The following is a 288,358-nucleotide window of genomic DNA, read 5'->3' as shown; positions in this document are numbered from 1 at the left end:
AAAAAGCTTAACCCGTTGCTAGAGCTGTACCCCCTGACTGATAAGCAACGTGCAGCGATAGTGCTGGGCCAGTTAACCGGTGCGGCGGAGCAGGAAGCGGAGACCTGGGCCGAGGGGGACCGGCTCTCTTTAGCCACCATCTTCGAGAAGCTACAGACTGCCTTCGAGACCCGGACTGAAGCTGAGCTGAGGATGCAGTTTTACCAGTGCCGGCAGCGAGCTGGGGATAGCATTCGGGACTATGCCCTACGTCTGCAGACCGCCCTCCGCACGCTAAAGCGGGTGAACTCTATTAATGAGGCGGATAGCAACAAGATGTTAGTGGAGAAATTCGCACAGGGGATGAGGTCCCCTGAGGATCGTAAACAACTCCGGCTGTGGGCTCTGGAACACCCTGATGTGGACTTTGCTGTGTTAAAGGAGCGAGCTATCAAAGCACTACAGCCCCCAGCTGCTGAAGCTCTGGAACCTGTCCCGTGGCCCGTCGAGACAGCTCCTGTTGTGGCGGCCCCAGCCAAACCAACCTCCTTACTACCTGCAGCCTCGAGCAGCGCAGTGGAAGAACTGGCAGCCCAGGTCCGTCGCCTGGATGGAGACCTTGCTAAAATCCTTGCTGCACTACAACCTCTGACCAGATCTCAGCCCCCAGCGCAGATACAGCTTGCTGACAGTCCCGAAGATGTTCCCTGGATGCGCTAACAACCCGCGGAGCAGACCTCCAATCTGCTACAAGTGCCGTAAGCCGGGCCATGTTTACCGACAGTGCCCGTTAAACGAGCAACCCCTGGGGCCCCGGGCCAATCCTCAGGAGTAGAACACCGTGGCCCCCCGGACTGGCGAGACCGATACGTCGGGGCCCGCCCCATCATCCCTGTGGCTGTGGTCGGCATACCCGTGATGGCTCTCTTGGACACTGGATCACAGGTAACTACCATACCGTACACATTGTATCAGCGATATTGGGCCACAGACGAGCTAGCGCCTCCAGACAATAGTATAAATTTGATTGCCGCTAATGGACTTCCATTGACCCAGGTGGGGTATAAAGAGGTGGCTATGACAGTGGGGCAAGCTGAACTGCAACACCAGGGCATGATTGTGATCATGAATGAGCCTAGTGATCATAACCCGAAAATAGTGTTGGGGACCAATGTGATGGAACACTGCATGGCTGATGTGCTGAACCTTTTGCAGCAGCTAGCCGCCACGGCGGCGGGGAGCCGGCAGAGGGCTGTGCAACGTGAGATCCGCTCCCTGATGTACCGCCAGCATGTAAGCTCAACCGGAGGGGAGATTGGTGGAGTGCGAGTGATGGATGTTGCTCCATTGACTGTGCCCCCTAGAAGTGAGATGATGATCTGGTGTAGGGCAGCAGTAGGGCCTCAGGGGCGTGACTACCCTGCAATGATGGAGCCCATGCCTTCTGAGCACTGGCCCACTGTAGTGGCCGCCCGAGGGGTGGTAGATGTGAAGAAAGGGAGAGTGCCTGTGAGAGTGTTAAACTGTGGGGAAGAGGAGGTTAGGCTTCCCCGGTATGCCACCATTGCCAAACTGCTCACCCTAGACCCTCACACTATCCAGGAAGCCCGTCCATCCACACTCCCACCTACCACCAGCACTTCCCCACCCCAGGGGGACACCAAGGAGTGGCACCAACAGCTACATGTGGGCACTGATGATACCCCTACACATCACAGGGCAGGGGTACACAGGGTAGTGCAGGAGTACGAACAGGTTTTCAGTAAGCACCCCCTAGACTTTGGGCAGATCAAGGGGGTCCAACACCACATTCCCACGGGTGAACATCCCCCTATCAAAGAGAGGTACAGACCTATTCCCCCTGCACATTATCAGTGTGCCAAGGATATGTTGAAGAATATGAAGGAGGCAGGGGTTATTCGGGACAGTTGTAGTCCCTGGGCCGCTCCGTTGGTACTGGTCAAGAAGAAGGATGGTACCATGCGGATGTGTGTGGACTACCGGAAGATCAACCAGATAACCCATAAAGATGCCTATCCATTGCCTCGTATTGAAGAATCTTTGGCTGCACTGAGAACTGCAAACTACTTCTCGACCCTTGACCTCACCAGCGAATACTGGCAAGTGGCCGTGGCCCCCGAGGACCGGGAGAAGACCGCCTTCACCACCCCGATGGGGCTATGCGAATTCAATAGCATGCCGTTTGGGCTGTGCAATGCCCCCGGGACTTTCCAACGGTTGATGGAGTGCTGTCTGGGACATTTAAACTTCGAGACCGTCCTGCTGTATTTGGATGATGTGATTGTTTATTCCCAGACGTATGAGGCCCATCTGGAGCACCTGGCCGAGGTGTTCGCGTCCCTTGCCAAGTTCGGGATGAAGTTGAAGCCCTCGAAGTGCCATCTGCTGAAACCCAGGGTGCAGTATCTAGGACACGTGGTGAGTGCGGATGGTGTCGCCCCCGACCCTGAGAAGATCACTGCCATCCAGAGTTGGCCGAGACCAACCACAGTGAGGGAAGTAAGGCAGTTCCTGGGTCTGGTGGGGTACTATCGGCGCTTTATAAAGGGGTACACGAAGATGGCTGCCCCCATGCAAGATCTCCTCGTGGGACAGACCAAAGGTGGTAGACCTATTGGAGCCCCACTGTTGTGGGAGGACAAGCATGAGGAGTCCTTTGGCCAGTTGAAGGCGGCCTTGACTGGAGAAGAGGTCTTGGCGTACCCTGACTATGGGCGCCCGTTCATCCTCCACACGGACGCCAGTAACGTGGGGCTAGGAGCGGTCTTGTCTCAGGTCCAGGATGGGAAGGAGAAGGTGATTGCCTACGCCAGCCGAAAACTCCGGCCGACCGAGAGGAACCCTGAGAACTATAGCTCCTTCAAGCTCGAGCTATTGGCGTTGGTGTGGGCTATCACAGAGCGGTTTCGCCACTACCTGGCGGCGGCAAAATTCACCGCGTTTACGGACAACAATCCGCTAACTCACCTGGACACGGCCAAGTTGGGCGCGCTGGAGCAGCGGTGGGTAGCCCGGTTAGCCAACTATGATTTCACCATAAAGTACCGAGCTGGTCGTGTCAACATCAATGCAGATGCACTCTCCCGGATGCCCCATTTGTCAGAAGAGGGGTGTGAGGATGACGACCTCGAGGAGATTGAGTTGCCTGCGTTTCACCAGCCGCCTACTGAGAGGGTACAAGTATGTCAGCAACGGGCGGACCTGGACCCGTGGCCCAGTCAAGAGTGGCAGGACGCCCAGGACCAAGCACCGGCTGTCCGCCTTGTCAAGACCCTGGTGGAACAAGGTGCTATGGGAATGGACCCTGCCGCTCCAGCCGAAGCCCAACGCTTGTGGAAAGAACGAAAACGGCTCTACCTACACCAAGGGAGGCTGTACCGTGAGCTGATCAACCCAAAGACCCATGAGAAAATATGCCAGTTGATCGTTCCTCAAGCTGAGGTTGCTACCGTCCTGCGGGCATACCATGATGGTGCTGGCCACTTCGGGTGGATAAAGCTGGAGATGCTGTTGAGGGAGCGGTTCTATTGGAGTGGGATGCGTGAATCGGTGGAAGCCTGGTGCCGAGAGTGCGGTCCTTGTACACTAAGGAGAAAGGACGAGACTAGCCAGAGGGCACCGTTACATCCCATAGTCACCCATCAGCCGCTGGAGCTGGTCGCCCTGGACCATGTCAAACTCACCCCTAGCCGAAGTGGGTACACCTACGCGTTGACCATGGTAGACCACTACTCAAGATTCATGGTGGTAGTCCCCGTTAAGGACTTGACTGGTCGAACCGCTGCCCGAGCGTTCCAGGCCTATTTTTGCCGACCCCATGGGTACCCCGAGAAGGTGCTGACTGACCAAGGCCCGGCTTTTGAAGCAGAAGTGTTTTACGAATTCTGCCAGTTGTACGGCTGCAAGAAGATCCGGACCACTCCGTACCACGCCCAAACCAACGGCATGTGCGAGAAAATGAATCACTTGGTCCTGGGGCTCCTCAAGACGCTACCGCTGGAAGAACGGAACATGTGGCCGGAAAAGTTACCCGACTTGGTCGACATGTACAATAATATCCCATCCAGCTCGACGAAGTGCACCCCAGCGTATCTGATGAGGGCCCGGCCTGGCCGCCTGCCGGTGGATCTGGAGATGGAGTTGGAGGCTCCGGAAGCACTCCCTTCAACGGCAGAGTGGGAAAGTCGGAGGAGGGCCCAGTACCGGCAAATCCAGGAGTATGTGGAGAAAAACCTCAGTCGAAGTCGAGAACAGCAAGAGCACCGGTTCAACCAGAAGGCGCCTGCAGGTCCTTTCCAGCCAGGAGATGTGGTGCTGAAACGAAAGAGAAAAGCCCACAAACTGGATGACCAGTGGGAGCAAGTCCCTTACGTCGTACAACCCACCGAGTGGGACAATGGGAAGACCTACCAGATCAGTCGTGACCAAGGGGGCACCCTGGCCACAGTTTCTCGGGACCATCTAAAGAAATGCCCCCCAGCGTTAAAAGCAGAGGCTGAAGTACCGGTTCCTCCACCAGTGGAAAAGGCAGCAGAGGTAATCCACACTGTAATGGGTGACTTCCCAGCAAACTGGCCTACACAGAACGGCGCGGTGATACTTCCAGTGATACTGTTCCCACAACCCGTGGATGAAGAAGTAGTGGAAGCGGTTAACCGTGAGCCAGAACCAGTGCCAGTGCCCAGGGATGAACCTGTACCCAGCCCCCCTGCACCTCCGCCTGCCCCACACTATAGCAGGGAGGAGGAACCGATTGTTCCCTCTACCCCACTGTCTAGCACCACTGACACCGGGCCCCGAAGGTCCACCCGTTCCAACCTAGGTAGACCCCCACTTAGGTACAGGGAGACCGTTCTATGAGTAAGAGGGGCCCGCAAATGTAAAAGAGTGTTGTGTGTTTGTTTGAAAGTTTGTTGAAAGTTTTGAAAAATGAAAAACACTGATTGAACCGAGCTTTCACCTGATTGTCAGCTGTGATTAGCAACCGGCAGGAGCCGGCACCGTTGTCCCCGTGGGGACCGTTAAAAGTTTAAAAATGCATGGGAACTAGCCATGGACAAGCCCGTGAACTCTGCAGGGCAACCACAAACGTTAGTGGCTTGTAAATATGTTGGGTACCGTTACCGTTTCCGCAATGCCGCCTCCGGAGAGGCAGGTTGGAGGGAGGGCCCTGAGCAGAGCAGGCCAGGGCCCAGCCACCAAAGGGACCGGTGGCTACCCTCTGGAGGGCAAGGACAGATCCCGCTCGGGTGACTTGTGCTGGACTGTGGGTCAAGGGGTGCTGCCTGGGTTTTAGGGGCAGCATCAGGGCCAGGTTGCTTGGGTGGGAGAGAGCGGAAACCGTGACCGTACACCATTGAAACGTTAAAAGAAAATGTGCCTCCCGTCTTGGGAAGAGTTATTAAAAATGTTATACTTATGTTTTGTTTAACCCTGTTATCCCCTTTTTACAGAAAAATAAAACCGGTGTAGGACGGCAGCCCGCGGACGGTCTGCATTTTGCTAAGGGGGAATGTGTCGCCCTGGGCAAGCCAGGGGACACAGATAACAACACCACTACACCCCACACTCCAGGTAGGCACACCTGCAAACCAGAAATCCTTGTTGCCTTCCTCCAGGAGTCTGATGATGCACACCAGGGGGTGGGCCAGGCGGTTGGCTCCGCCCACCAAGGAGCTCACAGTTCTGGAGGCAGGAAGTACCAGGCAGATAGCCCCGGGCAGGGGAAGAGTGAAGTCCAGTGAAGGGCTAGAGTAAACAACAGAGAAGTGAAAGTGAAGGAAAGAAAAGTGGAAAAGGAGGAAAGCAAGAAGTGGAGAGAGCGCAGAGAGTGCACAGAGCCTGAGAGCCCAGCTGTGTGTAGGGCTAGAACAGCAAGGTCAGCGACGGCGGTGACTGTCCGGAGGGGGACCGTTTGGAAGTTCCTGGAAGGACCCCGTTGGCTGTGTGCCCGGTGGTCTGGAGCAGTGTTCCGAAGGACAGTCAGCACCAGGGCAGGGGCCTCTCGGACCCCGGCAAGGCTAGGAGTCGCCCAATTTGCCGAATCCGTCAGTGAAGGGGACGCAGATCCCCCAGCAACAAAGTCCCGATTGACGGCAACAGCCGACCATTACCGGGGAGACACCGCCACTGCCAAGGCACCAGTTTCCCCAGGGCCAGCGCCTGCGGGCAAAGTGTAGAGCTCCTCCGGCCCAGATTGCAGTCGGGGAGCGGGTAACCGGAGGGAATCCACCGCTACCATCAGTCAAACAGGTGCAAGGAAGAGAGACGTCACCGTCACCTACCGGGAGTGCAGGTGCAACCGTCTGTGGGACCGTCCTACCAGCCGTTGGTTTACCGTACAAACTGTGTCCGTGTCTCAGGCTGAGTGAGTACCACAGTGCCGCAAGGCATAGCGCTGCCCCCGCGTCCCTGCGCCCTCCAGGCCCTACACTTCACATCTCTTCACCGGGCCCCGGGATCACCAACCCCTACCCACGGAGGGGCAACACAACACCTGGCTGCTCCCATCACCATCCCCGGGACCCCCACACTGAGCAGCGGTGGTGCCATCACCACAACCATGGGTGGCGTCACGAACTATAATCCCAACAAACACCCCCCCCTTTCACTCACGGGCGAGGAGCGTCGCTCGAGACACCCCGGGATCCGGCCCGCAGCTCGAGCCACCAGGAGCAACTGCCGGACCCGAGCAGAAGGGGTGAGCGCGGTGTGCTGACACCCTCCTCCCCGCCCGCGACAACAGCAATGGTTCAGTGATAGCAGCAAGGAGCGGCCAATGTCACCGCTGTCAGACACGAGGACAACACAAGATGGCGCCACTGACACAAGAGCCAGCAGCACAGAAATACAACTGCACTGGAACGGAAAACTAAGTAACGTTAGTAATTTAACTGTTTAGTATTTCACAGATATAAGAAAATCACAGTAAAGGGAGAAAATTCATTATTTTCTTAAATATATATTTTTATTCTTATTACCCTGGAGGTAGTCAATCTTACCTGTGTATGACTGTATAAATACTGTATAGAGGCGGCCATATTGGAGCACACACTTCCTTCCTGTATTGTCTGTATAGAGGCGGCCATATTGGAGCACACATGTGTCGCCCTGGGCAAGCCAGGGGACACAGGTCACACACCACCACACCCCACATCCCAGGTAGGCACACCTAAGCTGAACCAAAAATCCTTGTTGCCTTCCTCCAGGAGTCTGATGATGCACACCAGGGGGTGGGCCAGGCGGTTGGCTCCGCCCACCAAGGAGCTCACAGCTCTGGAGGCAGGAAGTGTCAGGCAGATGAGCTCAGGGTGAGCCTGTGTCAACAGCAGAGTAGCCCGGGTTGGGCTAGAGTAAACAGCAGAGAAGTGAAAGTGAAGGAAAGAAAAGTGGAAAAGGAGGAAAGCAAGAAGTGGTGACAGAGCAGAGAGTGTGCAAGCCTGAGAGCCCAGCTTTGTGTAGGGCCAGAACAGCAAGGTCAGCGACGGCGGTGACTGTCTGGAGGGGGACCGTTTGGAAGTTCCTGGAAGGACCCCATTGGCTGTGTGCCCGGTGGTCTGGAGCAGTGTTCCGAAAGACAGTCAGCACCAGGGCAGGGGCCTCTCGGACCCCGGCAAGGCTAGGAGTCGCCAAATTTGCCGAATCCGTCAGTGAAGGGGACGTAGATTCCCCCAACAACCAAGTCCCGATTGAAGGCAACAGCCCAACCCGTACAACAGAGGCACCGCCACCGCCAGGGCACCAGTCTCTGAGGGCCAGCGCCTGCGGGCAAAGTGTAGTGCTCCTCCGGCCCAGCTTGAAGCCGGGGAGCGGGTTACCGGTGGGGACCCATCGCAACCATCCGTACATACAGGTGCAAGGAAGAGGGACATCACCGTCACCTACCGGGAAAGCAAAGCAGCCGTCTGTGGGACCGTCCTACCAGCCGTTTGGTTTACCGTACAAACTGTGTCCAAGTCTCAGGCTGAGTGAGTACCACAGTGCCGCAAGGCACAGCGCTGCCCCCGCGTCCCTGCGCCCACCAAGCCCTGCACCTCCCAAGCCATCACCGGGCCCCGGGATCACCAACCCCTACCCACGGAGGGGCAACACAACACCTGGCTGCTCCCCATCACCATCCCCGGGATCCCCGCATTGAGCAGCGGTGGTGCTACACATCACCACAACCGTGGGTGGCGTCACGGACATTGTCCCAACATCCCAAAACCCCCCTTTCACTCACGGGCGAGGAGTGTCGCTCGAGGAACCCCAGGATCCGGCCCACAGCTCGAGCCACCACTGAGCAGCTGCCGGACCCGAGCAGAAGGGGTGAGCGTAGTGTGCCGACACCCTCCTCCCCGCCCGCGACACACACTTCCTTCCTGTATTGTCTGTATAGAGGAGGCCATATTGGAGCACACACTTCCCTCCTGTATTGTCTGTATAGAGGCGGCCATATTGGGGCACACACTTCCTCCTGTATTGTCTGTATAGAGGCGGCCATATTGGAGCACACACTTCCCTCCTGTAATATCTGTATAGAGGCGGCCATATTGGAGCACACACTTCCCTCCTGTATTATCTGTATAGAGGCGGCCATATTGGAGCACACACTTCCCTCCTGTATTGTCTGTATAGAGGCGACCATATTAGAGCACACACTTCCCTCCTGTATTGTCTGTATAGAGGAGGCCATATTGGAGCACACACTTCCCTCCTGTATTGTCTGTATAGAGGCGGTCATATTGGAGCACACACTTCCCTCCAGTATTGTCTGTATAGAGGAGGCCATATTGGAGCACACACTTCCCTCCTGTATTGTCTGTATAGAGGCGGCCATATTGGAGCACACACTTCCCTCCTGTATTGTCTGTATAGAGGCGGCCATATTGGAGCACACACTTCCCTCCTGTATTGTCTGTATAGAGGAGGCCATATTGGAGCACACACTTCCCTCCTGTATTGTCTGTATAGAGGTGGCCATATTGGAGCACACACTTCCTTCCTGTATTGTCTGTATAGAGGTAGCCATATTGGAGCACACACTTCCCTCCTGTATTGTCTGTATAGAGGTGGCCATATTGGAGCACACACTTCCTTCCTGTATTGTCTGTATAGAGGTAGCCATATTGGAGCACACACTTCCCTCCTGTATTGTCTGTATAGAGGCGGCCATATTGGAGCACACACTTCCCTCCTGTATTCTCTGTATAAAGGCGGCCATATTGGAGCACACACTTCCCTCCTGTATTCTCTGTATAAAGGAGGCCATATTGGAGCACACACTTCCCTCCTGTATTGTCTGTATAGAGGCGGCCATATTGGAGCACACACTTCCTTCCTGTATTGTCTGTATAGAGGTAGCCATATTGGAGCACACACTTCCCTCCTGTATTGTCTGTATAGAGGCGGCCATATTGGAGCACACACTTCCCTCCTGTATTCTCTGTATAAAGGCGGCCATATTGGAGCACACACTTCCTCCTGTATTGTCTGTATAGAGGCGGCCATATTGGAGCACACACTTCCCTCCTGTATTGTCTGTATAGAGGCGGCCATATTGGAGCACACACTTCCCTCCTGTATTCTCTGTATAGAGGCGGCCATATTGGAGCACACACTTCCCTCCTGTATTGTCTGTATAGAGGCGGCCATATTGGAGCACACACTTCCCTCCTGTATTGTCTGTATAGTGGCGGCCATATTGGAGCACACACTTCCTTCCTGTATTGTCTGTATAGAGGCGGCCATATTGGAGCACACACTTCCCTCCTGTATTGTCTGTATAGAGGCGGCCATATTGGAGCACACACTTCCTCCTGTATTGTCTGTATAGAGGTGGCCATATTGGAGCACACACTTCCCTCCTGTATTATCTGTATAGAGATGGCCATATTGGAGCACACACTTCCCTCCTGTATTGTCTGTATAGAGGCAGCCATATTGGAGCACACACTTCCCTCCTGTATTGTCTGTATAGAGGCAGCCATATTGGAGCACACACTTCCCTCCTGTATTGTCTGTATAGAGGTGGCCATATTGGAGCACACACTTCCCTCCTGTATTGTCTGTATAGAGGTGGCCATATTGGAGCACACACTTCCTTCCTGTATTGTCTGTATAGAGGAGGCCATATTGGAGCACACACTTCCTCCTGTATTGTCTGTATAGAGGCGGCCATATTGGAGCACACACTTCCCTCCTGTATTGTCTGTATAGAGGCAGCCTTATTGGAGCACACACTTCCCTCCTGTATTGTCTGTATAGAGGCAGCCATATTGGAGCACATACTTCCCTCCTGTATTGTCTGTATAGAGGCGGCCATATTGGAGCACACACTTCCCTCCTGTATTGTCTGTATAGAGGTGGCCATATTGGAACACACACTTCCCTCCTGTATTGTCTGTATAGAGGCAGCCATATTGGAACACACACTTCCCTCCTGTATTGTCTGTATAGAGGCGGCCATATTGGAGCACACACTTCCTTCCTGTATTGTCTGTATAGAGGCGGCCATATTGGAGCACACACTTCCCTCCTGTATTATCTGTATAGACGCGGCCATATTGGAGCACACACTTCCTCCTGTATTGTCTGTATAGAGGCGGCCATATTGGAGCACACACTTCCCTCCTGTATTGTCTGTATAGAGGCGGCCATATTGGAGCACACACTTCCCTCCTGTATTGTCTGTATAGAGGCGGCCATATTGGAGCACACAGTTCCCTCCTGTATTGTCTGTATAGAGGCGGCCATATTGGAGCACACACTTCCCTCCTGTATTGTCTGTATAGAGGTGGCCATATTGGAGCACACACTTCCCTCCTGTATTGTCTGTATAGAGGCGGCCATATTGGAGCACATACTTCCCTCCTGTATTGTCTGTATAGACGCGGCCATATTGGAGTACACATTTCCCTCCTGTATTGTCTGTATAGAGGCGGCCATATTGGAGCACACACTTCCTCCTGTATTGTCTGTATAGACGCGGCCATATTGGAGCACACACTTCCCTCCTGTATTGTCTGTATAGACGCGGCCACATTGGAGCACACACTTCCCTCCTGTATTGTCTGTATAGAGGCAGCCATATTGGAGCACACACTTCCCTCCTGTATTGTCTGTATAGAGGCAGCCATATTGGAGCACACACTTCCCTCCTGTATTGTCTGTATAGAGGCAGCCATATTGGAGCACACACTTCCCTCCTGTATTGTCTGTATAGAGGCAGCCATATTGGAGCACACACTTCCCTCCTGTATTGTCTGTATAGAGGAGGCCATATTGGAGCACACACTTCCCTCCTGTATTGTCTGTATAGAGGCGGCCATATTGGAGCACACACTTCCCTCCTGTATTGTCTGTATAGACGCGGCCATATTGGAGCACACACTTCCCTCCTGTATTGTCTGTATAGACGCGGCCATATTGGAGCACACACTTCCCTCCTGTATTGTCTGTATAGAGGCAGCCATATTGGAGCACACACTTCCCTCCTGTATTGTCTGTATAGAGGCAGCCATATTGGAGCACACACTTCCCTCTTGTATTGTCTGTATAGAGGCGGCCGTATTGGAGCACACATTTCCCTCCTGTATTGTCTGTATAGAGGTGACCATATTGGAGCACACATTTCCCTCCTATATTGTCTGTATAGAGGCGGCCATATTGAAGCACACACTTCCCTCCTGTATTGTCTGTATAGAGGCGGCCATATTGAAGCACACACTTCCCTCCTGTATTGTCTGTATAGAGGCGGCCATATTGGAGCACACATTTCCCTCCTGTATTGTCTGTATAGAGGTGGCCATATTGGAGCACACACTTCCCTCCTGTATTGTCTGTATAGAGGTGGCCATATTGGAGCACACACTTCCCTCCTGTATTGTCTGTATAGAGGTGGCCATATTGGAGCACACACTTCCCTCTTGTATTGTCTGTATAGAGGCAGCCATATTGGAGCACACACTTCCCTCCTGTATTGTCTGCATAAAGGTGGCCATATTGAAGCACACACTTCCGTCCTGTATTGTCTGTATAGAGGCGGCCATATTGGAGCACACATTTCCCACCTGTATTGTCTGTATAGAGGCGGCCATATTGGAGCACATACTTCCCTCCTGTATTGTCTGTATAGAGGAGGCCATATTGAAGCACACACTTCCCTCCTGTATTGTCTGTATAGAGGAGGCCATATTGGAGCACACACTTCCCTCCTGTATTGTCTGTATAGAGGAGGCCATATTGGTGCACACACTTCCCTCCTGTATTGTCTGTATAGGGGCGGCCATATTGGAGCACACACTTCCCTCCTGTATTGTCTGTATAGAGGCGGCCATATTGGAGCACACACTTCCCTCCTGTATTGTCTGTATAGAGGCGGCCATATTGGGCACACACTTCCCTCCTGTATTGTCTGTATAGAGGCGGCCATATTGGAGCACACACTTCCCTCCTGTATTGTCTGTATAGAGGCGGCCATATTGGAGCACACACTTCCCTCCTGTATTGTCTGTATAGAGGCGGCCATATTGGAGTACACACTTCCTTCCTGTATTGTCTGTATAGAGGCGGCCATATTGGAGCACACACTTCCCTCCTGCATTGTCTGTATAGAGGCGGCCATATTGGAGCACACACTTCCTCCTGTATTGTCTGTATAGAGGTGGCCATATTGGAGCACACACTTCCCTCCTGTATTGTCTGTATAGAGGTGGCCATATTGGAGCACACACTTCCCTCCTGTATTGTCTGTATAGAGGCAGCCATATTGGAGCACACACTTCCCTCCTGTATTGTCTGTATAGAGGAGGCCATATTGGAGCACACACTTCCCTCCTGTATTGTCTGTATAGAGGAGGCCATATTGGAGCACACACTTCCCTCCTGTATTGTCTGTATAGAGGCAGCCATATTGGAGCACACACTTCCCTACTGTATTGTCTGTATAGAGGTGGCCATATTGGAGCACACACTTCCCTTCTGTATTGTCTGTATAGAGGCGGCCATATTGGAGCACACACTTCCCTCCTGTATTGTCTGTATAGAGGTGGCCATATTGGAGCACACACTTCCTTCCTGTATTGTCTGTATAGAGGAGGCCATATTGGAGCACACACTTCCCTCCTGTATTGTCTGTATAGACGCGGCCATATTGGAGCACACACTTCCCTCCTGTATTGTCTGTATAGAGGCTGCCATATTGGAGCACACACTTCCCTCCTGTATTGTCTGTATAGAGGCGGCCATATTGGAGCACACACTTCCCTCCTGTATTGTCTGTATAGACGCGGCCATATTGGAGCACACACTTCCTCCTGTATTGTCTATATAGAGGAGGCCATATTGGAGCACACACTTCCCTCCTGTATTGTCTATATAGAGGAGGCCATATTGGAGCACACACTTCCCTCCTGTATTGTCTGTATAGAGGTGGCCATATTGGAGCACACACTTCCCTCCTGTATTGTCTGTATAGAGGTGGCCATATTGGAGCACACACTTCCCTCCTGTATTGTCTGTATAGAGGCGGCCATATTGGAGCACACACTTCCCTCCTGTATTGTCTGTATAGAGGTGGCCATATTGGAGCACACACTTCCCTCCTGTATTGTCTGTATAGAGGCAGCCATATTGGAGCACACACTTCCCTCCTGTATTGTCTGTATAGAGGTGGCCGTATTGGAGCACACACTTCCCTCCTGTATTGTCTGTATAGACGCGGCCATATTGGAGCACACACTTCCCTCCTGTATTGTCTGTATAGAGGCTGCCATATTGGAGCACACACTTCCCTCCTGTATTGTCTGTATAGAGGCAGCCATATTGGAGCACACACTTCCCTCCTGTATTGTCTGTATAGACGCGGCCATATTGGAGCACACACTTCCCTCCTGTATTGTCTGTATAGAGGCAGCCATATTGGAGCACACACTTCCCTCCTGTATTGTCTGTGTAGAGGCGGCCATATTGGAGCACACACTTCCCTCCTGTATTGTCTGTGTAGAGGCGGCCATATTGGAGCACACACTTCCCTCCTGTATTGTCTGTATAGGGGTGGCCATATTGGCGTACACACTTCCCTCCTGTATTATCTGTATAGAGGCAGCCATATTGGAGCACACACTTCCTTCCTGTATTGTCTGTATAGAGGCGGCCATATTGGAGCACACACTTCTCTCCTGTATTGTCTGTATAGAGGCGGCCATATTGGAGCACACACTTCCCTCCTGTATTGTCTGTATAGACGCGGCCATATTGGAGCACACACTTCCCTCCTGTATTATCTGTATAGAGGCAGCCATATTGGAGCACACACTTCCTTCCTGTATTGTCTGTATAGAGGCGGCCATATTGGAGCACACACTTCCTCCTGTATTGTCTGTATAAAGGAGGCCATATTGGAGCACACACTTCCCTCCTGTATTGTCTGTATAGAGGCGGCCATATTGGAGCACACACTTCCCTCCTGTATTGTCTGTATAGAGGAGGCCATATTGGAGCACACACTTCCCTCCTGTATTGTCTGTATAGGGGTGGCCATATTGGAGCACACACTTCCTCCTGTATTGTCTGTATAAAGGAGGCCATATTGGAGCACACACTTCCCTCCTGTATTGTCTGTATAGAGGCGGCCATATTGGAGCACACACTTCCCTCCTGTATTGTCTGTATAGAGGAGGCCATATTGGAGCACACACTTCCCTCCTGTATTGTCTGTATAGAGGCGGCCATATTGGAGCACACACTTCCTCCTGTATTGTCTGTATAAAGGAGGCCATATTGGAGCACACACTTCCCTCCTGTATTGTCTGTATAGAGGCGGCCATATTGGAGCACACACTTCCCTCCTGTATTGTCTGTATAGAGGAGGCCATATTGGAGCACACACTTCCTCCTGTATTGTCTGTATAAAGGAGGCCATATTGGAGCACACACTTCCCTCCTGTATTGTCTGTATAGAGGCGGCCATATTGGAGCACACACTTCCCTCCTGTATTGTCTGTATAGAGGAGGCCATATTGGAGCACACACTTCCCTCCTGTATTGTCTGTATAGGGGTGGCCATATTGGAGCACACACTTCCTCCTGTATTGTCTGTATAAAGGAGGCCATATTGGAGCACACACTTCCCTCCTGTATTGTCTGTATAGAGGCGGCCATATTGGAGCACACACTTCCCTCCTGTATTGTCTGTATAGAGGAGGCCATATTGGAGCACACACTTCCCTCCTGTATTGTCTGTATAGAGGCGGCCATATTGGAGCACACACTTCCTCCTGTATTGTCTGTATAAAGGAGGCCATATTGGAGCACACACTTCCCTCCTGTATTGTCTGTATAGAGGCGGCCATATTGGAGCACACACTTCCCTCCTGTATTGTCTGTATAGAGGAGGCCATATTGGAGCACACACTTCCCTCCTGTATTGTCTGTATAGGGGTGGCCATATTGGAGCACACACTTCCCTCCTGTATTGTCTGTATAGAGGCGGCCATATAGGAGCACACACTTCCTTCCTGTATTGTCTGTATAGAGGCGGCCATATTGGAGCACACACTTCCTTCCTGTATTGTCTGTATAGAGGCGGCCATATTGGAGCACACACTTCCCTCCTGTATTGTCTGTATAGAGGTGGCCATATTGGAGCACACACTTCCTTCCTGTATTGTCTGTATAGAGGCGGCCATATTGGAGCACACACTTCCTTCCTGTATTGTCTGTATAGAGGCGGCCATATTGGAGCACACACTTCCCTCCTGTATTGTCTGTATAGAGGTGGCCATATTGGAGCACACACTTCCTTCCTGTATTGTCTGTATAGAGGTGGCCATATTGGAGCACACACTTCCTTCCTGTATTATCTGTATAGAGGCAGCCATATTGGAGCACACACTTCCTTCCTGTATTGTCTGTATAGAGGCGGCCATATTGGAGCACACACTTTCTGTATTGTCTCTATAGATGTGGCCATATTGGAGCACACACTTCCCTCCTGTATTGTCTGTATAGAGGCGGCCATATTGGAGCACACACTTCCCTCCTGTATTGTCTGTATAGAGGCGGCCATATTGGAGCACACACTTCCTCCTGTATTGTCTGTATAAAGGAGGCCATATTGGAGCACACACTTCCCTCCTGTATTGTCTGTATAGAGGCAGCCATATTGGAGCACACACTTCCCTCCTGTATTGTCTGTATAGAGGCGGCCATATTGGCGTACACACTTCCCTCCTGTATTATCTGTATAGGGGTGGCCATATTGGAGTACACACTTCCCTCCTGTATTGTCTGTATAGAGGAGGCCATATTGGAGCACACACTTCCCTCCTGTATTGTCTGTATAGAGGCGGCCATATTGGAGCACACACTTCCCTCCTGTATTGTCTGTATAGAGGCGGCCATATTGGAGTACACACTTCTCTCCTGTATTGTCTGTATAGAGGTGGCCATATTGGAGTACACACTTCTCTCCTGTATTGTCTGTATAGAGGTGGCCATATTGGAGCACATACGTCCCTCCTGTATTGTCTGTATAGAGGCGGCCATATTGGAGCACACACTTCCTCCTGTATTGTCTGTATAGAGGAGGCCATATTGGAGCACACACTTCCCTCCTGTATTGTCTGTATAGAGGTGGCCATATTGGAGCACACACTTCCCTCCTGTATTGTCTGTATAGAGGCGGCCATATTGGAGCACACACTTCCTCCTGTATTGTCTGTATAGAGGCGGCCATATTGGAGCACACACTTCCCTCCTGTATTGTCTGTATAGAGGCGGCCATATTGGAGCACACACTTCCCTCCTGTATTGTCTGTATAGAGGTGACCATATTGGAGCACACACTTCCCTCGTGTATTGTCTGTATAGAGGAGGCCATATTGGAGCACACACTTTCCTCCTGTATTGTCTGTATAGAGGCAGCCATATTGGAGCACACACTTCCCTCCTGTATTGTCTGTATAGGGGTGGCCATATTGGAGCACACACTTCCCTCCTGTATTGTCTGTATAGAGGTGACCATATTGGAGCACACACTTCCCTCGTGTATTGTCTGTATAGAGGAGGCCATATTGGAGCACACACTTTCCTCCTGTATTGTCTGTATAGAGGCGGCCATATTGGAGCACACACTTCCCTCCTGTATTGTCTGTATAGAGGCGGCCATATTGGAGCACACACTTCCCTCCTGTATTGTCTGTATAGAGGTGACCATATTGGAGCACACACTTCCCTCGTGTATTGTCTGTATAGAGGAGGCCATATTGGAGCACACACTTTCCTCCTGTATTGTCTGTATAGAGGCAGCCATATTGGAGCACACACTTCCCTCCTGTATTGTCTGTATAGAGGAGGCCATATTGGAGCACACACTTTCCTCCTGTATTGTCTGTATAGAGGCAGCCATATTGGAGCACACACTTCCCTCCTGTATTGTCTGTATAGAGGTGGCCATATTGGAGCACACACTTCCCTCCTGTATTGTCTGTATAGAGGCGGCCATATTGGAGCACACACTTCCCTCCTGTATTGTCTGTATAGAGGTGACCATATTGGAGTACACACTTCCCTCCTGTATTGTCTGTATAGAGGAGGCCATATTGGAGCACACACTTTCCTCCTGTATTGTCTGAATAGAGGAGGCCATATTGGAGCACACACTTCCCTCCTGTATTGTCTGTATAGAGGCGGCCATATTGGAGCACACACTTCCCTCCTGTATTGTCTGTATAGAGGTGACCATATTGGAGTACACACTTCCCTCCTGTATTGTCTGTATAGAGGAGGCCATATTGGAGCACACACTTCCCTCCTGTATTGTCTGTATAGAGGCAGCCATATTGGAGCACACACTTCCCTCCTGTATTGTCTGTATAGGGGTGGCCATATTGGAGTACACACTTCCCTCCTGTATTGTCTGATTAGATTGTGCAGCAGGTTTGTGAATTATGGCAGCTGTAATGAATAAAGCCATGAGACGGTGTCTGTTTTCCAGGAACTGTTGATAACTTCCATCGCCCTCTGATAATAATGAGCTGACTCTGCTTTTTCTGTCCAATTCTGTACAGCAAATTTTACAAGTGAACAGCAGAACACTGTAGATGTCACCTGTGGGTGTGTAAGAACTTTCATATTTCAATATTTGATGTCACTATTAATCAAATAATAAACATATTGACTATAAAAGCTGTTGTAAAGTATTTGCCATGTTCTGATGAAATCTGATTTTTCAGAGCGTCTAGTCGAGCAATCCTTGACTTGTGTAATTCCGTATTTTCACAAGAGGTTCCCCACATGCAAAACATTCCAGGAAAAATAATCTACAAATATATCAGCATTGGAAATGAATATGAAGAATAGAAATCCTCGGGTGTAAAGTAAAAATGTGCTTTTCAGTATTTCATCATTGACACAAGAAGGAACTTTGTTTTTTGTCTTTTGCATCTTTTGGTAATTCCTTCCTTTTTTGTCTGGATAGCTGTGGAGCTGATGGCATTTGCAGTTTTTAGCACTAAAATAACCGTTGAGGCACGTGATGTTGTTGCAATGACTTTTTTTTTACTTTGAGTACATACATTACAATGTCTGGTGCATCTACTTACTCGTTGCTTGAACTATTACTTTGACCAACAGCCATCAATAGGGCAGTTTTCATTTTCTTCATTGGGTGGCTTTGAAAACTAGCTGACAACGATCTGTAAGTAAAAAATCCAAAGATCCAGCACTCATATATGGTTTGAAAATTAGAAGTGATTCTTTATTGGAACAATTCTTTATTGGAACAAACAGTTGTTTAAGTATAATATTTCGGTCAAATGACCTTCATCAGATTACACTGTGACAGAAACAAGAGAAAAAAATGCTGTATATGTAAATATAACTATTAGCATAAATAAACACACATGCATTAATGTATAATCTCATAACATGTTATATCTCAAAACAATTCAAAGACAGGCTCTGATAATAGCTCAGAGTGTTGGGCCATATATATATGTATATGTACATACTGTCAGGGCCAGGTGGATGGGCAGACCCAGGAGGTGGATCCACTGGGCCGAACTCCTAGATGGTGGTAAGGGGTCCGGTAGCTGGAGCACTATAGGCAGCAGAACAGTCCGTGCATACGAGTATAACGGAGAAGTCCCTGGGACCACGGAGTCACTGATGGTAGTCCGGGTGACGCAGCTCAGGTTCGGAAGCCGAGAAGATGTCAGGCGGGGTCCGGAACCTTTGGAGCGGGATGACGGGTCACCGCAGGGATCCGAGATGGTACGGACTGTCAGGATGGCAGATGGACAGCGTTCGGGGGTTCGGGATTCGGCAGGACCGGATGGCGAGGCAGGCACGGCTCTACAAGAGAGATAGGTGAGTATATCATAGAGACACCAGGAGACCTGACTCCTAGCTTAAGAAACACGAAGATCAGGCCCCCTTGGACATCAAACCCCTTTATACCCTGTACCTGTTTGCATCATTTCCTGTTAATGGACGCTGGCCCTTTAAGAAAGGGTCAATGACCGCGCGCGCGCCCTAATGCGCATGCGCGCGGCCCGAGTGCCAGAAGCCAGAGCAGGAAGCTGCGAGGAGGAAGCAGCAGGGCCGGGCTGGGGCTGAGAAGTCGACGGGCGCCGGGAGCGGGGACCAGGACGCCGGGGACGCGCCGGCAATGGATGCTGGAGAGCGGGGAGCGGCGGTGACCGGACCAAGGAACCGGGAAGCGAGGCAGGGGAGCCGGGGAGCGTGACAGGTGAGCCGGAGGGCAGCGCAGGGGACCCGGGGAGCGTGACAGTACCCCCCCCCCACGCCCCCCTCCCCGCAACCGGGACAGGAAGGCACGGATCAGCGGAGTACCCACATTCTCCCGGGGCTCTCAGGACCTATCCTCAGGACCATACCCAGCCCAGTCCACCAGAAAGAACTGTCGACCCCGTACGGTCTTCATGGCCACGATATCCCTTACCGCATAGATGTCGTCATCGGCAATAGGAGGAGGAGCCGAACTGGCCGCAGCGGAGAAGGGACCAAGGACAACCGGCTTGAGCAGGGAGACGTGGAAGGAATTGGGTATCCTCATCGTGGCCGGGAGCTATAGCTTGTAGGAGACCTCATTGATCTTGTTGAGGACTTTAAACGGCCCGATGTAGCGAGGACCCAGCTTGTAGGATGGTATCTTCAATCGGACGTACTTGGAAGCAAGCCAGACTAGATCTCCAGGAGAGAAACACGGAGGGTCCAGACGTCTCTTGTCTGCGTGTCTCTTCAGCCGCAGGGAAGCACGCCCAAGGGACGCCTTGACAGAGTCCCAAATGGTTGCAAAGTCACGGGCTACAGTATCAGCAGCAGGGACATCCGAAGAAGGGGATACAGGCAATGGAACGGAGGGCTGAAGTCCGTAAACGACATGGAAGGGAGAGCTGGAGGACGACTCACTGATGTGGTGGTTATGGGAGAATTCAGCCCAAGGAAGAAGCGTGGACCAGTCGTCATGATGGGCGTTGACATAGTGACGTAAGAAGGAGGTCAAGATTTGATTGACCCTCTCCACTTGGCCATTAGACTGAGGATGGTAGGCAGAAGAAAAGTCCAGAGTCACTCCCAGATGTTTGCAGAGCGCCCTCCAGAAGCGGGAGGTGAACTGAGTTCCTCTGTCGGATACGATGTGTGATGGAAAGCCATGCAAGCGGAAGATATGATGTATATAGGCGTCCGCGAGTTCCTGAGCAGAGGGCAGTCCAGCCATAGGGACGAAATGAGCCATTTTAGAGAACCGATCCACCACGACCCATATGACTGTGTGTCCGGAGGACAATGGCAAGTCCGTAATAAAGTCCATCGCTATGTGTTGCCACGGAACTGAGGGTATCGGCAGAGGCAGAAGACGGCCATATGGCAGGTGTTTGGGCGTCTTGTTCCTGGCACAAGAGGAGCAGGCAGAGACAAAAGCAGCGACGTCCGTGCGAAGGGATGGCCACCAGTAATGGCGTACAATCGCACCCCATGTTCTCTTCTGGCCAGCATGACCGGCTGTTTTCGAGGCATGACCCCAGTGTAACACTTTTTGCCTGTCAGTCTCAGAGACATAGGTCTTCCCGGGCGGTATCTGGGCCAGGGTGACAGGAGCCACCGGAATGATTTTGCTAGGACAGATGATGGGTTGGGTAGTCTCCTCCTCCTGCTCCATGGGCATGAAAGACCTGGACAAGGCATCTGCGCGTACATTCTTGTCCGCGGGTCGGAAATGGAGCTGGAAATCAAACCTGGCAAAGAATAAGGACCACCTGGCTTGCCGTGGGTTCAGTTGCTGAGCGGACCGCAGGTATTCCAGGTTCTTGTGGTCCGTGTAAATAATCACGGGGTACACTGCTCCTTCCAGAAGGTAGTGTGACGCCCTGGCACAGCCAGGGTGTCACATAAAGAGTTAATCCTCCTTGGTAATATGATCTCACACGGTGCAGCATGAAAAAGCACAGCCCCCCAGTGTAAGGGAAAAGCAGAGGAGAGGGGAGGGGCTGGAGCAGAGAGTGTGTGGAGGGCAGACTGGACAGACGTCTGAAGTGTAGCTCCCGGCTGGGAGTGAAGGGTTCTCCAAGAGGGCCGGGGCAGGCCGTGGTGAGGAAGGGGCCAGAACAGGTAGCCGGAGCCGGGCGGTGGCCCCTCGGTACCTGGGTTCCCGGATCACCACAGGGGAGTGATTCCCCGTCCCCGGCTGAGGAGAAAGAGGAAGAGAGAGAGGAGAAAAAGACACTTGCTGCAGGGAAAGAACAACCAGGGCTGCTGCACCGTGTGTGGGATACAAACACCCCCGTACCAGAGGCCTCGGACACCGGCAATTCTTAGTTCACCAGTGACTCCGTGTGACTTTATTGTGAGTACACTCGTGCCCTCGGGCACTGCATTGCAGCACTGCGCCCTGCCGCCCCCTGCTTACCCCATCATCGGGCCCCGGGACAATCAACCCCCCTACCCACGGAGGGGACATAACAACTACGCTGCTCCCTGTCATCGCTCCCGGGATCCCCTTCTAGAGCAGCGGTGGTGTTCCACCATCACCACAACCGTGGGTGGCGTCACGGACAATCTCCCCTAACAAAACCCCTTTTACTGTGGAGCCTGGGATCACAGACCGGGTCACGCCGCCGTGATACCCGCAGGAGTGACTCTGTGGCCCGGATCTGAGTACCCCTGGTCCCCGGGCGAAACAGTAGCGCCATTCCTCCAGAGCCAGTTTGACTGCCAATAGCTCTCGGTCACCGATGGTGTAGTTGCGTTCAGGCGCTGAGAAGCTCTTGGAGAAGAAACCGCAAGTCACCATCTTCCCGGAGGAGGACTTCTGCATGAGCACTGCTCCGGCTCCCGAGGAGGAGGCATCCACCTCCAAGGTGAACTGGCGGTTTAACTCCGTACGGTGGAGTACAGGAGAGGAGGCAAATGCCCGCTTCAGAGAGCCAAACGCGGCGTCGGCCGCAGGTGACCAGTCCTTTGGATTAGCCTCCTTCTTGGTCAAAGCGGAGAGAGGAGCAGTCAGAGCAGAGAAGTGAGGGATAAACTGGCGGTAGTAGTTGGCGAATCCCAGGAAACGTTGGATTGCCTTCAGTCCAGAAGGAGGAGGCCAGTTGAGAATGGAGGAGACCTTCTTTGGATCCATCTGCAGTCCGGTATCAGAGATGATGTACCCCAGGAAGGGGAGAGAAGACTGCTCAAAGACACACTTCTCGTACTTGGCGTACAGACGGTTCTCTCTCAGTCTTTGTAGAACCAGCTGTACGTTCTCTCTGTGGGTCTGGAGGTCCGGAGAGAAGACAAGGATGTCATCCAGATACACTACCACACAGACGTAGAGAAGGTCCCGGAAAACGTCGTTCACCAGTTCTTGAAAGACGGCTGGGGCGTTACACAGGCCGAAGGGCATCACGCAGTATTCATAGTGCCCATCGCGAGTGTTGAACGCAGTCTTCCATTCGTCCCCAGAGCGGATGCGTACCAGATTGTAAGCACCCCGAAGATCCAGCTTGGTGAACACACGAGCTCCTCTAAGCCGGTCAAACAATTCGGGGATGAGCGGCAGAGGGTACTTGTTTTTTACGGTGATTTGATTCAATCCCCGGTAATCTATGCATGGGCGTAAGTCGCCCTCTTTCTTCTTGCCGAAGAAGAAGCCTGCTCCAGCAGGAGAGGAGGATCTCCGAATGAATCCCCTTGCCAGGCTCTCTGTGATGTAAGTAGACGTGGCCCTTGTTTCGGCTGGAGACAATGGATATATCCGTCCTCGAGGTGGTGTAGTTCCTGGGAGCAGGTCGATGGCACAATCGTAAGGACGATGTGGCGGAAGTACCTCAGATTCCTTTTTATCAAAGACGTCTGCGAAGGACCAATAGGCCGAGGGCAGTCCCGGTAGGTTCTCTGGAACCGGAGGTCGTCGGACGGGTTGTATGGTCTTCAGACACTTCTCATGGCACGAAGAGCCCCATCGGGTGATTTCGCCAGTACCCCAGCTGACTGATGGTTCGTGTGTCCGCAACCAGGGAAGTCCCAGCAGGATTTGATGGGACATGTGTGGAAGGACGTAGAGAGCGATGTTCTCGGTGTGCAGGGCACCGATACGCAGTTCGACCGGCCTGGTGATCCAGGAGATGGTATCAGAGAGGGGTCTCCCATCCACAGAGGCAATCACTAGGGGCTTGTCGAGTGGAGTAACAGGCACCTGGTACTTGTCTACCGTGGCCTGCTGGATGAAATTGCCTGCTGCCCCGGAATCGAGGTATGCCTCAGCCGTGAACCGCGTCTCTCCCGTTGTCACTTGCACAGTCCACGTAACCGGGTCTGAGAGAGTCCCAGCACCTAGGGTGGCCTCTCCTACCAACCCTAGGCTTTGGAGTTTCCCGGCCTCTCTGGACAGGAGCGTAGCAGGTGTGTGCCCTCCCCGCAGTAAAAGCAGAGACCCTTGGCGAGCCGCTCTGCTCGACGTTGTTCAGACTGCCGCACTCGGTCGATCTGCATGGGCTAGTGGACGGGGGCCCCAGCTGTTGATGACTGAAGTACGGAGGGCTTCTGCGGAGGAGAGGAATGCCGTACCGGACGTCTCTCACGGGACACTTCCTTGGATCGCTCCTGAAAGCGAATGTCTACTCGAGTCACTAGGGCAATCAGGGCATCCAGGGTGGTCGGTACGTCACGACCCGCCAGCTCATCTTTAATTCGCCACGAGAGTCCTTCCCAGAAGGCGGCGGTTAGGGCCTCATTGTTCCAGCCGAGTTCCGCAGCCAGGGTGCGAAACCGGATTGCGTATTGACCCACCGTCAGAGTCCCCTGACGTAACCGGAGAAGAGACGAAGCAGACGCGGAGGCGCGTCCGGGCTCATCAAAGGTGCCACGGAATGCCTGCAGGAACTCTTGGATGTTCGTGGTCACAGGATCCCCCTTCTCCCACAAGGGGTTCATCCACGCCAGTGCCTCACCCTCTAGATGGGACATGATGAAGGCGACCTTGGCTTGGTCGGAGGCAAACAAATGCGGCAGCTGCGTGAAATGGAGGGAGCATTGGTTTAAGAATCCCCTGCAGGTCTTGGGGTCTCCGGCGTACCGGGGTGGTGAGGCCAAACGAAGTCTGGAAGCTTCTGAAGAAGTCGCCACGGGAGCTGGAGCCGTGGCTTGACTAGTGGAAGCCCGGGATGTTGAAGACGTAACTGCTGCTTGTAGCGTGTTCAGGCGGGCGTCCACAGAAGACATGAATTGCAGCATGCGGGTCTGAGTCTCACGCTGGCGTTGGAGTTCCTCCTGTACGGCTGCTAGTGCTGCAGCGGGATCCATGGCCTGATCTTACTGTCAGGGCCAGGTGGACGGGCAGACCCAGGAGGTGGATCCACTGGGCCGAACTCCTAGATGGCGGTAAGGGGTCCGGTAGCTGGAGCACTATAGGCAGCAGAACAGTCCGTGCATACGAGTATAACGGAGAAGTCCCTGGGACCACGGAGTCACTGATGGTAGTCCGGGTGACGCAGCTCAGGTTCGGAAGCCGAGAAGATGTCAGGCGGGGTCCGGAACCTTTGGAGCGGGATGACGGGTCACCGCAGGGATCCGAGATGGTACGGACTGTCAGGATGGCAGATGGACAGCGTTCGGGGGTTCGGGATTCGGCAGGACCGGATGGCGAGGCAGGCACGGCTCTACAAGAGAGATAGGTGAGTATATCATAGAGACACCAGGAGACCTGACTCCTAGCTTAAGAAACACGAAGATCAGGCCCCCTTGGACATCAAACCCCTTTATACCCTGTACCTGTTTGCATCATTTCCTGTTAATGGACGCTGGCCCTTTAAGAAAGGGTCAATGACCGCGCGCGCGCCCTAATGCGCATGCGCGCGGCCCGAGTGCCAGAAGCCAGAGCAGGAAGCTGCGAGGAGGAAGCAGCAGGGCCGGGCTGGGGCTGAGAAGCCGACGGGCGCCGGGAGCGGGGACCAGGACGCCGGGGACGCACCGGCAATGGATGCTGGAGAGCGGGGAGCGGCGGTGACCGGACCAAGGAACCGGGAAGCGAGGCAGGGGAGCCGGGGAGCGTGACAGGTGAGCCGGAGGGCAGCGCAGGGGACCCGGGGAGCGTGACACATACATATATATGTATATCCATATAAAGAGAAAAGACCAATAAATGTCAAAAAAAGTCAAGAAAAAAGCTGCATCACGGACAAGTCTGATTCACTCTTTACAATATGTCAAATACAAATCCTATAAAATAAAGGAAAATAAGACATAAGTAGCTGTCATAGAAACTGAGTACTGTGCAAGTAAAATGTGAATGAGGATACCATAAAGACTTAATAAAAGGTTCCCGTCATAAATAGCATAGATCCAGAAAAAAGCAAAGGAGAATAAAGGAAATAAATGCACTTACCAACGTTATAGAAATGATAGAAATCGCTAAGTTTTTATATAGAAAACTGCCCGTCCGGGTCCGTGGTGCCTATATCCTATCTGTCTGGCGTCTGGGATTTAAATAGACCGCCTAATAAGGTAGGGGGCGTGTAGGTACTGACAGCGTAACGTCACTTCCGGTACAATCGCAGGAAGTGACAATGCTGGATGGCAGAATGTAAACGGCCTAGTTGGCAAGCAGGAACATGCGTGGAAGCGCACAAAACCAACGATTAGGTATAAAATGTTTTATGTAAAGTGTAAATATAACTGATCGTAGATAGAAATTTATGATTTTAATAAAAGGGTAAGATTATAGTTTAGATATCTGGAGGTCACTTCCGTTATGAAAAACGGAAATGACGATCCTGGATGGCAATCTGTGAAGAGCCCTGGTTGGCAGAGCTGCGCTAGCGTAGCCATGTTAGGCGGTCTATTTAAATCCCAGACGCCAGACAGATAGGATATAGGCACCACGGACCCGGACGGGCAGTTTTCTATATAAAAACCTAGCGATTTCTATCATTTCTATAACGTTGGTAAGTGCATTTATTTCCTTTATTCTCCTTTGCTTTTTTCTGGATCTATGCTATTTATGACGGGAACCTTTTATTAAGTCTTTATGGTGTCCTCATTCACATTTTACTTGCACAGTACTCAGTTTCTATGACAGCTACTTATGTCTTATTTTCGTTTATTTTATAGGATTTGTATTTGACATATTGTAAAGAGTGAATCAGACTTGTCCGTGATGCAGCTTTTTTCTTGACGTTTTTTTGACATTTATTGGTCTTTTCTCTTTATATGGATATACATATATATATGGCCCAACACTCTGAGCTATTATCAGAGCCTGTCTTTGAATTGTTTTGAGATATAACATGTTATGAGATTATACATTAATGCATGTGTGTTTATTTATGCTAATAGTTATATTTACATATAAAGCATTTTTTTCTCTTTTTTCTGTCACAGTGTAATCTGATGAAGGTCATTTGACCGAAATATTATACTTACACAACTGTTTGTTCCAATAAAGAATTGTTCCAATAAAGAATCACTTCTAATTTTCAAACCATATACAGTTAGGTCCAGAAATATTTGGACAGTGACACAAGTTTTGTTATTTTAGCTGTTTACAAAAACATGTTCAGAAATACAATTATATATATAATATGGGCTGAAAGTGCACACTCCCAGCTGCAATATGAGAGTTTTCACATCCAAATCGGAGAAAGGGTTTAGGAATCATAGCTCTGTAATGCATAGCCTCCTCTTTTTCAAGGGACCAAAAGTAATTGGACAAGGGAATCTAAGGGCTGCAATTAACTCTGAAGGCGTCTCCCTCGTTAACCTGTAATCAATGAAGTAGTTAAAAGGTCTGGGGTTGATTACAGGTGTGTGGTTTTGCATTTGGAAGCTGTTGCTGTGACCAGACAACATGCGGTCTAAGGAACTCTCAATTGAGGTGAAGCAGAACATCCTGAGGCTGAAAAAAAAAAAAAATCCATCAGAGAGATAGCAGACATGCTTGGAGTAGCAAAATCAACAGTCGGGTACATTCTGAGAAAAAAGGAATTGACTGGTGAGCTTGGGAACTCAAAAAGGCCTGGGCGTCCACGTATGACAACAGTGGTGGATGATCGCCGCATACTTTCTTTGGTGAAGAAGAACCCGTTCACAACATCAACTGAAGTCCAGAACACTCTCAGTGAAGTAGGTGTATCTGTCTCTAAGTCAACAGTAAAGAGAAGACTCCATGAAAGTAAATACAAAGGGTTCACATCTAGATGCAAACCATTCATCAATTCCAAAAATAGACAGGCCAGAGTTACATTTGCTGAAAAACACCTCATGAAGCCAGCTCAGTTCTGGAAAAGTATTCTATGGACAGATGAGACAAAGATCAACCTGTACCAGAATGATGGGAAGAAAAAAGTTTGGAGAAGAAAGGGAACGGCGCATGATCCAAGGCACACCACATCCTCTGTAAAACATGGTGGAGGCAACGTGATGGCATGGGCATGCATGGCTTTCAATGGCACTGGGTCACTTGTGTTTATTGATGACATAACAGCAGACAAGAGTAGCCGGATGAATTCTGAAGTGTACCGGGATATACTTTCAGCCCAGATTCAGCCAAATGCCGTAAAGTTGATCGGACGGCGCTTCATAGTACAGATGGACAATGACCCCAAGCATACAGCCAAAGCTACCCAGGAGTTCATGAGTGCAAAAAAGTGGAACATTCTGCAATGGCCAAGTCAATCACCAGATCTTAACCCAATTGAGCATGCATTTCACTTGCTCAAATCCAGACTTAAGACGGAAAGACCCACAAACAAGCAAGACCTGAAGGCTGCGGCTGTAAAGGCCTGGCAAAGCATTAAGAAGGAGGAAACCCAGCGTTTGGTGATGTCCATGGGTTCCAGACTTAAGGCAGTGATTGCCTCCAAAGGATTCGCAACAAAATATTGAAAATAAAAATATTTTGTTTGGGTTTGGTTTATTTGTCCAATTACTTTTGACCTCCTAAAATGTGGAGTGTTTGTAAAGAAATGTGACAATTCCTACAATTTCTATCAGATATTTTTGTTCAAACCTTCAAATTAAACGTTACAATCTGCACTTGAATTCTGTTGTAGAGGTTTCATTTCAAATCCAATGTGGTGGCATGCAGAGCCCAACTCGCGAAAATTGTGTCACTGTCCAAATAGTTCTGGACCTAACTGTATGAGTGCTGGATCTTTGGATTTTTTGATAGAGGGGTTGGACCCTATCCAGGCACCATTAATTTTGTTGGAGTGCCGCACTTCTACATTATATAACGATCTGTAAGTGTCACGGCCTGATGCAATCTTGAGGTGATCTGGGATCGGAAGGTCAGAGCGTATAGTTCATCACAGATCCTCTTTAGCACCCGCTCATCGTTTATCCTGAGTTGAAGAGTATTTAATTACCTTTGGCACTGAAAGGGTTAAGGTTCCTTTCTATCCTGCAGTGATCTAACTAGTTGTAACCTCCGCTCCTCAGGAGCCAGTCTTTGAAGAAGCTGAGGTGTCGCTTCTGTTGCAGCTGAGAGGTTTCCTGCTGGAGACGCCGTGGGGTGTTATATGTTGTTTCTTTCCCCACCTGTTTGTCTTACCTTCCTTGTGTTGTGTTATCACAGTGGTAAAGATAGCGTTTTACTGACCTACTCACTAGTCAGGGTGAGTGCAGGATCAGCAAAGACGTATGCGACGGCACATGGGGGAAGAAGGACCCATCTAGGGACATTAGAGAGTGCAGGGATTAGACTCAGGTGAGTCTTAGGAGGTTACCCCGCACCCCTCTTCCTAGCACCAGAGTCTTTTGTTGAATTGCTTCCCACATTTTCCTTTTTTTGCTGTATAGCTCTCCGGGCGTCCTCTCGTTCCTGGCATGACAGTAAGAGCAACTTGAGTTTTGAAGATTTGTCTTTTTAAATGGTTCAAACTCTTGAGGGATAGACTTTTTGTTTAGTTATTGGAATACTCAAAGAGAAATATCTAATTAGTACAAGTATAATTCAGTGTATTAGAAATAGATCTCGTATGGTGCCTATGTCGCGGGTGGGGGCGCAGGCCACGTCGGGGGGGCTACCCGAGGCGCTCGGATCCGGGATCATGGCTGGGGCTCGAGTGGCGACCGGATCCGGCGCTCGCGTAGCGGCCCGTTGCCCACAACAACAATAGAAAGGGGTATTTACAGGGGAAAAGTTTGTCAGTGACGCCACCCGTGGGTTGCGGTGATGGTTGGTGGCACCGCCGCTGCCTTGGTGTGGGACGCCCAGGGCTGATGGAGCGGGGCAGCAAGATGGTATCCCCTTTACGGGTAGGGGAGGTGTTGTCCCAGGGACGAGGTGTGCGGGGGAAGGATGCTGCGGAGCGGGTCCTGCAGGGTTGTGTGTCGCCCGGGGACCAGGGGTTACTTAGATCCGGGCCACGAGGTCACTTCTGTGGGTATCACGGTAGCGTGACCCGGTCTGTGATCCCAGGCTCCACAGTAAAAGGGGATTTGGTAAGGGAGATTTATTGTTGTCCGTGACGCCACCCACGGTTGTGGTGATTGTGTGGACCCCACCGCTGCTCTGTATGGGGATCCCGGGAGCGGTGACAGGGAGCAGCTTTGTTGTTATTTCTCCCCTCCGTGGGTAGGTAGTTGGTTGTCCCGGGGCCCGGTGATGGGGTAGGGGTAGATGGCAGGCCGGGTGCGGGGCCTGGTGAGGTGCAGGGTCGCAGGGGTAGCGCTGTGCCGCACGGCACGGTGGTACTCACTCAGCCAGAAATCAGGACATAGTTCTTAGTAAAACACCCGGCTGGATGGACGGGTCCCACAGACGCTGCGGTGTTTTCCCCTGACCCAGTTTGGTGGTGTAAGTCCTTTCCTGCACCTTCTGTACACTCCTCCTGCGTTCCGGCTTCCAGCTGGCTCCCCGATTCAGCACCGGTGGGCCACCGCCCAGCCCCGGCTACCTACAGTTCAACCAACTGTCTCCCCGGCTCCCTGCAGACGGCCACTACCGTCTGCCTGACTCTCTGCTCGGGGGCCTTAGGCTCCAACCTAAGCGCCAGTCTGCGTCTGCCTCTCTGCAGACCTCTTCTCTCCTCCTCCGCCTGAACTTGACTGGGCTTGTTTCCTGCCTCAGGCCAGCTAACTCCTGGGTGGGCGTCTCCATCTCCTGACTCCGCCCACCTGGTGTGTCAGTCTGAGCCCGAGGAAAGGAATCAAGTTTCACTGTGGATGTCTGCTGTGAAACTGCTGGGGGTGGGGGTGTGTGTGTGCTGTTACCTGTGGCCCCTGGCTTGTCCAGGGTGCCACATTCCCCCTTAGCAAAATTCAGACTGTCCTCGGGCTGCCCGTCCATCACCGGTTTTATTTTTCTTTTTTAAACTGCAAAAGATTAAAACATTAAACACAAGCATTTTCAATCTTCCCAAAACGGGATGCACATTACTTCAACGTTGCAACAAAAATAAACATTTTTAATAATAACAGTGGAACGGGTCCTTCAGTCACCCACCCAAACAACCTGGCCCTGATGCTGCCCCTAAGAAATGGGCAGCACCCCTTGACCCCAGTCCAGAACCAGGCTGCCCAGATAGTTAACGGGATGGGTGCTTCGCTGCCGTTGCGGCCGGGCGGACTGCCGGAGCCGTCGTCATCTCCGTCGTGGCCGGGCAGACTGCCGGGGCCGTCGTCATCCGCGGTGCGGCTGGGATGGAAGCCGGGACCGGTGGCAGGGCGGTGACGATGGTAAGGCCTAGGCCCTCCCTCACAGACGCTGCGAACTCCGCTACCGGTGACAGGGGTAACGGGTCGGTCGGGGCGTTGGCCGCGGGCACTGAGGTTTCAGCGGTGCCAGACGGACGGGACATCTCGTGCAGCGGTGTTCCAGGAACCAAACACTGGCAGAGTCCTGGCGTCCCTGCTTCCACAGCCGCGGTTCACATGCGGCCGGACGCCATCCCGTCCCCCTTAGCTTCTTTTTAGCACTTCCTTCTTCAGGGGGCGGGGCTTCACTTTCGCGCCTTTCCTGCTCGGGGAAGACGCTCGAGCGGGAAATTTTTCGCGCCCAAGATGGCGGCTTTGCAAAACTTTCGTCCGGACACCTCCGGCGGTAACAAGGCGCACCTCTACCAAATGGCAGAGCGGTAGGATCCTGTTCGTGACGCCAAATATGTCGCCCGGGGACCAGGGGTTACTCAGATCCGGGCCACGAGGTCACTTCTGTGGGTATCACGGTAGCGTGACCCGGTCTGTGATCCCAGGCTCCACAGTAAAAGGGGATTTGGTAAGGGAGATTTATTGTTGTCTGTGACGCCACCCACGGTTGTGGTGATTGTGTGGACACCACCGCTGCTCTGTATGGGGATCCCGGGAGCGGTGACAGGGAGCAGCTTTGTTGTTATTTCTCCCCTCCGTGGGTAGGGGGTTGGTTGTCCCGGGGCCCGGTGATGGAGTAGGGGTAGATGGCAGGCCGGGTGCGGGGCCTGGTGAGGTGCAGGGTCGCAGGGGCAGTGCTGTGCCGCACGGCACGGTGGTACTCACTCAGCCAGAAATCAGGACACAGTTCTTAGTAAAACACTCGGCTGGATGGACGGGTCCCACAGACGCTGCGGTGTTTTCCCCTGACCCACTTTGGTGGTGTAAGTCCTTTCCTGCACCTTCTGTACACTCCTCCTGCGCTCCGGCTTCCAGCTGGCTCCCCGATTCAGTACCGGTGGGCCACCGCCCAGCCCCGGCTACCTACGGTTCCACCAACTGTCTCCCCGGCTCCCTGCAGACGGCCACTACCGTCTGCCTGACTCTCTGCTCGGGGGCCTTAGGCTCCAACCTAAGCCCCTGTCTGCGTCTGCCTCTCTGCAGACCTCTTCTCTCCTCCTCCGCCTGAACTTGACTGGGCTTGTTTCCTGCCTCAGGCCAGCTAACTCCTGGGTGGGCGTCTCCATCTCCTGACTCCGCCCACCTGGTGTGTCAGTCTGAGCCCAAGGAAAGGAATCAAGTTTCACTGGGGATGTCTGCTGTGAAACTGCTGGGGGTGGGGGTGTGTGTGTGCTGTTACCTGTGGCCCCTGGCTTGTCCAGGGCACCACAGTTGGACCGGGTGATATTGGTGTGTTACGCCCTGGCAAAACCAGGTAGTCACAAATAGGCCCCTGCATAACACCTTCCCTCACAAGGAAACACACAGCCAACCATTAAACCCTAGTCACCCCCCTCAGGGACTGATAGACACACCAGGGGGCGGAACCAGGCGGTTGGAAGACGCCAACCAAGGAGTCTACACAGCCCGGGGCGGGAAAACAGTTGAGATTAGTTTTAGCTGGAGTTCAGTTTGGAGAGGAGTGTGGGCTGGGGCTAGGGGTAGCTCCAGCAGTGAAGTTCAAGTTGAACGGTACCAGGGTAGGAGCCCTGGTGCCTTGGCTAGGAGGCAGACGGTGGTCTCTGTCAGCAGGAGCCGGGAAGACGGCTCGGCAGAACCGAGGTGGACCGGGACAGGGTTGTAGCCCGCCGGTACCTACACCGGGGACCCGACCGGAAACCGTGCACAAAGGGGGTACTCGGACCCTGAAGCCAGGACCAGAACCTACTGGAACTGGTTAATTAACCGATTGAGGCCAGGACTAGAGGTCCTGTCCCACCCAAAGTCCCTCATAGAAGACAACAGCCCACCGATTAGGGATAAGAGGTCACCGCCAAGGCCCAAAGATCCCACGAGCCAGCGTCTGCGGGCACGGCTCCTTATGCCACATCCAGCTGGGAGCAGACTCCCGAGTTTCATACCGCGGAAGTACACGGAACACAAAGGGTGCAGGAACAGGATAGAGACCACTAGCCGGGTGGGAGATCCCAAACGCAACTGGCCGCGGCACCGGCCACCACCATCTTGGTTTACCAGAGACTTGCATGTTTTACTACTGACAGTGAGTACACCAGCACCACCTGCGGTCGTCACTCTCCCTGCTCCAGAGCCATAGGGTCCCGGGGCCACCATCCCTGCCCACGGAGGGGTTAACATCTTGCTGTACAACATCTTCCCTGGGTGCCCCGTAATAGCAGCGGTGGTGTCCCACTTCACCACACACGGTGGGTGGCGTCACAAACTCCTACGGCCTAGCCCGTACATCTACGTCCCCCCATTTATTCAGCATGTCCGCGAGATCCCCGGGTCCGGAGACCCTCGAGCCACTACCCCTGAAGGCCTGGACCCAAGCAGCACTGGCTGCTGGCACGGGGGCGACACAGGTGTACTCACAGTTCCAATGGAATTCACACAAAGTCCCAATGGTAAACCAAATTGCCAGTGACCGGTAACCTCCGGCGGGTGTATTCGGGTCCCACACCCTGATACAGCAAACAGGAGTCGCTTCCTCCTGCACTTAATGTTTGTGTCTGTGCTTTGACTACTCCACTTGGAACGGGGAAGTCCACTCCCGTTGATTCTTTGTGTTGGGAGCTGTAGCCCTTGAGATCTGACCCTTGGGATTTTAGCAGGCTGTAGCGGACGCCCTATCCCCCGCGTTGGGCTTCCGTCTCGCTCTCTAGGCTTACTTGTGAAACAAGGCCTGGAACCTTGTCCCCGGCTGGTTAATTGACAAGGGGCTTGAAGCTTTCCTCGCCCTAAGGTCCAGGCACCCCGACTGTGCACGGCCTCCAGACCGGATTCCCACTGTCGGCACCGGCGGGCTACAACCCTGCCCTGGTCCACTTTAGGTCTCCCGCGACCAGATCCCTGTCGTCTGTGGCCCTTTCTGCTATCTGCCACCTAGTCAGTTGTCTGGTAGTTCAGGGGCTCCAACCCCTGACCACCCTCTCACTTCCCTCCTCTCACTTCCACTGCCCAGACTAGACTGTCTGACTCAGACTGTGTCTCCACACTAACTTCAACTAACTCGTTCCCTCCCCTGACACCTCAGATCTCCTAGGTGGGCGTCACGATCCGCTTGGCCCCGCCCACTGGTGTGTCCCTATTGTCATGGGGGGGTGACTAGGCTTTGCTGCCTGATGTTGTGTACCTAAGTGTGGGTTGGTGTTGGTATGCCAAGGAGGATGGAGTCCTGCACCTGGAAGATTTGTGCAGTCTCTGTCACAACCTGGTTTTGCCAGGGCATCACACTTACATGGCGTTGCATCAGTTTTATGATGGTACTGACTATGTTAGATTTTGATCCAGCGGCCTCCGGTGCTGTGGTCCATTTCTCTCTCCACTGGACTACAGTCAAGCTCGGGGGCTGTCTGGGTTCTGAACAATTAGTTTCTGTTTTGTACACGTTTGGTATTTATTGCCTTTCTGCCAACAAGTGTTTCCTATGATGTAATTTGGTCTGCCCTATCACTCGGCGGGTCTATGTAAAGCTATGTAAATCTACTAATCTATGTAGTAGAGTAGTAGATTTATGGTGATTTATTTGGATAACATTGATTTACTTGTGTTCTCGTGAGGAGCATCATCAGCATGTTCGACAGGTTCTTCAAATTCTTCATGACAATCATTTATTTGTCAAAGTGGAGACTTGAGGTTTAACACGTACATTTGATTGGGTACAACTTACTAACCTTAATGCTTTGCAGAGAGTCTTAGGTTTTGCTAAATTAATATTGAAAATTCATTAAGAATTTCTCAGTTAGTGTATAGCCTTTTACCCATATACCCAAGAAGGGTACTGACTTTTCTTCATGGTCTAAAAAGGTTGTTGAGTCCTTTGCTGTTCTCTAGACAGCCTTCTCCAAGGCTCCAGTCCACAGTCAACCCGAGGTTGAATTGCCGTTTGTGGTCAAGGTTGTCGCCTCTTCTGTGGGGGTGGGTGCGGTTCTCTCACAAAAGATAGATGATTACCTTTATCCTTGTGCTTTTCTTTTTCTCAGAAGTTCTCACAAGCCGAGTCTATGATTATGAGGACCAAGAGCTTCTGGCAGCTAAGAGAGCAGTTGAGGAGTGGAAACATTGGTTATAAGGGGTTAAACGTAAGGTAACAGTCTTTACTGACCATATAAATCTGCTGTATGTTGATGACGACAAATGTCCAAATATAATACAGGCCTTTTTTTGTGTCTGGTTTAACTTTTCTGTGACTTATGTCGCGGGCGGAGGGGACGCGCTCGCCACGCTCGGGTCCGGGACTTCTGCTGCTGCTGCTCGGTGGCTCGAGCGGTGGGCCGGACCCGGGGACTCGAGCAGCGCTCCTCGCCTGTGAGTGAAAAGGGGTCGTATGTTTAGGGAGATTGTTCGTGACGCCACCCACGGGACGTGGTGATGATGGCACCACCGCTGCTGGTAACGGGGTTCCCGGGAGAGATGGTAGGGTGCAGCTGGGATGTTATCCCCTCCGTGGGTAGGGAGGTTGGTGATCCCGGGGCCCGGTGATGTAACGGGGAGGCCGGATGGCTGGGGTGCAGGGACTGCGCGGCGCGGTGCCGGACGGTACTGGTGTACTCACTCAGACAATCACTGACAGAGTCGTTGGTAAACCAAAAGCGGCCGGATGGACGGATCCCGCAGCCGGCTGCAGTGTTGTTGTTGTGTTCTCCCCGGATGGCTGATGGTGGCTGTCTTTCCCTGCACCTGTGAAGATATTCTTGACTCCTGTGGTTGCCCACCGGTAGTCCGCTCCCCGGCGTATAGGTGCCGTAAGAGCCCGTTTTGCCCGCAGGCGCTGGCCCTTGGATATCCAGCCTGTGGCGGTGGCTGTATATCCTCTCTGGGTGTGTCGCGGGCGGGGAGGGACGCCGCTGCGCTCGCTAACGCTCGGGTCCGGCGCTGCTGTGATGGCTGCTCAGTGGCTTGAGTGGTGGGCCGGATCCGGAGACTCGAGCGGCACTCCTCGCCTGTGAGTGAAAGGAGGGGTCAGTGTGGTTTGGGGGATTTGGTCCGTGACGCCACCCACGGTTTGTGGTGAGGTTGGGCCACCACCGCTGCTGTTGACGGGGATCTCGGGAGCGATGGCAGGGAGCAGCTGGGATGTTTCTCTCCCCTCCGTGGGTAGGGGGGTTGGTGGTCCCGGGGCCCGGTGAGGTGACGGGGAGGCAGGGTTGGCAAGGTGCAGGGTCGCTTAGCTGCGCAGCGCGGTGCCGGACGGCACGGTAGTAGTCACTCAGTCACAAATGTACGCAGAGTCTCTGGTAAAACAAACGGCTGGATGGACGGGTCCCACAGCCGGCTGCTGTGGTTTCTCCCGGACGGTTGGTGGTGGCTGCCTTTCCCTGCACCTTTTGTGTATCTTCGGTCCCGATGGCTTCCCACCGGTAACCCGCTCCCCAGCGTGTACAGTTAGGTCCAGAAATATTTGGACAGTGACACAATTTTCGCGAGTTGGGCTCTGCATGCCACCACATTGGATTTGAAATGAAACCTGTACAACAGAATTCAAGTGCAGAGTGTAAGGCTATGTGCACACAGTGCGTTTTTCGGGTGCGTTTTTGGCCTCAAAACTGCATGACTTTGCTTCCCCAGCAAAGTCTATGAGTTTTCATTTTTGCTGTCCCCACACAGCGTTTTTTTTCAGCTGCGTTTTTGTGGTGACCACAAAAGCGCAGCATGTCAATTATTCCAGCGTTTTTCACTGCGCTTTTCATCCATTGAGTTCAATGGGATGTTGAAAGACGCAATGAGAAACGCAAATAGCTGCGTTTTGGTGCGTTTTGGTGCGTTTCTAAGACCAAAACGCAGCTATAAACGCAGGAGGTGGGCAGTAAAGTGACGTGTACAGGAAGAGGATTCCTTCTGTCAGTATATACAGAAGCTTGAATCCTCCCGGTACCGTCACCGCCGCTTCCATCTCCTGTCCTGTGCATGTATGCTGCCGTGCGGCGCCATGTACAGGCAGGAGGTGGAAGCGGCTGCGAAAACAAAAGTAAACAGTAGAAAAAAAAAAAAAAAGTTATACTCACCTGTCTGCAGACTCCCGGTGCCATGCCCGCTCCCATCTCCTCTCACGGTATCGCCGCTCCGGCTGTGTGCAGACGGCCGGGAAAGCTCCGATGGATGCAGGACCTGGCGATGGATCACCTGATGCAGTCACCTGACGCATCAGGTGATCGTAAGTATCGCGGTGATGCGGGCGCCCGGCCGGTATCAGCGGATGCGTCAGGAGACTTCATCCCTGATTACCGGCAGCTGCTGCAGCGATCGGACAGGATCAGACTCCCGCCCCATCGCTCCAGGAGCTGCCGGTAATCAGCACATAAGTGAGTATCATTTTTTTTTTTTGCACCGATGCATCAGCTGATTGTATAATCGGCTTTTATACAATCAGCTGCTGTGTGATGGGATTCAGGCACTTGATCCTGACACATCATCTGATCGCTCTGCCTTCCAGCAAACCGATCAGATGATATTGGATCCGGATTGGACGGCGCGGGACCCTGACCCAGGATAACTGCGGAGGGGGGTTTATTGCAATAAAGATGGAGTCACTAATTGTGTTGTGTTTTATTTCTAATAAAAATATTTTTCTGTGTGTTGTGTTTTTTTTTTATCTTTACTAGAAATTCATGGTGGCCATGTCTAATATTGGCGTGACACCATGAATTTCGGGCTTAGGGCTAGCTGATAATATACAGCTAGCCCTAACTCCATTATTACCTAGCTAGCCACCCGGCTTCAGGGCAGCTGGAAGAGTTGGATACAGAGCCAGAAGAGGGCGCTTCTATGAAAGTGCCATTTTCTGGGGTGGCTGCGAGACTGCAATTCACAGCGGGGGTGCCCAGAAAGCATGGGTACCCTGCACTGTGGATTCCAATCAAAAGCTGCCTAGTTGTACCCGGCTGGACTCAAAAATTGGGCGAAGCCCACGTCATTTTTTTTTTAAATTATTTCATGAAATTCATGAAATAATTTAAAAAAAAAAGGGCTTCCCTATATTTTTGGTTCCCAGTCGGGTACAAATAGGCAGCTGGGGGTTGGGGGCAGCCCGTACCTGCCTGCTGTACCCGGCTAGCATACAAAAATATGGCGAAGCCCACGTCATTTTTTTTGTTTGGGGGGGCAAAGAAATCCTGCATACAGTCCTGGAAGGAGGATGCTGAGCCTTGTAGTTCGACAGCTGCTGTCTGCTCTTCTGCATACACTAGTGGAGAATGAAGAACACATTGAAGAAGGAAATGACATCAGACCTTTTTTTTTTTGTTCACTGATAAACAACGCATAAGGACGCAGTGAGCAAAAACGCAGCAAAACGCAGCAAAAAAATGCACCAAATCGCGGCAAAACATGTGCGTTTTTTGCCGCGTTTTTTCGACGCAGGTGCGTTTTGTGCGTTTTTAGCGGCCAAAAACGCACAAAAACGCAGCGTCAAAAAAACGCAGTGTGTGCACGTACCCTAACGTTTAATTTGAAGGTTTGAACAAAAATATCTGATAGAAATTGTAGGAATTGTACACATTTCTTTACAAACACTCCACATTTTAGGAGGTCAAAAGTAATTGGACAAATAAACCAAACCCAAACAAAATATTTTTATTTTCAATATTTTGTTGCGAATCCTTTGGAGGCAATCACTGCCTTAAGTCTGGAACCCATGGACATCACCAAACGCTGGGTTTCCTCCTTCTTAATGCTTTGCCAGGCCTTTACAGCCGCAGCCTTCAGGTCTTGCTTGTTTGTGGGTTTTTCCATCTTAAGTCTGGATTTGAGCAAGTGAAATGCATGCTCAATTGGGTTAAGATCTGGTGATTGACTTGGCCATTGCAGAATGTTCCACTTTTTTGCACTCATGAACTCCTGGGTAGCTTTGGCTGTATGCTTGGGGTCATTGTCCATCTGTACTATGAAGCGCCGTCCGATCAACTTTGCGGCATTTGGCTGAATCTGGGCTGAAAGTATATCCCGGTACACTTCAGAATTCATCCGGCTACCCTTGTCTGCTGTTATGTCATCAATAAACACAAGTGACCCAGTGCCATTGAAAGCCATGCATGCCCATGCCATCATGTTGCCTCCACCATGTTTTACAGAGGATGTGGTGTGCCTTGGATCATGTGCCATTCCCTTTCTTCTCCAAACTTTTTTCTTCCCATCATTCTGGTACAGGTTGATATTTGTCTCATCTGTCCATAGAATACTTTTCCAGAACTGAGCTGGCTTCATGAGGTGTTTTTCAGCAAATTTAACGCTGGCCTGTCTATTTTTGGAATTGATGAATGGTTTGCATTTAGATGTGAACCCTCTGTATTTACTTTCATGGAGTCTTCTCTTTACTGTTGACTTAGAGACAGATACACCTACTTCACTGAGAGTGTTCTGGACTTCAGTTGATGTTGTGAACGGGTTCTTCTTCACCAAAGAAAGTATGCGGCGATCATCCACCACTGTTGTCATCCGTGGACGCCCAGGCCTTTTTGAGTTCCCAAGCTCACCAGTCAATTCCTTTTTTCTCAGAATGTACTCGACTGTTGATTTTGCTACTCCAAGCATGTCTGCTATCTCTCTGATGGATTTTTTCTTTTTTTTCAGCCTCAGGATGTTCTGCTTCACCTCAGTTGAGAGTTCCTTAGACCGCATGTTGTCTGGTCACAGCAACAGCTTCCAAATGCAAAACCACACACCTGTAATCAACCCCAGACCTTTTAACTACTTCATTGATTACAGGTTAACGAGGGAGACGCCTTCAGAGTTAATTGCAGCCCTTAGAGTCCCTTGTCCAATTACTTTTGGTCCCTTGAAAAAGAGGAGGCTATGCATTACAGAGCTATGATTCCTAAACCCTTTCTCCGATTTGGATGTGAAAACTCTCATATTGCAGCTGGGAGTGTGCACTTTCAGCCCATATTATATATATAATTGTATTTCTGAACATGTTTTTGTAAACAGCTAAAATAACAAAACTTGTGTCACTGTCCAAATATTTCTGGCCCTGACTGTATATGGGCTGGAGGAGCCCTTTTGCCCGCAGGCTCTGGCCCTGGGAACTCTAGCTGTGGCGGTAGCTGTATTTCCCTTGTGCTGGTTGGACGGTTGCCTTCAATCGGGTCTTGGCTGTTTGGAAACAGGGGTTCCGGTCACTAACGGATTTGACCTGTTTAACGGCGGCTCCAAGCCTGGTCGGGGTCCGCTAGCCCTGCCGGTTTGTGCTGGCTTCACTTCGCTCCCCGGTTTGGTACCGGCGGGCCACCGCCCGTCCCCGGTCCTACGGTTCCGCGTTGATCTGCCTCTCCTTCAGACGGCCACCACCGTCTGCCAACCTTGCTCTCGGTGCCCGGGCCACGTACCCGGACACAGTCAGTTTGCTCCTCCACTACTACTTCACTCCTCTCACTCTTCCACTTCCCTAACTGAACTGTTTTCCTTTTCCCGCCTCCAGGACTGTGAACTCCTCGGTGGGTGGGGCCAACCACCTGGCTCCACCCCACCTGGTGTGGACATCAGCCCCTGGAGGGGAGCAACAAGGATTTGTGTCTGACTGATGTGCCTATCTTGGGGTTGGGGTGTTGTGTTGTAGTCCCTGTGATGACCTGACTAGTCCAGGGTGCCACAGGTGGACTGTTGCCTTCAATCGGGACTTGGTTGTTAGGAAACCCCTGGGGTTCCTGTCACATTCGGATTTGACTATTGACGGCGGCTCCAAGCCTGGTCGGGGTCCGATGGCCCTGCCTGTGTGCTTAGCTTCACTCCGTTCCCCGGTCCGGTACCAGCGTGCCGACGCCCGACCCTGGTCCTTACGGCTCTGCGGAGTTCCACCAACTCCTGCAGACGGCCACCACCGTCTGCCAACCTTGCTGTCAGTGCCTGGGCTCCTACCCAGACACCTGAAGTGTTTACTCCTCTCGCGTTCACCTCCAAAACTGATCTGACACTTTTCCCGCCTCCAGGCCTGTGAACTCCTCGGTGGGTGGGGCCAACTGCCTGGCTCCGCCCCACCTGGTGTGGACATCAGACCTTGGAGGGAGGCAACAAGGGTTTTTGATTGACTGTTGTTACTGTCTAGGGTGGGGGGTGTGTATGTTGGTATGTATATGACTACCTGGCTAGTCCAGGGCATCACACTTACCGTATGTTTTTGAATTATAAGACGCACTTTTCCTCCCAAAAATTTGGGTGGAAAGCGAGAGGTGTGTGACGCCCTGGGCAAGCCAGGGGTCACAGGTCATCACACCACCACACCCTACATCCCAGTCAGGAACACCAAAGCTACTAAAATCCTTGTTGCCTTCCTCCAGGGGCTGATGTTCACACCAGGGGGTGGGCCAGGCGGTTGGCTCCGCCCACCGAGGAGTACACAGCCCTGGAGGCAGGAGGAACCAGGCAGTCAGCTCAGGGAAGAGCTTGAGTTAAGCTAGGGAAGTGAAGTAGAAGGAAGTGGTAGAGGAGCTAAGTGAAAGGGAAGTAGTAGTGGAGCAAAGAAGAAAAGAGTAAAAGTGAGCTTAGAAAGCCCTGAAGGTAGTCCGGCTAAGTGCAGGACAATGTCAGCAAGGTCAGCAACAGCGGTGCTTGTCTGGAGGGGGACTGCTCGGAGGTTGCTGGAAGGACCGCGGACGGGTAGTGGCCCGGCGGTCTGGAGCAGTATACGAAGGACAGTCAGCACCAGGGCAGGGGCCTCTCGGACCCCGGCAAGGCTAGGAGTCGCCATAATTTGCCAAATCCGTCAGTGAAGGGGACGTCGATCCCCCAACAACCAAGTCCCGACTGAAGGCAAAAGTCCAACCATTAAGGAGGAACACCGCCACCGCCAGGGCACCAGTTCCTCGGGGTCAGCGTCTGCGGGCAAAGCAGGGCTCCTCCGGCCCATATCCAAGCCGGGGAGCGGGTTACCGGTGGGAACCCATCGCTACCAACACAGAAACACTAGGTGCAGGTCAAAGGGACATCACCGTTACCTACTGGGAGAGCAAGTGCAGCCGTCCATGGGAACCGTCTTTCCAGCCGTGTGGTTTACCGTAAAACTGTGTCAACGTCTCAGGCTGAGTGAGTACCACAGTGCCGCAAGGCACCGCGCTGCCCCCGCGTCCCTGCGCCCACCAAACCTGCATCTCCCATCTCATCACGGGCCCCGGGATCACCAACCCCTACCCACGGAGGGGCAACACAACAACTGGCTGCTCCATACCACCCTTCCCGGGATCCCCATACAGAGCAGCGGTGGTGCCAATAAATCACCACAACCGTGGGTGGCGTCACGGACAATAAACCATCCCCACACCCAACAACCCCCGGGCGAGGAGCGCCGCTAGAGTCCCCGGGATCCGGCTCATCGCTCGAGCCACCGAGCAGCAGCAGGCCGCAGCAGCCGCGGCGGCCGGACCCGAGCAGCAGTGGGAGAGCGCGGCGTCCCCTCCTCCGCCCGCGACAGGTGCATCTTATAATCTGAATGTAGTTACCGGGGTTGTGGAGAAGGGTCGCAAGTGGCCGGGGGAATGTTGCGGTGGCTGTGCAGGGGCTGCAGTGGCTGGGCTGGTGAGGGGTCTGCAGAGGCTAGTGCTGGGGCTGCTGTGCAGGTGTCAGCAGCTGCTGTACGGGGTCTCCAGCTGCTGCAGTGGCTGTGCGGGGTCTGTGCGTGGCCTCAAGCGGCTAGTGCTGGGGCTGTGGGTTGGGCGACGAGGACTACAAATAATGCCGCCCGGAGACGGCGCATGCGCAGTTGGAGCTCTCGGCTAAAGCTCTCATCTGCGCAGGTGCCACCTCCAGCCCATTGATCTCCCTCCAGCGGACTTTAGGAAAATGGCACCTGGAGGTGGTGCTTGCGCAGATTAACTCAATCTATGCTGATGTGACGCCCCTGGACTATTCAGGTCGTCACAGGGTATTGCACAAACTGCCCTCCCCGTGCAGTATGCAACCCCCCATGGTTCTGGGTCCCCATCCTGCAGTACTGCCTCTAACAGCAAATCAAATCCTAGATACACCCTGCACCACACCCAGTCAGGCACACCAGTGACTTAAGCAGGAATAGGGCCACCCGCCTAGGGGTCAGGCAGGTTGGTGGAAGGTGTTAGAGCAGAGAAGTGTTAGCCCTCGAGCTGAGAAGAGCTCTGAGGAAGCTGGGAGTAGTGGCTCCCAGGGGAAGTAGACTAGGTCGCAGATGTACCGCTCCGGGGCTCGGCCGGCTGCCGAGCCGCTCGGATCCGTGTTCGTCGGTGGGTGGCTCGAGCTCCTCACGTCGCTCTGAAAAGGGGGTTGGCGCTACACGCAGGGACTTCGGTGAGGAGGTCCACGGCCGGGGCCGCGGTTGTTTGTAGGGGATTTGAGTTTGTGACGCCACCCACGGGTTGTGGTGAATGGATGGACACCACCGCTGCCATTGACTAGGCTCCCGGGGACGGTGTTGCGCAGCTTGGTGTTGACCTCTCCATGGTTAGGGGGATGATGGCCCCGGGGGCCCGAGGGAGGTGCTGAGGCGGGCGAATGGATGCGTGCTGGGGTGTCGGTGCGGTGCGGTGCACAGCCCGAAGGCACTGTTGTACTCACTATTATAAACACGCTGGAGTCTCTGGTAAACCAAACGAGATGGTGAACGGTGCCCGCAGCCGGATGCAGTTTTCCCCTGATCAGGTTGGTGGTTTCCGCCTTTCTCCTGCACCTTACTTATGTAGAAAACGTCGACTCCTATGCCTGAGCAACGGTAGTCCGCTCCCCGGCTTGGTATGTGCCCGCAGACGCTGGCCCCTCGGGTCTCTATGCCTGGGCGGTGGCGTTACCCTAATGGTTGGGCTGTTGTCTTCAGTCGGGTCTTAGGTGGGATAGGTCCTTAAGTCCAGTCCTCAATCAGTTGATTTGATTCTGCCCGGTTATTTCTGGGCCTCGTACTGGGTCTGAGTACCCCTCCTGGTGCTCCGGTTTCCAATCGGTTCCCCGGTTCGGTACCGGCGGGCCACTGCCCGTCCCCGGTCCCTACGGTTCCACCGGCTGTAATCCCAGCTCCTGCAGGCGGCCACCACCGTCTGCCTCCTTGCCAGAGGTGACTGGGCTCCAACCCAGACAGCTGGTGTAGACTATGGCAGGCCTGGTTACAGGTCTGCCCTTGAACTTCACTCCACTCCACTGTCAAAGCTCAACTCTAACTAACTAGTTTTTCCTGCCTCAGGGCCTGTGAACTCCTCGGTGGGCGGAGCCAACCGCCTGGCTCCGTCCACCTGGTTTGAACATCAAACCCAGAGGGTGGTGACAAGGTTTCGTAGTTTGGCTGCTGTCACCTTTTGAAGGGGGGGTGTGTGTATGGGACTACCCGTGACAACCTGGCTAGTCCGGGGCATCACATGACAGTGGTCTGGACCTAGTGGAGTCAGACCCCCGGTCTCAGGGGATTGAGGCTAGGTGCCTGGAACCCGTCAAGGAGGACGGTAAGCAGCCTGGTTCTATCACCGGTCCGGGACCGAAGACTCGGCGGGGTACATGGACCCTAGGTTGGGGAGAAGCTTCAGGCGACCCGGCAATTAACCTGTGGAGGACAGGGCCTCTATGGACCGTTCCCAAGAAGCTCAGAGATTGGGGGCACTAGCGCAACGAGGGGGATAGGGCTTTCAAAGTAATCTGAAATCCCAACCGTGAGCCCCTGAGAGCAAGCTCTTCTACTTAGCCACAGTGGGGAGTGAGGCCCAGCAAGTTTCAAGCTACCGGGCCACTACGGACAATCTAAACTTTGTGCTAGGAGGCAGGTCACGGACCACCAGGCAGTGCTGCAGGGGACGGGACCCGGACGAGCTCCCCTCAAGAGATAGCGGAGCGGCAGTCAGAGACTTGGTTTACCCGTTTGTACCCGTTTGTCAGCATCTTCTTCATTGCTGAGTGAGTACCTGACTGACCACTGCAACCAGCGAGCCTGCGCTCCCCCTGCGCTCCCCCAGCACTACATCGAGAGTCCCGGGGCCTTCCCCTACCCGTGGAGGGCGCCGACACCTAGCTGCCCCACTCCATCACCCCAGGTAATCCCAACGGCAGAGGCGGTACTCCTAATTACTGTAAACCACGGGTGGCGTCACGAACTATATCTCCCCTGAAAATATCCCCTTTTACATTTGAGTATGGCCCCTAGCCGCCGGGTCCGGAGACCTTCGAGCCATGAGTAATCACCCCCATGGATCCGGGCGGTTCGATCCGCTGCCGGGGCGGCACACTGACTTTGGGTGCCATTTTGTTAAGCCATCCGCAGCCGCCGCAGCAGCAACCGTCGCGGCCCGAGCCCCAGCAAAGCTGCCCTAGCACGGCAGTCCCAGCCTCCACTGCAGAGCAAGCCCCAGCAGCAGCCGTCGCAGCCCGAGCCCAAGCACAGCTGCCCCAGCATGGCAGCACCAGCCTCCGCCACAGCTTGAGCCCCAGCCTCCGCCGCAGACCCAGTCTCTGTCGCGGGCGGAGGGGACGCGCTCGCCACGCTCGGGTCCGGGGCTTCTGCTGCTGCTGCTCGGTGGCTCGAGCGGTGGGCCGGACCCAGGGACTCGAGTAGCGCTCCTCACCCGTGAGTGAAAGGGGATGGTTGGTTTGGGGAGAGAGTTCGTGACGCCACCCATGGGACGTGGTGATGATGGTACCACCACTGCTGGTGACGGGGATCCCGGGAGAGATGGTAGGGAGCAGCGAGGATGTTGTCCCCTCCGTGGGTAGGGGGGTTGGTGATCTCGAGGCCCGGTGGTGTAACGGGGAGGCTGGATGGCTGAGGTGCAGGGTTGCAGGGACAGCGCGGCGCGGTGCCGGACCGCACTGGTGTACTCACTCAGACAATCAATGACAGAGTCTCTGGTAAACCAAAACGGCCGGATGGACGGGTCGCGCAGCCGGCTGCAGTGTTGTTGTGCTCTCCCCGGACGGCTGATGGTGGCTGTCTTTCCCTGCACCCTTTAGAATGTTATGACTCCTGTGGTTGCCCACCGGTAGTCCGCTCCCCGGCGTATAGGTGCCGTAGGAGCCCGTTTTGCCCGCAGGCGCTGGCCCTTGGATCTCTAGCCTGTGGCGGTGACTGTATATCCTCTCGGTGTGGACTGTTGCCTTCTGTCGGGTCTTGGTTGTTGGGAAACTCCTGGGGTTCCTGTCACACTCGGATTTGACTATTGTCGGCGGCTCCAAGCCTGGTAGGGGTCCGATGGCCCTGCCTGTGTGCTAAGCTTCACTCCGCTACCCGGTTCGGTACCAGCGGGCCAACGCCCGACCCCGGTCCTACGGCTCTGCAGAGCTCCACTACCTCCTGCAGACGGCCACCACCGTCTGCCAACCTTGCTGTCAGTGCCTGGCCTCCGACCCAGACACCTGCAGTTCGTGACCTCCTACTTTCACCTCCAAACTCTATCTCTGAACTGACTGCTTTTCCCGCCTCCAGGCCTGTGAACTCCTCGGTGGGTGGGGCCAACCACCTGGCTCCGCCCCACCTGGTGTGGACATCAGACCCTGGAGGGAGGCAACAAGGGTTTTTGGTTGACTGTTGTAACTGTCTAGGGTGGGGGGGGTGTGTATGTTGTCATGTCTGTGACTACCTGGCTAGTCCAGGGCGTCACATCTCCATCGCAGCCCCAGCCTCCGCTGCAACCCCAGCACCAGCACAGCCTCTTCCACCACTGCTACTGGCCACTCCGGTAAGACACCACTGGATTACAAGATGGACCCCCTTTTTTTTTTCTTCACCTCTTCTTGCTCTTAATTTGGGATGCGTCTTATAATCCAGTGCGTCTTATAAAACGAAAAATACGGTACCTCCCTGGATCTAAGAATGTGATGTCTGATGTTTGTCAAGTAGTTTTGTTCCGGAATTAAGGGAGGAGAATCCAGGTAGGCTTCTTAGTGAAGGTGTGGTGATGGGTGCTCTGGGGATTAATCTCAGACATCGCTTTCAGGAGGCTCAGGATAGTGCACCGGAGGGAGTGCCTGTGAACAAACTTGTTGTACCATCCTCTTTATGCGCAGATCTTCTTAATGATCTTATTAATGAATTGAATGATTCCATATTGGCCTATCAGCTGGGTTCCTCTGCCACTTGGAGACCTATTTCAAAAGCTTTTTGGTGGCAGAAAGCTATTAAAGATGTCAATGAATATGTTTCACGCTAGGTATCAGGAAGTACCAAGGAGAGGGAAGGGAAACCCTGTGTCTAGGGAAAGGGGGATAGTGGCCCCTGAACAAACCTACTGCTGGTCCCTGGGGTCCCTCTTCACCCTAGACAGAGTCCACACCTATGCGCCGAGCTGGACCTTGGCTGACCTTGATCTGGGCCCTAGGTAGGAAGCAGATGGGATGAGCTCTTCGTCAACCCCACTAGGCACTAAAGGACACACAAAGATAACAAACAAGGGAAAACCACAAACAGCTTATCTGTAGATGTCTTAAGGCTATGTGCGCACGTTGCGTCGGAGTACCTGCAGTTTATTCTGCACGTTTTCCTTCCCTTGGTTTTTGACCAAATGGCTTTTGACCATTTTTTAGCGCTAAAAACGCATGCGTATTTTCCACGTTTTTAGTGCGTTTTCAGCGCTTTTTACCTGCGTTTTCACCTGCGTTTCTGCAGATGCGTTTTGTAGATCAAGACACTGAGAAATAAAGTTGGAATAGTCAAAACGAATGAAAAAAGAGAAAAAAAGGATAAAATTAACTTTTAATAAAAATATATGGAACATTATCAATTTTAATGAAATAATAGCGGTTATGCACATTTTAACAGAAAAATAGGTAAAGTTTAATATTTTTTAGCATTTAAATTTTCGGTTTTTGTGTGTGTGTAAAGGAACATTATAACCCTTTAATTTTATGCCAGAAAAGCATGGGTTTTTGAAGCCAAAAACGCAGTGGAAAAGCAGGTAAAAAGCAGGTAAAAAGCAGGAATTGTGATTTTGGTTGCGTTTTGCCATTTCTCATTGACTCCAATGTTAAGGAAACGCTGCAGAAATGGCAAAAACAACTAACATGCTGCTTCTTTTTCAGCATGGTTTTTGACCCAAAATATGCAAATTAAACGCTGCAGAAAAAAAAGCAAAGTGGAGACAGGATTTCATCTTTTCCCATAGATTTTGCTGGAAGACAAAAACGCATGCGTTTTAGCGCAAAAACGCTGCAGCTAAAAACGCTGCGGAAACGCGGGTAAAAACGCAACGTGCGCACATAGCCTAAGGAGAGAAACTTCAACAATACAAGAAACCAAAAAGAGTAACAGAATACATGTAAATCCTCCCAAGCTTAAATTAACCCCTTAACGACCGCGGGCAGTAATTTTACGTCCTAGCGGTCATAAGGTTACTGCCCACGGTCTGCCGCCGGCAGCATGCCGCGATCGGCGCACATCTCAGCTGATTTTCACTGCAGAATCATTATATGCTCGTGCCATTTAACCCCTTAAATGGCGCCGTCAGTATGTGACAGCGTCATTATAATCGAGATCGCGGTAAACTTTTACTTACCGCCCGATATCAGAAGTCATGTGACGTGATCACGTGACTTCCGGTGGTTGTCATGGTAGCGCAGGGTCATGTGATGAGACATGAACTACTTTCAGTTCCACTCGGCCCGGAGCCGTGTGAATCAGAAAATGAGCGTATCTGCTGTTTACAGCTGTGTAGCTGTGATCAGCAGATAGGGCAGAGCGATCGAATTGCTGATCGCTAGAGCCCCCTAGGGGGACTAGTAAAATGAAAAAAAAAGTTAAAAAAAAAAGTTTTAAAAAATTTAAAAAAACAAAAAACCTCACCGTTCAAATCACCCCCCTTTCGCCCCATTGAAAATGAAAGGGTTAAAAAAATACACACATTTGGTATCGCCGCGTTCAGAAATGCCCGATCTATCAAAATATAAAATCAATTAATCTAATTAGTAAACGGCGTAGCGGCAAAAAGAATCCAAATGCCAAAATTACGTTTTTTTGTCGACACAACTTTTGTGCAAAATGCAATAACAGGCGATCAAAACTTAGCATCTGCGCTAAAACGGTACTATTAGAAACGTCAGCTCAAGACGCAAAACATAAGCCTTCACTGAGCTGTAGATCCAGAAAAATGAGAATGCTACGGGTCACGGAATATGGCGTAAAGCGTGCGCCACTTTTTTCGGACAAACTTCCGATTTTTTTTAACCCCTTATATATAAGTATATAAACCTATACATGTTTGGTGTCTACGAACTCGCACTGACCTGAGGCATCACACCCACACATCAGTTTTACCATATAAGAACCACAGTGGATAAAATATCTCAAAAACAATAGTGCTATTGCCCTTTTTTTGCAATTATTCTGCATTTGGAATTTTTTTGCCGTTTTCAGTACACTGTACGGTAAAACATATGGTTTCATTTAAGAGTACAACTCGTTCTGCAAAAAAATGAGCCCTCACATGACCATATTGACTGAAAAATAAAAAAAGTTACGTCTCTTAGAAGAAGAATGGCGAAAAAAAAACGGAAAGCGAAAAAGTGGCCAGTCATGAAGGGGTTAAACAAAATAGGAGATAACAGATTCACACAAACAAATTGCAGGGAACAGCAGAAAACCTTAATCGAGGAGCTGGTATTCCAGACAACCATCCATCCATAATTATAGATAGCATTGAGGCATGTGAATAGTGAGTATAAATGGCCCCTTCCAAAATGTGATTGGGCAAACCAAATGAGAAAGTGCAGACACCAGAATAGAAGTGAAACAGGTTGCAGAAAATAAGAAATAGAAAGACAAGACCCTTCAGCAGTTGGACCCCCACTAATTTATTGTATTATTTTATTTCAAAAAGGTCATAGGGAGATATGGAGAAGAGTTACGCAAATAGATGCAGGAACCTAATCATGTGGCCACGTCAGCCCGTAGCCGGATCAGAGCCCTGCGGCATCTTCGGAGCCTCTTCTCATTAGTGGATTGGTCATCATTCTGGCACCATGTTTGCATGTCTAATCCGAGGTGGCATTGGGGATGTAGGTAAGAGGCTTATTATAGGGGTCAGGTTTGGTGGCCATGGAGTTTTGAAGTGGCCACTAGATCAAGGTCCTCCTGACAGTCATTTGGCTTAACTCTAAGGCTATATTCACATGGTGCGCTTTTGGTGCATCTTTTTTGCATATTTTTTCATTGGTTTTATGCAAAAAAAAAGCTGCTTTTTTATAGTACCAGAAAAACCTATGAGTTTCCTGAAACCTCATCCACACACTGATACACACCTGCTCTCCCCCCCCCTCCCCCCACCAACTGAAATGGAAGATGCTGCATTTTTTTTTAAAGAAGCAGAATGTCAATTCTTTCAGTGTTTTTGCTGCTTTTTTTCACTATTGAAAGCAATGAAAGTGAAAACACGCAGTGGTGTTTTTTGCTGCTTTTGTGGTGAATGAAACTAACTTTTTTAAACATGTAGTGTGGACAAATGACACATCAAAAATGCAGCAGAAAAAAAACAACTACAAAATCCAGCAAAAAAAACCCTGTAAAAACACAGAAAAAAAGATGCAAAAACGCAGCAAAAACCTGCAAAAATGCTGAAAAAAAAAAAAATAGCAAAACAGCAAAAAGTAGAAAAGAAAACTGCAAAAACACTGCAAAAAGTGCCAGGAAAATAAAACAAAAACACAGCAAAAAAGATGCAAAAAAATGCTGAAAAAAAACAGCAGAAAAAAAGCTGCAAAAAAGTTGCAAAGAAAAACAACGAAAAAGATGCAAAAATACTGCAAAAAATGCTAAAAAAAAACAGCAAAAAAGACAGAAAACCCCCCCAGCCAAAATACTGCACAAAGTGCAGTAAAAAAAACAGAAAAAAATTCAAAAACTGAAAAAAAAATGCTAAAAAACAGCAAAAAAAAAGCAGCAAAAACACTGCAAAGAGTGCAGTAAAAAAAAAATGCTGAAAAACAGCAAAAAAAAAAAAAAAAACAGGAAAACCCCCCAGCAAAAACACTGAAAAGAGTGCAGTAGAAAAACAGAAAAAGATGCAAAAGCTGCAAAAACATAGCAAAAATTGCTGAACGGCAAAAAAAGTATAAAAAAACCCAGCAAAAAGTGCAGGGAAAAAAAGCAGCAAAACCGCATTAAAATACTGCAAAAATGCAGCAAAACGGATGCAAGAACAGCAAAAAATGCTGAAAAAAAACAGGAAAAAGGCAAAACAACAAAAAAAATGCAAAAATAATGCAAAAAGTGCTAAAAGAAACCCAAACAGCATAAAAGCATAAAAAAAACACAAACCAAAAACACAGCAAAAAAAGCAGAAAAAAACAGGCAAAATACTGCAAAAAGTGCAGTTAAAAAAAACAGAAAAAAGATTCAAAAACTGCTGAAAAACAGCAAAAAAAGCACAAAAACAGCAAAAACACTGCAAAGAGTGCAGTAGAAAACTAGAAAAAGATAAAAAAAACATCAAAAAAGCAGAAAAAAACAGAAAGCAAAAACACAGCAAAAAAATATGCAAAAACCTGCAAAAAATGCTCAAAAACACAGCAAAAAAAACAAAAATACTGCAAAAAGTGCAGTAAAAAAAAAAACAAAACAGAAAAAAGATGCAAAAAATGCTGAAAAACAACAAAAAAATAAGCAGGAAAAAAAACAGCAAAAGCACTGCAAAATTTGCAGTAGAAAAACAGAAAAAGATGGAAAAAAAACTGCAAAAACAGCAAAAAATGCTGAACTAAAAACAAAAAAAGTATAAAAAAAAACAGCAAAAAGTGCAGGGAAAAAAAGCAGCAAAACTGCAACAAAATACGGCAAAAATGCAGCAAAAAACTTGCAAAAAATGCAGCAAAAAAACTTGCAAAAACAGAGCAAAAGAAGCAGCAAAAACGCATATGCTTTACTGACAAGAGAACAGATTGTGCTGCAGAAAAAATGCAAACTGCAACAAAAACTCACTGTGTGCACATCGCCTACTAGTGAAGGTTTATAGTGTTAAAGCAAAAAGGGAGGAAAGTTCAGAGCATAGTTTGGTGGATTATTTATTTCGCCATTTCTTCTGGCCATGTGCAGAACATACAAAGACAATCTGCACAATGTGAATGTGACACTCGCCCTGATTTATGATGTCATGTTACATGTGGGGATTTATGCTCAGGTATAAGGTAAAGGAGAAGGAAGTGTCATCCACATTTCTTTAGAAAACCTGAAGAAAAACACAAGAAATCCTTTGTGAAAATCTGCAAATTCTGGAGCCAGAGGGCGAGGAGAGCCCCGGATCGCCGCCGCTCGCCCATTACTGGCACTCTTGTAATGTTGCACCAATATCTTTTATACAGAGAAAATTCTGCAGCAGTGAAGTGAGATAATGGAAGATAAGAGGGAATGAGAGAAGCCAAAAAAAAGGGAAGTGTTGTGCGCACAACTTCCAGCCACGAGAAGGGATAATCATTAAGCCTCAGACGACACTACGCCGCCACACAGTGCACACCGCCGCACAATGGTGAGTATGGGGCATGTGACTGCGGGGCATTATAGAGGGGAAATTACAGAATTATGTCTTGTTCTGAGATCTGCAGACATTGATATTTGCTTTTGCATAAGCTGAATACAAGAAAAACATCACAACCGTGCACCGTCAGCGGAGTATCACAACAGGGAAGTAATTACTGTAAGAAAAGGCATATCAGATGTCCGTCAAAGGGGAATATACAGAAAGTGAGAGAGAGAAAAAGTCTATCAGTTGTTTTGCATTTATATGGGGAAAATTAAACGTTATATCAGCACTGTATGGCGGTATTATTTAAAGAATATGGTCAGCACTATATGGCGGTATTATTTAAAGAATATGAAAAGTATTTAGGCTTAAAAGCATTTTTCAACAGGGGTCCTGTGAGAAATTTAGAAGCGTTTGTGTTGTGGATTCCTATATCTATCACTGTACATAGCAGAATGTAGAATGAGTTTACAGGGGCTCTGTCAGTGAGACAATTCAGGGCTCTGACTCGTCCTCTAAGGAAATGTATCCTTTTATTCAACAGTTTATAACAGTTTGGGAGAAGGGAAATTAGAGTTTTTAGACAAGAGAACGAGCTCACTGACAAATGAACTGGATACAGGGGATACTTAGTGTCATAGACCTGGATAATACCCTTCATCTCTCTTCTCCTGATCCATCTTCTAAGTTGATAATGACCACATCAAAGTTCAGTTTTCTACTTTATAAATTAGGAAATGGAAAAAGGGATTTTAAGTGTCATAGACTCAGATGAGTTCAGCGGTCCATACCATTTATCTTTCTTCTTCTGATCCATCTTCTAAACTGATTCATGACCACATCGAAGTTCAGTTTTCTACCTTATAAATTTACCTTATAAATTAGGAAATGGATCAGGGGATATTAAGTGTCATAGACCCAGATGAGCTCCAGTGGTCGGTACCTTTTATCTATCTTCTCCTGATCTCTCTTCTAAGCTGACCACATCGAAGTTCAGTTTTCTACTTTACAAATTAGAAAATGGATCAGGGATATTAAGTGTCAAAGACCCAGATCAGCTCTGGTGGTCGGTATCCTTTATCTTTATTTCTCTTCTCCTGATCCATCTTCTAAGCTGATTCATGACCACATCAAAGTTCAGTTTTCTGTTTTATAAATTAGAAAATGGATAAAGGCTAATAAGTGTCATAGAACCAGAAGAGCTTCGTTAGTCCGTACAATTTATCTCTCTTCTCCTGATCCATCTTCTAACCTGATTCATGACCGCATCAAAGTTCAGTTTTCTACTTTATAAATTAAAAATTGGATCAGGGGATATTAAGTGTCAAAGACCCAGATGATCTCTGGTGGTCCGTACCCTTTATCTCTCTTCTCCTGATCCATCTTCTATGCTGATTTATGATAACCACATCAAAGTTCAGTTTTCTACTTTATAAATTAAAAATTGGATCAGGGGATATTAAGTGTCAAAGACTCAGATGATCTCACGTGGGCAATACTCTTTATCTCTCCTCTCCTGATCATTCTTCTAAGCTGATTCATGACCACATCAAATTTCAGTTTCTGCTTTATAAATTAGAAATTGGATCAGTGGATATTTAGTGTCAAAGGCTCATATGAGCTCTGGTGGTCCGTACCCTTTATCTCTCTTCAACTGATCATTCTTCTAAGCTGATTTAGGACCACAACAAAGTTCAGTTTTCTGCTTTATAAATTAGGGAATGGATCAGTGGATATTAAGTGTCGTAGACCCAGATGAGCTCTGGTGGTCCGTATCCTTTATCTCTCTTCTCCTGATCTATCTTCTAAGCTGAGTCATGACCACATCAAAGTTCAGTTTTCTGCTTTATAAATTAGAAAATGGATCAGGGGATATTAAGTGTCGTAGACCCAGATGAGCTCCGATGGTCCATACTCTTTATCTCTCTTCTCCCGATCCATCTTCAAACCTGATTCATGACCACATCAAAGTTCAATTTTCTACTTTATAAATTAGAAAATTGGTTTATGGGATATTAAGTGTCAGTGACCCAAATGAACTCGGGTGGTCCGTACCCTTTATCTCTCTTCTCCTGATACATCTTACATGTGCACTGTGCACTGTGCTGCAGATTTGGCACCATTAGGTGGTACTATTTGCTCAATGTATGATACTATTATAGAGCTTTTATAAATTGGCCTTTGGTAACTGCGTGTTGATATGTTTCAGACTGTGCCCTGGAACTTTTGAGATCCTTCCACCCCCTGATATATCCCTTTAATTCATCAGGACGCTTTTCTATATTATATGTACCGCCATATCTGCCACATTAATGAGTACCTGGCAGATAATGTCTTTAATCAAGTTGCACTTATGTAATACAGATGGAAAACTATGATCCTTCCTCTTTTACATGACAATTATTACGTTGCGATGTTCTCTGGGTTTCCATTTCTCTAAATTTCCACCCAAATGTTTTTTTATAGAAACATATGAAATGTGGAATGTTAGAAAAAAGCCGCAATATATCATTGGGGAAAAAAGGCTACAATTGTATAAAAGTTCTACAACCTTCTAATAAACTTTGGAAATAATTTTAGGAATTACCGTTTATGCAGCACCGCTGGAATAAGATGCGTATGCCTAGAAGCCCCGATATCAGAACATTTATGATGTAAGGGCCTCCAGGCGCCAGTTTAAAAAGTCACAAATTTTATTACACTTTATTTTTATGCATGATGTAGGGGCATATAGCCTGATTTTAGTTTTGATGCAATCCCTGTTTTCTCTGCTGTGAATGTAACAGTGCTTAGAATTCTGAGCTGTGTATAACTCCGCCCACACTACTGATTGGCAGCTTCCTAAGTACACTATTAGTAATCTGCCAATCAGGGGTAAGGGCGGGGTTATGTAGATAAGCTGTATTTGCTAGCATGAAACTTATAGTCCTGCAGGGATAATCTCCTGCTGATAAAACACTGATTGTAATGAAACTGTATCAGGTTCTCTGTCCCTACATTATGCTGTTTTAAGATTAAATCGGAAAAAAAAAATTGTTGACAGATTCCCTTTAAGAATTTGTGACTTTTTATCTGCAGTTTTTGTCTTTTCTTAATTCCTTCCATATAAACTTTCAATTTTTCACCATTCTCAACAAAATTTGATTGCATCGCCGAGAACAATCTTTTCTCAAGGCTAGGGCCCTGTGCGCACGCTGCGGATTTACAGCGGATTTTGCCGCGGATTTGCTGCAGAAAATGTGTCTAACATTGCTGCAGTCATTCCCCAGCAAAACCTATGGGTTTTAAAAAATGCTGTGCGCACACTGCGTTTTTTTATACCCGCGGATTTACCCGCTTATTTTCCGCTGCGGATTTACCCGCTTATTTTCCGCCGAGGAATTAATGAGCATGTCACTTCTTTTCCGCAGGTACCTGCGGTTTTTGCCATAGATAATGGTAAAAATTCGCTGGGACCTGGCGGAAAATTCCCGGAATTAACGCGGGTGCGGTTTTACCGCGGTTTTTACCGTGGGTGCGGGTCCGGTTTTTTTTATTAAGAAAAAGGCACTTTCTAGTGACGAACTGAGCTGCAATAGCAGGCACATCTGGATGAAAACAGAGACCATTTTTTTAATTCTAGACACCCCCTTTAAATGACAATCTGTATTACAAAAAGAATAATATTTACAACGGCCACTTTGGTGACTTCTAGACCATTTTGCATGTACAGACTCTGTCTTTTGTATAGAAGCCTTGTAATCCTGTCTGTGATGCTAATGAAACTGCTGAAAAGTCTTCTATAAAAAAGCAAGAGTTTTAAAATGTAACCAAGTAGCAAGTTTGAAACTTCAAATTAAAAAAAAATACACATTTAATATAATAAAAAACTGCACTGCACTGCTCATTCACTCTGAAAAACTGCTCAAAGAAGTTTACAGATCTGTCTGCAGCAAGGGATCAAATTACACCTGCTACTTATAGAACTATGAAGAAGGCAGAGACAGAGAAAGAAAAACTGCTGAAACATCTAGTGCAGGCGGAAAAAACTGCTGAGGCTTCTGGTGCAGGCGGAAAAAACTACTGAGGCTTCCAGTACAGAGGAAAAAACTGCTGAGGCTTCTAGTGCAGAGAGAAAAACTGCTGAAGCCTCTAGTGCAGAGAGAAAAACTGCTGAGGCTTCCAGTGCATAGGGAAAAACTGATGAGGCTTCTAGTGCAGAGGTGAAAACTGCTGAGGCTTCTAATTCAGAGGGAAAAACTGCTGAAGCTTCTAGTGCAGAGGGAAAAAACTGTTGAGGTTTCTAGTGCAGGGAGAAAATCTGCTGAGGCTTCTAGTGCAGAGGTAAAAACTGCTAAGGATTGTAGTGCAATGGGAAAACCTGCTGAGGCTTCTAATGCAGAGGTAAAAACTGCTGAAGATTCTAGTGCAGAGGGAAAAACTGCTGAGGCTTTTAGTGCAGAGGGAAAAAGTGATGAAGCTTTTAGTGCAGAGGGAAAAATGCTGAGGTTTCTAGTGCAGAGGGAAAAACTGTTAAGGCTTCCAGTGCAGAGGTAAAAACTGCTAAAGCTTCTAGTGCAGAGGGAAAAAACTGCAGAGGCTTCTAGTGCAGAGGGAAAAACTGCTGAGGCTTCTAGTGCAGAGGGAAAAACTGCTGAGGCTTCTAATGCAGAGGTAAAAACTGCTGAAGTTTCTAGTGCAGAGGGAAAAATTACTGAGGTGTCTAGTGCAAAGGGAAAAACTGCTGAGGCTTCTAGTACACAGGGAAAAACTGCAGAGGCTTCTTGTGCAGAGGTAAAACAAAGGCTAAAACTTCAGGTTACAAGTCACATAATGGGCAAAAATTGTGTTATACCTCAACTTACTCAGAAAAGTCAACTGTAAGGGAACTTACACTAAAATGTTAGCCCAGTTTTCTGAACAGGACTCGTTATTTGTATCTGAACCCTAAATGTATCCCGACCAACAAAGACTAATTCTAAGCTCACGACTGTACAAAATCCAAGGTGAAATAGAAAAGTCAAACAACTGGCAGAGGCCAAAAACAAATATTAGCAAATGCATAAGGATAAATCGAAAGTAAGACTAAGCGCTCACTGCGTCTTGAAGTTTAAAGATATACATACATACATACAGTGGCATGTAAAAGGTCGGGCAAAATTACTGTTATTGTGAACAGTTAGGCAAGATGAAGATGAAATTATCTCTAAAAGACATAAAGTTAAAGAGGAACAATTTCCTTTGTATTTTATGCAAAAAAATATTTTTCATCTTTTACATTTGAAAAATTATAAAAAGAAAAAATGGTCCAATGCAGAAGTCTGGACACCCTTGGAGATTTGTGTGCTCAGATAACTTTAACCAAGTTTACAGACCTTAATTACCCTGTTAGAGTTATGGCTTGTTCACTAACATCGTTAGGAAAGGCCGGTGATGTAAGTTTATAAAAACCCAACCTTGTGCCAAAAAACAGCAGCTTTTCTGCTAAGCAGCTGCCTAGCACTCTGAAAATGGTGGTGGACAACAAAGCAAGAGAAGGCTATAGGATGACAGCAAAGTGTTTCCAAGTTGCTCTTTCCTCAGTTCGAAATGTAATTAATAAATGACTGTGGACTGATGAGGTTTAATAGAACTCTATGGCCACAATGATCAAAGATATGTGTGGAGACAAAAGGGCGCAGAATTTCAGGAAAAGAACATCTCACCAACCATTAAGCATGGAGGTGGATCGATCATGCTTTGGGGTTGTGTTGCAGCCAATGGCACGGAGAACATTTCACAGGAAGAGGGAAGAATGGATTAAATGAAATGTCAACAAATTCTTGATGTAAACATAACACCATCTATAAAAGAAATTAAAGGAGAAAAGAGGAGGAAAGAGGATGGCTTCTACAAATGGTTAATTATCCTAAACACATGTCAAAATCCACAATAGATGATCTCAAAAGGCACAAGCTGAAGGTTTTACAATGACCTTCACAGTCCCCTGATCTGAAGATCATTGAAAATTTGTGGCTACAGCTCAAAAGATCAGTGCATGCAAGAATAGCCAAGAATCTCACAGAACTGGAAGACATCTCCAAGGAAGAGCAGTGCATGCAAGACGATCCAGGAATCTCACAGAACTGGAAGACATCTCCAAGGAAGAGCAGTGCATGCAAGACGATCCAGGAATCTCACAGAACAGGAAGACATCTCCAAGGAAGAGCCGAGCATGCAAGACGAGCCAGGCATCTCACAGAACTGGAAGACGTCTCCAAGGAAGAGCCCAGCATGCAAGAAGAGCCAGGAATCTCACAGAACTGGAAGATGTCTCCATAGATAAATGGATAAAAATCCCTCAAAAAAGAAATGAAAGACTCTTGCCTGATTACAAAAAGTGTTTACAAGCTGTGATACTTACCAAAGAGGGTGCTATTAGGTACTGACCATGCAGGGTCCCCAAACATTTGCATCAGCCCATTTATCTTTTATGTTTATTTTAAAATGTAAAAGATTAATTTATTTTTGTTTTGCTTAAAATACAAAGGAAATGTGTCATCTGTAACTTTATGGCTTTTAAAGATCATTTCATCTTCTTGCTTAACTGGTCACAATAACAGTAATTTTGACCAGGGGTGCCCAAACTTTTACATGCCACTGTAAATGTGCACTACTGAGTGCAACATATTGTTATATGTGGACTACCCTGCTGTAACATACCGCTACGTGTGCACTAGTGTGCTGTAACATACCGCTCTGTGTGCACTAGTGTGCTGTAACATACCGCTACGTTTGTACTAGTGTGCTGTACCATACTGCTACGTGTGCACTAGTGTGCTGTAACATACCGCTACGTTTGTACTAGTGTGCTGTACCATACTGCTACGTGTGCACTAGTGTGCTGTAACATACCGCTATGTGTGCACTAGCGTCCTGTAACATAGCGCTACGTGTGCACTATTGTGCTGTCTGGCAGCTGAGGATCTGACCTTATTGCATAGTGCCCACACCCCTTGTTGCATATGCTCCTTTCTCCATCCTGCGCTGTTACCACGCATTCTGTAATATCGCAGACAGTGCTGATAGTTAAAGGAGTTCTCTGAGAAATGTAACACGATAAAAAATATAATACCGTAACTAATACACATTTAAATATTACACATTTTTTTAAATACCTTTAGTTAGCAAAAAGGGTATGATTTATGTAGTGCACTGTCAGGATTTTAAAGATGGTGACTGTCAGGACGGGCCACATGAAGCGCTAGACAGAAGCACTAAACCTGTCAGGCTGACTGAGATGGATCTTCATTCTCATTCAGCCAAAGAAAGGTGTTGATCCCGTCCTTTAGTCCGGCTCCGCTCAGTGTCCTGTTATGTTGACTGAATAGTCCACAATGCTGACAGTACGCTGCTCTGACGCGACTCCTGTCTCATGTTTCCCATCCTATCACATGTCCTCTGTAATCTAGGGTGGGTTGTGATTGATCACAGTTGCCATCTTTCCTTTGCGTTGCTTTCCTATTCAGGTGCTTTCACTTCCTCGATTTGTTTGCCCTATCACATCTTGGTAGGGGCAATTCATTCATTCTCACCCTGCACATATCGTCATTGCTGGCTATAATCCAAGACAGATGGATGTTTGGAGTCCCAGTTCCTCCGCTAAGGATTATCTTGCCGATTTATCTCTATTGCTTTTTCCTGGAAATTGTTTGCGAGTTCCTGGGGGACACTCAAGATCAGACGATGTTGAGTGGGGACGGCATTGCGTAATCTTAGGGTGCCAACCTCTGTGGTCAGGCAGGGACAAACCAGGGCCAGATTTAGAGTTTCTTCAAGTCTGAATAGGAACCTGTGGTTTTCAGGGGCCACATCTCTCCTGGGAAGCATGACAGCGTGGGGATGCTAGCATGGGCATTACACTGTGACCTTGTGCATTGGGCAGAAATCATGGGGAATAGAAATGGGTCTTCTCCAAACTGTTCCCGCAAAGCTGGAAGCTACAATTGTCCACATTGTCTGCTAGGAACGAAGAGGCTGATTCCCTGAAAAATACCTCCATAGTGCTACACCTGGCATTCACCAAACCCAGACTTGGGGGCTCAGTGTTTGAGCTGATGTTAATATCAATGTACGGGGATAGACAAGTGAGAAGACATGCACAGAATGACTGCAAGTGAACACCACCATCTTCTGGTCAAACATCATAGAGAAAGTGGAAGTAGAAAGAATTGCATTAGTAGGAACTCAAGGGTGAAGTACATGTTTCCTCAGGGAAGAGATTGAAGAAGATGCCAGGTTAGGTGAAAGCTGTGGAGCAGGTAATAATTATAAAAGGCTCAAGAGGGCTGAGAAGGGGAGGATGATCGTGAGAGCAGCGAAGATGGCTTATAGCCACCATTACGAGAACCCAAGATTGAGTAAATAAATTGAGAGAGGACCCGAGATAGACCAGACCTGAATGAAGACACAAGTGAGACTGCGGCCGAGTGAAGACCCAAAAGAGATCAGACTAAGAGAGAAGACCCGAGGGAGCCTGGAGCAGACAGAAGACCCAAGAGAGACCAGAATCGGGAAGACTAGAGAGGTACAAGACCTGAATAAAGACCCGAGAGAGACCATAGATGAGTGAAAACCCAAGAGAGATAAGACCTGAGAGAAGACCCAAAGGTGACTGGACCTGAGAGAGACCAGACCTGAATGAAGACATGAGTGAGACGGCGGCCGAGTGAAGACCCAAGAGAGATCAGACTAAGAGAAAACTAGAGAAGTGCCAGACCTGAGTACAGACCCAAGAGAGACCAACCATACGTGAGTGAAGACCCTAGAGAGAAAAGACCCAAAGGTGACTGGACCCGAGAGAAGACCCGAGAGATACTGGAGTTGGGAAGACCAGAGAGAGACCAGACCCGAGAGATAACTGGGCCACAGTGGAGGGACGTTCATGTAGGCCGATGCTTCCAGTGTAGCTATAAGGTTAGGGCTCTGCTCACTGTTGTTCACTGAGCTAAGAGCAAAGGAACACTATTTTATAGAGAATAGCTCTGGCACAACAATGAAACAAATGCTTGAGTTTCAAAAATTGCTCATTTAATTACATTTTGAGCAAAAAAATCCCCAGATAATCCAGAGGCCCGTACCAACGTTTTGGCCCCTTTAAGAGCCTTCATCTGAGTTTGGCCAGTTACGTGATCTCCACTTTGTGTCTGAGATACTGAGGTTCTTTCCACTTCTCAATTTCACACACAGGAGATGGGAAGGGTTCGGAGAAATGTCAGGAACGGACTTGATACCCCGGTGGCTCCTATTACAGGACGCACTGGTATCAGTGAGCTCTACACCACTGGCTGCTCTGTCACATTATTAATGGCAGATGACATTTGGGAGGTCCGGACATTGTACACTGGTGATGAGGGGCTGAATGTTATACATCGGTGGCGAGGAGCAATAGGGGAGCAATAGGACTGAATGAAGAGCCAATATTCAGTAATTCAGTGACAGATGACCAATACTGTCCTCAATATAGTGTAGCCCACCTCTGATTCTTGGAGAAGCTGCCGTTGGCCGACTGTCTGACAGTTTGAGGTGCTGGTACTCCATTTTAAGCCTTTATAAGGTCGACACTGTAATGTCACTATTTATCTGTGATATCAAGACCTATTGTGCTGCCCCCGTGCTGGCAGCCTGCCGCTGCTCAGGTCTGGGCCTTCCGGTGGGTGGCTCGAGGGTCTCCGGACCCAGGGGATCCCGCGGACACTCCGAATGAAAAGGGTTTGAGGATGGTGGATGTAGGACGTATATGTACGGGCTGGGCCGTACTAGGTTCGTGACGCCACCCACGGTATGTGGTGAGGGTGGACACCACCGCTGCAGTTACTGGGCACCTGGGGGAGATGTTGTGCAGCAAGTTGTTAACCCCTCCGTGGGCAGGGATGGTGGCCCCGGGACCCGTAGGGTGCTTGGTTGGTGCAGGGAGATGGGCGACCGTAGGGTGCTGGTGTACTCACTATTGAAGGAAACACACGAGTCTCTGGTAAACCAAGGTGATGGTGGTCGGTGCCCGCAGCCGGCTGCGTTCTGGTCCCCCAACCGGCTGGTGGTCTCTGTCTTTCTCCTGCACCTTTGTGTAATGGTGGACTGCCTGTGCTTGCAACTTCAGGAGTCCGCTCCCGGCTGGATGTGGCCTAAGGAGCCCTTGCCCGCAGACGCTGACCTGTGGGATCTCTGAGCCCTGGCTGTGGCCTTTTATCCCCCTCGGGGGGCTGTTGTCTTCTATCGGGACTTTGGGTGGGACAGGACCTCTAGTCCTGGCCTCAATTAGTTAGTTAACCAGTTCCAGTCGCTTCTGGACCTAGCTTCAGGGTCAGAGTACCCCCCTGTGTGCTCCGGTTTCCGAGTCGGTTCCCCGGGTCGGTACCGGCGGGCCACTACCCTGTCCCGGTCCACCTCGGTTCCACCGAGCCGTCTTCCCGGCTGCTGCAGACGGAGACCGCCGTCTGCCTCCTAGCCAAAGGCACCAGGGCTCCTACCCTGGCACCTGTCACTTTGCATCAGGCCTGACACAGAGACCTGACCTCCACTCATACTGGATTCTAAAACTGAACTGAACTGAACTGTTTACTTTCTCGCCCCGGGCTGTCTAGACTCCTTGGTGGGCGTCTTCCAACCGCCTGGTTCCGCCCCCTGGTGTGTCCATCTAGCCCTGAGGGGGGTGACTAGGGTTTTAACCCCTTAACGACCCATGACGTACTAGATACGTCATGGATCGTGTGCCGGTAAGCCCTGCCCCCTGCCGCCGGTCGGCGGCGGCGAGACGCGCACATATCAGCTGTTATCAACAGCTGATATGTGTGCCTGCTAGCCACGGGTGGAATCGCTTCCACCTGCGGCCATTAACCCCTTACATTTCGCTGCCAAAGTCTTGGCAGCGATATGTATATGGGCGCCGCCATGACAGTGACTTACCCCGCCCCCGCCGGAAGTCACGTGACATGATCACGTGACTTTCGGCGGTTGCCATGGTAGCACAGGGTCATGTGATGACGCCTGTGGCTAACATGAGTCACTTCCTCTCAATGTCGGAATACAGCCGGCATTGAAAGTGAAGCAGCAAATCTGCAGTTCTCAGCTCTGTAGCTGAGATCTGCAGATAGTGCAGAGCGATCGGATTGCTGATCGCAATAGCCCCCTAGGGGGACTAGTAAAATAAAAAAAAAAAAGTTTTAAAAAATTAAAAAAAATAAAAAAACCTAAAAGTTCAAATCACCCCCCTTTCACCCCATTGAAAATTAAAGGGTTAAAAAAATAAAAAATACACACATATTTGGTATCGCCACGTTCAGAAATGCCCGATCTATCAAAATATAAAATCAATGAATCTGATCAGTAAACGGCGTAGCGGCAAAAAAATTCCAAACGCCAAAATTACGTTTTTTGGTCGCCGCAAATTTTGCGCAAAATGCAATAACAGGCGATCAAAACGTAGCATCTGCGCAAAAATGGTACCGTTAAGAACGTCAGGTCGAGACGCAAAAAATAAGCCATCACTGAGCCTCAGATCCTGAAAAATGAGAACGCTACGGGTTTTGGAAAATGGCGCAAAACGTGCGCCACGTTTTTCGGACAAGCTTGTGAATTTTTTTTAACCCCTTAGATACAAGTAAACCTATACATGTTTGGTGTCTATAAACTCACACCGACCTGAGGCATCATACCCACACATCAGTTTTACCATATAGTGAACACGGTGAATAAAATATCCCAAAAACTATTGTACAATCCCACTTTTTTTTGCAATTTTTCCGCACTTGGAATTTTTTTGCCGTTTTCCAGTACACTATATGGTAAAACTTATGGTTTCATTTAAAAGTACAACTCGTCCCGCAAAAAACAAGCCCTCATATGGCAAGATTGATGGAAAAATAAAAAAGTTACGCCTCTCGGAAGAAGGGGAGCAAAAAACAAAAACGCAAAAACGGAAAGTGCCCGGGGGCTGAAGGGGTTAAGGTTAGCTGATGTCACCTGTGAGGGAATTGTGCAGGGGCCTATTTGTGACTACCTGGCCCGGCCAGGGCGTCACACTATGTTGGAATTATTAAAGAGGACATCTCAACCAATATCACTGATACCCATTATAAGCACACCTAACTGTGACATCACCCACCCAGTGATGTCACCCATTCAATGATTTCACCCACTCAGTGAGATCACCCACCCAGCGTTGTCACCCATCCAGCGTTGTCACTCATCCAGTGATGTTATCCACCCAGTAATGTCATCCATTCAGTGATGTCACCCACCCAGTAATGTCATCCATTCAGTGATGTCACCACTTGCACTGTTCCTTCTTATGATGTTATAAGAGGAGACATGACAAGAACAGTATCTCTGGTTCAGTTAATATCGAACTCATACCAGACAGACCTTTTTATCAGTTAGGACAGGACCGCCATATTTGATTGTTGGGGGTCCATCTCTAGCCACCTCTGTGATCAGCAAAGTAAAAGGTTTCCTTCATTGTGGCACAGCGCCATACACACATTGTGGCTATACCTGGTACTGCAGTTTGGTGCCGTTCCACCAGTTCTCCAATTGGCATTATAAATGAATGATGTGTGTTATACCATGCCTGATGAAGAGACCTGAGTAGTCTCGAAAGCTTGCAATTATTACCATCTTTTCAGTTAGCCATTAAAAGGTATCAACCACTGAGGACTCTCTGTTCTTTTAAACAATTTTTTTATCTCTACTGGCTAACACGGTACAAAGATATATTTTACTTGTATCATGATGTGTGAATGATAATTTTTGGACCTTTCTTCACATTCTTGCCATTTTTCCCTTTTTATCACACTCCTGTAGTTTGATAAGGTAATGATGTGACCGCCCGTGGCGTTGACGCTTTGCATGCGGCTTCCAGGGTGAGACTGCCGCTCTTTGTTGTTTCCTATGTGTGTATTACCTTTAAGCCATTTTGTCCCATGCAAAAAAAAATTTACATATAGGATTCATTGTACTCGGAAGTGAAACAAGAGACTTCTCTGTTGCTTTTCTAACCTGTCCCACGGTCCATAAACAAATGGCGGAGCATTAAAAATGAGGAAGTGTCCGGTAACTGGGGACGGGTCTGGTGATGTGCGCGTCGGCTGTGACTAATCCTGCAGTAATGTAGGATTTATGTATGAAAATAGTGGAAATGTCATTTCATTAAAGGGAGTGTATCATGGTATAAAGTAAGCACGTACCCTTGTAAGGGATATTACTGGTATAAAAATAACACCTGATGTGATTTAATCGATTCCTCTGTTCTAAAGAAAATTAACTTTAATCATAAAATTATGCTTGGTGCACCCTGGGTGTGGCCAAGAGGTTCGGTGCACTGCTCTGCCCACTGCCCCGCCTCCCTCAATGGTGATTGATAGTATTGATGTCAAGGGGTGTGAGAGGATAACAGGGGAACAGGGCTCCTAGACTGCCCCTCAGACTAGGGCGCCCTAGGTGTCCCTAATCCTAGAGATACTTCTAATGGTGAAGATGTCTGGACCGCCTTCCTTGCCCTGCTCCTGGCCAGCCATGATCTAATATTCCACCTCTCCCACCTCAGGGACAGGGGTAGTTGAACCCGCATATATGGACAAATGGGGAAACAAAAACTCAAACACACAGTTAGTACACACAGAGATATAACACAACATGTGATAAGGAGGAAATAAAGAGCAGGGAGGAAATAACCAGACGTCGAGAGGCTTTCCATAGCACAACAAGGAGCATGCAATTACTCACCAACAAATGGAATACAACAGCACATGGACTGGTTTAGCAAAGGCTATAGTCGGCATGGGAAGTCTGGCTCTACCATCTTAGGGTGGTTTCACACATCCGGCTTTTCGCCGGTTTGCCGGATCCGGCGCTCTCCCATACAGTGACTACAGTACAGTGACAGCGCAACAAGCGCCGGTCACATGCTGTCATGTGACCGGCGCATGTGACCCGGAAGTTACAGCGCTGTCACTGTACTGTATTGTCTGTATGTGAGAGCGCCGGATCCGGCAAACCGGCGAAAAGCCGGATGTGTGAAACCACCCTTAAAAAGGCAGGGAGTAACTGTGAAAGGTCTCTCACAACATGTGATCCAAGAGATAACCAGCACACCAAGCAGCACGCAATAAATCACCAGAAACTGGAACATAACAACACTCGGACTGGTTTAGCAAAAGCTATAGTTGGCATAGGAAAACAGGCTCCACCATCTTAAAAAGGCAGGGAGTAACTGTGAAAGGTCTCTCACAACATGTGATCCAAGAGATAACCAGCAGGCTAGCAGAAATTGAAAATGAGCACACAGCTGGTTGATGCCCGAGCCTGTCTATGTAACTTATAAGCACCAGATAACGACATAATGTGGAGTGTCAGCATCTGCAATGTGACCAGCATCAGATACCGCAAAGACACTTGGCGAGTTTAGAGCCAAACGCTGTGTGACAATTGACAGTGCTTGTTCCAGGAAGGCCAGTGACATAAAAACAAACAAAAAAGATTGTTTCCAAGCAGAACCTTGTATTTACTAAGCCTCAAACTTCTTTTTCCGCATCTATTGGTGAAGACTAGAGTCTAAAAAATACTGGACACGGTGCATGCAGTTCACTCTGAAGACTGTGTCCACTTAATGTCCGCCACATCTACCCGAATCCAAAAAATCAAATCTGCAAAAAGCATCCAAAACACAAAATAAAAGGGGATTTTATCATTTTTAAAAAAATGGGGAAAGTATAAACAGTGAAACAAAACCTTGCTGAACCGTAAATCCTCCACCATGAAGACAGGGGAACATCAGAGGAAAGGATACAGCGTCTTTTGTATGTCTCCGGCTGGATACAACGACATTGCAAGTTCTATCATCACCCTAATGCAACATAAGAAAACAAAGAGCGAAGTGACAGCGGAGCTATCATCACGTGGGCGGCGTATCCCCGAGGTGTATTTACTTATGTGCAGGCGATGGCATTTACTACTCTGGGCAAACAGCACAAGTATGGCAGCGTTCATACCCCGAACAAACGTGCGCTCACCATGAATGTTGGAACGTCTCCCGATGTCTGCAACCAGTGCTTCATATGTGCCCCGAGTACAGTATAACAGCGCTACAGTATACTACAGCAACATAGCATAAACGTAGAATAGTGATTGTCTGCAGCAGGTGTATGGATGTCTGCACCCTCAGCGCGGATACATGGTAGGGGTGGCCAAAATATGTGCAAAATAAAATCAGATATGTAGGGAAGTTTTGTTTTATATTTTGATATTTTTTCACAAATGTGCTGCATATGGATTTTGGAACAGATTGAGACTTGGAATTTCATCTACGCAGTGCAGAACAAATATACTCATTAATATATACACAGAAAAATGTATATGAGATTGAAAAACACAATGTACTGTTATAGTGGCTACAGAACTGAATATAATGTTATTTATTTGAGAAGAATAGAGCACAGATGGCTCTCACATTTCAGATAAGGTCCCTGTGATGGGAGGCGCAGCACAGCTGAGTTTAGCTGTGTCAGATTATATACCCTTCTATCAGCTCTCCTCTCATAGCACTGTGAGCTCTGCTGTACTGCAGCTAGACCCATATGGCCTGTCCAGAGATGTGACAGTAATCACACTTATGTCTGTTGTGCGCAAGGAAACTTGTACTCGCTCTCACGTGTAAGCAGAGCAGACTGTCATTCCATCTCACACAGGAGCAGCCCAGAACAGATTACTCCTGTGTGTGATATAATGTCAGCCCTGATCTCGCTGCAGAAAGAGTACAAGTTGCTTGAGCACAGCATATATAAGTGTGATTATGTGACGCCCTGGACCAGCCAGGTGGTCACAGATAGAGCCCCGCACAACAACAGTCCCCTCACTAGGTAACACCAGCCAACGCAATAAAACCTTAGTCACCTCCCTCAGGGCTTAATGGACACACCAGGGGGCGGAGCCAGGCAGTTGGCCACGCCCACTGAGGAGTTCAGAGAGCCTGAGACAGGAAAACAGTTCAGTTTGAGTTTGAGTCGGAGATCAGTTTGAGAGTGGAGTGGAGGAGGTCAGACCTGTAGGTCAGGCCTGTGACAGACTGACAGATGCCAGGGTTGGAGCCTGGGCACCTCTGGCTAGGAGGCATATGGAGGCCTCTGTCTGCAGAAGTCGGGAAGACGGCTCAGTGGAACCGTGGTGGACCGGTGCTGACCCAGGGAACCGACTTGGAAACCGGAGCACAAGAGGGGGTACTCAGACCATGAAACGAGGTCTAGAAACTACTGGACTGAGTTAATTAACTGATTGCGGTCTGGACTAATAGGTCCTTTCCCACCCAAAGTCCCTCATAGAAAACAATAGCCCAACGAGGGGGATAGAAAGCCAACGCCAAGGCTCAGAGATCCCATGGGCCAGTGTCTGCGGGCAAACGGGCTCTTCCGACATCCACAAGCCGGGGAGCGGACTCCTGATGCTGCAAGCGCAGGTAGTCCAACAACTCAAACAGGTGCAGGAGAAAGGCAGAGACCACCAACCAGGTGGTGGAACCTGACTGCAGCCACCGACCACCATCACCTTGGTTTACCAGAGACACGAGTGTTTCATTCTAATAGTGAGGATACCAGTGCCCTCCAGCTGCCCATCTCCCTGCACCGCCAAAACTCCCCCAACGGGTCCCAGGGCCACCATCCCTGCCCATGGAGGGGTTAACAACTTGCTGCATACCATCTCCCCCAGGTGCCCCATAACTGCAGCGGTGGTGTCCACCTTCACCACATCCCGTGGGTGGCGTCACCAACTTAAAACACGGCTCCGGCCGTACACCTATGTTCCCAAACCGCCAACCCCTTTTTGGTCAGAGTGACCGCAGGACCCCTACAGTCCAGTGACCCTAGAGCCACCCACTGAAGGTCCGGACCCGAGCGGCTCGGTTGCAGCCGAGCACGGGGCGGCACAATTACATCTCAAACACTGAGAAACCTACTCTAAGCTATGTTAGGGGCATGTTCTTCTTTCTCCTGGGTGTTACTGCCTCCTTATAACTGGGCGACATCATACAGGAGGCATAAATACATGTCCCCAGTGAAAACAATCTGATAACACCCTGTCATACCTCAGATTTGATCTGGCTGCCTCCTGAGCTGTGGTCTGTTTTCCTCTCCACTGAGCCACAGTCAGGTTTGGTTGCTGTCCTGGTTCTGAACTCTTTGTTGCATGTTCATTGCCTTTCTGCCAACAAGTGTTTCCAATGCTGTAATTCAGTCTGCCCTATCACCCGGTGGGTGTAACTATTTAAAGTTTCCTCAGGGCTTCCATTTCCCACTGGTGATATTTCTGAAGTGGACCCTGCTTGGAACTACAGTCTGTCTGCCTATAGTTTCTTCTGGAAAATTATTACTTTTGATTTACCTTATTTTACTCTGCACCTTCCCCGGATACTTAAGGAGGTATGTAGAACCCACAAGGCCCGCTTCGGAAGCAAAGGTCCAAGTGGTCATCTGTTGTAGTCTACGCAGGAGCCTTTAGTGACTGCACAGCTGGGGACTTCTATTCTGTATAAGAACCGGGCAGGTCAGGTGCAGTAATTTCAAGTAAGATTTTATTTATTTATTTTTTTTTGCCTTGTTTGCACTAGTGTGCACATAGCATTATCACCAGCCAACCTGTTTTTTCAGTGTGTGCTGAGGCGTCACCATGATATAATCACTTGTCACCACTGCAGAGGATTCTTCTCATGCAAATGTTGTCTCTGAATCTAAGGTAAAATTGCCAGACTGTTTCGTTGGTGACCAAAATAAGTTTTCCATTTTTTCCTTTTCGTGTAAACTGTATTTTTGCCTCCGTCCAGTGTCTTCTGTAGGGGAAGTTCAGTGTGTAGGCTGTTGTGAATACATTTTCTAGTTTGGGGCTCCCTCTTGTGGTCAGTGCTGGCGGTACAGTTGATGTGTGAAATGAAAGCGCCACACCTGCTGAGGACTGGCAATCAGGGTCAGACTGGGCTACTTAACTTAGTAGCTTTCTCTTGTTACTTGCCGGTGGTCCATTGCTCCTGTGCGTTAAGGACATTTTGTAACCTGCCCTGCTCACTTTCAGAGCTACTCTCGGATAAGTGGTCTTTGTACCTCCTGCTGTTTGTTTTCCACTTTCTTGTTGCTTTTTTCTGCTTTGATACTAATGCATGATTCCTATTTTGTCTGTGTGGAGTTTGTGGTGGAATGGGATCATTCCCTGCTGGGAGTGTCTGTATACTTAGGTTTGTGCTTGTCATACTTGGTATTAATTCAGTCCCTCATCTGTATTAGTGTTTTTGTATCCCAGTAACATTTGAGTGTTGATACAGTGGGGGAGAGGTTGTGTGACCTCAGGGTTTTTCAATATCAGTAGTGCGGGTATTTATTAGGGTTTTCACGGCTGCAGACAGTTGCTCTTTCCTATCCTATTCTATAAAGATAGTTTGGGCCTCACCTTTGCTGAATCTGTTTTTTTCTGGCTTTGTATTGTATTTTTCTATATCACCGTAGCCTTTACATGTAGGGGGCTATCTATCTATCTTTGGGGACTACTCCGAGGCAGATTAGCTTTCTGATATCTTTATCTGTGAGATTATTTAGTTCTCCGGCTTTGTCGAGGCGTCCAGGTCATCGTAGGCACGCCCCACGGCTACTGCTAGTTGTGTGTCAGGATTAGGTCTGCAGTCCGTTAAGTTTCCAGCCACTCTATTATCTTTTTGGGATTCTGCATTTGTTGATCCTCCTCGGTCCCTGAATCATAGCAGTAGGCATTGTTGTGTCTTTGCTTCATGGGGATCCTCAGAGTTTGGCATTTTCTTTGCTTGAGAATTCTCTAATATTCACCTCTGTAGATGCTTTATTTCATGCACTGCGCCCCATCTACAATGACCTCGATTAGATTGCAGTGGCTGAGTCAGTGATCCGCAGATTGATTCACGATTGTCATAAACTGGAGGACCATTGCTCCCAGTTCAGATGTTGTGCAGAAGGTACTGCACCTCCTGGAATGATCCAGCTCTCCGCAGTCAGTTTTGTCACGGATTTTGTAGCACGATCAGAGACACAATGACTTATCGTCACTCCTCGTTATCACTGGAAGAGGCAATGTCAGTGGTTGTTCTTTTAAACCGATATCTTAATCTTAGGAATATGGACATATTTAAGAGTGTGAAAAACAAAAAGGAGAAAAACTGTGGAGTTCCAAAAGGAGGTGCTGAATAAAACGTATACTTTTATTAAATATCATTAAAAAAGTCAATCATACAAAAAACCTACATGAATAGTCAAACAGTAATGTGACATATTTGACTCATGCAATGTCACAAATAGTCATGTTACATACATGATTGTAATATCCACAAAGAATGAGCCCATTGTAAAAGAAGGCTGATTGCCTGTGAAGGGTTAATCATTTAGTGGCTCTGGTAGAAGAAAACAAATAGATGCCCTCCTGCAGAGGTTAAACAGTTGCATCAATAGACCGCATCTTGGGATACAGTAGTAAATACAATAGAAATGCTAATGCTAATTAGCCAGTGGTCTTTGAATAGTTAAGTCTGTAGGGAGCACAGTCCAGAAGCCCCAACGCAAGTTTCGCATGTCTCAGTGCTTGCTTCGCATCCCCCTGGACAAAACGAGCACTGAGAGAAGCGAAACGCGCATTGGGGCTTCTGGACTGTACCCCCTGCAGACTGAACTATTCAAAGACCACTTTGTAATTAGCATAATTAGCATTTGAGTTTGCATTGTATGTATTGTAAAAGATTTCATACCAGGTGCCAAAATGCCTAAATCCCTTTTGTTTTATCTCTCTCCCAGAAAGAGATGCATTAAAGGAGTATATTCAAAAGAGTCTTGCCAAGGGGCATATACAGTCATCCACGTCTCATGTAACCGTGGGTTTGCCTCTGAAATGTTCACTGGGGAGGAAAACGGGAGTGGACTTAGTGGACAATAGGGGGGGGACCCCAGCATACTCTAACATGAGAGGGGCTTAAATAATCGCCTACTGGTTATTCCCAGAGTACAAGGGGGTGAGGATGGGCTTGGCTGCTGGTGGACGGGTGTCACTCCCAGTGTAGTGTTTGGGGCTATGGAAGGTGACCCCTGGGGTCGTAGATGCAGGGAAGGGCTCAGATGCAGACAGGTACAGTCTCTGGTGCAGACAGATGCAGTCAGGATGGCTGATGTAGACAGGATGGCTGGTGAAAGCAGGTACTGGATGGTATGACAGATACGGTAAGGCGAGCACAGGTAGAGGTAACAGATACAGGAGATACAGGTACTGACAGATGTAGTCGATTCGGCTAGTACAGCAAGCACAGCTAGTACAGACAGGGGCAGCAGGTACAGTAGGTTCTAGGACACAGATATCTGTTAGCAAACACAGATTAAGGTACAGAACACGGGAACAGGACCTGACAGCAAGCAACACGTCTCTATGAATAGACGGCGTTGCCCAGGCACCTTCCATAGGGGGAGGATGCCTTCAATACCTATGCACTTCAGAGTAAGAGCACACTGGCCTTTAAGAGTATGTGTGCACATTCCCAAAGCTTGCTCCATGGAGCTCTTGGAGCTGGCGGCAGGGAATGGGGACATGGAAGCCATAATTGGGCAGCTGGGAGGGTTCATGTGCTGGTGTCCCCGCTGGGAAGAGGGAACAGGACAGAGCATGAATGTTGGTATCGGCGTTACAGCTTCTTAACAATATGACCAAGAAGGGTACTGACTTTTCCCATTGGTGTAAATAGGCTGTTGAGACCTTTTCTCAAGACAGTCTTCTCTAAGGCTCCATTCCTCAGTCTACCCAAGATTGACTTACCTTTTGTCCTCATGGTAGGCGCCTCTTCGGGATGCGTGCAGGTTTTTCTCAAAAGAAATATGGTTAGTTACCTTAATCAATCCTTGTGTTTTATTTTATCAGAAGGTCTCACAAGCCGAGTCTAACTATGATTTTGGAAACCGAGAGCTTCTGGTAATTAAAGAGGGCTCTAAGGAGAAAACTTTTCTCCTTTCGGAGACATGACGAACCAGTCTGGCTGCCAGTGAGGGGTCGTATAGCTGCAATGCTCCTCTGGGAAATATTAAAATTGTCTCTTCCAATAGGTGGTGCTAGAGTTTGTCTCCTTCCTCCCAGGATTGGCAGTTAAGAGAGCTTTTAAGAAGGGGAGATGTGGCGCCCCTGAGTATATCAGGGTGCCACAGAGTACTGTATCCTTAGCCAGGTGAGTCAGAAGAGAAGAGTAGAGTGGTAGAGGAGAGTCGAGTGAGAGCCCTCAAAGAGTGAGGAGCTGGGGAGAGTGAGCTCCCGGGGAGCTAGACAGAGGTTGGGTCGCAGACGGTGGTCCGGTACCTGAGGAGTCGGGGACCGGTGGCAGTGACATTGGAAAGGGGTGCAACGGACATAGTCTAGGAGGACTGTCATCACCAGCAAGCACCAAAAGAAACTGACCGATACCGAGCACGACGGGGTACAGGACCCTAGGTCAGGAGCCGATTCAACGTCCTGGCAATTAACCTGAAGAGGAAGGGGACATTCAGGGACTTTCCCACAGAGCTCAGAGATTGGGGGCATCAGCACAACGTGGGGGACAGGGTTTTCCAGCCAAAAGCAGCCCACTGAAGTCCCAAGTGCCAGCCCTCAGGAGCACAGCTACACTTCACAAGCCATTGTTATGCCTGTTGCACCCGGAAGAGAAGGAGCTGTTCTGTATTCCTGAGAGCGGTAGCAGAAAAGAGCTGTGAGTTGGACTTCCAAAGGGCAAAGTTTGTTGTATTTCCCTTCCCAGTTTGTTTTGCGCAACGTGCACCCCTCTGCTGGATTGCAGGACTGTAAACCGCAAGAGGGTTCTAAGCTAGTCGCCAAGGTCCCTGACTTTAAGCCCTTCGCCAAGGACCCTGACTATAAGCCCTTTGCCAAGGACCCTGACTTTATGGACGCTGCACATGAGCCACCCCAGTGTTAGTCGGGCTCTTTGGATCCGGGATCGTGGCTCGAGGGGGGTCGTCCGGGCCTGGCTTGGCGGACACTTTGATCTGCCCAACCCCTAGGTGGGTGGCCCTGTTCCAGCTAGACCAACCCACCAGTGTGTCTCACAGGTCATGATGTGAGGTGTTGGTTGGGATTTGTGGTGCTGATGGAGGTGACACCGGTTTCTGGTAACTTGGAACCATGGGGGTAGGTCCTGCACCCTGGGTAAAAGGATACAGTTCCCTGTAGCACCCTGATGTATTCAGGGGTGCTACAGCACACGGCTTCTGTCCTCCCTCCATAGTCAACTCCCTGGCCCCATGGAGCTGAGCATGCATTTTTCACAGCAGATGATGGCCGTGTAATTCAGCCATCCTCTGCCTCTAACAGCTGCAAGTAGAGCTGAGCTCCGCTCGCTGCTGTTCCCTGGTTCAATGCTGCTGTTAACCATCGATATTGGCACTTTAGCGCATAGCCTGAGGAGGACGCAGTTCTAACAGTCCGTCACCCAATCCATGGTGGGCTAATAGGTTACCATGGCAGCCAGGGGTTTACCGAAGACTCCTGTGCCTGTAAAAATAAGTATTTGGCTGGCATTCATAGGAGACTGTGATTTTTCCTATATCTAGCAATACTGTGTTAGTGCAGTATATAGCACAAGAAATCGGCTGTTCGCTGGCTCAATTCTGCTGGGACTAGAAAACAGAGTGACAGGTATTAAAAAAAAATTTAAAAAAATAAAAAATAGAACAAAAAATGACAAATATATAAAAATTTGATTCACCCTCTTTTTCCCCCCCATTAAAAATAGAGAAATAATATCGTTATAAAAAAAGTACATATACAGTACGTCAAATCGCCGCCACGTTTGTAAAATTTCCATTTATCAAAATGTAAAATTATTTAACAGGAACCATAAACTACATAATGAGAAAAAAAAAAAGTAAAAATGCTAGAATTTCTTTTTTTTTTGTTCTACCTCACAATGGTAACATTAACCCCTTCACCCCCGGGCGATTTAGCGTTTTTCATTTTTTGCTCCCCTTCCTCCTAGAGCTGTAACCTTTTTCTTTTTCTTCAACATTGCCATATGAGGACTTATTTTTTGCAGAACGAGTTGTACTTTTGAGTGAAACCATAAGTTTTACTATATAGTGTAGTAGAAAATGGGAAAAAAAATTCCAAGTGTTGTGAAATTGTAAAAAAAGTGCAATTGTACAATAGTTTTTGGGATATTTTATTCATTGTGTGCACTATATGGTAAAACTGATGTGTCAGTGAGATGCCTGAGGTCGGTGCGAGTTCATAGACACCAAACATGAATAGGTTTACTTTTAAATTTGGAAGTTTGTCCAAAAAAGGTAGCACTTTGGCGCCATTTTCTGAGACCCGTAGCATTCTCATTTTTGGGGATCTGGGGCTCAGTGATGGCTTATTTTTTGCATCTTTACCTGGTGTTTTTAATGTTACAATTTTTGTGCAGATTCTACATTTTAATCCCCTGTTATTACAGTTTCAAAAAAATTGCGGCAACCAAAAAACGTAATTTTGGCATTTGGAATTTTATTATATATTTTGATTGGGCATTACCAAATATGTGTATATTTTTCATTGTTTTTAACTGTTTTATTTTCAATAGGGCGATTGGGGGGGTGATTTGAACTTTTAGGTTTTTTTTATTTTTTCATAATTTTTAAAACTTTTTTACATTTTTTATTTATTTTACTAGTCGCCCTAGGGAACTTTATGGATCCACTGTCTTATCGCTTGTTCATTTCTGCTGATCAGAGCTGACAGACGATTGCCATGGCAGCATCAGACGCTGTTCACACTATAGATCTGAAACTCCAGCCTATGGTTTCTCAGGCGTCAGCCAGTTGTGTGCTCATTCGTGATTAGCCTGCTAGTTACCTCTGGGATCACATATTGTTAGAAACATATCACATTTGCTCCCTGCCTTTTTAAGTAGGTGGAATCTGTCTACCCATGCCGACTATAGTTTATTGCTGTGCTGGTCTGTGTGCTGTTGTGTCCCAGTTCAGGTTAACAAGAGTTAACTTCTGTTAGCCTGCTAGTTACCTCTGGGATCACATATTGTTAGAAACATATCACATTTGCTCCCTGCCTTTTTATGTAGGTGGAATCTGTCTACCCACGCCGACTATAGTTTATTGCTGTGCTGGTCTGTGTGCTGTTGTGTCCCAGTTCAGGTTAACAAGAGTTATCTTCTGTTAGCCTGCTAGTTACCTCTGGGATCACATGTTGTTAGAAACATATCACATTTGCTCCCTGCCTTTTTAAGTAGGTGGAATCTCTCTACCCATGCCGACTATAGTTTATTGCTGTGTTGGTCTGTGTGCTGTTGTGTCCCAGTTCAGGTTAACAAGAGTTAACTTCTGTTAGCCTGCTAGTTACCTGTGGGATCACATGTTGTTAGAAACATATCACATTTGCTCCCTGCCTTTTTAAGTAGGTGGAATCTGTCTACCCACGCCGACTATAGTTTATTGCTGTGTTGGTCTGTGTGCTGTTGTCGCAGTCCTGCTTGTGATTATATTGTATGATTGTATGGCGCTTGGAGTTGTGGAATTCTCCCATCATCTCGTTGTTTCCTCCCTGTTCTTATTTTCCTCCTTACCTCTTATTGTCTTATACCTATGTGTGAGCGTGCTATGAGACAGAATTTTAGTTTCCCCTGTTTGTCTATCACACTCCTGTCCCAGTCCTCCCAGGGGTAGGGAGGAAGGGGCTATAAAATCAGGATCAGGGCCAAGAAGGCGGCTCAGACATCCTCACCTTCAGAGGTAACGCTGAGATAAGGGATAGCTAGGGCCCCCCCAGTCTAAAAGCCTCTGTCTCCAGCTGTCTCCATAGCCATTGTGACATGATCTCGGAAAATGGCGACACAAAAATAAAATCAAAACTATATAAGTTTGGTATCGCTGTAATCATCGTGACCTAGAGAATCATGCTGCCATGTCACTTGTATCGTATAACAAATACCGTGAAAACAAAACCTAATAAACAAGTGTGGAATTGCACATTTCTCAATATTGATGGACTCTATTTATAATAGAGCATTATTTTCGTTTTTAGCTTCCCTTAAACTTAAGTTCCTTATTAACCCTTGTTGCTATATGAACGGAGCGATTGTTTGTCATTTGGCAGCCGGCTGCGTTGACTCTCGGAACAGAGTAAGAAAGTTTATTCTTCCACTTTGTATCTGAAGCGTGGACTTACTGTATACATTCCGCATTAGTCGCTGACTACGTAAACATTTGGTCTTTGTATGTGAGTATGGTATGTTACTATGTGTCACTATGTTCTGCTCTTTATGTCATTGCACTGATTGAGTTACTTCATCATATTTGTGTCTGGTCTCCCAGCCCCTTGTTTGGTGGGGTCCTTACATTGAATAGTTTTATTTGATGGTGGTCACTCATTATCTGGATATTGTATGACACTTCTTATCTTGATTCGATTATATGGTTATTACGTGTTTATTGAAGATAAAATATCACAGAAATGGATACAAGAAATAATTACATGTGTTTTTTTCAGGAGGGCAAAAGCTAAGAGGTTTTTAAGAGGAAAGGAGACACCAGCATGATGCTGCCTCCATCATGTGTGACTGTGGGGATGGTGTTTTCAGGGTGATGTGCAGTCTTAGTTTTCAGCCACTCATATTGTTTTGCATTTAGTCCAAAAAGTTCTACTTTGGTCTCTTCTGACCAGAGCCCCTTGTTCCACATGCCATGTAAGGGACACTGAGTATGTGGAAGAAGGTGAAATTTCTACTTTGGTCTCTTCTGACCAGAGCCCCTTGTTCCACATGCCATGTAAGTGACAGTGAGTATGTGGAAGAAGGTGAAATTTCTACTTCGGTCTCTTCTGATCACAGCAACTTGTTCCCATGCCATGTAGGGGACACATCAAGCATGATGTATGACGCTTCTTATCTTGAAGATATATGAACATATTCGATGATATGGTTATTATATGTTTATTGAAGATAAGATATCACAGAAATTGTAGGGAATATTCACATTTTTTTTTCAGGAGGGCAAAAACTAAGATTTTTAAGAAGAAAGGAAACACCAGCATGATGCTGCCACCACCATGTGTGACTGGGGGGATGGTGTTTTCAGGGTGATGTGCCGTCTTAGTTTTTAGCCACTCATATTGTTTTGCATTTAGTCCAAAAAGTTCTACTTTGGTCTCTTCTGACCAGAGCACCTTGTTCCACATGCCATGTAGGGGACACTGAGTATGTGGAAGAAGGTGAAATTTCTACTTTGGTCTCTTCTGACCAGAGCACCTTGTTCCCATGCCACGTAGGGGACACATCAAGCATGTTGTATGACGCTTCTTATCTTGAAGATATATGACCATATTCAATTATATGGTTATTACATGTTTATTGAAGATAAGATATCACAGAAATGGATACAAGAAATAATTAGGGAATATTCACATTTTTTTTTCAGGAGGGCAACAATAAGAGGTTTTTAAGAAGAAAGGAAACACCAGCATGATGCTGCCACCGCCATGTGTGACTGTGGGGATGGTGTTTTCAGGGTGATGTGCATTCCTAGTTTTAAGCCCCACATATTGTTTTGCATTTAGTCCAAAAAGTTCTACTTTGGTCTCTTCTGACCAGAGATCCTTGTTCCACATGCCATGTAGGGGACACAGTGAGTATGTGGAAGAAGGTGAAATTTCTACTTTGGACTCTTCTGACCAGAGCACCTTGTTCCCATGCCATGTAGGGGACACATCAAGCATGTTGTATGACGCGTCTTATCTTGAAGATATATGACCATATTCGATTATATTTTATTACATGTTTATAGATAAGATATCACAGAAACGGATACAAGAAATAATTAGGGAATATTAACATGTCGTTTTTTAAGGAGGGCAAAAGCCAAGAGGTTTTTAAGAAGAAAGGAGACACCAGCATGATGCTGCCTCCATCATGTGTGACTGTGGGGATGGTGTTTTCAGGGTCTTGTGCAGTCTTAGTTTTCAGCCACTCATATTGTTTTGCATTTAGTCCAAAACGTTCTACTTTGGTCTTTTCTGACCAGAGCCCCTTGTTCCACATGCCATGTAAGGGACACTGAGTATGTGGAAGAAGGTGAAATTACTGCTTTGGTCTCTTCTGGCCAAAGCACTTTGTTTCCATGTCATGTAGGGGACACATCAAGCATGTGGAAGAGGTACTTTTGTCATGATCCATGCCTGGCTCAGCCGCTGCTGAGCCATTGCCGATATTCCATCTCAGGGTCAGGTCGTGAGGGGTTAATTTATTCCTGCCTTATTCCAGATGTCAGGCTGCTATATCCTGGTGCTGTGCCTCTGGTGCAGTGCCAGTGTTAGTTCCTGTTCTGCAGCATGCGTGCCTGGATCCCGTGAGTTACCTGACCTGTCCTGCCTCTCAGCTACCTTGTTCTGACCCGTACCCTTTTCCGTTCGTCCATCCGTCCCATTCCCTGATGACTACCTGGCCCTGTCTGTCTTATCTCGGACCTGAACTGTGTCCCCTCCATCCGTGTATGCTACCAGGACTCCCCGGCATCTGACCTGTATACTCGTTCCTGGTTTCGGCTCCGTCTCTCCCTCGGCTGTATACGTGACTCAGCTATCACTTTACCATGATGTTATTATACCTGTACTACTGATGAGATATCCTGTTGCAGACCCGTCTTACTGACTATTCTACTGCCCTCTTGTGGGTTGGCTGCTTATAGCTTCAGTGTCTCTCTTAGTACAGCGTGACATTTTGGTCAGATGAGAAACTTTTTGGACTAAATGCAAAATGTTATGTGTGGCAGAAAAGAAACACTGCAGATAACCCTGAAAAACACCATCCCCACAGTCACACATGGTGGTGGCAGCATCATGCTGTGGGAGGCTTTTTTTCAGCGGGGGCAGGGAAGCTGGTTAGAGGTGATGGGAAGATGGATGGAGATAAATACATGGCAGTCCTGGAGGAAAAGACTTGAAACTGAGGAGTATGTTCACCTTCCAGCAAGACAACGACCCTAAACATCCTGCAGAGCTACAATGAAGGGTATAGATAAAAGCATATTCATATTTGTGAACAGCCCAGTCTCAGTCCAGACCGAAATCCCATTGAGAATCTGTGACAAGACGTGAAAACTGCTGATCACAGACGTCTCCATCCAATCTCACTAGCTGTTATCACATAAAATCCCAATAAAATACAATTAAGTTTGGGAGTGTAAAGTGAAAAAAATGTGGAAAAGTTCACAGGGTATGAATATTTTTTCAAGGCACTGTACATGTTTGAAGAGTAGGGTGTCACGTGTGTGTCAAGGGTGACAGACAGTGATGTGATGTCTGGCCATAGCAGGTCACAGTTTTTGGCTGCACAGAATGCTTCCTGACTTTTCATTGTTCCTGCTGTCAGTAGTCATTGGTATAGGTAGCTTTCCTGCTGGATTCATCTCTCCCCCTTTTGGATCCAGCAGGAGCTCGCCTTCCACCCAGCTGCTGATCATCAGTATTATCTTGGTGCTTAAATACCCCTTCCTTTCTTGGACTTGTGCTGGTGATATTTTCAGTTCTTTCAAGCTGAGGTTGCAAGCAGGTGGCTTGTACTCCTTTGTTGTATCGTTGCTGAAAACTTTGCTGAACTTCTACCTGTGTCATCTGTAGATAAGTAGTTCATGCTTTCCCCCTGTGTGTCTTCTCTAGTGTTTAGTGGGGTTAATGAAGAGATCATCCCACCCGTTCCCTATTTAGGGTCTAGCACTAGGAATACCTAGGGTCAGATATCTGGCTCGGCACATAGGATAGGAACCTATCTAGGGCACTTATGGACTCCAGGGACAGCAGGAGTTTGGTCAGGGGTCACCATTCTCCCTTTCCCTAGACACAGGGTTTCCTTTCACTTTCGCCATTTGCTTTGTACTTTCCTCGTGCCTAGGGTGACATAGGGAGAGGTTGATCATTTAAACTAAATTACCCTTTATCGAGCAATAAAAACAGTATGGTGGTCCGCCTCCGTGGGTCTCTTATGATTCTGGTTATCCGTGGTGCGTAGTTCAGGGTGCCTGAGGTTTCTTTCTATTACCCCCCCCCCCCCCGCTTCCCCCACTGGAATGAGGAACACATAGTTATGACCACTTTTATCTTGCCTCTATCACTGGTTGTCTGTATGATAATATTTATATTGGTTGGATTATTGATCTGGGAGCTATTCTGGATACTGTATGACACTGTTTATCTGGACTCTGTATCCACTATCTGGGAACCGTATAAAACTATTGATCTGGATGCTGTTTGACACTTTATCTGGACACTTTCCATATGGTCATTATGATGGTGTGATATTGTGGGTTGTGTATAATTTTGTGTAGGTTCGTATTCTAGGCGTGGTGCTCTGTCCATTCTGTATATTCCTTATGTGTACATTGTCCTGTTTGCAGGTTAATCACCCCCTGCAGGGCTTTTGTCCCTAATTTTGGGGAGGGGGCCTGGGATCCACCTAAACTCTCTGCTTACCTGGGGGATTATTCAGTCTGTTTGAGAACTTCAAGAGAGAAGGAAGAAGATTGATCCTCTGGGCTGAAGCTGCGGCTTCTCAGAGAGACCTGGACATTTATCGCTTTCTGGACTATATTTGTGTTTCTGGACTATTTTACCCTCTGTATGGTGGATTATGTTATGGACCATTTGATTTGCTTGGAATAAAGGCCCGTCACACACAGTGATAAATCTTTGGCAGATCTGTGGTTGCAGTGAAATCATGGACATATTGTTCCATTTGTACACAACCACAAACCTGGCACTGATTGTTCACAATTTCACTGCAACCACAGATCTGCCGCAGATTTATTTCTGTGTGTGACAGGGCCTTAAATGTTTTTTGGATTGTTCCATCATCTCTCGCTCTGATTGTGTGATATCAGAGAAGGACCCCATCACAGTCATTGTAGGGCACTATTAATCTGAATGCTGTAGTTTTTATGGTACAATTTATCTGGATACTGTATACATGCCCTTTGTTTTTGCACTTATCTTGTCTAGTGGTCAAAATACTAGTACGGTATATTTCTTGCTTATCTGTTTCCATATGGTCCCGTACTGCAGTAAATGGTAGATAGACCCTTCACCAAGAAAAGCAGACACCTCCAAAAAAATCGCACTCAGAAGACTCCACAAGACCCAAAACAATAAGGGTTGACGAGTGTTGGGCTCTCATAGATTGCTTAGTCTTGCTGGGATCACTCCTGTCACCGGCGCGTTACGTGATGTCAGGTCCTTTGGCGTTCCAGCTGCTCAACGTTCCACTGCAGACAAGTGTTGCAGTTGGCTCCTCCTGGTGAACGGAAGCAGCCACAACACTCTAATATGATGGGCTCGGGAGTGCAGTGATGTTAGCGGGTCTACCCGATCTTCGCGTGAGAGCCGGCACTTGTCCATTCTTATTGTTTTGGGTCTCGTGGGGTCATTTGAGAGTAACTCTTAAGAGTTTCTGCTTTCCTTGGTGAAGGGTCTATCTGTCCTATTGCATTCTATTGAAAATTGATTTTTCCTTTTTTACATGTATCACTGTCTGGACACTATTTCAATTGACTTTTTTATGAACTGTAACTATGGCTTATATTCGGAGTAGGGCTTACATTTCAAGCAGCCTCAAGAATCCTTAAAAATCAGGCTAGAGTTCATTTTCAGGGTAGGTCTTATTTTCAGGTCAGGCAGTGTTTTTCAAGCATGGAATGGCAGTATTATATAATATGTGTATGATGGCGGCATGGGAGCACAAATGTAGTAGAATTATGTGTCAACTGTTTTACTATTGAACTTATCTGTCTAGGCATTGAGATATTATACATTATGCTATAGATGCTTTTACTTATTTCCGAATTTCCCCATTCACCCACCTCTGACTGATAACTTTTCATTATTAACAGAAGATAAGGCTCAAAAAAGGTCCAGTACTGTAGATACCTGAACTCATGATGCCCGACTTCACACAGTGCATTACCTAGTAGCCAATGACTTGAGAGATGTGGCCCTTAAAGGCCATGATAGGGAGGGAGACATGGAGGAGGGAGACATGGAGGAGGGAGACATGGAGGAGGGAGACATGGAGGAGGGAGGCATGGAGGAGGGAGGCATGGAGGAGGGAGGCATGGAGGAGGGAGGCATGGAGGAGGGAGGCATGGAGGAGGGAGGCATGGAGGAGGGAGGCATGGAGGAGGGAGGCATGGAGGAGGGAGACATGGAGGAGGGAGACATGGTTTTTATAACCACATGATGTATCCGTTATCTAATATCACTTCCTGCTATACAGTAATTTTTCTGAAGTTGCACCTCCAAGACTTCCTGTTCTGTAGACAATGGCTAAAGTTGCACCTCTCAGATTTTCTGCTCTGCAGCCATTGGCTGAAGTTGCACCTCCAAGACTTCCTGCTCTGCAGCCATTGGCTGAAGTTGCGCCTCCAAGACTTCCTGCTTTGCAGCCATTGGCTGACGTTGCACCTCCAAGACTTCCTGCTTTACAGATGTCGCGGGCGGGGAGGGTGCCTCTGCGCTCACCACGCTCGGGTCCAGCGCTGCTGCTACTGCTGCTCGGTGGCTCGAGCGGTGGGCCGGATCCGAGGACTCGAGCGGCGCTCCTCGCCCGTGAGTGAAAGGGGAATAGTTTTTGGGGTTTGGGAAGTCAGTCCGTGACGCCACCCACGGTTTTTGTTGAGGTTGGGACACCACCGCTGCTCTGGACGGGGGATCCCGGGAGCGATGACGGAGCAGCCGAGATGTTTTTCTCCCCTCCGTGGGTAGGGGGATTTGGTGGTCCCGGGGCCCGGTGATGGTGACTGGACAGTGGATGGCAGGGTTTGGTGGGGTGCAGGGTCGCGGGGGCAGACGGCACGGTGGTACTCACTCAGCCAATAACGTATACGGAGTCTCTGGTAAAACAAACGGCTGGATGGACGGGTCCCGCAGGTTGGCGGTGACTTTCTCTCCCTGCACTTGTGATGTGTTTTCGTCTACGATGGCTTCCCACCGGTAACCCGCTCCCCAGTGGTGTATTTGCCAGAGGAGCCCCTTTTTGCCCGCAGGCGCTGGCCCTGGGAACTCTAGCTGTGGCGGTAGCTGTATTTCCCTTCACGGTTGAGCGGTTGCCTTCAGTCGGGTCTTTGCTGCTGGGAAACCCCGGAGGTTCCCATCGCTGATGGATTTGACCGGTTTAACGGCGACTCCAAGCCTGGTCGGGGTCCATAGGCCCTGCCGAATGGTGCTGGCTTCTCTTTGCTCCCCGGTCCGGTACCGGCGGGCCACCGCCCGTCCCCGGTCCTTACGGTTATGCGTCAATCGGCCTCGCCTGCAGACGGTCACCACCATCTGCCCACCTTGCTCTTGGGTGCCCGGGCCACGTACCCGGACACGGTCAGTCTGCTCTTGTGTGGCGCCCTGGACAAGCCAGGGGCCACAGGTAACAACACACACACACACACCCCCAGCAGTTCACAGCAGACATCCCCAAAGTGACCTGCTTTTTGCCTCGGGCTCAGACAGACACACCAGGTGGGCGGAGTCAGGAGATGGAGACGCCCACCCAGGAGTTTGGCTGGCCGAGGCAGGAAACAAGCCCAGTCAAGTCCTAGGAGAGGAAGAGAGAGGAGGTCTGCAGAGAGGCAAACGCAGACTGGGGCCTAGGATTGGAGCCTAGGGCCCTCGTGCAGCAGAGAGTCAGGCAGATGGTAGTGGCCGTCTGCAGGGAGCCGGGGAGACAGTTGGTGGAACCGTAGGTAGCCGGGGCTGGGCGGTGGCCCACCGGTACCGAACCGGGGAGCCAGCTGGAAGCCGGAGTGCAGGTGGAGCGTGCACGGAGGTGGAAGAAAGGACTTACACCACCAAACTGGGTCAGGGGAGAAACAACAACCGCAGCCGTCTGTGGGACCCGTCCATCCAGCCATGTGTTTTACTGAGAACTGTGTCATCATCATTACCGGCTGAGTGAGTACCACCGTGCCGTGCGGCACCGCGCTGCCCCCGCGACCCTGCACCTCACCAGGCCCCGTAACCCGCCTGCTATCCATCCACCTACCCCATCATCGGGCCCTGGGACAACCAACCCCCTACCCACGGAGGGGAGAACTAACATCTAGCTGCTCCATACCATCACTCCCGGGATCCCCGTCCAGAGCAGCGGTGGTATTCCAATCTCACCACAACCGTGGATGGCGTCACGGACAATCTCCCTTACCTAATCCCCCTTTTACTGTGGAGCCTGGGATCACAGACCGGGTCACGCCACCGTGATACCCACAGAAGTGACCCCGTGGCCCGGATCTGAGTACCCCCTGATCCACGGGCGACACACTTGCTCCTCCACTACCACTCTCCCTTACTCGACTCCAAAACTCTATCTGACCTCCTTTCCCGCCTCCAGGACTGTGAACTCCTCGGTGGGTGGGGCCAACCACCTGGCTCAACCCCACCTGGTATGGACATCAGCCCCTGGAGGGAGGCAACAAGGATTTGTGTGTGTGACTGATGTGCTTAACCGGGGTGTGGGGTGTGTTGTTGCAGTACCTGTGACGTCCTGGCTTGTCCAGGGCACCACACAGACATTGGCTGAATTTGCACCTCCAAGACTTCCTGCTGTGCAGACATTGGCTGATGTTGCACATCCCAGACTTCCTGCTGTGCAGCCATTGGCTGAAGTTGCACCTCCCAGACTTCCTGCTGTGCATCCATTGGCTGAAGTTGCACCTCCCAGACTTCCTGCTGTGCAGCCATTGGCTGAAGTTGCACATCTCAGATGACCTGCTCTGCAGCTATTGGCTGGAGTTGCGCCTCCCAGACTTCCTACTGTGCAGCCATTGGCTGAAGTTGCACATCTCAGATGACCTGCTCTGCAGCTATTGGCTGGAGTTGCGCCTCCCAGACTTCCTGCTGTGCAGCCATTGGCTGAAGTTGCACATCTCAGATGACCTGCTCTGCAGCTATTGGCTGGAGTTGCGCCTCCTACACTTCCTCCTCTGGCCACCTCTCAGCATGCCATCTGCATAAAACACTGATAATACTGGGGGCTCTCAGCTCCAATTTAGCTTTTTCTGTCTATATTTAAACCATAAAACATATGTGATCACCTATATCTGTAGAGGGCAGCAAGTTCTCATTAATGATCAGTGTTATTTGAAGGATGCATGTAAGGGATGGACAGAGCAGAACATTTGCAAGGTCCAACTTCTACCAATAGCTTCAGAGCAGGAAGTGATGGCAGAAAAATAGGGGCGTCAGTTTGGCAACTTCTGTTGTTTATTTTAGCGCCATGGAGCAGAAGTTGTTGTTTTCTGTGCCTATGATAGGGGGCTGCTCGGAAATGTATAATTGAAGTAGCTAAGTGAAAGAATTAATGTTCCTGTTTTTGTTTTATAACGTGACAGTACATTTTGCAAATTTTTGAGCTGACCCAACACTTTTTCTTTTAAAATAATAATAATATTAATAAAAAATAATAAGGTTTATTTTTATAGCACATAAATAGAATTGATAAATTCCCCTTTAGCTCTAATCCAAATTGAGGGATGTTAAAAAATCTGTGAAGCACGTGAGGTTAAAAGGTGCTCACCAAACATACATTTCTTGAGGGGTCAAGTTCCAAAATTGGAGTTACTTATTGGCGGTTTCTACTGTTTAGGCACATCAAGGGCTCTCCAAATGCAACATGGCGTCCTCCAATGATTCCAGCCACTTTTGCGTTCAAAATGTGCTTCCTTTCTAAGCCCTGCCATGCACCCAAACAGTAGTTTTCTACCACAAATGTGGTATTAGTGTACTAAGGAAAAATTGCAAAACAAATTGTACAGTGTAATTTCTCTTGTGAAAACAGGTGAAGTGAAAATTGTAAAAAAAAATTATTCTGAGGCCGTGCTCTATGTGTCTTATAGTATGCCTTGCACTTAGTACATACGCTTTACTACTGTAGGAGTCACCTTATTTTTAAAAGTATAAAAAAAAATATTCTGCGGTCCTCCTCTATGTGTCTTCCAGTGTGTATTGCAATCCATCCTTTAAATTTGGGCCAAATTGACTGCTTGCCCTGGAAATGTTGCTGTTTAGGCTCCTGGACACTAAGGCTTTTCGCAAATTCATGCCAGTGGTACTCGGTCCCCAGTTGCCACTATTTCTCCCAGTGTACTGTCCCCACCTTACACAAAAACCACTCTCATAAACCACCCGCACCCTGACCAATGCAGTTACAGAGAAAGTCCACTTAATGACCGACACTTGGACAAGTGCTTGTGGCCCAGAAGCTACATTTCCTTAACGGCTTACCGAGAGAACCTTGTGGAGGTCAGGACCGAGTCAGAAACGGAAATGGCTCATATGTTACCGACTTATAGGAATGCAGATCCCAGTTCCATCAGGTTTTCCCCACCACCTATACAAGTTCCTCTACCCCCTGCTCATTCTCCATCTCGAAATTGTTGCTTATATCAGTGACATGTTGGAAGGACGGTAACACTGCCTTGGTGAATCGGCAACAGGCTGTGTTGAAACTAATTTCTTTAGGTAACAAACAGCACAGACTGCATAGTTGTGGAAAGCTATAACAGACCAGACAGATCTGTGGCTCTCGCCACTGAACCTACACCCAGGCATGGTCATGTTTGATAATGGCTGTAACGTGGTGGCGGCTGTGAAGCTTGGGAAGCTGACACGTGCCATGCCTGGCCAACATGCTCAACTTAGTGGTTGAGCAGTTTTGGAAAACCTACCTAGATTGACCTCCTCTACTTATGAAAATATGCTGCCTATGTGTTCATTTCCACAAGTCAGCCACAGTGGCCACCAGTCTAGCAGCGCTTGAAGTGCAAGCTCATCGTCTGGTGTGCGACGTGCTCACGCGCTGGAATTCAACATTACACATCTGGGAAAGGCTTTGTGAGCAGCATAGGGCCGTAGTTAAATACATGCCTGTAGGCATTCCGGTCAGCCTCCACACATAAGAACCAACAAGTGGGCATGGATATCTGACATCTGTGAGGTTCTCCAAAACTTGGAAGAGTCAACCAAGATGGTGAACGCCGATGACGCCATAATCAGCGAAACCATCCATCTTTTGTATCTACTCAAATGCCCTCTGCTCACAAATAAAAATGAAGCTTTGCATGCACACCAGGTGGAGATGGAGAAAGAAAGTACACAAGGTGATAATATCACGCACCGCCTCATCTAATCTTCTTAGCACGGATTGTGGTAATGAGGAGGAGGCTGAGGAAGAGGAGGAGTAACAGGAAAAGGTTGCTTGAACTACAAAGGGTACTACCAACACCAGCTTCATCACATCTGTTCAGCATGGATTAGCTGAAGAGGAGGAGATGGAGAGTCGTCCTCCTGGTGGGGACAGGGAAGTCTTACCTGTTGGGAGTCTGGCACACACGACTGACTTTATGTCCCACTGCCTTTTCCATGATCCTCGCGTTATATGAATTTTGGCCAACGCTGATTACTGGTTGTCCACCCTTCTCGAACCATGTTACAAGGAGAACCTTCCATCTCTCCTTCCTGTGGCAGAGAGGGATAGTAAAATGGCGCAATACCAGAAGGCCTTAATTGAACAATTAGCAAACAATTGTTCCATCTGACAACGCTGGCAGCAGAGGTCATAGTTTCTTCGGCAACTAAGGAGGAGAGATGAGGGAGACACACACCAGGCCCAACAGAGGCAGAGGAACACTATCATAGGTCTGGGACAGTTTCATTAGACCCTTCCAGCGCCCAGGTCCTGATGTGCTGCGTACTCTGATAAGAAGGGAAAAGTTTTTGAAGATGGTGATAGAGTACTGAGCTGACTGTACCGGCATCCTTCATGTGCCATACAGCCATTGGGTATCCAAGCTGGACACATGGCATGAACTGTCCCTCTTCACCTTGGAGGTGCTGGCCTGCTCTGCTGCTAGCGTTTTGTCTGAGTGGGTTTTTAGTGCCGCTGGGGGCATAATAACTAATAGGTGCATCCGCCTGTCAACTGAAAATGCTGACAGGCTGACTCAAAATGAGCAAGGTCTGGATTGGCCCCGACTTTTCAACCACACCGGATGACATCAGCAGAACATAAAGGAAATTAAAATGTTCCTTTTTTTTCCCATGCACACATTTCCATCCAAACAAGAGTATATGGATCATGATTTCTTCTTTTTTTTGTCCTTGTCCTCCACCATATCAACAGGGTGATCATGCAACCCTCGCTCTTAATTTTTCAAGGGTGTGTATGATGCCCGCCTTCATTGTTTTTAGAGGCCTACCTCAAAAATTCCTTACCCAAGGGTAAATGTTTTTCAGCCCTTGCACATACTGCATAGGCTTTTCCAGTCTAGGAGTAAAAAATGTTTTTCTGTGACCCTCCTCTACATGTCTTCCATGGTGTATTGGAGTACTGCCTGCTAATTTTTGGCAGCTCTTGCACTTAGTGCATAGGCTTTACTAGTATAGGAGTTCCAGGCAAAAAATATTTCTGAGGCCTTCCTCTATGTGTCTTCCAGGGTGTATTGCAGTCCCTCTTTTTAATTTGTAGCAAAAACTGTGGAAAGAAAGCGCACATAGGGTTTTAACCGATAGAGATGGGTGCAGGGAATAGCACAGGTACTCACCTGCTTCAGTTGTGACAGGCACAGCTCCTTGTCAGCACGGAAAATGGTAAATGAATACAAAAGTGGTCAGCTGCAGCCCTGATGTTGCAACAAGATGGGGGATGATCAAAAGAAATCGGGTTAAATGCTGCGCTAAAAACCACAATCCAAAGATATATCGTGAATTCTTTTTCTTTATTTTCACAGGTCAACGCGTTTCAAAGGCATCTCCGCCTTCTTCATCAGGACAAAAGTCAGAAAAGAACAGCAACTGCTGGATTGTGGTTTTTAGCGCAGCATTTAACCCGATTTCTTTTGATCATCCCCCATCTTTTTAATTTGTGGCAGTCCTTGCATTTAGTGGATAGCCTTTATAAATGTAGCAGTCCCACAACCTAAAAATTTTAACAGAATGTATATGAAGCCCTTATATATGTCTAGCTTTATTTTTCCCTCCACTATGTCATCTACTGTAGTCATAGGTGATGGGGAGATACCCAGAGAGCTTTTTTTTCCCAGCTTTTTTGCAGCAATTTTTCAAATGAGAAAGTGCAAAAACGCTACGTGTGAACATAGCCTAAAGGCTACTTTACACACTGCGATATCGGTCCCGATATCGCTTGTGTGGGTACCCGCCCCCATCTGTTGCGAGACACGGGCAAATCGCTGCCCGTGTCGCACAACAGCCGTCACACATACTTACCTGTCCGGCGACGTCGCTGTGACGGGCGAACCGCCTCCTTTCTAAGGGGGCGGTCCGTGCGGCGTCACAGCGACGTCACTGAACCGCCGCCCAATAGCAGCGGAGGGGCGGAGATGAGCGGGACGTAACATCCTGCCCACCTCCTTCCTTCCTCATAGCGGCCGGGAGGCAGGTAAGGGGAGCTTCCTCGTTCCTGCGGCGTCACACGCAGCGATGTGTGCTGCCGCAGGAACGAGGAGCAACTTCGTTACTGCTGCAGTAACGAGATTTGAGAATGGACCCCCATGTCGCCGATTAGCGATTTTGCACGTTTTTGCAACGATGCAAAATCGCTTATCGGTGTCACACGCAACGGCATCGCTAATGCGGCCGGATGTGCGTCACGAATTCCGTGATCCCAACGACTCCGCATTAGCGATGTCGTAGCGTGTAAAGCCCACTTTAGGGGTGGGAAGAGGCATTTTTTTTTTTTTTTTTTTTTTTAATTTTGCGTTATATACAAGTCATTATATAGGAAACAATGTTTCTTTACATTTATGTCTGACCTGCTCAATTCCAGTATTGAGCACGTACACATTTTCCTGCTCGCTCGTCAATACAGAATACGCCAGATGTGCCAGAGGCTGCAGCACAATGTCTGCTGTATGTTCTGCAATCACAGGGCTTTCTGCAGGTAGAGCTGTAATCTCTTGGAGGTTGTGTCACGGTTAGGCATCTTGGTTCTGCTCTGACTCAATTCCTTCACCTGTAGGACTTGATGTAGTCATCCACCAGATCATGGCGTTTGATAGTCGCTGCACCACTTCCTGTGTGCACTGAAAATGGAAGCAATAAATGATACAATATGTGATAGATACAGCATCAGCCCACACGATTCTCACCCCGAGATAGTAGGAGTTAGACATTCACCATGCTGCACTCCGCACATGTACAGGTAATGATGACCCAAGTCAGACATTGCATGCTTTTCCACTGAACGGCCACTTTGTTCAAGACGCCCATCCAGCAGACCATTGGACCATCTTTGGCCTTCAGATCTGCAGCGCTTCATGACTCTGCTGGAATATTGGAACATGAGGACTTTACTTCCACCATTGCTCCACCTCAGGAAGGAGTCATCCATTCCTGCTCCTTGTCCACTATAATCAGACCCCGTGCTCTGGACCCTACCCGTCAGCTTCAGCTCCTGCTGCAACTTAAGGGTGCTTTACACGTTGCGACATCGCTAACGATATATCGTCGGGGTCACGTCGTTAGTGACGCACATCCGGTGCCGTTAGCGACATCGCAGCCTGTGACACCAAGGAGGGACGATCAACAATCGCAAAAACGTCAAAAATCGTTAATCGTTGACACGTCGCTCCTTTTCATAATATCGTTGGTGGTGCATGCCGCTGGTTGTTCGTTGTTCCTCTGGCGTCACACATCGCTATGTGTGACGCCGCAGGAACAACGAACGTCTCCTTACCTGCGTCCACCGGCAATGCGGAAGGAAGGAGGTGGGCGGCATGTTCCGGCCACTCATCTTCGCCCCTCTGCTTCTATTGGGCGGCCGCTTAGTGACGCCGCAGTGACGTCGCTATGATGCCGAACGCACCTCCCCCTTGAAGGAGGGATTGTTTGGCGGTCAGAGCGACGTCGCTGAAAAGGTATGTGCGTGTGACGCTGCCGTAGCGATAATGTTCGCTATGGCAGCGATCACAAAATATCGCACGAACGACAGGGGCAGGTGCTATCGCGCAACCGGAGTCACACTCAATTTGCCAGCCAGCCACTTCCCTGGTACTCAGGCCTTCGAGCCCCTCACCCCCTCACCCACCTTCATTCTGCTGAATAGAATCAAATAGTCATTCAGGTCACCCGTTGTCCCACCCACAGGGATTTAGCTGTTTGGTATGATGAGGCCTTCTTTGACGACACTCCTCTGCCCAGCTCCATCAGGACCTACTCCAGTCGCTGGAGCCCACTGTTTGAGGGGGTTCTTCGAGTATCTGCCATGTGATGGCCACCATCCCGGTGGTCCAGACTTCACCCGCTCGGGGCGTAGTTAAACCAGCCCAACTCTCACTTGGGCCCCCTGGGATCCGGTACCAGGATACAACCCAGCGTAGATATTGAGGTCTTCACTCCTCACACCTCTCACAGACGTGGGTTATCTTACTCCCATCACACCTCTCCTGTCTCTTACTGGGGGTCCACCTTTTTGTACACATTACTCCTGCCTCACTAACCCTTTTCAGCCTAGCAAGTACCAGGGAAGTGGCTATGCACACCATGGCCACCTAGTGGCCACTTACCCATAACATAAACAAATCCAGAACAGTACAGGACATCTATACAACATGGATTTGCAGGTTTGGGGTGTCTGAGCCTTACACCCCCTTACATACTACATAGTTTGGTGTCATCAGCAAAGACTGACACTTTACTGTCAATCACATCCACAAGGTCATTAATAAAGAGATTTTAAAAAAAATAGGTCCTAGCACAGATCCCTGCAGCCCCCCACTGCTGACTATAGCCCATTTAGAGAATGTACCATTTATGACGACTCTTTGTTTCCTATCTTTAAGCCAATTCCTTATCCATCTGCTTACAGTTTCCCCTGGTTGTGGCTTCTGGAGCTTTAGTATAAGGCTATTGTGTGGTACAGTATCAAATGCCATTGCAAACTCCAAATAAATCACATCAGCTGCATTACCAGTATCCAGGTTTGCACTTACCCCCTCATAGAACCCCAACAAGTTGGTTAGACACGGCTTATCTTTCATGAATCCATGCTGTCTGTCAGTTATCATATTATTTTCTGCAATATATTGTTGCATGTCATCCCTTAAAATGCCCTCAAAAACTTTGCACACCACTGATGTCAGGCTTACTGGACGGTAGTTGCTTGGATTTACCCTCTTACTTTTCTTAAATATCGGTACCACATCAGGCATTCTCCAGTCCTGAGGCACCAACCGTGTTACAAGCGAGTCTAAGAAGATGAGATACAGCGGTCTGTCAATTATTGAGCTCCATTCCCTCAATATCCATGGATGAATGCCATCTGACCTGGGGGATTTGTCAAGGTTTACTTTACTCAGATGCAGGCATACTTCTTTTAGTGTTAAATTAATTATATCAGGTGGTGAACTTTGATTTTTGCCTTGTTGAATGATCCCTGGATCAGTTTCTTGGTGAACAGTGATGAGAAGTGCCTGTTTAATATCTCAGTCTTTTCTTTATCCTCCATAATTAACTTATTATATTTTAAGAGGCCAATAACATCCTTTGTTTTCCTTTTGGCATTAATGTATTTATAAAAAAATGTTGGGATTTACTTTAATGTCTTTGGTGATTTTTGTTTCAGTAGCTAATTTTGCTTATTTGATTTCTTTTTTCCATTTCCTATTGAGATCTTTATACTCCTAAAATGCTATTTCTGTATTCTCAGCCTTAAAGATTTGTTACAAAAAGAGGCAGAAATTTAGATTAGGACCCAGTTAAGAGTTACACCTTGGTGTGGTAACTGGGTTCAAGTAAATTTGGCCAATTTTATTTGCAAAATAACTCATTTTTTCCCCAAATTTTTTTTCATATTTTCTTTGCCATAATGCATATTCACATTCCATTGTTCCCCATATACATTTCTTTGTTTGTTGTCCTTTCCTCTACTTGAGTGCAACTGCTATTTTTGATAATGGGATTAGTTGCAGTCATGCGCTGTCACACAGGCTGGGGGCGCATCTGACTGCAACCAATCACAGATGTCAGGCCGACCGGTGGGTGAGGAAAGCAGTGCATATGCATGAGTACTAATTAGCGGGCCAGGAAGAGAAGGAGAGGCTGCGGGAGCAGTTACAGCTGCAATGGAGCCTTGGTAAGTTGAAACGCTCACTTCATTCTTATTTTCTTTATTTTTCCTTTTAATTTTTTAATTTCTCGAGTGCTGGATCCGGATCAAACACCTGACACCCAAGTAAGTTTGAAACCGTGTGGATGCGGACTTTTACAGTCTGGGTCTGCCCCTCACTATCGCTCATCACCAATTTTAGGCCATCTGTTATAAGGAAAGATTAGATGGGGGTTCTGAAACATTAGTTTGATTTCAGTTAGGTATTTAACTTCGGTTTTCTTGACAGTTCACTGCCTGTTTTTCCACATCCTCCTCTAAATCCATCATCAGATTGATTCTTCACATCCTCCTCTAAGCCCTTCATCAGAACTATTCTTTACAGTCTCAGTCTGGAGAAGCGGGGAGGCATACACATCACAGGAAACACTGGGGATACAAATCACAGGAGGGGCTGGGGCATATACATCACAGAAGGGGCTGGTGCATATACATCCCAGGAGATAGTACTGGCGACAGTAGAGACAGCACTGGCGACGTCAGAGACAGCACTAGGTGGCAGCACGGACAGCACTAGGTGGCAACATGGACAGCACTTGGTGGCAGCACAGAAGCACTAGATGGCAGCACAGAAGCACTAGGTTGCAGCATGGAGAGCATTAGGTATCAGCACTGACACCACAAGGTGGCAGCACGGAGAGCACTAGGTGGCAGCACGGAGAGCACTAGGAGGCAGCACGGAGAGCACTAGGAGGCAGCACGGAGAGCACTAGGTTGCAGCACGGAGAGCGCTAGGTGGCAGCACAGATAGCACTAGGTGGCAGCATGAAGAGCTCTAAAAGGCAACACGGAGAGCACTAGGTGGCAGCACAGACAGCAGTGGGGGTTAAACAGCACTGAGGGGGAACACAGCACTTGGGGATACACACAGTACTGGGGGTTACACACAGTACTAGGAGGTACACACAGTACTAGGGGTTACACAGCACTTAGGGGGTACACACAGCACTTGGGCATACACAGCACTGGACGGGGGAGCAGCGATGAGTTGCAGACTCACAGTACTGGAGGGTGGAGGAGCCACCTGCTTTAACCTCTTCATTACCCGGTGATTTTCTGTTTTTCATTTCCGCTTTCTCCTCCCTTTGATACACGAGCCATACATAACATTGTTATTTTTCCATCAATACGGCCACATGAAGGCTTGGTTTGTGCAGGACGACTTGCACTTTTGAACGACACCATTCGCTCTACCCCAAATTGTACTGGAAGCGGGGAAAAAAATCCAAGTGTAGTGAAACTGCAAAAAAAAGTGCAATTACACAATTTTTTATTTTTTTTGGGGGGGGACGGATTTATCCTGATCACTATATGGCAAAACTGTGTCAATATGATTCTCCAGGTCGATGCGAATACGTAGATACCAAACACGTACAGGTTTTTGTGTTTTTATTAGTGGTGGAAAAAAATTCACAAATTTGTCAAAAAAAAAATTGCGCTTTTGTTGCCATTTTCCGAGACCAATAGCGTTTTAATTTTTTTGGGATCTAGACCTATATGATGGTTTATTTTTTGCATCTTGAGCTGTCATTTTTAATTATCCAATTTTCGGTGAATGCAATGTTTTGATCGCCTGTTATTGCAATACTGTGGAAACCAAAAAATTCAATTGTGGCGTTTTTGTTTTTTTCTTTCGTTACGCCATGCAGCAATCATATTAATTTGTTTTATATTTTGATAAATCGGCGTTTCTGAAATCAGCAATACCAAATATGTGTATTTTTTATAGTTGTTAATTGTTTTATTTGCAAGGGGGTAATTTTAACTTTTTTTTGGGGGGGGTGATTTTTTTATATTTTTAAAAGGTTTTTTTTACACTTTTTATTGCTTTTTTTTATTTAATAGTAGAATATGTGAAAATTAAGTAACATTCCAAACAAAAGTCAATGACTCTACGTCTTGCTAAACGCAGGGTCTTGTAAATGTTCAGGCAAAACTTACCCCAGAAACAAACATTTCCAGAAACAATGTTAAATAAACCGGTCGCGAAGATATTTTCTGGCAATTCTCCTTGAGAAATAGATGCAAAGAAGTTCCTCTCTGAAAGGAGAAGAAGAGTCTGGGGAAATTCTAGAAATATAAATTGTATTTTTTTTCTTGCTAACTTTCTTTTTGGGGGAGGAAATTATTTGCTAAAAAAAAATCCTGGAAAATGAAAGCAATTATAATAAAGGTCAAAAAGCAAAAATAAGTCAAAAGCAAAAAGTGGAGATAAATGTACAGGAAGGCAGGATGAAAAAACAGAAGCCGAAATGGAGAACTCTTCCTCTCTTACGCAAGACGTGGTCGTGCTAACAATAAAGCCGTGTACATTAGTAATAACTGCACCAATACGTCCTAGACTGACCCTTGCTTGTGCATGCAAATAGCTCATCTAATAATAGCAAATACACTCATAGTGAACTGACCGGCATTACACCCAGTGACATAAAGAGACTTTGTGTAGTACCTAATTTCTCCTGTGGAGGCAGTGTTGAAAAATTGAACACTTACCACCAGGCTTACTCAGGGATTACAGCTGATCACTGGCGGTGTACGAGTGTGGCAGAGATGTTTAGCTCTATTATTTCAATGAACTGGGCCAGAACTATGCCCAATTAGAGGTGATCTAATAAATTCATAGGACCCTGGTATAGTGGCCAGGTCAGTATTCCATGACTGTTGGACAGGAGCCCTACTGATCTCCTCCCGCCTGCTAACGTCCCTGCCGCCTTGTCTCGGAGACTCAGGGTAACAGTAGATGGACCTCTAAGCTGACCCTCAAACTAGGGACCCTAAACTGTCCCTTATCCCAGAAGTAGGCTTGATGGTAGCTAGGTCTGGACCCCCAGCGTGTCCCTAACTCCTGTTTGAGCCCTGATCTTACACCTCCTCTCCCCCACCCCAGGAGAGGAACGGGACTGAAAAAGCAAACCCACAAATAACAGACAGGGGAAAGAACCAAACTCATGCACACTGCAACCAGACACAAGGGAGAGATAATACGAACCCAGGGGGAAAATAACAGAGGAAGGAAATAAACTAACAAGAGGGATATTTCCACAGCACACAACAGGTCACCAAAGCTCTGGATCACAATAATAAGGACCGATACACATGGAGCAATGCTGAAGCTATATCCGGCATCCAGCAATAAGATCCAGAACCTTATAAAGTGTGAAGGTGGCTGTGAATGGTCATTAGGACCCTGAGCTCCTAGCAAACAGTTCAAAAGCCAGTAGGAATTAATGCCTGCTGTACTGGAGAGCAGAGAAGCAAAACACAGCCGACGCCTATGACAGGCTGTACAACTAGGAGATCTCAGGCTGCTCTTCAGACTCTGTGCTGTGAATGTGCCGCCCCAGCAGCAGTCGAACTGCTCGCATCCGGGGTTGCTGTAGTTCGAGGGTCTCCGGACCCGGGGGCTTGCGGCCACTTCAAATGTAAGGGGATATTTATAGGGGATGAATGTTCCACCTGCGGGTTGCGGCAAAGGGGATGGGAATACCGGGGCAGATGGTGTGGAGCAGCCAGATGTCAGTCCCTCCGTAGGTTGGGAAGGCCCCGGATAGTCGGGATTTGGTGAATGAGTAGCTTGCTTGGCCTTGGAAGCAGGGTGCAGGGGTTAGATTACTCACTGTTGTGGTCGTGTCGTGGTGTTGGATCAGGTGGATTAAGCAGTCACTCACACAGATGGTAAACCAAAGTCTAGGCACCGAGGTCTCTACGGGGAGAGCCCGTCCAGGTCCCGCTCCCACCAGTGTCACTTGGTAAGTCCGGAGCCCTGCTTCCATGCACAAATTGTTTTACAGTTGTGGCCCCTTGGCTTGAAGCTTTCGGGGCTCCGCTACCCATGTGTATGGCAGCTGTGCTCTTGGCGGCTGGAACCTGGGATTTCAGTGGGTTGTGTATTTTGGAGAACCCTATCCCCCACGTTGTGCTGATGCCTCCAATCTCTGAGCTCTTGGGGAAAGTTCATAAAGAGACTATCCTCCACAGGTTAATTATCAGGTTGCTTGAAGCTACTCCCCGATCTAGGGTCCTGTACCCCGCCGTGCTTGGTATCGTTAAGGTGGCTGGGCTTTCTGGTGCCAGCAGTCCTCATAGACTGTGTCTGTCCAGTGTTCCTAATACCAGTCCCCGACTGCTGTGGTCCCAGACCACCGTTTGCGACCCAACCTGTCACCTGCCTGGGAGCTCCAACTCCCCTGCTCCTCACTCTTTGAGGGCTAACTCTGTTCTCTCTCTTCCTCCCTCCCACTAGTCTGCCTGACCCCTAGGTGGACGGCCATGCTCCAACTTGACCATCCCACTGGTGTGTCTGTCCAGCCCTGGTGTGAGGTGTGGTTGGGATTTGTAGTGCGAATGTCAGTGACACTGTTGATGGGAACCTGGAAATTCAAGAGGGTAGGCCCTGTACCCTGGAGTACAGGATGCAGTACAGGATGTAGTCAGGGGCGCTACATGAACAGAGTCCAGCTATGACACCCAGGGAGTGCAAAGCCGAACCCCACATAACACTCCTCTTTAGTTAGCCTGGCTGGTGAGGTATCATCTGTACATCGATAACGTTACTTCAGGCAGGTTTGTAAAAAAAAGGATACTGGTGATACTGGCAGGCAGGTGGAGGCTGGGAGGTCTTATACAGTGGTCATGGAATACCAATGCTGGACCAGTGGAAATAGTAGGCATGAGTGTTGTGAATGTCATCCAATTGGGTGCTGGTATGGATCTCCCTCTGGTGGCCAGGAATGGTAATGAAGCTGAGTCTCAATCTGTGACTCAAACAGGTAATGGAATTAATTAGGAATCCAGGAAGTCCTATTGCAGATCAGCCTAGTGTATTTAGGAAAGAGTTTTCTGCCTGGCGGCCACCGGTGATGTCTGTCTTCTTGCTGCTTCTGAAGATGGATGGGAGTTTTCCCTTCAGTTTCTCCCATTTATTCTGTGCCTGAATCTACTCCAGGTAAGTTTACTAGTTTCTGTGCTTAATTGCTGGAATTACACTTTAGAGTGTTTCTGCTTATTCCATTCTGTTCTGTGTCTTGGTTTCTTGTATGTGAGGGCCTGTCTCTGCTTTTTGTGAGCAGGGCAGTTCCTCCAGCAAGAAAGGGAGCTTGCTCCCTGTTCATGTTTGAATTATTTGCACTTTAGAATATTATTTGTTCTGTGATTTTGTTTCTTCCCATTATATCTGCAGTTCTGTTTAAAGTGTGTGGCACAAGAGTACCTGATATAGTTGGGAAGAGACCGTGTGGTCTTAGGATTTTTATTTATCAGGAGTTTGGTATTTTTTGCAGGGTTTTTTGCTGGCTGCAATCAGTAATCTTTTCTGTCCTGTTATATCTAGTCGGGCCTCACCTTTGCTAATCTCTATTTTTTGTGTATTGTGTTTTCTTACATCACTGTTGTTGCATATTGGGGGCTTACTATTTTTTTTTGGGGACTGCTTTGACGCAAGTTAGGATTCTTCATTTCTATCTTTGAGATGTAGCATGTTTATCCGGCAGTGACGAGGTGTCTAGGTGTGTTAGGAACATCCCACTGCTACTTCTAGTGTTGTCCAATAGATAGGGGATTGCGGTCAGCTTAGTTTCCAACTACTCTTGTGGTTTTGTTTTTTCCTGATTAATGGGATTTTTTGTGATCGTCCTCGGTTACCAGTTCATAACACATGAGCTGAATGAGACCAGCGGGACTTAGTGAGACCCGAAGAAAACAAAAGTGTGGGATAGACTTCGGGTGGTGGTGCAGTAGCACCACGGATCATAGAGTGGGAGTGGCTGCTTGTGTGTTTTCTAAAAATTCAAGTTATGATATATTGCAATTAATATGCCTCTGTATTGAAGAATCCACAGATATATTACAATATTTCTAAAAATTCTATGCTCGAGGTGTTTTGGCTGTGAAACCTCCACAAAGCAATATATATGTTTAACACTGAAGTAGGGTGTGAAGGACTGGGCCCTCACACCCTTATCGGGGTGTCGTGCGGTGTTCAGCATTGCACTCATTGGGTGTCATGGCGGTGGCGGACTCTGTTCACACTGCACAGTCCGACAAACAGCCCGGGGTTTTTAGTGGTACAGCCTGGCTTGGGCATCGGCTGGGTCTGACTTCACTGCTCTCCAGTACAGCAGGAGTTAATTCCTGCTGACCTGTGATCATCTGCTGGGAGCTCTGGCTGCTGATTACCATCCTCTGCTGCCAGCAACCTCTATAAGGTTCTGGATACTGGGGTTGAGTGCCGGATATAGCTTTTGCTTCCTCTGTTCCTGTGGTTACCCAGTCCTATGGTGATCAACAAGTTGCGGTTCTGCATGGTGTGAGTGCTCCAGTTGTATAGTTATTTCTTACCCCTTTTTGCATTACTCCCCACTTCACATATTGTCCCTCCTTTATATTGGAGTGCAGTGTGTGCGGGTTTTTGTTTACCCTTCTCTGTGCCTATTCGTGGGGTTTTTAGTACTGCATTTCCAGCCCACTCCCTGGGTGGGGGTGGGGTAGTAGCAGGGCTCGGACAGGAGACAGGGTCACACTGGGGGCTCGAACCTGGCTACCATCGAGCCTACCTTCAAGATAAGCGACACCACAGGGGCCCCAGTCTTAAAGGGTGTTTTACACGCTGCGAGATCGCTAGTGTTCTCGTTAGCGATGTGACACGCCAGATCGCAGATGCGATCTGTCGAGATCGGACATAGGTTGTTTTTATAGCGCCGGTCACATGTGCGATCTCGGCAGATCACATCTGCGATCTGGCGTGTCACATCGCTAACAAGATCGCTAGCGATGTCGCAGCGTGTAAAGTACCCTTTAGGGTCAGCCTAGGAGCCCCTGTTCCATCGTTACATACCCCGTGACATGGGGTCAAAGCATGTGGTGATTCGCTTCTAATAAGTAAGGAATGTCCAAATTACCAAATTAAATTCTATGACTAGGTAACTGTAACAGTCCAGAAGAGATACAATGGCGTCTAGAAATAGATATACAGTGGAGCAGGATATGGAGGATTCCCATTCACTAGAGTTTTGTATGATTGGGGGGAGGAGGTTTAGATGGAATTGCCAAAATCTAAATCCAGACTAATATGTTAATTATCTGACAGCAGATTAGTCCATGGGTCAAAATTAAGGTTCAAGTAGTTTGCGGGGAAAAAAAACACATTGCAGTTGGTCATAGATGTTGATATGGTGGATTCAGACTTAAGTCCCCTAATGCACATGGGTGTAACTAAAATCAGAGCCAATCAATAAATGGCGGAACAGGTAAGTCATGTGGATCACATTGACTCTATGAGTTATCTGTACAGCTGCAGCCGTGTCACATTAGTGAAAAGATTGACCAAATCATCTGACATTGTCACCTTCACCTTAACCTGCACAAATTTCAGTGGGAAAAAAGTCTCTCCAAAAATAGGATTCCCACCATCGTTGGGATATGCTTTCACCTACTCATGGCCAGGCGCCAATCTTCCGAACTTCCTGGAAAGTTAGTGAGGCAAGAAAAATGGAAGATGGCTAAATGGGGAGAGTTGGTTATCAGGATATTTGGTTGGCAGGTCCATATTTTGGGGATAATCTAGTCTGTAGTGGAAGGTTTAACTTTTTATTAGGAGGTCATTTTGTCTGGATTCTGTATGGAGGAAGTCTGGTCTGATGACTGTATTTACTGGTCTGGGATCTTATTATTCTTGGGGGTCTTGGTCAATGTTTATGTTGGGGGTCTGCTCTAGGTGTCTGTATTAAGGCAAGGTGTCTAGTCTGGGTGTATTCAGATTGCAGTTTGATGAATGGGCACAATTTAGACTGTAAGTGTGATAGGTTGAGGGTATGTCCTTTATAAATGGATGACGTAGTACTACAACGTTTTGCCTGAACAGAAGGGAGGGTGTTATGATCCGGTAACCGTGGAACATTATAAAAAACTCCTATTGGTGAAAAACACCAAGAAAACAGGAGTAGTTGGAACCTGGGCTGACCGCAATCCCCTAACTATCAGACCACACTAGAAGTAGCCGTGGAGCGTTCCTAAAAACCTAGACGCCTCGTCACAGCCTGAGAAACTAGCTACACCTCACTGATAGAAATGAGGAAATCTATCTTGCCTCAGAGTAGTCCCCAAAGGAGTAGATATCCCCCCACATACAAAGATTACGGTGATATAGGAAAACACAATACTCAGAAAGGAAAAATAGATTTAGCAAAGGCAAGGCCCAACTAACTTGATAGAAAAAAAGGAAAATAACTTATTGTGGTCAGTACAAAATCCCTGTAGAAAAATACCAAACTCCTGATAGCAAAAATGGCCCTGGAGGTCATACGACCTCACCCCACTATATCAGGTACTCCTGTAAATAATGGGAGAACAAAATACAAAAAAGAAGACAAAGTACAGAAGAGCAAATAATCAAATCAGACAGGGATAAAAAAACTCCCTTTTCCTGCAGGAGAACTAGCACAGGGGGAACCCCCATGCTCACAACACAATTGAAACAAAACTTCACCTGCAAGAAAACAGATACAATGCAAAACAAGGGAAAACAACCACCCTAAGGTGTAAACCAGGAAGCAAGGCAAAAACTGAAAATTTATCTGCAGAAGTCTTGCTCAGAGATACAGGGAAGGACAAAGTTCCAGGCCAGGAACAGAGACTGAGGAATATACAATTATAACCGGCACCTGCAGGGCAGAAAGTGCTCTCCTATATAGACCAGACTTGTCTGCAATAGGACTTCCCCAATTCCCAATTAATGCCGACTCCTGTCTGAGTCACAAGCTCAGATTCAGCTCTACTACCATTCCTGGCCACCAGAGGGAGCTTCAAAACAACACCCACACAAACGACATTCACAACAGGAGGGGTGACCAGATGGGGGGGCTCCTGCACTTACCCCCAAGAAAGCAGGGACCCTAGGTTTACCCTCAACCCAGAGGTACACTTGGAGGTAACAAGGTCTGAGCCCCCATCCTCTCCCTATCTCCTGCCCTGACCCTGATGACAATATCCCCTCCACACCCACCACCTAAGTGGACAGACCAGGTCGGAGATCCCCTAAACCTCACAAACAAAAATAACAATCAGGGGGGTAACTACAACACTCTGGCACCCAAAAAAAACAACAGCTGGGGAAACACAATGGGGGGACTGGAACAGAAAAACGAAAGGGGAAAGTAACATCAGGGTTACTTTCACAAAACCAAACACCAGGGAACTGCAGCAGCTAAAGGAATGCATCCTTCCACCTCCGGGTCAAGCTCCAGAATGATGCTGAATGTTGTAATGTTGGCTTAGTCTAGAATATGTTGTATCATAATATGTTGGGAATACTAATACATAGAGTAAAAACCTTCTGTGTGCACTTCCGGAGCATATTCCCCAAACCGGGCAATACAGCAATACAGCGAGGGCGCCGAGCTGCAGGTTGCACGGTGTCACCACTTTCCTACTTGTGGATCAGTTGTACATTAGTTGCATTGTGTGCAGCGTGCAGGTTACGCCCTCGATCCTGACATTGCTGTGTTTCCTGTGTTGCTAAGTTAGAAATCAACATTGACAACTTCTCATCAGCATCACCATCTCCATCACAGACATATATAGATATACACTGTGTGCAGCTACCGCGTCAAAACCAGGTTTTATGGCTCAGAGCAAACTTGTCTTTTAATTGGAATATGCTGGAATGTATTTTTCTGTAATATGTTTTGTATGACAAACGCGTCAATTTTGGAGTAAATTTGCATTAGCACAGTGTAAGGCCCCCTTCATACGTCTTTTGAAAAACCACACGTGTCGCATGGTCCGATTTGTCCATCCATGGGGCCATGTATGTGTGTCTCATCTGTGTGTCATCTGTGTGCCATCCGTGTGACATCCATGTGACATGTACCGGAGAAAAAAGCTACATACAGCTATTAACACAAATAATTAAATGAAAATAATGACATGGGTTCCCCTTTTGATAACCCGACTACCATTACCCCGATTGCCCCTGCACCAAAACAATCGAGAAGATCTAGCAAAGCACTAGAATTGGCGCATATAATGAATGTGCTACTTCTGAAATGGATGTGGGCTGCTATTTTTAGGCTGGGGAGGACCAAATAACCGTAGGTGTTGTGAATGTTGTCTGTGTGGGTGCTGTTTTGGAGTTCCCTCTGGTGGCCAGGAATAGAAGTGAAGCTGAGTCTGAGTCTGTGACTCAGACAGGTGTCGGCGTTAATTGGGAATTAATGAAGTCCTATTGTAGACAAGCCTGGTGTATATAGGAGAGAACATTTTGCCTTGCTGGCGCCAGTGATAGTTTGAATTTTCCTCAGTCTCTGAACCTGGCTTGGAGTTCTGTCCTTCCCTGTTTTCCTGTGCAAGACCTCTGCAGATAAGTTTGCAAGCTTTTGTCTTGCTTCCTGGTTTACACCTTAGGGTGTTTGTTTTTCTTTTGTTTTGAACCTGTTTTCAAGCAGGAGAAGATTTACTTTTCTAGTTTGGTGAGCATGGGGGTTCCCCTTTTGCTAGCTCTTCTGCAAAAAATGGGAGATTCTCCCTGTCAAACTTGACTGTTTGCACTTTCGTATTTTTTTTGTTCTTTTTAGGATTTTGTCTCTCCCATTACTTACAAGAGAACCTGATATAGTGGGGGTGAGGTCATTTCACCTCCAAGGCGGCCATTTTTTACTATCAGGAGATTGGTATTTTTCTGCAGGGTTTTTGTACTGACCGCAATCAGAATCCTTTTCTTACCTTTGTATCTAGGTAGTCGGGCCTCGCCTTTTCGAAATCTATTTTTCCTATCTGTGTATCGTGTTTTCCTACATCACTGTAATCTCTATATGTCGGGGGCTGGCTATTCCTTTGGGGACTTCTCTGAGCCAAGATAGATTTCCTCATTTCTATCTGTGAGGTGTAGCTAGTTTCTCCGGCTGTGACGTGGCGTCTAGGTGTTTAGGAACGCTCCACGGCTACTTCTAGTGTGGTCTGATAGTTAGGGGATTGTGGTCAGCTCAGGTTCCAACTACTCTTGTTTTAATGGTGTTTTTCTACTAGTGGGAGTTTTTTGTAATCTTCCACGGTTACCGGATCATAACACATAGGCGTTTCCACCCTTATAATACCAACCCCCAGCTGTCTGCTTTACCTTGGCTGGTTACCAAAAATAGAGGAGACCCCATGTAATTTTTGAAAAAAAAATATTTAATAAATGATTTTTAAAAATTTCATGGGGTCCTCCCTAATTTTGAAAATTAGCCAAGGTAGAACAGACAGCTGAAGGCTGCAGCCATCAGTTTTCTGCTTTACATGCACTGGTTATCAAGAATAGAGGGCACCCCACAACATTTTTTTAAAATTATTTATTTAAATATTTAAAAAAAAATGAAATTGGTCCTTCCTATTTTGATAACCAGACAAAGTAAAGCAGACAGCTGAGGACTGCAGCTGGCAGTTCTCTGCTTTACCTTGGCTGGTTATCAAAAATAGATGTGACCTTAAACCATTTTTTTTAAATTATTTAATTTTTTTTAAAAAAATGACATGGGTTCCCCCTATTTTTGATAACTAGCCAAGATAAAGCAGACAGCTGAGGGTTGCAGCCATCAGTTTCCTGCTTTACATGCGCTGGTTATCAACAATAGAGGGGGCCCCACATTGTTCCTTTTAATTATTTATTTTTATAATTTAAAAAAAAAAAAAGTGCCCCCCCCCCAATCGGGAAAAGACAGGCAAAGCGCCAGAATTAGAGCACCTAATAGACTCACTACTTCTAGGGTGGCTGTGAGCTGCTATTTTTAGGCTAGTAAGGGCCAAATAGCCCAGGGCCTTCCCAGCCTGATAATACCACTCCTCAATTGTCTGCTTTACCCTGGCTGGTTATCAAAATAGGGGGACCCCACATCATTTTTTTCTTATTCCAAAAATGTTTAAAAAATTATTTATATTTTTGATAACCAGTTAAGGTAAAGGAGACAGCTTCATTTTTTTTTTTAAATGACATGGGTTCCCCCCTATTTTTTATAACTAGACAAGGTAAAGCAGACAGCTGAGGAATGCAGCCATCAGTTTTCTGCTTTACTTTTGCTGGTTATCAAAAATAGAGGGGACAGCAAGCCATTTTTTAAAATTATTTATTTAATTTTTGTTTCTAAAAATGACATGGGTTCTCCCCTATTTTTGATAACTAGCCAAGGTAAAGCAGACAGCTGAGGGCTGCAGCCTGCAGTTCTCAGTTTACTTAAACTGGTTATCAAAAAGGCAATGTCATTTTTTTAAATGTAATTATTTATTCATTTGGCTAATTAGCTGTACCAGCTATGTAGCTAAGTGTCTATCATGTATCCTTCTGTCTAGCTAGCTTTGCACATCTTTAACACATAAAAAACCCATTCATTTCAGTATCATCCATATTATCTGGTATGTGTCCCTCGGATGTCACACGGATGCCATCCATGTGGTGTACATATTTCATCTGTGTTCCCGGGATATGTCTCCATGTGGATCATAGGGACACATGGTTCATGTGAAAACTCAGACGTGTGAAGATCCTCATTCATTTTAATGAGTGTGCATGTGGACGTGTCTCCAGTAAGTGGGAAAATGGACACCTCACGTACCGGAGACACGGACGGGTGAAGAGGGCCTTTCAGATTATCATATAGGCACATTAAGCTTGATGGTTACAGATCTTGGATGAGGCACCGGAGCTTGGTGGTTGTAGATCCCTGTAGATTTCACTCTGCTCTCCAATTTTCCCCAATGTACAAGGCTGCACTTGCGTACTTGTTCACCATGGCTTCTCAAATGCACAAGCACTATATGTAAGGTAGAAGTAAAAGAGAAGAGAAACATGGTGTCTCGGGCGTATCTCAGGTGACAAGCAGTCATGTGGTGTCTGACAATAGAAGATCACAGTGTTTGGATGCGCAGAATGCTCCCTGATCTTCTATTGATCCTGCTGTCGGTATTCATTGGTATAGGTAGCTTTCTTGCTGGATTTTCATCTCTTCCCGTTTAGGACCCAGCAGGAGTTCGCCTTCCTCCCGGCTGCTGATCATCAGTATTCTCTTGGTGCTTATATACTCCTTGCTTCCTTGAACTGGTGTTGTTGATATTTTCAGTTCATCCAGCTCTGGTTGCAATCAGGTGGCTTGTACTCCTCTGTAGTATTGGTGCTGAAGCTTTGCTGAACTTCTGCCTAGTTCATGCTTTTTCCCCCTGTGTGTCCCCTTTGTGTCTTCATTTAGTGGTTAGTGGGGTTAACAAAGAGCTTATCCCACCTGTTCCTTATTTAGGGTTGAGTACTAGGGATATCTAGGCTCAGGTATTCAGTTGGGCGCATAGGTGCGGAACCTTTCTAGGGTGGTGAGGGACCCCAGGAACCAGCAGTAGGTTTGGTCAGGGGCCACCATCTCCCCCTTCCCGAGATGCAGGGGTCCCTTCCTCACTTGGTACTTACTCCTACTTAGCGTGACACATGGATCTCGGTTCGGTACGTCCGTGGATATAATAGTATCTTCAAGCAAGGGTTCATTTTTGTATTGCCAAGTTTTAAAATAATAATCTGACGTCTTTTTTATATCAATAAAAATAACTTTGCTGATTAGACATATAAAAACAAAAAAATGCAAAACCGAAGACAAAAAATCTATTAAAAAGCGAAAAAAATTAACTTATTTTTCACTAAGTTCCAGAGTATTCATCAAGTTTAACCCACATGGGTATTGTAATAGCAGCATGACACGACTATGACACCAATGTGCATGAAGAATAACCGTCATTTTAATATCTTAGAAATCAATAATACAGGTAAAATTAAGAAACTTTGTAATATATCTTATCAGGGAAATCTGCTTCTTTCTCCTCCTGGACTGAGCGTTCCCTCTTAATTCATAGGTGGAATCAGTAAAGAAAGATTTCCCATTACTAAGATAGGAGATGACAGTTGGTGCTTTTAAAATTACACAGAGTAGTTATCATGCGCTGTCCAGAGCCACACTCGCGGATAACAGCAAGTGTCGGACCCTGTTCACATTGCAGAGTCCGGCAAGCTACCTGGTTTCTCTTAGATGCTCAGCTCTGCCGGGCGTCGGCTGAGTTGTTTCCACTGCTCCCAGCCGTGCTGGAGTTGATCTATTTTGGAGCAGTGTGTGACTCTTCTTGAAGTCTGGTTGCTGATTACCATCCACAGCTGGTCACTCCCTATTTAAGGCTGGGGAGTTTGTAAAGAGATCGCCGAAGATAGTATCTGCCCATGCTCTTGTGAAAATCCAGAATCCTTAGCAATCCTCTTTTGGTGACCTGCGATCTGTTGCTTGTGTGGGATGGAAGTGTCCATTACTGTGCCTTTCTTCCTCCCTTTTATTTTGTTTCCTCAGGTGCCTTTATTGTCTTCCCTTTATGGTTTTTTGCAGGGTGAGAGTTTCAGTTCTTCCCCCGTCCATATCTTTTGGGGAGGAGGGTTATTACGGTGTGCCCTGCACCCCCTGGGGTGGGAGGGGGTGCAGAGGGAGTCAGGTCAGGGCCTGAATAGGAGATAGGGACACCCTGGGGCCTCAGACCTCACTACCCTTAAGTGTACCTCTGGGTTGAGGGACAGCGCAGCGATTCCAGTCTAATGGCCAGCTCAGGTCTCCCCTGTTAGCTTAGCCCTCCCTTATATTATATTTCCTCTTGTGCCATTATTGTTTTCTCTTTATGGTTGTTTGCAAGGTGAGTGAGTTTCATCTCTGCCCCCTGTCCGTGTCTGTGGGGAGGCGGGTTATTACGGTGTGCCCTGCACACCCTGGTGTGAGAAGAAGTGCAGAGGGAGTCAAGTAAGGGCATGAATAGGAGACAGTGATATGTTGGGGGCCTAGACCTCACTACCCTTAAGTGTACCTCTGGGTTGAGGGACAGCGCAGCGATTCCAGTCTAATGGCCAGCTCAGGTCTCCCCTGTTAGCTTAGCCCTCCCTTATATTATATTTCCTCTTGTGCCATTATTGTTTTCTCTTTATGGTTGTTTGCAGGGTGAGTGAGTTTCATCTCTGCCCCCTGTCCGTGTCTGTGGGGAGGCGGGTTATTACGGTGTGCCCTGCACACCCTGGTGTGAGAAGAAGTGCAGAGGGAGTCAAGTAAGGGCGTGAATTGGAGACAGTGATACGTTGGGGGCCTAGACCTCACTACCCTTAAGTGTACCTCTGGGGTGAGGGACAGTGCAGGGATCCCAGTCTAATGGCCAGCTCTGGTCTTCCCTCTTAGCTTAACTCTCCCTTATATTTTATTTCCTTTGGTGCCATTATTGCTTTCCTTTTATGGTTGTTTGCAGGGTGAATGGGTTTCATCTTTTCCCCCTGTCCGTGTCTTTGGGGAGGCGGGTTATTACGGTGTGCCCTGCACACCCTGGTGTGAGAAGAAGTGCAGAGGGAGTCAAGTAAGGGCATGAATAGGAGACAGTGATATGTTGGGGGCCTAGACCTCACTACCCTTAAGTGTACCTCTGGGGTGAGGGACAGTGCAGTAATCCCAGTCTCATGGCCAGCTCAGGTCTCCCCTGATAGCTTAGCCCTCCCTTAAATTTTATTTTCTCAGGTGCCTTTATTGTCTTCCCTTTATGGTTGTTTGCAGGGTAAGTCAGTTTCAGTTCTTCGCCCTGACCGTGTCTTTTGGGGAGGTGGGTTATTACAATGTGCCCTGCACACCCTGGGGTGGGAGGGGGTTTTCAGGTACTCAGGTCAGGGCCTGAATAGGAGACAGGGACAAGCTGGGGGCCCAGACTTCACTACCCATAAGTGTTCCTCTGGGTTGAGGGACAGCACAGAGATCCCCATCTAAGGGCCAGCTCAGGTCTCCCCTGTTAGCTTAGCCCTTCCGTGACAGTAATTGTAGGACTGCTTATCCATGGACCAAGCATTATTCCACTTGGCAGATCCTCTAAGGAAGGTTTTCAATGTTGGGAGTCTTAGTAGACAGGTGTGACTTCTGGGGAAGATGTATAAAGGGTTGGGTGTATTTTCTCCAGAGTTGGAGTCCTGCTTCGATGACTGGAGAATGGTCAAAAATGTTTTTGGTAAACTTTTAAAGTTAGTTAAAGACCTTGTCGTACTCACAAGGATCTAGGAATGTAAGAATAAAGACCAACGTTGCTGCTCTGTCAAACATCGACTTAGACTGAGAGGGTGACAACTGATGTCGTATGCACAAAGGTGTAGACCTGAAGCCAGCTGCATATAAGAGCACCAGCTCCGTGCACTCGTCAGGAAGTGGCTTCCATCACCATGGCTGCCTTCAAGGTTCACACCGGCTCCTCGTCGTAACACTTCATTTCCTCTCTCGAAATTCATCAGGCAGAAATAGGGAACATAAGAAATCACTTGGAGTTTTGTCACTTTCTGAACTTGATACTTTCTGTTAGTCAATAATACGTCTCCGAACACGAGCCAATAACGGCCATAATCTGATGCCCCAAATAAGTGTCAAAAGGGGTCCGCAGAGGAAACACTCCATCTGTGCATAAGTCTCCAGAACATTGGCTCAAAACTTCAAGAATATGTAAAAGGTCCAGCGTTTTGTGGAAGGCTTAAGTTTCATTTTTCTTGCGTAACTCCTTAAATTGCAGAAGACAATGGTGGGAGTATCTTCTTAGAAAATGAGCAACGTCCATAGATAATAAACTGTAGAATGTAGGAAATGTCTCATTCTGAAGTAACTATAATAATATATAGTATCACAAAAGACAAGAAGGCTTGACAATAGCACAATAAGCAAAAGAAACCTGTAGGGGATGAGATATTACTTGGCTGTACAGGAAGATGCTTCGTATAGAGACTCTACCAATCAGCTCTGTTGCAAGCCTCAAGTCAGGAAGCCTTTGAAATAGCTGTGAGTATGTGCGAGCAGTGTGGCAACATCTCACTTCGTCTTTCCTTTTATGCTTGCAGGAAAAAAGCACAAATGTGAAGTCCCTCACTGCCTTGTTTAACACGGCACCTGCTCCCATGGAGGGAGCCGAGAAGTCCCCGGGGCATCCTCCATTAAATTCTTTCCAAGCAAGAAGAGCAGAATTTGCCAAAGGTAACAACTCTGCCCCAACAACCTTCCCCAAGAAACCTGCCTCTCCGAAACCTCTACAGGTTCCCAAATCTGCATCCGATGAAGGAAAGCCCCCAGTGGTACGACCAGGAGGGTTTAGCAGAAGCGTAGGATCTATTCATGGAGCAAGTCAAGACTCGGACGCAAAACCTCAGTTTCCAAAACCATCAGGATTTAAGACTTTTGAGCAACCAAAGGAGGAACCAAAGGTGCCATTTCCAAAGCCCATTGGAAACAAACCATATCTAGCCACTAACTCTCCTCAAGAAAACAGATTTGGGGTCAAGCCACCCATTCCATCTGAACCAAAAGAAGATCTCCAAAAACCAGCGTTCCCCAGGCCATCTGCTGTTAAAGCATCAGAGAATGAGTCTAAACCCTACGTACAGAACAAGCCACAATTTGGGACAAAGTTTTCTCAGAACTCTGCCGGACCCCCCAGCGAAGTTAACTCCAACAAACATGGTTTGGCTTCAAAGACATTCTCAAATTCCTTAGAGAATAAAAAGCAAGCAGCAGACCATCCAGAACAACCAGGTCCTACATCTCAAGTCTTTCCTGGAGTGACATTAAAGCCAAGTGGGATTAAAGCGGTGCAGAGCAAATTTCTACAGAACGATGAGCCGAACGACAGGACAAAGCCAGTTACCGCGGTGAGAGATCATCAGGCCAGAGTCAACCACAATGGAGGTCCATCTGTACCATCCACCTCAAAATTCCCAAGAATTCCATCAAAGGGTCAGATTCCTGCGGGTTCGGAGAACCCAAAAGAGCAGAAGAATTCATCGGAACCAAAACTTAAACCCTTGCCGACACTGGCTCAACTGGGTCCTCCCCCTCAAAAGCCAACGAGGCCTCCAAACGTAGACATAGAACGGTTCAGAAAAGGAAAAACACCGGGTAAGTTCGATCATGAAATATTTTAACTAATATAAATTTTAGCTAAGCATAAAAAAAATCTTCATAAAGTGTTTAATTATTATTTTGCTTTTGTCTATTTTCTTTTATTTTTAATTTTTGTTTCGTTCTACTTTTATTTTTTATTTCTGTGTAGAATTTTTTACATTTCATTGTACACTGCATGAGTTCACCAGGACAAAAAAAGAGTAAAAAAAACATAACGTAAAACAAAAATCTTTTGCATCCTTGTTCCGTAGAATAAATACTGGTATCTTTATTAGGATGGGTGGAAATTTATAGACATACATGATTCCAATTCATCCAATTTTTGAAATGTAACTGGGCAAAAAAAAAGTTTTTTTTCTGATTTCTGGTATTAATTTTGATAAAGAAAAATGACTGGCTATGAAAACCTAAAAGTCCAATTGAGTTTATATTCTAAACCCTTTGGATTTGCCTTGGTTAGGTGCCGTGTGCACCAGGTTTAAAGACGGCGTGCCGCCTTTGGTGTGAGTTCTTCGTTGATCCACCCAGGGAATCAAAAAAAGCCAAGTAGCCTAAGACACACCCAACGTGATCAAATATATTTTGGGGATGGAGCACGAAAGCAAAAGTAGGCAATAGCTGACATGGCCACCGCCATTACATTTGCCAACTTGGTGACTGTAGATCGAGGATTGGTTTACAATGGGTCCACCACAAGGGCCTCAATCATTAAATATACTGAACTAGTGCAGTCCAACTTTTCATACTGCGCACATGGCATCAATAAGGACCAAGTCATGACTTGACCATTGCTGCCACCATTACTATGAGGATTCATTGAGGTTGACCACTTGACCATGTAGATCCAGTAGTGTTTGGACATCACTGCCTATGGGAGGATCCTCTGATTTTCTTATGGCCTTATGTGACCCAGCTTCATCGACACATTGTACATGCTCAGGGGGGCAGCTGCACTGGCTGACATAATATTGACATCAGGGGCCCATTTCCAACTCCATAACAGTTGGAAGTTTGCATTATAATGAGCTACTGGACTGCAAAGGGCCCATATAATGTTTGTGCACATGGACCCCACTCTGCCTGTGTCCACCAATGGACAGCCATGACGCAAGACCCAGCCAACAGCAAGATTTGCAAAGAGCCAGTGATAACGGCTGAGTCCTCCACCATGGCTGCCTCCCTAGGCATGCACAGAGTGCCGATGAAGCCAGGGAGCATACACCAGGCTTCACCGCACATTGCCAGGGAGGCTGAATGTTGTGCGCATGCGCGAGGTTCGAAACGAGCAAACAGTGACACAACTCTTTCAAATCATGTGACTCATGCCCACTGTGAGGGTTAACAAGACTAGTGGGAAGTTTATTCTGGGGAAAACAATACCCCTCTGACTAATCACAAACTCATTAGTGTATCACAAGTCCAGTGTGACGAACTAACACTTGATGTCACCAGAAGCAACTAGTGACAGCGAAGTCAAACAAACCGGTGGTCGGGAGCCAGGAGGTCACGTATGGAACACAGGGATGAAGCAAAGCTGAGATCAGAGCACAAGCCGGAGGTCAGAAGCCAGGAAGTCACGTAAGGTACACTGAGGGGAAAGGGAGCCGAGGTCAGAGTACAAGCTAGAGGTCCGAAGCCAGGAAGTCACGTAAGGTACACTGGGGGGGAAGCGGAGCCAAGGTCAGGATACAAGCTGGAGGTCAAAAGCCGGGGAACAATGACAGAGTCAGGGACACGAGAAGAGAGGGGTAACAACAGGTCCGAGGTAGGAGGACAAGGTCAAAGTACAAATGGGAGCCAGAGCACTTTCTGCAGGCAGGAACTATGACTGGCGGCATTCCGGTGAGGTTGCTCCCTAATGAAGCAGAGCAATCGCCCAGAATGAGGTGCCTCCCAACACCAGCGCAGGACTGAGGATGGGAAACCACCCATCCACCAGTGCAAAATATAAAACAGAACACTGGCTCTACTGGAGAGCAGAGCACCACGGATCAGAACCATGACACCCAGTTTTAAAATTGATTTTATAGAGATGTAAGAATCAATAAGCCACAAAACGAGGCTCATTAGGAAGTAGATAAAGAGCTCAATGGAGACATGGTGGAGGTTTGGGGGATCTGGGGAGAAGATGACAGATACCCTTTGAAATGTTTAGGTAAAAATACAATTTATAATTATTTTTTTTCCTAGTTTTATATATCCATATACTATTTTTTTGTTCTTCGCGTGTAGTTGGAACTTCCTCATCTTCACATTCTGCATCTAAGATTACCCGTTCTGAAGGTCTAAATAAGAACACACTGACTAAACCTGTTTTATCTCCGCACACACTTCTTCCTGCGTAAGAAGAGTTTGCCATGGGGAGGGGGGGGAATTCAAACGGAGGATATCTGGTTGCAACTATAGACGTCTTTCCCAGAAGAAAAAAGAGAAAAACTTTCCTGCCTGGCGTGCTGCTGAACCGGCAGTTTTCACTTCTCAGTTTAGGCAATAGTTTGAATATTTACCAGCACTGAGATAATTGTGTTGGGAAATGTGTGCAATATGGGGAAGTTAGGGCTACACAGATGAGGTGCAAAAGCTTAGGCAGGAGGAGGTGCAACACGGACCAGGGGTACAAGCTCAGGCAGGAGGAGGTGCAACACAGACGAGGCGTAAAAGCTTAGGCAAGAGGAGGTACAACACAGACCAGGGGTACAAGCTTAGGCAGGAGGAGGTGCAACACAGACGAGGGGTACAAGCTTAGGCAGGAGGAGGTGCAACACAGACAAGGGGTACAAGCTTAGGCAGGAGGAGGTGCAACACAGACGAGGCGTAAAAGCTTAGGCAAGAGGAGGTGCAACAGAGACCAGGTGTACAAGCTTAGGCAGGAGTAGGTGCAACACAGACGAGGTGCAACAGCTTATGCAGGAGAAGGTGCAACACAGACGAGGCGTAAAAGCTTAGGCAGGAGAAGGTACAACACAACGAGGGGCAAAAGCTTAGGCAAGAGGAGGTGCAACACAGACCAGGTGTACAAGTGTGGCGCCCTGGACAAGCCAGGGGCCACAGGTAATTACACCACCACACCCTACACCCCGGTTAGGCACATCTAAGCCAGACACAAAAACCCTTGTTGCCTTCCTCCAGGGGCTGATGATCACACCAGGGGGTGGGCCAGGCGGTTGGTCCCGCCCACCGAGGAGTTCACAGTCCTGGAGGCGGGAAAAGAGCTGAGTTTAGTTTGAGAGGAGTCGAGGAGTTGACGGAGATAAGCTAGGGAAGTGAAAGAGGAAGGAGGAAAGTGTGGAGTAGAGCAACTGACTGACAGCGTCCGGGTGTGTGGCCCGGGCGAGACAGCAAGGTTGGCAGACGGTGGTGACCGTCTGCAGGAGTGGCCTATCGGAGTTTACCGTAAGGACCGTGGACGGGCGGTGGCCCGGCGGTACCGGACCGGTACACAAGGAGAAGCCAGCACCATTGGCAGGGGCTTTTCGGACCCCAGCAAGGCTAGGAGTCGCCGTGAATTTGCCGAATCCATCAGTGAAGGGGACCTCCTGGGTTTCCAAACAGTCAAGTCCCGACAGAAGGCAGCAGTCCAACCCAGTGGGAGAGACACCGCCACCGCCAAGGCACCCGTTTCTCAGGGCCAGCGCCTGCGGGCAAAAGGGGCTCCTCTGGCCCATATCCAAGCCGGGGAGCGGGTTACCGGTGGGAACCCATTGGAACCGTCAGAAGTAAATAGGTGCAGGGAAAGGCAGTCACCGTCAACCTGCCGGGGAAAAGCAACAGCAGCCGTCCGTGGGACCCGTTTTTCCAGCCGTGTGTTTTACCGAGAACTGTGTCATCATCTCAGGCTGAGTGAGTACCACCGTGCCGTGCGGCACAGCGCTGCCCCTGCGACCCTGCACCTCACCAGGCCTCGCAACCCGCCTGCCATCATCCATCCCTACCCCATCACCGGGCCCCGGGACAACCAACCCCCTACCCACGGGGAGGAGAACTAACAACTCAGCTGCTCCCTGTCACCGCTCCCGGGATCCCCGAACAGAGCAGCGGTGGTGTCACCTAAATCACCACAACCGTGGGTGGCGTCACGGACAATAACAATCAACCCCCACAATCAAATCCCCCTTTTCACTCACGGGCGAGGAGCGCCGCTCGAGTCCCCGGGATCCGGCCCACCGCTCGAGCCACCACCGAGCAGCAGCGGCCGGACCCGAGCAGTGGGAGAGCGCAGCGTCTCCTCCTCCGCCCGCGACACAAGCTTAGGCAGGAGTAGGTGCAACACAGATGAGGTGCAACAGCTTATGCAGGAGAAGGTGCAACACAGACGAGGCGTAAAAGCTTAGGCAGGAGGAGGTGCAACACAGACGAGGGGAACAAGCTTAGGCAGGAGGAGGTGCAACACAGACCAAGGGTACAAGCTTAGGCAGGAGAAGGTGCAACACAGACGAGGGGCAAAAGCTTAGGCAGAGGAGGTGCAACGCAGATGAGGGGCAAAAGGGCAAAAGCTTAGGCAGGAGGAGGTGCAACACAGACGAGGAGCAAAAGCTTAGGCAGGGGGGGGGGTACAAGGCAGACGAGGGGTACAAGCTTAGGCAGGAGGAGGTGCAACATACACGAGGTGCAAAAGCTTAGGCAGGAGGAGGTGCAACACAGACCAGGGGTACAAGCTTAGGCAGGAGGAGGTGCAACACAGACGAGGGGTACAAGTTTAGGCAAGAGGAGGTGCAACACAGACCAGGGGTACAAGCTTAGGCAGGAGGAGGTGCAACATACACGAGGTACAAAATCTTAGGCAGAAGGCGGTGAAGCACAGATGAGGTGTAAAAGCTTAGAGAGGAGGCGGTGCAACACAGACGAGGGGCAAAAGCTTAGGCAGGAGGAAGTGCAATGCAGACAAGGGGTACAAGCTTATACAGGAGGAGGTGCAACACACACGAGGTGTAAAAGCTTAGGTAGGAGGAGGTGCAACACAGACGAGGGGTAAAAGCTTAGGTAGGAGGAGGTGCAACACAGATGAGGTGTAAAAGCTTAGAGAGGAGAAGGTGCAACGCAGACAAGATGTAAAATGTAAGACAGGTTGAGGTGCAGCGCAGACGAGGTGCAAAGCTTAGGCAGGAGGAGGTGCAACGTGGCAAGGCTTCGAATAATGCAGATGTGGTGCTGAAATGTACGGTCTGTACCGATCTATAGAAGCCACAGCAACTTCTGGGCAGCTGTGGCACTGCACTGGTGTTTACACCACTGGTGTGACTAGGTCAAAATGTGAACTGGAATTACATCAGTATGTTCCTCAGTGTGCAATACCGGATTAATAGAAGGGACTCTGTTAGTGCTAATGGTTTAAAGATTAAGGGGTACAAAATATTTGGATTTTCGCTGGCACGAGCAGCATATGCTGCAGCACTGGTCTGAGGGACACAAAACAGCCATATGCACCATAGACAGAGGAGCAACATGATGGGCAAAATCTATAAAAGAGCCCTCAACTACCGGAGGCATTTCTAACACTAGTGTCTTTTTTGGAACCTCTAAGGTCCCAAGTGTGACTGTGACTCTTCATGCCTATAGCTGCTACCCTGGCTATAGATTGGGCATGGCATTGGTATGAATCCCAAAGGATGGGAAAGACCAATCTGCACGTCCGTTATCTTGACCTATGGAAGGTTTAGGAGGGTCTTCAACAATACTTGCTGATTGGGGGTGCTCAGACTAAACCTCAAAGTAAAGGAGCAGTGTTGACTGAGTGTTGCTGCTTCTTTGTAGCCTATCTTTGCACACCGGCGCTCCCGGCCACCCACTCTTCACAGAATACAGCACATTTACTGGAATGGGGTTGTGTTGCAGTTCCTTGCATGGTGGGTGGCCAAGAACACGGTGTGCACGAAAATACTGTACGTACAGTAAGCTGAAGGTGCCTGAACATTGGGGGGTTGCGGTGATCGAACCACCACCATAGTCTTACGCGGTAATGAAGGTGGTTGCTCGTTGGGCCTCCACCTTGGTAGTGTGGGACCTCGGCACTCCCTGAAATCACCGGTTGTCACGCGACTTTAGTGGGGAAAATGCATCTTACACTTCACTGCGATGTTGCACAGGACGATTCAGCCGATGCTCAGCGCTAAGCCCGGATGATAAAGTGCCCCGGCGAGCTGTCATCATCCAGTCACAGCTTCTGCTATCCGTACCACTTCCTTATTTTTTGCAGATAATTCCTCTGACTGTTTTGGGTACAAACTTCCCATTTCTGTGCAGCACTAGAAAGTAAAAGATTAACAGAGAACACGGCAGCGGTCACACTCGCAGGTCACCGTACCTTCCACCGCCGACTGCCTAATATTGACTGTAGATGCAACGTTACTCTATAGTTTACCTCTTCACAATGGAATATGTTACCGTCAATGCATTTTTTGCAAACTTGATGGAGCCGGGGTTATTCCTTGAGATTTTTAATGTGCATTTTTCCAAATGGGCTGTAAACTCTAGGGTGCACAAATGTGCAGTACCCCCTGATCTATATCCGGTAACAGCCCTCAGTGCAGTTTTGTTACGTCACCGCCGGAGTCTGCTCCAGCGACTTCTACTCCGATCGCCAGGCGACACCGTGTTCCTGCCGTGGATGGTGCTGGTGATGGGAGAGGAGTCGATGCCAGCGGCACCGGTGGGCGCAGGCTCCGATCATCCACTGGGCTGGGTTATCTTGGGATTTGCAGTACCGCTGGCTGACTGTGGGTGGCATGTGTCTTCCAGCTGAAGTTGCCAGCGTTCAGCTACAGCCAATGGGAAGACACCACACTCTTCTTATTCCCCCTCCTGTCACATGACCACTGCCAGAGATAGTTCTGATTTTCCTGGCTCCTGGTCCGACCTATTCTGTTTGGTGATTCCTGTGTGCTGACTTCTGCATGTTTTCTGACTACCCTCCTGCCTACTGTTTTTGTACCTCGCTGTCCGATCCGGATTTGACCTCTGCTACGTTTGCTGACTACGTCATTGCCTGCTGATTCTGTCCCTGTTCCGCAATTCCTGGTTTGACCCTGCCTGACGACTACTCTCATCGGATTGCAGCTTTCCACAGGTAGTGATCTCCAGTTCCCTGTGTAATTCTAAATCCCTGTATAGGGGTTAAAGGGTTTCAGGGTTCTGGGGGTCCTGCTTGGTGAGTGGCTTCCCTCTAGTCTGTCCATTACATCCCACCTGAGTCTGTGGATCCAGGCAGGCGTTACAAGTTTATACCCCTGCCAGGTGCTCCGCTCCTCTCCAGAGATCTCAGTTTCTGGTCTTCAGTCCTTGTCGGTACATTTGCCTCCACTGCACAGTGATCCGGTCTTCTGTCACGCACATGACTAACAGAGTTTACTTAGTACTTGGTACACCCCCAGAAGGTGTTACAACACACAGTAAACACGGGTCACAACACAACGGAGGTCCCCGCCGCTAGGGAGAGGGGTGAAGGGACACCTCCTGAACTCATCTCAAGCTGACTCCTGAGCTCCCTATACAGATTCTTCAACCTGTCACTGAGCTGGATACCGCAGCTGATCCTACACTGACCCTGGCTAGTGAGCAGGCTGACGAGTTCACTAGACTCACCACTACAATACAGAAACACGAGGGTAGGAATACAAACAGGGGAAATAGACATGCAAAGGAAAAGACATACCAGGCGGCTTCAGAGCAGCAAACACCACTGCCAAACACAAGAAGATAGACTTCTTCCAGAGCAGGCGCCTTCCAAGGTGGACCACATAGAAATAAGGGATTCAGTTTCTATAACAAGCATAATCAGATCACATGACTTAAATAGTGAAAGGGAGTGAGCTCAAAGAGCCACACCTGAGATTAGAAGCTACAGCCAGCAGCCAGGCAGGAAAGGGCACTTAAGCCTTACAGCACCACAAGCAAGGAGATGTTATTAAGCAACAGTAGTGAACCTGCCAGCGAAAAGGTGCTTTGACCTTTTGACACCAGATGCACGTGGGGTCTCTCCTGTCCGAGATATTGCAACTTCTTAAAGTACCAACACATGCGCAGTGATCCGAGCTCCTTAACCCTCCGTCACATACAATAGGCCTGACAGGCACATCTCTTTTACTTTCATTTCTCCTTCCTCACCAGATTGTGAGGAAATCCCCTCCCTCCAGGTAGTCTCCTGTCTCTAGCAGCTCTGTGAAACCTCATACCACAGTTGGATTGCAGAGCTTCAGGAGGACAGATATAACTGCGCTAATCTCTCAGGCTCATTGTATGTGAACACGTCACACTCAATAAGGTTGGTATTTTATGTTTTTATTCATCACATGCTCTGCAAGTGTAATTTTTCTGGGGAAACTTCAGGATCTAATTCTGATTGAATATGTGTTTAATAGTACTTATGGTACCTTAAAATTACCGTAAGTTTGTTTCCATAAATTTTCTTTGTAGAGTTTTTTGACAGAGTCGAACTGGGGAGTATTTGGCGGGAGTTTTGAAATGTTTGTATTTCAGAGTTATTAGTTTTATGTTAAGTAAATGGGTTTTTTTTGCACCTGATTATGTGTAGTCTCTTTTATTACATCCCTATGAAGGTCACTGACACTTTTAGAGCACTGAAATTGCAAACATTAGATATTATAGGCATTTTTCTAGCCTGCGCCTGACAGTCACATTGTATGTGAACTCGTTAGAACCGATATTGTATGTGACGGAGGGTTAAGAGACCAACATATGCAATGCAGTACCCCATCCAAAACCAGTAGAAATAAGATCCATTTAGTTTTGTGCAAATGTGTTGGTCATTGCTGATTCTGTTGTCATTAACCTGACTTATTTCCTCACCATGTTTTTTGTTTGCTGCCTGCCCTGACCTTTTGCAAATCATCCATTTTGAACAAATCTTTGCCTCCCCTGTACCCAATCTGTCTGGCTACGATTTTTTTATATAGTCCATATATTGGCATCTTCTATACATCAGTCATTGCTATCGGAGTTTACTCCGGGGGTAGCCACATGGCAACTCCCTACAGAAATGGACACATTACTGCATGAAGGTTAGAGACAAAAAGTTGGGTAGCTCTTATACTCCCTTCCTTGGTATACCCCAATACTAAATCAGTTGTAACCCAAAAAGTTCAGATTTTCAGATTTTTTTTTAAAACAATGCTCCAGAGGGTCTCCAGTTTGGGACCCCTACAAAACAAATCCTTGCAGCATACAACCATAGCAGCTTTTAGCCCATCCCTATTATTTGAGAAGGTGGATACAATTACTAGACTTCTTTCCTTGTAAAAAAAAAAAAAAATATGTGACATAACCCCTTTATTATGCTAAAAAGGCAAAGAAGGAAAACAGCATCGATAGAACAAATCTTTTTGTTTTGCATGTGGGGCCCTACTGTACCTCCACGTGCACATTTTTAGCCGTGTACATGGAGCTTAAAGGAAGACATGAAAGTAGAAAGAAAAGAGGAGAGGAACATGAAGATACCAAGAATATCACTATGAATCAAACCAACACAACATGTGCATCACCTATCTCCCAACATAGAAAAATGTACACGTACTGCCCGCATGGAAACATCGCTCCTACAGAAGCCCAATAGTTCCCACACTACAACAGCTCTATCACCTCCAAAAGTGCACCCAACGCACGGTATGATGCCCCAAAGTATATTTATACTCACAGTACACCCCCCCACTCGGCATCATGCCCCCAGTCCCACACACTGTATAGTCCCACAGTGCATTTTTCCCAATAGTAAATTCCCCAAATTATGATACCCCACTGTCTCCCGCACACAGTATGATACTTCCCCACAAACTATGATACTCTCATAGAAAATGATTTTCCCTGTCCAGTATGAGTCCCCTACTGTCCTCCTACATAGTTTTATGCCACACACTGTACAATGTCTCCACAGCCACCCTTATGCAGAACAATGTCCCCACAGCCCCCTCACACAGTATGATGTCCTCACAACCACCCACACACAGTATGATGCCCCCACAGCACACTCAAAAAGTATGATGTCCCCTCAGCCACCCACACACAGTATGATGTCCCCTCAGCCACCCTCGCACAGTATGATGTCCCCTCAGCCACCCTCACACAGTATGATGTCCCCTCAGCCACCCTCACACAGTATGATGTCCCCTCAGCCACCCTCACACAGTGTAACCCCACAGCCACCCACAGCGTCCCACAAACAGTATGATACCCCCACAGCCACCCTTATGGAGAACAATGTCCCCACAGCCCCCTCACACAGTATGATGTCCTCACAACCACCCACACACAGTATGATGTCCTCACAACCGCCCACGCACAGTATGATGCCCTGACAGCACACTCAAAAAGTATGATGCTCCATCAGCCACTGTCACAAAGTATGATGTCCCCTCAGCCACCCTCACACAGTATGATGTCCCCTCAGCCACCCTCACACAGTATGATGTCCCCTCAGCCACCCTCACACAGTATGATGTCCCCTCAGCCACCCTCACACAGTATGATTCCCCCTACAGTCACCCACACATAGTTTGATGTCTCCACAGCATCCCACAAACAGTATGATGCCCCCACAGACACTCTCAAACAGTATGATACCCCCACAGTCACCTACACACAGTTTGATACCCCCACAGCACCCTCACAAAGTATGATGTCCCCTCAGCCACCCTCACACAGTATGATGTTCCCACAGCCACCCTCACACAGTATGATGTCCCCACAGCCACTCTCACACAGTATGATGTCCCCTCAGCCACCCTCACACAGTATGATGTCCCCTCAGCCACCCTCACACAGTATGATTCCCCCTATAGTCACCCACACATAGTATGATGTCCCCACAGCCATCTTCACACAATATGATGTCCTCACAGCCACCTTCACACAGTGTAACCCCACAGCCACCCACACTCAGTATGATGTCTCCACAGCGTCCCACAAACAGTATGATGCCCCCACAGCCACCCTCACACAGTATGATGACCCCACAGCCACACACACATTATAAAGCACTCACATCCATCCATACACAGTATGATGTCCCCACAGCCACCCTCACACAGTCTAACCCCACAGCCACCCACACTCAGTAGGATGTCTCCACAGCATCCCACAAACAGTATGATGCCCCCACAGCCACTCTCAAACAGTATGATACCCCCACAGTCACCCAAACACAGTATGATGGCCTCACAGCACCCTCACAAAGTATGATGTCCCCACAGCACCCTCACACAGTATGATGTTCCCACAGCCATCCACATATAGTTTGATGTCCCCCACATCCACCTGTCACACATTGACAAGGGGACGTCCGATGCACAACACAACACAAAGGTACAATGGGGATGGAAAGGGGTTAGGTGTCACACACAGACAAGAGGACGTCCGGTGCACGGCGCAACACAGAGGTAAAGGGAAGGAAAGGGGGTTGGAAGGCACTTATAGGAAGAGGGGAGACTGGTCACCACCTGACACAAACCTGTGTCTGCTCCCTGAGCTCCTTAGCAACCTTAAGCAAGTCCTTCCCCCTGCCGCTGTTACTTACGTAGTCTCTAACTGCCCTCCACTCACCCTGCCAAGTGCAAAGGCCAGTGAGTGCACTAGACTTCACCATTACAGTAATAAGACACAGGGGAAGAAAGACAAACAGGGGGACATACACAAAAAGACTATACAACAAATGTCACTGCTGCAGCCAAACACCAGGGCTGCAGGTAAAACGGCTCCAACAACGTCCAAATTCTTGCTCTGTCCATGGTGGTAAACTCAGAATGAATGCAATTCTATAACCGGCATCAGGTGATGGAACATGTGACTATCCAAAGGGAAGGGGAGTGCTCACCAACCGGCTGCACCTGAGATTGGACTAACCAGGAACTTCCAGCAAGGAATGAGCCCTTAACCATTGCGTCCCCAAAAAAAAGCAACTATGTTTAATATCCAGAGTCTCACAATGTGACACTCAGGTCCCAAATCTGTCACAAGTCTCACTCTCACACAGTATTATGCCCTCATGGCCACCAACACACAATATGATGCTTGCATAGCCACATACACACAGTATGATGCCCCCACTTCCACCATCACACAGTATAATACCCCCCAGGAACCCACGCAGAGTATGATCATACCTCCCAACCATTCCGGATTCAGCGGGACTGTCCCGATTTTAGGGCTCCCTCCTGCAGTCCCGCTGGTCACAACTCTTGTCCCGGCTCCTCCCCTCAGTACAGTGAATAAATTAAATTCCCATCTGCTCTGAGTTACAGAGCAGGACTCAAACTCGAGAACTCATTGTCTACGGGCAGCAGCTCTACCACTAAGCCACTGCCTATATTGAAAATTATAGGAAGATTTGGTAATCTTGACCTTTGTATTGCAGGCAGAAAAACCAGAAGCAGAATATTCAGCTAGATAGATAGATACATAGATAGCTAGATAGATAGATAGATACATAGATAGATAGAGCGATAGATAGATAGATAGATAGATGGATAGATAGAGGGATAGATAGAGGGATAGATAGATAGAGGGATAGATAGATAGAGAGATAGAGGGATAGATAGATAGATAGATAGAGGGATAGATAGATAGATAGAGGGATAGATAGAGCGATAGATAGATAGAGGGATAGATAGATAGAGGGATAGATAGATAGATAGAGGGATAGATAGAGCGATAGATAGATAGAGGGATAGATAGATAGATAGAGGGATAGATAGATGGATAGATAGATAGAAAGATAGATAGATAGATAGATAGATAGAGGGATAGATAGATAGAGGGATGGATAGATAGATAGAGGGATAGATAGATAGAGGGATGGATAGATAGATAGAGGGATAGATAGATAGAGGGATAGATAGAGAGATCGATAGATAGATAGATAGATAGATAGATAGAGGAATAGATAGATAGATAGATAGAGAGATAGATAGAGGGATAGATAGATAGAGGGATAGATAGACAGGATAGATAGATAGATAGATAGAGGGATAGATAGCCACGTCCACAATACAAAGCATGGGAAGATATACGCCTGCTTTGTAGACTTTAAAAAGGCCTTTGACTCAGTGTGGCACCCTGGCTTGTTCTTAAAAATGCTGGAAAGCGGAATAGGAGGAAAGACCTATGATGTCATCAAAAGCTCCTACACCGAGAACCTCTGCAGCGTGAGTGTGAACGGTAGAAGAACGGCTTATTTCCAGCAGAGCCGAGGAGTCAGACAGGGCTGCAGCCTAAGTCCAACGCTCTTCAATATTTACATCAATGAGCTGGCTACTGCTCTAGAATCTTCACCTGCTCCAGGTCTCACACTCCATGATGCCCAGGTGAAATTCTTGCTCTATGCAGATGACCTACTGCTGGTGTCACCAACCGAGAAAGGTCTCCAAGACAACCTACAAATCTTGGAGAAATTCAGCTCCACATGGGTACTACCGATCAATCTAAAGAAAACCAACATCATGGTGTTCCAGAAGAGAAAAAGAAGATTTGACCAGCATCCTTCATTTGTCCTAAACGGCTACACTCTAACAGGAACAGACAAATACACCTACTTGGGCCTGGAAATTCACCAGTCAGGGAGCTTCAAACAAGCCATAGAGACCCTGAAAAACAAGGCCTGCAAAACCTTTTATGCCATCCGAAGGACATCATAGTATCATAGTATCATAGTTTTTAAGGTTGAAGGGAGACTCTAAGTCCATCTAGTTCAACCTGTAGGCTAACATGTTGATCCAGAGGAAGGCAAAAAAACCCCAATGTGGCAAACAAGTTCCAATGGGGAAAAAATTTCCTTCCTGACTCCACATCCGGCAATCAGACTAGTTCCCTGGATCAATACCCTGTCATAAAATCTAATATACATAACTGGTAATATTACATTTTTCAAGAAAGGCGTCCAGGCTCTGCTTAAATGTTAGTAGTGAATCACTCATTACAACATCATGTGGCAGAGAGTTCCATAGTCTCACTGCTCGTACAGTAAAGAATCCTCGTCTGTGATTATGATTAAACCTTCTTTCCTCAAGACGTAGTGGATGCCCCCGTGTTCCAGTCGCAGGCCTTGGTGTAAAAAGATCTTTGGAAAGGTCTCTGTACTGTCCCCTCATATATTTATACATTGTGATTAGATCCCCCCTAAGCCTTCGTTTTTCCAAACTAAATAACCCCAAGTTTAATAACCTGTCTTGGTATTGCAGCCCACCCATTCCTCTAATAATCTTGGTGGCTCTTCTCTGCACCCTCTCCAGTTCAGCTATGTCCTTCTTATATATCGGTGACCAGAATTGTACACAGTATTCTAAGTGTGGTCGCACTAGTGACTTGTACAGAGGTAGAACTATATTTTTTTCATGAACACTTATACCTCTTTTAATACATCCCATTATTTTATTAGCCCTGGCAGCAGCTGCCTGACACTGTCCACTAAAGTGAAGTTTACCATCCACCAATACACCCAAGTCTTTTTCTGTGTCTGTTTTACCCAGTGTTCTACGATTAAGTACATAATCATAAATGTTATTTCCTCTACCCAAGTGCATGACCTTACATTTATCTACATTAAACTTCAATTGCCACTTCTCAGCCCAATCCTCCAATTTACATAAATCTCCCTGTAATATAAAATTATCCTCCTCTGTATTGATTACCCTGCAGAGTTTAGTATCATCTGCAAATATTGAAATTCTACTCCGCATGCCCCCAACAAGGTCATTTATAAATATGTTGAAAAGAAGCGGGCCCAATACTGACCCCTGTGGTACCCCACTATGAACTGAGACCCAGTCCGAGTACGTACCATTAATAACCACCCTTTGTTTCCTATCACTTAGCCAGTTTTTAACCCAGTTACACATATTTTCCCCTATCCCCATTATTCTCATTTTATGTACCAACCTTTTGTGTGGCACCGTATCAAAAGCTTTTGAAAAGTCCATATACACAACATCCACTGCATTTCCCTGGTCCAGACTTGAACTTACCTCTTCATAGAAGCTGATCAAATTAGTTTGACAGGATCGATCCCTCATAAACCCATGTTGATACTCTGTCATAAGGTTATTTTTCTTGAGATACTCCAATATAGCATCTCTCAAGAAACCCTCAAGGATTTTACCAACCGTAGAGGTTAAACTTACCGGCCTATAATTTCCCGGCTCAGTTTTTGTCCCCTTTTTGAATATTGGCACCACATTTGCTATGCGCCAGTCCTGCGGTACCGACCCGGTTATTAAGGAATCTGAGAAGATTAAAAATAATGGTCTATCTATCACAGAACTCAATTCCTGTAGTACTCTGGGGTGTATGCCATCCGGGCCCGGAGATTTGTCAACCTTAGTGATTTCGAGGCGGCGGCGTACTTCCTGCTGGGTTAAGCAGGTAATATTCAAGTGTGAATTTATGGTATCACTGGTCATGTCATCTGCCATGGCATTTTCTTGTATAAAAACCGTAGAAAAAAAGTCATTCAGCAGGTTGGCTTTACCCTCATCCCCTTCCACCATTTCACCAAGACTATTTTTAAGGGGGCCAACACTATCGCTTTTCAGTTTTTTACTGTTTATGTAGTTAAAGAATATTTTAGGATTATTTTTACTTTCTCTCGCAATGAGTCTCTCTGTCTCAAACTTAGCTAACTTAATTTGCTTTTTACATATTTTATTTAATTTTCTATAATTATATAATGCCTCATCACTACCTACCCTCTTTAATTCTTTTAAGGCTTTCTGTTTTTCTTTTATTGCTTCCCTTACAGCTCTATTTAGCCTTAGGGGTTTCCTCCTATTTCTAGCATGTTTGTTCCCATAGGGTATATTTTCTGCACAAGCCCTATTCAGGATGCTCATAAAAGTCTCCCATTTGCTTTGTGTACTTTTATTACTTAGTACATCATCCCAGTTTATTGCACTAAGATCATCTCTCAACCGTTTAAAATTTGCTTTCCTGAAGTTTAGTGTCCTTGTAGCCCCTCTACTAGACATCTTACTAAAGAATACATGAAAACTTATTATTTTGTGATCACTATTCCCCAAGTAACCCCCAACTTGTATATTTGATATGCGGTCTGGCCTATTGGTTAGTACAAGGTCTAGTAGTGCTCCCCCTCTTGTGGGGTCCTGTACCATTTGTGAAAGGTAATTATCTTTCATTGTTATCAAAAATCTATTTCCTTTGCTGGAACTGCAAGTTTCTGTTCCCCAATTTATATCAGGATAGTTAAAGTCCCCCATAATAATTACCTCTCCGAGACTCGCTGCTTTATCAATTTGCTTTATGAGGAGATTCTCTACCTCTTCCATAATATTCGGCGTCTTATAACACACCCCTATCAGTATTTTATTATTCATTCTCCCCCCCCTTATCTCCACCCATAGGGACTCTACATTCTCAGTACCCCCACATATGTTGTCACGCAGGATGGGTTTTAAGGATGATTTTACATATAGACACACACCTCCCCCTCGCTTATTTGTACGGTCATTCCTGAATAGGCTATAACCCTGTAAATTAACAGCCCAGTCATAGCTCTCATCCAGCCATGTCTCTGATATCCCCACTATATCATAATTTTCTTCCAACAATATTAATTCTAATTCCTCCACCTTATTTGTGAGGCTTCGGGCATTAGTGTACATGCACGTTACGTATGACTCTGTACCTGTATTCCTGCTTACTGTATTAACTGTCCTAACCCTTCCCCCCGTACCACCCCCAATTTCATTACTTGTGCCCTGGTCACTATCTGCACTACATTCCCCTTCTATAAAGTGAATACCCTCGCCCCCCATTCCTAGTTTAAACACTCCTCCAACCTTCTAGCCATTTTCTGCCCCAGCAGAGCTGCACCTTCCCCATTAAGATGCAGCCCATCCCTAGCATAGAATCTGTAGCCAACTGAAAAGTCGGCCCAATTCTCCAGGAACCCAAAACCCTCTTTCCTACACCAATTCCTGAGCCACCTGTTAACCTCCCTGATCTCCCTTTGCCTCTCTAGTGTGGCTCGTGGCACAGGTAGTATTTCCGAAAATACCACCTTTGAGGTCCATGCTTTAAGCTTACAACCTAATTCCCTGAAATCATCTTTAAGGACCTTCCACCTACCTCTAACTTTGTCATTTGTGCCAATGTGTACAATGACCGCTGGGTCCTCCCCAGCCCCTCCCAGTAATCTGTCAACCCGATCAGCGATGTGCCGAACTCGAGCGCCAGGAAGACAACACACTGTTCGGCGATCCCTGTCTTTGTGACAGATTGCCCTATCTGACATTGTATCATCTGAAGCCACCAGTGAGGGTCTGGCTAAAAATCTTCGATTCCATCATTGCCCCAATCCTCCTGTACGGCAGCGAAGTCTGGGGCCCTCACACTTACCCAGATTGGTCAAGGTGGGATTCCAGCCCAACAGAAATATTCCACCTGGAATTCTGTAAGCACCTTCTCCAGGTCCATCGAAGCACCTCCAACAGCGCCTGTCGAGCTGAGCTGGGCAGATTCCCTCTACACCTAGCAGCTCTGAAGAGGTCACTATCATTTCAGGCTCACCTACAGAGTAGCAATCCAAGCTCCCATCACCACAAAGCTCTGATACATATACGTGGGCCAGATGAACCAGGACCCCTGGCACAGCTCTCCCAAACCCAACTGGACAAAATAACCAATCACAGCAGCCTGACAAGAACCAGAATCAGGAAGATGGTAGACGAGGGCCAGGAGAGGTATGTCAGTGACTGGAGGACCGACATCAACACCTCACAGAAACTGACCACGTACCAGAGTCTACAGAGAGACTACAGACTGGCCCCATATCTGGAGAAACTCCCGGACCCCAGAGACCGCAGGACCCTGAGCCGATATAGACTCAGTGCCCACAGTCTAGCCATCGAATCCGGCCGACACAAGGAGAGCTACAAGCCCAGGGAGGACAGACTGTGCCAACACTGTGACCTGGAGGCCCTGGAGGATGAAACCCACTTCCTGCTACACTGCACCAAGTACTCAGCAGTGAGGGACACTCACTTCAGGAGACTCTCCCATCTCTTCCCGGATTTCAGCTCCATGAAGGAGGAAGAGAAAATATATATCCTGCTGGGGGAAGAAGAGAGCGCAGTGGAGATAGCAGCGCAGTATGTGAGCGAATGCCATAGACTTCGAGAAAGAGAACTATGATAAGTCATGGACTTCCATAGCCCCCCATCCCAGATGTGGCCCCCCCAATCCCCACCCTGGATATGTCCCATCCACCGTTACCACAGTCCCACCGTGGATATGCCCCATCATAAGCCATGGACTTCCATAGCCCCCATCCTAGAAGTGCCCCCACAGTCCCCACCCTGATGAGCCCCATCCATCCTTCCTACAGTCCCCACCCACCATCCCCACAGCCCCAGCCCCTAATGTACACTTGCTTTGGCAAAACTAATTTGTATTTGGTCCTGCCAATAAAGCTTATTTGATTTGATTTGATTTGATTTGATTTGATAGATAGAGGGATAGATAGAGGGATAGATAGATAGATAGATAGATAGAGGAATAGATAGATACATAGATAGATAGACAGAGGAATAGATAGATAGATAGATAGAGGGATAGATAGATAGATAGAGGAATAGATAGATAGATAATAGATAGATAGATAGATAGATAGAGGGATAGATAGATAGATAGATAGAGGGATAGATAGATAGATAGATAGATAGATAGATAGATAGAGGGATAGATAGATAGAGGGATAGATAGATAGATAGAGGGATAGATAGATAGATAGATAGATAGAGGGATAGATAGATAGATAGATAGATAGATAGATAGATAGATAGATAGATAGATAGAGGGATAGATAGATAGAGGGATAGATAGAGAGATAGATAGATAGATAGAGGGATAGATAGATAGATAGTGTGATGCCCGGGTGGTGGATCCTCTGGGCCGTGCACCGGACTCCCCCAGTGAGGCAACACAGAGCTAACCCCTATACAGGGACTGTCCGGTCACCCCACTAGAGGGCCTAGGTGCACGGTTGCCGGAGCACTAATGGTACTGGGTCAGCGTCCTTCAGGGGACTGGTAGCAAGATGTCTCTAGAGTCACAGAGTTCCTGGAGGCAATGCAGATGACGGAGACCAGGTTCAGGTACCAGGTAGAAACATCAGGCGGGATCTGGATCCTGCTGGACGTGAGGGCAGAGGTCACCAGGTGAAGTCGGGGATCGGAGACAGGTTCAGGCTGAAGGCAGATGATGGGATTCACAGCCGACAGTCACCGGAGGACTTCCTGGGCAATCCGCAGTCAGGACCAGGTTAAGGTGGCAGGGCTGGCTCTGTGGAAGACACAGGGTTAGAGAGAGGCAAGGCACTAGGAGACCTGAACACCTAGCTTACAGAAACACGACGAACAGGCGACGCCCTCCAGGCAGGGAGCTCCTAATATACCTGACCCTGACTGATGTAATATCCTGTTTAGGGAGTGCAGGGCCTTTAAGAGGAAGTCAGTGACCGCGCGCGCGCCCTAATGCACATGCGTGACGCCTGGGTGCCGGAGGCCAGAGCAGGGGGCGGTGCCGAGGAGGACGTGTGGCTGGAGGCAGGAGACCCGGGGACAGGAGCGGTGAGTGAGAAACGACGTCGGGACCCGGGGAGCGTGACAGTACCCCCCCCCAGGCCCCCCTCCCCGCAACCGGGACAGAAAGGCACGAATCAGAGGAGTACCCACATTCTCACGGGGTTCCCAGGACCTATCCTCGGGACCATAACCTGCCCAATCGACCAGGAAGTACTGCCGTCCCCTGACGGTCTTCATGGCCACGATATCTCTTACCGCATAGATGTCATCATCGGCTATGGGAGGAGGAGGACAGGCATCAGAGGAGAAGGGACCGAGGACAACAGGTTTCAGCAAGGACACATGGAAGGAGTTGGGTATCCGCATGGAGGGCGGTAGCTGCAGCTTGTAGGACACCTCGTTGATCTTCCTGAGGACCTTGAAGGGACCGATGTACCGCGGACCCAGCTTGTACGAAGGAATCTTGAGTCGGACGTACTTGGAGGCAAGCCAGACCAAGTCCCCAGGAGAGAAGCAAGGAGGATCAAGACGTCTCTTGTCCGCATGTTTCTTCATTCGTGCAGCAGCATGTCCCAGGGAGGTCTTGACTGAGGCCCATATAGCGGAGAAGTCTCTGGCCAGGGCATCTGCTGCAGGTACATCGGAAGCTGGAGAGACTGGTAACGGCACAGAAGGCTGAAGACCATAGACAACATGGAAGGGAGAACTGGAGGTGGATTCGCTGACCTGGTGGTTATGAGAGAATTCAGCCCAAGGAAGGAGTGTGGACCAGTTGTCCTAGTGGACATTGACGTAGTGACGAAGGAAGGTGGTCATGATCTGGTTGACTCGTTCCACTTGTCCGTTTGACTGAGGGTGGTAGGCAGAGGAAAAGTCCAGAGACACCCCCAGGTGTTCACAGAGAGCCCTCCAGAAGCGTGAGGTGAATTGGGTTCCTCTGTCGGACACGATATGGGCAGGAAAGCCATGCAGCCGGAAGATGTGCTGTATGAAGGCGTCCGCAAGCTCTTGAGCAGAGGGCAATCCGGCCATAGGAACAAAATGAGCCATTTTCGAGAATCGGTCCACCACGACCCAGATGACCGTATGACCGGAAGACAAGGGCAAGTCCGTGACAAAGTCCATGGCTATGTGTTGCCATGGAATGGAAGGAGTCGGCAGAGGGAGAAGAGGACCAAAGGGCAGGTGCTTAGGCGTCTTGTTCCGGGCACAGGAGGAACATGCAGAGACGAAGGCGGTGACATCCGTACGAAGAGACGGCCACCAATAGTGACGGGCGATGACACCCCAGGTTTTCTTCTGGCCGGCGTGTCCGGCCATTTTCGAGGAGTGTCCCCATTGGAGGACCTTAAGTCGGTCGGTCTCCGTGACGTACGTCTTCCCAGGAGGGATCTGAGCCAGGGAGACGGGAGCCACCGGGATGACCTTGCTAGGACAGATGATGGGCTGGCTTGGCTCCTCCTCTTGGTCTACCGGAACAAAGGACCGAGACAGGGCATCTGCCCTACGTTCTTGTCCGCAGGCCGATAGTGTAGCTGAAAATCAAACCTGGCGAAGAAGAGAGACCAACGTGCTTGGCGCGGGTTCAGCCTTTGAGCGGAGCGTATATACTCCAGGTTTTTGTGGTCAGTATAGATGATCACTGGGTAAACCGCTCCCTCCAGGAGATATCGCCATTCCTCCAACGCCATCTTAACGGCCAGGAGATCTCGATCACCAATGGTATAATTGCGTTCTGGGGCTGAGAAGACCTTGGAGAAGAAGCCGCAGGTGACCATCTTCCCGGTGGCGGATTTCTGCATAAGTACGGCTCCTGCCCCTGCGGAGGAGGCGTCAACCTCCAGGGTGAATTGGCGGTTCAACTCAGGACGGTGAAGGACGGGAGAAGAAGCAAAGGACCGCTTCAGAGAGCAGAAGGCGGCTTCGGCCTCGGGTGTCCAAGCCTTCGGATTGGCCCCCTTCTTGGTCAGGGCGGAGAGCGGAGCAGTTAGGGTCGAGAAGTGAGGGACGAACTGGCGATAGTAGTTAGCAAAACCAAGGAAACGTTGGATGGCTTTTAGTCCCGAAGGAGGGGGCCAGTCGAGGATAGCAGAGACCTTCCCGGGATCCATCTGCAGACCGGTGTCCGATATCACATAGCCCAAAAAGGGAAGGGATGATTGCTCGAACACACACTTCTCGTGTTTGGCGTATAAGCGATTCTTCCTCAGCCTCTGTAGCACGATCTGCACGTGCTCTCTGTGAGTCCGTAAGTCTGGGGAGTAGATTAAGATGTCGTCCAGATATACGACTACACAGACGTAGAGGAGGTCCCTGAATACGTCGTTCACCAGCTCCTGGAAGACTGCTGGGGCATTGCAAAGACCGAAGGGCATCACGCAATATTCATAGTGCCCGTCCCGGGTGTTGAAGGCGGTCTTCCACTCGTCTCCGGAGCGTATGCGAACCAGGTTGTAGGCCCCACGGAGATCCAATTTGGTGAATATACGGGCCCCCCGGAGCCGATCGAAGAGTTCAGGGATGAGAGGCAGGGGGTATTTGTTTTTTACCGTGATCTGGTTTAGTCCCCGGTAATCGATACAGGGCCGTAGGTCGCCTTCTTTTTTCTTGACGAAGAAGAAGCCCGCACCAGCCGGGGACGAGGACCTGCGAATGAACCCCCGTGCCAGGTTCTCGGTGATGTATTCAGACATGGCCCGGGTCTCAGCAGGGGACAAAGGGTATATCCGTCCCCGAAGGGGTGTGGTTCCCGGCAGAAGGTCAATGGCACAGTCGTAAGGCCGATGTGGAGGCAATACCTCCGACTCCTTTTTATCGAACACATCCGCGAAGGACCAATAGGCTGGAGGAAGACCAGGTAAGGAGTCCGGGGCCGGAGGACGACGGACAGGCTGGACTGACTGGAGGCAGTTCTCATGACAAGACGGGCCCCAGCGGATGATTTCTCCAGTACGCCAGCTGACCATAGGTTCATGTACCCGTAACCAGGGTAAACCCAGCAGAAGCGGATGAGACATGCGTGGTAGAACATAGAAGGCGATTTCTTCGGTGTGTAGCGCACCGATACGCAGTTTCACAGGTTTAGTGACGAATAGGACGGAATCAGAGAGGGGTTTCCCATCCACAGAGGCTATCACAAGCGGTGTCTGCAGCGGGGTGACAGGTAACTGGTACTTGTCAACTGTGGCCTGGTGGATGAAGTTACCCGCTGCCCCGGAGTCGAGATATGCCTCTGCCGTGAAGCGGGTTTCTCCTGTTGTCACCTGTACAGTCCATGTCACTGGGTCAGAGAGCTTCCCAGTACCTAGGGTGGCCTCTCCTACCAACCCTAGGCTTTGGAGTTTCCCGGTTTCGCTGGGCAGGCACGCACCTGGTGTGCGCCATCTCCACAATAGAAGCAGAGACCCTTGGCGGCTCGTTCCGCTCGACGCTGCTCGGAGGACCGTAGCCGGTCCACTTGCATGGACTCCATGGGCTCATGGATGGAGGAGCCAGAGAGCCCGGATGAGGAGAGGATAGGCTTCTGTGGAGAAGCGGAGTGCCTTACAGGGCGCCGCTCGCGGGACATTTCCTTAGACCTTTCTTGGAAGCGGAGGTCTATCCGGGTTGCGAGGGCGATCAGGGAGTCCAAGGTGGAGGGGACGTCTCGACCGACCAGCTCGTCCTTGATACGACCGGTAAGCCCCTCCCAGAAGGCGGCAGTCAAGGCTTCATTGTTCCACCCCAACTCAGATGCCAGCGTGCGGAACCGGATGGCATACTGACCAACTGTCAAAGTTCCTTGGCGTAGCCTGAGGAGGGATGAGGCGGATGAAGAAGCACGTCCGGGTTCATCGAACGCGGTGCGGAAGGCGTGCAGGAAGTCCTGGATGTTGGTGGTTACTGGATCTTCCCTCTCCCACAAGGGGTTCATCCATGCCAGTGCTTCACCCTCCAGATGAGACATGACGAAGGCAACCTCAGCTTGGTCGGAGGCGAAGAGATGTGGGAGCAGTTTGAAGTGCAGCAAACACTGGTTCAAGAACCCACGGCAGTTCTTGGGGTCCCCGGCAAACCGAGGCGGAGAGGCTAGTCTCAGTTGCGAGGTCGCAGACGTTGTCCCTACGGAAGCCGTGGATGTGGCGGAAGTGGACAGGGACGTGGCTGTGGATTGCAGTGTGTTCAGGCGGGTGTCCACTGACGTCATGAAGGTCAACATACGGGATTGGGTCTCTCGCTGACGTACCAGCTCCTGCTGCAATCCAGCCAGTTGGGATGCTAGTGCTTCGGCGGGATCCATGGCCTGTTCGTTCTGTGATGCCCGGGTGGTGGATCCTCTGGGCCGTGCACCGGACTCCCCCAGTGAGGCAACACAGAGCTAACCCCTATACAGGGACTGTCCGGTCACCCCACTAGAGGGCCTAGGTGCACGGTTGCCGGAGCACTAATGGTACTGGGTCAGCGTCCTTCAGGGGACTGGTAGCAAGATGTCTCTAGAGTCACAGAGTTCCTGGAGGCAATGCAGATGACGGAGACCAGGTTCAGGTACCAGGTAGAAACATCAGGCGGGATCTGGATCCTGCTGGACGTGAGGGCAGAGGTCACCAGGTGAAGTCGGGGATCGGAGACAGATTCAGGCTGAAGGCAGATGATGGGATTCACAGCCGACAGTCACCGGAGGACTTCCTGGGCAATCCGCAGTCAGGACCAGGTTAAGGTGGCAGGGCTGGCTCTGTGGAAGACACAGGGTTAGAGAGAGGCAAGGCACTAGGAGACCTGAACACCTAGCTTACAGAAACACGACGAACAGGCGACGCCCTCCAGGCAGGGAGCTCCTAATATACCTGACCCTGACTGATGTAATATCCTGTTTAGGGAGTGCAGGGCCTTTAAGAGGAAGTCAGTGACCGCGCGCGCGCCCTAATGCACATGCGTGACGCCCGGGTGCCGGAGGCCAGAGCAGGGGGCGGTGCCGAGGAGGACGTGTGGCTGGAGGCAGGAGACCCGGGGACAGGAGCGGTGAGTGAGAAACGACGTCGGGACCCGGGGAGCGTGACAGATAGATAGATAGATAGAGGGATAGATAGATAGAGGGATAGATAGATAGAGGGATAGATAGATAGATAGATAGATAGAGGGATAGATAGATAGAGGGATAGATAGATAGATAGATAGATAGATAGATAGATAGAGGGATAGATAGATAGAGGGATAGATAGATAGAGGGATAGATAGAGGGATAGATAGATAGATAGCTAGAGGGATAGATAGCTAGAGGGATAGATAGATAGAGGGATAGATAGATAGAGGGATAGATACAGAGATAGATAGAGGGATAGACAGATAGAGAGATAGATAGATAGATAGATAGATAGATAGATAGAGGGATAGATAGATAGATAGATAGATAGATAGATAGAGGGATAGATAGATAGATACAGTGCCTACAAGTAGTATTCAACCCCCTGCAGATTTAGCAGGTTTGATAAGATGCAAATAAGTTAGAGCCTGCAAACTTCAAACAAGAGCAGGATTTATTAACAGATGCATAAATCTTACAAACCAACAAGTTATGTTGCTCAGCTAAATTTTAATAAATTTTCAACATAAAAGTGTGGGTCAATTATTATTCAACCCCTAGGTTTAATATTTTGTGGAATAACCCTTGTTTGCAATTACAGCTAATAATCGTCTTTTATAAGACCTGATCAGGCCGGCACAGGTCTCTGGAGTTATCTTGGCCCACTCCTCCATGCAGATCTTCTCCAAGTTATCTAGGTTCTTTGGGTGTCTCATGTGGACTTTAATCTTGAGCTCCTTCCACAAGTTTTCAATTGGGTTAAGGTCAGGAGACTGACTAGGCCACTGCAACACCTTGATTTTTTCCCTCTTGAACCAGGCCTTGGTTTTCTTGGCTGTGTGCTTTGGGTCGTTGTCTTGTTGGAAGATGAAATGATGACCCATCTTAAGATCCTTGATGGAGGAGCGGAGGTTCTTGGCCAAAATCTCCAGGTAGGCCGTGCTATCCATCTTCCCATGGATGCGGACCAGATGGCCAGGCCCCTTGGCTGAGAAACAGCCCCACAGCATGATGCTGCCACCACCATGCTTGACTGTAGGGATGGTATTCTTGGGGTCGTATGCAGTGCCATCCAGTCTCCAAACGTCACGTGTGTGGTTGGCACCAAAGATCTCGATCTTGGTCTCATCACACCAGAGAACCTTGAACCAGTCTGTCTCAGAGTCCTCCAAGTGATCATGAGCAAACTGTAGACGAGCCTTGACATGATGCTTTGAAAGTAAAGGTACCTTACGGGCTCGTCTGGAACGGAGACCATTGCGGTGGAGTACGTTACTTATGGTATTGACTGAAACCAATGTCCCCACTGCCATGAGATCTTCCCGGAGCTCCTTCCTTGTTTTCCTTGGGTTAGCCTTGACTCTTCGGACAAGCCTGGCCTCGGCACGGGTGGAAACTTTCAAAGGCTGTCCAGGCCGTGGAAGGCTAACAGTAGTTCATAAGCCTTCCACTTCCGGATGATGCTCCCAACAGTGGAGACAGGTAGGCCCAACTCCTTGGAAAGGGTTTTGTACCCCTTGCCAGCCTTGTGCCCCTCCACGATCTTGTCTCTGATGGGCTTGGAATGCTCCTTTGTCTTTCCCATGTTGACCAAGTATGAGTGCTGTTCACAAGTTTGGGGAGGGTCTTAATTAGTCAGAAAAGGCTGGAAAAAGAGATAATTAATCCAAACATGTGAAGCTCATTGTTCTTTGTGCCTGAAATACTTCTTAATACTTTAGGGGAACCAAACAGAATTCTGGTGGTTTGAGGGGTTGAATAATAAATGACCCTCTGAATAAACTTTTCACAATTTAAAAAAAAAAATAAAAAAAGAAATAACATTCTTTTTTGCTGCATTTCACACTTCCAGGCTGATCTACAGTCCAAATGTCACAATGCCAAGTTATTCCGAATGTGTAAACCTGCTAAATCTGCAGGGGGTTGAATACTACTTGTAGGCACTGTATATGGAGGGATAGATAGATAATAGATAGATAGAGGGATAGATAGATAATAGATAGATAGAGGAATAGATAGATAATAGATGGATAGATGGATAGGATAGATAATAGATAGATAATAGATAGATAGATAGATAGAGGGATAGATAGATAATAGATAGATAGAGGGATAGATAGATACTGCATCTTTTTGTAGCTGAAGGAAGAAGTCAGATTCCTTTGTTCACCATAAAACTACTATAAAGAAATGAGAAAAAAAATACAAATGTATATAAAATTTTTTCCTTATTTTCAACCCCTTGGATTCAAACCAGCAACAATCAACCATGTCCAGCAGCCCTTAGCCACAGAGCCACTAGGATTGATGATGTCAGAGGGAGGATTTTATATAGATGAACCTACAATGCAGACTCTTACACAGCAGATTACACAGGACACAGCTCCATTGTACACAGCAGCGTCTCTATCTCCTGTATTCTAGAGGGAGAGGAAAAGAGATTTTTTTTTCTTCTAATATAATTACTAAAAATAATTAAAAAAATAGAATGTAATTTTGATTGTGCTTTTTTATAAAATAATAAACATCACAAATCAATAAATAACATGGACATATTTGGTATCTCTGTAAGGCCCCTTTCACACGTCAGTGATTCTGGTACGTTTGTGCTTTTTTTTTAAACGTACCAGGATCACTGACATACGCAGACCTATTATAATGAATGGGTCTGCTCACACGTCAGTGATTTTTCACTGCACGTGTCTCCGTGCAGCGTACCCGCGTGTGCGTGATTGCTGCACGGAGACATGTCCATTTTTTTCTGGCATCACTGATGTTCCACGGACCATGCAGTAGTGTGGTCCGTGAAACACGTGCCAGAAAAAAACGTGCATTTAAAATAATAAACATTTTAACTCACCCGGCGTCCAGCGATGTCCTCTGCAGCCCGTTCTTCCTGCTGCTTCTGAGCCGGCTGATTACTGTCGCGCATATTCATTATGCGCGACACAGCCGACCCGGAAGCAGCTGCTGCGGGGGTCAGCGCCAGCCGGATGCTGCACCGCGGGAGCGATCAGCACCAAGGACAGCGGGAGCGGGCACAGGTGAGTTGATTTCTAAGTGCAATCACAGGCCACCGAGAACGGAGCCCGGATTGCACTTAGACAACCCACGTGTGCCGAGATTCACGGCACACGCAGGGATATGTGCGTGTTTTACACGCCAGTGAAAAACGTCTGTGTTTTTCACTGAGGTGTGAAACGGGCCTAATTGTAACGACCCGAACAACACAGCGATCAGATTATTGATGGGGATCAGTAAATGGCGTAAAAAAAAAAAGATGCAATTTATTATTTTTCTTTATTAAAACCCATAAAAAATGTAATAATGTACTGTAAATGCTGCGTTTTTTCTGCTGCTGTCCGCACCATGAGCGCAATAACAATCTCCTCTGATTATTGCGTGTCTGCGGTATTTTTTATGCATTGTCCCTTATTTGATACATGTTTGGTGCAGATGTGAGTCCTGAAGCTTATAAAGAAAAAAAACACCAAATGCGCACAGTTCAGCGGTGTCTTTCCACGCACCAGGAGCGGAGATTTCAGGACGTCTCATCCACTTTGCTTGGACATTTAGTCCGTGTTCACATGTGGTGTAAATGCTGCATTTTTTTCTGCAGTTTTTTTTGCACATTTATTCTGCTGTGTTTAATTGTCCAAGCGAAGTGGATTCCATGAGAAGACGCCGCTGAACTCTGTGGATTTGGGGGGGGGGTTCTCTAGAGGTTTCTATGTGGAGCTTAAAAAAAATGCAGAAAAAAAAGCTTCTCTGTACAATAAAAACACTTAAAAACGCAAATTCACATCTGAACCAAAAACACATTAATCAATGGAGAAAAGGCAGAAAAAATGCAGCAGAAATGGATTTTGTAGTTTGGTGCAGACAGCGACAGAATAAAAAAGAAACAGAATTTATGCAGCGTGTGAACACGGCCTTATAGGCACAAATAAGCAACATGTCATATAGTGACACATAGAAATATCAGAACATTCTGGCTGCTGTGACTATTAACGAACAGTCCGGGGCATCTGCTGAATGAGCCTTACTGCCAAATGGGTGTGGCTAGGGTGTAATTGGGGGTGTGGCTAAAATTTGCCGCAGCGTGCTGTGCACGCCACAGTGTTTGTCCCTCTTTCCTTTCTTCATAAGTTGGGAGGTATGGGCATGATTCTCCCACAGCTGCCCACACACAGTATGATGATCCCACACAGAATGATAATAGTATAGTACTCTCACACAGTATAATGTCCCCACAGCCCCCTCACACAGTATAATGTCCCCACAGCCCCCTCACACAGTATAATGTCCCCACAGCCCCCTCACACAGTATGATGTCCCCACAGCCCCCTCACACAGTATGATGCCCCCACAGCCCCCTCACACAGTATGATGCCCCCACAGCCCCCTCACACAGTATGATGTCCCCACAGCCCCCTCACACAGTATGATGCCCCCACAGCCCCCTCACACAGTATAATGTCCCCACAGCCCCCTCACACAGTATAATGTCCCCACAGCCCCCTCACACAGTATGATGTCCCCACAGCCCCCTCACACAGTATGATGCCCCCACAGCCCCCTCACACAGTATGATGCCCCCACAGCCCCCTCACACAGTATGATGTCCCCACAGCCCCCTCACACAGTATGATGTCCCCACAGCCTCCTCACACAGTATGATGTCCCCACAGCCCCCTCACACAGTATGATGCCCCCACAGCCCCCTCACACAGTATAATGTCCCCACAGCCCCCTCACACAGTATGATGTCCCCACAGCCCCCTCACACAGTATGATGCCCCCACAGCCCCCTCACACAGTATGATGCCCCCACAGCCCCCTATACACAGTATGATGCCCCCTCACACAGTATGATGCCCCCACAGCCCCCTCACACAGTATGATGCCCCCACAGCCCCCTCACACAGTATGATGCCCCCACAGCCCCCTATACACAGTATGATGCCCCCTCACACAGTATGATGCCCCCACAGCCCCCTCACACAGTATAATGTCCCCAAAGCACCATCACACACTCTGTTGCCTCCGCAGCCCCCTCACAAAGTATGATGCCCCCACAACCACCCATACACACTATGATGACCCTCCACATCCACCCAAACATATGATGCCCCAACATCCACCTACACACAGCATGATGTTCCCATAGCCACCCACACTCAATAATATGCCCCCACATCCACCACCACACACTATGATGTCCGTACATCCACCACCACACACTATGATGCCCCTACATCCACCACCACACACTATGATGCCCCTACATCCACCACCACACAGTATGATGCCCCTACATCCACCACCACACACTATGATGCCCCTACATCCACCACCACACAGTATGATGCCCCTACATCCACCACCACACAGTATGATGCCCCTACATCCACCACCACACAGTATGATGCCCCTACATCCACCACCACACACTATGATGCCCCTACATCCACCACCACACAGTATGATGTCCCTACATCCACCACCACACACTATGATGCCCCTACATCCACCACCACACAGTATGATGCCCCTACATCCACCACCACACAGTATGATGCCCCTACATCCACCACCACACACTATGATGCCCGTACATCCACCACCACACACTATGATGCCCCTACATCCACCACCACACAGTATGATGCCCCTACATCCACCACCACACAGTATGATGCCCCTGCATCCACCACCACACAGTATGATTCTCCCACAGCAGCCTACACACAGTATGATGCCCCTACATCCACCACCACACACTATGATGCCCCTACATCCACCACCACACAGTATGATGCCCCTACATCCACCACCACACACTATGATGCCCCTACATCCACCACCACACAGTATGATGCCCCTACATCCACCACCACACACTATGATGCCCCTACATCCACCACCACACAGTATGATGCCCCTACATCCACCACCACACAGTATGATTCTCCCACAGCAGCCCACACACAGTATGATATCCATACAGTCCTCTTATAAGGCTGCTTTCACACATCAGTTTTTTGCCATCAGACACAATCCGGCAAAAACCTGAAAAAACGGATCCGGCATCTGTTGCCGCCGGATCTGTTTTTTCCCCCATAGACTTCTATTAGCGCTGGATTGTGCCGGATGGCCTTGCGTTCCATCCGTCTTTCGCCGGATCTGGCAAAATAATCTTGTACGGCGGCCGGATGGAACGCTGAGGGGAACGTTTTTTGTTTTTGGCGAAAAACTGTATCATGCCGTATGGCGTGTTTTATAATGGAAGCCTATGGACGCCGGCGTAATGCAGCAAAAAATCCGGATACGGCCGCCGGATCCGTTTTTTGAACTGAGCATGCTCAGTAACACAACGGATCCGTCAAAAAACTGAAGGAACTGATGGAAAAAAGTGATGCAACTGATCCATTTTTTTGCCGGATTCTGCCTGATGGCAAAAAACTGATGTGTGAAAGCAGCCTTACACATTATGATGTCTCCACACGGGCCTCATGAAATATGATGACCCCACAACTCCCTCCACACAGTACGATGCTTCCCAAAGTCTCCAACCACCTGAGACAGCAGGACAGCTCCTTGAATTCAGACCTGTGCTCTGTATCTGGGTTTCTTGGCAGGTGGGCACCTATACAGTGTCCCCTATATACACACATTTGAAGATATTATACTTGTACAGTAATATGACATATACGGATCCTTACAAACAACACCATTTGTCCTTGCACATATTCAACTTTTGCATGTAATTGTAAAGATGTCTAAAAAGCCAAGAATAGACATGGCCTTTCTTAAATAGACAAAGAAATCCCGATGCAGAAAAGTGTCGCTCCGCACCCAACTGTGTGACGCCTTTGTTGTGTTAAGTGCTAAGTGTTAACTGTCTGCATCGCAATGTCTGTCCTGTGTTGGTTTAAGAAAAGCTCCATCTGTAGATACAGAAAGAGCAATGACGAGCCGCAAGACGGAAGACAAGTATGGGGAGGGAGGATGGGGTGCGAAAGAGTAACTCCGAGGTCACAAGAAAACAAAGAAGAAAGATGTCAGTAAATTGCAAGTAAAGGAACAAGAACCAGGATCAATGATCCCATACTACACCTTTATATCTTCTATCTGTTGCTGCATTCCTGACTAATTGGTATTTGAATGAAGCATTAAGTGTTTTATTGCCTATTCTTGCATTTTTGGGGACAAAAATTGTGTAGGGAGCCATAGTTTTTACAGTTTTTATTGCTTCCCTGCAAAGTTGTAATTGCTTTTTGTTGTATTTCTGGTGTATATTGATTGTGTAGTGAGACATAGTTTTTACAGTTTTTACTGCTTCCATACAATGTTTTTATTGCTTTTTTTATTGTATTTTTAGGGTCAGAGTTAAGTGGGTAACCTAAAAATAACAGTTCTAGTTTGTTCGTTTGTTTTTTTTTCATTACAGTATTTTTGCATACATATGCACAAGACCCTCTTGTACACCTTTATATCTTCTATTTGTTGCTGCATTCCTGAATAATTAGTATTTTAATGAAGCATTGTTTTAATTGCTTTTTCTTGCGTTTTTTGAGACAAAAATTGTGTAGTGAGCCATGTTTTTTTAGAGTTTTATTGCTTCCATACAATGTTGTAATTGTTTTTTATTGTATTTTGGGGGGACAGAGTTAAGTGGGTAACCTGAAAATAACAATTCTGTTTTTTTTCATCACAGCATTTTACCATACACATGCACCGGACACCCATCTACGTTACATCTTTACATCTTCTGTCTGTTGCTGCATTTCTGAATGATTAGTATTTAAATGAAGCATTAAGTGTTTTAATTGCTTTTTACTGCATTTTTTAGAACAAAAATGGTCTAGTGAGCCATAATTTTTACAGTTTTTATTGCTTCCATGCAATGTTTTCATTGAGTTTTATTTTAATTTTGGGTGACAAAGTTAAGTGGGTAACCTGAAAATAACAATTTTGGTCTTTCTTTTATTTTCTTTACAGCATTTTTACCATACACATGCACCAGTCACTCATCTACACCTTTATATCTTCTATCTGTTGCTGCATACTCAAATAATTAGCATTTTAATGAATAGGCAGCAAATTAACTATTAAGTGTTTTAGCGGCTTTTTATTGCAATTTTGGGGACAAAATTGGGTACAAAAATTGTGTAGTAAGCGATAGTTTTTACTGCTTACATACAATGTTTTTATTGCTTTTTATAGTATTTTTGGGGACAGAGGTAAGTGGATAACCTAAAAATAACAATTCTGGTATTTTTTTTTCATTACAGCATTATACCATATACATGTACCAGTCACCTATCTACACCTTTATATCTTCTATCTATTTCTGCATTCCCAAATAATTAGCATTTGAATTTGTATGCCAATGTTTGAGAGTACTTCTACCATACACATGCACCAGTCACCCATCTACAACTTTATATCTTCTATCTGTTGCTGTATTCCTAAATAATTAGTATTTGAATGAAGCATTAAGTGTTTTAATTGCATCTTTTCGGACAAAAATTGTGTACTAGTGAGCTATCATTTTCACAGTTTTTATTGCTTCCATACAATGTTTTAATTGCTTTTTATTGTATTTTTGGGTACAGAGTTACGGGGTAACCTAAAAATATTAATTCTGGTGTTTCTTTTTTTTTTTTCCTTACAGCATTTTACCACACAAATGCACCAAACACCCATCTACACCTTTAAATCTTCTATCTGTTGCTGCATACTCATATAATTAGCATTTTAGTTTATATGCAAATGAACTATTAAGTGTTTTTAGCTGCTTTTTATTGCATTTTTGGGGACAAAGTTGGGGACATAAACTGTGTACTGAGCCATAGTTTTCACAGTTTGTATCGCTTCCATACAATGTTTTTATTGCTTTTTATGGCATTTTTGGGAACAGAGTTAAGTGGGTAACCTAAAAATAACAATTCTATTTATCTTTTTCATTACAGCATTTTATGACACACATGCCCCAGTCGCCCATCTACACCTCTATATCTTCTATCTGTTGCTGCATTGCAAATAATTAGCATTTGAATTCATATGCAAATGTGACAGAGTACATCTACCATACACATGTACCATTCACCCATATACACCTTTGTATCTTCTATCTGTTGCTGCATTCCCAAATAATTAGCATTTGAATTCATATGCAAATGTGACAGAGTACTTCTACCATACACATGCACCATTCACCCATATACACCTTTGTATCTTCTATCTGTTGCTGCATTTTTTTTAATAATTAGCATTTGAATTCATATGCAATGCGACAGAGTATTTCTACCATACATATGCACCATTCACCCATATGCACCTTTGTATCTTCTATATGTTGCTGCATTCCCAAATAATTAGCATTTGAATTCATATGCAAATGTGACAGAGTACTTCAACCATACACATGCACCATTCACCCACCTACACCTTTGTATCTTCTATATGTTGCTGCATTTTTTAATAATTAGCAATTTGGGAGAGAGCACTTCCTGTCCCTTTATCTCCCTATGTTGTTTCCAAACCTAGCACCACCCTCTTTAGATTATTGATAGCTCACTTTCTAATTTCCTTGCCTGGCACCTGATCTCACACAGACAGTGAGCTACCAATCACACTAAAGAGGCTAGTTCTAGGCAGAGAAATAGGATGGGGAGGCAGAGGCTTGGGAAGTGCTCTGTCCCACTCAGAGCACCTCATGCTTCACGTGCGTATGGTTTCAAATGTTAGTTGTTTGGAAATGCAGCAACAGATAAAAGATATAAAGGAATGAATGGATTTCATAGACTTGCATGCCCATATGTGTGGTTTGACTGGGCTATGTTACTGCAAAATTTCTTTTAAGACCTTGTTTTATGATAGACTGCTAATATTATTACTCAATGGTGTTCAGTGGTACATATTGATTTCGGTTTTCCCAGACCAGCGGCTCAGATATGCTATGTAGACAGGTAGGAAGGTTTGCACCATGCTGAGTGTTAGTAATATTGACTTTTTCCTGATTGATATGAGAGCTCCTATTCTGCATCATATCCAGTATTATCATTTAAAAAAAATAAAAAATAATAGCAGGAGAAATACAATAGAAAGCAAAATGTGCCACAACAGCAAAAACAAGCACATTGATAGCTAGATATTGTTGGATGGTGAATGTAAATACAAGCACATTTGCAGTTTACTGCTTGATAAAATTTGCAACCATTCTCAAAATATGAGCACTTTACGGCTGGTTGCTTAGGAGACCGACCACCGCTGCTTGTAATAACTGAGCTGAAGCTGACTCTAACTGGCTTCAAAACAGCACTTACAGACTCAGTAGAAAAGGACTTGCAAGCGCTGCACATGTTCTGATATGTTCTGCTGTCTAGCAGTGGTGGTCGATCTTCTAAAAATGTTAATATCTCAAGAATGGTTGGAAATGTTTACATTTTGGTTGAGTTTTATTATATAATTATTTTTTGCTTTGATAATTTGGATGCCAATGGGGACTTGTTGTTCCCTCACATTAGCAGTTCATTATATGTCATGGTATAAGGAGAATAATATTTTTCTGAGCTGTATTAATTGCTGCGGGCGATATATTGATGACGTCTTATTTGTATGGTAAAGCTATGATAATAATAATAATAATATAATATTTATTCATTTATATAGCGCTGTTAATTCCACAGCGCTTTACATGCAATGGCAACACTGTCCCCATTGGGGCTCACAATCTAGGTTATATGATGAGTCGTCTGTACCAGCCTTTGTGTTAGGGCTGACCTGGTGAGCTGGAATTTCAAAGTCACACATCAGGGGGAGCAGCGCAGACCGGCGTTATTGATTCAATGTAGCAGGTCTTGACAGACGGCATGGGAATCAGGGAAAACTAGGACAGCAAGGTATGCAGGATGCACCATATGAAGCAAAGATAGTTGTGTGTATATAAATACAAAAAAAACAATAGGCATTTTTTATCAAACTCATAACTTGCTTGCAGAGATGTGGTAACTTGATAGCAGAATTGTAACTGTGAACATCACCTACAGATGCTGGAATCCACTTGTAAATAAATGCTGATAGATAAATGGAAGTCAAGAATATAGCTGAGTAATTAGACTTCTGCTGGAGTTAAGCTAAGTAGAAAGTGAATAAACTCTTGAACAACACTTGGTGGCTGAGGGCCATGCTTCTTCCATACTAAACCATCCTTAAAAAGCCTTCGATGATGACATCAAAGATATTTACTAAATTGCTCACTCATCACTAGTTACGAGTACTGAGCACCCGAGCATGGTAGTGCCCGCTCATCACTAGTTACCAGTACTGAGCACCTGAGCATGGTAGTGCCCGCTCATCACTAGTTACCAGTACTGAGCACCTGAGCATGGTAGTGCTAGCTCATCACTAGATACGAGTACAGAGCACCCGAGCATGGTAGTGCCCGCTCATCACTAGAAAGGAGTACAGATCACCCGAGCATGGTAGTGCCCGCTCATCACTAGAAAGGAGTACAGAGCACCCGAGCAGGGTAGTGCCCGCTCATCACTAGATACGAGTACGGAGCACCCGAGCATGGTAGTGCCCGCTCATCACTAGATACGAGTACAGAGCACCCAAGCATGGTAGTGCCCGCTCATCTTTGGCAACTTGAACCTGCACTCATCTGACCGCTTGTAGGTTAATTATTTGTCACGGGTGATAGACAGTCATGTGGAGTCTGGCCATAGAAAGTCACAGCGTCTGGCTGCGCAGAATGCTCCCTGACCTTCCATTGTTCTTGCTGTCAGTATTCATTGGTATAGGTAGCTTTCCTGTTGGATTTTTATCTCTCTTCCTTTTTTGACCCAGCAGGAGCTTCCACCGAGCTGCTGATTATTTGTATTTCCTTTGTGCTTAAATGCTCCCATCTTCCCTGGATCGGTGTTGGTGATATTATTCAGTTCATTCTAGCTCTGGTTGCAAGCCGATGGCTTGTACTCCTCTGTGGTTTTGTTGCCGAAGCTTTGTTGAACTTCTACCTGAGTCATCTATTGATAAATAGTTCATGCTTTTACCCCTGTGTGTCCTCCTTGTGTTTCATATAGTGTTTAGTTGGGTTGACGAAGAGCTCATCTCATCCGTTCCCTATTTGGGGCCGAACACTAGGGATACCTAGGGTCAGATATCCGGCCCGGCGCATAGGTGCAGAACCTATCAGGGTGGTGATGGACTCCAAGGACTAGCAGTAGGTTTGGTCAGGGGTCACCATCTTCCCTTTCCCTAGACCCAGGGTTCACATTCCCTTTCGCCATTCGCTTGGTGCTTCCCCATACCTAGCGTGACATTATTTACAAATGGCCATATAACATTTTCCAGATTGAAGGACCACAACAATTGCATTTTGAAGATCACTCCTGATGTCTCCTCCTTAGCAATGTGTTAACACATGCCTGAAAGCTGCAGACCAGCAAACTATGAAAACTTCTGCTCTTATAGAGGAAGTCACACTTACTGATGAATATTTATTCACAAACATTTGATTAACTACACTTGGCTGTGACTTACTCACTTAAGTTCTGTGACAGCAGTAAGGGTGTACTTACTTTTTCACACGCTGCCATTGCATTTTGCCCCATTTCTTTGTGTAAATAAATATTGACAGTTATCTGCTATGTGTTGTCCATTTGAGGTTGTATTTACTTAACTGTAAGACCGTCTAGGGACTTGAATATTACAAGAGAAATAAAGAAAAGTGACTTAAAAAACCCCACAAAAAATGAATCGGGCCCATAGACCTAAAAGGGGATGTAGTTAATGATTGCCATTACTCTACATCATCATCCTGCACTGTGCCGGAGAGGTACGTCATTATGACTGCATGGACTCATTGGTTGTACGTCATTGGTTGTGTAACAATTGTGCATGGTATCTCTTCAGATGAGTATACTTTATGCTGTGCACCCTTCTGGAGGTGAAACCAATATTATTGGTATCTCTTCGGATGAGTATACTTTATGTTGTGCACTCTTTTGGAGGTGAAACCATTATTCTTGGTGTCTCTTTGGATGAGTATCCTTTATGTTGTGCACCTTTTTGGAGGTGAAACCATTATTCTTGGTATCTCTTTGGATGAGTTTCCTCTATAATGTGCACCCTTTTGGAGGTGAATCATTATTCTTGGTATCTCTTCGAATGAGTATCATTTATGTTGTGCACCCTTTTGGAGTGAACCCATTATTCTTGCTATCTCTTCGGATGAGTATCCTTTATGCTGTCTACCCTTTTGGAGGTGAAACCATTATCCTTGGTGTCTCTTTGGATGAGTATCCTTTATGTTGTGCACCTTTTTGGAGGTGAAACCATTATTCTTGGTATCTCTTTGGATGAGTTTCCTCTATAATGTGCACCCTTTTGGAGGTGAATCATTATTCTTGGTATCTCTTCGAATGAGTATCATTTATGTTGTGCACCCTTTTGGAGTGAACCCATTATTCTTGCTATCTCTTCGGATGAGTATCCTTTATGCTGTCTACCCTTTTGGAGGTGAAACCATTATCCTTGGTGTCTCTTTGGATGAGTATCCTTTATGTTGTGCACCTTTTTGGAGGTGAAACCATTATTCTTGGTATCTCTTTGGATGAGTTTCCTCTATAATGTGCACCCTTTTGGAGGTGAATCATTATTCTTGGTATCTCTTCGAATGAGTATCATTTATGTTGTGCACCCTTTTGGAGTGAACCCATTATTCTTGCTATCTCTTCGGATGAGTATCCTTTATGCTGTCTACCCTTTTGGAGGTGAAACAATTATTCTTGGTATCTCTTCATATGAGTATACTTTATGCTGTGCATCCTTCTGGAGGTGAAACCAATATTCTTGGTATCTCTTCATATGAATATACTTTATGCTGTGCACCCTTCTGGAAGTGAAACCAATATTCTTGGTATCTCTTCGGATGAGTATCCTTTATGCTGTGCACCCTTTTAGAGGTGAAACCAATATTCTTGGTTTCTCTTTAGATGAGTATCCTTTATGCTGTGTACCCTTTTGGAGGTGATGGTGACCCCATTATTCTTGGTATCTCTTCAGATGAGCATTGTTTATGCTGTGCACCCTTCTGGACGTGAAATTATTATTCTTGGTATGTCTATGGATGAGTATCCTTTACGCTGTGTACCCTTCTGGAGTTTTGGAGATTAACCCATTATTCTTGGTATCACTTTAGATGAGTATCCTTTATGTTGTGCACCCTTTTGGAGGTGAAACCATTATTCTTGGTATCTCTTTGGATGAGTTTCCTCTATAATGTGCACCCTTTTGGAGGTGAATCATTATTCTTGGTATCTCTTCGAATGAGTATCATTTATGTTGTGCACCCTTTTGGAGTGAACCAATTATTCTTGCTATCTCTTCAGATGAGTATCCTTTATGCTGTCTACCCTTTTGGAGGTGAAACCATTATTCTTGGTATCTCTTCATATGAGTATCCTTTATGCTGTGCACCCTTCTGGAGGTGAAACCAATATTCTTGGTATCACTTCGGATGAGTATCCTTTATGCTGTGCACCCTTTTAGAGGTGAAACCAATATTCTTGGTTTCTCTTTAGATGAGTATCCTTTATGCTGTGCACCCTTTTGGAGGTGATGGTGACCCCATTATTCTTGGTATCTCTTCAGATGAGCATTGTTTATGCTGTGCACCCTTCTGGAGGTGAAATTATTATTCTTGGTATGTCTATGGATGAGTATCCTTTACGCTGTGTACCCTTCTGGAGTTTTGGAGATTAACCCATTATTCTTGGCATCACTTTGGATGAGTATCCTTTATGTTGTGCACCCTTTTGGAGGTGAAACCATTATTCTTGGTATCTCTTTGGATGAGTTTCCTCTATAATGTGCACCCTTTTGGAGGTGAATCATTATTCTTGGTATCTCTTCGAATGAGTATCATTTATGTTGTGCACCCTTTTGGAGGTGAAACCATTGTTCTTGGTATCTCTTTGGATGAGTTTCCTCTATAATGTGCACCCTTTTGGAGTGAACCCATTGTTCTTGCTATCTCTTCGGATGAGTATCCTTTATGCTGTCTACCCTTTTGGAGGTGAAACCATTATTCTTGGTATCTCTTCATATGAGTATCCTTTATGCTGTGCATCCTTCTGGAGGTGAAACCAATATTCTTGGTATCTCTTCGGATGAGTATCCTTTATGCTGTGCACCCTTTTAGAGATGAAACCAAAATTCTTGGTTTCTCTTTAGATGAGTATCCTTTATGCTTTGTACCCTTTTGGAGGTGATGGTGACCCCATTATTCTTGGTATCTCTTCAGATGAGCATTGTTTATGCTGTGCACCCTTCTGGAGGTGAAATTATTATTCTTGGTATGTCTATGGATGAGTATCCTTTACGCTGTGTATCCTTCTGGAGTTCTGGAGATTAACCCATTATCCTTGGTATCACTTCGGATGAGTATCCTTTATGCTGTGCACCTATTTAGAAGTGTAACCATTATACTTTGTACCTCTCTGTATAACCATTATACTGTACATGGTACCCCTTTGGATGAATAACCTTTACATCTACCTTTTTGGAGGTACAACCAATATGCTTGGTATCTATTTCGGATTTGTAGCCATTACATTGTGCACCTCTTTGGATGGTTAATCATTATGCGTGGTATTCTTTGGTTGTGTAACAATTATCTCGTGTACCCTTTTGGAGGTGCAACCATTTTGCAGGGTACCTTTTCGGATGTGTAATTACTATATTGTCTTCATCTTGGGATGTATAACTTTTATACATTGTTTCAGAGGTGACACCTCTAAGATTCTGTGCCTCTGCGGAGAAAAGTAAAGACCACAGTGTCTATATTTCATTACGCAAGCAGCGCACAATGCAATGATGATAGAAACAAAGAAACTATTGGAATCTTTAAAAAAATGAGAAACTTTTTCAAAAGTTTAACTTTATGTAATGAAAAGCAGAAGTCAACACTTTAACACTTTCATATACACTAAAAAAAATGGTGCACACATACAGGCATATGAAAAAGTTTGGGCGCCCCTATTAGTGTTAACCTTTTTTCTTTATAACAATTTGGGTTTTTGCTATTTCAGTTTCATATATCTAATAACTGATGGACTGAGTAATATTTCTGGATTGAAATGAGGTTTATTGTACTAATCGAAAATGTGCAATCTGCATTTAAACATAATTTGACCGGTGCAAAAGTATGGGCACCTCAACATAAAAGTGACATTAATATTTTGTAGATCCTCCTTTTGCAGAAATCACAGCCTCTAGTCGCTTCCTGTAGCTTTTAATGAGTCCTGGATCCTGGATGAAGGTAGATTTGACCATTCCTGTTTACAAAACAATTCCAGTTCAGTTAGGTTTGATGGTCGCCGAGCATGGACAGCCGCTTCACATCATCCCACAGATGTTCAATGATATTCAGGTCTGGGGACTGGGATGGCCATTCCAGAACATTGTAATTGTTCCTCTGCATGAATGCCTGAGTAGATTTGGAGCGGGGTTTTGGACCATTGTCTTGTTGAAATATCCATCCCCTGCGTAACTTCAACTTCGCCACTGATTCTTGCACATTATTGTCAAGAATCTGCTGATACTGAGTTGAATCCATGCGACCCTCAACTTTAACAAGATTCCCGGTGCCGGCATTGGCCACACAGCCCCAAAGCATGATGGAACCTCCACCAAATTTTACTGTGGGTAGCAAGTGCTTTTCTTGGAATGCCGTGTTTTTTTGTATCCATGCATAACGCCTTTTTGTATGAGCAAACAACTCAATCTTTGTTTCATCAGTCCACAGGACGTTCTTCCAAAATGTAACTGGCTTGTCCAAATGTGCTTTTGCATACCTCAGGCGACTCTGTTTGTGGCGTGCTTGCAGAAACGGCTTCTTTCGCATCACTCTCCCATACAGCTTCTCCTTGTGCAACGTGCGCTGTATTGTTGACCGATGCACATTGACACCATCTGCAGCAAGATGAAGCTGCAGGTCTTTGGAGGTGGTCTGTGGATTGTCCTTGACTGTTCTCACCATTCTTCTTCTCTGCCTTTCTGATATTTTTCTTGGCCTGCCACTTCTGGGCTTAACAAGAACTGTACCTGTGTTCTTCCATTTCCTTACTATGTTCCTCACAGTGGAAACTGACAGTTTAAATCTCTGAGACAACTTTTTGTACCTTCCCCTGAACAACTATGTTGAATAATCTTTGTTTTCAGATCATTTGAGAGTTGTTTTGAGGAGCCCATGATGCCACTCTTCATAGGAGATTCAAATAGGAGAACAACTTGCAAGTGGCCACCTTAAATACCTTTTCTCATGATTGTATACACCTGCCTATGAAGTTCAAAGCTCAATGAGGCTACAAAACCAATTTAGTGCTTCAGTAAGTCAGTAAAAAGTAGTTAGGAGGGGTCAAATCAAGAAATTGATAAGGGTGTCCATAATTTTGCACCGGTCAAATTTTGTTTAAATGCGGATTGCACATTTTCTGTTAGTACAATAAACCTCATTTCAATCCAGAAATATTACTCAGTCCATCAGTTATTAGATATATGACACTGAAATAGCTGCTGCAAAAACCCAAATTGTTATAAAGAAAAAAGGTTAACATTAGTAGGGGTGCCCAAACTTTTTCATATAACTGTATTGTCCCGACCGATGGAGTAAAAGGCAAGAGGGTCATCATGGATGTGTTGGTCTTCGGCACCAAACTAAATGGCAACATAGCCCTAGACCCTAACAAACACCCTGGATGATCTGTACAACCCCAAAAATACTGTACTCCCTTGTACACGGAGACAGATTTTTGTACAAGCTCCTTTTTGAGCGACACCACAGGAAACTGCAGCACTGACAACCACAGCCCCATCATAAAAATAGCCTCAGTGTCTCCATAGGAGTCAGGCAGTGCACCCATTGTACCAGCGCCCCAGCCAAATAGTTCTCATTCAGTTAGTGCCAGGTTAAAGCTTTATAAATTTCGGCTGCTGTACGTATAGTTGTCAGTGCCGCTATAAGTGCCTATAGCTATGACGTCCCTGCACCACTCGCTGTCCTTCCTTTGGGGATGCCCACTCACTCACCGCTATGGCCTGTCCGCACCACGCTGCATGGCTTACACACGGTCCTCCACATGGGTGTTCTCTGCTTCTCTCTCCCGGGACCTGTGCACACGATTGCTCCTAGGGTGTACTCGCGCACCGTCAGTGCCAAGTGCGTAATTTCCTTGAAGTGCCTCTCAGGCAATCGTTAAGAGGCTCTGGATACTTAAGGAACCTCCCCTAGTTGGAGAGTGCCTTATCAAAGTGATTAGTTAATTAGTGGTTTGTTGCATAGCCAGCTAGTTGTCAGGTCCCCTTATCTGCTGTGCTTCCCATTGCAGTATACAGAGTACTTGCCTGTCTCCCAGTCCCATTGGTACCTCGATGTTCTTCCTTCCTAGCCGTGTCATCTGCCTCACCTACCCTGGTGGTCCCAGCTTTACTAGTGACTGTGTACGTCCACCCTGGCTGTGCCATTTGCCTTACCTACTCAGGTGGTCCCAGCTTTACTATTGATTGTGTGCATCCACTTCGGTCATGCCATCCGCCTCAGCTACTCCGTTGGTCCCAGCTCTACCAGTGACTGTGTCCGTCTACCACGGCCATGCCATCTTGCTTAGCTACCTCAGTGGTCCCAGATTTACTAATGACTGTGTTCATCCACCACGGTCGTGCCTTATCTGTGTCAGCTACTCCACTGGTCCCAGCTTTACCAGTAACTGTGTCTACCCACCCTTGCCGTGCCACCTGCCTCAGTTACCATGGTGGTCCCATCTTTACTAGTTTACTATGGGGTGTACAGCTTATTCTGGTCATATGGACAGATCCTCCAGTCTCTGCTTGGAAACTCTGAAGCTCTTTCAGGATTACCTTTGGTCTCTGTGCTCTCCTCTCTGATTAATGCCCTTGCCCGGGCTGACAGTTTTGGTGGGCGGCCCTCTCTTGGCAGGTTTGTTGTGGAACCATGTGCTTCCTATTTGATGATAATAATTGATTTGATGGTGCTCCGGAGGATCATCAGAGTAAAGCCCACTTTACACGTTGCAATTAGTTGTACAATCGCATTTGCGATGTGACACGCCCAGGTTGCATACGGGATCTAATGAGATTGCACGTTGGTCGTTCATTTGCTGTCACACTTGCGTTAGTAGTCTATGTTAAATTGGTCAATTTTGTGTGCGATCCTTTAGATCATGTGATCTGTGACGTATGCATTGGGCACCTTTTTTTTTTTTTATTTATTGACTTGCCAAGCGTGTGTAATGTGTAGGGATGTGTTTTTACTATGTCATCTGCCATTCAGCTCTGCTACATGGCCGCTGACAGCAGACACAGACAGCTATGTAGCAGAGCTGAACGGCAGATGACAGCAGACACAGACAGCCATGTAGCAGAGCTGAATGGCCGCTGACAGCAGACACAGACAGCCATGTAGCAGAGCTGAATGGCCGCTGACAGCAGACACAGACAGCCATGTAGCAGAGCTGAATGGCCGCTGACAGCAGACACAGACAGCCATGTAGCAGAGCTGAATGGCCGCTAACAGCAGCCACAGACAGCCGTGTAGCAGAGCTGAATGGCAGATGACAGCAGACACAGACAGCCATGTAGCAGAGCTGAATGGCAGATGACAGCAGACACAGACAGCCATGTAGCAGAGCTGAATGGCAGATGACAGCAGACACAGACAGAGCCGCACTGTCAGAATGAACTCGGGTGATCTTCACCCGACTTCATTGTCATGCTGCGGCTCTGTCTGTGTCGCGTCCTGATTAGCGGTCACCTGTGAAGGACTCACCGGTGATCGCTAATCTCCTAAGTTACTGAAGTTAGCAGCCCTCTCTCATACTCACCAATCCCCGGCACTGCACGGCGTTCACACTGCTCCGGCGGCTTTTACTGTTTTGAAAAAGCCGGCCGCCCATTAAACAATTTCGTATTCCCTGCTTTCCCCGCCCACCGGCGCCTATGATTGGTTACAGTGAGACACGCCCCCACTCTGAGTGACAGGTGTCACACTGCACCCAATCACAGCAGCCGGTGGGCGGGTCTATACTGTGTAGTGAAATAAATAATTAAATAATTTAAAAAAACGGCGTGCGGTCCCCCCAATTTTAAAACCAGCCAGATAAAGCCATACGGCTGAAGGCTGGTATTCTCAGGATGGGGAGCTCCACGTTATGGGGAGCCCCCCAGCCTAACAATATCAGCCAACAGCCGCCCAGAATTGCCGCATACATTATATGCGACAGTTCTGGGACTGTACCCGGCTCTTCCCGATTTGCCCTGGTGCGTTGGCAAATCGGGGTAATAAGGAGTTATTGGCAGCCCATAGCTGCCAATAAGTCTTAGATTAATCATGTCAGGCGTCTATGAGACACCCTCCATGATTAATCTGTAAGTTACAGTAAATAAACACACACACCCGAAAAAATCCTTTATTAGAAATAAAAACACAAACATATACCCTGGTTCACCACTTTAATCAGCCCCAAAAAGCCCTCCATGTCCGGCGTAATCCAGGATGCTCCAGCGTCGCTTCCAGCTCTGCTGCATGGAGGTGACCGGAGCCGCAGCAGACACAGCCGCTCCGGTCACCTCCACGCAGCTAATGAAGACAGCCGCGCGATCAGCTGCTGTCACTGAGGTTACCCGCGGCCACCGCTGCATCCACCGCTGGATCCAGTGACAGCGGGTAACCTCAGTGACAGCTCAGCTGATCGCGCGGCTGTCTTCATTTGCTGTGTGGAGCTGTCAGGAGCGGCGGTGTCTTCTGCTGCTCCGGTCACCTCCATGCAGCAGCGCTGGATGCGACGCTGGACCGTCCAGGATTACGCCGGAGAAGGAGGGCTTTTTTGGGGCTGATTAAAGTGGTGAACCAGGGTATATGTTTGTGTTTTTATTTCTAATAAAGGATTTTTCGGGTGTGTGTGTTTATTTACTGTAATTTACAGATTAATCATGGAGGGTGTCTCATAGACGCCTGACATGATTAATCTAGGACTTATTGGCAGCTATGGGCTGCCAATAACTCCTTATTACCCCGATTTGCCAACGCAGCAGGGCAAATCGGGAAGAGCCGGGTACAGTCCCAGAACTGTCGCATCTAATGTATGCGGCAATTCTGGGCGGCTGTTGGCTGATATTGTTAGGCTGGGGGGCTCCCCATAACGTGGAGCTCCCCATCCTGAGAATACCAGCCTTCAGCCGTACGGCTTTATCTGGCTGGTTTTAAAATTGGGGGGAACCGCACGCCGTTTTTTTTAATTATTTAATTATTTATTTCACTACACAGTATAGACCCGCCCACCGGCTGCTGTGATTGGGTGCAGTGTGACACCTGTCACTCAGAGTGGGGGCGTGTCTCACTGTAACCAATCATAGGCGCCGGTGGGCGGGTAAAGCAGGGAATACGAGATTGTTTAATGGGCGGCCAGCTTTTTCAAAACAGTAAAAGCCGCCGGAGCAGTGTGAACGCCGTGCAGCGCCGGGGATCGGTGAGTATATGAGAGAGGGGGATAGACTGACATGGACAGAGAGTGAGGGACAGAGATAGTGACCGACTGACAGAGATTAGTGAATGACAGACATTGTGAGGCGCTTCAGAACGCAGCTTTTCAGCTGCGCTCTGAAGCGGACCTTTTTTAAGCTGCGGTGCAGAGCGCACACCTGTGCACATTGCATCAGACACCAAAATCGTATGAGGGATGTCACACGTTACAATTGACTAGGTTCGTGCAACAAAACGCTCAATTCTAGAGAATGATACGATGTGTTTGCGATCAACGGTTTTGCGTTCAATCCTGATCGCAAGTAGATGTCACACGCAGATACCTCACAAACTATGCCGGATGTGCGTCACTTACAACTTGACCCCAACGACGGATTGTGAGATATATTGAAGCGTGTGTAGCGGGCTTAAGGGATATTTTTTTAGATCCGAACCCTGACTTGTACTTCTCACCACTTTGTCTCTGGCTTGTTTGGAGATCTCCTTGGTCTTCATGGTGTTGTTTGGAGATCTCCTTGGTCTTCATGGTGTTTTTGGACATCTCCTTGGTCTTCATGGTTTTCTTTAGAGATCTCCTTGGTCTTCATGGTGTTTTTTGGAGATCTCCTTGGTCTTCATGGTGTTTTTTGGAGATCTCCTTGGTCTTCATGGTGTTTTTGGACATCTCCTTGGTCTTCATGGTTTTCTTTAGAGATCTCCTTGATCTTCATAGTGTTTTCTGGAGATTTTCTTGGTCTTTATGGTTTTGTTTGGCGATCTCCTTTGTCTTCATGGTGTTGTTTGGAGATCTCTGTGGTCATCATTGTGGTTTTTTTGGAGATCTCCTTGATCTTCATTTAAAGGGTTACTTTTCCATCTTCAGAAATGCCTATTATTTGATAGTTCTGGAAATAAAAGCAATTTCTTAATTTACTGCTTGTTAAAAATGTTATCGGTTCTTGAGATATTAGCACTTTTCTTTTGTTTACAGCTCACTTCCTTAGAGACCAAATTCTGCAATAAACGCGCTGTAAACAAAAGAAAATGATTAATATCTTAACAACGACTGAAATTTTTAATAAGGATTAAATTGCAAAAGTGCTTGTAATTATAAGAACAATCCGACAATATCCATCTATAAAAATAGGAATTACCCTTTAAGGAAGGCTGATCAGGTCTCCTCTGGGAATTGTGTCTGCTGAGCGATCTGCTCTAGGTTTTCATTAATGTTTCTAGTCTTCGATCTGTGGTTGAAGGTGGCATTTGGTCTGGGGTCTGTATTTTAGTTGTCTGGTTTAGATCTGGTCTGGGATCTGTATTTAGGAGTCTGGTCTGAGGTCTGTATTGTAGGGGTCTGGTCTGAGGTCTGTATGTATGGGGTCTGGTCTGAGGTCTGTATTGTAGGGGTCTGGTCTGAGGTCTGTATGTATGGGGTCTGGTCTGAGGTCTGTATGTAGTGGGTCTGGTCTGAGGTCTGTATGTAGGGGTCTGGTCTGAGGTCTGTATGTAGGGGTCTGGTCTGAGGTCTGTATGTATGGGGTCTGGTCTGAGGTCTGTATGTATGGGGTCTGGTCTGAGGTCTGTATGTAAGGGGTCTGGTCTGAGGTCTGTATGTAAGGGGTCTGGTCTGAGGTCTGTATGTAAGGGTCTGGTCTGAGGTCTGTATGTAAGGGGTCTGGTCTGAGGTCTGTATGTAGGGGTCTGGTCTGAGGTCTGTATGTATGGGGTCTGGTCTGAGGTCTGTATGTAAGGGGTCTGGTGTGAGGTCTGTATGTATGGGGTCTGAGGTCTGTATGTAGGGGGTCTGGTCTGTATGTAGGGGGTCTGGTCTGAGGTCTGTATGTAGGGGGTCTGGTCTGAGGTCTGTATGTAGGGGTCTGGTCTGAGGTCTGTATGTAGGCGTCTGGTCTGAGGTCTGTATGTAAGGGGTCTGGTCTGAGGTCTGTATGTAAGGGGTCTGGTCTGAGGTCTGTATGTAGGGGTCTGGTCTGAGGTCTGTATGTATGGGGTCTGGTCTGAGGTCTGTATGTAGGGGTCTGGTCTGAGGTCTGTATGTATGGGGTCTGAGGTCTGTATGTAGGGGGTCTGGTCTGTATGTAGGGGGTCTGGTCTGAGGTCTGTATGTAGGGGGTCTGGTCTGAGGTCTGTATGTAGGGGTCTGGTCTGAGGTCTGTATGTAGGGGTCTGGTCTGAGGTCTGTATGTAAGGGGTCTGGTCTGAGGTCTGTATGTAGGGGTCTGGTCTGAGGTCTGTATGTATGGGGTCTGGTCTGAGGTCTGTATGTAGGGGGTCAGGTCTGAGGTCTGTATGTAGGGGGTCTGGTCTGAGGTCTGTATGTAGGGGGTCTGGTCTGAGGTCTGTATGTAGGGGTCTAGTCTGAGGTCTGTATGTAGGGGGTCTGGTCTGAGGTCTGTATGTAGGGGTCTGGTCTGAGGTCTGTATGTAGGGGTCTGGTCTGAGGTCTGTATGTATGGGGTCTGGTCTGAGGTCTGAATGTAAGGGGTCTGGTCTGAGGTCTGTATGTAAGGGGTCTGGTCTGAGGTCTGTATGTAAGGGGTCTGGTCTGAGGTCTGTATGTAGGGGTCTGGTCTGAGGTCTGTATGTATGGGGTCTGAGGTCTGTATGTAGGGGGTCTTGTCTGTATGTAGGGGTCTGGTCTGAGGTCTGTATGTAGGGGTCTGGTCTGAAGTCTGTATGTAGGGGTCTGATCTGAGGTCTGTATGTAAGGGGTCTGGTCTGAGGTCTGTATGTAGGGGGTCTGGTCTGAGGTCTGTATGTAGGGGGTCTGGTCTGGGGTCTGTATGTAGGGGGTCTGGTCTGAGGTCTGTATGTAGGGGGTCTGGTCTGAGGTCTGTATGTAGGGGGTCTGGTCTGAGGTCTGTATGTAGGGGGTCTGGTCTGAGGTCTGTATGTAGAGGGTCTGGTCTGAGGTCTGTATGTAGGGGGTCTGGTCTGAGGTCTGTATGTAGGGGGTCTGGTCTGAGGTCTGTATGTAGGGGGTCTGGTCTGAGGTCTGTATGTAGGGGGTCTGGTCTGAGGTCTGTATGTAGGGGGTCTGGTCTGGGGTCTGTATGTAGGGGTCTTGTCTGTATGTAGGGGGTCTGGTCTGGGGTCTGTATTTTAGCTGTCTGGTTTAGATGATCAGGTCTGGGGTCCTGTATGTAGGGGTCTGGTCTGAAGTCTGTATGTAGGGGTCTGGTCTGAGGTCTGTATGTAGGGGTCTGGTCTGAAGTCTGTATGTAGGGGTCTGATCTGAGGTCTGTATGTAAGGGGTCTGGTCTGAGGTCTGTATGTAGGGGGTCTGGTCTGAGGTCTGTATGTAGGGGGTCTGGTCTGGGGTCTGTATGTAGGGGGTCTGGTCTGAGGTCTGTATGTAGGGGGTCTGGTCTGAGGTCTGTATGTAGGGGGTCTGGTCTGAGGTCTGTATGTAGGGGGTCTGGTCTGAGGTCTGTATGTAGAGGGTCTGGTCTGAGGTCTGTATGTAGGGGGTCTGGTCTGAGGTCTGTATGTAGGGGGTCTGGTCTGAGGTCTGTATGTAGGGGGTCTGGTCTGAGGTCTGTATGTAGGGGGTCTGGTCTGAGGTCTGTATGTAGGGGGTCTGGTCTGGGGTCTGTATGTAGGGGTCTGGTCTGTATGTAGGGGGTCTAGTCTGAGGTCTGTATGTAGGGGGTCTGGTCTGGGGTCTATATTTTAGCTGTCTGGTTTAGATGATCAGGTCTGGGGTCCTGTATGTAGGGGTCTGGTCTGAGGTCTGTATGTAGGGGGTCTGGTATGAGTTCTGTATGTAGGGGGTCTTGTCTGGGGTCTGTATGTAGGCGGTCTGGTCTGAGGTCTGTATGTAGGGGGTCTGGTCTGAAGTCTGTATGTAGGGGGTCTGGTCTGAAGTCTGTATGTAGGGGGTCTGGTCTGGGGGTCTGTATTTTAGCTGTCTGGTTTAGATCAGGCCTGGGGTCCTGTATGTAGGGGGCTGGTCTGAGGTCTGTATGTAGGGGTCTGGTCTGTATGTAGGGGTCTGGTCTGAGGTCTGTATGTATGGGGTCTGAGGTCTGTATGTAGGGGGTCTGGTCTGTATGTAGGGGTCTAGTCTGAGGTCTGTATGTAGGGGTCTGGTCTGTATGTAGGGGTCTGGTCTGAGGTCTGTATGTATGGGGTCTGAGGTCTGTATGTAGGGGTCTGGTCTGTATGTAGGGGATCTGGTCTGAGGTCTGTATGTATGGGGTCTGAGGTCTGTATGTAGGGAATCTGGTATGGGGTCTGTATATAGGGGGTCTGGTCTGGGGTCTGTATGTAGGGGGCTGGTCTGGGGTCTGTATGTAGGGGGTCTGAGGTCTGTATGTAGGGGGTCTGGTATGAGTTCTGTATGTTGGGGGTCTGGTCTGGGGTCTGTATATAGGGGGTCTGGTCTGGGGTCTGTATGTAGGGGGCTGGTCTGTATGTAGGGGGTCTGGTCTGAGGTCTGTATGTAGGGGGTCTGGTCTGGGGTCTGTATTTTAGCTGTCTGGTTTAGATCAGGTCTGGGGTCCTGTATGTAGGGGTCTGGTCTGAGGTCTGTATGTACGGGGTCTGGTCTGTATGTAGGGGTCTGGTCTGAGGTCTGTATGTAGGGGTCTGGTCTGAGTTCTGTATGTAGGGGGTCTGGTATGAGTTCTGTATGTAGGGGATCTGGTCTGGAGTCTGTATGTAGGGGGTCTGAGGTCTGTATGTAGGGGGTCTTGTCTGGGGTCTGTATATAGGGGGTCTGGTCTGAGGTCTGTATGTAGGGGGTCTGGTCTGAGGTCTGTATGTAGGGGGTCTGGTCTGAAGTCTGTATGTAGGGGGTCTGGTCTGAAGTCTGTATGTAGGGGGGTCTGGTCTGGGGGTCTGTATTTTAGCTGTCTGGTTTAGATCAGGCCTGGGGTCCTGTATGTAGGGGGCTGGTCTGAGGTCTGTATGTAGGGGGCTGGTCTGAGGTCTGTATGTAGGGGTCTGGTCTGTATGTAGGGGTCTGGTCTGAGGTCTGTATGTATGGGGTCTGAGGTCTGTATGTAGGGGGTCTGGTCTGTATGTAGGGGTCTAGTCTGAGGTCTGTATGTAGGGGTCTGGTCTGAGGTCTGTATGTAGGGGTCTGGTCTGAGGTCTGTATGTAGGGGTCTGGTCTGTATGTAGGGGTCTGGTCTGAGGTCTGTATGTATGGGGTCTGAGGTCTATATGTAGGGGGTCTGGTCTGTATGTAGGGGTCTGGTCTGTATGTAGGGGTCTGGTCTGAGGTCTGTATGTAGGGGTCTGGTCTGAGGTCTGTATGTAGGGGTCTGGTCTGAGGTCTGTATGTATGGGGTCTGAGGTCTGTATGTAGGGGGTCTGGTATGAGTTCTGTATGTAGGGGATCTGGTCTGGGGTCTGTATATAGGGGGTCTGGTCTGGGGTCTGTATGTAGGGGGCTGGTCTGGGGTCTGTATGTAGGGGGTCTGAGGTCTGTATGTAGGGGGTCTGGTATGAGTTCTGTATGTAGGGGATCTGGTCTGGGGTCTGTATATAGGGGGTCTGGTCTGGGGTCTGTATGTAGGGGGCTGGTCTGGGGTCTGTATGTAGGGGGTCTGGTCTGGGGTCTGTATGTAGGGGGCTGGTCTGGGGTCTGTATGTAGGGGGTCTGAGGTCTGTATGTAGGGGGTCTGGTATGAGTTCTGTATGTAGGGGATCTGGTCTGGGGTCTGTATATAGGGGGTCTGGTCTGGGGTCTGTATGTAGGGGGCTGGTCTGGGGTCTGTATGTAGGGGGTCTGAGGTCTGTATGTAGGGGGTCTGGTATGAGTTCTGTATGTTGGGGGTCTGGTCTGGGGTCTGTATATAGGGGGTCTGGTCTGGGGTCTGTATATAGGGGTCTGGTCTGTATGTAGGGGGTCTGGTCTGAGGTCTGTATGTAGGGGGTCTGGTCTGGGGTCTGCTCTTGTTTGGGGGGGGGTTGGTTTGGGGGTCTGTATTTACAGGTTCTGGTTTAGATCTGTTATAAGACCCCATCTATCATAGTTCTTCAATAGTGTTGGGACATTTTTGGCTCCAGGGCTCGAGTGTGAATGCCAGCCCTGCACCGGCTATAGGCAGGACCCCGCTGTCCCCGGGACTAGATCCTCGCTGATAGATGCCACAAACAAACACCTTTATAGATTTTTTTTTTTTGTTCTCAGGGCAGCATTTTACACACCATTGCAGGCCTATTTTTTCCAGGATTTGTCGTCTTAATATTTTTGGGGGAGGGGCTGAATGTTGTGGGTTTTTTCAATATTTTTTTTTACTCTTGTAAAGGATTTGTTCACACTTGAGCATTGAGTTCTGGTTATTTTTCTGTCTAGTTTGTAGAAAAACCAAAAAGTTCTGTGGAAAGCAGATGTGTTACAAAACGTATAAAACCATTGACATCAACGTGGTTCATTTAGTTTCCGTTATGTGACAGGTCCATTTTGCACAAGTATAATAATAATAATAATAATAATAATATTATTATTATTATTATTATTATTAATAGAAATATTAATAATCAATGGAAAAATACAGAAATAATATGTAATAATAAAAATAATAATCCATGGATAAGTAATAAATAAAATAGTAATTATATTTATTATGTATGTATTAGTTTAATTTTATTATCTATTGCAGTGCCTTGCAAATGTATTCACCCCCTTGGCATTTTTTTATGCTGCTACCTCACAACCTGGAATTTTCCTTTTTTTATCATATACCACATTCCTCAGTGATCAGTCACGATGCCCAGGCATTAACATAGGCTCAACAACACAGCAGCGATCCCCCATACTTTTTTTTTCATTTTAATACTATTGAGTGCCGGATTCTTTAATATAGGTTTTGCTCAAGCATATCCCGGTATTTTGCACCATCCATTTTCCCCTCAACTCGGACCATTTTCCCTGTCACTGCTGCTGAAAAACATCCCCACAGCATGATGCTGCCACCACCATGCTTCACTGTGGGGATGGTATTCTTTGGTCGATGAGCATTGTTGGTTTGGCACCAGATATAGTGTTTATCTTCCTGGCCAAAAAGTTCCATTTTGGTCCCATCTGACCACAGCAGATACCATACATTTGTGGAGTGTCCCACGTGTCTTTTGGCAAAATAAAAGCTAACCTTCCAATTTTTGGTTGTAAGTAACGGCTTTTTTCTGGCCACTCTTCCATAAAGGCCGGCTCTATGGAGTGTACAGCTTATTCTGGTCATATGGACAGATCCTCCAGTCTCTGCTTGGAAACTCTGAAGCTCCTTCAGGGTTACCTTTGGTCTCTGTGCTCTCCTCTCTGATTAATGCCCTTCTTGCCCAGGCGGACAGTTTTGGTGTTGTCCCTCTCTTGGCAGGTTTGTTGTGGTACCATGTTCTTTCCATTTGATGATAATTGATTTAATGGTGCTCCGGAGGATCATCAGAGTAAAGGATATTTTTTTAGATCCGAACCCTGACTTGTATTTTTCACCACTTTGTCTCTGGCCTGTTTGGAGATCTCCTTGGTCTTCATGGTGTTGTTTGGAGATTTCCTTGGTCCTCATGGTGTTGTTTGGACATCTCCTTCTTCTTCATGGTGTTGTTTGGAGATCTCTGTGGTCATCATTGTGTTTTTTGGAGATATCCTTGGTCTTCATGGTGTTTTTTAGAGATTTCTTTGGTCTTCATGGTGTTTTTTGGAGATCTCCTTGGGCTTCATGATTTTGTTTGGAGATCTCCTTGGTCTTCATGGTGTTTTTTTGGAAATTTCCTTGGTCTTTATGGTTTTGTTTGGAGATCTCCTTGATCTTCGTGGTGTTGTTTGGAGATCTCTGTGGCCCCATTGTATTTTTTGGAGATCTCCTTGGTCTTCATGGTGTTTTTTGGAGATTTCTTTGGTCTTCATGGTGTTTTTTGGAGATCTCCTTGGGTTTCATCATTTTGTTTGGAGATCTCCTTGGTCTTTATGGTGATTTTTGGAGATTTCCTTGGTCTTTATAGTTTTGTTTGGAGATCTCCTTGGTCTTCATGGTGTTGTTTGGAGATCTCTGTGGTCATCATTGTGTTTTTTTGGAGATCTCTTTGGTTTTCATGGTGTTTTTGGAGAGCTCTTTGGTCTTAACAGGGTTGTTTAGGCCTAAAACACACTTCCGCAAAAAAAACGTACGTGTCTTACGGTCCATTTTTCGGGTCCGTGTTCCATTTTTAGGGGCGTTTCTCCGGTACGTATGGCATCCGTGTGATGGCGTATGCGAGCCGTGTGTGTGTGTGTGTGGTATGTCCGTATTGACATAAAATACGTACGTGTGCTGTCCGTGTGCTGTCCGTTTTTAAAGGCCCGCATTCTTACCCAATTAACGATTTTAATCATTCATCATGAGATCCTGGTGTTGTTGTTTGCTTTCTATTGATCAGATAGCTTGGAAACAAGTGTTTCAGATTTTGTGATGAAAAACGGACACAGACGATATATGCTGAACACGGACATACTCCGTGTGCGGTACGTGCAGGCACGGACCCATAGACTAAAGCGGGTCCGTGCCTGCGTGCTGCCGGCCAAAAACGGACATGTCGTCCGTGTAGAAAAGCGCACACACGTACTTACCACACGGACACACGTTCCGTGTGATTTTACGTGTGTGTGTGCCATCTACCATTGAATAACATGGGGCTCCGTTTCTCCGTGTCTCCGGTACGTGCAAATTCGTACCGCACACGTACGAAAAATACGGATGTGTGTTGCGGGTCTTAGTTAGTGAGGCCTCTTGCTTAATGATGTTGCAACCTCTGTAGCCTTTCAGGAAAGGTGTGTGTACACTGACAGACCCCAGGACAATTATATTGCACACAGGTGAACTTCCAGTCACTAAGTTTGTGTCTTGGGCTGTAGTCACACTTGTTTGTGACTTGCGCGCAGATTGTATCGCATTGCCTGGAATGCCGGGTCGCTCTTCTGACAGGAGCAGGTCAACGTCAAGTTTTTGTATACATCAGACATGCTCCTTCTAGGAGAGATACCGGCCAATCTGGGCGATGTGATGCAAGGCGATCCTCGCGCATGTCACATGTAAATGTGACTCCAGCCTTATGCAGGTAGTTGCTCACATGATTATAGCAAAAGGGGTGAATACATATATATGCACATGGCAATTTATAATTATTTTATCCCATAAATGTAATTTTTGACTATACTTTTCTCACCTCAGTCTCAGAAGCTTGCTATTTATTACCATATTTCCAGTTTGCCATTAAAATGTATCAACCACTGAGGACCCTCAAATTTTAATATTTTTGTAGTCATCAGGGAGATGGACACTGGCTGCCATGTCGAATATGTCATGTCTTTTCTTTTTTACTGCCTATCCTAATAAATATTCTAGGTACAGATATTACTGCCTCCCTGTTTCTCTCTGTAAATAAAATAGGTACAGATAGTACTGCCTCCCTGTCTCACTCTGTAAATAAAATAGGTACAGATAGTACTGTCCTCAGTCTCTCTCTATGAATAATTTATGGGCAGCTAATACTGCCTCCCTGTTTCTCTCTGTAAATAATGTACATACAGATTTTACATTTTAGGCGCAGATTGTACTTCCTCCCTGTCTCTTCCAATTATGATGTATGTAAAAACAATACTATTTCCGTCTCTTCCTGTAAATAATCTAGGTATAGATAGTACTGCCTCCCTTTCTCCCTCTGTAAATAAAATAGTTACAGATAGTATTGCCTCCCAATCTCTATGAATAATTTAGGTGAAGATAATACTGCCTCCCTGTTTCTCTTTGTAAATATTATACATACAGATGGTACATTTTAGGCATAGATTGTACTTCTTTGCTGTCTCTTCCAATTATGATGTATGTAAAAACAATAGTACTTCGCCTCTTCCTGCAAATGATCTAGGTACAGATAGTACTGCATCCCTGTCTCCCTCGTAAATAAAATAGTTACAGATACTACTGCCCCCAGTCTCTCTCTATGAATAATTTAGGTGCAGATAATACTGCGTCCCTGTTTCTATTTGTAAATAGTACACATACAGATAGTACATTTTAGGCACAGATTGTACTTCCTCCTTGTCTCTTTCAATTATGATGTATGTAAAAACAATACTACTTCCTCCTCTTCCTGTAAATAATCTAGGTATAGATAGTACTGCCTCTCTGTCTCTTTCTATAAATGATCAAGGAAGAAGTGATAAGCTAATGATGTCTCCCCGTTTCTAGTCTAATTTTAGTCCCTTCTGTGGACTGATATGTTGTCCATTTTGCAGCCATTCACTGGACCTAGCTGACATGGATTGATGAATAGATTGAAGGTTAAATGCATAAATGAACGAATGGAAGGAGGATGGATGCATGGATATGTGAAATGATTGATGGATGAATAGTTGTACAAACGGATGGGTATATGGATATGTGAAGGGCTATGCTACAGAGCAGGCAGGGACACCAGGCCGATGAACAATCCAACGAGTTTTATTGAGGCAGGGAGCATAAAACATCCAATATCCAAATGTTTTTTTTAGAGTCCACAATGAGTCCTCACAAGGAAAACAGATCCACCAGGGGCGCCACACAGCAATCTGACACCAAGGAAAATGCAACAACAGTCTTTAGATGAGTTCCTTAAATCCGGTAGCGTGACTGAGACAACACAATCCCACAAAGCAATTGATCTTCAAAGTCCCATAGTCCATACACAGGCACCAGGACCTGGCCTCAGCAACAGATCCTATCCCTGCAACCAACAAAGCAACAACTAACTAAAAAAATGTGGCCGATTCTTCCACCTCTCCTTAGATTCACCCCCTGGATGGGAAAGGGTTCACACCCACTATTGAGTAGTGACTTTATATGGATAAGTTTCCAGGAACTACAGGCTAGTATTGGATGAGTCCTATGCGGAGAAGAACAAAGACACAGTCGCCCACTAGATGTTGACCTAGGCCTGATTACATTAAAGTCTAGACACATAGGCCAGGGAGGGACATGCTGTTACAGGATAGGTGTATGGAATGATGGATGGATGGAGAGATACATCAGGTGTATCCGCAGATTTTCTTTGTCTAATATCACAACTATAATCTTCGGATCACTACAGCCGTGAACACATCGATCGTCGCCTACGTGCTTCTTTGTAATTACGGTTTTTAGTTTTTGCAGAACCAAAATAGGAAGAAAGAACCAAAATCAGGAAATTATGAGCGTTTCTCTAAAACAATGTTATTATTATCGTGCTCCTATGTTATAATGATACCCGGCAGGTCAAGGCTCCGGACGTCGTATCCGCTGCCCAATGTTCTATTATACCATATCTGTGACCCAATAATCCAACATTTGTGACTGTCACATCCCAACCACATGGCCTCATCAATGTTCCGGCTTTTTATGGTTTCAGAAAAATTGCACCAATAACACAGCGAGTACGGGTGGAGTTCATGAATATTCTGCACCGGGGTGACCTTCATTTTACCTTGCGCCTTGTCTGCACGCTGCTGTCTTCCCAATGTATCAGTCAATGTGGCACAATGTAGTGTCGTCACCACTCGGCATGTGACGAATAAGACTGTGTGTGTGCTCCTAAGAGACTAAAGAGGGCTTTACACGCTACAATATCGTTAATGAATTATCGTCGGGGTCACGTTGCTTGTGACGCACATCTGGCTTCATTAACGAGATCGCAGCGTGTAACAGTTATGTGTGACCTAAAATGATCGCAAAAGCGACCAAAATCGTTTGCCGCGGAGAGGTCGTCCTAAAACAAAATATCGTTTACCTCTCATTAGCGATGTTGTTCCTCGTTCCTGCGGCACCACACATCGCTGTGTGTGACACCGCAGGAGCGACGAACATCTCCTTACCTGCCGCCACCGGCAATGCGGAAGGAAGGAGGTCGGCAGGATGTTGCGTCCCGCTCATCTCCGCCCCTCCGCTTCTATTGGACGCCTGCCGTGTGACGTCGCTGTGACGCCGCATGACCAGCCCCCTTAGAAAAGACGCGGATCGCCGGCCATAGCGACGTCGCAGGGCAGGTAAGCCGTGTGACGGGGGAGCGAGATTTTGTGCGCGATGGGCAGCGATATGCCCGTGTCACACAAACGATGGAGGCGGGTATGCACGATAGCGTTACCGATATCGCTTCCGTGTAAAGCCCCCTTAAGTACATAGACAGCCACGCTGAGACAATACTGTATCAAGGCAGCCTTCTCATTGCCTCCAAAAGAGTGTCGTCATTACATCATCATCACTCAATTATATAGGAATTGCTTGGACATACATTGTTGCTGTGATGACTGCCACAAGGTGGCGCTAGACACTACTTGTGTGCATCCCTGGCAAAACCAGGGTGTGACAGAGGTCTGCATCCATCTTTTTGGTGCAGATCTCACTCTCCCTTGGGGAGTTTCCCACACAGATACACACCAGCCAATCAGGCCCTACTCACCCCCTCCCCAGGAAAAAGGGAGGGGGCGAGAGGAGCTTAGAAAAGGCAGAGCAGAGTTTGAGCTGTAGTCAGTCTGCAGGAGGAGAGAAGTCTGGAAGCAGCTCCTGTGTGCAGCTAGGAAAAGTGCTAGTAAGGGCCTCAGGAATAGGCCAGCCACTTGTGGGACCCGAAGTGGACCGGGAGAGGGTAGTGGCCCCCTGATGCCGACTGTCAGGACCCAGTCCGGACCTGTGTACGAAGCAAACACAGATCTCAGGCAGGAGAAGAGCACCTGAATTACACACACGGGTGTGGAACCCGTCCTCACAGCATCCGTGGGCACTAGTTACCAGCAACTTGGTTAATTCCTGGACTTGTGTCACTTATTGCTTTATACTGTGAGTACTCCTGCACCACCCGGTCCAAGCCGTGGACTGCACCCGTCACTCCCCAATCCACTACACCGGGGTCCCGGGATATCAACACCCTACCCGTGGAGGGAAAATCACCACCTTGCTGCCCATCACCATCCCCGGGATCCTTTGACCGGCAGTGGTGGTGCTGCATTACCTCACCGCACACCACGGGTGGCGTCACGGATCCATAGACTTACAAATTCCCCTGTACATAACCCCCCTTTTTGGTTGTGGAGCCTGGGATCACAGACCGGGTCACGCCACCGTGATACCTACAGAAGTGACCCCTTGGCCCGGATCTGAGTACTCCCTATCCCTGGGTGACACACTTGTATACAGCAAATGGAGCGGTAGTCAGGCAGGTCGAAATCATAAAACCAGGAGGGCACAACAGTACACAGGGGGCAGACAGAGACGAGGTCAGGATACAAGCCGAAGGTCAGGGTTCCAGGAGAGTACATAGAAGATACAGGGAGCAGGCGAGGACGTGGTCAGGAGGAGGGCCGAGGTCAGAAACCAGGAAGTAACAACAGAAACAGGGGAAGACAAGCAGATATGTGTAAACAACAGTTTACGCCGGCACTACCCAGCACGCATCATCACCGAACACGCCGGCACTACCCAGCACGCATCATCACCAAACACGCCGGCACTACCCAGCACGCATCATCACCGAACACGCCGGCACTACCTCACACGCATCATCACCGCACACCCCTGCACTACCCCACATGCATCATCACCGCACACGCAGGCACTACCCAGCACGTATCATCACCGCACACCCCTGCACTAACGCACGCATCATCACCGCACACGCCAGCACTACCGCACGCATTATCACCGCACACGCAGGCACTACCCCGCATGCATCATCACCGCACACCCCTGCACTACCGCACGCATCATCACTGCACACACCGGCACTACCCAGCACGCATCATCACCAAACACGCAGGCATTAACCCGCACACATCATCACCGCACACCCCTGCACTACTGCACGCATTATTACCGCACACGCCGGCACTACCCAGCACATATCATCACCGCACACCCCTGCACTAACGCACGCATCATCACCGCACACGCCAGCACTACCGCACGCATTATCACCGCACACGCAGGCACTACCCCGCATGCATCATCACCGCACACCCCTGCACTACCGCACGCATCATCACTGCACACGCCGGCACTACCCAGCACGCATCATCACCAAACACGCAGGCATTAACCCGCACACATCATCACCGCACACCCCTGCACTACCGCACGCATTATTACCGCACACGCCGGCACTACCCAGCACATATCATCACCGCTCACCCCTGCACTACCGCACGCATTATTACCCCACACGCCGGCACTACCCAGCACGTATCATCACCGCACACCCCTGCACTACCACACGCATTATTACCGCACACGCCGGCACTACCCAGCACGTATCATCACCGCACACCCCTGCACTGCCGCACGCATTATCATCACACACCCCTGCACTACCCCGCACGCATCATCACCGCACACCCCTGCACTAACGCACGCATCATCACCGCACACGCCGGCACTACCCCGCACGCATCATTACCGCACGCATTGTCACCGCACACGCCGGCACTACCCCACATGCATCCTCACCGTACACCCCTGCACTACCGCATGCATTATCACCGCACACGCCAGCACTACCCTGCACGCATCATCACCGCACACAACCTGGCATTACCTCAGTGACATCACCACTGACAGCGCAACTCCCTTCAGTTGCTGCGTGAAGCTGATAGAGAGAGGCGGTGTACTACTGCCGTTCCTGTCAGCTTCATGTAGCAGAGCTGAGAGCATCGCGGGACCTCTGTGGACTACGTCGGACCTGGAGTGGTATTTGGGGATTTTAATAAAATGGTGAAAGAGGGTGTTTTTTGTCTTTTATTCCAAATAAAGGATTTTTTTTGGGTGTATGTGTTTATTTACTTTCGTTTACAGGTTAATCATTGGGGGTGTCTCATAGACGCCTGCCATGATTAACCCCTTATTACCCCGATTGCCACCGCACGAGGGCAATTCGGGATAAGCCGGGTAGAGTCCCGGGACTGTCGCATCTAATGGATGCGGCAATTCCGGGCGGCTGCTGGCTGATATTTTTAGGCTGGGGGGCTCCCCATAACGTGGAGCTCCCCATCCTGAGAACACCAGTCTTCAGCCGTGTGGCTTTATCTTGGCTGGTATCAAAATTGGGGGGGGAACTGCACGCCGTTTTTTAAAAATTATTTATTTATTTATTTTACTGCACAATATAGACCCGCCCGCTGGCGGCTGTGATTGGTTGCAGTGAGACAGCTGTCACTCAGCGAGGGGCGTGTCTGACTGAAACCAATCATGGGCGCCGGTGGGCGGGGAAAGCAGTGAATACGAGATTGAATAATGGGCGGCCGGCATTTTCAAATCAGGAGAAGCCGCCGGAGCAGTGTGACAGCCGTGCAGCCCCGCGCCGGTGATCGGTGAGTGGGTGAGAGTGAGTGAATGAGTCAGTGAGTCAGTCAGTGAGAGAGTTTGAGAGAGAGAGTGAGTGAGTGATTGATTTTCTGACAAGCAATGAATTTATATCACTTCTGGGCATGCTCAGAAGTAAAAACCGGATACGGTACATGCTCCCGGCGTTTGACGCATGCCACCGTATCCGGCTCGCATAGACTTTCATTATGCACCATGCCGCACAGCGCCGCACCCAGTGCTATGCATTTTTTTGCCGCTGGCAAAAAACGTTCCTCTGCGTCCTGTGCGGCCGCCGGAGTGACGATTTTTGCCGCATCCAGCAAAAACCGGATGAAACGCAAGTACATGCGGCACAATCCGGCGCTAATAAAAGTCTATGAGGAAAAACCGCATCCGGCAGTAAAAAAAAAACGGATGTGTTTTTCCCGCAAGGCGCCGGATTGTGCCACACAGCAAAAACCTGATGTGTGAACATACCCTTAGCTGCACACCCTGTTCAGCTCTCCTCCTAGGTCCTAGCTGCCTGTGTAACGGGGGCAGGGGGCGCCTCAGGGGGTGTAGTCGGGTCCCCTCGCCTTGTGGGCCACAGGCTGAACCCCAGCCCGGCCGTTACTTGCAAAACAGGTGTGTTGTTGGGGCAGAGTGTGGATGCATGGGGCCCATTCATGACAGCGTTCTTTCTGTGCTCTCCAGCTCCTTCTTCACTTTCAGGAAAGAGACAATTGCAGGCAGCGGATAAACCAAACACCGATTTATTAAACAAAGCTTCCATCTTTTTGTTTGCAGCAGGCTTACTTTAGTATGTTAAACGTTACACGTTACAAGTCCTTTTCTACGAAAACGGTTTCCTTTTTCTCTACGGGCACTTTCCTTTGCCTGCAGGGGCCAATTGTTATCCCCCTAGCAGTGGTACTCCTATCCCGATTTTAGTCCAGCCCTTTCCCAGGGATTTGTATTGAACTAGGGGACGGCTCCAGTACTCACTACCGGCTCCGGATTAGCTCCAACTTCTTCGCTCCACTGCCACAGCACCCACTCCTGCACTCTGCCCCGGCACTTCTGACTGAGCTTGCTTGCCTCTCACATCTCACTGCACACTGCCCTGCATTCAGAACCCTTCCTTCCCCACCTAGGCTGCCCTGCCCCTTCCTTCCCTGCCACTGTTACCAGGGGAACCACTGCTCTACACTGGCACCTAGTGGGGAAACAGTTTATGACAGGTAACATTTTACCATCAACATTTACAATTTGCCACCATACTACTGTGGCGTCTTCAGGGGGGGAAAAACGCTCCTTCACTACCAGGGGTCCGACTACCCCTTACATTCCTCCCCTCTTTAACCTCAGCCTCCTGGCGAGGTTCGTACCTGCAAAACAACACATGTAGGAAAACACAATACTTAAAACACACAGACTGGCACACAAGTTTGGTGCCCGGAGTCCCTGCAGGGAAGCTCCCGGTCTTAGCTGACCTTCTGCCCGGAGGCTATTTCCAAGCGCTCCCGGTCTTTGGGTGGGCAGAAAACAACAGGACAACAAGATTCCTTCTTAACAGTCACGGAATGAGTCCACGCATAGTTCTGCATTAAGCTCCTCCCGGGTTCAGTACTTTTAACGTTGCTTGAGCTGTAACATTCGCTGGCTCCTAACAGCACCGGCTCCCAACAACAAACAGACGTCTCTTCCGGATGACCACCTCTTCACGCTGGGTGGTATGCACGCAGCCATTCGGCCCGCTGGGCCCTCACATGGTCGGAGAGGGACTGTCCAGGTAAGCGGGGTAGCCTACGAAACGGCTCATAACCCGGTGGCTCCGGTACTTCCTTCTCCGGTTCAGGCCCTTCAGCCTCCTGCGGGGGTGAGGGGGTAGCTGGACGGGACCGCAGTGGGCTGCCGACAACAACTACCGGGTGCGACACCATACTCTGATGTATCACCAGTAATGCCGATGCTTCTCTTGGCTTGTCTCCAGCCGTAGGTTCGGCGGCCGCTTTTGGCGCGACCGTCGGGGTACTCTTCAGCCCACAGGCTTCAGCGAGCGCTTGCTTATGCTGAGCGCGCCACGCTCTGTTCTCCATTCTGCTTGGTCCAGGTATTGGAGTTTGCTTCTTCTTCCACTGCTGGGGTTGCAATCGCACCGGGGAAGGTGGAGGCGGTTCTTCTTTTCCTGCTTCTGCCCATACTCCGCCCCCGGCCTCACCCACCAGGTCAGCACAGCGTTTGCGACGCCTCTTCTTTCTTGCGGCGCCGCCCACGTCTCTAGACCTCTGCAGTATCTCGGGGCAAGCACCTCCCCTCTTTGGGCGGTGCACTCCGGGCTTCTTCCTTACAGGCCAGCCCAGCGCTTTTCGTTTGGCGCCCACTTTTCGCGCCTTCACTGAATCCATGAGGACGGCCGGCATCTTGCCGCCATCTTGTGGCCTGTTCACTACATCAGGCACCACTTGGTCTCTGCTCGGGGTTTCTCTTCTGCGGGCTTGATCCTGCCGACTACGCCAAAATGTAACGGGGCAGGGGGCGCCTCAGGGGGTGTAGTCGGGTCCCCTCGCCTTGTGGGCCGCAGGCTGAACCCCGGCCCGGCCGTTACTTGCAAAACAGGTGTGTTGTTGGGGCAGAGTGTGGATGCATGGGGCCCATTCATGACAGCGTTCTTTCTGTGCTCTCCAGCTCCTTCTTCACTTTCAGGAAAGAGACAATTGCAGGCAGCGGGTAAACCAAACACCGATTTATTAAACAAAGCTTCCATCTTTTTGTTTGTAGCAGGCTTACTTTAGTATGTTACACGTTACACGTTACAAGTCCTTTTCTACGAAAACGGTATCCTTTTTCTCTACGGGCACTTTCCTTTGCCTGCAGGGGCCAATTGTTATCCCCCTAGCAGTGGTACTCCTATCCCGATTTTAGTCCAGCCCTTTCCCAGGGATTTGTATTGAACTAGGGGACGGCTCCAGTACTCACTACCGGCTCCGGATTAGCTCCAACTTCTTCGCTCCACTGCCACAGCACCCACTCCTGCACTCTGCTCCGGCACTTCTGACTGAGCTTGCTTGCCTCTCACATCTCACTGCACACTGTGCCCTGCATTCAGAACCCTTCCTTCCCCACCTAGGCTGCCCTGCCCCTTCCTTCCCTGCCACTGTTACCAGGGGAACCACTGCTCTACACTGGCACCTAGTGGGGAAACAGTTTATGACAGGTAACATTTTACCATCAACATTTACAATTTGCCACCATACTACTGTGGCGTCTTCAGGGGGGGAAAAACCGCTCATTCACTACCAGGGGTCCGACTACCCCTTACACCTGCACACCCTGTTCAGCCCTCCTCCTGGGTCCTAGCTGCCTGCACACCCTGTTCAGCCCTCCTCCTGGGTCCTAGCTGCCTGCACACCCTGTTCAGCCCTCCTCCTGGGTCCTAGCTGCCTGCACACCCTGTTCAGCTCTCCTCCTGGGTCCTAGCTGCCTGCACACTCTGTTCAGCTCTCATCCTGGGTCCTAGCTGCCTGCACACCCTGTTCAGCCCTCCTCCTGGGTCCTAGCTGCCTGCACACCCTGTTCAGCTCTCCTCCTGGGTCCTAGCTGCCTGCACACCCTGTTCAGCCCTCCTCCTGGATCCTAGCTGCCTGCACACTCTGTTCAGCTCTCCTCCTGGGTCCTAGCTGTCTGCACACCCTGTTCAGCTCTCCTCCTGGGTCCTAGCTGCCTGCACACTCTGTTCAGCTCTCCTCCTGGGTCCTAGCTGCCTGCACACCCTGTTGAGCTCTCCTCCTGGATCCTAGCTGCCTGCACACTCTGTGCAGCTCTCCTCCTGGGTCCTAGCTGCCTGCACACCCTGTTCAGCTCTCCTCCTGGGTCCTAGCTGCCTGCACACTCTGTTCAGCTCTCCTCCTGGGTCCTAGCTGCCTGAACACCCTGTTCAGCTCTCCTCCTGGGTCCTAGCTGCCTGCACACCCTGTTCAGCTCTCCTCCTGGGTCCTAGCTGCCTGCACACCCTGTTCAGCCCTCCTCCTGGGTCCTAGCTGCCTGCACACTCTGTTCAGCTCTCCTCCTGGGTCCTAGCTGCCTGCACACTCTGTTCAGCTCTCCTCCTGGGTCCTAGCTGCCTGCACACCCTGTTCAGCCCTCCTCCTGGGTCCTAGCTGCCTGCACACCCTGTTCAGCTCTCCTCCTGGGTCCTAGCTGCCTGCACACCCTGTTCAGCCCTCCTCCTGGGTCCTAGCTGCCTGCACACCCTGTTCAGCTCTCCTCCTGGGTCCTAGCTGCCTGCACACCCTGTTCAGCTCTCCTCCTGGGTCCTAGCTGCCTGCACACCCTGTTCAGCTCTCCTCCTGGGTCCTAGCTGCCTGCACACCCTGTTCAGCTCTCCTCCTGGGTCCTAGCTGCCTGCACACCCTGTTCAGCCCTCCTCCTGGGTCCTAGCTGCCTGCACACCCTGTTCAGCCCTCCTCCTGGATCCTAGCTGCCTGCACACTCTGTTCAGCTCTCCTCCTGGGTCCTAGCTGTCTGCACACCCTGTTCAGCTCTCCTCCTGGGTCCTAGCTGCCTGCACACTCTGTTCAGCTCTCCTCCTGGGTCCTAGCTGCCTGCACACCCTGTTGAGCTCTCCTCCTGGATCCTAGCTGCCTGCACACTCTGTGCAGCTCTCCTCCTGGGTCCTAGCTGCCTGCACACCCTGTTCAGCTCTCCTCCTGGGTCCTAGCTGCCTGCACACTCTGTTCAGCTCTCCTCCTGGGTCCTAGCTGCCTGAACACCCTGTTCAGCTCTCCTCCTGGGTCCTAGCTGCCTGCACACCCTGTTCAGCTCTCCTCCTGGGTCCTAGCTGCCTGCACACCCTGTTCAGCCCTCCTCCTGGGTCCTAGCTGCCTGCACACTCTGTTCAGCTCTCCTCCTGGGTCCTAGCTGCCTGCACACTCTGTTCAGCTCTCCTCCTGGGTCCTAGCTGCCTGCACACCCTGTTCAGCCCTCCTCCTGGGTCCTAGCTGCCTGCACACCCTGTTCAGCTCTGCTCCTGGGTCCTAGCTGCCTGCACACCCTGTTCAGCCCTCCTCCTGGGTCCTAGCTGCCTGCACACCCTGTTCAGCTCTCCTCCTGGGTCCTAGCTGCCTGCACACCCTGTTCAGCTCTCCTCCTGGGTCCTAGCTGCCTGCACACCCTGTTCAGCTCTCCTCCTGGGTCCTAGCTGCCTGCACACCCTGTTCAGCTCTCCTCCTGGGTCCTAGCTGCCTGCACACCCTGTTCAGCCCTCCTCCTGGGTCCTAGCTGCCTGCACACCCTGTTCAGCTCTCCTCCTGGGTCCTAGCTGCCTGCACACTCTGTTCAGCTCTCCTCCTGGGTCCTAGCTGCCTGCACACTCTGTTCAGCTCTCCTCCTGGGTCCTAGCTGCCTGCACACCCTGTTCAGCCCTCCTCCTGGGTCCTAGCTGCCTGCACACCCTGTTCAGCTCTCCTCCTGGGTCCTAGCTGCCTGCACACCCTGTTCAGCTCTCCTCCTGGGTCCTAGCTGCCTGCACACCCTGTTCAGCTCTCCTCCTGGGTCCTAGCCGCCTGCACACCCTGTAGTTAACTCCCTGCCTGTTCTGCACATTGCTGATCTGTGGCAGCTCAGAGCGATCACGGACAGCTTCTGCAGTTTCAGTTTGCTGGATGGGTGTGGCTGGGGAGTGGATATGGGTGTGGCTGTTTGTAAAATGGGTGTGGTTAGGGGCGTGGCCTAAAAATTGCTGCGGCGTTCTTTAAAAGTTGGGAGGTATGCATAAGCAACATATACCGGCTCTGCAGGAGAGCATGGCAGAACAATACAGAATGTTCTGCACAAGGAGTCGTGACAGTAGCATCCTAATTGGCTCAGCTTATCTCTCATACACTGCTGATATATATATATATATATATATATATATATATCAGATTCCACCTTTCACTCTTCACAGGCTCTTTGGAAAATGAAAGGTGGAATCTGATTGGTTGCTAAGGGCAACTGAGTCAGTTTCACTTTACACCATGTTTGATAACCCTATTATACATACTGTCCACCTACTTTTGGACCACCCTGTATATATATATCATATTTGCTAAATGTTAGCATCCTTTGCACCGAGCACTAAGGTGTACTTTGCACGTTGCGACATCGCTAGTGTGGCGCCCTGGACAAGCCAGGACGTCACAGGTACTGCAACAACACACCCCATACCCCGGTTAGGAACATCTAAGTCAGACACAAATCCTTGTTGCCTCCCTCCAGGGTCTGATGTCCACACCAGGTGGGGCGGAGCCAGGCGGTTGGCTCCACCCACCGAGGAGTTCACAGTCCTGGAGGCAGGAAAAGGAAGAGAGAGCAGTGCAGTTTGGAGTGTGTAGAGGAGAGTGAGGAAAGTAGTAGTGGAGGAACTGACTGACCGTTTCCAGGTACGTGGCCCGGGCACAGAAACAGCAAGGTTGGCAGACGGTGTTGACCGTCTGCAGGAGAGGCCGATTGACGCACAACCGTAAGGACCAGGGACGGGCGGTGGCCCGCTGGTACCGGATCGTGGAGCGAAGAGAAGCCAGCACCATCCGGCAGGGCCTACGGACCCCGACCAGGCTAGGAGCCGCCGTAAAACCGGTCAAATCCGTCAGCGACGGGAACCTCCGGAGTTTCCCAGCAATAAAGACCCGACTGAAGGCAACCGTCCAAACCGTGAGGGAGATAAAGCTACCGCCAGAGCTAGAGCTCCCAGGGCCAGAGCCTGCGGGCAAGAAGGGGTTCCCTTAGCCAACATACCGCAGGGGAGCGGGTTACCGGTGGGAAGCCATCGGGACCGAGAACATACCACCGGTGCAGGGAGAGACAGTTACCGCCAACCTACCGAGAGTAACCGTCGCAGCCGTCTGTGGGACTCGTCCATCCAGCCGTTTGTTTTATCAGAGACTCTGTGTGCGTTACTGGCTGAGTGAGTACCACCGTGCCGTCTGGCACTGCACTGCCCCGCGACCCTGCACCTGGCCAAGCCCCGCAATCCACCAAACAGACAATCACTCCAGGCCCCGGGACTGCCAAAATCCCCCTACCCACGGAGGGGAGAGAAACATCCCAGCTGCTCCCTGTCATCGCTCCCGGGATCCCCGTACAGAGCACCGTTGGCGCACCAACCTCACCACACACCGTGGGTGGCGTCACAAACCGACATCCCAAACACCAACAACACACCCCTTTCACTCACGGGCGAGGAGCGCCGCTCGAGTCCCCGGATCCGACCCACCACTCGAGCCACCGAGCAACAGCAGCAGTCGGACCCGAGCGTGGTGAGCGCAGCACCCTCCCCGCCCGCGACACTAGCATTGGCTAGCGATGCCGAGCGCGATTGTCCCCGCCCCCGTCGCAGCTGCGATCTCTTGTGATAGCTGCTGTAGTGAATATTATCGCTACGCCAGCTTCACACGCACTTACCTTCCCTGCGACGTCGCTCTGGCCGGCGACCCGCCTCCTTCCTAAGGGGGCGGGTCGTGCAGCGTCACAGCGACGTCACACGGCAGGCGGCCAATAGAAGCGGAGGGGCGGAGATGAGCAGGACGTAAACATCCCGCCCACCTCCATCCTTCTCATTGCAGCCGGGACGCAGGTAGGAGATGTTCCTCGCTCCTGCGGCTTCTCACACAGCGATGTCTGGTGCTGCCGCAGGAGCGAGGAACAACATCGTAACATCGGTCTTTCCCAATTCATGGAAATGACCGACGCTACACCGATGATACGATAACGACGCTTTTGCGCTCGTTCATCATATCAAAAAGGCTTTACACACTACGATATCGACAGCGACGCCGGATGTGCGTCACTTTCAATTTGACCCCACCGACATCGCACGTGCAATGTCAGTGTGCAAAGTGCCCCTAAGAGTCTGGGTGAGACGTACACTTTTTAGTTCATATTCTTGAGCTTCTCTAAGTTTGGATATAAAAATAGAGATGTACGTGTGTAAACTAAAACAATGGCATCCGTTACACAGGAGGAAATATAGGTACAACAATGGCGCTAAGAGATATCATTACAGATGCTGCCATCACTGTAGCGATGTTGCAGATTTGATGCAGTTTTCGGTCCTTTGCTCACTATTGTGTATATTGATTTCTGCAGTGTAACATTATCTATAGGACACGTTCGGAGGTGGATTTTCTGCGCATTAACCTATCATTTCTGTGTTTTCTTAGGTAATAAAGTGGCAGTCAGTGAGCAGAAGTCATCGGCATTGTCCGCCGCATTACCACCTCCACCGCCAGTAGCCAAGTCCCCTGCAGGACCCTCCATTCCCAGCTTACCCCCCAGGAACATTAGGTACTGTATATATTCACTCCTTATAACCTCTCTTCTCACAGATGCAGAGGGATCGCCGGGATTTCCTCCACCTGGGGCAGAAATTCAGCTTATTGTACTAACCCTCATCCTGACCACTAGTCTCTTGTGAAATCTGCCCCGTAGCTATGAACCCTCAGAAAGGCTGCGAACACTGTGCATGGGCCCAGGAGCTGCCTTCTAACAGCAGCGACCTGAGCACAGCTATTTAACCACGTACATGCCACTATCAATTACTGACAGAGGTATATAAAGGGTTATTCCCATCTCCATATATGAATATTGTTGGATAGTGCTTGTATATACGAGTAATTCTGCCATTGTTTATTAAAATTTGCAGCCGTTCTTGAGATATTAACATTTTTGTTTGCCAGTGAATATTGTAGGTACAGATAGTACTGCCTCCCTGTCTCTCTCTGTGAATAATGTATGTACAGATAGTACTGCCTCCCTGTCTCTCTCTGTGAATAATGTATGTACAGATAGTACTGCCTCCCTGTCTCTCTCTGTGAATAATGTATGTACAGATAGTACTGCCTCCCTGTCTCTCTCTGTGAATAATGTATGTACAGATAGTACTGCCTCCCTGTCTCTCTCTGTGAATAATGTATGTAGGGATAGTACTGCCTCCCTGTCTCTCTCTGTGAATAATGTATGTAGGGATAGTACTGCCTCCCTGTCTCTCTCTGTGAATAATGTATGTAGGGATAGTACTGCCTCCCTGTCTCTCTCTGTGAATAATGTATGTAGGGATAGTACTGCCTCCCTGTCTCTCTCTGTGAATAATGTATGTAGGTATAGTACTGCCTCTCTGTCTCTCTTTATGAATAATGTAGTACATAAAGTACTGCCTCCCTGTCTCTCTCTGTGAACAATGTAGGTACAGATAGTACTGCCTCCCTGTTTCTCTCTGTGAATAATGTATGTAGGGATAGTACTGCCTCCCTTTCTCTCTCTGTGAATAATGTATGTACAGATAGTACTGCCTCCCTGTCTCTCTCTGTGAATAATGTAGGTACAGATAGTACTGCCTCCCTGTCTCTATGTGAATAATGTATGTACAGCTAGTACTGCCTCTCTGTCTCTCTTTGTGAATAATGTAGTACATAAAGTACTGCCTCTCTGTCTCTCTCTGTGAACAATGTAGGTACAGATAGTACTGCCTCCCTGTCTCTCTCTGTGAATAATGTATGTACAGATAGTACTGCCTCACTGTCTCTCTCTGTGAATAAAGTAGTATATATACTATATCCCTGCCTTTCTCTGTGAATAATGTATGTACAGCTAGTACTGCCTCCCTGCCTCTCTCTGTGAATAAAGTAGTACATATAGTACTGTCTCCCTGTCTTTCTCTGTGACTAATGTAGGTACAGATAGTACTGCCTCCCTTTCTCTCTCTGTGAAAAGTGTAGTTACAGATAGTGCTGGCTTCCTGTATCTCTATATAAATATTATAGTTAAGGTACCGTCACACTAGGCGACGCTCCAGCAATCCCACCAGCGACCTGACCTGGCAGGGATCGCTGGAGCGTCGCTACACGGGTTGCTGGTGAGCTGTCAAACAGGCAGATCCCACCAGCGACCAGTGACCAGCCCCCAGCCAGCAGCGACGCGTGGAAGCGATGCTGCGCTTGGTAACTAAGGTGAATATCGGGTAACCAAGCGCTTGGTTACTTGATATTTACCTTGGTTACCAACGCACACCGCTTAGCGCTGGCTCCCTGCACTCCTAGCCAGAGTACACATCGGGTTAATAAGCAAACCGCTTCTCTTATTTACCTGATGTGTACTCTGGCTACGTGTGCAGGGAGCAGGCACTGGCACTGGCAGCCTGAGAGCGGTGGACGCTAGTAACTAAGGTAAATATCAAAGGGCTTCTTGGTTACCCGATATTTACCGTGGTTACCAGCGTCCGCAGAAGCCGGCTCCCTGCACATTCAGTTGTTGCTCTGTCGCTGTCACACACAACAACATCACTAGCAAGGTCGCTGCTACGTCACAAAAACCGTGACTCAGGAGCGATGTTGCTTAGTGTGACGTGGCCTTTACAGATAGTACTGACTGTCTGTATCTCTCTGTAGATAACGTGATTACAGATAGTACTGCCTCACAGTCTCTCTCTGTGAATAATGTATGTACAGATGTTACTGCCTTCTATTACAGCTCTGTGAGTAATATAGTGCTGCCTCTTGTCTGTTTCTGTAAATAATGTACAGTGCTGGCCAAAAGTATTGGCACCCCTGCAATTCTGTCAGATAATACTCAGTTTCTTCCTGAAAATGATTGCAATCACAAATTCTTTGGTATTATCTTCATTTAATTTGTCTTCAATGAAAAAAAAATTGTCATAAAGCCAAATTGGATATAATTCCACACCAAACATAAAAAAGGGGGTGGACAAAAGTATTGGCACTGTTTGAAAAATCCTGTGATGCTTCTGTAATTTGTGTAATAACAGCCCCTGTAACTTACCTGTGGCACCTAACAGGTGCTGGCAATAACTAAATCACACTTGCAGCAGGTGACATGGATTAGAGTTGACGCAACCTCTGTCCTGTGTCCTTGTGTGCACCACATTGAGCATGGAGAAAAGAAAGAAGACCAAAGAACTGTCTGAGGACTTGAGACTCCAAATTGTGAGGAAGCATGAGCAATCTCAAGGCTACAAGTCCATCTCCAAAGACCTGAAAGTTCCTGTGTCTACGGTGCGCAGTGTCATCAAGAAGTGTAAAGCCCATGGCACTGTGGCTAACCTCCCTAGATGTGGAAGGAAAAGAAAAATTGACGAGAGATTTCAACGCAAGATTGTGCGGATGGTGGATAAAGAACCTCGACTAACATCCAAACAAGTTCAAGCTGCCCTGCAGTCCGAGGGTACAACAGTGTCACCCCGTACTATCCGTCGGCGTCTGAATGAAAAGGGACTGTATGGTATGATACCCAGGAAGACCCCACTTCTTACCCCCGAGACATAAAAAAGCCAGGCTGGAGTTTGCCAAAACTTACCTGAGAAAGCCTAAAACGTTTTGGAAGAATGTTCTCTGGTCAGATGAGACAAAAGTAGAGCTTTTTGGGAAAAGCCATCAACATAGAGTTTACAGGAAAAAAAGAGGCATTCAAAGAAAAGAACACGGTCCCTACAGTCAAACATGTTGGAGGTTCCCTGATGTTTTGGGGTTGCTTTGCTGCCTCTGGCACTGGACTGCCTGACCGTGTGCATGGCATTATGAAGTCTGAAGACTACCAACAAATTTTGCAGCATAATGTAGGGCCCAGTGTGAGAAAGCTGGGTCTCCCTCAGAGGTCATGGGTCTTCCAGCAGGACAATAACCCAAAACACACTTCAAAAAGCACTAGAAAATGGTTTGAGAGAAAGCACTGGAGACTACTAAAGTGGCCAGCAATGAGTCCAGACCTGAACCCCATAGAAAACCTGTGGAGAGATCTCACAATGGCAGTTTGGAGAAGGCCCCCTTCACATCTCAGGGACCTGGAGCAGTTTGCCCAAGAAGAATGGTCTAAAATTCCAGCAGAGCATTGTAAGAAACTCATTGATGGTTATCGGAAGCGGTTGTGCGCAGTTATTTTGGCTAAAGGTTGTGCAACCAAGTATTAGGCTAAGGGTGCCAATACTTTTGTCTGGCCCATTTTTGGAGTTTTGTGTGAAATGATCAATGATTTGATTTTTGTTTCATTCTCTTTTGTGTTTTTTCATTGCAAGCAAAATAAATGAAGATAATAATACCAAGGAATCTGTGATTGCAATCATTTTCAAGAAGAACTGTGTATTATCTGACAGAATTGCAGGGGTGCCAATACTTTTGGCCAGCACTGTAGTTACAGATAGTACTGCCTCCCTGTCTCTCTTTGTAAGTAATGTAGGTTCAGATAGTACTTTCTCCCTGTCAGTTACTGTAAATGATGCAGTTATAGTGATGCCTTTTGATTTTTTCTCCTGTTGCCTAGGAGACCGACCACCGCTGCTGCCTAGCTTGTAAGCACTGTACTGAAGTTGGACTTGGATTAAAAGACAACAGTGACCTCCAGCTGCAGAGCAGTGCTTACAAGCTCGTTTTTAAATGCTGCATTGCATAGGTTTGGCCACCTCTGCTAGACAGCATCAGTGGTCGGTCTCCTAGGTAACAAGCCATATGCAAGAAAAAAGTGTTACTATCTCAAGAATCGCAAACCTTTTTTATAAGCAGTAAATTGCAAAAGTTGTTGGTTTAATCAGCACTATCCAACAATATCCATCTATAAGGACAAAAATAACCCTTTAAAAAAAAAAAATCAATCCTTTAAGTGGGACTGGGTTAATTTTGGCACTAGTCACCTTCTCCCCTCTGGTGTGCAGATGGATTACCTTCATAAGGGATCATTAAATTCGCTATCACTGTATTGAAATATTGCAGGATGTTCGCTCAAGTCCCCTGAGGATAAAAAAAAAATATTTAAAAATGATTTTTTTTTTTTGTTTTTTTCTATTTGATGTTAAAATATATATCAAAGTTTGAATCACCCCCATTTCCCAAAAAAAAAACAAAAAAAAAAACAAAAAAAAAACTTCCTCTCACCGTATCTAGAAAGTCCAATCTATTAAGATATAACATTATTTAAACCATTAATAAAATGGTTTTTTTTGTTTTTTTTTATTTGATGTTAAAAAATATATATAAAAGTTTGAATCACCCCCATTTCCAAATAAAAAAATAAATAAAAACTTACTCTCACCGCATCCAGAAAGTCAAATCTATTAAGATATAAAAATTATTTAAACCATTAATAAAAAAAAAAAATGACAAAAACACCAATAATTGCAGTTTTTCAGTCATTAACCTTCATAAAAAAAAGGCAATAAAAAGAGATCAAAATGTCAGAATCCCCACAAGATGTGACTTGCCGGATCGCTCCTGTGTTTGCGGATTGACTTTTGCAGAGCTGCAATACCACACATGACCTGTAGTCAAAGGGGGGCGCTATTTTTGGCAGAAGGACCCTTTTTTTATGCTGAAAACTCCCAATTCTTGCAGTTATACTGTAGCCAAGGCAGACTTATATATACATGTATATATTATTCCGCAGTTGTGAGCTGTGGAGGGGCCGCGTTTATTATTAGGATCACAGATGAGAAGATCAAACCTCAGAATGAAGCAACATCTGCAGAAAAGAGGAACGCGTGCGGCGAGCCGGGGCAGGACGCTGATAGCATCGGTGGTCGGTGCCCGCTGAAGCTCTTAAAGGGGCACGGTTGCTCTTCAAGGGGCATTCGGGGGCATGGCGCTTGGTTAGGGACCCATTTTTTGGGAATTTGTTGATCTCAAAAGGGACTGGATTTCCACAGTGTTGTCCAGTTTCAGAAGACTCTGCATTACTGAGCTGCAAAAAGTGTAAAAAAATGAAAAAATTGTGAAAAACTCTGATCTCATAAAGTTTTAAACATTGAGCACTGGCGCCATCTAATGGTGAAAATTCAAAATGCTGCTGGAAAATGTAGAGGACAGCATGGCCTCCGCTCTGCAGGACGTAACAGCACGTGTAGGGAGGGTGCGGAGCTCCAAATTCAACAGGTGCCGGCTGTGGTATACAGCCAGGACCCCCCACTAAAAGCAGCAATTGGAGCCGGCTCCCATCGCTGCTTTTTAACCATTTAAATGCCATTATTAGTCTCTGACATGTCAATATGTAGCGTCAGTAGCGCAGCCCGATCCTTCCGGTGATGGATTGGAAGATGATCGGAAACAACCCCCTCCCCCACCCATTGCCGCCATCTTGGTACTCCTGTAAAGCCCAGTATATAGCACAAATAATGGAAAAACTCCATGGGAGGACTAAAGATTCAAAGAAAAGATTAAAAAAAGTCAAAGGACAGAGAAGTCACGGGCAGATCACAAGGTGAAGGTGGACCTATAAGATGACGACTCCCACTCAAGATCTGCTCTTGAAAGAGAGATAAGAAAATCAGATGTAAAATCCATTTAAGGGTCCAGCGATAGAGAGAGCTCACGAGTGTCACCTGACTGACTGACAGCTGCAGCATGTACTGAGCAGTGTGAGATCTCAGGGGAGGAGGCACACTGAGGAGCTGTCAATCAGGACAGGTCGGTGGAGTATCAGCAGCAGGGAGGAGGCACACTGAGGAGCTGTCAATCAGGACAGGTGGGTGGAGTATCAGCAGCAGGGGAGGAGGCACACTGAGGAGCTGTCAATCAGGACAGGTGGGTGGAGTATCAGCAGCAGGGAGGAGGCACACTGAGGAGCTGTCAATCAGGACAGGTGGGTGGAGTATCAGCAGCAGGGAGGAGGCACACTGAGGAGCTGTCAATCAGGACAGGTGGGTGGAGTATCAGCAGCAGGGAGGAGGCACACTGAGGAGCTGTCAATCAGGACAGGTGGGTGGAGTATCAGCAGCAGGGAGGAGGCACACTGAGGAGCGCTCAATCAGGATAAGTGGGTGGAGTATCAGCAGCAGGGAGGAGGCACACTGAGGCGCTGTCAATCACTATAGGTGGGTGGAGTATCAGCAGCAGGGGAGGAGACACACTGAGGCGCTGTCAATCACTATAGGTGGGTGGAGTATCAGCAGCAGGGGAGGAGGCACACTGAGGCGCTGTCAATCACTATAGGTGGGTGGAGTATCAGCAGCAGGGGAGGAGGCACACTGAGGCGCTGTCAATCACTATAGGTGGGTGGAGTATCAGCAGCAAGGGAGGAGGCACACTGAGGCGCTGTCAATCACTATAGGTGGGTGGAGTATCAGCAGCAGGGAGGAGGCACACTGAGGAGCTGTCAATCACTATAGGTGGGTGGAGTATCAGCAGCAGGGGAGGAGGCACACTGAGGCGCTGTCAATCACTATAGGTGGGTGGAGTATCAGCAGCAGGGGAGGAGGCACACTGAGGCGCTGTCAATCACTATAGGTGGGTGGAGTATCAGCAGCAAGGGAGGAGGCACACTGAGGCGCTGTCAATCACTATAGGTGGGTGGAGTATCAGCAGCAGGGAGGAGGCACACTGAGGAGCTGTCAATCACTATATGTGGGTGGAGTATCCGCAGCAGGGGAGGAGGCATACTGAGGCGCTGTCAATCACTATAGGTGGGTGGAGTATCAGCAGCAGGGGAGGAGGCACACTGAGGCGCTGTCAATCACTATAGGTGGGTGGAGTATCAGCAGCAGGGGAGGAGGCACACTGAGGCGCTGTCAATCACTATAGGTGGGTGGAGTATCAGCAGCAAGGGAGGAGGCACACTGAGGCGCTGTCAATCACTATAGGTGGGTGGAGTATCAGCAGCAGGGAGGAGGCACACTGAGGAGCTGTCAATCACTATAGGTGGGTGGAGTATCAGCAGCAGGGGAGGAGGCACACTGAGGCGCTGTCAATCACTATAGGTGGGTGGAGTATCAGCAGCAGGGGAGGAGGCACACTGAGGCGCTGTCAATCACTATAGGTGGGTGGAGTATCAGCAGCAAGGGAGGAGGCACACTGAGGCGCTGTCAATCACTATAGGTGGGTGGAGTATCAGCAGCAGGGAGGAGGCACACTGAGGCGCTATCAATCCCTATAGGTGGGTGGAGTATCAGCAGCAGGGGAGGAGGCACACTGAGGCGCTATCAATCCCTATAGGTGGGTGGAGTATCAGCAGCAGGGAGGAGGCACACTGAGGCGCTGTCAATCACTATAGGTGGGTGGAGTATCAGCAGCAGGGGAGGAGGCACACTGAGGCGCTGTCAATCACTATAGGTGGGTGGAGTATCAGCAGCAGGGGAGGAGGCACACTGAGGCGCTGTCAATCACTATAGGTGGGTGGAGTATCAGCAGCAGGGAGGAGGCACACTGAGGAGCTGTCAATCACTATAGGTGGGTGGAGTATCAGCAGCAGGGAGGAGGCACACTGAGGTGCTGTCCATCACTATAGGTGGGTGGAGTATCAGCATCAGGGAGGAGGCACACTGAGGAGCTGTCAATCACTATAGGTGAGTGGAGATCCAGCAGAAAAGAGGAGACATACTGAGGAGATGTAAATCAGGACAGATGGGTGGAGTATCAGCAGCAGGGACATTGAGAAGCTGTCAATTAGGATTGGTGGGTGGAGATTCAGCAGCAGGAAGGAGGGACACTGAGGAGCTGTCAATCATGATCGGTGGGTGGAGATTCAGGAGCAGCAGGGAGGAGGTATGGTTACTACTATTGGTAACTAATAGAAACTGGTCAAATATTAATTATTATTTTATTATCTCACAGAGGCACAAATGAAGATCACAAGAGTGAGGATGGTACGTATTCCAGGGTATATGCTACATGAATTTCCCTAAGGAGCTACTGGAGGAACGTTGAATGAGGACAGTCACTGAAATATAAGGGAGCAGGATAGTTTGGGGGTGCTGGCCATTCTCTCTGACTGTGCACACTTCTGTTTTCTATTTTGGATGTCACGGCTCTCAGAGTTCCTGACATACTGCGCAGCTTCGGGAAGAAAATGAAGTTATATCCTCCCTGCAGCCACTCTCTTCCAGTCATTGGGGCAATGCAGGGAACAGTTACATTTGTGACGCCCTGGGCAAGCCAGGGGTCACAGGTCATGACACCACCACACCTTACACCCCGGATAGGTACACCAAAGCTACACAAAAATCCTTGTTGCCTTCCTCCAGGGGCTGATGTCCACACCAGGGGGCGGGCCAGGCGGTTGGCTCCGCCCACCGAGGAGTTCACAGCCCTGGAGGCGGGAAAACCAGCAGTTCAGTTTAGGGAGAGGAAGAGTTATTAAGAGTGAAGTGGTAGAGGAGCAAGAGAGAGGAGTAAAGGTGGAAGAGAAAGTGACAGTTGAGAAAGCCTGAAGTTGGTCCAGGTGTGTGCCCCGGACTGAAAACAGCAAGGTTAGCAGACGGCGGTGACCGTCTGCAGGAGAGGCTGCTTGGAGGTTGCCGAAAGGACCGTGGACGGGTGGTGGCCCGGCGGTACCCGAGCGGTATACGAAGAGAAGCCAGCACCATTGGCAGGGGCCTTTCGGATCCCGGCAAGGCTAGGAGTCGCCGTGAATTTGCCAAATCCGTCAGTGAAGGGGACGACTGTCTCCCAACAACCAAGTCCCGATTGAAGGCAACAGTCCAACCGTTAGAGAGAGACACCGCCACCGCCAGGGCACCAGTTTCTCAGGGCCAGCGCCTGCGGGCAAAGAGGGGCTCCTCCGGCACATATCCAAGCCGGGGAGCGGGTTACCGGTGGGTATAGAGTTAGGTGCAGGAAAAGGGACCGTCACCGTCAACTACTGGGGAAAAGCAACAGCAGCCGTCCGTGGGAACCGTCTTTCCAGCCGTGTGTTTTACCGAGAACTGTGTCACCGTCTCAGGCTGAGTGAGTACCACAGTGCCGTGAGGCACAGCGCTGCCCCCGCGTCCCTGCACCTCACCAAGCCCTGCACCGGCCCCGCCATCCCTCATCCCCCAACTCATCACTGGGCCATGGGACGACCACCCCCTACCCACAGAGGGGAGAACCAACAGCTCTGCTGCTCCCTGTCACCACTCCCGGGATCCCCATACAGAGCAGCGGTGGTGTCCATACAATCACCACAACCGTGGGTGGCGTAACGGACAATAAACTATCCCAAAAACCAATCCCCTTTCACTCACGGGCGAGGAGCGCCACTCGAGTCCCCGGGATCCGGCCCATCACTCGAGCCACCGAGCAGCAGCGGCCGCAGCAGCAGAGGCAGCCGGACCCGAGCAGTGGGAGAGCGCAGCGTCCCCTCCTCCGCCCGCGTCACATTCACCGCCCACTTTATAGTGAGCACAACTATAATCAGGCTGATTGACAGCACGCTCTGCATACAGATGCTGCAGTTGTCGCGGGCGGGGAGGAGGGTGTCGGCACACCGCGCCCACCCCTTCTGCTCGGGTCCGGCAGCTGCTCAGTGGTGGCTCGAGCTGTGGGCCGGATCCCGGGGTGTCTCGAGCGACACTCCTCGCCCGTGAGCGAAAGGGGGTGTTTGTTGGGTGTGGGGATTGTTATAGTTCGTGACGCCACCCACGGTTGTGGTGATTGCACCACCGCTGCTCAGTATGGGGGTCCCGGGGATGGTGATGCGGAGCAGCCAGGTGTTGTGTTGCCCCTCCGTGGGTAGGGGTTGGTGATCCCGGGGCCCAGTGAAGTGATGTGAAGTGTAGGGCCCGGTGGGCGCAGGGACGCGGGGGCAGCGCTGTGCCTTGCGGCACTGTGGTACTCACTCAGCCTGAGACACGGACACAGTTTGTACGGTAAACCAACGGCTGGTAGGACGGTCCCACAGACAGCTGCACCTGCACTCCCGGTAGGTGACGGTGACGTCTCTCTTCCTTGCACCTGTGTTGTCTGATGGTAGCGGTGGATTCCCTCCGGTTACCCGCTCCCCGACTGCAATCTGGGCCGGAGGAGCTCTACACTTTGCCCGCAGGCGCTGGCCCTGGGGAAACTGGTGCCCTGGCGGTGGCGGTGTCTCCCCGGTAATGGTCGGGCTGTTGCCGTCAATCGGGACTTTGTTGTTGGGGGATCTCCGTCCCCTTCACTGACGGATTCGGCAAATTTGGCGACTCCTAGCCTTGCCGGGGTCCGAGAGGCCCCTGCCCTGGTGCTGACTGTCCTTCGGAACACTGCTCCAGACCACCGGGCACACAGCCAACGGGGTCCTTCCAGGAACTTCCAAACGGTCCCCCTCCAGACATTCACCGCCGTCGCTGACCTTGCTGTTCTGGCCCTACACAGAGCTGGACCTTCCAGGCTTTCTTTCCTTTTTCCACTTTACTTCCTTTTCTCCTTTACACTTCTCTACTTTCACCACTTTCACTTAGCTGTTTACTTTCTCACTTCAGCTCCTCACACTTGCCCTGCCTGGGCGGGCTAATCTGCCTGGTTACTTCCTGCCTCCAGAGTTGTGAGCTCCTCGGTGGGCGGAGCCGACCGCCTGGCCCACCCCCTGGTGTGCATCAACAGACTCCTGGAGGAAGGCAACAAGGATTTTTGGTTAGCAGATGTGCCTACCTGGAGTGTGGGGTGTGGTGGTGTTGTGACCCGTGTCCCCTGGCTTGCCCAGGGCGACACACACTCACTGCCCACACTCACTGCACACACACGCTGCACACACTGCCCACACTCACTGCACACACACGCTGCACACACTCACTGCCCACATTCACTGCACACGCTCACTGCACACATGCTGCACACACAGCCCACACTCACTACACACACACACTGCACACACACGCTGCACACACTGCCCACACACGCTGCACACACTCACTGCCCACACGCTGCACACACAGCCCACACTCACTGCACACACACGCTGCACACACTGCCCACACTCACTGCAAACACACGCTGCACACACTCGCTGCACACACAAGCAGCACACACTCACTGCACACACACACTGCACACACACGCTGCACACACACGCTGCACACACTCGCTGCACACACTCGCTGCACACACTCACTGCACACACGCTGCACACACAGCCCACACACGCTGCACACACACGCTGCACACACACGCTGCACACACTGCCCACACTCACTGCACACACTCGCTGCACACACTCGCTGCACACACTCGCTGCACACACTGCCCACACTCACTGCCCACACACGCTGCACACACACACTGCACACACACACTGCACACACTGCCCACACACGCTGCACACACTCGCTGCACACACTCACTACACACACGCTGCACACACAGCCCACACTCACTGCACACACTCGCTGCACACACACGCTGCACACACTCGCTGTACACACTCGCTGTACACACTCGCTGCACACACTGCCCACACTCACTGCACACACACGCTGCACACACACACTGCACTCACTGCCCACACTCACTGCACACACACGCTGCACACACACGCTGCACACACTCGCTGCACACACTCACTACACACACGCTGCGCACACAGCCCACACTCACTGCACACACTCACTGCACACACTGCCCACACTCACTGCACACACACGCTGCACACACACGCTGCCCACACTCACTGCACACACTCACTGCACACACACACTGGACATAGATGCTGCCCACACACACGCTGCACACACTCACTGCACACACTCGCTGCACACACTTGCTGCACACACTCGCTGCACACACACACTGCACACACACGCTGCACACACTCGCAGCACACACTCACTGCACACACACGCTGCATACACTCGCAGCACACACTCTCTGCACACACATGCTGCACACACTCACTGCACACACATGCTGGACATAGATGCTGCCCACACACATGTGTGGCACCCTGGACAAGCCAGGTCGTCACAGAACAACACCCACACACCCCACACTCCGGGTCAGGCACACCGAAGTCAGACACAAACCCTTGTTGCCTTCCTCCAGGGGCTGATGTCCACACCAGGGGGTGGGCCAGGCGGTTGGCCCCACCCACCGAGGAGTACACAGTCCTGGAGGCGGGAAAAGTAAGGCAGATTAGTTTTTGGAAGTGAAAGTGGAAGGAGTGAAGTGGCAGTAGAGAAGCCTGAAGTTGGTCCGGGTGTGTGGCCCGGACGGATCAGCAAGGTTGGCAGACGGTGGTGACCGTCTGCAAGAGAGGCTTATTGGAACTAGCCGTAAGGACCGTGGACGGGCGGTGGCCCGGCGGTACCGGACCGGTACGCAAAGAGAAGCCAGCACCATCCGGCAGGGGCTTACGGACCCCGGCAAGGCTAGGAGTCGCCGTGAATTTGCCAAATCCGTTAGCGAAGGGAACCTCCTGGGTTTCCCAGCAGCCAAGTCCCGACAGAAGGCAACCGTCCAACCGAGAGAGGGAAACACAGTCACCGCCAAGGCTAAAGTTCCCAGGGCCAGAGCCTGCGGGCAAAAAGGGCTCCTTCAGCAACCTTCAAGCTGGGGAGCGGGTTACCGGTGGGAACCCATTGGAACCGTCACATTGCACAGGTGCAGGGAAAGGTAGTCACCATCAACCTGCCGGGAGGAGAAACACCGCAGCCGTCTGTGGGACCCGTCCATCCAGCCGTTTGTTTTACCGACAACTGTGTCCTCATCATTGGCTGAGTGAGTACCACCGTGCCGTGCGGCACAGCGCTGCCCCCCCCGCGGCCCTGCACCTCACCAGGCCCCGTAACCCGCCTGCAATCCATCTCTACCCCATCACCGGGCCCCGGGACAACCAACCCCCTACCCACGGAGGGGAGAACCAACATCCAAGCTGCTCCCTGTCATCGCTCTCGGGATCCCCGTCCAGAGCAGCGGTGGTGTCACCAATCTCACCACAACCGTGGGTGGCGTCACGGACAATCTCAAATCCCCACAATCAATCCCCACCCTTTTCACTCACGGGCGAGGAACGCCGCTCGAGTCCCCGGGATCCGGCCCACCGCTCGAGCCACCACCGAGCAGCAGCCGCAGCAGCAGCCGGACCCAAGCAGTGGGAGAGCGCAGCGTCCCCTCCTCCGCCCGCGACAACTTGGCGTCATGAACAGGATCTTACCGCTCTGCCGTCTGGTAGAGGTGCGCTTTGTGACCGCCGGAGGTGTCCGGCCGAAAAATTTGAGAGGCCGCCATCTTGGCCGCGAAAAATTCCCGCTCGAGCGTCTCCTCGAGCAGTGGAGGCGCGAAGGCCAAAACCCCGCCTCTGTAGAGGAGGAGCCGGAAAGAGACTAAGGGGGACTGATGGCGTCTGGCCGCATGTAGCTTGCGGCTATACGAGCAGGGACACCGGGACCCCGCGATCCGCTGAGCCCTGCAAAGGATGTCTGCCCCACCTAGCTATGCGGAGGCTACCGAGCCGGTGCCTGGAACAGCGGCATGGCTGAGGGCCCGAACGGCAGGGATCTGCCGACACTACCGACGTCAGATATGCACACTGATGGAACAGTGGACCGCGGAGGTGGAGGAGGTAGCTGCAGTCGCCCGGGTGTATGGAAGCAATGATGGAGGAGCTGGTGAGTGACCCACGCCCCTGTGTCCCCGAGGGACCGGCCATTGCGGCTGAGGGACCCGGTCTACCCCTGGCCCCCATGCTGCCTCCGTCTTCCTTGCCCGTGCACCGTGCTGCACCTGGTCCGCCTGGCGTACACCCCTTCGTGACAGTGGCCGAGAGAGTGGCGAGCACAGAGGCTGCGGCAGCTGGAGGCGACCCGCCTGGCGCAGGGACGGATGATAGCGACTCCGGCCTGGATACAGAGCCTGTTTCCGAGGAAGACGAAGAGGTCGTTGCCCTGTGTGACATGGAGGCCACTCACATCCCCCGGAGCGGAAATAATGGGTATCGTGCGGCCCTCCCCCGTCGCGCCTGCTATGCGCTGGAGGGGCTGATTCCCGTGTTCCTCCACCCGGGGCCGGCTGAGGATGATGAAAGCGAGCAGTGAAGCCGGCGGTCCTCCGCCTAAAAGTTGTCCCCGTTGGGACCACCACCAAAGAACCGTTGTAAAAGTGTTAACTAATGATAAGTGAATGATAACCGAAGATGTCACCAGATTAACAAACCCTGATTTGAACCGGTCGCTGCCGGCAACTGGTCCTCGTTGGGACCCCTTACAAACCACTGTGTAGGAACTACTACGGACAAGCCCGAGAACTGGCAGGGCAACCACGAACTTGTGGTTTGTAAATAACAATGTGTTTTATGGCTTTACCGTAACCGCCTCCGGAGAGGCTAATTTGGAGGATGGGCCTGGAGGGAAGTGATGGCCCAGGCCCGCCACTACCGTAACCGGTGGCAATCCTCTGGGGGTTCAGGGGTTCCCCATGGACGTGGGTCCCCTGAAAAGGACAGAACCCGCTCGGGTAACTTGTGCTGGACTGGGGTCAAGGGGTGCTGCCCATTTGCTTAGGGGCAGCATCAGGGCCAGGTTACTTGGGTGGGAGAGAGCGGAAGCCGTAACCGTTTAGCAGCGTTTAAGAATATGCCTCCCGATGTGGGAAGAAGTTAATATATTTGTAACCTGTTTTACCGTTTATCTTTTCAGTTGTGAAAATAAAACCGGTGATGGACGGGCAGCCCGCGGACGGTCTGCATTTTACTAAGGGGGAATGTGGCGCCCTGGACAAGCCAGGTCGTCACAGAATAACACCAACACACCCCACACTCCCGGTCAGGCACACCAAAGTCAGACAAAAACCCTTGTTGCCTTTCTCCAGGGGCTGATGTTCACACCAGGGGGTGGGCCAGGCGGTTGGTCCCGCCCACCGAGGAGTTCACAGTCCTGGAGGCGGGAAAAGTAAGGCAGATTAGTTTTTGGAAGTGAAAGTGGAAGGAGGGAAGTGGCAGTAGAGAAGCCTGAAGTTGGTCCGGGTGTGTGGCCCGGACGGATCAGCAAGGTTGGCAGACGGTGGTGACCGTCTGCAGGAGAGGCTTATTGGAGCTAGCCGTAAGGACCGTGGACGGGCGGTGGCCCGGAGGTACCGGACCGGTACGCAAAGAGAAGCCAGCACCATCCGGCAGGGCTTACGGACCCCGGCAACGCTAGGAGTCGCCGTGAATTTGCCAAATCCATTAGCGAAGGAAACCTCCTGGGTTTCCCAGCAGCCAAGTCCCGACAGAAGGCAACAGTCCAACCGAGAGAGGGAAACACAGTCACCGCCAAGGCTAAAGTTCCCAGGGCCAGAGCCTGCGGGCAAAAAGGGCTCCTTCAGCAACCTTCAAAGCTGGGGAGCGGGTTACCGGTGGGAAGCCATTGGAACCGTCACATTGCACAGGTGCAGGGAAAGGCAGTCACCATCAACCTGCCGGGAGGAGAAACACCGCAGCCGTCTGTGGGACCCGTCCATCCAGCTGTGTGTTTTACCGAGAACTGTGTCCTCATCATTGGCTGAGTGAGTACCACCGTGCCGTGCGGCACAGCGCTGCCCCCGCGACCCTGCACCTCACCAGGCCCCGTAACCCGCCTGCCATCCATCCCTACCCCATCACTGGGCCCCGGGACAACCAACCCCCTACCCACGGAGGGGAGAACTAACATCCAGGCTGCTCCCTGTCATCGCTCCCGGGATCCCCATCCAGAGCAGCGGTGGTGTCACAACCTCACCACAACCGTGGGTGGCGTCATGGACAATCTCAAATCCCCACAATCAATCCCCACCCTTTTCACTCACGGGCGAGGAACGCCGCTCGAATCCCCGGGATCCGGCCCACCGCTCGAGCCACCACCGAGCAGCAGCAGCCGCAGCAGCGGCCGGACCCGAGCAGTGCAGTGGGAGAGCGCAGCGTCCCCTCCTCCGCCCGCGACACATGCTGCACACACTCACTGCACACATATGCTGCCCACTCACGCTGCCCACTCACGCTGCCCACACACATGCCGCACACACATGCCGCACACACATGCCGCACACACATGCCGCACACACATGCTACATGCACTCACTGCACACATTCTGCACACACATGCCGCACACACGCTGCACATATACCACAGACCAGACAACCAATCAGTGTACTAAGGATTGGTTATAGACGCGCTCACTGTGTAGTGATTGGTGACGGTAACAGTGTGGCGCCCCTGACCTGGTCAGGCACCACTGAGTACTGCACCCATGCTGGGGACAGTACAATACAGGTAATCCAGAAGGCTGACCGAGGTGTGACTACACAGGCGCATAGTGATCAGGTCTCACACATGTACCTTTGAGAGGACCCCTGGGGATCCCAGGAGGGGGCAAAGCCTTCACCTCCACTGGAAGGGTGGAGGGGGCAAAGCCTCCATCTCCAATTGAGGGGTGTGGTGGAGAGCCTGGTTGCTAGGTGGCGTAGGCAGGCACAAGAGGGAGAAGGAGGAGAGCAGTCTGAAGCAGAGTGGGGAGGAGTGAGGAGCATGAAGTGGAGCTGAGACAGGAGCAGCAGTGCAGGTCCCTCAAGTGAGCCGGTTTTAGTGTGCAGCTCAGGGAGAGCAGAAGCAGCCCCTGGAGCTGTTGCAGTCTAACAGCGTCCGCGCAGTGACTACCGACGGGGGAGAACGGTCACCTGGTAGTGCTGCCCGAACCCCACACACAGCTAGAGAGAGAGCAACGTAGTGGAAAGTACGGAGACTGTCAGGGAGTACCAGGCCCAAACGGGCGGCAGATCCCGGTGCGGGGATAGATCCACCTTTCCTTGCTAAACCTGCCGGTGTGGGGCCCTCAAAGCCCACGCCACAACACCCCAAAGGCCGCAGCCACGTAGCCACAGTTAGGGCCCATAGTTCACAGGAGGCAAGCAGCTGGAGTGATCTGGTCCAGGCGACAAGCAAACGGCAAACAAACGAGGGGAGCAGCTACTTCCCTGGGTGACCCCCATAGGGACTAAAAGTCGGGGTTACCACAAACCACAGAAGGGCTAAGGAAGGCGAGTCGGTAGCCACCCTCATCAGTCAGCCTGAAGGATACCTGGTTCCAGCCTGGTTCATCCCAGCTACGCCCGGGTTACTCACCCTGCCATCATCAGTGAGTAAAACCCCTGAAAGACATTCTGCTTGTGTTGAGTTATTCTGCGCCTTGTGGTTCCACACACTTACACAGGGCCCTGGGGCTTGCCTCACTCTCAGGAGGCTATTACAACTGACTGCACCCACCATCAGCCCCAGGCCTCCCTCAATCTGCAGTGGCGGTCTTCACTGACCGCAATTCTGAGAGTGGCGTCACGACAATCCTAAATAGAAGATCTCCTACCTGTGATAAGATCCAGCTGAGTGGAGTCCCTGAAGGTAATGCACCGACACAACACTTGTGGGGCTTCACATCTGGCGTCACGAACAGGATAAGGACTAGACCTGTTCAGACAGGTGACCATGTGCCTGGGCGGTCCGCTTGGAAAATTGGAAGCGCCGCCATATTGCCACCATGAAAAGCGCGCTGAAAAACAACAGCAGCCCGCGCTGGGAGAAGTTACCGCCCACGAAGAGGTGTGGCTACCCAGAGATCCCCTGCAGAGTCCTGACCTCGCAAGTGAAGAGAGCGGAGGCGTTCAGAGACGTCGGGACAGAAAGGGAGCCAGAAGCCTGCTGCTGGAAGAGGCAGAGCAGAAACTGAAGAGCCTGCTACTGGAGGCAGCGACGAGTCCGCTGCTGGGAAATCGTGCAGAAGAAGGCGCAGAGGAAATGGCGTCTGAACGCAGAGACCCAGAGCCAGGCTCCGCTGCCTGGTGGTATCAGGAACTTGCCCAGTTCTGCGATCAACTGGAGGCCAGGGTCATACGACAGATCAGCGAGGAACGCACGGCGCTTCTGGAGATGGCTGCCGCGGTGCAGGCCTATGAGGAAAAAGCTGCGCGACGAGTGCCAGACCGAGCGGCGACGACTCAGACCCCGATGGTGCCACCGATGGGTGAGTCCAGTGTTGCCCCTGCCAGCGCGAGTGCCCCGACCCCTGCTGCCACGCCCGCGGTCCCTGAAGAGGCGCCCGGCGCGGCGACGCTGGACCAGGCCGCAGCAGCGATGCCCTGCCCGGCCCGCCAAGCCCAGGCCGCCGCAGCGATGCCTTGCCCGGCCCGCAAAGATCCGGCTGCCACCGCGTCCCTCGTCCATGCCGCGGGTGTGACGCTGACCCAGGCCGCCGCCTTGCTAGGCCCGGCCCGCCAAGACCCCACCGCAGCAGCGACGCTCATCCACGCCGCAGGCGAGGTGCTGAACCAGGCCGCAGCCACGCCAGGTGCGGCCCGCCAAGCTCCGATCGCTGCAGCGACGCCCAGCCCAGCCTGCACAGATCCCATCGCAGCTGCGACGCCAATTCAGGCCGCCGCAGCGATGCCCTGCCCGGCCCGCCAAGAACCGGCCACAGTAGCGATGCCCGCTAAGACTCCAGCTGCGACCCTGAGTGAGACTGCGACAGCAACGCTGATCCAGGCCCCCGCCATGCAGGGCGCGGCCCGCCAAGACCAGGCCGCCGCCATGCAGGGCGCGGCCCGCCAAGACCAGGCCGCCGCCATGCAGGGCGTGGCCCGCCAAGACCAGGCCGCCGCCATGTCAGGCGCGGCCCGCCAAGACAAGAATGTACCACTGTTTACCCCGGCCTGCAAGGCCAGAGCAGACACCGCTCCCCAGTCTAAGGAAGTCCCTGCTAGGAAGTCCCTGATAGGAGAGGACCCCGCATACTGGAAGCTGAAGGCTGATCTAGAGGCCCAGTTCCCACAGGAGATGGTGGACCGGTATCTGCTCCCTCCGCACACCCCCAAGGCGACTCCTGCAGCAACCACGCCAAAGAGTCCCCCGCCCGGGCCTGCTGATGAACACCCATCCCCAGCGCTGCCACAACAGGAGTGCTTAGAAGAACTAAGGGGGAGAGGAGGCCAGGAAGCTGAGGAGCTGACCCCGGAGCCAGCAGCAGTGGATCCATGCCCAGAGCCAGAGATGCTGCCGTACTCCCGCTGGGATGAAGAGGAAGATTTGTCCAGAAACCTCACCTGGGAGCCTGCAAACAGTGAAGCAGCAACCCAGCAGAATCCAGCCCGTAGGACACGGCGCCGTAGCAGAACAAAGTTTTCCCCTGCACCGCAGTCTCCAGAGCAGAAAGACGAAGTCATGGCCAGAGACTTGGAAGAGAAACGGTTCCTGAGAAGGGCCAAATCCCAGGTTAGAGGTCCACTTTGTCGGGGAGTTGTGGAAGACTTCAGCTTGAAGAGTGGATATGGCTTCATAGTAGCTCCTGGTATGAAGGAAGGCATCTTTGTTAACAGAAGAGACGTTAGAGCCCATTTGCCCAGAGGACATCCGGGAAGGAACTTACGGACAGGAGATTCAGTGGAATTCACCATGCACCAAGGAGAAAGGGGATGGTATGCATTGGATGTTACACCATGTCCCAGACATCCCTACAGTGAACCTGCTGTCTCAACAGAAAAAGAAACAGATACAGAAAAAGAAACAGATACAGAAGAAGAAAGAAAAGACAGAGATGGAGAAAGTAACAGGTGCCGCAGCCCTACAGGCCCAAGCCCTGGTGAGGAGGAATCTGCGTAAAGTAAAGAAAGAAGTACAGCAAGTTACAGTTTTGACCAGTTTGCAACGTTTACAAGTTTAAGCATGTGCCCACATGAACTTATGTGAGAAACCCATGAACCTTAAGGCTATGAACTGGCTATAGCCACAAACTCTCACAGTGTAAATAGTTACCCCAGAGGTACCACCACCAGAGCCAGCCTGTTTATGGGGCCTTGGCTCGCCTGCAACCAGGGAGCACGTCTGTTTATGGGGCCTTGGCTCGCCTGCAACCAGGGAGCATGCCTGTTTATGGGGCCTGGCTCTCCACCACAAAGAGGGTACCTGGTCAGCACCAACTGTGGAGGCCGCCTCTACATCCTGCCAGAAGAGGCTGAAGGCGCGGCTCCACCAGGCCAGGTATGCCCTGAAGACCACTAGACCATGAAAGCCGCCTCTACATCCTGCCAGAAGTGGCTGAAGGCGCGGCCAACGGGAGAGGAAGATTGGAGGAAAGGTCTGGGGAAGTGGATGGCCCAGACCTGGTTACCAAAAGAAACCGGTGACCTGCCTCCTGAAAGGGTTTAGGGTGGGTTAACGGACTTGTGGGTGGAGGGTGGTGATGTATGGTACCTGGTGGTTTTAAAACGTTTTACCATGTTTTAATGTTTTACGCATTTTAAAATGTTGTCTTGCAGCCCGAGGACGTGCTGGTGATAACTAAGGGGGAATATAGCGCCCCTGACCTGGTCAGGCACCACTGAGTACTGCACCCATGCTGGGGACAGTACAATACAGGTAATCCAGAAGGCTGACCGAGGTGTGACTACACAGGCGCATAGTGATCAGGTCTCACACATGTACCTTTGAGAGGACCCCTGGGGATCCCAGGAGGGGGCAAAGCCTTCACCTCCACTGGAAGGGTGGAGGGGGCAAAGCCTCCATCTCCAATTGAGGGGTGTGGTGGAGAGCCTGGTTGCTAGGTGGCGTAGGCAGGCACAAGAGGGAGAAGGAGGAGAGCAGTCTGAAGCAGAGTGTGGAGGAGTGAGGAGCATGAAGTGGAGCTCAGACAGGAGCAGCAGTGCAGGTCCCTCAAGTGAGCCGGTTTTAGTGTGCAGCTCAGGGAGAGCAGAAGCAGCCCCTGGAGCTGTTGCAGTCTAACAGCGTCCGCGCAGTGACTACCGACGGGGGAGAACGGTCACCTGGTAGTGCTGCCCGAACCCCACACACAGCTAGAGAGAGAGCAACGTAGTGGAAAGTATGGAGACTGTCAGGGAGTACCAGGCCCAAACGGGCGGCAGATCCCGGTGCGGGGATAGATCCACCTTTCCTTGCTAAACCTGCCGGTGTGGGGCCCTCAAAGCCCACGCCACAACACCCCAAAGGCCGCAGCCACGTAGCCACAGTTAGGGCCCATAGTTCACAGGAGGCAAGCAGCTGGAGTGATCTGGTCCAGGCGACAAGCAAACGGCAAACAAACGAGGGGAGCAGCTACTTCCCTGGGTGACCCCCATAGGGACTAAAAGTCGGGGTTACCACAAACCACAGAAGGGCTAAGGAAGGCGAGTCGGTAGCCACCCTCATCAGTCAGCCTGAAGGATACCTGGTTCCAGCCTGGTTCATCCCAGCTACGCCCGGGTTACTCACCCTGCCATCATCAGTGAGTAAAACCCCTGAAAGACATTCTGCTTGTGTTGAGTTATTCTGCGCCTTGTGGTTCCACACACTTATACAGGGCCCTGGGGCTTGCCTCACTCTCAGGAGGCTATTACAACTGACTGCACCCACCATCAGCCCCAGGCCTCCCTCAATCTGCAGTGGCGGTCTTCACTGACCGCAATTCTGAGAGTGGCGTCACGACAATCCTAAATAGAAGATCTCCTACCTGTGACAAGATCCAGCTGAGTGGAGTCCCTGAAGGTAATGCACCGACACAACACTTGTGGGGCTACACAACAGCTCCGTGCAGTGTCCCAATGACTGCAAGTAAGCAAATGCAGGGAGGATATCAGTTAGTTTTCTTCCTGGAGCTGCTGCTCTTGTAAAGTTAGCTATACAGGGTTTATAAGCTTTTTACCTGCAGATTAACCCTATACCTGTCAGAAAATAGCATTTTTGATCTGTTCTCTTTAATTTGTACTATAGTGATTTATGTCCTTTTCCCTCTTGTATTTTGCAGGCGCTATCATTGATGATATAGTAAGTATTGATTCCTGGATGAAAAGTCTACTGTTTCTATTAACGGAAATCTGATATATTTACAGGGGTTGTAGAGAATAGGAAAAACCTGACGCGCCGCCCCTGTCCGCAGGTTGTGTGTGGTACTGCATCTCAAATCTACTCACTTTAATGAAACGGAGCTGCAGAACCCGACACAATGTGTTCCGATGCTGCGCTGTGTGGGTCAGCCGTGTCTTCTCTAGTCCTGTACAACCCCTTTAATTATGTTATTTCCATCTTTAAGAGGATTGGAGTTTCAGGGCGACTTTTATTGATCCCTTTAATAATGGCAGCGCCCAGATCTATAGGGCTATTTCCTAGACTGCTGCATGAAGAGGTAATGCAGAAGACCCAGCAATGAACAGTGTGATTAACCCGGGGCATAGCTAACACGAACCAATGAAATGGAACTATGGTATGTGACAGGAGCGCTGCTCCTGCAGACTTAATGAAGTCAGTGACAATGAAGACAAAAAAAATCTATTTTATAAAAAACCCTATAAAGCTGAATTTTAGCTGCTTTGCCCAATATATGTGCAGTCACAGTTCCCATCAGGGGTGCTGCTATGGGGGCTGCAGAGGTAGGGTACAAGCCTCCATGCCAAAAAAAACACCAGATGTAAAAATAAGGATGTAATCTTGAATGTGACTTCACATGTAGACCTTTTCTTACCAAATATCCCTGGTGGTCTAGGGTAATAAATTGATTTGATTGTTGATATCAAAATCACCCGTAGTGAAAGGGAAGAGGTTAATATGAGCATTAACATTCACTGTCTGTATCCCTGGTGGCCTAGGGCAAAGGAGGGGGTTCATGCCAAAATCCCTGGTGGTGAAGAGAAGTAATAAGAAGGTAATTTGAGATTGTTGGAATAGGACGATGGAGGGGTTTATGTGAGCATTAGTGGTGGTCTAGGGCATTAAGGGGTTCATTTAAGCATCCCTGGTGGTCTAGGGCAGGGAAGTAGTTAATGTCAGCATTGCTGGGGTTCTGAGACAGAAAGCGGTTGATTTAAGTAGACTAGGGTCCAGGGAAGTGGAGACGTTAATGTAAGCATCCCTGGTGGTCCAGGGAACTAGAACCTTCAAATTGAGCATCCATAGTGCTGGGAAGTAGTTAATTCCAATATTGCTGGGGGTCCGGGATAGCAAGGAATTGAATTAAGCAGAGTGGGGTCCGGTGAAGTGGAGGCATTTATGTAAGCATCCCTGGTGGTCTAGGGAAAGAGTGTTTACCAATACTCCTTTGGGTCAAATTCAGTAAGAAATCAATCAGAGCAGGGGATGTGGAAGATTGTGGTCTAAGGCAGAAAAATTATTAACATCAACATCGCTGGTGGTCTGGGATAGGAAGGAGTTACTTATAGTATCCCTGGGGGTCTAGTGCAGGCTGGTCACTTTGGGGGAAGGAGACACAAAATAAGTAGATACCAGTAATATAAATGGCACATTGTAGGTCGGGAAGCACTGCTATAGGGTTTGCATTAGAGCTTAAATGTGTTAAAGGAGACCTGTCACTTGCCATAAATATATGAATGTATTATTTGGTGTGAATGCCGCCATTCTCCTGAATCCGGCGATGTTTTTCTTTTGTTTCTGCTCCTCTCCGTTCCTGAGTTATGGCCCCTTTTTCCCTGTATGTATATCTACTCTTGTTAGCCAAGTGGGCGTGAGCTTCAAGAAAAACTCACAGAAGAGCTGAAGACCACGCCCAGTTGTAACAAGAATAGATTTAGTTACAGGAAAGATGAGGCCGTATCTCAGGAACGGTGAGGAGTAGGAACAAAAGAAAAACATCGCCGGATTCAGGAGAACAGCAGCATTTACTCTGAGAAAAAAAATTACCGTACATATTTATGGCAAGTGACAGGTTCCCTTTAATTTATACCTTTGGGTAATAATAATGATGATGATAATAATAATAATAATAATATACTCCTATTAAGGAGTCCAAGACAAGAAAGTGACGACCTACTTGGGGGCTGAAGTGGCAGCCATCATAGAGACAGAGACAGTGGCCAGATATAATGTTTAAAGGGGTTGTCTACTATTGGACAGACCTTTCTTAAATGCTACAGTTCACTTTCTAAAAAAAAAAAAAAAAAAAGAAAATGAATATATATAAAAAAAATAAATCACTTATGATATATATATATATATATATATATATATATATATATATAAAATATTTATTATTTTTTACTTTATATATTAAAATTATTTATTTTATATATTTTTTATATTTTTTTACATTATATATATATATATATATATATGTAAAAAAAAATCCAAAAAATACATAACATAAATATAATAATTTAATATAGAAAATGTAAAATATAAAAAAATAATAAATATTTTATATATATATATATATATATATATATATTATAGTGTGTGTGTGTATATATATATATATATATATATATATACTGTATATATTAATTTCCCAGACCACCAGTGTTATCAGCACTTGCATAGACAGATGGAACAAAGCTGATGGGCTGCAGCGCTAATGTCATGTGACAATTTCTCATGATCACCAGCAGATGCAGCGCTGACATTATATGGTGTCTGTCTGTTAGATGTGTATTTTTTATTTTATTTTTTATTTTAAATGGGGCCCTGTATCATGTAGGAAGTGGGCAATTCCTTTAACAAAAGCTAAAGAGCCTCCTCTCTTATTGGGCAGCTAATTGATTATAAACTGATCCTTATGATCTGTGCTGTATCAAATGTCCGACTTCTCAACAGCGCCACCACATGGGGGAACGTGGCATTACACAGTCTCAAACAATGAGCCATCTAGGTACACTTTAATAGACAAAATTACAAAAGGCGTACCCCTCCAAATTCCCATAGGTAGAACATCCTCCTATACAGAAATAAGATAAAAGCAGAATTTTGCATTTTACTGACATAAATTGTTCTGAATCCACTTTTATTTTAAGAGTGAAGAAAGTGATGAGGAATGCTATCAAGACATTGATGAGCACAGGTAAGTACATATGTATACAAGGCTATGTTAGATACTCTACCATAGTGTCCTATCGTACACACAAGGACAGACACTTAGAAGAAATATTAACTAGACCCGGCCCTTGGACTGCTGTATTATGGTCATGTGTCACCATGAATGTTTTATTATTGCATCTTTCTAGATGTTAGAACTTTGTTTTTTACTAAAACAAACATTAAAATAAAAGGAAAACTTGTTGTTCCCTACAGCCACCACTAGAGGGAGCTCAGCGTGTACAGATTACAGATGGAACTCAATAAAAACAATGTATGCAGAGAGCTCCCCCTAGTGGGGGCTAATAGTCCACATAAATTTTAAAGCTAGTAATGTTTTTGAGGGGCTTTTTTAGAGCTAGTAAAATTAACAAAACCCGGCCATTGGACTGCTGTATTATGGTCAGGTGTCGGCATGAATATTTTATTAATTCACCTTTCTAGCTGTTAGAACTTTATTTTTTACTAATACAGACATTGAAATAAAGGAAAACTTGTTATTATCTACAGCCACCTCTAGGGGGAGCTCAATGTCTACAGATTACAAATTGAACTCAATAAAAACACTGTATGCAGAGATCTCCCCCTAGTGGTGGCTAATAGCCTACACAGATTTTAAAGCTAGTCATGTTTTTGCATTGTTTTTCTTTAGAGCTAGATATATTAACAAGACTCAGGCTTTGGACTGTTATAGTATGGTCATGCGTAAGCATGAATATTTTATTAATGCATCTTTCTAGCTTTTAGAATTTTGTTTTTTACTAATACAACCATTATTATAAAGGCTAACTACAGGCACCACTAGAGGAAGTTCAATGCATACAGATTACAATGACTATGGGATAGTGGGCAACTTAGGTTCCTAAGCTGCCCCTCAAGCTAGGAGGCCCTATGCTCTCTATGTCCTCAATGATACTTTTGATGGTGGAGATGTCTGAGCCTCCTTTCTGGCCCTATTCCTGACCAGTCCTGGTCCTCAGGAAGGGACGGGACAGGAGTGAGATGAAATCCACAGATAAAGACCAACAGGGGAAAAACCAAAGGTCTGTCACACAGCACGCACATACAAAGGTAAAGACAATCAGAGATTCAGGAGGAAAACAAGAGCAGGAAGGAAGCTACAAAACAACAGGGGTGGACTCCACAACTGCTTCAAGCAGTAGGCACACCAGAGAGTTTTGGACACCACACCTTACAGAGCAAAATAGAATAAACTATAGTTGGCATGGGTGGAAGGATTCAACCAGCATAAATAGGAGGGGAGCAGATGTGATTGGCTGCCCCACAACATAATACCAAAGGAGCAAGAAGACTAGCAGAGATTAACTGTTGCTTGCCTGCCTGCGCATGAGATTGGCTGTGTTGATCTCAGACACTAGAGAAACCACCAGGTGGAGTATAAGAATTTGCAATCTGAACAGAGCGCAATGCCACCATGACAGTCGGCAAAGTATGTGCAAAACTCTGTATGACAATTACACATTATACTCAATTAAAATACTGTCTGCTGAGAGCTCCCTCTAGTGGTGAGTAATAGCCTGCTTGGACGTTAGAGCTTGTGATGTATTTTCACATCTACTATGTGAAGAATGACAGATTTTACTGAGGATTCCATCCTGGGCATTAAAAAGGGGTGGAATGAGCAGTGTAATCCATATCCAATGTCCTTAAACCAAAACTTCCATCATAAATCTGTCTAGAGATGATGAGCGTTGCAGTTAATCAGTGCAAACCTTTCCTTCCAGCGCTCAGTACAAGAAAGAGCAAGAAGAGAAGAATGAGAAAAAGCGGAAGAAAGAATTGGAGCAAGCGAAGAAAGAGCAAAAGGAAAGAGAAAAGAAGGACCAGGAGACAAGAAAACGATTTAAGGTAACTCCTGATACCCATCCCAAATCCAAAGACTTATTGATCTTTTCATTTTAGTGTTGAAAATAATTCAGAACTTTGCAAGACAAAAAAATGATGTTTTGATACAAAAGATTCTGTCTGCAGCCACCACTAGGGGGGGAGCTCCCTGTATACAGAGATACAGGATAAGATTCTGTCTGCAGCCACCACTAGGGGGGAGCTCCCTGTATACAGAGATACATGATAAGATTCTGTCTGCAGTCACCACTAGGGGAACTCCCTGTATACAGATATACATGATAAGATCCTGTCTGCAGCCACCACTAGGGGGAGCTCCCTGTATACAGAGATTACATGATAAGATTCTGTCTGCAGCCACCACTTAGGGGAAGCTCCCTGTATACAGAGATACATGATAAGATCCTGTCTGCAGCCACCACTTAGGGGGAGCTCACTGTATACAGAGATACATGATAAGATCCTGTCTGCAGCCACCACTAGGGGGAGCTCCCTGTATACAGAGATACATGATAAGATCCTGTCTGCAGCCACCACTAGGGGGAGCTCCCTGTATACAGAGATACATGATAAGATTCTGTCTGCAGCCACCACTAGAGGGGCGCTCCCTGTATACAGAGATACATGATAAGATCCTGTCTGTAGCCACCACTAGGGGGAGCTCCCTGTATACAGAGATACATGATAAGATCCTGTCTGGATTCACCACTAGGGGGCGCTCCCTGTATACAGAGATACATGATAAGATTCTGTAGCCACCACTAGGGGGAGCTCCCTGTATACAGAGATACATGATAAGATCCTGTCTGCAGCCACCACTAGGGGGAGCTCCCTGTATACAGAGATACATGATAAGATCCTGTCTGGATTCACCACTAGGGGGCGCTCCCTGTATACAGAGATACATGATAAGATTCTGTAGCCACCACTAGGGGGAGCTCCCTGTAATACAGAGATACATGATAAGATCCTGTCTGCAGCCACCACTAGGGGGAGCTCCCTGTATACAGAGATACATGATAAGATCCTGTCTGCAGCCACCACTAGGGGGAGCTCCCTGTATACAGAGATACATGATAAGATTCTGTCTGCAGCCACCACTAAGGGGGAGCTCCCTGTATACAGAGATACATGATAAGATCCTGTCTGCAGCCCACCACTAGGGGGAGCTCCCTGTATACAGAGATACATGATAAGATCCTGTCTACAGCCACCACTAGGGGGAGCTCCCTGTATACAGAGATACATGATAAGATCCTGTCTGCAGTCACCACTAGGGGGAGCTCCCTGTATACAGAGATACATGATAAGATCCTGTCTGCAGCCACCACTAGGGGGAGCTCCCTGTATACAGAGATACATGATAAGATCCTGTCTGCAGTCACCACTAGGGGGAGCTCCCTGTATACAGAGATACATGATAAGATTCTGTCTGCAGCCACCACCTAGGGGGAGCTCCCTGTATACAGAGATACATGATAAGATCCTGGTGTGCAGTCACCACTAGGGGGAGCTCCCTGTATACAGAGATACATGATAAGATTCTGTCTGCAGCCACCACTAGGGGGAGCTCCCTGTATACAGAGATACATGATAAGATTCTGTCTGCAGCTACCACTAGGGGGAGCTCCCTGTATACAGAGATACATGATAAGATCCTGTCTGCAGCCACCACTAGGGGGAGCTCCCTGTATACAGAGATACATGATAAGATCCTGTCTGCAGCCACCACTAGGGGGAGCTCCCTGTATACAGAGATACATGATAACATCCTGTCTGCAGCCACCACTAGGGGGAGCTCCCTGTATACAGAGATACATGATAAGATCCTGTCTGCAGTCACCACTAGGGGGAGCTCCCTGTATACAGAGATACATGATCAGATCCTGTCTGCAGCCACCACTAGGGGGAGCTCCCTGTATACAGAGATACATGATAAGATCCTGTCTGCAGTCACCACTAGGGGGAGCTCCCTGTATACAGAGATACATGATAAGATCCTGTCTGCAGCCACCACTAGGGGGAGCTCCCTGTATACAGAGATACATGATAAGATCCTGTCTGCAGTCACCACTAGGGGGAGCTCCCTGTATACAGAGATACATGATACGATTCTGTCTGCAGCCACCACTAGGGGGAGCTCCCTGTATACAGAGATACATGATAAGATCCTGTCTGCAGTCACCACTAGGGGGAGCTTCCCTGTATACAGAGATACATGATAAGATTCTGTCTGCAGCCACCACTAGGGGGAGCTCCCTGTATACAGAGATACATGATAAGATTCTGTCTGCAGCTACCACTAGGGGGAGCTCCCTGTATACAGAGATACATGAATAGATTCTGTCTGCAGCCACCACTAGGGGGAGCTCCCTGTATACAGAGATACATGATAAGATCCTGTCTGCAGCCACCACTAGGGGGAGCTCCCTGTATACAGAGATACATGATAAGATCCTGTCTGCAGCCACCACTAGGGGGAGCTCCCTGTATACAGAGATATATGATAAGACCCTGTCTGCAGCCACCACTAGGGGGAGCTCCCTGTATACAGAGGTACATGATAAGATCTTGTCTGCAGCCACCACTAGGGGGGAGCTCCCTGTATACAGAGATATATGATAAGATCCCTGTCTGCAGCCACCACTAGGGGGAGCTCCCTGTATACAGAGATACATGATAAGATCCTGTCTGCAGCCTCCACTAGGGGGAGCTCCCTGTATACAGAGATACATGATAAGACCCTGTCTGCAGCCTACCACTAGGGGGAGCTCCCTGTATACAGAGATACATGATAAGATCCTGTCTGCAGCCACCACTAGGGGGGAGCTCCCTGTATTACAGAGGTACATAAGACCCTGTCTGCAGCCACCACTAGGGGGAGCTCCCTGTATACAGAGATATATGATAAGATCCTGTCTGCAGCCACCACTAGGGGGGAGCTCCCTGTATACAGAGATACATGATAAGATCCTTGTCTGCAGCCTCCACTAGGGGGAGCTCCCTGTATACAGAGATACATGATAAGATCTTGTCTGCAGCCACCACTAGGGGGAGCTCCCTGTATACAGAGATACATGATAAGATTCTGTCTGCAGCCACCACTAGGGGGAGCTCCCTGTATACAGAGATACATGATAAGATCCTGTCTGCAGCCTCCACTAGGGGGAGCTCCCTGTATACAGAGATACATGATAAGATCTTGTCTGCAGCCACCACTAGGGGGAGCTCCCTGTATACAGAGATACATGATAAGATCCTGTCTGCAGCCACCAACTAGGGGGAGCTCCCTGTATACAGAGATACATGATAAGATCCTGTCTGCAGCCACACCACTAGGGGGAGCTCCCTGTCTACAGAGATACATGATAAGATTCTGTCTGCAGCCCACCACTAGGGGGAGCTCTCTGGAAATTGATACAGATGTGGCTGCTGTCTCACAGCTCCTATACCGGTTGTCAAACAATTTTACCAGAAAAATGTGGGAATTATAGAATATTGGAAGTAAATTATAAAAATAAGAATTTGAGGTATAATTCATCGGGTTTTTTGTACAAACCCCTTGTGTCAGAGTTGATCACTTGCTCAGCTGCAGCGCCCCCTGCTGCACTGTGGTGTCTCTACATGGCAATTACCAATTACGGAGTAGTATGATTTTATTGAGATGCTAAAATACGAGTGTAGTCTGTCTGACCGGAGTCCGGGGGTAGCTTTCTGGGGTGAATGGCACTTGGTAAGTGGAAACGTTGTTATAGATTCTGCATTTGGGGTGAGGAGCTTCATATTCTCCCTCCAATCTGTTACCTGCACAAGAGCCATCATCTTATATTACCTATGGGGTTACATTTCGCCCCAAGACCTAAAGGCTTCTCCCTGCTGAGATCTGACTCCCTGATGTTTCCGGCAGTTAACAGATAAGATAGATGTCATTCATCAGGCCAAGGCCAACACGGAGTATAAAGGCGGCAAAAATGAACTCAGCTTCAAAAACGGAGACCAGATAGAAATTATACGAGTCACGGATAATCCGGAAGGAAAGTGGCTGGGAAGAATGAAAGGAAATTGTGAGTAATCGAGCACTATTCCTTCCCTTCCTCAGCTCACTCCTGTGCTGAGTTCTCTCCATTCTTTCCATCTCTTTATTTTGTTTCTTTCTTCATTTTTTTTTCCTGACTATTTTTCTTTTTTTCTTCTTTCTTTCATTCCTTCCTTCTTTTCTTTATGTTCCCTCATTTCCCCACTTTTCTCCCTTACTCTTTTCTTCTTTCCCTATCATGTTCTCTTCATTTTTCCCTCCTTTGCTTCCATCCCCCTTCCCACCAACTATCATTTTCAATCACTCTTTGGTCTTTACCAAAGTGGTGTTGTTCACAAGGGTAATAATGCAAACGGCCTAAAAGACTAGCCCCAGAGGATCATGTAAGCCCGGCCCCAGAGTGATCATGTAAGCCCGGCCCCAGAGGATCATGTAAGCCCCGCCCCAGAGGATTATGTAAGCCCCGCCCCAGAGGATCATGTATGTCATGCCCCAGAGGATCATGTAAGCCATGCCCCTAGAGGATCATGTAAACCACACCCCAAAGGATCATGTAATGGTCTTCCTCTAATTCCTTTTTTCTGCTTTCCACTCATTTCCTTCCACCTCCCCTTCCCTCCTCTTCTCTCTCATTTCCTTCAACCTCCCCTTCTGTTCCCCTCAATTCAGTCCACCTCCTTTTCCCTTCTCTTTCCTCATTTCCTTCCACCTTCCCCTCTTGCTGTTCTCTACCTTTATTCCCTTCCTCCTTCCCTTATTTCCTCCCATTTTCCCTTCCCTCCTCTTCCCTCATTTCCTTCCACCTTCCACTCTTTCTTTCCTGTTCCTTTATTTCCTTACACCTTCGCTTCCCTCATTTCCTGCCATCTTGCTTTCCCTCATTTCTTTCCACTTTCCCTTCCCTCCTCTTTCTTCCTTCATTTCCTTTAATCTTCCCCTCTTTCTTTCCTCTTCATATATTTCCTTCCACCTTCCCTCTTCTTCCCTCATTTCCTTCCACTTTCACCTACTTCTTTCCTCTTCCCTTATTTCCTTACACCTTCCTTTCCCTCCTCTTCCTTCCTTCATTTTCTTCAACCTTCACCCAACTTCTTTCGTTTTCCTTTATTTCATTCCACCTCTCCCTCTTTATTTCTGCTTCCTTTATTTCCTTCCATCTTCCCTCCTCTTTCTTCATCTTTCCCTCAAGTCTTTCCATCTTCCCTCCTCTTCCTTCTTCCTCCATCTCTCCCTCATTTCCTTCCATCTTCTTTCCTCCTCCTTCTTCCTCCATCTCTCCCTCATTTCCTTCCATCTTCTTTCCTCCTCCTTCTTCCTCCATCTCTCCCTCATTTCCTTCCATCTTTCCTCCTCTTCCTTCTTCCTCCATCTCTGTCATTTCCTTCCATCTTTCCTCCTCTTCATTATTCCTCCATAGCTCCCTTATTTGTTCCATCTTTCCTCTTCTTCTTTATTCGGCTTCCTTTATTTATTTCCATCCATCTTCCCGCCTCTTCTTTCTTTCTCTATCTCTGTCATTTCCTTCCATCTTCCTTCTTCTTCCTTGTTTCCCTATCACTCTGTCATTTCCTTTCATTTTCTCTCCTCCTCCTTCTTCCTCCATCTCTTCCTCATTTCTTTCCATCGTACCCACTTCCATCTCTCCCTCATTTCCTTCCACCTTTTCCTCCTTCTTTCCTCATCCATCTTCCCTCCTCTTTCTCCATCTCTCCCTCATATCCTTCCATCTTTCCTCCTCTTTCTTCTTCCTCCATCTTTCCATCATTTCCTTCTATCTTTCCTCCTCTTCCTCCATCTCTCCCTCATTTCCTTCCATCTTCTCTCCTCCTCCTTCTTTTTCCATCTTTCCCTCATTTTTCTCCACCTTTCCTCTTATTTCTTCCTCCAGCTCTCCCTCATTTCTTTCCATCTTCCCTCCTGTTTGTTCTTTCATCTTCCCTCATTTCTTTCCATCTTCCTCCTTCTTCCTTCTTCCTCCGTCCCTGCTTCATTTCTTTCCATCTTCCCTCCTCTTCCTTATTCCTCCATTTTTCCCTCATTTCCTTTCACCTTCCCTCCTCTTCCTTCTCCACCTCTCCCCAATTTCCTTCCATCTTTCCTTCTACTCCCTCTTCCTCCACCTCTCCATCATTTTCCTCCATCGTCCCTCCTCTTCCTCCATCTCTCCCTCATTTCCTTCCATCCTCCTCTTCTTTCCTTAGTTCCTCTCATCATCTCCAGTCGTATATACACCATCAGACCTCCGCCCTTGCGCTGTGACGTTGCGCACAGAACATCTCGTCTTCGCCGTTTTTTTCTATCACTTTAATCTATAGAATGAAACGTTCTGTCTTTCAGACGGATACATAAAAACCTCCATGGTGAAAGTGGACTATGACTCTCTGCCGAAGAAGAAGCCGACGTCGCACATTCCCGTGAACGTAGAGAGCGACCAGGAGATTTATGATGACGTTGGGGAGCAGGACTCCGCCAGCAGGTAGGGGGCGCTATTATCTACAAACCATTTTGCTGATAGGTAGAAAAATGTTGGAGACTGGGAAATGTGACCTGGGGGGGGGGGGGGGTCAGCCTTACAAGACCATAAATACTGGAGACAAAGGGGTGGAATGGGAACATGGTGGGGATGAAGGTGCAGGGTCCAAAATGAGAACATGATTAGGTAGTACAGGGGATATATGATGGGAAATCATCCTGGTACAGACAGAGCACCTCAGACCACCATGGATATGTTCATGTGACGGACATGTATGGGGGTGAGCCTGCTATATACCGTACACGCCAGGTGCCAGCTGTGTTACACAGACTTAGGAGACTAATATTGCCTTATGTAGCACAATCGATCACAAGTTCACGTCCCCTATGAAGTCTAAAAAAAAAAAATAATAATAATAATAAAATTATATTTATATATTTTAAAAAATATTAATACATTTATTTATTTTATTATTTATTATTTATTTAAAAAAAAAAAATAATTATTTGATTTTTTTTCCAACTTTACTAAAACTTTTTTTTATTTCTCATTGCAGTCACAGCGTCGGTGCAAATTCCCGTGAGTACTTTCTGTATATTTGTCACTTACACGGAGGGGGCAATGTCACTTCATATGTTTTATATAGTCTGAGGACCTGACATGGTAGTCACCGGGACGTCGTATTTCCCAGTTATGTCAAATCTTATTTATTTCCCTTAGATTTTCCACCGCCGCCCGATGATGAGGAAGATATCTATGACGGCCTGGAAGATGACTCCCCAGACAGGTAGGGATCAGTCCACCTATATAGGGGGTCTCTGTGAGGAGGGGGCTTTGTTTCAGACCCATGACCTAAAAAATTGGTCCTGTGATAGTAAAAACTCTGGCACCTTCAGGCTTACAACTGATCAAGCTCAGACCTCTCCAACAAAGTGAGCCAGGTTTTGGGTGTAGTGTCCCCTTTAAATCTTATCTACACTGTATCCCCGGTACCTCTCAGTATACAGATGGCACATAATATACGTTCCCTGTCCTTATCGAACTAGCCTGAGACAAGTCTGTGCAGCACAGAGAGGCAGTCTGTAGTATGGCAGATACATTGTCCTGTAGATACCAAAGTTCCGCAACTTTCTAGTAGACTTTGTCCTGGACTCATCCTTCTTTTTATTTTTCTGTAATATTGTTTCAAGTTCATTTTGTGCCATTTTTGCTCCGGTGTTTTCCGTCCGGACCATTCGGGATTCTTTATCCAGATCATTTTGGCCGATTCATCATTGGCAATTTTTGGAAATGTTGCACAATTGTCACCCAGTTTTCCTCCGGTGCCCCAGTGGAGGACACAATCTGTCTACTTTTTATTTTTGTATTTGAAGACTTATATGAGAAAGGAGCGCACAATATTTTTCTCTAAAAAGTTGAAAAGTATCTGTTAATTTGCACCAAATTCATCACACATCATCCGCCGTTTTTTATTACTTTGGCTCAAAGTTCACCGGTGAGCACAGACAAGACAAAAGATATGATAAAAAAAACAATGGATGAATTGGGATGATCTCTGTTTGCTGTCAGAGACTGAGAACCCAATCGTTACTATTCAGAGGTAGAAACGTTGTAGATAGCTCATCCTGCTCTCAGCTGTGAAGAAGATACATTGTATCTAGTGCAGACAATGCTCTGTGAGCTAAACACCCCGGACTCCAGACTGATACATTGTATCCAGTGCAGACAACGCTCTGTGAGCTAAACACCCCAGACTCCAGACTGATACATTGTATCCAGTGCAGACAATGCTCTGTGAACTGAAACACCCCGGACTCCAGACTGATACATTGTATCCAGTGCAGACAACGCTCTGTGAGCTAAACACCCCGGACTCCAGACTGATACATTGTATCCAGTGCAGACAATGCTCTGTGAGCTAAACACCCCGGACTCCAGACTGATACATTGTATCCAGTGCAGACAACGCTCTGTGAGCTAAACACCCCAGACTCCAGACTGATACATTGTATCCAGTGCAGACAATGCTCTGTGAACTGAAACACCCCGGACTCCAGACTGATACATTGTATCCAGTGTAGACAATGCTCTGTGAGCTAAACACCCCGGACTCCAGACTGATACATTGTATCCAGTGCAGACAACGCTCTGTGAGCTAAACATCCCGGACTCCAGACTGATACATTGTATCCAGTGCAGACAACACTCTGTGAGCTAAATATTCCGGACTCCAGACTGATACATTGTATCCAGTGTAAACAATGCTCTGTGAACTGAACACATCAGCTGCACAGATCTCTCTGCCTGATTATTACAATGTATCAGTCTGGAGAACATTCCGTATTAAATTTATAGGCAGAAATCTTGTACATAACTTATCCTGCTCTTCTCTGAGATGTGAATACAATGTATCCAGTGCAGATAACGCTCTGTGAGCTAAATACATCAGCAGCAGCTACACAGATCTCTCTGATGCTTTGTTACAATGTATCAGTCTGGAGAAAATTTAGAGGCAGTTATCCTGTACACAGCTGGTCCTTCTCTCAGCTGATATAATTGTATCCGGTGTAAACAACGCTCTGTGAGCTAAACATCTTCCAGACTGATACATTGTAACAAACTAGTAGAGAGATCTGTACACCTGTTGTGTTTCGCTCACAGAGCGTTGTCTACACTGGATACAATTGTATCAGCTGAGAGCAGAGGCGGCTGTGTTTAGCTCACAGAGCATTGTCTGCACTGGATACAATGTATCAGTCTGGAGTCTAGCATGTTCAGCTCACAGAGCGTTGTCTTCACTTGATACAATGTATCAGTCTGGAGTCAGGAGTGTTTAGCTCACAGAGCATTGTCTACACTGGATACAATGTATCATTCTGGAGGATGTTTAGCTCACAGAGTGTTGTCTGCACTGGATACAATGTATCAGTCTGGAGTCCGGGATGTTTAGCTCACAGAGTGTTGTCTGCACTGGATACAATGTATCAGTCTGGAGTCCGGGATGTTTAGCTCACAGAGCATTGTCTGCCCTGGATACAATGTATCAGTCTGGAGTCTGGGATGTTTAGCTCACAGAGCGTTGTCTGCACTGAATACAATGTATCAGTCTGGAGTATAGTATGTTTAGCTCACAGAGCATTGTCTGCCCTGGATTGGCTGCACTGAATACAATGTATCAGTCTGGAGTATAGTATGTTTAGCTCATAGAGCGTTGTCTATACTGGATACAATGTATCAGTCTGGAGTCTGGGGTGTTTAGCTCACAGAGCATTGTCTACACTGGATACATTGCATCAGCTGAGAGCCAGACCAGATATGGACAGGATTACTGCCTCTGCACAGAAACAAGAGTGTTCTCATTCACTGACAGCAATAAAAGGTCATAAAAATGATGAAAAATTGAAAGGGGCCAATTAATTGTGGATTTGCGCTTGTTTTTTGCTTAGCATTTGGTGTTTATTGTCTGTTTTTCATTTGCGGCTAATTCCTTTTTTTATCTTGCACCTTTTTTTCTTGTATTTTACATGTGTTTTTGTTTTTTGTTCATCATTGTGGGCAGGGATTGAGGTTTTCAGAATTTTTTTTCCTGATTCATTAATTTCGACTTTTAGAAAGTGCCATTTTGTGTGAACGCTCTACAGCCTCTGCCCCTCGGGTTTTTTTATGTACGTCTGACTTTTTTTCCTCCCACCATCAAATTTTGCCCCATTTTTGCATAACATGTGACTTCACGAAAAACTTGCGCAAATCTCAAGAATTTGGTGCAAAAAAAAATCATCAATGGATTCCGCCAGACGGAAAAGAAAAGTGACTTTCGGTCCAAAGTGTAATAGAAAGTTGCAGAACTTTGAGTTTATTCCAGAAAATCTCTTTTAGCCACACACACTCCTATGGCGGCCACCTAGGCAGGAGCGCCGTAGCCAAATCGCATAGGGCCGCAAAAAGAGAAGCCATAATGTGCAACCCAGACATTCATTGCCCACCATGGTGCGGTCAGGTCCGCGGACGCAGGTGTAGAGGTGACGACGGTCCTAGATTTTGCACCACACTTACCTTCTGTCTTTCTGAACGCTGCCGCCGCGCTATAAAGCTCCGCACCGCAGGAGGAAGAGAAGAGCGGCACAACGCTGTGGGGGCTCTTCAAGAAGCGGAAAGGAACGGAGCACAAAAAGAAAAATGTGCAGGAGAAACCCGACCACGAAGAGGATGAAGAAGAACTGTAAGAGCATAAAAGCTTCCCCCCGAGACACTCCGCTAACAGCCAGCGCCCAGCACTAATCCAACCGCGCCAGATCAGCGCCAATCAATCCGCTATTAATCACGCGCTTATCTATCAGATTAACCCCGCACACATGATTATTACACGCTTCCTAACAGAATGATAAACCATGGAAGTCCAGACACAGGACAAACACGACGGGCCATGAACTCTGGCAGAAACAATAGTCCGGGGAGGTGGTGACTCTATGGGGCACAGCACGGCAGATACCCAGAAGCAGCAGTCAGGGGTGCAGGTATAGGGGTGCAGCGGTAGTAGTAGTCAGGGGTGCAGGTATAGGGGGAGCAGAGGTAGCAGTCAGGGGTGCAGGTATAGGGGGAGCAGAGGTAGCAGTCAGGGGTGCAGGTATAGGGGGAGCAGAGGTAGCAGTCAGGGGTGCAGGTATAGGGGGAGCAGAGGTAGCAGTCAGGGGTGCAGGTATAGGGGGAGCAGAGGTAGCAGTCAGGGGTGCAGGTATAGGGGGAGCAGAGGTAGCAGTCAGGGGTGCAGGTATAGGGGGAGCAGAGGTAGCAGTCAGGGGTGCAGGTATAGGGGGAGCAGAGGTAGCAGTCAGGGGTGCAGGTATAGGGGGAGCAGAGGTAGTAGTCAGGGGTGCAGGTATAGGGGGAGCAGAGGTAGCAGTCAGGGGTGCAGGTATAGGGGGAGCAGAGGTAGCAGTCAGGGGTGCAGGTATAGGGGGAGCAGAGGTAGCAGTCAGGGGTGCAGGTATAGGGGGAGCAGAGGTAGCAGTCAGGGGTGCAGGTATAGGGGGAGCAGAGGTAGCAGTCAGGGGTGCAGGTATAGGGGGAGCAGAGGTAGCAGTCAGGGGTGCAGGTATAGGGGGAGCAGAGGTAGCAGTCAGGGGTGCAGGTATAGGGGGAGCAGAGGTAGTAGTCAGGGGTGAAGGTATAGGGGGAGCAGAGGTAGTAGTCAGGGTGCAGGTATAGGGGGAGCAGAGGTAGTAATCAGGGGTGCAGGTATAGGGGGAGCAGAGGTAGCAGTCAGGGGTGCAGGTATAGGGGTGCAGCGGTAGTAGTCAGGGGTGCAGCGGTAGTAGTCAGGGGTGCAGGTATAGGGGGAGCAGAGGTAGCAGTCAAGAGTGCAGGTATAGGGGGAACAGAGGTAGTAGTCAGGGGTGCCGGTATAGGGGGGCAGCGGTAGCAATCAGGGGTGCCGGTATGGGGGGCAGCGGTAGTAGTCAGGGGTGCAGGTATAGGGGGAGCAGAGGTAGCAGTCAAGAGTGCAGGTATAGGGGGAACAGAGGTAGTAGTCAGGGGTGCCGGTATAGGGGGGCAGCGGTAGCAATCAGGGGTGCCGGTATAGGGGGGCAGCGGTAGCAATCAGGGGTGCCGGTATAGGGGGGCAGCGGTAGTAGTCAGGGGTGCAGGTATAGGGGAAGCAGAGGTAGCAGTTAGGGGTGGAGCGGCAGCAGTCAAGGGTGCAGATATAGATTCAGAGGTAGCAGTCAGGGGTGCAGTGGTAGCAGTCAGGGGTGCAGATATAGATTCAGAGGTAGCAGTCAGGGGTGCAGCGGCAGCAGTCAAGGGTGCAGATATAGATTCAGAGGTAGCAGTCAGGGGTGCAGTGGCAGCAGTCAGGGGTGCAGATATAGATTCAGTGGTAGCAGTCAGGGGTGCAGCGGTAGCAGTCAGGGGTGCAGCGGTAGCAATCAGGGGTGCAGATATAGATTCAGCGGTAGCAGTCAGGGATGCAGGTCTAGGTTCAGTGGTAGCAGTGAGAGGTGCAGCGGTAGCAGTCATGGGTGCAGATATAGATTCAGTGGTAGCAGTCAGGGGTGCAGCAGTAGCAGTCAGGGGTGCAGCGGTAGCACTCAGGGGTGCAGATATAGATTCAGCGGTAGCAGTCAGGGATGCAGGTGTAGGTGGAGCAGAGGTAGCAGTCAGGGGTGCAGGTCTAGGTTCAGTGGTAGCAGTGAGAGGTGCAGCGGTAGCAGTCATGGGTGCAGATATAGGAGTGCAGCGCTAATCAGTCAGGGGTGCAGGTATAGAGATGTAGCGGTGGCAGTCAGGGGTGTAGATATAGGGGTGCAGTGGTAGCAGTCAGGGGTTTAGGTATAGGAGTGCAGCAGAGGTAGCAGTCATGGGTGCAGGTATAGGGAGAGTAGAGGAGCAGTCAGGGGCAGAGGTAGCAGTCAGGGGTGTAGATATAGGGGTGCAGTGGTAGCAGTCAGGGGTGCAGGTATATGAGTGCAGCAGGGGTAGCAGTCATGGGTGCAGGTATGGGGGGAGCAGAGGAGCAGTCAGGGGTGCAGAGGTAGCAGTCAGGGGTGCTGGCATAGGTTCACCGCTAGCAGTCAGGGATGCAGCGGTTGCCGTCATGAGTGGAGGTATTGGAGTGCAGAGGTAGCAGTCAGGCAGGCAGGTATAGTGGGTGCAGAAGAAGCAGTCAGCGGAGTGCTGGTATAGGGGTGGAGTTGCAGCAGTCAGGGGTGCAGGTGCAGTGACAAATGGGGAAGGTGCCACATGTTGCATAAAGGCCAACTGGGATATGTAGTTCCACTGGCAGCAGATGGTACTATAACGGTAGCTGAAGTCGGTCACTGGATTCCTAAACACTTCTCGTGTCCACAACAATTGTCAATAGCGGTACTTACGGAGATGATACAGGGCCCCCCGGGGGCGCTCCTATGGAGGTGGCGCAAGTATTGGAGCGCCCATGAAATTTGTGCAATTACAAGCAGCCAGACACACGGGTGAACTAGCAAAAATAACACTTTGTTTAAGGAGAAAATAGGGTACAGTCTCTCTCTTAAAGGCAAAGTGGCAGCAGTTGACTGTATAGGATACACCTAGTATTTTGCCTATGAAAGAAGGTGTCTTCTCCTTATGAAATAAGCAAGTTTAAGCCTCTCAGGGTGGGTGGAGCACAGTTCTCCTCAGTTTGGGCCTCTCAGGGCGGCTGGAGCACAGTGCTCCTCACTTTAGGCCTCTCAGGGTGTCTGGAGTACAGTTCTCCTTAGTTTGGTTCTCTCAGGGTGGCTGGAGTACAGTTCTCCTGAGTTTGGGCCTCTCAGGTGGCTGGAATAGTTCTCCTCTGTTTGGACCTCTTATGATGGCTGGAGCACAGTTCTCCTCAGTTTGGACCTCACAGGGCAGCTGGAGCACGATTCTCCTCAGTTTCTGTCTCTAAGGGGGCTGGAGTACAGTTCTTCTCAGTTTGGACCTCTCTGGGCAGATGGAGTATAGTTCTCCTCAGTTTGAGCCTCTCAGGGTCGCTGGAGCACAGTTCTCCTCAATTTGAGCCTGTCAGGGTGGCTGGAGTACAGTTCTCCTTAGTTTGGGCCTCTCAGGTAGCTGGAGTAGTTCTCCTCTGTTTGGACCTCTTAGGATGGCTGGAGCACAGTTCTCAGTTTGGACCTCACAGGGCGGCTGGAGCACAGTTCTCCTCAGTTTGGGTCTCTCAGGTGGCTGGAGTACAGTTCTCCTCAGTTTTAGCCTCTCAGGGCAATTGGAGTACAGTTCTGCTCAGTTTGGGCCTCTCAGGGCAGATGGAGTATAGTTTTCCTCAGTTTGGGCCTCTCAGGGCGACTGGAGCACAGTTCTCAGTTTGAGCCTCTCAGGGTGGCTGTAGTACAGTTCTCCTCAGTTTGCGCCTCTCAGGGTGGCTGGAGCACAGTTCTCCTCAATTTGAGCCTGTCATGCTGGCTGAAGTACAGTTCTCCTCAGTTTGGGCCTCTCAGGGCAGCTGGAGCACAGTTCTCCTCAGTTTGGGCCTCTCAGGGCGACTGGAGCACAGTTCTCAGTTTGAGCCTCTCAGGGTGGCTGTAGTACAGTTCTCCTCAGTTTGCGCCTCTCAGGGTGGCTGGAGCACAGTTCTCCTCAGTTTGGGGCTCTCAGGTGGCTTTAGTAGTTCTCCTCTGTTTGGACCTCTTAGGGTGGCTGGAGCATAGTTCTCCTCAGTTTCAGCCCCTCATTGCGGCTGGAACACAGTTCTCAGTTTGGACCTCACAGGGCGGCTGAAGCACAGTTCTCCTCAGTTTGGGTCTCTCAGGCGGCTGGAGTACAGTTCTCAGTTTGAGTCTCTCAGGGCAGTTGGAGTATAGTTCTCCTCAGTTTGAGCCTCTCAGGATGGCTTGAGCATAGTTTTCCTCAATTTGAGCCTCTCAGGGTGGCTGGAATACAGTTCTCCTCAGTTTGGGCCTCTCAGGGCAGCTGGAGCACAGTTCTCTTCAGTTTGCGCCTCTCAGGGTGGCTGGAGTACAGTTCTCCTCAGTTTGCGCCTCTCAGGGTGGCTGGAGCACATTTCTCCTCAGTTTGGGCCTCTCAAGTGGCTGGAGCACAGTTCTCCTCAGTTTTGGGCCTCTCAGTTGGCTGGAGCACAGTTCTCCTCAGTTTTGGCCTCTCAGTGCGGCTGGAGTACAGTTCTCAGTTTAGGCTCTCAGGGCGGCTAGAGCACAGTTCTCCTCAGTTTGGGCCTCTCAGGTGGCTGGAGCACAGTTCTCCTCAGTTTTGGGCCTCTCGGCGTGGCTGGAGCACAGTTCTCCTCAGTTTGGGCCTCTCAGGTGGCTGGAGCACAGTTCTCCTCTGTTTTGGGCCTTTCAGGATGGCTGGAGCACAGTTCCCAGTTTGGGCCTCTCAGGGTGGCTGGAACATAGTTCTCCTCAGTTTGGGCTTCTCAGGGCGGCTGGAGCACAGTTCTCCTCAGTTTGGGCCTTTCAGGGTGGCTGATGCACAGTTCTCCTCAGTTTGGGTGTCTCAGGGTGGCTGGAGCACAGTTCTCCTCAGTTTGGGTGTCTCAGGGTGGCTGGAGCACAGTTCTCCTCAGTTTGGGCCTCTCAGGGTGGCTAGAGCACAGTTCTCCTCAGTTTGGGCCTCTCAGGGCGGCTGGAGCACAGTTCTTCTCAGTTTGGGCCTCTCAGGGTGGCTGGAGCACAGTTCTCCTCAGTTTGGGCGTCTCAGGGTGGCTGGAGCACAGTTCTCCTCAGTTTGGGCCTCTCAGGGTGGCTAGAGCACAGTTCTCCTCAGTTTGGGCCTCTCAGGGTGGCTGGAGCACAGTTCTTCTCAGTTTGGGCCTCTCAGGGTGGCTGGAGCACAGTTCTTCTCAGTTTGGGCCTCTCAGGGTGGCTGGAGCACAGTTCTCCTCAGTTTGGGTGTCTCAGGGTTGCTGGAGCACAGTTCTCCTCAGTTTGGGCCTCTCAGGGTGGCTGGAGCACAGTTCTCCTCAGTTTGGACCTCTCAGGGCGGCTGGAGCACAGTTCTTCTCAGTTTGGGCCTCTCAGGGTGGCTGGAGTACAGTTCTCCTCAGTTTGCGCCTCTCAGGGTGGCTGGAGCACATTTCTCCTCAGTTTGGGCCTCTCAAGTGGCTGGAGCACAGTTCTCCTCAGTTTTGGGCCTCTCAGTTGGCTGGAGCACAGTTCTCCTCAGTTTTGGCCTCTCAGTGCGGCTGGAGTACAGTTCTCAGTTTAGGCTCTCAGGGCGGCTAGAGCACAGTTCTCCTCAGTTTGGGCCTCTCAGGTGGCTGGAGCACAGTTCTCCTCGGTTTTGGGCCTCTCGGCGTGGCTGGAGCACAGTTCTCCTCAGTTTGGGCCTCTCAGGTGGCTGGAGCACAGTTCTCCTCAGTTTGGGCCTCTCAGGGTGGCTGGAGCACTGTTCTCCTCAGTTTGGGTGTCTCAGGGCAGCTGGAGCACAGTTCTCCTCAGTTTGGGCTTCTCCGGGTGGCTGGAGCACAGTTCTCCTCAGTTTTGGCCTCTCAGGGTGGCTGGAGCACAGTTCTCCTCAGTTTGGGCCTCTCAGGGTGGCTGGAGCACAGTTCTCCTCAGTTTTGGCCTCTCAGGGTGGCTGGAGCACAGTTCTCCTCAGTTTGGGCCTCTCAGGATGGCTGGAGCATAGTTCTCCTCAGTTTGGACCTCTCAGGGCGGCTGGAGCACAGTTCTCCTCAGTTTGGGCATCTCAGGGTGGCTGGAACACAGTTCTCCTCAGTTTGGGCCTCTCAGGGTGGCTGGAGCACAGTTCTCCTCAGTTTGGGCCTCTCAGGGTGGCTGGAGCACAGTTCTCCTCAGTTTGGGCCTCTCAGGGTGGCTGGAGCACAGTTCTCCTCAGTTTTGGGCCTCTCGGCATGGCTGGAACACAGTTCTCCTCAGTTTTGGCCTCTCAGGGTGGCTGGAGCACAGTTCTCCTCAGTTTGGGCCTCTCAGGGTGGCTGGAGCACAGTTCTCCTCAGTTTTGGCCTCTCAGGGTGGCTGGAGCACAGTTCTCCTCAGTTTGGGCCTCTCAGGGTGGCTAGAACACAGTTCTCCTCAGTTTTGGCCTCTCAGGGTGGCTGGAGCACAGTTCTCCTCAGTTTGGGCCTCTCAGGGTGGCTGGAGCACAGTTCTCCTCAGTTTTGGCCTCTCAGGGTGGCTGGAGCACAGTTCTCCTCAGTTTGGGCCTCTCAGGGTGGCTGGAGCACAGTTCTCCTCAGTTTGGGCCTCTCAGGGTGGCTGGAGCACAGTTCTCCTCAGTTTTGGCCTCTCAGGGTGGCTGGAGCACAGTTCTCCTCAGTTTGGGCCTCTCAGGGTGGCTGGAGCACAGTTCTCCTCAGTTTTGGCCTCTCAGGGTGGCTGGAGCACAGTTCTCAGTTTGGGCCTCTCAGGGTGGCTGGAGCACAGTTCTCCTCAGTTTGGACCTCTCAGGGCGGCTGGAGCACAGTTCTCCTCAGTTTGGGCGTCTCAGGGTGGCTGGAACACAGTTCTCCTCAGTTTGGGTGTCTCAGGACAGCTGGAGCACAGTTCTCCTCAGTTTGGGCTTCTCAGGGTGGCTGGAGCACAGTTCTCCTCAGTTTTGGCCTCTCAGGGTGGCTGGAGCACAGTTCTCCTCAGTTTGGGCCTCTCAGGGTGGCTGGAGCACAGTTCTCCTCAGTTTGGACCTCTCAGGGTGGCTGGAGCACAGTTCTCCTCAGTTTGGGCGTCTCAGGGTGGCTGGAACACAGTTCTCCTCAGTTTTGGCCTCTCAGGGCGGCTGGAGCACAGTTTTCCTCCTAATATAATGCACAGTCCAAGTAAAACTTCGCTGATGGAGGGACCTTCACCGGTTGGATCCCCGTGGTGACACACTGGTGGTATGGTGCTACTCACGGTTTTAACGCCACCGTTCCCTATTGTAGGGGTAGGGCAAACGGAGGTCACGGTATAAAAGTCGCCTTACACTGGTTTTGGCTGGCAGATATTCATGTGAACATTAATGGCAGGACGGGCAGCTCTATGTCAGGCAGTCTGGGCGGCATCTGTCTGTGCCATGGGCACTTCTGTCACTTCTGTGACTTGTATATCTGGGTATAGAATATGCACCTCTGTAATATGCCGCATATCACAAAAGTCAGTACACCCTTCCCATGTTTGTAAATATTTTATTATATCCTTTCATGGAACAACACTGCAGCTCTGACCCTGTGATACAATGTGCAGTGTTAGTGCGCAGCCACGCACATGTTAGTGCTGACCCATGAAAACATATAATAAAATATTTATAGAAATGTGAGGGGTGTACTCACTTTTGTGATAACCTGTACATTATGTGAGCCAGAGCCATATATGCAGGCTATGGGCAGTTCAGTGGGCGGCATGCTGTGTTGTGCGCGTCCCTGGTATTCTACCGTAGGTGGCGCTAATGTTGCAGGATAGTAATTTGCACGATAGGGCGGGTCTATTACAGTCAGTCTCGGAGCTTGTACTGTGGGGGTATTTGGGGATGGAGAGGGGCATCTACTGATAGGATCACCTGTGGATAAAACGTACCCCTCTGCGGGGATGTCTTTACCAAAGTAAGAGGCAGAAAGCAGACGGAGCCCTGGTCCCGGGGATCTTCCGTGAGTCATCTCCTCCAATCACTATAGGGCAGTGAGACTTTTTTCCCGGGCACTGATTATATAAGGGGGAGTTTAGGGTGAGTATATTAAAAATGATTTATTTTACCCTATCAATCAAGTTTATGCCACTTTGCGAATAATTCATGATTTGTAGAAAACCCCTTTAAATTTTTAAAATTTATTTTATTTTGACAGTTGATTCATTTCTTGGATAATTATTTCCCCCAAAGCATCTAAAAATGAAAAATAAGTCAATAATTTTTACAAATTTTCTATCGTTTCTTGTCTACAGCTCCCCTGCAGACCAATACATCTCCATGGTTACAGACTACAAACTCCTTGTAGTCTGATCCTGCATTCCATCCATCTTTCCCTATCCGTGTTACCTTACAGCAGGCTCCAGATGGCGTATTACTGCATAAGCTGACTACACAGGGCTTATTGGTAGTCTGTTACCATGGAAACTGCACAACCTGACTACACAGGGCTTATTTGTAGTCTGTTACCATGGAAACTGCAAGAACTGACTACACTGGGCTTATTTGTAGTCTGTTACCATGGATACTGCATGACCTGACTACACAGGGCTTATTTGTAAGTCTGTTACCATGGATACTGCACAACCTGACAACACAGGGCTTATTTGTAGTTTGTTACCATGGAAAATGCATGAGCTGACTACACAGGACTTATTTGTAGTCTGTTACCATGGATACTGCATGACCTGACTACAAAGGGCTTATATGTAGTCTCTTACCATAGATACTGCATGAGCTGACTACACAGGGCTTATTTGTAGTCTGTTACCATGGAAACTGCATGAGCTGACTACAGAGGGCTTATTTGTAGTCTGTTACTGTGGATACAGCATGACCTTAGTACACAGGGCTTATTTGTAGTCTGTTACCATGGAAACTATAGGAAATTTATAAAATTGTACTAAAAGTTGATTATTTTATAATTTTAAGGGGTATTTAGGCTTCAATATGAAGTTATTGGCCACTGACGTCCTGATGTGGATGGGAGCGGACATGGAATACCCCTTTAAGATGCAGTAAAAATTGGTTGTGATGGTGGAAATCCAAGTCTTCCTGACTCACAGCCTCCCTACCTGTGACGTCTGTGATTCTGCTAACTGCTACCATGTCCTTGTCCCCCTCTTGCGGTCTTCGCCTTTGCAGTGACACCATTTATACACGTATTTTATCCTTTTATGATTTTGCTTACTTCTATTATTGTTGTTCTTATATTTATGTATGACCAGGACTGATTTTATATTGCCTGAAAGGGAAGAAAAAAGTCTAAAGGCCCTGTCACACACAGATAAATACTTGGTAGATCTGTGGTTGCAGTGAAATCATGGACATATTGTTCCATTTGTACACAGCCACAAACCTGCCACTGATTGTCCACAATTTCACTGCAGCCACAGATCTGCCACAGATCTGCCACAGATCTGCCACAGATCTGCCACAGATCTGCCACAGATCTGCCACAGATCTGCCACAGATTTATCTGTATGTGTGACAGGGCCTTAACGGTTGTAAAACCTGAATAAACCCAAATTATACACTTAGCTTAGAAAATTAAAGGGTTAATGCCATCTTTTGAGACAGAATATTGTTGGATAGGTCTTGTAAAAACAAGCACTTTTGCAATTTACTGCTAGTTAAATTTTTCAACCGTTCTTGAGATATTAACACTTTTCTTTTGTTTACAATTCATTGCCTAGGAAACCGACCACCGCAACTGTCTAGCCTGTAAACAGCACCCTAAAGCTGGCCTGGGATTAGGAAGTAACTCACACTCCAGCAATCCTAGACAGCTTCTAAAAAGTACTCAGAAGCTCTATAGAAAAGAGTTTGTCCATGTTGTACTTACAAGCTTCTATAGAGCTTCTAAGTGCTGCACATTTGTTCTGCAATCAGCGGTGGTCGGTCTCCAAGGTAACCAAAAGAAAAATGTGAATATCTCAGGAACGGATGAAAATTTTAACAAGCAGTAAATTACAAAATTGCTTGTATTAACAAGCACTATCTAACAAATACCTATTGATGAGGATGAGGAAACCCCCTTTAAGGACTCATTCATGCATAAATAATATACTACATGGACACACAGAGTTTAATGGAACCATTCACACTTCTGTTTTTCACTGATCCATTGCCATTTAAAAAGTTTATTTTTCCTACTTTTAATTTTTTTCCTCTTCAAGCAATGGCAATAACATTTTTCGTTTTCCATCTACACGGCCGTACAAGGTCTTGTTTTTTTGCGGACGAGTTGCATTCGTTCACCCACATCTAATGGGTGATGTAGATGGACGACACATGTCAGGAAAGGGATATAAACGGATAAGAAAGAAACGGATATAAAATCGGAAGTGTGAATGCAGCCTAAGACGTCTTGTGTTTGTTCATGTATCATATAGATATGATATGAGTGAGGCGTGAGGCAGCCGGCGCCTCTGCCAGAATCCTCCCCCCACCCAAGATATTTTATATTGTATTTGTTATTATATTTATTAGAGAAATTGCTACAATTGTATTAATATAAATCTCTATATGTTTGCAGGGGAAATTCCACTTTAGGTGAGTACCTTTCTGCTTCATGTGCTGAATGTGATTGTACAGCTCGTTTTACATGTAGGCTATGTGTTAATGCGTTTTTCCTCCTGCATTTTTTAAGCCCTTCCAGCCATTGATTTCACAAAAAAACACATGGCACAAAAACAAACCAAAAAAATGCACCGAAAATGCATCAAAAACGCACCATGTGGCAAAAAGACACACCAAAAACCGCATGTGTTTTTTGTGCATTTTTTTGTGCATTTTTCAATGTGTTTTTGGTGCACTTTTGGTGCATTTTTGATGTTGTTTTGATGCATTGTTCGGTGCATTTTTAGTGTGTTTTTGGTGCATTTTTATGTGTTTTCCGGTGTGTTTTTGGTGCACTTTTGGTGTTGTTTTGATGCATTGTTCGGTGCATTTTTCATTGTGTCTTTGGTGCATTTTTTAGTGCATTTTTTGTGCATTTTTCGGTGTGTTTTTGGTGCACTTTTGGTGCATTTTTGGTGTTGTTTTGATGCATTGTTCGGTGCATTTTTCAGTGTGTTTTTGGTGCATTTTTAGTGCATTTTTAGTGCATTTTTCAGTGTGTTTTTGGTGCCTTTTTAGTGCATTTTTTGCTGTGTTTTTGGTGCACTTTTGGTGCATTTTTGGTGTTGTTTTGATGCATTGTTTGGTGCATTTTCAGTTTATTTTTAGTGCATTTTTAGTGCATTTATTGTGCATTTTTCAGTGTGTTTTTGGTGTATTTTTGGTGTTGTTTTGATACATTGTTCGGCGCATTTCTTTGGTGTGTTTTTGTTGCATTTTTTGGTGCAGTTTTGTGCCATGCATTTTTTTGTGAAATCAATGTCTGGAAGGGTTAAACAGTGCAGGAAAGAAATGCACCAACAATTTACATGCTGATGCTTTTTTATACACCCAAAGCTGCAAAGAAAAAAAGAAGGAATGTACGCACAGCACTTCAGAAATCTCATTGACTTTGCTGGCATAAGGATAGACAAGCAGACTTGGGCGACAAACTGCACCAAAACTGCACAATCTTAGATTCATACATGAGAGTTTGTCTCATGAGTGCTGTTCAGGAGCGCAGCGCTCCTCTGCCTCCTGCTTGATTGACACTTCAGAACTGTGTGCAGTAACATGTTTCAAGCAGAGTCCTTTTCACGCTACAGCACTTGATGAGCACAAGGGGCCTGAAGCTGACCAAGATCAGGATCTAACAATGCATTCCAGAGATCCTGGCCAGCATCAAAGCAGCGCTTACAATCTCTACTGGACAGAGCTTGTAAACACTGCACTGCATATGTTTCTCCACAACTTCTAGACTGCAGAGGTAGCCAGTAACCTAAGCATCAATAGTAAACCACAAAAATAACATTTTAATAAACAGTAAACTGGAAAGTTGCTTATTTTTCCATGTACTTTCCATATATACTCATCTTTGAAGAAGGCAATAGCCCTTTTAGGCTCTGTTCATTTGTTTCCTCTTAAAATGCAACCAATCATAGCAGACAAAATAGTGCGACATGATAGATAAAAGAGCAATAAGTAGATATGAGACAGATCATAGATAAATATAACATGTCAGGAGATATAGGATTGATAGATATTGGATAAATAGACAGATGCTGCTTTTAACAAAATTTTTCACTTGGCCAAATATTGCCAGTTTTACTCTTAAGTTATTCCCGCAGCTCCCCTGAGTATTTTGCTTTTTGTATTTTTTAAATCCGTCGTACGGTTCCAGAGATATGGGCCTTTTTATTTGGTGCTCATTTTTATGGTCTTTAAAAAGGGGGCGTGGCTTTAGGTTGCTCTCAGTGACTCTGGGAGCCACGCCCACTCAGTGAAGACCAGAAAAATGAGCACTAAATAAAAAGGCCCATATCTCTGGAACCGAACGACGGATTTCAAAAATACAAAAAACGGAATACTCAGGCAAGCATCGGGAATAACATAGGAGCAAAAAGTAGTCCCTTTTGGTTAAGTGATAGCTCCCCTTTAAATGTTTTTTTTTTTTTCCAAATGTTATCCTATTAATTTACAATACATGGCGCTTTGTGCATGGACCTAGCAGCAGACCTGACATTACAATGCTTGTGTTCTGCCCAGAGCTAACATTTTGGTCATTGTTTTCAGCAGAAAGTGACATTTATGATGATGTGGACTCAAGTGATTTCCCACCACCTCCAACAGAGAGCAGGTAAGTAGAAAATAACATAATTGAGTCAATACCAGAAGAGGAGGGATTGAAGGTCTAAATAAAATCACATTGTCCAATCTCATTCTCCAATCTCAGTCCCAATTTATGAAAAGTAATGGTGACTCAAGCCATCAATATATTTGCCTTTTTTTTTTCTTTCTTATTTTTTTTAGTTTAACAGTGGCCACAAGAGACTCTCTTGTCAGGAAATCCCCCGACTTACAGACCTTGAAAAGGATGAAAAAAGAGGAGAAAGAATTCAGGAAGAAATTCAAGGTAACTTGTTCCAATTGTCTCTTCAGTAAGAAAGTGGACGGACTCTAGCGCCACTTATTGGAGGTAGCAATCCTAAAAGGCAAAAGTGACCCTTTAGTTTATAACAAGATAACTTGTTATAAGTTATGATCATGTCCGAAAATGTTGGTGCCCTTCAGATTTCATGATGCACACAGTCAAGGCACCCAATGACAGAGGCAGCAAAACATCTCTGACCTCCACCATACCTGACTGTAGGTGCTGTGCTCTTTTTTTCATTTTATTCTCTGTAAACAGCAGAATGATGTGCTTTACCAAAAAGCTCCATCTTGGTCTCATGTCCAGAAGATGCTTACCCAGAACAGTTTTGGTTACTCACATACAGTAAAAACTGCAGTCTAGCTTTTTTTATGTCTCTGTGTCAGTAGTGGGGTCCTTATTCTGAACAGTCCACTAAAACTACTGATACACTTTAAATCCTACCCTGTCTCACAGAGAAGCTGACTGATGTCACTGTGAACAGTACAGTATGGAGGTGTTATTTATTAGAACGGCATTCTAACTGTGTACAGTTTGGCAGCATAATACATTTTCCTTGATCCTGTGTTCGCCCATCTAATATAATGTTTCTCTTCTGCAGTTCACAGGTGAAATCCGAGTGTTGTCAACCGTCCAGGTAGCAGCGACTCTGGCAACAAAGAAGTGGGGATCCAAGGATCTGCCCCTGAAGCCCGGAGAAACGCTGAGTGTGATACAACACGGACACGACAACACGCTTCTATGTAAAAATACAGAGGGCAAATGTAAGTGAAGGCAGGAATATAGGCGAGGTCACACCAGAAATGTATGATCAAAAGTGACAAAAACTACCCCTGCCCGGCCAGAGACGTCTCACTGGGTTCACATTAATGAAACTGATAGTGACAAAGAAAACACAGAAAGTCAAAAACAGATTCAATGTCGGCATCATCCAGTCTGTATGGGTGTGGTGGTATATGGGAGTGGTAGTGTATGGGTGTGGCGGTGTATGGGTATGGCAGTGTATGGGTGGCGGTGTATGGGTGGTAGTGTATGGGTGTGGCAGTGTATGGGTGGTAGTGTATGGGTGTGGCGGTGTATGGGTATGGCGGTGTATGGGTGGTAGTGTATGGGTGTGGCGGTGTATGGGTGGTAGTGTATGGGTGTGGCAGTGTATGGGTGGTAGTGTATGGGTGGTAGTGTATGGGTGTGGTGGTGTATGGGTGGTAGTGTATGGGTGTGGCGGTGTATGGGTATGGCGGTGTATGGGTGGTAGTGTATGGGTGTGGCGGTGTATGGGTGGTAGTGTATGGGTGTGGCAGTGTATGGGTGGTAGTGTATGGGTGTGGTGGTGTATGGGTGGTAGTGTATGGGTGTGGTAGTGTATGGGTGTGGCGGTGTATGGGGAGTAGTGTATAGGTCGTAGTGTATGGGTGTGGTAGTGTATGGGTGGTAGTGTATGGGTGTGGTGGTGTATAGGTGGTAGTGTATGGGTGTGGCGGTGTATGGGTGTGGCGGTGTATGGGTGGTAGTGTATGGGTGGGGTGGTGTTTGGGTGGTAGTGTATGGGTGGTAGTGTATGGGTGTGGAGGTGTATGGGTGTGGCGGTGTATGGGTGTGGCGGTGTATGGGTGGTAGTGTATGGATGTGGTGGCGTATGGGTGTGGCGGTGTATGGGTGTGGCGGTGTATGGGTGTGGCGGTGTATGGGTGTGGCGGTGTATGGGTGTGGTGGTGTATGGGTGTGGCGGTGTATGGGTGTGGCGGTGTATGGGTGTGGTAGTGTATGGGTGTGGCGGTGTATGGGTGTGGCGGTGTATGGGTGGTAGTGTATGGGTGTGGCAGTGTATGGGTGGTAGTGTATGGATGTGGTGGCGTATGGGTGTGGTAGTGTATGGGTGTGGCGGTGTATGGGTGTGGCGGTGTATGGGTGTGGTGGTGTATGGGTGTGGCGGTGTATGGGGAGTAGTGTATGGGTGGTAGTGTATGGGTGTGGCGGTGTATGGGTGGTAGTGTATGGGTGTGGCAGTGTATGGGTGGTAGTGTATGGATGTGGTGGCGTATGGGTGTGGTAGTGTATGGGTGTGGCGGTGTATGGGTGTGGCGGTGTATGGGTGTGGTGGTGTATGGGTGTGGCGGTGTATGGGTGGTAGTGTATGGATGTGGTGGCGTATGGGTGTGGCGGTGTATGGGTGTGGCGGTGTATGGGTGTGGCGGTGTATGGGTGTGGTGGTGTATGGGTGTGGCGGTGTATGGGTGTGGTAGTGTATGGGTGTGGCAGTGTATGGGTGTGGCGGTGTATGGGTGTGGTAGTGTATGGGTGTGGCGGTGTATGAGTGTGGTGGTGTATGGGTGTGGCGGTGTATGGGTGTGGCGGTGTATGGGTGTGGCGGTGTATGGGTGTGGCGGTGTATGGGTGTGGCGGTGTATGGGTGTGGCGGTGTATGGGTGTGGCAGTGTATGGGTGTGGCGGTGTATGGGTGTGGCGGTGTATGGGTGTGGCGGTGTATGGGTGTGGCGGCGTATGTGTGTAGCGTTGTATGCCTCCACTTCTGCTGAGCGACCTAAGACTATGTGCACACGCTGCAAATTGTGGCAAAAAATGTGTTGAAAACCAGATGCGGTTTTGGTGCAGTTTTGATGTCATTGAAGTCAATGGGTGAAAAAGTGAAAAAACGCTGCTAAACCAGACCAATGATTGACACGCTGCAGTTTTTTCTGCATCAAAATCTGCACCAAAACCTCTATTTTCTGCTATTTTTAAGGATCGACCATGTGTTGGGTCCTGGCAATGATCAATGCTTTGTTTTTTTCCGCAGATGGTTATGTATCCGGACACAACATAGTAGATAAGTGAGTATCGCAGAGCAGGTTTGCCTTTGTGAATCCTCTACAACCCTCCTCGGACCCCTTTCGGGTGGGATATACCCGAGTCTGGCAGCCGGTGACTCCCTGTAACGACAGCTACTCCCGTGCTATATCCCATCGTGACCTGTTCAAAATGAGTTAACTGAGAAACCATCAGTGAGCTTTTCCCAATGGGGAGTTTATTATTCTTTTATCTATGTTTTTCTGAGCTCCAATCGGCTGAATAATAATCAGGAGATCGAATTGTGATCATTTAGCCACTGGGTCGAATTTTAAGACCCCCCCAATTCATTAGTTTTTAGCAGAAATATTGCATTTTTTTATTTTTATTTTGTTTTAATTGTGCAAACATTTAGGAAGATTTGGAAGTTTTTTTTTCTTTTGGTTAACTCTTTTTTTTTTTTTTTTTTTTTAACATGAGCCACAGAATAAAGGTAACATGTATATTCATGCCACGTGATGAAGGATGCAGAATTTGTAAAAAAAAAATTTAAAAAAATTCAGCTGTTTCTCAGAAAAAATAAATAAAAAAAGTTAGTTAAAGTTTAATATGCTCCAAGCTGATACCATCGAATAATACAATTAAACAATCAATAAAAAAATATCAATAGAATAAATAAACAAAAACAATAAAAATGAATAATAAACAATAAATAAATAACGACAAAAGAATAAATAACAAACAAAAAGAATAATAAACAATCAATAGAAAATAAATAAATAACAAAAATGAAATAAATAATAAACAAAAACAATAATCAATCAATAGAAAATAAATAACAACAATAGAATAAATAACAAACAAAAACAATAATAAATAATCAATAGAAAATAAATAAATAACAGAATAAATGACAAGCAAAAACAATAATAAACAATCAATAGAAAATAAATAAATAAATAACAATAGAATAAATAACAAACAAAAACAATCAAAGCAATAATAAACAATCCATAAAAAAATAAATAACAACAATAGAATAAATAAACAAAAACAATATTACAAATAATCAATAGAAAATAAATAACAATAGAATAATTAACAAACAAACAAAAACAATAAAAACAATAATAAATAATCAATAGAAAATAAATAAATAATAATAGAATAAATGACAAGCAAAAACAATAAGAAACAAATTACAAGCAAAAACAATAGAACCAATAATAAACAATCCATAAAAAAATAAATAAAAAAGTAGAATAAATAAACAAAAACAATAAAAAACAATAACAAATAATCAATAGAAAATAAATAAATAACAATAGAATAAATAACAAACAAAAACAATAATAAATAATTAAAGAAATAAATAAATAACGACAATAGAATAAATGACAAGCAAAATCAATAATAAACAATCAATAGAAAATAAATAAATAACAATAGAATAAATTACAAACAAAAACAATCAAAACAATAATAAACAATCCATAAAAAATAAATAACAATAGAATAAATAAACAAAAACAATAATACAAATAATCAATAGAAAATAAATAACAATAGAATAATTAACAAACAAAAACTATAAAAACAGTAATAAATAATCAATAGAAAATAAATAAATAACAATGGAATAAATGACAAGCAAAAACAATAATAAACAATCAATAGAAAATAAATAAATAAATAAATAACAATAGAATAAATTACAAACAAAAACAATAGAAACAATAATAAACAATCCATCAAAAATAAATAACAATAGAATAAATAAGCAAAAACAATAAAAAATAATAATAAATAATCAATAGAAAATAAATAAATAACAGAATAAATAAACAAAAACAATAATAAATAATCAATAGAAAATAAATAAATAACAATAGAATAAATGACAAGCAAATACAATAATAAACAATCAATAGAAAATAAATAAATAACAATAGAATAAATAAACAAAAACTAAACAATCCATAAAAATATATAACAATAGAATAAATAAACAAAAACAATAAAAAACAATAATAAATAATCAATAGAAAATAAATAAATAACAATAATAGAATAAATGACAAACAAAAACAATAAAAATAAAAACAATAATAAAAATAAAGACATAATAATAAAAAAATTGTCTATGATGATGGAAGAATATAAAGTGATGGCTCTTTTAAACACAATAATCTAAAGATTTTAGGGGACGTCCCCCCTTCCCCATTAAATATATTTATTCTGAGCCACAAATTATTTTTACCATTGGTTTTCATTAAAAAATTTGCACCGTTTTAGCCTTTGCTGGCTAGAAAATGAGTTAACTTAGTGTCCATCAGTGAGCTGATCCTGATGAAGGGTTTTGTTACTCTTTCAACCACCTTTTTCCAAGCTCTTCTCAGCTGATTAATCACCATAAACCACATCAAAGAGAGATGAACTTTCATGTGGTCATCAATCAGCTGAGAGAAGGCGGTAACAGCTGTGAACTCCCGGTCAGAATGCGCTCACTGACAGGTTCTCAGTTAACTCATTCTGCAGCCAACATTATAAAGGGAAACAAAGAGTCTGTAAAAGCCAAAATTTTAGTAAGGATTATAAATAATGGTAAAAAAAAACCAAAACGTTTTACTCCAAAATCTCACCTGAGGCGTCCATATTCTTTAACAGCAAAATGAAAGTTTATGAGAATTTAATTTTTTTCGACACTTTTTTTTTTTTAGCAAAAATCATCACAGCAGCCTCATTGTTAGTGAATATAATGGGAGTTTAGAAAAATAAATGAGAATGGCAATATCCATTGCTACCGTTCACCTATGGAAAGGGGAAGATTCATAGGGATTTTGTTTGAGACCCCTCATTCTGGGGAACAGGGGGGACCCCGGGGGTCTTATCTGACATGTTACCTTCCTATTAGTGATGCCGTCTCTTTCTTTCAGTGACGGGGACATCTACGATGACATTGGAGAAGGTGCGTATGTTACAAATCTTCCGCACCCTATAGAAGGCTCCAGTCGTAGAGTCACCGCTTTTGGGAAAAGACGATTCCCATATTGTTATGAGGAACATGAATCTCCAGGAACACATCGCCTCCCAAATGTAACAACACATAGTCATGCACCGCCAAGAACACAGACCCATGCTGCAACCTATGGGTCCATAGTGTAAAGTGCGCCGCCATATGGTACTTCTGTATTCTTCCTCAGTGATACCCGATGTACAATTGTACAATTACTATTGATACTGCCATACAATACCGCCATACTCATTTATCAGCCGCGCTCGGATTAATAACTGCTGTTAACAAAATAGAATGTATTAACAAAAATGTATTCTGCACACAAAAACCACAAAACAAATAGATATAAATGTATTTATAATGTCTGTCTCCCCCTCTGTATATATCTCTCTGTCTGTCTGTCTCTTTCTCTGTCTGTCTCAATCTCTTTTCCTGTCTGTCTATCTATCTCTGTCTCTTTCCCTGTCTGTCTCTTTCCCTCTCTTTCCCTGTCTGTCTCTTTCCCTGTCTGTCTCTTTCCCTCTCTTTCTCTGTCTGTCTCTTTCCCTCTCTTTCCCTGTCTGTCTGTTTCCCTGTGTCTGTCTGTCTTTGTCTGTGTCTGTCTCTTTGTCTGTGTCTGTCTCTTTACCTGTCTGTGTCTGTCTCTTACCCTGTCTGTCTCTTTCCCTCTCTTTCCCTGTCTGTCTGTTTCCCTGTGTCTGTCTGTCTTTGTCTGTGTCTGTCTCTTTGTCTGTGTCTGTCTCTTTACCTGTCTGTGTCTGTCTCTTACCCTGTCTGTCTCTTTCCCTCTCTTTCCCTGTCTGTCTGTTTCCCTGTGTCTGTCTCTGTCTCTTTGTCTGTGTCTGTCTCTTAACCTGTCTCTCTCTCTTTCCCTCTCTTTCCCTGTCAGTCTGTCTCTTTGTCTGTGTCTGTCTCTTTGTTTCTGTCTCTTACCCTGTCTATGTCTGTTTCTTTCCCCGTCTGTGTCTACCTCTTTCCCTGGCTGCATTGTGACACGCCAACATTCCATATAAGGGCGTGGCTGCGCATTCTTCTGAAGTTCTGGCTGTACTGTGGCTCCCAGCTCCATTCGCTTTAATGGAGGCAGGTTTTTTGGTGAATAACTGTAAAGCGCGGGGTTAAAATTTCCCCTCAAAACATAGCCTATGACGCTTTCGGGGTCCAGAAGTATGAGTGTGCAAAATTTTGTGGCTGTAGCTGCGACGGTGCAGATGCCAATCCTGGACATACATACACACATACACACACACACACATACACACACATATACATACACACACACACACACATACATACACACATTCAGCTTTATATATTAGATTCCCCTTTGTCATTTGTGTCTTTTTTTTCCCCGCAGATTGTATCTACGACAATGACTGAACCCCCCGCTGTCCTCCGCACCCCCTTATCCTGCGGTGATGATAACCTCTCCCATGGACTTTGTACAGATTCTCATGTATCAATAACGTATCAATTAGATCGCGGCTCTTATTCTCCGGGTCAGAGGTCACAGCTGCCGGAATCTGATTGGTCTCCACAATCCATTTGTAACATTTTTCCTCACTGCGTATAATATAATATAATGTTGTAAAAAAAAAAAAAAAAAAAAAAAAGTGTCTGCAGTTTTCCCAAAACAAAAATAAAACAATAAATTTCACCATTTTTTAGCACAAATAAAATAATTAAAAAAAAAAATAATAATACTTAAAATATTTAAAGGGAGGATTGTGTGCACGCTTTTCTATTGATTTTAATTAGGACTGTGTAATACCTTATTTCTCCTGCGGGGGCAGTGTAGGGAAAATGAACACTTGCTACCAGGTTCTTGCACAGATCGCAGCTGACCAATCAGATGGACACTTCTTAAAAAAAAAGACTGAAATGAGATATTGTGCTGCGGTGGCACACTGTGACGCAGCGTGCTTTGTCAGCTGTGTGTTTGCATCTGTTGGGTGAATCCCACCCGAATCCTACTGTATTTATAAATGACAAAATGCGATCTGCTGTGTGTACAGAAATAAATGTATTGTTCTGTCGTCCTTTTGTTATGGAATTTATGTTGTTTGCGATATATCCAAATTAAAGCCATTGCTTCCATATAACTTTTACGTAATAGGGACCTCCACCAATAAGAAATCATGCCTGCCTCCTGACAAAAACAGAGTCCCCCCAATTTATATACTGCTCATTAAAATGTGTTTTATCTTAACTGTATTCAGAGCTACACTGCTTGGTACAACTGTATAATGTCCCCCATGCTGCTTCTTTCTAGTAAATGATTGTATGACTCCAGCACTGGACTCACAGCTACACTGCTCAGTACAGCTGTGTAATGTCCTCCATGCTGCTTCTTTCTAGTAAATGATTGTATGACTCCAGCACTGGACTCACAGCTACACTGCTCAGTACAGCTGTGTAATGTCCTCCATGCTGCTTCTTTCTAGTAAATGATTGTATGACTCCAGCACTGGACTCACAGCTACACTGCTCAGTACAGCTGTGTAATGTCCTCCATGGCTGCTTCTTTCTAGTAAATGATTGACTCCAGTGTTGGATTTACATTTACAATGCTCAGTACAGCTGTATAATGTCCTCCATGCTGCTTCTTTCTAGTATGTGATTGACTCCAGTGCCTGATTCACAACTACACTGCTCGGTACATCTGTATAATGTCCTCCCTGCTGCTTCTTTCTACTAAGCAATTGTCTGATTCCAGTGCTGGATTCACATTTACACTGCTTAGTACAGCTGCATAATGTCCTCCATGCAGCTTCTTTCTAGTAAGTGATTGTCTGACTCCAGTGCTGGATTCACATTTACACTGCTTAGTACAGCTGCATAATGTCCTCCATGCTGCTTCTTTATAATAATCAATTGACTCCAATGTTGGATTCACAGCTACACTGCTCTGTACAGCTGTATAATGTCCTCCCTGCTGCTTCTTTCTAGTAAGCGATTGTAAGGCCCCAGCTCTGAATTCACAGCTACACTGCATGGTGCAGCTGTGTAATGTCCTCCATGCTGCTTCTTTCTAGTAAGCGATTGTCTGACTCTAGTGCTGGATTCACAGTTACACTGCTCAGTACTGATTTATAATATCCACTGTCATAATATAAAAGTATAGGAGGATCAGTCTATTAAAACATGAATTCATCTTAATTTGAAAATGAACAAAGAGCTTGAAATCTAACGTTACATCTGACGCCTGTTCAGCCTTCATGGAAGTAGGACCCCATGGTGCGGACAGGTAATTGAACTGGTACATCTGCTGACTTCCAGGCTCCATATCTCTCCATCCACTACAGCTTTGAGCGTGAGACAATCTTCATTTCATAAACAATCATCTTGGCTATCTCATATATAAATGTGACTTGCAGCTATATAGCATATGATTAGTTATGCAGATTCTCGTCATGTCACTCCATTGTTACTGTTTTGCTCCTGGTGGTGGAAAAATATTTTTCTTACCGTATACTACAAATTACAACCTGTTCTCACATTCCCTAATAGTGCAGTCTGTTATTAGGTTGATTCCCAAGTGAAAGTCACTGGTTCGAATCGAGGATCCGCCATGAAGATTTCCAAGAAAAGAGAAACAGCATCATCCAGCTACTCGATAGTAGTCTCTTGGCCAAGAAAATTACCATCTGCATCATGTGAGAACCTTTCACAAGGAGATTTTTGCAGTCATCACCAACATTCATGGTGGCGTCAGGATCTCTCAAAACTACAGATTCCAGCACTGTGCCCGATAACTTCTCTGAGGTCTGTGATCAGCGCAGGGAGATACGGGCGTCGACCCACAGACTTAGGCAGGTGTTAAGATCCGGAACCATGGAAGACCACCATAAATCATTGGTAAAAGGTGACAAGAGCATTGGCAACTAATCTGGCCGCCATTCCCTTACTAACCCACTACACTAGAAGTAGCTGAGGGGTGAACTAACATCCTATGCACCACGAACCCAGCTGGAGAACTAGCTATCCTAAAGGAAGGAAGGATGAATAGCTCTCTGCCTCAGAAATAGACCGCAAAGGTATAGCAAGCCCCCCACATTCAAAGACTACGGTGATATAGGAAAACACAATACACAGATGATAGGATTAGCAAAGGTGAGGCCCTACTGACTAAATAGGACAGGACAGGAAAGGGACTGATGGTGGCCATTGAAAAACCCTGCAAAAATCCAAAAACCTGATAGTACAAAAAGCCCTCAGATCATTAGATCTGAATACCAGGCGCTCTTGTCATACCAATGAACAGAAAGCAGGAATCATTACAAATTCAAGAAGCAACAAACACATGGACTTATAGGAGCAATACTCCAAACATAGCTGCAGGGAGCTTCCCAGCTAAGCAACTGAGAGGGAAGATCCCTGCATGCAAATAAACTGAAAACAACCACAGCAAATGACAAACTCAGATAAGAGCAAAAAGAACCAAACAACAAATAAAGAGCCAAGCACTTATCTGAGGTAGATCTGATCTGGAGCAGGATGAAGCAAGCTGGTGTACAAAGAACAACTGACATCCGGCATAGCCTGCTATCAGACCAGGGTTTAAATAGGCAGAGAGTTAGCAATGGAAACGCCCATTGCTCAACACACCTGGTCTCTGTCCAAACCATTCCTGGCCACAAGAGGGAGCATCACAGCAGCCAAAGCATTACTGACATTCACAACAGGCAGGCTAGAAAGAGTTCATCTCTGCTGGGCTGCTTGTTAGTCTCTTTGATCACATGCTGTGGGGGAACCAATCACATTTTCTCCCCTCCTATATATGCTGACTGGACTATGTAACTAATGCCAGCTATAGCTTTTTTGTACTGGTCTGGTGAGGTGTTGTGCATTATTGCTGTGAGTGGTTGTGGTATTAGCCCTTGTTTTTTTTTTGTTGTTGCATTGCTGCTCTTGCTTTTATCCTCAGTCTCTTACTGTTTGTTCTTTTGAGTTTGCAGTGTGTATGAGTTTTGGTTTTCCCCTGTTTGTCTTACTCTGTGCTAGAAGTACCAAAACCGGAATAAAAAAGTGGAAGAAGAACTGCGCTGCTGCAAACAAATGTAGATCCAATACATCGGATCATGCGTGAAAGGTGTTTTATTTCTATGTGTTTCGAAGGGAAACTGCATTTTTTCTCCAGGATATCCTCCTCCCTCCAGACCCCTCCATCCTCTCCACCTCCTTCCAGATCCTTCCATCATCTCCTCCTCCCTCCAAACTCTTCCGTCCTCCCCTCGTCCCTCCGGACCCCTCTGTCCTCTCAACTTTTCAGACAGACCCCTCATCCCTCCAGACCCCTCCATCCTCCTCTTGTCCCTCCAAACACCTTCATCCTCCCTTTGTCACTCCAGACCTTCATCCTCTTCTCCTCCCTCCAGACTCTTTCATCCTCCTCTCCTCCCTCCAGACCCCTACATCTCCTCTCCTCCCTCCAAACCATCCACTCTCGCTTCCTCCCTCCAGACCTCTGTGTGCTCCGTCCTCCCCTCATCCCTCCAGACTCCTCCATCCTCCCTTCTGCAGCATATGTATGATATTTATTGTTTCTACACTGTATTTGTCATTAAAGGGACTTTGTCAGGTGATTTTCTAGTACAATAGGGCTTAATGAGACCTTTTAGGATCAGTAACTGTTATTGCTCTACCTCATCCTGTTATCTTGTTGTAAGCTCTGTAGAATTCAGTGTGAAATAAAAAGTAAATAATAAAGCATATGTAATTAAAAACTGCATATTCCCTGCTCCAACCTCTCACCTCTCAGTGCTGGCATCAGTGGTTGTAAATCTGAAATGAATTTGGACTGCTGCCCCTACCCATACTCTCTCCCACCTCTCAGCAATGATACTGAATGCATGGAGAGGTGGGAGGGGAAGCAGTGGATATGTATATTGTATTTACACACACTTGACATACAGAAAATATATTATGACAGAGACACTAAACTCTACGGAACTTACAGCAATATAACAGGATAAGGTAGAGCAATAAAATTTACTGATTCTTAAGCCCTATTTAAAGATAACATTAGTATTGTACTAGAAAATCACTTGACAGATTCATTTTAAGAAATGTTTATTTTGGAACTGTAGCACAAAGAGCAACAATCTTATGAACGTCCCAAAAGATAGCAGGATAAGGAAAAGCAATAAAACATACTGATTTTTAAGCCCTATTTTAAGATAACATTAGTATTGTACTAGAAAATCACTTGACAGATTAATTTTAAGAAATGTTTATTTTGTAACTGTAGCACAAAGAGCAACAAACTTATGAACATCTCAGCAAGATAACAGGATATGGAAGAGCAATAAAACCTACTGATTCTTAAGCCCTATTTAAAGATAACATTAGTATTGTACTAGAAAATCACTTGACAGATTCATTTTAAGAAATGTTTATTTTGGAACTGTATCACAAAGAGCAACAATCTTATGAACGTCCCAAAAGATAGCAGGATAAGGAAGAGCAATAAAACATACTGATTTTTAAGCCCTATTTTAAGATAACATTAGTATTGTACTAGAAAATCACTTGACAGATTAATTTTAAGAAATGTTTATTTTGTAACTGTAGCACAAAGAGCAACAAACTTATGAACATCTCAGCAAGATAACAGGATATGGAAGAGCAATAAAACTTACTGATTCTTAAGCCATATTTAAAGCTAACATTTGCATTGTATTAGAATATCAGTAGACAGATTCCTTTTAAGAAATGTTTATTTTAGTAACTGTAGCATAAATAGCAACAAACTTCTGAAAATCTCAGCAAGATAACAGGATAAGCAAGAGTAATAAAACTCACTGATTCGTAAGCCATATTTAAAGATAACATTTGTATTGTATTAGAAAATCACTTGACAGAATCCTTTTAAGAAATGTTTAGGGTACCTTCACACTTTAGCGATCCAGCAGCGATCCGACCAGCGATCTGACCTGGTCAGGATCGCTGCTGCATCGCTACATGGTCGCTGGTGAGCTGTCAAACAGGCAGATCTCACCAGCAACCAGTGACCAGCCCCCAGCCAGCAGCGACGTGCAAGCGACGCTGCGCTTGCACGGAGCCGGCGTCTGGAAGCTGCGGACACTGGTAACTAAGGTAAACATCGGGTATGGTTACCCGATGTTTACCTTAGTTACCAGCGCACACCGCTTAACTTAGCGTGTGCAGGGAGCAGGAGCCGGCACTGGCAGCGTGAGAGCTGCGGAGGCTGGTAACGAAGGTAAATATCGGGTAACCACCTTGATTACCTGATATTTACCTTGGTTACAGCTTACCGCAGGCTGTCAGACGCCGGCTCCTGCTCCCTGCACATTCAGCATTGTTGCTCTCTCGCTGTCACACACAGCGATGTGTGCTTATCAGCGGGAGAGCAACAATAAAAAAACGAACCAGGGCTGTGTGTAACGAGCAGCGATTTCACAGCAGGGGCCAGAGCGCTGCTCAGTGTCACACACAGCGAGATCGCTAATGAGGTCACAAAAAACGTGACTCAGCAGCGATCTCAGTAGCGATCTCGCTGTGTGTGAAGTACCCCTTATTTTGGAACTGTAGCACACAGAGCAACAATCTTATGAATAGCAATAAAATGAGCAATAAAACTCACTGATTCGTAAGCCCTATTTAAAGATAACATTAGTATTGTACTAGAAAATCACTTGACAGATTCATTTAAGAAATGTTTATTTTGTAACTGTATCACAAAGAGCAACAATCTTATGAACGTCCCAACAAGATAGCAGAATAAGGAAGAGCAATAAAAAAAACTTACTGATTCTTAAGCCCTATTTAAAGATAACATTAGTATTGTACTAGAAAATCACTTGACAGACTTATTTTAAAGGTACAAAAAAATTGTTTAAAAGAACAGAGAGTCCTCAGTGGTTGATACCTTTTAATGGCTAACAATTTTTTTATCTCTACCAGTTAGCCATTAAAAGGTATCAACCACTGAGGACTCTCTGTTCTTTTAAACAATTTTTTTATCTCTACTAGTTAGCCATTAAAAGGTATCAACCACTGAGGACTCTCTGTTCTTTTAAACAATTTTTTTATCTCTACTGGCTAACACGGTACAAAGATATATTTTAAAGGTACAGTCACACTAAACAACTTACCAGCAATCCCAACAATGATACAACCTGATAGGGATCGCTGGTAAGTTGCTAGGAGGTTGCTGGTGAGAGGTCACACAGTCAGACGTTCCAGCAATCCCACCAGCAACCTGACCTGGCAAGGATCGCTGGAGCATCGCTACACAGGTTGCTGGTGAGCTGTCACCAGCAACCAGTGACCAGCTCCCAGCCAGCAGCGACGCACTGAAGCGATGCTGCGCTTGGTAACTAAGGTAAATATCGGGTAACCAACCCGATATTTACCTTGGTTACCAGTGCACGCAGCTACACGTGCAGAGAGCAGGGAGCAGCGCACACTGCTTAGCGCTGGCTCCCTGCTCTCCTAGCTACAGTACACATCGGGTTAATTACCCCATGTGTACTGCAGCTAAATGTGCACAGAGCAGGGAGCAGCGCACACTGCTTAGCACTGGCTCCCTGCTCTCCTAGCTACAGTACACATCGGGTTAATTACCCGATGTGTGCTGCAGCTACATGTGCACAGAGCAGGAGCCGCGCACACTGCTTAGCACTGGCTCCCTGCTCTCCTAGCTACAGTATACATCGGGTTAATTACCCGATGTGTACTCTGCTACACGTGCAAGGAGCAGGAGCCGGCACTGACAGTGAGAGCGGCGGAGGCTGGTAACGAAGGTAAATATCGGGTAACCAAGGACAGGGCTTCTTGGTTACCCGATGTTTACCGTGGTTACCAGTGTCCGCAGAAGCCGGCTCCTGCTGCCTGCACATTTAAGTCCCCTTTACACACTGAGACTTTCTAGCGATCATGCTGCACAGCGGGAAACAAAGGACCAAAGAATGGTCCTGAACGATTTGTAGCGATCAGCAACTTTACAGCAGGGGCCAGGTCGCTGATGCGTATCACACACTGCAATGTCGCTGGGGAGGTCGCTATGACGTCACAAAACCGGTGACGTTACAGCGATGTCGTTTGCGATGTTGCAGTGTGTAAACCCAGCTTAAGAAATGTTTATTTTGCAACTGTAGCACAAGAAGCAACAAACGTAACATCTCACCAAGATAAGAGGATAAGGAAGAGCAATACAACTTACTGATTCTTAAGCCCTATTTAAAGATACCATAAATATTGTACTAGAAAATCACTTGACAGATTTATTTTAAGAAATGTTTATTTTGTAACTGTAGCACAAAGAGCAACAAACTTATGAACATCTCAGCAAGATACGAGGATAAGAAAGAGCAATAAAACTCACTGATTCTTAATCACTATTTAAAGATAACTTTAGTATTGTACTAGAAAATAACTTGACAGATTCCTTTTAAGAAATGTTCATTTTGGAGTACAAAGAGCAACAAACTCATCAATGTCTCCGACGACATTACTGGTCACAGCTGTGATGGACAGGGGTAAATATTTTTTGGGTAATTGAATCACTTTAAGGCCCCCTTCACACTTCCGTGAAAAACACGCACGTGTGTTACGGGCCGTTTTTCGGGTCCGTATCCTGTTTTTGTGTCCGTTTTTATGGTCCGTGTGGCATCTGTGTGAATTGCGTATGCTAGCCGTGTTTGTGTGTAGAACGTCCGTGTGTGCGTGTGGAATTAACGCATATGTGTACGTGGAATGTCCGTGTGTAATGTCCGTGTGTGTGATGCACAATGTCGTTTATAAATGTCGGCTGACAGCCGACAGAGTTACGCGATGAGAATGAACTCAGGTGAACTTCACCCGACTTCATCCTCATACCGCGGCTCTGTCTGTGTCGAGTACTGATTAGCGGTCACCTATGAAGGATTCACCTGTGACCGCTAATCCCCCGAGTGACTGAAGTTTCCCCCCCTCTCTCATACTCACCGATCCCCAGCGCGGCGCTGAACGGCATTCACAATGCTACGGCGGCTTTTAATATTTTGTAAAAGCCGGCCGCTCATTAAACAATCTCGTATTCCCTGCTTTCCCCGCCCACCGGCGCCTATGATTGGTTTCAGTGAGACACGCCCCCACGCTGAGTGACAGGTGTCTCACTGCACCCAATCACAGCAGCCGGTGGGCGGGTCTATACTGTGCAGTAAAATAAATAAATAAATAATTAAAAAAAACGGCGTGCCGTCCCCCCCAATTTTAATGCCAGCCAGATAAAGCTATACGGCTGAAGGCTGGTATTCTCAGGATGGGGAGCTCCACGTTATGGGGAGCCCCCCAGCCTAACAATATCAGCCAACAGCCGCCCAGAATTGCCGCATACATTAGATGCGACAGTTCTGGGACTGTACCCGGCTCTTCCCGATTTGCCCTGGTGCATTGGCAAATCGGGGTAATAAGGAGTTAATGGCAGCCCATAGCTGCCACTAAATCCTAGATTAATCATGTCAGGCGTCTCCCCGAGATTCCTTCCATGATTAATCTGTAAATTACAGTAAATAAACACACACACACACCAGAAAAAAATCCTTTATTAGAAATAAAAAACACAAACATATACCCTGGTTCAACAATTTAATCAGCCCGAAAAAGCCCTCCATGTCCGGCGGAATCCAGGATGGTCCAGCGTCGCATCCAGCTCTGCTGCATGGAGGTGACAGGAGCTGCAGAAGACACCGCCGCTCCTGACAGCTCCACGCGGCAAATGTAGAGTGCTGCGCGATCAGCTGAGCTGTCACTGAGGTTACCCGCTGTCAACACTGGATCCAAGTAACCTCAGTGACAGCTCAGCCGATCGCGCGGCTCTCTTCATTTGCTGCATGGAGCTGACAGGAGCGGCGGTGTGTGCTGCAGCTCCTGTCACCTCCATGCAGCTGAGCTGGAAGCGACGCTGGACCATCCTGGATTACGCCAGACATGGAGGGCTTTTTGGGGCTGATTAAATTGGTGAACCAGGGTATATGTTTGAGTTTTTTTATTTCTAATAAAGGATTTTTCGGGTGTGTGTGTTTATTTACTGTAATTTACAGATTAATCATGAAAGGAATCTCGGGGAGACGCCTGACATGATTAATCTAGGACTTAGTGGCAGCTATGGGCTGCCATTAACTCCTTATTACCCCGATTTGCCAAAGCACCAGGGCAATTCGGGAAGAGCCGGGTACTGTCCCAGGACTGTCGCATATAATGTATGTGGCAATTCTGGGCGGCTGCTGACTGATATTGTTAGGCTGGGGGGCTCCCCATAACGTGGAGCTCCCCATCCTGAGAATACCAGCCTGCAGCCGTATGGCTTTATCTGGCTGGTATTAAAATTGGGGGGGACCGCACGCCATTTTTTTTAATTATTTATTTATTTATTTCACTGCACAGTATAGACACGCCCACCGGCTGCTGTGATTGGGTGCAGTGAGACAGCTGTCACTCAGCGTGTGGGCGTGTCTCACTGCAACCAATCATAGGCGCTGGTGGGCGGGGAAAGCAGGGAATACGAGATTGTTTAATGAGCGGCCGGCTTTTTCAAAATATTAAAAGCCGCCGCAGCAGTGTGAACGCCGTGCAGCGCCGCGCCGGTGATCGGGGAACGGTGAGTATGAGAGAGGGGGGGAAACTGACCGACAGACTGTGAGAGAGGGACAGAGAGACAGAGAGACCGACAGAGAGACAGAGAGACCGACCGACGGACTCAGGGAGATTGACCGGCATACACAGAAATAGAAAGAATGGCCGACATCACTAGAAATAAAAACACCAAACGGACACGGACTATAGGTAGATGCATACGTGTTACTAACGTGTGTGCACATATCCATAGACTTTCATTGTGTCCACGTGTGCGTGCTCCGTGCAGATAACGGACATGCATCCGTGCCAAACGCAAACACATACGGATCACGGACACGCACACACGGACATAATGAAATAACGCACGTGTGACCACAATCATAGATTAACATTGGTGCACGTTTGTCCGTGTCTCCGGTATATACGGAAACGGACCAAACACGCACATGTTTCACGGACGTGTGAAGGGGGCCTAAAAATAATTGTCGGGGGCTCCTGAGGCTGAATCAGATGATCAATTCCAAAAAGGAAAATCTACAGGATTATTCTCCAGAATTAATAAAAACAAAGGTAAAAATGACTTTGGCTTTGTGCACACCACGCGTTTTTCAGACAGATTCCCTCTGGAGTCCATGTGAAAGAGCTGCTAAAAAATGAATATACGGCTTTATTTCCGTTCTCGAAGCCGCTGAGTTTTCAGGACAAAACAACTTCATGTAAACTCTAAGGCCGCCTTCTCACTTGCGAGTTCCTCGCAGTAGAGCGATGGAGAAAATCTCGCATTGGAATCGGACACATGTTAGTGAATGATTCAGCTCGCATTTGCGATTTTTTTTCTCATTCCAAATTGGACTGAGAAAAAAATCGCAGCATGCTGCTTTTTTGCGAGTTTCTACTGCGAGTCTCTCTATGGGAGCGTGTAAATAATCGGATGTCACGGGACGGCACTCACCATCCTAGTGACATCCGATTTTCTAAATACATTTCGCGCATGTTTCCTAAAACACTGGAAACGAGTGATGTCTCCCAATGTCTGTCAATCACTATTCTCTGTCAGTCGGTCTCTCCCTCTCGGTCTCTATTCTCTCTCTATCGGTCGGTCTCTCTCTCTGTCGGTCTCTCTCTGTCCATGTCGGTCTATGCCTCTCCCCCCCTCTCTCATACTCACCGTTCCCCGATCCCTGGCGCGGCGCTGCACGGCGTTCACACTGCTCTGGCGGCTTCTCCTCTTTTTAAAAATCCGGCCGCTCATTAAACAATCTCGTATTCCCTACTTTCCTCACCCACCGGCACCTATGATTGGTTGCAGTCACACACGCCCCCACGCTGAGTGACAGGTGTCTCACTGCACCCAATCACAGCAGCCGGTGGGCGTGTCTAAACTGTGCAGTAAAATAAATAAATAAATAATTAAAAAAAACGGCGTGCGGTCCCCCCAATTTTAATACCAGCCAGATAAAGCCATACGGCTGAAGGCTGGTATTCTCAGGATGGGGAGCTCCACGTTATGGGGAGCCCCCCAGCCTAACAATATCAGTCAGCAGCCGCCCAGAATTGCCGCATCCATTAGATTCAACTGTTCTGGGACAGTACCCGGCTCATCCCGATTTGCCCTGGTGCGTTGGCAAACGGGGTAATAAGGAGTTAATGACAGCCCATAGCTGCCACTAAATCCTAGATTAATCATTGCAGGCGTCTATGAGACACCCGCAATGATTTCACCTGTAAATTAAAGTTAACAAACACACAGAGTTAAAAAATCCTTTATTTGAAATAATAAAATAAAACAAATACCCTCGTTCACCACTTTATTAAGTCCCCAAATAACCCCTCCTTGTCCAACGTAATCCACGGAGGTCCCGCGACGCTCTCAGCTCTGCTACATGAAGGTGACAGGAGCTGCAGAAGAACCCCGCCGCTCCTGTCAGCTCCACGCAGGAACTGAGGTGAGTATCGCGATCAGCTGATGATGACACTCAGGTTACTCGCGGCCACCGCTGGATCCTCCAACAGTGACAGCAAGTCGCCCGAGTGACAGCGATGAAGTCACAGGTGAGTTGCTGTCACGGGGGGAGAATATAGCTAGGCGCGTGTAACCTGAGTGACAGCAGCGCTAATCGCGCTGCTCAATTCAGTCACTCAGGGGATTAGCGGTCACCGGTGAGTCCTTCACGGGTGACCGCTAATCAGGATGCGACACAGACAGAGCCGCGGCATGACAATGAGGTCGGGTGAAGTTCACCCGAGTTCATTCTGATCGTTCAGCTCTGTCTGTGTCTGCTGTCAGCGGCCATGTAGCAGAGCTGAATGGCAGATGACATAGTAAAAACGCATCCCTACACATTACACACGCATTACACACGCTAGGCAAGTCCTTAAATAAAAAAAAAGCATCGCACTTGCGTTGCACTCGGACCTAACATGAACTAAAATCAGCCGAGTTTTTTTCAGCCCAGTCGGACCGATTTTACTCGCATAGATGTGTTTCCAGCCTAAATACCCGGACTGGGACATTTTGGTTTTGCTAGTAAGTGGAAAATCTCTCAAAACGTCATTACTGCTCCTCACCACTAGAGGGCGGGCGGCACAAACCGACAATAATAAGAGAGAAAGGCAAACAATACATCAAGAAAGACGAGAGGAATAAAATACTGAGGCCACAAAGCTGCAGAGCTATGGGGGATCTGTGGGTGACGCTCTGTTATGGGGGATCTGTGGGTGACGCTCTGTTATGGGGGATCTGTGGAGGACGCTCTGTTATGGGGGATCTGTGGAGGACGCTCTGTTATGGGGGATCTGTGCGTGATGCTCTGTTATGGGGGATCTGTGGATGATGCTCTGTTATGGGGGATCTGTGGAGGACGCTCTGTTATGGAGGATCTGTGGATGATGCTCTGTTATGGGGGATCTGTGGATGACGCTCTGTTATGGGGGATCTGTGGGTGACGCTCTGTTATGGGGGATCTGTGGAGGACGCTCTGTTATGGGGGATCTGTGGAGGACGCTCTGTTATGGGGGATCTGTGGATGATGCTCTGTTATGGGGGATCTGTGGATGATGCTCTGTTATGGGGGATCTGTGGAGGACGCTCTGTTATGGAGGATCTGTGGATGATGCTCTGTTATGGGGGATCTGTGGATGACGCTCTGTTATGGGGGATCTGTGGGTGACGCTCTGTTATGGGGGATCTGTGGAGGACGCTCTGTTATGGGGGATCTGTGGAGGACGCTCTGTTATGGGGGATCTGTGGATGATGCTCTGTTATGGGGGATCTGTGGATGATGCTCTGTTATGGGGGATCTGTGGAGGACGCTCTGTTATGGGGGATCTGTGGATGATGCTCTGTTATGGGGGATCTGTGGATGATGCTCTGTTATGGGGGATCTGTGGGTGACGCTCTGTTATTGGGGATCTGTGGATGATGCTCTGTTATTGGGGATCTGTGCATGATGCTCTGTTATGGGGGATCTGTGGATGATGCTCTGTTATGGGGGATCTGTGGAGGACGCTCTGTTATGGGGGATCTGTGGATGACGCTCTGTTATGGGGGATCTGTGGAGGACGCTCTGTTATGGGGGATCTGTGGCTGACGCTCTGTTATGGGGGATCTGTGGATGACGCTCTGTTATGGGGCATCTGTGGATGACGCTCTGTTATGGGGGATCTGTGGATGACGCTCTGTTATGGGGGATCTGTGGAGGATGCTCTGTTATGGGGAATCTGTGGAGGACGCTCTGTTATGGGGGATCTGTGGATGACGTTCTGTTATGGGGATCTGTGGATGACGCTCTGTTATGGGGGATCTGTGGATGACGCTCTGTTATGGGGGATCTGTGGATGACGCTCTGTTATGGGGGATCTGTGGATGACGCTCTGCTATGGGGGATCTGTGGAGGATGCTCTGTTATGGGGAATCTGTGGAGGACGCTCTGTTATGGGGGATCTGTGGATGACGTTCTGTTATGGGGATCTGTGGATGACGCTCTGTTATGGGGGATCTGTGGATGACGCTCTGTTATGGGGGATCTGTGGAGGACGTTCTGTTATGGGGATCTGCGGATGACGCTCTGTTATGGGGGATCTGTGGGTGACGCTCTGTTATGGGGGATCTGTGGAGGATGCTCTGTTATGGGGATCTGTGGATGACGCTCTGTTATGGGGATCTGTGGAGGACGCTTTGTTATGGGGGATCTGTGGAGGACGCTCTGTTATGGGGGATCTGTGGAGGACGCTTTGTTATGGGGGATCTGTGGAGGACGCTCTGTTATGGGGGATCTGCAGATGACGCTCTGTTATAGGGGATCTGTGGAGGACGCTCTGTTATGGGGGATCTGTGGATGACGCTCTGTTATGGGGGATCTGTGGGTGACGCTCTGTTATGGGGGATCTGTGGATGACGCTCTGTTATGGGGGATCTGTGGATGACGCTCTGTTATGGGTGATCTGTGGATGACGCTCTGTTATGGGGGATCTGTGGATGACGCTCTGTTATGGGGGATCTGTGGAGGATGCTCTGTTATGGGGGATCTGTGGATGACGCTCTGTTATGGGGGATCTGTGGAGGATGCTCTGTTATGGGGGATCTGTGGATGACGCTCTGTTATGGGGATCTGTGGAAGACGCTCTGTTATGGGGGATCTGTGGATGACGCTCTGTTATGGGGGATCTGTGGATGACGCTCTGTTATGGGGATCTGTGGATGACGCTCTGTTATGGGGGATCTGTGGAGGACGCTCTGTTATGGGGGATCTGTGGAGGACGCTCTGTTATGGGGGATCTGCAGATGACGCTCTGTTATGGGGGATCTGTGGATGACGCTCTGTTATGGGGATCTGTGGGTGTTGCTCTGTTATGGGGGATCTGTGGATGACCCTCTGTTATGGGGGATCTGTGGGTGATGCTCTGTTATGGGGGATCTGTGGATGACGCTCTGTTATTGGGGATCTGTGGATGACGCTCTGCTATGGGGGATCTGTGGAGGACGTTCTGTTATGGGGATCTGCGGATGACGCTCTGTTATGGGGGATCTGTGGGTGACGCTCTGTTATGGGGGATCTGTGGAGGATGCTCTGTTATGGGGATCTGTGGATGACGCTCTGTTATGGGGATCTGTGGAGGACGCTCTGTTATGGGGGATCTGTGGAGGACGCTCTGTTATGGGGGATCTGTGGAGGACGCTTTGTTATGGGGGATCTGTGGAGGACGCTCTGTTATGGGGGATCTGCAGATGACGCTCTGTTATGGGGGATCTGTGGAGGACGCTCTGTTATGGGGGATCTGTGGATGACGCTCTGTTATGGGGGATCTGTGGGTGACGCTCTGTTATGGGGGATCTGTGGATGACGCTCTGTTATGGGGGATCTGTGGATGACGCTCTGTTATGGGGGATCTGTGGAGGATGCTCTGTTATGGGGGATCTGTGGATGACGCTCTGTTATGGGGGATCTGTGGAGGATGCTCTGTTATGGGGGATCTGTGGAAGACGCTCTGTTATGGGGGATCTGTGGAGGACGCTCTGTTATGGGGGATCTGTGGATGACGCTCTGTTATGGGGATCTGTGGATGACGCTCTGTTATGGGGGATCTGTGGAGGACGCTCTGTTATGGGGGATCTGTGGATGACGCTCTGTTATGGGGGATCTGTGGAGGACGCTCTGTTATGGGGGATCTGCAGATGATGCTCTGTTATGGGGGATCTGTGGATGACGCTCTGTTATGGGGGATCTGTGGGTGATGCTCTGTTATGGGGGATCTGTGGATGACCCTCTGTTATGGGGGATCTGTGGGTGATGCTCTGTTATGGGGGATCTGTGGATGACGCTCTGTGATTGGGGATCTGTGGATGACGCTCTGCTATGGGGGATCTGTGGAGGACGTTCTGTTATGGGGATCTGCGGATGACGCTCTGTTATGGGGGATCTGTGGGTGACGCTCTGTTATGGGGGATCTGTGGAGGATGCTCTGTTATGGGGATCTGTGGATGACGCTCTGTTATGGGGATCTGTGGAGGACGCTCTGTTATGGGGGATCTGTGGAGGACGCTCTGTTATGGGGGATCTGTGGAGGACGCTTTGTTTTTGGGGATCTGTGGAGGACGCTCTGTTATGGGGGATCTGCAGATGACGCTCTGTTATGGGGGATCTGTGGAGGACGCTCTGTTATGGGGGATCTGTGGATGACGCTCTGTTATGGGGGATCTGTGGGTGACGCTCTGTTATGGGGGATCTGTGGATGACGCTCTGTTATGGGGGATCTGTGGATGACGCTCTGTTATGGGGGATCTGTGGAGGATGCTCTGTTATGGGGGATCTGTGGATGACGCTCTGTTATGGGGGATCTGTGGAGGATGCTCTGTTATGGGGGATCTGTGGAAGACGCTCTGTTATGGGGGATCTGTGGATGGGATGACGCTCTGTTATGGGGGATCTGTGGATGACGCTCTGTTATGGGGATCTGTGGATGACGCTCTGTTATGGGGGATCTGTGGAGGACGCTCTGTTATGGGGGATCTGTGGATGACGCTCTGTTATGGGGGATCTGTGGAGGACGCTCTGTTATGGGGGATCTGCAGATGACGCTCTGTTATGGGGGATCTGTGGATGACGCTCTGTTATGGGGATCTGTGGGTGTTGCTCTGTTAGGGGGATCTGTGGAGGATGCTCTGTTACGGGGGATCTGTGGAGGATGCTCTGTTATGGGGGATCTGTGGATGACGCTCTGTTATGGGGATCTGTGGATAACGCTCTGTTATGGGGGATCTGTGGAGGACGCTCTGTTATGGGGGATCTGTGGATGACGCTCTGTTATGGGCGATCTGTGGATGATGCTCTGTTATGGGGGATCTGTGGGTGACGCTCTGTTATTGGGGATCTGTGGATGATGCTCTGCTATGGGCGATCTGTGGATGATGCTCTGTTATGGGGGATCTGTGGGTGACGCTCTGTTATTGGGGATCTGTGGATGACGCTCTGTTATGGGGGATCTGTGGGTGACGCTCTGTTATGGGGGATCTGTGGATGACACTCTGTTATTGGGGATCTGTGGATGATGCTCTGTTATTGGGGATCTGTGGATGATGCTCTGTTATGGGGGATCTGTGGATGATGCTCTGTTATGGGGGATCTGCAGATGACGCTCTGTTATGGGGGATCTGTGGATGACACTCTGTTATGGGGGATCTGTGGATGACGCTCTGTTATGGGGGATCTGTGGATGACGCTCTGTTATGGGGGATCTGTGGAGGACGCTCTGTTATGGGGGATCTGTGGGTGACGCTCTGTTATTGGGGATCTGTGGATGATGCTCTGTTATTGGGGATCTGTGGATGATGCTCTGTTATGGGGGATCTGTGGGTGACGCTCTGTTATGGGGGATCTGTGGATGACGCTCTGTTATGGGGGATCTGTGGAGGACGCTCTGTTATGGGGGATCTGTGGGTGACGCTCTGTTATTGGGGATCTGTGGATGATGCTCTGTTATTGGGGATCTGTGGATGATGCTCTGTTATGGGGGATCTGTGGGTGACGCTCTGTTATGGGGGATCTGTGGGTGACGCTCTGTTATGGGGGATCTGTGGAGGACGCTCTGTTATGGGGGATCTGTGGGTGACGCTCTGTTATTGGGGATCTGTGGATGATGCTCTGTTATGGGGGATCTGTGGGTGACGCTCTGTTATTGGGGATCTGTGGATGACGCTCTGTTATGGGGGATCTGTGGATGATGCTCTGTTATGGGGGATCTGTGGATGACGCTCTGTTACGGGGAATCTGTGGATGATGCTCTGTTATGGGGGATCTGTGGATGACGCTCTGTTATTGGGGATCTGTGGATGATGCTCTGTTATTGGGGATCTGTGGATGATGCTCTGTTATTGGGGATCTGTGGATGATGCTCTGTTATGGGGGATTTGTGGGTGATGCTCTGTTATTGGGGATCTGTGGATAATGCTCTGTTATGGGGGATTTGTGGGTGATGCTCTGTTATTGGGGATCTGTGGATGATGCTCTGTTATTGGGAATCTGTGGATGATGCTCTGTTATGGGGGATCTGTGGGTGACGCTCTGTTATGGGGGATCTGTGGGTGACGCTCTGTTATGGGGGATCTGTGGATGATGCTCTGTTATGTGGGATCTGTGGATGATGCTCTGTTATAAGGGATCTGTGGAGGACGCTCTGTTATGGGGGATCTGTGGATGATGCTCTGTTATGGGAGATCTGTGGATGACGCTCTGTTATGGGGGATCTGTGGATGACGCTCTGTTATGGGGGATCTGTGGATGATGCTCTGTTATGGGGGATATGTGGAGGACGCTCTGTTATGGGGGATCTGTGGAGGACGCTCTGTTATGGGGGATCTGTGGGTGACGCTCTGTTATTGGGGATCTGTGGATGATGCTCTGTTATGGGGGATCTGTGGGTGACGCTCTGTTATTGGGGATCTGTGGATGATGCTCTGTTATGGGGGATCTGTGGAGGACGCTCTGTTATGGGAGATCTGTGGATGACGCTCTGTTATGGGGCTCTGTGGATAACGCTCTGTTTTGGGGAGATCTGTGGAGGATGCTCTGTTATTGGGGATCTGTGGATGACGCTCTGTTATGGGGGATCTGTGGGTGACGCTCTGTTATGGGGGATCTGTGGATGACGCTCTGTTATGGGGGATCTGTGGATGATGCTCTGTTATGGGGGATCTGTGGGTGACGCTCTGTTATTGGGGATCTGTGGATGATGCTCTGTTATGGGAGATCTGTGGAGGATGCTCTGTTATGGAGGATCTGTGGATGATGCTCTGTTATGGGGGATCTGTGGATGACGCTCTGTTATGGGGGATCTGTGGATGATGCTCTGTTATGGGCGATCTGTGGATGATGCTCTGTTATGGGGGATCTGTGGGTGACGCTCTGTTACTGGGGATCTGTGGATGATGCTCTGTTATTGGGGATCTGTGGATGATGTTCTGTTATGGGGGATCTGTGGATGATGCTCTGTTATGGGTGATCTGCAGATGACGCTCTGTTATGGGGGATCTGTGGATGACACTCTGTTATGGGGGATCTGTGGATGACGCTCTGTTATGGGGGATCTGTGGATGACGCTCTGTTATGGGGGATCTGTGGAGGACGCTCTGTTATGGGGGATCTGTGGGTGACGCTCTGTTATTGGGGATCTGTGGATGATGCTCTGTTATTGGGGATCTGTGGATGATGCTCTGTTATGGGGGATCTGTGGGTGACGCTCTGTTATGGGGGATCTGTGGATGACGCTCTGTTATGGGGGATCTGTGGAGGACGCTCTGTTATGGGGGATCTGTGGGTGACGCTCTGTTATTGGGGATCGGTGGATGATGCTCTGTTATTGGGGATCTGTGGATGATGCTCTGTTATGGGGGATCTGTGGGTGACGCTCTGTTATGGGGGATCTGTGGAGGACGCTCTGTTATGGGGGATCTGTGGAGGACGCTCTGTTATGGGGGATCTGTGGAGGACGCTCTGTTATGGGGGATCTGTGGAGGACGCTCTGTTATGGGGGATCTGTGGAGGACGCTCTGTTATGGGGGATCTGCAGATGACGCTCTGTTATGGGGGATCTGTGGATGACGCTCTGTTATGGGGGATCTGTGGATGATGCTCTGTTATGGGGGATCTGTGGGTGACGCTCTGTTATGGGGGATCTGTGGGTGACGCTCTGTTATGGGGGATCTGTGGAGGACGCTCTGTTATGGGGGATCTGTGGGTGACGCTCTGTTATTGGGGATCTGTGGATGATGCTCTGTTATGGGGGATCTGTGGGTGACGCTCTGTTATTGGGGATCTGTGGATGACACTCTGTTATGGGGGATCTGTGGATGATGCTCTGTTATGGGGGATCTGTGGATGATGCTCTGTTATGGGGGATCTGTGGATGACGCTCTGTTATGGGGGATCTGTGGGTGACGCTCTATTATGGGGGATCTGTGGATGATGCTCTGTTATTGGGGATCTGTGGATGATGCTCTGTTATTGGGGATCTGTGGATGATGCTCTGTTATTGGGGATCTGTGGATGAAGCTCTGTTATTGGGGATCTGTGGGTGACGCTCTGTTATGGGGGATCTGTGGATGACGCTCTGTTATTGGGGAGCTGTGGATGATGCTCTGTTATGGGGGATCTGTGGATGATGCTCTGTTATTGGGAATCTGTGGATGATGCTCTGTTATGGGGGATCTGTGGGTGACGCTCTGTTATGGGGGATCTGTGGATGATGCTCTGTTATGGGGGATCTGTGGATGATGCTCTGTTATAAGGGATCTGTGGAGGACGCTCTGTTATGGGGGATCTGTGGATGATGCTCTGTTATGGGAGATCTGTGGATGACGCTCTGTTATGGGGGATCTGTGGATGACGCTCTGTTATGGGGGATCTGTGGAGGACGCTCTGTTATGGGGGATCTGTGGAGGACGCTCTGTTATGGGGGATCTGTGGGTGACGCTCTGTTATGGGGGATCTGTGGAGGACGCTCTGTTATGGGGGATCTGTGGAGGACGCTCTGTTATGGGGGATCTGTGGGTGACGCTCTGTTATTGGGGATCTGTGGATGATGCTCTGTTATGGGGGATCTGTGGGTGACGCTCTGTTATTGGGGATCTGTGGATGATGCTCTGTTATGGGGGATCTGTGGATGACGCTCTGTTATTGGGGATCTGTGGATGATGCTCTGTTATGGGGGATCTGTGGGTGACGCTCTGTTATGGGGGATCTGTGGATGACGCTCTGTTATGGGGGATCTGTGGATGACGCTCTGTTATGGGGGATCTGTGGATGATGCTCTGTTATGGGGGATCTGTGGGTGACGCTCTGTTATTGGGGATCTGTGGATGATGCTCTGTTATGGGGATCTGTGGGTGACGCTCTGTTATGGGGGATCTGTGGGTGACGCTCTGTTATGGGGGATCTGTGGATGACGCTCTGTTATGGGGGATCTGTGGATGATGCTCTGTTATGGGGGATCTGTGGGTGACGCTCTGTTATTGGGGATCTGTGGATGATGCTCTGTTATGGGGATCTGTGGGTGACGCTCTGTTATTGGGGATCTGTGGATGACGCTCTGTTATGGGGGATCTGTGGATGATGCTCTGTTATGGGGATCTGTGGGTGACGCTCTGTTATGGGGGATCTGTGGATGACGCTCTGTTATGGGAGATCTGTGGAGGATGCTCTGTTATGGAGGATCTGTGGATGATGCTCTGTTATGGGGGATCTGTGGATGACGCTCTGTTATGGGGGATCTGTGGATGATGCTCTGTTAAGGGGGATCTGTGGATGACGCTCTGTTATGGGCGATCTGTGGATGATGCTCTGTTATGGGGGATCTGTGGATGACGCTCTGTTATTGGGGATCTGTGGATGATGTTCTGTTATGGGGGATCTGTGGATGATGCTCTGTTATGGGTGATCTGCAGATGATGCTCTGTTATGGGGGATCTGTGGATGACACTCTGTTATGGGGGATCTGTGGATGACGCTCTGTTATGGGGGATCTGTGGATGACGCTCTGTTATGGGGGATCTGTGGAGGACGCTCTGTTATGGGGGATCTGTGGGTGACGCTCTGTTATTGGGGATCTGTGGATGATGCTCTGTTATTGGGGATCTGTGGATGATGCTCTGTTATGGGGGATCTGTGGGTGACGCTCTGTTATGGGGGATCTGTGGATGACGCTCTGTTATGGGGGATCTGTGGAGGACGCTCTGTTATGGGGGATCTGTGGGTGACGCTCTGTTATTGGGGATCTGTGGATGATGCTCTGTTATTGGGGATCTGTGGATGATGCTCTGTTATGGGGGATCTGTGGGTGACGCTCTGTTATGGGGGATCTGTGGAGGACGCTCTGTTATGGGGGATCTGTGGAGGACGCTCTGTTATGGGGGATCTGTGGAGGACGCTCTGTTATGGGGGATCTGTGGAGGACGCTCTGTTATGGGGGATCTGCAGATGACGCTCTGTTATGGGGGATCTGTGGATGACGCTCTGTTATGGGGGATCTGTGGATGATGCTCTGTTATGGGGGATCTGTGGGTGACGCTCTGTTATGGGGGATCTGTGGGTGACGCTCTGTTATGGGGGATCTGTGGTGGACGCTCTGTTATGGGGGATCTGTGGGTGACGCTCTGTTATTGGGGATCTGTGGATGACGCTCTGTTATGGGGGATCTGTGGGTGACGCTCTATTATGGGGGATCTGTGGATGATGCTCTGTTATTGGGGATCTGTGGATGATGCTCTGTTATTGGGGATCTGTGGATGATGCTCTGTTATGGGGGATCTGTGGATGACGCTCTGTTATGGGGGATCTGTGGATGACGCTCTGTTATTGGGGATCTGTGGATGACGCTCTGTTATTGGGGATCTGTGGATGACGCTCTGTTATGGGGGATCTGTGGGTGACTCTCTGTTATGGGGGATTTGTGGGTGATGCTCTGTTATTGGGGATCTGTGGATGAAGCTCTGTTATTGGGGATCTGTGGGTGACGCTCTGTTATGGGGGATCTGTGGATGACGCTCTGTTATTGGGGATCTGTGGATGACGCTCTGTTATTGGGGATCTGTGGATGACGCTCTGTTATGGGGGATCTGTGGGTGACTCTCTGTTATGGGGGATTTGTGGGTGATGCTCTGTTATTGGGGATCTGTGGATGATGCTCTGTTATTGGGAATCTGTGGATGATGCTCTGTTATGGGGGATCTGTGGGTGACGCTCTGTTATGGGGGATCTGTGGATGATGCTCTGTTATGGGGGATCTGTGGATGATGCTCTGTTATAAGGGATCTGTGGAGGACGCTCTGTTATGGGGGATCTGTGGATGATGCTCTGTTATGGGAGATCTGTGGATGACGCTCTGTTATGGGGGATCTGTGGATGACGCTCTGTTATGGGGGATCTGTGGATGATGCTCTGTTATGGGGGATCTGTGGGTGACGCTCTGTTATTGGGGATCTGTGGATGATGCTCTGTTATGGGGGATCTGTGGGTGACGCTCTGTTATTGGGGATCTGTGGATGATGCTCTGTTATGGGAGATCTGTGGAGGATGCTCTGTTATGGGGGATCTGTGGAGGATGCTCTGTTATGGGGGATCTGTGGATGATGCTCTGTTATGGGGGATCTGTGGATGATGCTCTGTTATAAGGGATCTGTGGAGGACGCTCTGTTATGGGGGATCTGTGGATGATGCTCTGTTATGGGAGATCTGTGGAGGATGCTCTGTTATGGAGGATCTGTGGATGATGCTCTGTTATGGGGGATCTGTGGATGATGCTCTGTTATGGGGATCTGTGGGTGACGCTCTGTTATTGGGGATCTGTGGATGATGATCTGTTATGGGGGATCTGTGGATGATGCTCTGTTATGGGGGATCTGTGGATGATGCTCTGTTATGGGGGATCTGTGGGTGACGCTCTGTTATTGGGGATCTGTGGATGATGCTCTGTTATGGGAGATCTGTGGAGGATGCTCTGTTATGGGGGATCTGTGGAGGATGCTCTGTTATGGGGGATCTGTGGATGATGCTCTGTTATGGGGGATCTGTGGATGATGCTCTGTTATAAGGGATCTGTGGAGGACGCTCTGTTATGGGAGATCTGTGGAGGATGCTCTGTTATGGAGGATCTGTGGATGATGCTCTGTTATGGGGATCTGTGGGTGACGCTCTGTTATTGGGGATCTGTGGATGATGCTCTGTTATGGGAGATCTGTGGAGGATGCTCTGTTATTGGGGATCTGTGGATGACGCTCTGTTATGGGGGATCTGTGGGTGACGCTCTGTTATGGGGGATCTGTGGATGACGCTCTGTTATGGGGGATCTGTGGATGATGCTCTGTTATGGGGGATCTGTGGGTGACGCTCTGTTATTGGGGATCTGTGGATGACACTCTGTTATGGGGGATCTGTGGATGACGCTCTGTTATTGGGGATCTGTGGGTGACGCTCTGTTATGGGGGATCTGTGGAGGATGCTCTGTTATGGGGGATCTGTGGATGATGCTCTGATATGGGGGATCTGTGGATGATGCTCTGTTATGGGGGATCTGTGGATGACGCTCTGTTATGGGGGATCTGTGGATGACACTCTGTTATGGGGGATCTGTGGATCATGCTCTGTTATGGGGGATCTGTGGGTGACGCTCTGTTATTGGGGATCTGTGGGTGACGCTCTGTTATGGGGGGATCTGTGGGTGACGCTCTGTTATGGGGGATCTGTGGATGATGCTCTGATATGGGGGATCTGTGGATGATGCTCTGTTATGGGGGATCTGTGAATGACGCTCTGGGAACTATATAAAGTACATGCTCATGTTTCATCCAATCAGAGTGTAATTTGTTCATTCCCCTTCAGCCTCATCTCCTCCCATTGGCTGAAGAAGACACGACAGCATTCCTGGAAGATGAGTCAAATTGCTTTCTGTTCTCATTGATTGAAAGATTCAAGATTGCGTCCAATCACAGAGACGTTCATTCATTCATTCTGCTTTAAACTAGTATGATTTCTATCCATTGGTCAACACGTCATCCAATAAGAATAAGATAGTAAACGAGCAGTTGTTTGATTGGCTGATGTGGTTAGCCCGTTGCCTTTACTTGTAACTCCTCCTCCCTTCGCATTCAGCGGCTCCGCCTGAGGTGAGTTATTTCTTCGACGTTCACAGCAGGTCACGGCGACGCCTACCTAGAAGGTGGTGCGGTGCATGCTGGGAAGTGTGGTTCAGTATTTCATGGAGCGCTTTATAGACCTTAGTTTTTTTTTCCCTATCTTTATATACAGCTTTATTTATAATGTCACAAGCTGCGGAATAAATCTATACTTCATAAATTTTTCACACAGACTGGACCGTGCCCACAACAAAGATGGCGGCCGCAGCCTCTCCAAGGACGTATTTTCATCCCAGGGTCTAAAGTGTGTTTTTCTCTCCTGCATCCGCTCTTGTGTCTCCCGCCCCTCCAGCCGCGGGCCCTCCCTTTACAAAACGATAATAATAGTGAAAAAAAAATCTGTTGTATGGCTTTTCCGTGGAATCCCCGCCCTTTGCCCCCTATCTCGTCTTCTCGCGAGAGAGCGCGATGTTTCCGGTGTTGTGAATGTCTCACCACCGAGGAACATGGCGGCTAGCATCCGCGCCCGCTCCCTCCGGCACCTCCGGATAAGAGGTAACCGGGCAGGGCTGGGGCGGGAGGGGAGACCCGGGGGTTGTGGGGTGTCAGTGTTGCCGGGGAGACGGAGGAAGCGCCCCCCACCCCTGGCCTCAGCCTTCATGGAATGTCCCGGTGAGGGGGCGCTGCGGTGTGTGCTCGCCCGTTACCATGGCAATGCCCCCTCTGACGCCTGCCCCTGCTGTGCCAAGTGCTATCCCCCAGTGTCCTCCAGTGATCAGTGCCCAGGAGGAGCCCACCACACCCATGACCCCACCGCTGGTCCCCCCCCCCGCACCCACCGTGTCCCCACCACCGCTGGTCCCCCCCGCACCCGCCGTGTCCCCACCTCTGGTCCCCCCCTGCACCCGCCGTGTCCCCACCTCTGGTCACCCGCCGTATCCCCACCGCTGGTCCCCCGCCCTCGCCGTGTCCCCACCGCTGGTCCTCCCCGCACCTGCCGTGTCCCCACCGCTGGTCCCCCCCGCACCCGCCATGTCCCCACCGTTGGTCCCCGCACCCGCCGTGTCCCCACCGCTGGTCCCCCCCCCCTGCACCCCCCGTGTCCCCACCGCTGGTCCCCACCGCTGGTCCCCCCCCCCCCCGCACCCGCCGTGTCCCCACCGCTGGTCCCCCCCCCCTGCACCCCCCGTGTCCCCACCGCTGGTCCCCCCCTCCCCCCCGCACGCGCCGTGTCCCCACCGCTGGGTCCCCCCCCCCGCACGCGCCGTGTCCCCACCGCTGGGTCCCCCCCCCCGCACGCGCCGTGTCCCCACCGCTGGGTCCCCCCCCCCCCGCACGCGCCGTGTCCCCACCGCTGGGTCCCCCCCCCCGCACAGCGCCGTGTCCCCACCGCTGGTCCCCCCCCCGCACGCGCCGTGTCCCCACCGCTGGTCCCCCCCCCCCGCACGCGCCGTGTCCCCCCCCCCCGCACGCGCCATGTCCCCACCGCTGGCCCGCCCCCCCCGCACGCGGCGTGTCCCCACCGCTGGTCCCCCCCCCCCCCCGCACTCGCCTTGTCCCCACCGCTGGTCCCCCCCCCCCCCCCCGCACGCGCCTTGTCCCCACCGCTGGTCCCCCCCCCCCCCCCGCACGCGCCTTGTCCCCACCGCTGGTCCCCCCCCCCCCCCGCACGCGCCTTGTCCCCACCGCTGGTCCCCCCCCCCCCGCACGCGCCGTGTCCCCACCGCTGGTCCCCCCCCCGCACGCGCTGGTCCCCACCGCTGGTCCCCCCCCCCACACCCGCCGTGTCCTCTTCCCATACACATAAGTTTTCCATCCCCCGCCCACGGAAATCATCTTTTTTTCTAACACGTAGCTGTGAATGTCGTCGTTCACATTACCGACCGATGTGCTGAAAAATAAGGAAAAAATGAGAAAAAAATTCTGTGTTTTTTCAGATTTCATTTTTAATGCCGTTCATTTAGTGGGTAAATGAACCCCGCAGCCTGATTCTCCGGATCGCTACCATCACTGCAATACCAAACTCGTATTGGTTTAATTTTTTATTTTTCGCCATTTTTATTTTTTTGTTTTTGTTGTTTTTTTTTTTGTGCCGAGTTTTTATACATTTTTATCCTTTTTTTTTTTTTAATAAGTTTCATGCAATATTTTTCGTTGTTTTCTGCCTAGGTGATGTTTTTCTATTACTTTTTTTGTACCGAGCTGAAGTTTTTTTTTTTGTTTTTTTTGGAGGGGCGGTAACCCAAAAATAAATTGTCATTTCTTTTCCAAATTTCGTTTTAAAACCTTTTTTTTTTGTTATCCACACTTGCACTAACATCTAGCGAGTCCTCGGTATCTCAGTATATTGGAGGAGCGGTCTTTATACGTGGGGTGACGGGGACGGGGGGCTTCATCCACCTCCCATTGCTATGGCGACCTATAGACTTTCCGCAGGTTCCTGGTGCTGATGCTATAAGGCTATGTGCCCACGGGACAAAGTACCCACGAATTTTGCCACGAAAAACCTGTGTATTTAGCTGGATTTTCTAGATAAATCCGCCGGTTTTAGCATGTACAGACACTCCCCATGTTAACCTATGGGACAGGGGGAGTGCTGTGTCCACGCTGCAGTATGTGCGGCTGCGGATGTCCCGTAACTGCATGTCAATTAGTCCTGCGGGAAATACCTGCGGAATTCCCGCTCCTCCACTATGGAGATAGAGGCCGGGAATTCCGCAGGTATTTCCGCAGGTTTACCGCAACAAAAATGCTCGTATCCCGCAGTTAATGGATAACTGCGGTAAACCTGCCGATATATCCGCGGGTACATTGTCTCGTGGGCACATAGCCTTAGTCCGTGTTCACACTGTGCCAAGGATGCCCTGAGCTTTCACTCGCAGGAATTGGCGCCTATGGCTGCAGATCAAGGTGTAACATCAGTTATCGATGATTCCCGGTGATTTCATCAATATTTGCAAATTGGACATATGCGTGTCTCCTTGAAGGGTTTGTCCGAGATTTAGCTCCGTTTAAAAAAAAAAAAAATAAATAAATAAAAGCACATCAAATCTGCTAGTCATTGTTTATCTCCCTGCAGCAGTGATGTCACGTCCTTCCATGTGGACAGCGATTGGCTGCAGCGGTCACATGGGAGTCATGATGTCATCACTTCAGAGGAGCAGTGTGGGGGATGTGCAGGGGTCGGCCGGTGTCTCAAGGCCGTCACTTCTGCACCAGAAGGAAGGGCCGTCCTCCTATTTGTGGCCTCCGAAATATAGATGGGGTGTTTCACAGTGATCATAAGAGGGGGTCCCCCAACCTGAGATTCCCATCTCTGAGCCAAAAGACAGCCTAACTAGTCCACACATCACAGTAAAGGGGTTCTGCAGCATCTGCCACGCCATGTTTGACATGTTCCCCCGCCCGGAGAGTGGAGGACCGATGCTTTGTCTCTACACGTTTGTAGCCGCTGTTGCTTTATTCTGGGGTACCGGCGGACCCCCAGCCTGCCATGTGATGGTCATAATTAGATCTGACAACTGATGTCATCCCTGGAGATTGTCACTCTACTTTCCCAGAGCTCAGAATGGCATATACTGCAGAGGCCGATCCTCCGCTGTCAGGGGTCAGGTGCAGCCGGGGGTCCCACCCTCCATGTGATCACGCTGCATTGTTTTTCTCCAGGCCCCTGAATGAGAGATCTGTCACGGTGGTGGGGGGGGGGATGGGGGGATCAGCGTCTCATCCTTCCAGCAATGCGAGGACTGTGTCACATCAAAACATGTTTGTGGTGGAAGAGGAGAAGGCTGGGAGTGGCCATAACCTCGGAATACTGCCCCCTAGTGACAGCCGAGATGACTGCCGGCAATCAGAGCACGGTGATGTATGCGGAGGTGCGGGCAGGAGGCTGCCTATATATAACCTCCTCATTACTATACATACATCTAATATAGGGTGGGAATGAAGGGGCGCCGCTGATATTGTAGGTTTTGGTTGCTCTGCAGAGTTCCATCTCCAAGGGGAAAATTTGTAAAAAGAAGTTTGCACAATTTTTGCCCCTAAATATTATCTCTTTTTGGCTAGTTTCACACTTGCGTTGAACGGCATCCGTTGCATTGCGCTGTGTGACGGATGCTACGGATCGTACAAAACAACGGAAAGCTTTTTATTTTATTTTTTTTTCTTCTTTACAGTTTTACCAGCAGCAGACTATTGTGAACGATCAGCTGATTGCTCTCACATGCCGGCGGCCGGGCTCTCAGCTGAGCGCTCTCACATGCCGGTGGCTGAGCGCTCTCACATGCCGGCGGCGGGGCGCTCAGCTGATCGCTCTCACATCCCGGCGGCGGGGCGCTCAGCTGAGCGCTCTCACATGCCGGCGGCCGGGCGCTCAGCTCAGAGCTCTCACATGCCGGCGGCCGGACGATCAGCTGATCGCTCTCACATGCCGGCGGCTGGGCGCTCAGCTCAGAGCTCTCACATGCCGGCGGCCGGGCGCTCAGCTCAGAGCTCTCACATGCCGGCGGCCGGGCGCTCAGCTGATCGCTCTCACATGCCGGCGGCTGGGCGCTCAGCTCAGAGCTCTCACATGCCGGCGGCCGGGCGCTCAGCTCAGAGCTCTCACATGCCGGCGGCCGGGCGCTCAGCTGATCGCTCTCACATGCCGGCGGCTGGGCGCTCAGCTCAGAGCTCTCACATGCCGGCGGCCGGGCGCTCAGCTCAGAGCTCTCACATGCCGGCGGCCGGGCGCTCAGCTCAGAGCTCTCACATGCCTGCGGCCGGGCGCTCAGCTCAGAGCTCTCACATGCCGGCGGCCGGGCGCTCAGCTCAGAGCTCTCACATGCCGGCGGCCGGGCGCTCAGCTGAACGTTCGGCCACCAAGAGACAAAATAAAGTTTGTGATATAAAAAAATAAAAAAAAACCATGCGCAGTGAAATCCTACGGATTGCGCTGCTCAAAAAAAGTTACATGCTGCATTCCTTCCACCCGACGCAGTGTCAAAATAACGATGCTGCGTCGTCCAGCGGATGCAACGCTGACACTTGCATTACAGTGCGTCGTCCATACAAGTCTATGGAGAATCGAGCAGTGTGTTAACGGACTGCGCTATTCTCCATAGTGACGGACTGCGCTGAACGCAAGTGTGAAAGTAGCCTTTGCTGGAGGTTTGTCCACATCCACCAAAAATGTACCTAGAATATTTGGAATGTGGCAGATCCACAGCGGACGTCCATCTAGATTTTTTGGAAGATGTGAAGGAGCCGTGTGCGGAGAATGTCCGTACTGCACCGCCGCCGCCTCCTCGGGTGCAGAGCTCCGCGCGTCCTCTCCCGCCAGTCAGTGGCACGAAATCCGGTATGAGCTCCGCACACGGGGCGCACAATCGTGACACAAACCCGCAGCACTTGGGCTCTCACAGCGGACGGTGATTCGGGTGCACCCTCAATCAGAAGCCGCCACTGCGACTGTTTAACCCCTTTCTCACTGCAGCTATTTTTGTTTAATAAAAACAATAAACCCGCATGCAGGGAATTAAAAAGTTCAGGCTCTTAGAACGCAGAGATGCGAAAATTAATGCAATAAGTAGTCATTCTCGCATCTCTGTGTTCTAAGAGTCTGAACTCTTTAATCCCCCCCCCCCCCCATGCGTGTGTATTGCGTATTAAAGTATTCAAGAATGTTTACACTTTTTATTTTTTGACCAAAACCAGCATTTTTTTGTTTACTTTTTGTGCAAAGGGATGCAGAAAAATATTTTCCTGTATTGTATAGTAGGATGTAAAAGTTTGGGCGCCCCTGGTCAATATTACTGTCATTGTGAACAGTTAAGCAAGTTGCAGATGAAATGATCTATAAAAGGCAGAAAGTTACAGAGGACACATTTTCTTTATATTTTAGGCAAAAAATATATATTTTAAACTTTTACATTTTAAAATTGGAAAGGAAAATGGGCTGATGCAAACGTTGTTTGGGCACCCTGCACTGGTTAGTACCTGGTAGCACCTCCTTTGGCAGTATCACAGCTTGTGAACACTTTTTGTAGAAGCCAAGAGTCTGTCAATTATTATTTGATGGATTTTCATCCATTCTTCCTTGGAGACATCTTCCAGTTCTGTGAGATTCCTGGCTTGTCTTGCATGAAGACGTCTTCCAGTTCTGTGAGATTCCTGGCTTGTCTTGCATGAAGACGTCTTCCAGTTCTGTGAGATTCCTGGCTTGTCTTGCATGAAGACGTCTTCCAGTTCTGTGAGATTCCTGGCTCGTCTTGCATGCTCTGCTCTTCCTTGAAGACTTCTTCCAGTTCTGTGAGATTCCTGGCTCGTCTTGCATGCACTGCTCTTCCTTGGGGACGTCTTCCAGTTCTCTGAGATTCCTGGCTCGTCTTGCATGTTTTGCTCTTTTGAGCTCTAGCCACAGATTTTCAATTCTGTTCAGATAAGAAACTGTAAAAGGCCATTGTAAAACCTTCAGCCTATGCCTTCAGAGGTCGTCTGTTGTGGATTTTGATCTGTGTTTAGGATCATTATCCTTTTGTAGAAGCCATCCTCCTGTCCTCCCCTCTGTTGTCAGTCTTTTTTTTTTCAGATGGTGTTATGTTTGCATCAAGAATTTGTTGACATTTCATTGAATTCATTCTCTCCTCTACCCGTGAAATGTTCCCTGTGCCATTGGCTGCAACACAACCCCAAAGCATGATCGATCCACCCCATGCTTAATGGTTGGCGATATATTCTTTTCCTGAAATTCTGCGCCCCTTTTTTCACACATAGCTTTGATAATTGTGGACAGAGTTCTATTTTATCCTCATCGGTCCACAGGACTTGTTTGCACAATGCATCAGGCTTGTTTAGATGTTCTTTTGGATACTTCTGACTGTGAATTTTATGGTGAGGACGCAGGAGAGGTTTTCTTCTGATGACTTTTCTATGAGGACCATATTTGTGCAGGTGTCTCTGAACAGTAGAACAATGTACCACAACTCCAGAGTCTGCTAAATCTTCCTGAAGGTCTTTTGCAGTCACACAGGGGTTCTGATTGCCCTCTCTAGCAGTCCTACCAGCAGCTTTCCCAGAAATATTGCTTGATCTTCTAGACCTTATCTTCACCTCCACTGTTCCTGGTAACGGCCTTTTCTTAATTACATTTCAAACTGAGCAAATTGTTTTCATCTTGACCTTTATAGCCTTCTCTTGCTTTGTGGGCCTCCACCATTTTCAGAGTGCTAGGCAGCTGCTTAGAAGAACCCATGGCTGCTGTTTTTTTTTGCACAAGGTTAGAGGAGGATGGGTTTTTATAAAGCTGTGAAATTTGCATCACCTGAACAAGCCATAGTTGGTAAAAGGAGCTTGCTTCTTTTTTTATCCTTTTTTTCTAAACTTTTTACTTTCACTTTAGTTTCGGGGATGTTACCCTGTGATCTCTTGGTCGTTTTGCAATCATCGTCTTCCTGTTGAGGTTTATAGGGTTAGACTTAGACCCATAATTAAATGGTATAAAACCTGCGGGTCAGACGTGATCCCACCCTGATATCCGGACCTGGGCTCTGTCGTCACCCTTCGGATTGGATGTAAGGCTACGTTGGCCGCTGCTCCGTTCCAGCAAGGCATTTTGAAGCCCCATCCTGGAGATTGTCGGGGTCCCCAAATTCCATTCTTGGTATCAATGATTATATTTAATTGGTAGCGTAGCATTGTTGGTAGCGTCGATGGCGTCACGTCCGTGCTGAGACGCCTGCATGATCTATGGCGGCTGTGCGCGGTTCCGGCACTTGGTAATTTAGTGTATGTGAACCCCACTGTGCAGCCATCGTATAGGAGAGCGGTGGCCGATGGGAATGTTTGATATCTGGGCCAGTTGGTAACCTGCCGTAATATATATATTTTTTCTTTCTAGGTCGGAATGACAGTGGGGAGGAGAACGTCCCGATAGATCTCAGCAGAGGTAAGAGATCCGACTGTGCGATCAGTGATGGATCCGGCGTGTGATATCCAACCACCGGCCCATCTTTATATCACAATCCTGCTTAATTAGTGACCCAAATCCTGTAACTGCGGTAGCCTCACATGAGGCTGACTACGTCTCCATACCATCTCTATTATAAAGACTCCAGCCAGACTTAAAGGGGTTGTCCAGGACTGTAATATGGGGACCTATGCATAAATCTCTGTATAATGCAGCCAGACCCACAGATTGGCAGACCCTCTAATGTGTACAGGGGCCGCCCAACTGTCCCCCGATAGATGAGGGGAGAAAAGTGTCTGGACAGTGGAATTTCACCTGCCGATCCTTCTGTTCACCAGGGAGATGTCCTTCTAGACCCCTCTGGAAGCAGGTTGAGGGGTTTGGAGGGACAAGGGGGAGGATGGAGGGTTCTGGAAGGATGAGGGCTGGATGGAGGTGTCTGGAGGGAGAAGGTGAGGATTAAGGGAGGAGGGCAGGATGGAGGGGTCTGGAACTAGGAGGGGAGGACAGAGGGAGGAGGGCAGGATGGAGGGGTCTGGAGGGGGGAGGTAAGGAAGAAGGGAGGAGGGGAAGATAGAAGGGTCTGGAGCTAGGAGGGGAGGATTAAAGGGGTCTGGAACTAAGAGGGGAGGACGGAGGAAGGAGTTGAGGATGAAGAGCGGGTCTGGATCAAGGAGGGGTCTGGCGGTAGAAGGGGAGGACAGAAGGGTCTGGCGGTGGAAGGGGAGGACAGAAGGGTCTGGCGGTGGAAGGGGAGGACAGAAGGCTCTGGCGGTAGAAGGGGAGGACAGAAGGCTCTGGCGGTGGAAGGGGAGGACAGAAGGCTCTGGCGGTGGAAGGGGAGGACAGAAGGCTCTGGCGGTGGAAGGGGAGGACAGAAGGCTCTGGCGGTGGAAGGGGAGGACAGAAGGCTCTGGCGGTGGAAGGGGAGGACAGAAGGCTCTGGCGGTGGAAGGGGAGGACAGAAGGCTCTGGCGGTGGAAGGGGAGGACAGAAGGCTCTGGCGGTGGAAGGGGAGGACAGAAGGCTCTGGCGGTGGAAGGGGAGGACAGAAGGCTCTGGCGGTGGAAGGGGAGGACAGAAGGCTCTGGCGGTGGAAGGGGAGGACAGAAGGCTCTGGCGGTGGAAGGGGAGGACAGAAGGCTCTGGCGGTGGAAGGGGAGGACAGAAGGCTCTGGCGGTGGAAGGGGAGGACAGAAGGCTCTGGCGGAAGGAAGAACGATTTTGGCAGTGACTGTCATGGAGCGGCAGAGAGCTGATAGATGAATATTGAATGTGTATGGGGGTATTTAGGTCTTTATTATCAGATGGGTGGGGTGTGACTCCTGCCCCCACTGATCATGTGTTGTTACCTCTGGATGTGTTTGGATGAGGCAGCACAGCGCTGTACAGTGTGTAGTGGCCGTTCTCAGTACTGCAGCTCAGCTCCTATTATAGTGAATGTGATCAGAGCTGCAGTGCTAGAGATCGCTGCGCTGCTGGCTCCATCCACTGTGTACAGCCGCCCCCCAGATGATGATGGTGGGTCTGCCGGGCGTCAGACCCCACTGACTTTATAGATAATATCAAATCCTCCATACAAATTGGTTGATCTGCAGGCCTCGCTGAAGTCCGCAGGTTCCGCTGCCCTTAATGTAACGTGTCTTTAGTCCCAAAGGATCCTGTGCAGTAGAGCGGGGGTCCGGACATCGCAGGCGCGGTGCACATAGAACGTAGCGTTAGATCTCTTCGCGTTCCCATTTAATACATGAGCTTGAGCTGCTGTGTCCGGAGCGCGGAGACACGAGTCTGGGCCGGAGCCACCGATATGTGCCCCATCCCCTGCAAGAGCTGCCGCATTTTACTGCAAATCATTGCTCTAATTTCTGCTGAATCGATGTCCGTTCCCATGCGGCACATTTATTACTGAATGATCTGGGACTGAAACAAGCGTTGTATCCGCACGGGCGGACGCGTCCCCTGCCATCGAGAACCGAAAAGTCAGGGAAATGTCCGCCAATCTGCAATGATTCCGCCCGCAGGCCGTGCACACGCCGCAGAACCGGGGAATATTCTGCTCAGATTTGCAGTGAGATTATACCAAATATCATATCGTTGGGTTTTTTTTTTTTTTTTTAAATTACCGTATTTTTTGGAATTATGAAACGCACTTTCCTCCCAAAAATTTGGGAGGAAAATGAGGGGTGCGTCTTAAAATCCGAATATAGCTTTACCTGGGGGTCCTGTCTGTGCGGCGATCGGGCGGCCGGGTGCCTGTGGCTGCGTGCGGGCGGCAGGCGGGTGCTTGTCAGTGCCAGCAGCCTCTCTGTGCGGGTGGGCGGCTGTGCTGCAGGTTACCCAGTGTGTCCGCCGCCCCAGTTTCAAATGATGGCGCTGGGAGCAGGCGTGTGCTCCGATGGAGCTCTTGGATGAGAGCTCCATCTGCGCATGCACCGCTCCAAGCGCCATCATTTGAACCGGGACCTCGGCCGACGCCGCGCCTGCCACCACTCACCCGCCGCCGCCACCACTGACCCGCCGCACCTGCCAGCAAAACCTCTGCCTCCTGTGACCCAGTTTCATCACCACTGCTGCTCCCCTCCGGTAAGACAACACCGGAGTACAAGACTGGCCCCATTTTTATTTTTTTACCTTTTTTTTTATGTCTGAATTTGGGGTGCGTCTTATAATCCGGTGCGTCTTATAAAGTGAAAAATACGGTACTTTTTAATTAGTGCCTAAATATTTTTTCTGAAATCACTGAGGTTTGTTTTTTTTTTCTAGCATTCACTTAGGAGTAAGGCCTTGTGTCCACGTTGCTTTTTTTTCATGTTTTTTTTCTTTTAATCAATAAAAGAGAGAAAATATCATCCCGACAAAGTCTGAGAATCGTGACTTGCGGTGCGCACGCTGCTTCTTTTTTTCCTTGCAGTTTATGTTGCTGAAAAGAAGCAGCGTGTCAATTATTTGTTTTTTTTCTGCTTTTTCACCAAAAACGTTGCTTTTTTTTTTTTTTTTTTTTATTTTGTGATTTTTTTTTTTTTTTTTTAAAAAGTCACAGGGGTTCCCAGTAGCCATTTCCTCATCTTGTGATCTTTACCGTGATACCAAATGCAGGGATCTGCGGTGACATCACATGGGGAGTCGAGTTCTGCAGGAAACCCTGGTGATCCGCCGGAGTGAACTCTGTTGACCTTGTGACATCACCGGGGTTCACTGCACCTAGGCCACATAGCCAGCGTCAGCAGACATTTTCTCATCTCGCGGTCTTTACCACGGGACTTTTCTGCAGGGAACTTTGGTGACAAAGGTGCACTGGTCTGTGAGGCGATCCATACTTCAGTAACCCGGGGTCACATTGGAGGTGATTGGGTCCCTGTGATCGAATTCCCTGAGAGGTAAGCGATTCCTCTCCCTGCCTCCTGAATGTTGCGATCGCACTGTTCGCAGGATTTAGGGGGTTAAATTGCTGGAGCACGCCCCCTGGCAGAGAGAATCGGGACCCGGCTCTAAGATCAGCCGGTGACCCGTCGGTGATCGTGAGGGTACAGCACCCAATCCCCCGTGGTTGCCTTGACTAAAAAAAACGCACAAAAAAATTGGAAAAAATGCAATAAAAATGCTCGGTTTTTTCCAGCTGCTTTTTTTCCGGCCAAAACATTATGTGAAGATTTTCTGCGCTTAAAAACGTGACGTGGGCACACAGCCTTACACAGTTTTATATTTCATCAAGGTGTTCCCGAGACCGCAGCTCTGAATCTTGTATTACTTTTTTAGAAGGTGATTAGAATTTGTGTTTAATATTGTAATGTCGCGGGGTGCACGATTGTTTGCGGGGGCGGGGGGTCCGGCGTCTCCCCTCCCATCGCGAGGCGGTGATACACAGGATGTCTGCAGCCACGGTCCTGCCAATCGTAAGCAACGACCAGGAAAAAAGGCAGGAACATTGTATTCATTATTAACATTTTAGCAAAGTTGGGGACCACCTGCAGACCCCAGTCAGTGTCTGCACAGTCAGAGAGGTGAGCTGTGACATCGCCTATTGTGAATGGTGGATCCTGTGTTATCTACTGTATATAGAGGTATAATCAGTCATTGTACAGGAGGAGGAGGTGAGCTGTGACATCACCTATTGTGAATGGTGAATCCTGTTTTGTCTACTGTATATAGAGGTGTTATCAGTCATTGTGCAGGAGGAGGTGAGCTGTGACCTCACCTATTGTGAATGGTGGATCCTGTGTTAGCTACTGTACATAGAGGTGTTATCAATTATTGTACAGGAGGAGGAGTAGGTGAACTGTGACATCACCTATTGTGAATGGTGGATCCTGTTACCTACTGTACATAGGTGTCATCAGTCATTGTACAGGAGGAGGTGAGCTGTGACATCCCCTATTGTGAATGGTGGATCCTGTGCTATCTACTATATAGAGATGTCATTGTACAGGAGGAGGTGAGCTGTGATATCGTCTATTGTGAATGGTGGATCCTGTGCTATCTACTGTATGGAGATGTGATTGTACAGGAGGAGGTGAGCTGTGACATCGTCTATTGTGAATGGTGGATCCTGTGTTATCTACTGTATATGGAGGAGTTATCAGTCATTGTACAGGAGGAGGAGGTGAGCTGTGACATCACCTATTGTGAATGGTGGATCCTGTTATCTACTGTATATGGAGGAGTTGTCATTGTATAGGAGGAGGAGGTGAGTTGTGACCTTCCCTTTTGTGAATGCTGCATCCTGTGCTATCTACTGTATAGAGATGTCATTGTACTGGAGGAGGTGAGCTGTGACATCGTCTATTGTGAATGGAGGATCCTGTGCTATCTACTGTATACAGAGATGTTATTAATCATTGTACAGGAGGAGGAGGTGAGCTGTCACATCACTTATTGTGAATGGTGGAATCTGTGCTATCACTGTATACAGAGATGTTATCAGTCATTGAACAAGAGGGGGAGGAGGTGAGCTGTGATATCACCTATTATGAATGGTGGATCCTGTGTTAGCTCCTGTACAGCAACGACCAGGAAAAAAGGCAGGAACATTGTATTCATTATTAACATTTTAGCAAAGTTGGGGACCACCTGCAGACCCCAGTCAGTGTCTGCACAGTCAGAGAGGTGAGCTGTGACATCGCCTATTGTGAATGGTGGATCCTGTGTTATCTACTGTATATAGAGGTATAATCAGTCATTGTACAGGAGGAGGAGGTGAGCTGTGACATCACCTATTGTGAATGGTGAATCCTGTTTTGTCTACTGTATATAGAGGTGTTATCAGTCATTGTACAGGAGGAGGTGAGCTGTGACCTCACCTATTATGAATGGTGGATTCTGTGTTAGCTCCTGTACATAGAGATGTTATCAATCATTGTACAGGAGGAAGAGGTGAACTGTGACATCACCTATTGTGAATGGTGGATCCTGTTACCTACTGTACATAGGTGTTATCAGTCACTATACAGGAGGAGGAGGAAAGCTGTGACATCACCTATTGTGAATGGTGGATCCTGTATTATTGTACAGGAAGAAGACTAGGTGAGCTGTGACATCACCTATTGTGAATGGTGGATCCTGTATTATTGTACAGGAGGAGGAGTAGGTGAGCTGTGACATCACCTATTGTGAATGGTGGATCCTGTGTTATTGTACAGGAGGAGGACTAGGTAAGCTGTGACATCACCTATTGTGAATGGTAGATCCTGTTACTAGTCATTGTACAGGAGGAGGAGTAGGTGAGCTGTGACATCAACTATTGTGAATGATGGTTTCTGTTGTCTACTGTATGTGGAGCTGTTTCTTCTCACAGGAGGAGAGGTAATTTGCATAGTTTCCCAGGGTGCATTGCCGGTTCTCTGCAAGGAAATCTATCACTTTCCAATTTCTCACCTGGTGGAAGTTAAACTGAGAAAAATGAATGAAGTCCAGGCACAGATCTGTGCTGAGCCGTTACATACGGCAGTGTCGGTGTGCAGCGGAGCGCGTGCACTCGGCTACCGGCCACTCCTGAGGCGTCAGGAGCATCTGCAGCCTGACTGCAGAGTCGCCGCTCCGTGGGGTCGTCGCTGACGGTCCCCCGATGATGTAGACGTTGCCCCCTATCCTGATCACACTTTAATTACAATTTTCCCTAAAATGTTAGTTTGTGATAACTTTGGCTTCCAGTTTAATAACATCAATTAACAAAACTCTGGTCAGAAGAACTCTGTTCCAGCCCCCCCCCTCACCCTCCCCATCCCCTCCCTCCTCATCCCCCCCCCTCACCCTCCCCATCCCCTCCTCACCCCCCCCTCCTCATCCCCCCCCTTCCCCCCAACCTCGTCTTTTGCGCCCGTGATCTGAAGTTTTCGCATTAGCCGTGTAACCACATCAACCAGAAGACCTGTGTGTAAATGAGCCGGAGAAGGTCTTGTGACCGCATGCCTGGGCCTCGCGGGGGAGCGAGGGTTGTTTCTTAGGACATTTGTGACCGCGTCTCACAAGTTATGTCAGTCACTCAATGACTCCAGGGATAAAGCACCTTCCCGTATCTCAGCCGCCATCGTGACGCGCGCTCCTGCTCAGTCATAAATGGCGCTACTTAAAGGGCCCCTTACACCTTGAAAGCAAAGAGGGATGTATTTAGTAGAGACGCATCCGTTCCCGCGGCCGGTGCGCACAACGTCTGTTCTCCTGTCTCTGCACTGGACCTTTTATGGAATATTCTGCAGCCATTGCACAATAAAAAGAGGGAAGGGGAGTCATCTGTATTAACCCCTACACACACACACACACACACACACACACACACACACACACACACACTATATATGCGCGCGCACACTATATATATATATACACACCCTGTGTTTTTCGAACCATAAGATGCACAAGTTTTAGAGGAGGTGAATAGGGAAAAAAAGAAATTGAAGCAATAAATGTGGTCATGATGCACGGTTATGGGGGTAATCTGCTCCAATTCTGTACTAATGGGTCCCTTTATACTGTGTGTCCTTCATCTCTGTACATATCCCCATCCTGGTATACAGTGGCATATATAAGTTTGGGCGCCCATAGTCTAAATGACTGTTACGTAAGCAAGTTGATGATGAATTCATCTCCAAAAGGCTTAAAGTTACAGTTTAACACATTTCCTTTATATTTTAGGGGAAAAAAAATATACTTATATTTTCGTTTTTAAAATAAAAAAAAAAAAAAATGGGTTGACGCAGAAGTTTGGGCACCCTGCATGGTTAGTACCTAGTAGCACCCCTTTGGCAGGTATCACAGCTTGTAAACTCTTTTTTTTTGTAGCAGCCAAGAGTCTTTTAATTCTTGTTTGAGATTTTCATCCATTCTTCCTTGCAGACGTCTTCCAGTTCTGTGAGATTCCTGGCTCGTCTTGCATGCACTGCTCTTTTGAGGTCTAGCCACAGATCGATGATAAGATGAGGGGACTGTGAGGGTCATTGTAAAACCTTCAGCTTGTGGCGTTTGAGGTTGTCTATTGTGGATTTTGATGTGTGTTTAGGGTCATTATCCATTTGTAGTAGCCATCCTCTGTTCCCCTCTGGCCTCCTCTGTTCCCCTCTGGCCATCCTCTGTTCCCCTCTGGCCATCCTCTGTTCCCCTCTGGCCTCCTCTGTTCCCCTCTGGCCTCCTCTGTTCCCCTCTGGCCTCCTCTGTTCCCCTCTGGCCTCCTCTGTTCCCCTCTGGCCTCCTCTGTTCCCCTCTGGCCTCCTCTGTTCCCCTCTGGCCTCCTCTGTTCCCCTCTGGCCTCCTCTGTTCCCCTCTGGCCTCCTCTGTTCCCCTCTGGCCTCCTCTGTTCCCCTCTGGCCTCCTCTGTTCCCCTCTGGCCTCCTCTGTTCCCCTCTGGCCTTCTTTTTCTTTTTTTTACAGATGGTGTTATATTTGTATCAAGAATTTGTTGAAATTTCATTGAATCCATTCTTCCAGCTGTCCGTGAAATGTTCCCCATGCCATTGGCTGCAACACAACCCAAAAATATGATTGATCCACCCCCATGCTTAATGGTTGTCGAGATATTCTTTTCCTGATATTCTGTGCCCTTATTTTCTACATATAGCTTTAATCTCCAAGGGTGCCCAAACTTTTGCATCGGCGCATTTTCCATTTAAATCTATATTTTTTTTTTTTGCCTTAAATGCAATGTGTCCTTTTTTATCTTTCTCCATTTTAGAAATCATTTCATCAACTTGCAAAGGTTCACAATAATAGTAATTTTGACCAGGGGTGCCCAAACTTTTGTATGCCACTTTACATATCCTTATCCGTGTATATATGGTCCGCACCCTGGGCCCATCCTAGTACATACGTCCCCCATCCTGGTATATAGGATCCCCATTCTGCTATATAGTCTCAATCATGGGGCCTGTCCCTAGTATACATGGCTCTTGTTATACTGCACACATAAACCCCCCCCCCAAAAAAACCAAACAATTCTACTCTCCTCCTCCCCGGTGGGCAGCGTCCTCCTTGTGATGACATCACTGCCGTGCACCCCCAGTCACATGCACTCGGGGCCAGGTTCTGTGCAGAGAGATGAGCGGGATTATGGGTGTGGGGAGCAGCGAATATTCATTTTATTATCGGGCACAATGTAGCCCCAGCGCCGACTCCTACCTCCTGAGACCCCCGGCTCCACCGCTGCCCCGTCATCAGCAAGCCAGGTACATCAGGACCCCCCAGTTTCCCCCCAAATTTTAGGTGAAAAAGTGCATTTCATGGTCTGAGAAATGCCATTGTGGGGTCCATACAACAACCGCACATCTGGCATTTTGATATTTTTTTTTTCTTTTATCCTTGTGTTTGCTAAAACAAATTATTATTGAAACAAAACTACAGCATTTTTTTTCCCCATTTTTTTTAAAATTGAGGAAAAAAGTGGTAATTTAAACTTTTTTTTTTTTTTTTTTTTTAATTTTTGGAAACTTTTTTTTGTGGATTTGTTCCTGCGACCATTTGTTTTCTTATACTATATACTAAAGAAACACAAAGACCAAGTAGAGCGGACCTCATATTTGTTGTAATATACATAGACCCCATAGAATACATACAGGAACTTGTGGACAAGAAGGGTATTTATCATGTTTTTGAAGTAAAACTACTGTACCACAGTTGTGAAAAAGTATACAGTTTTTATTATAAAAAGTGCAAATATCAACAGCTGACATGTGTGCCTACATGTTCCGAGTGGAATCGCATTCCACCCGGAACATTAACCCCTTAGATCTCGCTGCCAAAGTCTGGCAGCGAGATCTGTATGCGCGCGGCCATGTTTTTTTTACTTACCGCCGCCCCCTCCGGACGTCACGTGAGTGATCACGTGACGTTCGGTGGTTGCCATCGTAGCACAGGGTCATGTGATGACGCCTGCTGGTACGAAGTTTCACTTTCGTTCTTCCTCTGCACAAAGCAGTGGAAAAAAGAAAGTGACTATTTCTGCTGTTTACAGCTGTATAGCTGTGATCAGCAGATAGCGATCAGCAATCGGATTGCTGATCGCTATAGCCCCCTAGGGGGACTAGTAAAATAAAATAAAAAAAAGTAAAAAAAAAGTTTTAAAAAATTAAAAATAAAAAACAAAAAACCTAAAAGTTCAAATCACCCCCCTTTCCCCCCATTGAAAATTAAAGGGTTAAAAAATAAATAAATATACACATATTTGGTATCGCCGCGTTCACAAATGCCCGATCTATCAAAATATAAAATCAATTAATCTGATTGGTAAACGGCGTAGTGGCAAAAAAAATTCCAAACGCCAAAATTACGTTTTTTGGTCGCTGCAAGTTTTACGCAAAATGCAATAACAGGCGATCAAAACGTAGCATCTGCGCAAAAATGGTACCATTAGAAACATCAGCTCGAGACGCAAAAAATAAGCCGTCACTGAGCCATAGATCCCGAAAAATAAGAACGCTACGTGTTTCGGAAAATGGCGCAAAACGTGCGCCACTTTTATTGGATAAACTTGTGAATTTTTTTAACCCCTTAGATACAAGTAAATCTATACATGTTTGGTGTCTACAAACTCGCACCGGCCTCAGGCACCATACCCACACATCAGTTTTACCATATAGTGAACACCGTGAATAAAAGATCCCAAAAACTATTGTGCCATCACACTTTTTTTGCAATTTTTCCACACTTGGAATTTTTTTGCTGCTTTCCAGTACACCATATGGTAAAACTTATGGTTTCATTTAAAAGTACAACTTGTCCCGCAAAAAACAAGCCCTCATATGGCAAGATTGACGGAAAAATAAAAAAGTTACGGCTCTCGGAAGAAGGGGAGCAGAAAACAAAAACGCAAAAACGGAAAGTGCCCCCGGGGCTGAAGGGGTTAATGAATGGACATTCCATCACTCCACTAGCCCAGGGGGTATACTATTGATATCTTTTGGTTACTTATATGCCCCCCCGGGATAGAGTAATACTACTTTCTTCCCAGTTTTAGCTAAGGGGTAGCCTGTCTCCCTCCCTGGGAGCTTTCTCTCTGTCTCATCTAATTGGATTTTAACGATGTATGTCTAACTACTAACTGTCATCACATGTGATTTTGATATTTGCACTTATTGTAATAAAAACTGTATACTTTTTTACAACTGTGGTACAGTAGTTGTACTTCAAAAACATGATAAATACCCTTCTTGTCCACAAGTTTCTGTATGTACTAAAGTAGCGCATCTGAAGAGCGGACAAATGGGGAAGTCTGAAAACCTCACCGACCACAGAGCATTAATAGATCCGATCCGCGGCCTCGGGGTTGTACAAGTCATTTGGACTTTTCCTTCCTCAAAAAGTGTCATCCAATTGGACAAAAGAATACCGGGGCCACAACTAGTTAATAAAACCCAATATTATTCCTAAGAGAAGAAAAAACCTTATAGAAATCCTTCAAATCAAGTGTGTAGGGGGTCTTGTGTGGTCATTTTACTACTACACGTAAAAGATGGGGAAAGGCTCCCGCAGCAGGTGGGGGAGGGCTCCCGCAGCAGGTGGGGGAGGGCTCCCGCAGCAGGTGGGGGAGGGTTCCTGCAGCAGGTGGGGGAGGGTTCCTGCAGCAGGTGGGGGAGGGCTCCTGCAGCAGGTGGGGGAGGGTTCCTGCAGCAGGTGGGGGAGGGTTCCTGCAGCAGGTGGGGGAGGGTTCCTGCAGCAGGTGGGGGAGGGCTCCTGCAGCAGGTGGGGGAGGGTTCCTGCAGCGGGTGGGGGAGGGTTCCTGCAGCGGGTGGGGGAGGGCTCCCGCAGCGGGTGGGGGAGGGCTCCCGCAGCGGGTGGGGGAGGGCTCCCGCAGCGGGTGGGGGAGGGCTCCCGCAGCGGGTGGGGGGAGGGTTCCCGCAGCGGGTGGGGGAGGGTTCCCGCAGCGGGTGGGGGAGGGTTCCCGCAGCTGGTGGGGGAGGGTTCCCGCAGCAGGTGGGGGAGGGTTCCTGCAGCAGGTGGGGGAGGGTTCCTGCAGCAGGTGGGGAGGGTTCCTGCAGCAGGTGGGGGAGGGTTCCTGCAGCAGGTGGGGGAGGGTTCCTGCAGCAGGTGGGGGAGGGTTCCTGCAGCAGGTGGGGGAGGGTTCCTGCACCAGGTGGGGGAGGGTTCCTGCACCGGGTGGGGGAGGGTTCCTGCACCGGGTGGGGGAGGGTTCCTGCAGCGGGTGGGGGAGGGTTCCTGCAGCGGGTGGGGGAGGGCTCCCGCAGCGGGTGGGGGAGGGCTCCCGCAGCGGGTGGGGGAGGGCTCCCGCAGCGGGTGGGGGAGGGCTCCCGCAGCGGGTGGGGGAGGGTTCCCGCAGCGGGTGGGGGAGGGTTCCCGCAGCGGGTGGGGGAGGGTTCCCGCAGCGGGTGGGGGAGGGTTCCCGCAGCGGGCGGAAATGTGGGGGACGGTTTCTAAGGGGGAACTGCATGTATGTCCGAATGGCTCCATTGCGCGCTGCTTGAATGGGGAGACGTGCAGCCCCCCACATTCACATCTATCAAAGATCTGCAGATTACAACTCCTCTGCTTGATTCCCCAGCATTGGTCGTGTAGCAGGAGCCCCCCCCCTCCCCCCCAGGATCTTTGTGACCGATACAAATGTTATTTTTGATAAAGGCAAAGCAGCGCCCGGGGGTTGTCCTCTTCCGTCACCTGCCCCGTGTGGCCCGGGCTCCGCTGCTCTCCAGGAATGGCCCCTTCAGTGTAGCCCCACAGCGCTGAGGTCTTGTTATGTGGCCGCTCCTCATTTGCATGAGTGACTAATAACCGTCATTCTAAGAAATCGCAGGTAGAGGATCTGCTGGAGGTCTGCGGGGCTCAGCGCAGGGGGGGCTTTCTTGGTGGCTATGATTGTCGACCAGCTCTGCCAGTCATAGTGTGTCACCCTGCACATAGGAATTGTGTGTGTATATATAATATATAATATATATATCTATATATAGTGTGTGTGTATCTCACTAGAGGCATGACACTGTTGTAAGCAGTTTCGACATTAATGGCTGTGTTCTTAGTTATTTCCACTGTTACATCGTATCAGAATTTAGTTATTTTTATTATTATTATCATCACTAGTTACCAGTACTGAGCACCCGAGCATGGTAGTGCCCGCTCATCACTAGTTACCAGTACTGAGCACCCGAGCATGGTAGTGCCCGCTCATCACTAGTTACCAGTACTGAGCACCCGAGCATGGTAGTGCCCGCTCATCACTAGTTACCAGTACTGAGCACCCGAGCATGGTAGTGCCCGCTCATCACTAGTTACCAGTACTGAGCACCCGAGCATGGTAGTGCCCGCTCATCACTAGTTACCAGTACTGAGCACCCGAGCATGGTAGTGCCCGCTCATCACTAGTTACCAGTACTGAGCACCCGAGCATGGTAGTGCCCGCTCATCACTAGTTACCAGTACTGAGCACCCGAGCATGGTAGTGCCCGCTCATCACTAGTTACCAGTACTGAGCACCCGAGCATGGTAGTGCCCGCTCATCACTAGTTACCAGTACTGAGCACCCGAGCATGGTAGTGCCCGCTCATCACTAGTTACCAGTACTGAGCACCCGAGCATGGTAGTGCCCGCTCATCACTAGTTACCAGTACTGAGCACCTGAGCATGGTAGTGCCCGCTCATCACTAGTTACCAGTACTGAGCACCTGAGCATGGTAGTGCCCGCTCATCACTAGTTACCAGTACTGAGCACCCGAGCATGGTAGTGCCCGCTCATCACTAGTTACCAGTACTGAGCACCTGAGCATGGTAGTGCCCGCTCATCACTAGTTACCAGTACTGAGCACCCGAGCATGGTAGTGCCCGCTCATCACTAGTTACCAGTACTGAGCACCTGAGCATGGTAGTGCCCGCTCATCACTAGTTACCAGTACTGAGCACCTGAGCATGGTAGTGCCCGCTCATCACTAGTTACCAGTACTGAGCACCCGAGCATGGTAGTGCCCGCTCATCACTAGTTACCAGTACTGAGCACCTGAGCATGGTAGTGCCCGCTCATCACTAGTTACCAGTACAGAACACCCGAGCATGATAGTGCCCGCTCATCACTAGTTACGAGTACTGAGCACCTGAGCATGGTAGTGCTCACTCATCACTAGTTACCAGTACTGAGCACCTGAGCATGGTAGTGCCCGCTCATCACTAGTTACCAGTACTGAGCACCTGAGCATGGTAGTGCCCGCTCATCACTAGTTACCAGTACTGAGCACCCGAGCATGGTAGTGCCCGCTCATCACTAGTTACCAGTACTGAGCACCCGAGCATGGTAGTGCCCGCTCATCACTAGTTACCAGTACTGAGCACCCGAGCATGGTAGTGCCCGCTCATCACTAGTTACCAGTACAGAACACCCGAGCATGATAGTGCCCGCTCATCACTAGTTACGAGTACTGAGCACCTGAGCATGGTAGTGCCCGCTCATCACTAGTTACGAGTACTGAGCACCTGAGCATGGTAGTGCCCACTCATCACTAGTTACCAGTACTGAGCACCTGAGCATGGTAGTGCCCGCTAATCACTAGTTACGAGTACTGAGCACCTGAGCATGGTAGTGCCCACTCATCACTAGTTACCAGTACTGAGCACCCGAGCATGGTAGTGCCCGCTCATCACTAGTTACCAGTACTGAGCACCCGAGCATGGTAGTGCCCGCTCATCACTAGTTACCAGTACTGAGCACCCGAGCATGGTAGTGCCCGCTCATCACTAGTTACCAGTACTGAGCACCCGAGCATGGTAGTGCCCGCTCATCACTAGTTACCAGTACTGAGCACCCGAGCATGGTAGTGCCCGCTCATCACTAGTTACGAGTACTGAGCACCTGAGCATGGTAGTGCCCGCTCATCACTAGTTACGAGTACTGAGCACCTGAGCATGGTAGTGCCCACTAATCACTAGTTACGAGTACTGAGCACCCGAGCATGGTAGTGCCCGCTCATCACTAGTTACCAGTACTGAGCACCCGAGCATGGTAGTGCCCGCTCATCACTAGTTACCAGTACTGAGCACCCGAGCATGGTAGTGCCCGCTCATCACTAGTTACCAGTACTGAGCACCTGAGCATGGTAGTGCCCGCTCATTACTAGTTACCAGTACTGAGCACCTGAGCATGGTAGTGCCCGCTCATCACTAGTTACGAGTACTGAGCACCCGAGCATGGTAGTGCCCGCTCATCACTAGTTACGAGTACTGAGCACCTGAGCATGGTAGTGCCCGCTCATCACTAGTTACGAGTACTGAGCACCCGAGCATGGTAGTGCCCGCTCATTACTAGTTACCACTTCTGAGCACCTGAGTATGGTAGTGCCCGCTCATCACTAGTTACCAGTACTGAGCACCCGAGCATGGTAGTGCCCACTCATCACTAGTTACCAGTACTGAGCACCCGAGCATGGTAGTGCCCGCTAATCACTAGTTACGTGTACTGAGCATGGTAGTGCCCGCTCATCACTAGTTACCAGTACCGAGCATCTGAGCATGGTAGTGCCCACTAATCACTAGTTACGTGTACTGAGCATGGTAGTGCCCGCTCATCACTAGTTACCAGTACTGAGCACCCGAGCATGGTAGTGCCCGCTAATCACTAGTTACGTGTACTGAGCACCTGAGCATGGTAGTGCCCGCTCATCACTAGTTACCAGTACTGAGCACCCGAGCATGGTAGTGCCCACTAATCACTAGTTACGTGTACTGAGCACCTGAGCATGGTAGTGCCCGCTCATCACTAGTT

The 288,358-nt window shown here is 48.4% G+C and overlaps 2 protein-coding genes across 5 annotated transcripts in view; both read left to right on the top strand.

The window, feature by feature from the left end:
* The first annotated feature begins 52,640 nt into the window (after positions 1-52,640).
* FYB1 (FYN binding protein 1) lies at positions 52,641-241,065 on the top strand. 4 transcript variants are annotated; one of them, XM_075328716.1, is made up of 19 exons: positions 52,641-52,676; positions 111,740-112,790; positions 182,438-182,561; positions 190,820-190,851; positions 204,671-204,690; positions 207,663-207,709; positions 209,469-209,592; positions 213,497-213,653; positions 215,963-216,101; positions 216,655-216,677; positions 216,819-216,885; positions 220,189-220,317; positions 230,734-230,750; positions 232,872-232,932; positions 233,106-233,208; positions 233,828-233,990; positions 236,024-236,057; positions 238,950-238,981; positions 240,387-241,065. In XM_075328716.1, the coding sequence occupies exons 1-19, from the start codon at positions 52,674-52,676 to the stop codon at positions 240,407-240,409; spliced, it is 2,349 nt and encodes a 782-aa protein (XP_075184831.1). In that variant the 5' UTR covers positions 52,641-52,673; the 3' UTR covers positions 240,410-241,065. The 4 variants fall into 4 exon arrangements, with proteins under 4 accessions (XP_075184831.1, XP_075184822.1, XP_075184848.1 ...); XM_075328707.1 differs by having other exon boundaries at positions 232,869-232,932; XM_075328733.1 differs by lacking the exon at positions 220,189-220,317.
* A 24,646-nt stretch (positions 241,066-265,711) lies between these two features.
* Positions 265,712-288,358, top strand: part of RICTOR (RPTOR independent companion of MTOR complex 2) — a 161,622-nt gene continuing 138,975 nt past the window's right edge. The window contains exons 1-2 of the mRNA XM_075330517.1: positions 265,712-265,790; positions 273,112-273,159. Coding sequence (XP_075186632.1) covers positions 265,742-265,790; positions 273,112-273,159 — 97 coding nt within the window. The 5' untranslated portion in view covers positions 265,712-265,741. The remainder of the gene's footprint in view (positions 265,791-273,111; positions 273,160-288,358) is intronic.

Source organism: Anomaloglossus baeobatrachus, chromosome 1, assembly GCF_048569485.1.
Source record: "Anomaloglossus baeobatrachus isolate aAnoBae1 chromosome 1, aAnoBae1.hap1, whole genome shotgun sequence".
In the NCBI taxonomy this organism is placed as follows: domain Eukaryota; kingdom Metazoa; phylum Chordata; class Amphibia; order Anura; family Aromobatidae; genus Anomaloglossus; species Anomaloglossus baeobatrachus.
Note: the sequence above shows the minus strand (reverse complement) of the source record. Positions and strands in the feature narration are given on the sequence as shown.

Coding starts and splice junctions, on each gene's coding strand:
- FYB1 (XM_075328707.1), top strand. Junction 190,852..204,670: donor AGATCACAAGAGTGAGGATG/GTACGTATTCCA, acceptor TGTATTTTGCAG/GCGCTATCATTGATGATATA. Junction 213,654..215,962: donor GGGAAGAATGAAAGGAAATT/GTGAGTAATCGA, acceptor TCTGTCTTTCAG/ACGGATACATAAAAACCTCC.